We start from the raw sequence: 270,152 nt of genomic DNA on the forward strand, positions 1-270,152 counted from the left end.
TCCAGCTCTGATGTAGCATTTTTGAAGATTTTGCTACCAACTGTGTTACCTCTCAGTGTTGTGTCTGCATTATACATGATCCCTGTTTTAGCCTCTCATCTGAGTAAAAGCAGCAAACTGACAGCTGCACAAGACACCCGTACCTTAAAGGGGATGTAAAGGCAAAAAAATGAAAAATCCCATTTTTACTTTCTATAATGAAAAATAAATCTATGTCCAATATACTTTAATTAAAAAATGTCTGTTTTTATAATAAACCTAACTGTATGCAGTGAAATTCCCCTGCAGACAAAAGATGTTTAACAAAGTTACAGCCCCCTGTGCAACTTTGAAAGCATAAATCATTTGTCTTATTAGGCTTCTGGTGCAGTAAATTCATGTTTATATTTAGTATACAAAATACAGCATTTCTAACATTATTCTATTTTAGACTTTAGTTGCCCTTTAAGGTTAATTCCACTATTCCCCAATTCTCATTGCAGTTTAACATCATTCACTGATGATAAAAGAGCCTGACTGAGTCTTGTGAGTTGTATGGGTATGAGACCTATATAACTGTTTTAGATGATCATTCAAAAGATCTATGCACTTAGATTGCTATGTACTGAGCATCTGCACCTAGCCCATTTACAATCTGCTCCTTGTGCTGGATAGATAAATCTGGAAAAGGGGGCACAGTGCAGAGCTTAGAAGTGCAAGGGAGTCCTGACTGTTATGCTATTTCAGTTTACAACGGTTCTTCATTTTTAAATGTGTCTTGCTGTTTTCCCTTATTGCTCTTTTACAGACATGCCTTACCTAGCATGGGGTAGAAAATCTGCAGCTCAAAACAGGGAAAACTCTTTAATTATGTTATGTGACATTATACAGCCTTTTTATAGTCTTGCCAACTTGATTCTAATTATTGCTTTTGATAAAATCTGAGTTTCATATTATATGGATTCCCAAAACATTTACTTTGGGGACCTTACAATGCTGTGTTACCAATAAAAACACTTTATTCACTTCTACAATGAGTGTGCTGATCCATTACTACTGTATATATATATATATATATATATATATATATATATATATATATATATATATATATATACACGTAAATGTGCAAACCTAAGAGCACATCACACTTTTTTCAATTCATAACTCCAACAGAGAATGGGACTAGTGATGGGCAAATCTGTGATGCGAAACGCTTTGGTCAAGTCAATGGGCACCAAAATAATTTTGATGCTGATCGTCAATTTTTATACCTGCAAATATTTTGTCTAAATGCATTAAAGTCAATGGGCGTCAATTTTTATGCGTGTAACAATTCTGACACACACAGAATTTTTTCGCTGCGGCACATTTTTCTCCACAGTTTTGCAAATGTATTTGCTGTTGGAGAAATGCAGAAATTCGCAGTGAATTCGTGCCTGGCAAATGTATTCACTAAATGGGAGTGGTTTTAGCTTCATTGGAAATGAATGTAACAATGTGCGATTTTTTTTGCCAGGTTTTTTTTCTGTGATTTTGTTTTTTTTTCTCAACTTTGAAAACTAGTAAATGGACCTCCCAATATATTCATAATGCTCTAGAGTTAATAGATAAATATATAAACATACTGTGAAACTGAATGTTCCCTCTTACAAGTTTAGTTATTAAAGCTGCTACTGATAATGTTGTCATTTCCTTTTTATTTAATAGTGATTAACATGAGTGATATCAAACCACCAGAGAAAATTCTATTTCCACCTGAAAAAATCTATCTGAAATGGAGGAACATGTGGGCCATTGAAGCAGGCCTTAGAAATTTGGGCAACACATGCTACATGAAATCAGTTCTGCAGTGCTTAACATATACAGCTCCGCTGGCAAATTATCTGCTTACCCGTGAGCATTCTAAGACATGTAAGTATGGATTTAGCTGCACTTCTCCCTGTTCATTTATTAATAACTATCAAGGCATATTATGTGCATTTAACAACATTGCAGCTTTCTCATATAACAATTGTTATTCTTATCTTATAGGTGCACAAAGAGGATTCTGCATGATGTGTGTAATGCAGAACCATATAACTGAAGTCCTTGGTCATCCTGAAAGAGTTATCAAGCCACTTGCTGTCTACTATGGACTTCATAGTGAGTATATTTCTATGTCCCCAACAAATATAAATCATTGCTAATATTTTATTGTTAAAGGAAATCATTCTAAATTCATTCTAAACTCTAAGAAGAATGGTATTCATGAGATAACTTTATTTTTTTCTTCTCATTAGACATAGCTGGGCATTTCATACAGGGACGCCAAGAAGATGCCCATGAATTCTTGCGTTATGCCATTGATGCACTGCAACAGGCTTGTCTGAGAGACTATGACAGGTACTGGTAATTGAATTAATATTCTGCAATATTAAAAGGAAATTACAATAGAAATATAAGATGTAACTGTGTATATGTTATTGTCTAACATGGGTTTTATTGTTCTTTTAGCCTAGACATAAACACAAAAGGCACATCCTTAATCCATCAGATTTTCGGAGGATACCTGCGTTCTCAAGGTAAGCTTTCAAATGTATTTTTTTGTAGATTGCATGATTCAGAGAAGGGCATAGTTCAAAAATGTATTGTAAGGAGTTACTGGAAAGGAACTATATTTTATATTTATAAAGTTATATCTAAAAACCCAGGTAACTGGAAAAACAGTGCTACAGCTCTACCCCCTTTTGGCCAAAATACAGACCAGCAGTATATAGAGATTACAATTTTACAAAGCATTACCTCCAAAACAGAAGTAGATGCCCCATTACATTTCATTTCAAAACATTTAAAACAAGTAATTTGGAGTATTTTCGTATTGAACTTATACAATATTTGTTCTCTTGCAGTGAAGTGTCTCAATTGTTCCGGTGAATCTAACACCTTTGACCAGTTTATGGATTTACAGTTGGACATTAAGGTAAATCAATTCTAACCATAAAAGTATCAAAAATGTTTAAATGTTCTATAACTTTCTTGACAGGTTACTAATATTCGAAATTTTTTATCATTTCAGAATTCAAAAAGTATTATCGAGGCCTTAAAGGAATATGTAAAGCCAGAAGTACTTGAACTTTGCTATAAATGCAGCAAGTGAGTTTACTTTTCTTACCATATATGTGACCCCTATTCTGGATGTGTTAACACCTTTCATAAATCTGTGTCCCATATAAACGTTTGTTTTCTATTAATGGATCTAGCAATTTATATACCATATTCAAATGATTAAAAATAGTATTTGACTGAAAAAGTCAGAAACATAAGGCTTTTATTGTGAATAACAATGTGCTACAGTTAGCGGCACCATGTTGTTATTGTAACTGCAAGCTGTTATTATAGCTCCTATAATGAAAAAGAGAACGAACAGAACAATTACATTTCTGCACGTCTCCAGAAATGTAAATGCAAATAAATTTTATTGAACTGACGTCTGATGTAAATTTTTTTATTGTTTATACCAATCACATAATACTGTCACTTAATTATTTTATAGATGCAATGAAACAGTGACGGCTACTAAGACATTTTCAATTAAGCGGCCACCCAATGTGCTGACCTTGTGCCTGAATAGATTTGATGTGTTCAGCGCTAACAAGATTTCTAAGGTAAGTACTAGCACTAGTTATTACACTCTCAGAGATCAATTTTCAACTAAGTGCAAACTAATGTGCAGCTTCACATGTATACAAACATGCTGTAAATGATATATAAGGACATATACTGTATTTATATATTACTGCTGAGCCAGAAAGTTTGTGAGGAAACATGGGAAAGTGGCTGAACAGCAGTGATGGCCTAAAACAGAAGCGGAAAAATCCTTATTGTCATAACCCATTTGACTGCCAACATTTCAGAATATACATTACTGTCACTCAATTTTTATAGTAGTAGACAGTACAGATTTATGGGTTCTGTTATTCTTAATATTGTTAATTGGTTGCTTTTAATAAAAGGTTTGTATTTATTAATTGGGAAATATTTTGGGTATTCTTCACTAACAGTTATCACTTTCATGTATAGGTTAATATATTGTCACATACCTCATTATACATAAAGAATAGTATAAAAACAGTCTGATGATCAGTATAAACATTTTTCTCTTATGCCCACTTATTGCAGATGGTAGCCTATCCTGAGTTTATTGATATTCGGCCTTATACCTCTGAGCCGAAAGAAGAGCCAATTACCTACGGTCTACATGCCGTACTTGTTCATGCTGGGACGACTTGCTGTTATGTGAAGGTAAGAAACCAGAATGTTAATATTTATGTTTATGTAACCAAAGAAAGATATTTCATTCAGTTGCTGTTAATTGATAGACAGGAATATCAAATATCTAAAATCAACTATGCTTCAAAAGTTATATGTGTACCACCTGCATTTTATGTTTAGAGTATAAAGATGTTGGTTTTTATCTGTTGCAGGCTCCTAATGGCAAATGGTACAACATGAATGATCAATCTGTGATGCTTGTGGATAAGGCAACAGTGTTGAGGCAGCAAGTCTACCTGTTGTTCTACACCAGGTATGTGCACTTTGAATATATATATATATATATTATATACATATAACATATAAAAAGACACCAAACTATCTATTTGTTATTCTTTCTTGCTTTAAAGATTCAACAATGATGAGAAAAGAAGAGAACCAGCTTCTTCTACACAAGCTACTTTGATTTCCCAAAAGCCAATAATAACCAAACCAGCGATCTTTGGGATAGACACTATGATCAAGGTAATTTAGCAATCTTGCTAAATTGTTTATTAACCATTGAAGCATTGCAAGGTTAAGAAATACATTCAAAACTTTATGGATTCATTAATATTTGCATCAGGTTGTTATTGCAAATTTCTGTATCAAGAGTTATGCTAGGGAGTATAGCCATGTTATGTTTATGTAACTAACACATTTATTGCATCATAGGAAATTATGAAAAAAACTGATGTGAAAAGAGAAGAAATAATGGAACAGAACAAAAAGGAGGAAAGTAAAGGAAAGGGGCTTAAAAGGCCATTTTCTGAAATTACAACTAGCACGACACCATCTACTTTCCCAACAGCAAGTTCAAGTGCTCAAAAGCCAATTAACAGCCAACCAGAAAGCAAAAAAAGGTTTAAATTAGACAGATCATGTTTATTCAAGGTAAGTTTGTCAGTGTAATGGAATCCGAGAACAGTTCCCAAAATGGTGGCCAAGATGGCGTCCAAGATGGTGGCTCCCTGGTTCCTCACGGACGCAGCCGGATGATGCCTGCTTCTTCCCGCACTCTGATTGGTCGCCGGCGACGGAACGGATGTCGGCGTCAATAATGTGCGCCGGCGCGTCCGCGCACACGTCATGATGCCGATGCGTCCAAAATTGGCGCCAAATCTAGGCCTATATTAAGGAGCTCTGGAAATTCATCAGTGCCCAATTATAGGTTTTAGCTTGCTACTCCTGGGTGTGATCTTGTGAAACTTTGCTATTGTGTACCGACCTTTTGCCTGAATTCCTCGACCTTGAACCTCTTCTGCCTGGACTGATCTTGTTGCCTGTTTGACCATTCTCTCGTCTCATCCTAATCTGTACTGCGAACTTGGACATTGCTACCTCCTCCTCTGGTCCTTACTACTCCTGAAGCCTTTGAGCCTTACATTATAATTGGGCCATGGACCCTTCGGAGGAAACCCCAGCGCCGCCTGATGTCGGTGGAGCGCTTCGTGGGTTGGCTTCTCGGATGCAGTCCTATGAGGTACAGCAGTCTCATTTTTGTCAGGCCCTGGAAACAGTACTGGTAAAGTTGTCGGCCCTAACACCCGCTGACCCTGTTCCCGTACCTGTACCTGTGTCTCCACTCCAGGTCTCCGAGCCTCGCATTCCGGCTCCCCCACTCTACAGTGGTGACCCCGAAGCTTGCCGTGGGTTTATTAACCAGTGCGAGGTCCAGTTTGCACTATTACCCGGCCAATTTGTCTCCGAACGTGCCAAGGTGGGCTTCATATTCTCCCGCCTGCAAGGGAAGGCATTGGAGGGGGCTTCACCTCTATGGGAGAAGGAAGATCCTATCATTGACAACGCCAGGTCCTTTGTTCGCGAACTCCGTACTGTGTTTGATGCTCCGGGTCGTGCCTCTGCATCTTCTGCACGCCTGTTCCAACTTCAACAGGGAACTCGCTCTGTCCCGGAGTACGCCATTGAGTTCCGCACTCTAGTTGCTGAGACTTCGTGGAATAATGACGGGTATCACGCTGCCTTTTACAACGGCCTGGCGATGCGCATCAAGAATGATCTGGTGTCCAGGGAAATTCCATCCCGCTGGGAAGATCTAGTCGCCTTGGCCATAAAGGTTGATACTTGGCAGAGGGAGTTTCAAGCTGAGCTCGACAGAGAGCGCTCCCAAACCAAGAGATTCCACAAGTTCCAACCTACCCTGGCTCCTCGTTTTCAAAGACCCTTCCTTCCCAATCCTGCTTCCACCTTGCCTTCTCCCACTCCTGCGGCTTCTGCTTCTTCTTTCCTGCCTACGGAAGAACCTATGCAGATCGGACGTGCCCGTCTGACTGAACAGGAAAAGCTTCGGAGAAGGGCTGCTGGACTTTGCCTCTACTGTGGTGGAAAATCCCATTTCGCCTATGAGTGCCCAGTGAAGCCGGGAAACGCCAGCACCTAGGTAAGACTGGGGAGACTTACCTGGGTGGAATTGGTCCTTCTCCTTCTCCCCATTCTTCTGCTCAACGCTTCCTCCTTCCTGTGCAGATTCGTTTTGGAACCCAGACGATTTCTTCTGAAGCTTTCCTCGACTCCGGCGCAGCTGGGAATTTCATGGATAAAGTCTTCGCTGAAAGTCACTCCATTCCCCTGCGGTCCCTGGCTGTTCCTCTTCGTGCATTGGCGATTGATGATCGTCCATTGTCTTCTGCTATTATTTCCCACTCCACCGATGAACTTTCTGTTATTGTGGGAACCATGCATCTTGAAAGGTTGTCTTTCCTTTTAATTGACTGTCCATCTACTCCCATTGTGCTTGGTTTGCCCTGGCTGAATATCCACAACCCAGTAATAGACTGGGCTTCGTCTCAGATTTCCCGATGGAGTTCTTTCTGCCAACAAAATTGTTTACCTACCAAATCCATCATTAAAGTTTCATCTGTGTCTTCAAATTCTTCTCTGCCCTCTGTTTATCAAGCCTTTTCTGATGTCTTCAATAAAAAGTCTGCCAAAGTCCTGCCTCCTCATCGCCCCTATGATTGCCCCATCGAACTTCTTCCTGGATCCATGCCTCCCAGGGGTCGCACCTATCTGCTTTCTCCTTCTGAAACCTCTGCCATGAAGGAATACATCCAAGAGAATCTGCAAAGAGGCTTTATTCGTCCTTCTTCTTCCCCGGCGGGGGCCGGCTTCTTCTTTGTAGAAAAGAAAGATGGTGGTTTGCGGCCCTGCATTGACTATAGGGGTTTAAATAAAATTACAATTAAAAACCGTTATCCCCTTCCCCTCATCTCTGAACTGTTCGACCAACTCAAGGGGGCTTGTCTGTTTACCAAGTTAGATCTTCGTGGGGCCTACAATTTAATTCAGAGAGGGAGATGAATGGAAAACCGCATTCAACACTCGTGACGGGCACTATGAGTATCTAGTGATGCCATTCGGCCTCTGTAACGCCCCCGCGGTTTTCCAAGAATTTGTAAACGACATTTTCAGAGATTTGTTGGGTCAATACGTGGTGGTGTACTTGGACGATATTCTTATCTTTTCCAAGAACCTTGCTGAGCACCGTCTTCAAGTCCAGGAAGTCCTTTCCGGTCTGCGGAGAAATAATTAATTCGCCAAGTTGGAGAAGTGCTCCTTTGAAGTTTCGTCCATCTCCTTCCTTGGTTACATTATTTCTCAACAGGGCTTCAGAATGGATCCTGCCAAGATCTCCGCCATCCAGGACTGGCCTCTCCCCACCAGTGTTAAAGCTATTCAAAGATTCATTGGCTTCGCTAACTATTATAGACAATTCATCAAGGGGTTTTCATCCAAGATTGCTCCCATTCTTTCTCTTATCCGTAAAGGGGGCAAGCCTCAGCATTGGCCACCGGTAGCTTTGGAAGCATTCAAGAATCTTAAAACTTCTTTTTCTTCTGCTCCCATCCTCAGACACCCTGAACCTTCCCAACCATTCTTCATTGAAGTCGATGCCTCTGATGTCGGTGCTGGAGCAATCTTGTCCCAAAGAGCGTCTACTGATGGAAAACTACATCCCTGTGCCTTCTTTTCGAAAAAATTCACCTCTCCTGAACAAAATTATGATGTGGGAAATCGTGAGTTACTGGCCGTCAAACTGGCTCTAGAGGAATGGAGACATTTGCTGGAAGGTTCTTCCGTCCCTGTGACCATCTATACCGACCATAAAAATCTAGAATATATCCAGTCACTCAAACGCCTCAATCCTCGTCAGGCTAGGTGGGCACTATTCTTCTCTCGTTTTAATTTCATTCTAACCTTTCGGCCTGGTACTAGAAACAAGAAGGCGGACGCTCTTTCTAGAAGCTTTCTTCTCGAAGATCTCACTTCTGCCGAACCGGAACCCATTGTGCCCCCTACAAAGATCATCGCTGCTCTGTTTCCCTCCCTGGCCTCTCAATTATTGTCTGTTCAATCTTCTGTTCCTGTAGGTACTCCTGTTGGTGTTGCCTTTGTCCCTCCTGAATTTCGTCATTCCATTCTGGTTCAGTCCCACAGCTCCAAGCAGGCCGGTCATCCTGGAGTCAAAAAGACTACTGAACTTCTGTCTCGTCTTGTATGGTGGCCTTCCCTAAGAAAAGATATCAAAGACTTTGTTTCCTCTTGCTCTGTATGTGCTGTATCCAAGTCTGGACGCTCCCCTCCTAAGGGGTTACTCCTACCACTACCTATTCCTTCTCGCCCATGGACTCATCTTTCTATGGACTTCATTGTGGATCTTCCTAATTCCTCTGGTTATACAGTTATTTGGGTGGTAATTGATAGATTCACCAAGGTGGCACATTTTACTCCTCTTCGAAAACTTCCCTCAGCTTCTGAACTTTCCTCATTGTTTATTAAACACATTTTTCGCCTCCACGGTTTCCCTGCTGAAATTGTCTCTGACCGTGGATCTCAATTTGTTTCCAAGTTTTGGAGATCCCTGTGTAAAGCCCTTGGTGTCTCTCTTCAGTTTTCTTCTTCTTACCATCCACAGTCTAATGGAGCAGCAGAGAGGGTTAACCAGGCCCTTGAACAATTCCTTCGATGCCATGTATCTTTGTGCCAAGACGACTGGGCTGATTTGCTTCCGTGGGCTGAATTCGCACATAATAATGCCTTACATGTTTCTTCTGAGAAATCTCCTTTTTTCTGTATGTATGGTCTTAACCCTTTGGCTTTTCCTCAGGACTTATTACTCACTAATGTTCCTGCCGCCAATGACCAAGCTGCCCACATGTCGGCTATATGGCACGCCACGGTTGTCAATCTGGAGAAAAGTTCCTTGGTCCAGAAAAAATTCGCTGATCAAAGAAGAATTCCTTCCCCTCCGTATGCACCCGGTGACAAGGTTTGGCTATCCACACGGAACATTCGTCTCAAAGTCCCCTCTCCTAAACTTGGTCCCAAGTTTATTGGTCCTTTCTCCATCTCTGAGATCATCAATCCGGTGGCTGTCCGTTTGCAACTTCCCTCGGAGATGCGGATTCCAAACGCCTTCCATGTCTCCTTGCTCAAGCTTGCAGGTACTTCTTCTTCTTCTTCCTCAGCTCCTGTCGTGGTAGACGGTCATCAGGAGTTTGAGGTGAAAAGGATCCTGGATTCCCGGATTTCGAGGGGCACTCTACAATACCTCATTGAATGGAAGGGGTTCGGTCCGGAGGAGTGCTCCTGGGTAAGAAGGTCAGATGTCCATGCTCCTCTCCTGGTCTGAAAATTTCATCGGCAGTTTCCTTCTAACCCAGGTGGTCCTGAGGCCCCCCCTAGGGAGGGGGGTACTGTAATGGAATCCGAGAACAGTTCCCAAAATGGTGGCCAAGATGGCGTCCAAGATGGTGGCTCCCTGGTTCCTCACGGACGCAGCCGGATGATGCCTGCTTCTTCCCGCACTCTGATTGGTCGCCGGCGACGGAACGGACGTCGGCGTCAATAATGTGCGCCGGCGTCGGTCGCTGACGCCAGCGCGTCCGCGCACACGTCATGACGCCGATGCGTCCAAAATTGGTGCCAAATCTAGGCCTATATTAAGGAAATTCTCTGGAAATTCATCAGTGCCCAATTATAGGTTTTAGCTTGCTACTCCTGGGTGTGATCTTGTGAAACTTTGCTATTGTGTACCGACCTTTTGCCTGAATTCCTCGACCTTGAACCTCTTCTGCCTGGACTGATCTTGTTGCCTGTTTGACCATTCTCTCATCTCATCCTAATCTGTACTGCGAACTTGGACATTGCTACCTCCTCCTCTGGTCCTCAATACTCCTGAAGCCTTTGGGCCTTACAGTCAGTCAGAGTCGTTTAGCAAGCAACTAGGGGCCGATTGATGAAAAGTTGAGTTTTTTTCACAAATGCAGTAAAAAACTGAGAGTACATACATACGAGTACGAATGTACTCTAAAAAACGCCCATAAACTCAAAAATTTTAAAAAAATGCCCAATCAAAATTCATAAAAAATTAGAACTTTTTAAATACTGTAGGATCGGTGAATAGGTGAATAGGATCGGCCTCCAACCTGAAATCGATTTCAAATCAAATTCAATTCGAGTTTTTTCAACAACAAAAACCACTTTTTTTTTTAAAGAAACTCCAAATTGATTTAGGAGGTCCCTCATAGGCTAAAACATCAATTCGGCAGGTTTTAGATGGCAAAAAGCTGAATTTGAATTCTTAAATGGACAGTACATGATACATTTTGAAATTAGAATTTCGATTTTTTTTTTAAACTCCAATCAAAATAGGACTATTCCCTAGTTGAATTACACTAAAATAAATTCGAAATTTGAATTTAAAAATTAGAATTTTTATTTAGAACCTTGACAAATCTGCCCCTTTTTAAAAGCTGACAGGGTTTAATAGGAGTCAATTGGAATTGTCTCTAACAGCTTAAAATATATATCTATTTTCCCAGTTTCTTACAACATTAGATTTTAACCTCATGGAAAATGAATGGAACAATGTGATTCCTGCTGGTGTGCAACTTTTTCATGAGAAAAACCTGCACAGGAATATTCTGTTGCAGTTATTTCTTAGATAAGCGAGCAATTAACTGCAAACATCTATAACAGCAGCCTAGTCTAATGATTTTCAGTATATACTGTAGTGTATCTATATTTTTATTCATTCTGTTGGAAAGGTCGTTATATATATTGCCAACAAATCCATTTTTTCCTTTTTGCAGACACCAAGAATAAATGAAAAAGCAGATAATACCTTGATACCAAACAACATGGCAACTTCTAGCACTCAGCAGGCAAATATTATCCAGCCAGCAAGGTTTATGATACAATTTGCCAAGCCTGTGTTTCAGGTACCGATTAACATTAATTCTATATTACTTATAACTAAACAAATTCTATCTATTTACATTTGATTGTAAAGCTTTGCTGAACCATTTCTTAAATCTCAATATAAAATGTACCTTTTAAAATCCTGAGTTATGAAGTCAGATAAGATGTTTCATTATTTTTTATTAATATATTAATGTAGATTTCCGAAAACACACATGAAAGAGATGAGAAGAAAAAGAGCCTGAAAAGGCCACTGGCTGATGAGAAAGAAAGTGAAGAAATGCCAAAGAAGAAAATGTTTCTTACAAGGCTCTAAGAAAAGCCAACAATGTTAGCAGCGTCATACCAGGCCTACAACAAATACATGTGAAATGTACCACAGTAGAAATACTAAGACCTATAAAGTGTGGCACAGACCTATTGGCCAACTGGTACCAGATAATGGACAGACATATATCTAACAGGCATTACAGAAATTACAAAATGTTTGGAATCTATTTTGACTGCCTAGGACGTCCATCGAAACCATCAAACAATCGTGGATACTTTGGAGAAGCCTTCGAATATAGGAATAAAAAAAGGTAAAGTAGTGTAATTGTTCCTCTAGTTATATTGAATTTTGAACTTAGTATAAATATCATTTTGAAAGTCACCAATATATGTTTTTCAGTGATCGTGATCTTCTTTGTCATGAACGTGGTGATCAAGAAATATTGTCAATGAAAAGAACCAAGATTTGGAAGGCGCTGCTCTCCCTATCCTACAGCAACATGTTGATACTGTTTTTATGCTTTATTGTCTAATACATTTGTAATTTGTATATTTCAAATAAATAATTAAATACATGTTAAATTCTGTGTTTTTAATCATTAATCATTCACTGTGTGTATGAATAGAATAAATCATAGAGACACAATTCATTGAAATGTGCATAGTTTAAAGTCATGCCATTCCAGGCCAGTTCTGTCCTTACTACCTGCCATAGCTTGCAGACAAGTTGTAGTTGCATAAAAACCAGGAGCACTATCAAACAGAGCCTTTGGTAGGCTGCTAGTTCACATTGGGGCTTACAAATAGTCAATCGCAGCCCTTATTTGGCATCCCCAGGGACTTTTTTCATGCTTGGGTTGCTCCCCAACTCTTTTTGCATTTGAATGTGGCTCATGGGTAAAAAAGGTTGAGGGCACCTGGTCTATACAAACAAGCCACAATATCAGTGGAGTAAGTGAATTCAGTTGGGCTACCAAAGAAATATTTAGGACCTTCCACTTCTTATTATCCAGCCAACTCACCTCTGTGTGCATGGAGGGAGAGAGTGGCTGAATGGAAAAGCATCAGGCAGATGGGAGGCTGCAGAGTGGATGATAATGTGGGTAAAGACCCCCTTACAAAGCTTATAGCAGTAGTTACCCTTTGCTATAAAGGCATCTCAGTTCTATAATAAAGTGTGCCTCTGTGATTAAGTCTAGAATATTTTCCATGAAAATAATAAACATTGCTAATTTGTACATATTAAGGCTCTATATGTAAAATTTCAAAATCAACACCATGTTATTTACAGTATACATTGCAACTCCTTTTTGTGGCAAAGTTAAAGAAATGGATTTTTGAAATATGATAATAATTAGAGGGCTGTTGATTGTACATTTCTAAACATTCACCTTCAACATTGTTGGGGTTCATCTTGCAATTGTCAATTCATGGACCCACGAGCCTCAAAGATTAAATTGCACTTATGGTTTTAATAAATATAGTAAGCTCCACTGTTTTTTCCAGAAAATTGCAATCAATCAATGGGAGAGGCGCCAATCTCAATTTGAAGTTTTCGTGGTCTGTGCTGGGTTTAGCTTGAAAATCCAAATTTTTGGGGTTTTCGGGTAAAAACCATAAAAATTTGAGCGATTCAGCAAAAAAAGCCTGAAAAATGCAAGCAATTCAAGTCTACGCTCGATTTTATGTTTTTTTTATTTTATTAATAAATATGCCAAAATATATATTTTTTTTAATATGAGATAAATTAGGATTTTAGTAAATAACCCCCATAATGTTTAACATCTCTGCTGTATTAGCAAATGCTGTTCATAAATAATGTGGAAAAGAATACTTCCTAGACTGCTGGAAATAGCACATATAATAAAATACAAGTGTAGGCTTTATCTGGAATTCTTGAAACCTGGGGTTTTCCAGATAAGAGATGTTTCTGTAGTTTGGATTTCCATAACTTGTCTGCTTAAAACATGAAATCAACTGAATAAGATTGTTTTGCTATGAATATGGATTCATGCAGCTTAGTTAGGATCAAGTACAAGGGACTGTTTTATTATTACAGAGAAAAAAAGCAATCATTTTTAAAAATTGGAATTACTATCTTATTGGTCTTCCCATAATTTGGTGCTTTTGGAATAACCAGTTTCCAGATAAGGGATCCCGTACATCTACTATGGAATATGTGAAATATGAAATTAATGTATACACTACCCCATGCAAGTGCTGCATTCAGTTGATGATTATCAGCCCACAGCATGTTAAAGGACCAGTAACATCAAAATGTATTTTTAACAAATTCGTTAGTATACATTACAAAAAACACCAAAACAAATTAAACTTTAAGATTGCAAAGCCTTTATTAAGAAATAACTTATCGAAAGTTAGTACTTACCGCTTGATTTCGCCTCCCTGGCTATCTCCTATAATGAAGGCAGGGAGGAGAAATCGAGCGTTGCGCGATGGATCACCCAATCGCTTTCTGAAGAGGAGCGCAAGCGGAGCTTTGGTAAGTTATTTCTTAATAAAGACTTTGCGATTTTAAAATTTAATTTCTCTTGGTGGTTTTTTTTTTTAATGTATAAAATTTAATGTTTTTTAACATTTTTTTGATGTTACTGGTCCATTAATGAGTATTTTCTGCTAGCTGTTGTATTGTAATGTATTGTATACATTTCTCTTCACTGAAAAACAGGCTGAAATTGAATGGATTTGGTTGGTACTAATACTGTACCAACAGTAGTACAGTTATTAATATAACTACTATTATTCACATGTATTTATAAAACATTATACTGAAAGTTTGATTGTTTAAGGGCAGTAATCGGTATTTATCTAATGGGTGCTGTTATAAAGCATCTTCCCAAACACCTATCCTATCCAGTTGAAGGCTCAATGGATATACCACACTGTACTAATTGACAAGAACACCACACTGTTCAGCTGTTCTTATGTGTCTCCTTATCTAAGTAACCTTTGATTTTCTGGGTAGAAAGAGATCATGAAAATCAGACTAAAAAAAGTTAACCATATAGTTCTGGTGTGTGTATGTGACACTGAGACAACAAATAAAACATTCTATAAATATATATATTTTAAACGCTTTATTTATTTCAACAGACAGTTGAATGAACAAATTTTCTTTTCAGATGGAGGAAACTTTTTTCATGTGAGAGATGGAAGATGTTCCTCAGTGAGTTTGAAGGCTGCATGAAAAAAGAGATTGTGTTAAACCAATGCAACTGTATGATGGGCTGGTGTATAGACTGTAAAGTTGTTCTAATGATTAGAGAGTGCTAAACACGTTGTTAATCAGAACGAAATATCAAAATAATAAAAATGTTGTCATAATGCAAAACACCTCAGTAGTATAGTTAATATTTATATGATTATTATTTTTCTATTTCAGTAGAGCAACTGCTATTCCAAAGCCAATATCTGCCCACTTCAGACTTCTATATCCTTTATCATTGTCATTTGGCCATCACCCTCTTTCCACCCCTGTAAGCTTTTCTGTTATGGTTACCAGATCTTTTAATATACTCCACTATGCAAAGCCTGCAGCCTCTTTATCTCTGAGAACTCAGCAGACAAACAGTTACACAAGACATTGGTACCATAAGTTTAGCTCCCACTTCTCATCTCATCTCAACATCAATTATATCAATCTAATAATTTATCTCAATATATTTATATCAGTGACATTGCAACCAGTGGCATAACTAGAGTCCCCTGCAAAAAAAATCTTCAGAGGTACCCCGGTGCACTCCGATCCCCTTCCTCTCACCAACTTCCTGTCCCGCCTCTGCCCTGCCCCAACCGTGCCCACACCCCTGCCCCATCTCCGCCCACACCCTGCCCAAACTCCGCCCACTCAGCGCCAACTTGAGTCCTATTTCCTTGCCACAGGTAAGAGAGTGGTTGGAGTTGGTTTCTTATTAGCTACAGAGGAAGCAGCCCCAACAGTCCAGCCCCCCTGTTCCATAGGCCCCCCTGCAGCTGTGGAGTCTACTTCGTCTGTAATTATGCCACTGATTGCAACTTTGACATCCAAAAAGCATATAAGCATATATGTTTATATATGTATGTTCACTTGTATACAGTGTTGTAGATTTAGGGCATTTGATCTTACCTGGCCTTTGCTCTAATGGACTCTTATGGATGGAGTTTTTGACAGTGTTCAATCAGTACTGGTTTCTGTGCAAAAAATAAGATAAGAATTGAGATATGCTGTAGGCAAAATTTGATTGTAAGGAAAGGGATAGCAATTGAACATACTCAGTCTGTTGTTTTAATGATATAAAGAACACAAAAGAATTGCCATACCTCTGTATCAAAACATGGCTGGTGTTCATCTGCAGTACAGCATTTCTGTACCATCTTAAGGAATTCAGCAGAACATTCATCAATGTGATTTTTTTCCAATTTAGGACTAACTTTAATCAGCTTCACAAGGAATCTATAAGGAAAAAAATGATATAAATGTACAGTATATAAAATTAATTTCTTCCAAGTTTGAGCTATTTTATGAAAAAATGTTCTGCAAATATCTAACAACATGTAAAGGGGCAGTTCACCTGAAAATTAACCTTTAAGTGTTAATTATCAAAGAGCTTTGCACAAGTTATAGAAGACTAAGGGCAAGTGCAATTTACCCTCTGTTTCTTGTGCTGGATAGAAAATCTGGTGAAAGTGTCCCTGTGCGGGGCTTAATAGCACAAAGAATCTCGGTCTTGTCTGCCTTGAGCCAGGATGTAGGATAGGGTCTCTACTTTGAAATCTCTAGCAAGTTGCTAGGGTATATTTTCATTAGAAAGTAGACAATAGTTAGAATGACAGACTGGAAAACAGAAATATTAGAGAAATTATAATTATGAATTTTAAAGAGGTAGAATAAGAAGGCAAATAAATCAAATACTATAACGAATGAAGACCAATAAAATAGAAGCTAAAACTAGGCCAGTTATCTATGTTATCATAAAGGTGAACCTTAATGCTTTTAACTTGCAAAACTTGTAAAAGCTAAAAGAACATTTACGTAATGGACTTAGGGGAAGATACAGTATTTGTGGTAATGTAACTGCTACATATACACACCTCACATTAAGCCTCTGTATGGAATATCACTCTGTAAACTTACAGGAATAGTGTCATTGTGTTAATGCATAAATACTTATATAGGTTTAATGTAGATATCAGTATATTCCATATCTTCACATCATTAGCTTCATTTTTTTATAATGGTATTCTCAAAAGATATAAGTAATAACTGAGCTATAACCATACTCTGACCTTCTCAGTCATTCACATTCATCATCGAAATGGCAGGATTTTCCAGATGGAATCATGTGGGTTGCACCTCAAGTGACTTTATGCTCTAAAGTCTGCCAGGATTCCCATAGACTTCTTTTGTTGGTGTAATTACATCAAAATATAATGACAAGATGGAAAATAAAAGACTTACTTCTGTTTGATATGCTGTTTTTCTTTATCATTAGCAGTGCATATCTTGTCGTCAAAGTGAAATGTGTCATCAGTAACTGGGGGTGGTACATAGTCCTCATCTGGACCAAGAGCAGTAAAGCATGAACGCATCCCAGAATATGAGTCAGTGCAGCAATGAGCAACGTGGTTATTTATAAATGTCTTCTTTTGCCTTTCACACATTTTTCCAATGAGAATGGTAAGCTTCAAAAGGAAAAGATATAACTTCAATATCAATGCAACACTTTTATTACATTGCTGTTTTTGGAAGATATAAACTAAATTTCATTAGTTCTTGCATCTTTGTTGTTTATCAGCCTTAAAGAGATAATAGTATTAATATTGAATTTTTTAACAATCTGTAAGGTTTAGGAGTGTTGCTGTTTTTGTGTGTAGGTGTGTATATTTATGTGGAGGAATGGACAGGGAGTATTTCATACACAACCATAAACATTAGGTTAAAAAATGTAAGGCAGGCTTTTCTTTTCAAGTTGGTTGGAAGATGTGTGCAAAGTATGCCGGAATTTATGATTAAAAAATTATAGCACTCCATAAAAGTGACATCAGTGATCTATAACAAGGAAGGGGGAGAGTTTCTTCCCATATTGGTGGGAAACAAAGTGTAATTGACAGCTGCAATTAGACAAACAGGTTATATAGAAAGGTATGCACAAGGTAAGCAAAACATAACAAACATTCTATACATACGTCTCCTTCTGCACATGGCATCCTTTGATTTTCAGGTACGGCACAGCAGTGCTCACCAATATCTGCCATTTGGTGTGCTATTCCAATCAATGTTTCATCTGACACTTGGGGCATTTTCTTTGTGTATCTTATGAGCAATCTGAAACCAGAAAGGACTTTGTGTTTATATAATATATATAATAAATTACAAATGTGTTTTAATTGTGATCATATTTGCATCATTTAAAAAACATTTTATAAAGTCAATGTGATGATTAACCACATATTTTTCTGTTTGGGACATAGCAGCTTGATAGTGGAAGATTCAGGTTCATTTGCAAAATGAAGAGTTTAAATAGATTTGGTCTTTGTACCACTGAAGACCTAGGTAAATAGTTACAGTTTTTTCATCTAGAAAAAAATGGTGTAAAATAGTAAACAAAGGTCAACATCTAATTAAGAATAAAAATTACAGATGTTTAAATGGCATACATTTGCATATTAGTTTACTGCCGAATAAACAGGAAATTCTGCATGAGCTTATATTGTAAAATTAATATTTGGGATACAACAAAATAATTTGCTCAGTTCAGTTGATTTGTACAACATATGCCATGTTTGTATTTCTGTTACCTTAAATTCTTTTCAGTAAGCCCAGTACCCCTAGAAGTTTATTCTTCTACTGATCCTGACCTTTTCACACTTCCATATAAACTCATAAATACTATTCTGCAATCTACCCCATCTTGGGTATTCTATAGATAAGATTCTTAAGAGATACATGGCCCTAGCCAGTCATTTTTACTGAATATATACGTCCATGATACAACACCCATATCTCTCCAAGTGTAAATAAAGAGATTATAAATCAGTATCTGTAAAACTTACTCATTTTCAAAGAGATATTCTCCATGTTCATGCAGAATATCACAGTTTTGTTTCAAATATGCAAATCTCTCCTTGGCTTCATTCATAAATCTGTCAGCCTAATATGAAAGGAGATAATAGATGTAAATCAAGAACTCTAATTAGATGACCAAACGTTTCCACACAATTTACTTTTTCAGCAGCTGCACAAAATGCCATATTTTTGTTCCACAAAATAAAAACAGTCATTATATTGCAACCCTTGCCTTTCACATCAACCATTCAGATCAGAGAACTATTAATTTGCCTTCCCATTCACTCCACTTTGCCATTTTATTAAAAAAAAATGCTGCAGTTGCTGAAATTTTTTGACAAAACAGGCCTGTTACTAGGGATGTAGCGAACCGCCGATAATGTGTTCGCGAACGCCGTTCGCGAACACCGGCAAAAAATGCGGACAGTTCGCGAACAGTTCGCGAACTTCGAACATCCGAAAATCGTTCGATTTGAACGATCGAAGGATTTTAATCGTTCGATCGAACGATTTTCGTTCGAATCGAACGATCGAAGCCATTCGATCGAATGATTTCATTCAATCCAATGGCTTCGATCGTTCGATTCGAACGAAAATCCTTCGATTTTAGCGATCGAATGGTCGAATGGTCGAACGATTTTGACGCGAACGCCTATTGGCGAACGTCGCGCGACGTTCGCGAACTTGCGGCGGACGCGAACAGCCGATGTTCGCGCGAACAAGTTCGCCGGCGAACAGTCCGCGACATCCCTACCTGTTACCCTCTAATTGTAATTCAGGTAGCACTGTGGTCAGAAATATATATTTTTTTCTTCATAGCAGCAATGAAAAATACCATTTGGGGGTTCAGTTGTATAGTAAGTATTGCTTTTCAGGACCCCGTGCAATAACAGGGCTACCTACAGCTATACCACTGTAAATAAGGTTGGTTTAAGTTAATACAGGATATTAAAGAATAAAAGAAACCTACTCCATCCTTGTAGCATTCAGGAGGATTGTCTGTTTTGCAGCACTTGTTCAGCAAAGATTCATATTCTTTTGCAGATTGCAAAAGGAATTGTTCAGACAATTCCTGGTGTTTTCTTGACACAGCATGGAGATATCTATAAAACACATGCATACTTCATTACATGCATTAAATAATAACGTAAATATAGTACAGGCAGTCTATAATATGAATGCAATGTGATATTCGCAAAAATATCTTATTTTGTACATAATGTAAACTGGCTGTTTATGTTACACACTAAATCAACACCATGCCACAAATGTATTACAAATGCTATTTTAAGGCAAAATTACTTTGAATATTGGGCTGAAAAATAATTTGGATTTCTGTCATAGACAGAACTGAAGTATAGGATTTCCTAGGCAAAGCAGAAATCAATTACTGTAATTCAGCAGTAACAGGGACGCTGGCTGGATACTTCTAAACGTAACTACTTAACATCAGCCTGTAACTTTATATTTGTACTTTTAAATCTGTTGGAGAAAATCACATATTCATTTTTGGATGCAGGCTATTACAGTGAACATTACCAGGGTATGAGTAAATATCACCTTTCTAACCAGCTCATCAACTTTGTCTAGACACTGAGGGGTAAATTTATCAAAGAGTGAAGTTCCGCCACTAGAGTGAAATTCCGCAGCTCTCCATTCATTTCTATGGGATTTTGAAAGGCGTATTTATCAATGGGTGAAAGTGAAATTTCACCCTTTGATAAATACGCCTTTAAAAACCCCATAGAAATGAATGGGAAGTGGCGGAATTTCGCTCTAGTGGCGGAACTTCACTATTAACTTCACTCTTTGATAAATATACCCCTGAAAGCTGAGCTGAGGCTGCATCTTGTAGTTTTTGGTTTTATTACAAAATTATACTTATTATTATTACTGTTGGGCCATATTTGTCTACATGGTTTTGACCTACAAGTACTTTAGTATGCATATGATAAACTATACATATGATAAACTTTTAAACACAAATATTTTGAAGTCTTGTATGTTACTTTTATGTAATATATTGTAATGTGTAATACATGTAAAACATATCTTTACCTTCCTAAGAAAACTTCGTTATTCTCAGCATACTTCTCACACACATGAGCGTCCTCTGTAAATTCTGTAATTGGCTGAGACAATTCAGCAGGAACGTCATCATTTTCCAAGGTGACAATGCAGTATGTACGCTCAAGCAAAGGTAGATTACAGCATTTTTCAAGTTTTGATGATAACTCATCTTTATGTTGACAGGTATGCTCAGTAAGCTCCAGCTATCAGAATTGGAAAAAATTTCACAGACAGGATTTTATTTTTTGAATAGAGGACAAATATAATTTCCAAGTTAATGAGGACATTGGGTGCATGCTGACACACTGCCTGCAACACTACAAAACTATATATATAAATATGAGAGAGAGAGAGAGAGAGAGAGAGAGAGAGAGAGAGAGAGAGAGAGAGAGAGAGAGAGAGAAACAGTGAATAAAACTAATAGGATTGTTATACCACTTATAAGCATTAATTATATAGTAGCAGGGATCAAGTAAAAATAACTTTATGCTTTAAAATATTGTAATATTTAATTAAAATTGAGTCTATGGGAGATGACCTTCCAGTAATCCGGAACATTCTGGATAACAGGTCTCTGGACAATCCATATACCTGGAGCGTGTGTTTTACATAGCAATTTAGTGGCCTGGTGTGATCCATCAAATCCCTTAAAGGGAGTTAATCAACCGTGTGATTGCCCAGAATTGCTTACCCTCTCAGTCATGCATTCAAACATGTCGTCATGGCAACAATCTTTAATAAAGTGTGTAACCTCCTCAGTTAAATTATGGGCAAGCTTGAATTCAGCTTTAGGATATCTGTGGCTCACTCTGGCCAAATTTCTGAAATACAATTTATGAAAAAGAAAAGAACACAATGAAAGCCATTTCAAACAGGATTCACTGACATGTCTCTAACTTGACACTATTCAGAATTAAATAGATACTGATTCAAGGTTCTTTATCTGTTTTCCAGCCCTTGTAACTTTTCAAATGTTCCTCTTAAAGTAATCAGTAAATTGTAACTTCATGCAATCAAAAATATTGTATAGAGTGCAATATCACAGGCAGAATGTTAAGGGCACAGAGATGATGTTAAGGTCTAGCAGTCTTACTACAAAACTATTACTCTTTTGTCGCAAAACTAAAGTGGCATGGTCTTATATTAAGAGCCCAAATATCAAGCTAATTTACTTACTACAAATCATGTCACTATAGATAGCAACTTACAGTGCTTTAAGAACTTTTTCAGGAAAATTATCCAGAATCCAGCAGAAATGATGTTGCTTATCTTCAATGGAATGAGTTAGTTTCATAAGTTGCTTCATCTATAAAGAAATTTTTTTAAAGAAAAAGAAAGCATTATACGAGGGAGACATTCAATATAGCAAATCCCATTGTAAGAAACAGGTTAGTAATAGGTTAAGTAATTATCAAGCCTCCAGGGCTTAAGGAATCGGGTAGTAAAATCACATGTGGTTTCCACATCTAAATACCTAGGCTTCCTGATGATCATTTTTTTTCCAGAGTGGGTTTTTCAAAAGTATAAAAAGCTTGGCACCTAAAACCTGTCAAGCTTTTATTTTTTTTCATCTAGGCAAAAAATACAATCGGCAGCAGAGAAATTTGGATGCAGAACTGGGAGTTTAGGAATCAGATTACTTGAGTTCGGAGGTTGAAGCATTCATATATTAGCCCTTAAAATAATTGGGGCAGAAATGATAATTTCTACATTTGTCTGAGAATGCAAATATAAGTATATTATTATATTAATATTTTCACACTTTTCATACAGTTATTACAACAGAATGTGTTTATCAAATCTTCATCAGTTTAAAAGGATGTAAATATTTAAGTAAATAATGTGCTGCTGAAAATAAATAATGCGCTGCACTTGTAAATGCTTATATTTGTACTTTGCTACATTTTAGAGCCAATAAATATGCCAAAACATAAAGTGGATTACAATATTATGCAATATGAGCAAAGCTTTTCACAATATAGCAACTTGTCAACTTATTAGAAGTTGAACAGTATAGCAAAGCTGGAATGATCTAAATATCTAGGGGCAGATTTACTAACTGGCAAAAATTCGCCAACGTCCACTTTGCACCCAGCACAACACTTCACCAGGCAAAAATTTGCTCAGACTACGCAAATTTACTAAAATGTGGCGTTTTGTCATGGCCACTGAACGCTGGTGACTTTTTGCTAGTGTTACTTCGGCAATGCGAGCAACTCAAAGCAAAGATGCGCTAGCATTCATTTCTGCCTAGCGCAAATTCGCTAAAGGTCTTGCGTTCAGGTTAATTTACGTACGGCGGGAAATTTAGAGTTGAATGGACGTCTTTATGTTTTATGTTGCAGCAAATACATTACATTTCCACTGTTAATAACACATGTCCAGGGAACCTTTATAAAGACAATAGAGTTGTTATAATGCCCTACACATGAGCTTAATGTGAGCTTAGAAAATGTATGGGGGGAACCCTATACCTTTTCTGAGAAGCATTTTTCCTTGTCTTCTTCTTCACAACAATGTTCAGCAAGTTTGTGATATTGCTTGGTTAATGCTAATACTGCTGGTGGATAAAGGTCTGGATGGTTTCTTGCCTCTTCATGAATGAACCTATAAAAATGTTCATTTATAATTTAAATAAAATGTCAAATGTATTGGCTGAAGAAAATGTTCTTGGTCATGGGCCTATTTCTATTATTACATTAAAATTTTCTAGAGAGTGGTAACTATGTGCATATTTCAATCATTGTTATAATGCCAGGGATACGCAGCAGGTCTTAGTCTGAAATATATGTCTGTATATTAGAACATACGTTTTGGAAAAATAAAATTAATTGTTTATAATTACGCTGAGAGAAGATCATCAGGGTGTTCTTTGAGTAATTTGCAGGTTTCCTCAGGTTCAGGCTTTATTGAAGTATGTTCATGATCTCTGTGCGCCTTGAAGCACTGAGCCCTCTCTGGATCTTGCTTGGCACAGCACTCTTTGCTCCACTCATAATTAACACCCACTGCTGGATCTGCACAGAGTTTGTCAAAAAACAGGGTGCCCTATAAAACAGTGAAATCAATTAGTGAAAAAATAGCACAATAACAAATTCTGTTTAAAATTCTGGGAAGGGTGATAATAAATGGCAATTACACTGTGGGGAAATGTGGTGAAACAAGTGCAGATGTTTCTGGTATGCCTTTCAAGCTGGAAGATTTCAGTTTCTGACACAGATACAAGATCTATTACCCAGAAGGCTTAGTACCTGGAACCCTCTATATAAATAATATGGGGCACTGTGCCTTAGGGTTACTAGAAACATTTAAACATGAAAAGAGGGCAAATAGAATTGCTTTGCCACAACATTGATTCTTGCTATTTATTTAACATTTAGGGGCACATTTACTAAGGGTCTAAGTGAATTTTCGAATTTAAAAACTTCGACCATCAAATAGGCCTAAATTCGACTTTGATTCGAAGTAAAAAAGTTCGACTTTGAAAATCGAAGTACTGTCTTTTTAAAAAAGTTCGACTTCGACACTTCACCACCTTAAACCTGCCGAATTGCTATGTTAGCCTATGGGGACCTCCTAGAACCTATAGCCAACATTTGGCTGAGTTTTTAGAAGTCTAAGTAAAATCAGTCGATCGATTAAATAGTTAGATTCGAAGGATTTCATCGTATGATCGAACGATTTTACTTCGACCGAATATGGCCAAATTCGATAAATTACTTCGACTTCGAATATTGAAGTAATGCCATTCGATGGTCGAATTTCAAAGTTTTTTACACTTCGAAATTCGACCCTTGATAAACCTGCCCCTTAAAGTGATAACCATTTTAATACATTAATTTTGAAAAGTTGCTTATAATTGTGTTTTCTTTTATTAGGCAAAAATATTTTTTGGGTTGAGGAGTACTTTAATATTACAGAGAAAGGAAAATTGGACAAAAAGTGAGACATGTTTGTTTAAACTGTCTTCTGTAAAGCTTTCTGAAACAGTGGGTTTCCAGATAAACAAATCTCAAATTTGTACTGACAATTCTGATTTTAGTTTGCTGGCCAAATGCAAACTTAGGGGCAGTTTTATTTAAATGTGAGTTTAGAGCTTTAGAATTTAGGGGCCTATTTACTAACATTCAAATTTAAAAAACTTTCTAAATATCTGAATGTTTTCTTAAATTTATAAAAAAAACTGTGCCAAGTACAGGTACAGGTACTGTTCATGTCCTACAGAAGTCAATGGGAGCTGCACTGATCCTATTGGACCATTTTTCATAATTTCATACTTTTACTGATTTCTGATTTTCTTTTGCTAGTAATAGTCCAAAAACCTCAAATTTGAAGCGGTTTTAGAAACAAAATTTTGGAGGTTTTATAAGTATTCATATTTTTTCGGATCATGCAGTGCTTTTTTTCATTCATGCTTCTTAAAAAGCACTGAGCAATCCAAAAAAAATACGATTAACTATAAACCTCCAAAATTTAGTTTTTCCGATAATTCCTAGTGAAAAAACCAAAAACCAAAATTGATTAAAAAAGAGTCAATAGGTTTAGCACTACAAAGGAAAAAGACGACACTCCGGTAAAAGGAAGGCAGATTTATTGCAGTAACCTGCAAAATTCATACACATGCTCATGATTAAGGGATTCATTCCCAAATGCGTAAAGTGTATGAATTTTGCAGGTTACTGCAATAAATCTGCCTTCCTTTTACTGGAGTGTCGTCTTTATCCTTGGAATCCTATATTATGTGCAGTGGGGAGGAAATTTAGGAGCAGCCTCATAGGATTATGAGCTTGGAGCGGCCCCTTTGGTCAGTAGGATTAGCACAATTCCCATTGACTTCTACAGGACCTTGCAAACTTTTACATGGTGAATTTTTGTATTTTTACATTTGTGGTTTTTACAATTAAGAAATGTCTAATTTTTAGCGTTTGAAAGAAATATAGAAAAGAACATGAATTTTTAGAGATTCATGAAAAAAAAGAAATGTTAATTTTAGTAAATAGGCCCCTAAATCTTACCAAACTTGTTCTTCAGGCTTCAGATATGGGCTGTTAAGTTTGATGAAAAAAAATTTCCTGATCTGTGACCAAGCTGGCTCAAGTTCCACACAGCAGGAATCTTCCATTATTTTAGAAACTTTTGTATGCAGGGGTGCTGCGCCAATGAGGCGAGTTGAGAAACTCGCCCCAGACAGCAGCAGCCCCCTAGCTATCATAACAAACTTGCTTTGGCACCAAAATTCGAGCATGCGGGAGGAGGGTGGCAACAGCAAACCAACTCGGTTGGAACAAGGGCTAGGGTCGCCACTGTATGTATGAAATACTTGAATTATCAAAGTAAACTATATAATGCTTTTTTCTTGTCCAGGTCCATAAATCAAGAGGAGCCCCAAAGTAAAACAATGGTCCCTTTGATGGAATGCAGACTTGGTTGAAATACCGCTGGCCCCTTTACTCCCATGTATTAACTTTCCTGTTTTCTTACTGAGGGAATTTACTTAGTCCCCAGTTTTGCTTTTGATAAAGCACCAAGAGGTGCAAAATGTGTGGAGCTAAATTGTTCAGTAAGAGGCACTGTAAACCTGGCCCTGGCCCTATCTGGCACGCTTAGTACATAAACCATGGGGTTGTGTTAATTGAAGGCTATAGCGTTTTCTGAACAGATTAACGTCACTGTACTAAATGGTTTGGAGTTAAAAGTATAAATATATTCCTAGTAAGCAATCTTAAATACCTGCAAAAGTTACTCACCACTGGTTTTTCACACTCAGGAGTTTTGTCATTAATACAGGATTTGGCAAAGTCATTTATTTCATTCACCAGCTTAGATAACTCCTCCAACGAACATTTCTGGAGATTCTGAGAGACAATAGCCAATGTACTGCAAACATAATAATATTGAATAAGGAACTCATCCACCATATTAGACTCTTGTTCAAAGCGGGCGATAAAGATGCAAGTTATCAAAAGTAAAACACATAGAAAAGTGTTATATTAGTATAATACACAAAAGCCATGAATATCTTGTATCTTTAAACTATATATATATCTAAATTATATTAAATCTATATCTTTAAATTATATCCTTATAAACGGTGAGTTCTGAAGTCATCAGTTATAAACGATGAGTTCTGATGTCATTTCTGTCATATGACTCACTGAAATGTGTGTATTATATTAAATAAAGTACCCCCAGTTGCCAAATATGAGGATATTAGAAGTTACCACGGTGTTCCATGACCTGTATAAAAACACTCGGCCTTCGGCCTCGTGTTTTTATATGGTCATGAAACTCCTCGGTAACTTATAATATCCTTATATATTACAAGAGGTACTTTATTCACTATATAAAGCTATACTGCATAAGGGTGACTTTAAAAAGTCATCTAACAAACTGAAAATCTTATTCTGTAGTCAGATATCATGTACTAAAGTGCAATACTTGTAAAAAAAAAAAACAAGAAAAGTACGACTGCTTTCAGCATATCATGCAAGGTCAATGTAATCACAATCCTAGATCGGCAAAAAAGTGTAATTATATGTTTTATTAGTATATTGTATATTTGGATATAATTCTTACAGTCCTTTGAAGGTCCGCTCAGTCAATGCGGTGTATACATCAGCAATATGCTTGTGATGGTCTGCATCTACAAGATAGCCATAATTAAGCATTATAAATATATATATATATAAATTTATACCAAATAGGTCGACATGCACAGAAACAGTATGAAAACATGAAAAGACACAGAAAGAGAAAGCAGGCTGAATATGAAGAGTATTGAGAATATCAAGTAAAAAATCCCAAACAGAATTCTATAATTGAATTGTAATTGGTAAGTTAAATGAACTGGATATAGTAAAATAGGGCAGAACTTTCCAATTAAAGTTATAATATAAGTAAATGCTTAACGTTACAAATGGCATAGGCTATGTATTTTTTTCAACAGCAATACCCTTGGTTTTTGTTGGTCTTTTTACAAGTCAAAGCAGTTGTGTGCTAATCATATATCTTTTGTTCTACTGTATAGTAAAATCATCTTTTCTATTTCATTGTCAACTACCTTAATATAAATTTCCCATGTTTCCGAAATCCTCCGTTTTTTTAAATGTCTTTAATTGCACAATGCATAATAATATGTAATTAGTTAAATACTCAAAATTAACATAAAAAATATTACTGCAAAAATAATATTTTTAATATTAGATTTGGATGTCTTTGGATTTCAATAACGATGAATGCATTTTAAGGCTTACCTGTATCTCTTTTGAAAAGTATCCTTGATTCAATGAAAGAGGAGCTAATTAACAGACAAATCAGGGTGATCCACTTCATGACTGGAGATGTATTAGGTGGGGACCTCGTAGAAGCCTGATCAGAAATGATTGATATCACTTGTTTTATACCATTCCTCAGAGAGATCTGGAAAATGATTAACCTATCAAAATGTTTTGTTTGCAGTTGTTTTAGCTTTGTGGAGTTCCTAAAGTCAAATAAGTTTTAAGGTCAAATAATGTATTGCTGTTGCTGTATATTGATTTGCTGCTTTTTTTTAAAGACCTTGTAAATTAAAGGGAAAAAACTAGCATGGGCTAATCAAAGTCTTTGGTAATTGCAGAACAAAAGGTTAAGCAAACTGATCTTTGCGTATGCTAGTGTATTGGTCTGGGCCCACATCTTCATTTGGTCCAATTATATGCAAAGTTCAAATAGCCTCATATGATCATTTTGTCTGCACATTTTTCTTTGTAAAAGCATTTATTAACAATAAAAAGCCTAATACAAGTGTAATGCAACTTTCTATTGTTTTTGCATTATATGGGAAATTTTCACCAGCGAAGGCTCCACCACACTTCAAGCCACTTCGCCAGGCATAAATTTGTTACCACTATGTTAATTAACTAAAATGCGAAGTTGCGTCTCTGCAGCTGAACATTGATCAATGCGAGCATTTCATAGTGAACTTTCTGCCTAGCGAAACTTCGTTAATACTCTTATGCTTAGGTCAATTTGAATAGGGCAGGTACATATAGGTCATATAGACGTCTTTATTAGAGATGTTGGTGCATATGCTTAAAGTGGCCACTTATTATTACAAATGTCCAAGGAAGCATAATAAAGACAAAAGAGTTCCTCTAATGTCCTAGACATCAGCCCACCCTAAAACAAATGTGGCTTGCCCCTCTGATGGTTGAAAAAAAAAAGTTAGCACAAAAAATAGTTAGAACTTTTGAAGGCAATCCTGTTTTAAAATATGAAAAAACGCCAGTGTTTTTTTAGAACTTTTATGACTTTTCGGCATACAGAATATGATGTCACTGACATAAGATTGAGGAGGATGTAGCTTCATTTTATCAGTTTGCCAGGTCTAAGGTGGCAAAGGAAATTCTGGCAAAAGTAATGTTCAGTAAAATTCGAACTTTAGTGAGTAATGATCATTTGTCTGAGTGAAAATTCTCCTGGTGATAGGGCGCAAAACTATGCTAGGGATGGTCTCTTTCTCTAGCTAATTGTCCTCTACACCTGTTAATAAATTGGTGATGTCCCTGCGGATGGGATTTCTGGAGAACTTTCACTAGCGCTGGCCACTTCGCCCTTTAGTAAATCTTCCCCTATCTGTGTTCTGCACTTGGCTGTGTGATTGAAGGGGCTACATTTACTCCTGCATTCAGTTGCATTGGAATGTATAATAGCTCCACCACAAGGGAACAGAGGAGCGAACACCTGTGTGTAATTGCCATAAAAGTGAACTTGTGACTGTAAAAATTTGTCTTAGGGTCTTGTAAAAAGGTACAGTGGAGAAGATCTACAATGCTTTGGTCAGGAGACGCTTTCCCCAATGAATGCGAGTTTCCATCCCATAAGATATAGATCTCAGGATGGATCCAAAAATGTAAATAAAATGTTTTAAAAGCCCCCTTCTAAGGTATGAACCCATATTTCCTGAGCTCAGAATCCATAATAGGGCTAAGGAATGCTGTTGAGGTAAAAATGAGCAGCAGTTCCAATCAGTCTCATAAAAATAATAACTAAGAATAACAATCCATTCTCAATTGAGACAGTGTAAATTTTAACTTTACTGAGCCATTCACATTCAACAAAAATAGGATGACATTTAACTACTCATAACAATCAGAGGCACATTTATTAAAGGTCAAATTTTGAATACATGTGAGTTTTTTTAAACTCTAATAAATTCGATAATACTCGAAATTCGATTGGGAGGTTATTTAACATAAAATTAAATATTTAAAATGCAAACAAATATTACTGACCCAAAAAACTCCAATCGAATTTGAATCGAATTAGACTAAACTTGAATCGAGTTTATTCTCCGGAAAAAAAAAACTTGAATGTCAGGAATGCTACTAACAGCTTTAAAATGGTCACTGGACCCCCCCCCCAAGCCCATTCCCCAATGAAGACAGCACTGTTGGATGCAGCAGTGCTGTAGGTAAGGATTCCGGTCTCTTAATTCTGTTTTGGAGTAAAGACCTATGGCAGTTCTTTTGCATACAGAAACGGGTGCAAAGTACAAAAAACATGCAGGATAGTTAATGTTCTTTGCAATCTTCCCTGAATGTAGTTAATAATCCCCATGATCAATTCTTATTTAAAGTGCATAGGAAAAAATAAAGCATAAAAGCATTTTACATACTGGTCCTAGTGGTTGAAAAAAGGTGTAGATAATTTTCTGAGATATTCAAAATATAAAATATAAGTGTTGGTTTCTTTGTGCTTTTAATTCAACAGAATGCTGTAACGCTTTATTCTTCCAATGAATGTAGTAGTATTTTATCTGCACATATTTAAAATACAATATATTGCGATAAAATCATTAGTACTATAAGTCATATTTACATAGCATTTCCACACTACATCAAACAACATTGGTCAATCCCTGCAGTTTTACCTGAAAGAACCTGCTGTGTTAGCATTAAGAAGTGTGCTATAACACAATGACTTTTATAAAGTAAATATGTAGCTTTTGAAATGCTGGGTACATGTTTATTCTCTGATACCATCTGTTCTCTATCCCTGACATAATATACTATTAAAGTGATCTGGGTTTGATGCCAAAATTAGATTCATATCTATATTTCTATAATTATGAATACATAATTAATTACTTTTATTATTATTATTATTATTATTATTATTATTATATTTTATTACTTTTCAGTTGCATGATAATTTGAAAGATTTGTTTACAAAAATTCTGATGGAATAAAATATATAAGTCCATACAGATATGCACATATGTATCTGTCAGAAATGGTTGCTGAGGTGCACACACACTGACCATTCAAGTTTAATGGATATTACTCGGTGGGAAAGGCCACTTAGCAGAGAACTGATGTGCGAGTTTTGCATATTTTGCTAAGTTCCTGCATTGGCATAAATTTGGACTTAATGCGAAAAACTTTAACTTATCAATTTGTAGACTTCTGCTAACCTAAAAATATAAGTGAACATTATATCTTAATTCACCTCATGCATGGTCATATCTTTAATGTTTTAATAAAAGTAAATGGGAACTTCTAACTGAAGCACTGTACTCATTCCCACATCACACAAAATCGTAAACAGCCCAAAACTATTGAAAATCCTGAAGGTAAAAAAACACGTTCTAATTGTTAAAGGGACCATCTACCATTGACTTCTACAATGTTTCAACTGGTTTTAGCTGGAGCATTTTTGGATTTGGATTTTTATCAGCTTTTTTTTGTTTTTTCCCTCTAAAAATTTCAGTGTTTCCCCTTTAAAAATTTGACCAGAAAAAAATGAGGATTCATAGATAGGCCCTTAAGTATTAATTATTATTTAATGCCAGGCTTGGAGGCAATTTGGTTCCATAACAACAAAGTGTACTGCCAAACAGAGCCTCCTGTAGGCTGCCACTCCAAATAGGGACTATCAAATAGCCAATGACAGCCCTTATTTTGTACCCCCAGGAACTTTTTAAGCTTGTGTTGCTCCCCAACTCTTTTTACATTTGAATGTGGCTCACAGGTATAAAAGGTTGGGGACCCCCGGTCTAATCCATAGCTGCCCATGGTTTTAGAAGTCATAAGTGGGATTCAATCAGCTATTTTTCTAAAGAACCTTCAAGTGGATGATGCTAAAAAAACCTGTTTTGAACCCGTGAACAACATTCAGAAGTAAAAGGAGTTGGGGAGCAACACAAGCATGAAAAATGTTCTTGGGGTGCCTAATAAGTGCTGTGATTGGCCATTTGGTAGCCCCATGTGGATTGTCAACCTACATTGAGACTCTGTTTGTACACCTGGTTTTAATGAAACCAAAACTTGCCTCCAAGCCTGGAATTCAAAATAAGCACCTGCTTTGAGGCCATTGGGAGCAACATCCAAGGGGTTGGAGAGCAACATGTTGCTCACAAGCTACTGGTTGGGGATCACTGACCTACAGGATACTAATTTTGTCAGTACATGTGGTTTATTTGCAACAAAAACTTGCATCCAAGCCAGTAATTAAAAATCAAACACCTACTTTGTAGTTTGAGGCAACATCCAAGTGCTTGGTGAGCAACATGTTGTTCATGAGCCACCAGTTGGGGATAACTGCTCTAAAAGCACACATATGTCATGGAATTTTAAAAAAGGATTTGAAAATAAAAAGTACAAATGAAAAAAAGCACTGAATGATGAGCTAGGAAATACAAAAACCTCTAAATGTTATAGTTTTTCAGACAATTCCTAGTGAAAAAAAAATGCAAAAACCCCTAACAGTCCCTAACCTGGTCCAAAAAGATAGCACAGCTCCCATTGACTTCTAGAGAAGTTTTGTTTTAGAGGTTTTTGTGGTTTTGAAACTTAATAAATCTCACATTTTTAGAGCTTTTAAGAAATATAGGAAAAAACATGAATTTTTTGATCCATGGAAAAAATTGCAATTCGATTGTTAGTAAATGGAGACTATCAGAAATCATGTTTCTAATTCCAAGCTTGCAGTTTGTGATCTTTCTTAAAGCAGGCAGGCTGCTGGATAGAAAGACTGCCTTATCACTCAGTGGAATGAAGTTTCTAATTAACCATGAATTGTTTTGGATGCTATTAATTGCTGCAACTGCTATGTACTCATACTAACCATGGAATCTTCCAGAGCAGCTAAGTTTTTTCACATTTCATTAAAATATAACCAAGAAATATAGACTCTACATTTTTGGCATCTCTGTAACTTCCTTGTCATTTATGTTGAAAGGGAAACGGTTAAAGCCTTTTTCTCAAAACTGCCTCAGCTGGAGCACTTTCTTCAGATTTGCTTCAATATTTTGGCATCCTTCCCTTTCAGTTTGCTGGTTTATATAACAGAGTGCAAGTAAACATTTTTGACATAAATAAATAGGCATTTTGACATAAATATATATTGGCATCAGAGAATTGGGACAGGAAGATGGACTCATGAAGCTCTCATATGATGATCCTAATTATTTACCTTTAGTTTCTCCCTGCATGATTGTATTTTGTAGGAAAAGTGGCCCCTGGCAAGGGCAAATTTTACTCACAGGCTTTGTCCTCACCACCATTAGCTTTTACAGGAGAGAGACTGCCAAGACCAAAGAATTGGTTTCACAGGCTTAATGCTTTACTGCTTGCACACAGACCAATAACCATTTTTAAAGGCATAAAAATGCAATGAAAGCGGATCTGTCACCAACACATAAAAAGCTGTATAATGAAAGTTCTTTGCAAATTAAACATGAAACCTAAATATATTTTTTCATTACAATATCCATGCCTGTTATAAACGAGTTCAAATATCTAAGCTGTCAATCAAATGTTACCTGCCCTGCCTCTGTGGGGATAGAGGTGGGATAGGCAATTACTTTCAATTTCCATTCAGCACTTCCTAGATGTCACTGCCCCCCTCACATTCCCCCCTTCCTCCTCATGCTCCATAATTATGTAGGGCACTGCATATGGGCATTAGGTCCTCCATTCTGGTGCATACAAAAGATTTTGGGGTGATACACAATTTGTCAAAATAACAGTGTTCACAAAGTGGAGCCTGCCTGCTTGCTGTAAATGTGTAATGCCAAAACATAATGTAAACAATTAATATAATCAACTTACATCTGAATAATCATTTCTATGAGACACGATGAAACATTAGGGTTAAGACACAACAGACAAACAAAATGCCAGTGACTTGCCACAAAGCATGTGCCATAAAAAGCAATGTGAAGTATGTTGTTAGATGCCCTGCAACTGTAATTCTCACCCCATGTCAGTACATGGGGGATCTATTAAATATTGCTTGTGCCCATTCAAGTAAATTTGCGGATATTGCTGAGGTTTTTTGTCTCAAAACCCAAAGTGAGTTAGGAAACTCACACAGGGTATCTTTAAAGATTGCTCATGCCGAAAAGCTTGAGCAATCTTAAATAGGCCCCTTAGGTTAATGTCATGCTGTGGGCTTTCTTTCCACCAGCTGAAAAAAGTTTCCTATATTGATAAAAAGATATGTGAGATGCCAAAATGCTCATTTAGGTGAACTTGGTTAATTAATAATGCAAGTTTCAAGGTATTACGATTGCACAGTCATGAAGTGCTGATGATATCAAAAATCTGTGTGTAATCTAATACAAAGTCTAGGTTGTTGGCAATATTGGGAAAGATTTCTGTTGCTTTTGGCATGTAATACTGAACAAATACCTACTTGTCAAGGAAAACGTAAAACAGTTTTTGAAAAAATTAAATCTGAACTGCCAACTCCCATATAGAATCAATTTTAAACAGATAATTAAACTTTGTAAAAACAATTAAACATGATTTTACTTTTTCTCTGCATAACAGGTCTCATACCTGTACATTTTTGTGTTGTTGTTTCCAAATTGTAGAAGATATTGTGCAATTATATTTATGGCATATTTTGGTCTTGAAATACATTGATTCCATGGCATCCTCCTATCGCTATACTCTAATAATTAATAGCAATACAGGAGTTGCTGGAATACAGTTTTTATAAAATAACAGTACAGGGCCAGCTGGCAGTTTCATTCAATGGCAAGAGTATACTACGTAAAGGGTAAATGAATGAAGATTAAATTAAAAAGGAAGTTCAGGGTAACTGTCAAGGCATCTACCAGAGGGGTGCTGCAGTCAGGGGCCCTGGGATGGAAATGCTGATGCATGGTTTAGGCAGATTATGGGTGGAGATTTGACATGTTGGAAGTGGTTGAGCAGATCAGGGGATGTGGTCACACATGTGAAGGGCATTTTTTCTAACAGGGCACGATTTTACTGGTGATATACAATATCTATCTATCTATCTATCTATCTATCTATCTATCTATCTATCTATCTATCTATCTATCTTTCTAACTATCTATATATGTATATATATAATTAGTAGTGATGGGCGAATTTATCGCCGTCAGCGAATAAATTCGCGAAACGCCCGCGAAAATTCGCGGCAAAAATTCGCCGGAGTCAAAAAAAACGGACGCCGGCGCCAAAAATGGGCGCCGGCACCAAAAACGGGCGCCGGCGTCGAAAAAACGGGCACCGGCGTCAAAAACGAGACGCCGGCGCGATTTCGCAAATTATTCGACGTTTCGCGAAATTCGCAAATTTTTCGGCGAAGCAAAACCACGCAAATTCGCCCATCACTAATAATTAGGGCCCCCTGGGACATGGTCCTGATAACTTAGTAGCAACTGGAGTTGGACATCAGGCTTGCTTAAACTGAACAGGGTACAATGAATTAGACAAGTGATTGCTAAAATAGCCGCTTAAATGAATACTTATTGTGTTGGACACATAGTACAATTCACAAACGTACATGAGGCGCATACATGGCCCCAACGACTTGTGGAAGGTCAGTGTGCCCACTAAGCCATTTCTGATGAATTACATACAAGTGCATGTATTGATACAAAAGATTGCTGCAATTACTGCCAACCTGGAGGTCAAACCAAAGCTCTGTAATGAGTTTCATCATTAGTTGCAATTGACTTGTGCCAAGTTAATTGGATGCTAATGCAGTACTGTGTGCCAAGTTGGAAGCAATTTGCCAAATAGATGCTTTACAACCTTTACAGTTGTATTGGTGAATCACCCATAATTGTGCTCACAATAATGAGCTCAATTCAATAAGCTAAATCTGTGATACAAAGAAAAGATGTATTTATCGGCAATAAATAATGCACTATTGTACCTAATTCAGTTCATTGTGATATGGAATCATACATTTTTCATTTTTTTATGGGGAAAATAACTTCTGGTTAACCTCCAAACTCAACTCATAGCATTTGTCAACAATGTGAGCGGTGTACACAGAACCTCTGATGTGATCAAAAAAGGTTTAACAACTGCAAAAGAAAAGTCAATCAAAAATGTCGGAAGAAGCCTTTCAGCCTGTACAAATTCTCCACATGGGAATCCTGTGTCTGAGGTACCTGGTGGCGTGGATACAGAAGATCCATTCACTTATCAAACATCTGGTCATTTTTTTTTTCTGCTTAAACTACAACCAAAATATCCTAATGATTTTTTTTGTACAGGTACTTTACTTTTTGTAAAGGACCTCAACATTAACATTTATTCTGATGTCAAGATTGTTTCTCATTGATGTTTGGAGAATAATCCTTTGCATCACATCGCCTATTTTTAATGTTAGCATGTATTTGGTTGCTAGGCTGGAATAGAGCCTAGTAACCAGCCAGTGTTTGGAAACAGAAACACAAATATGCCTAAAGGATGGACTACATTGAAAGTCAAGAATGAAAAAGTTATAGTAACAATGAAATATGACCCTCACACACAAATGTTGGTGTTACAGTCACTCCCATTTAAAAACTCCAAATACTGGGAAGAGGTGGAAAAAATGGTGCGTTAAGTTATGGTGCCTATAGTTGATGCCTACAATAGCAATGTCCTCTCCAAATTTAACAAATACTTTAAATACTGAAACAGCAAACACTGCATTAGAACAAAATAATCCAAGAGCTTTAATAAGTGTTTATACAAGCCCAAATATTGACATGAAAACATGTAGACAATACAAGTCATTTGTAAGTGAAGTAGAATGTGAGGAAGAAGAAGCACAATCACATGACGTTGCTGTATTTTCAAAGGAGACAGAGGATATTCAGGAGCCATTCTGAAGGTGCGCTGGATCCATTCCATGTGTCGGATAAGACATTCCAATCTTTCAACCATTCCTATGTGGAAACACAAATAAGAAGCCATACTGGTATTGTGAATTTGCAGCATGCAACAATAAAGACATTTTTAAATTATGTTTGCAGTTATTAAGATGGAAAATCAGAATTATGATTTGGCGCAAAACTAAAAAAAGAATGGAGCACAATCAAACTGAACTCCTCTATCTAAATTTGAACTGTTTGAAATCAATCGTTTATTGGCAGATATCAGTTCATCAATGTGTAAGCTTGTAGAAAACACTAAAAAAGCTCTGACATAACTCCCATATCTAGTGCCGACAACACACCAACCACTTCTGAATTGTTACGGTATGTGACACAATGGCCAAAGAAAGAACAGATAGTATCAACAAGATTGCTTGTGTTATGCAACCGGCTGAGACAACAAAGTGCTATAACATGTCCCACTTCAAATATTCCCCACAAAAAGGGTAAGAAATAATTGTTAAACACAACAAATAAAACTATCATTATTTTTTTGTAAGATATGTATAATTTGCTATGTGGATACTGTATTTTAGTTGTAACATTTGCTGTAAAGTGCCTTTTTTACTTGACACCAATGGTGAGAGGTTTGTAAGTAGACAGAATTGTATTTTTTGCCATACATATTTCCTGTTTTAAGGAATTTTATTTATTTTTAGTAATTAAAATGGTGGCAAAGATTTGCTGGGTGGGGACACTAAGGGGCACATTTACTATAGGTCAAATATCGAGGGTTCATTAACCGTCGATATTCGACCGTCGAAATAAAATCCTTCGACTTCGAATATCGAAGTCGAAGGATTTACCGCATTTCCATCGATCGATTGATTGAAGGAAAAATTGTTCGATCGAACGATTAAATCCTTCGAATCTAACGATTCGAAGGATTTTAATCCATCGATCGAACGATTTTCCTTCGATCAAAAAAAGCTAGGAAAGCCTATGGGGACCTTCCGCATAGGCTAACATTGGTACTCGGTAGGTTTTAGGTGGCGAAGTAGGTGGTTGAAGTTTTTTTTTAAAGAGACAGTACTTCGACTATCGAATGGTCGAATAGTCGAACGATTTTTAGTTTGAATCGTTCGATTCGAAGTCGTAGTCAAAGTAGCCAATTCGATGGTCGAAGTAGCCAAAAAAATACTTTGAAGTATTTTTTTTTCTAATCCTTCACTCGAGCTAAGTAAATGTGCCCCCTCAGAAATGTTTACAAGCATGTAATGTGCAAATTACACTTGTATAAAAAAATAGACAGGTCCACACAACATTATAATGATCCTGCATGAATAAAGAAATAGTGTACAGTGTGATATAAATGACATACAATGAAAATTTGCATGTTGATAGATAAGGTAGCAGGCACATAAGCTAAGCAGCTAATCAGAATCTTTTTGTTGTGTGAGAGCATTTTAAATAAATGTTACACTTTAAGGCTGAACTCCACGATTGCTGCCGAATCCGTCACGTTGCAACAAAATGCAGATGATAAGTCAGAGGCACTGAATATAATGGGACTGAAAGAAATTGTTGGTACAAACACAACAGTCGAATTAAGACAATGTGAGGCGTCCATATCTGACAGTCGTGTCATGTCGGATACATCTAGTTTATACCTCAGACTTGTCGCCTGCGTTTTGTTGTAGCACGATGGATCAGACAGCAATAGTTCGTGGAGTTCAGCCCTTACATTGCTCTTTTGGCATCTTTAATTCTGCCTACAATTGCATTTTAGGTTTTGTTTGTGGGGGCGGGCAACTAGATTTATGATGTAAAACAGCTAGCTAATTACTTTAAGAAACAAGGGTTAGAGTGTCAACTAATTTGCTCCTAATGGACACCTTTTGAAAGATACATGTTTCATCCCTTTGCTAACAGGCCTGGTATAAGTGTTTAGTAGTACAAACAACATATAAACAAAGGCACTACACACTAAGGATGGATTTTGACTAAGGATAACTGTTATCATTATAATAGTTGTATTGTAATAGTTCATGTTAATTAACAATTGTTTGGCACTCATTAAACAACATTAGTATGTAATAAGAGTTCTAAGATGTTAGACATGACTAAACTATGCCGACATATTTAGTATTACTGTATATGGAAAGTTGCAACATTACTTACCCAAAAGCCAACCACCACTTAATTGACAAGATTCAAATGCCTGTAGACGATGAATTGCACAGAATATAAAAGTTGTGTGTGCTTTTAGGGAAACAGCAAAAAGATTAATCAAACACATATTTGCATAACAAATGACTTGAGTGCTGATTGATGAAATAGCTTTCTGTTCCAGAAAATTGGCTCCTGAGGCTTTATAACCACGAGGGGGCAATAAAGACACATGACTACAAACTATTGCACCCAAGATCTTAGGCAGAACTCCTCGGACATAAAAGTCCCTTTTTACTTTCAGCCACTCCTGTCTGGTGTTGGGAAATTGGATAAATAAATGACATCTTTTTTAAACAGCTTGTAGAAGAAGCTCAGTGGCCGAGAGAAAGTGGATAGAGACATGCCACTGACAACACCTTCTGATGACTGAAAGCTGCCAGAAAATGACAGGTTGGCAATAACTCGATGAAGCCCGGAATTTGTAGGTGCCAGTGGATCAATATAATTTTTGATAAGCTCATAGAGATCCATGAGACAATGGCTATTAAGTAGATATTGATCAATGACTTCAGCCTCCCCATAGCCAGCCAGCCAGCAAGACCCCTGGGGGAATCAGGGCTGATAGGCCAAGGTGCCGCAGCAACTACTAGTGGATCACCTGCTGATGCAGCAGGGGAAGCAACAACCTTTCTTACCTGCAATCTAAAGCGAAGTCTCTTTGCTCTTCTAAGTCATTTTCTCTGCTCAGAATTTCAGACACATCTGATCCACATAGGAGCCGCAAAATTGTCCATATTGTACAGGCAAGAAGCCAAGGAGTGAATGGCTTTTATAGACCTGTTTACCCAGGCCGATTTTTGATCAGATGTCGGTCTTAAAAACAATATTGAAACTGACACCTAGCACGTTCATCTTGCAAAGATGAAGGGTTAACGGTCATGTGCAAACAATTGGAAATGATTAAATGGTTTTCACAGTGGAAGAGTAGGATCCATTGAAAGGGAAATTATTAAGAATGATTTGCGATGACAGTTGTTGAAAGGCCTATTTAGGATTTGTGTGGTTATGTTTGAGTTAACATATAAGATATTAAAATTTTTAATCACATCAATATCTTTTTGAAGGTTTATCTTGAAAGCTTTAGAATGTGACCAATAATCAATAACACAAAATATATTGAGGTGTGAGGTTAAACATTCTAGTGTTATTTGCAGCTGAATATAAATTGGAGTTTATGTTAGGCCCAGCCCTGCGACTTTTCGGATGAGGCCTGAGATCAGTGCAAATCAGGATATCTTCAGAATGTCAATGGGACATCTGCCATTGACTTCTACATGAACTTGGCAGGTCTGAGATGGAGTACCTTTTTATTCTGACTTTTAAAACCATCAGGGATTAATAAATCTTGGGGAAAAAAATTCTACAAAATAATGGTGTTTTCCTCTTTAAAAGACAACCAGGAAAAAATTGGACTTTAATAAATAACCCCCCGGATGCTTGCTAGGGTCCAAAACAAATTGGTTGTATATAAGTCAATGGGAGAGGTCCCTATCCTATTTGGAAGTTTCTGTGGTCTGCGCTGGAATTAGCCCAAAAATCTGACTATTTTGGAGTTCTCGGACAAAAATCTGAAAAATTCGAATTTTTGGGAAAACCCCCCACCAAAAAAATCAATTTTAAAAAAAAATATATAAATAAGGTCCAATCATGGATTCTAGTTTGATCTGACTTTTTTCATTAGAATAGTCAGATAAATTCAGACTTTGATAAATAAGGCCTAAAAAGTTGCACACAGAATGTACCAAATCCCATTGAACTAAATCAAGCCCATAAGAAAGTAATAATTGCACTGTAGCCTCACAGATAAATAGTTTTCTATTTCTCTTTCACTTTCTATTTATTCCTATGGAATTTCTAGAATCATATATAAATATGATTCTAAAAATCCCATAGGAAAAATAGAAAGTACAGATGAAGCCACTTGGATTTGTGAGTTAAATGCGTCATGAGGGTTAATTGAAGAAACTGTGTTATCTAAAGTCATCTTAACTCATTTAATGCATTTAACCTTTTCATTAGCATACCAAAGCACCATTGTTCACAATGGTGAATGCTTTAATTAGATGGGATGTTGTGACGCAGTTTTCTGTGTTAAATGGAATAACTGTGTTTAGTTATTTTTTAGTTATTCTGTGTCAAACTGACAAAATAAAATGGATGCATCTGTTAGTGAATTTTCATGGTGATCTATAATCTCGCATTTTGATAAATCTGTCCCTTGGTCTGTATAGTGGGCTTCCTTGTTTTTAGCTGGAGGGATTACATTTGTTATGTGTTCTTCCATTCCAGGTTATGCTTTTACCATGTAGAACTGGTTGGGAAAACCACCCCATTCCTATTGTGTTGAATGTGAATTCCAACTCCAAATGCCAGAAGGTCCAATCTATTTATTCTTAAAAGTCGTATCCTGTTCATCATTATGTACTCTCGTAAACATTATAAACAAATTCATTTTCTTGTTGCTGAAAGGATTAAATCTAAAACTTTAAAAGGCGTTTCCCTTAAAAAATTGTATACAATTGCTTTGCATGGACATTTTCTGTAACAGCATGACTGCCAATGCCATCAGTCCTGGGTGGAATATGATTTTTCTAGGACAAAAGTAGTACAGGTATCAGATGCATTATCTGGAAAACCGTTAAGCAGAAAACTCCCAATTATGGAAAGGTTGTCCGTAGACTCCATTTTATGCAAGCAATGCAGAATAAAAATGATTTCCTCTTTCTCTGCAATGTTTAAATTATTTTCTAGTAGACTTAAGGTATGAAGATCCAAATTACAGAAAGATCCAGTATCTGGAAAACCCCAGGTCTGAAGCATTCTAGATAACAGGTCCCATACCTGTAGTGGCAAACTACAAAATTGCACTTGGCCTTACTTCAACAGGATACAGACATTGGTTGCAGAAGGATTAGAGGGTATTACTTTGCGTATTGTACTTATTTGTGCATTGTATTATATACAATTTAATTTATTAAAAATGTCAATGAAACAGGTGAAATAAATAAAAATAAGTGTGTTAAATGTTACATGGTTGAAGGCTGCTATGAAAACCAGACAGTTAAACTTTGCTCTGCTATCTTATACAAACACGTCTTTGGAACAAAATACCTGTTGACTACAATAAATATACTTTGTTAAGTAATGTGAGTAAGGTCCTACTGGGGCAATGAATCCAACACTTTATATTTATACAGCTTTTGTTTACTCATATGTCAGGACACTTGCTTTCACACAATGGGCTTTGGTCAAAGTGTAGAGTTCTATTACTGATCTGCCTTAATGATTCTTTAACTTCATGTTTGTATGCAATAACCATTTTAATAAAAATAAGGTGAGCCCTGGGTTTTAAATATGATAATGGGGGACTTTTTTTTTTTTTTTTAAATAAACTATTAGCATAAAGTTTTTGCACTGTGTCAGACAGGCAAAATTATATTTTAAGTAAGCAGAAACTGTTTGGGGATTACAAAATTGTTTCACAAAAGAAAAAATGTATCCCAGACTTCCCATTGACCTTAGCAGTTATGCCTTTATTAATGCGTCATTTGTACCAAGAGTATAGGTTATTCTTACAGAAACAGCACTGGGGTAAATAACGACTGCCTTGTCCCATGTACAGAATGGAATGCCAAATCTCTTCCCTAGGTGAAAGGATAATAAAAATATTATTAGGGCCACAAGTAGGGTCGCAATGTCTGATGATGGGCTACCTTGTTCTGTTGAACCCTGAGCAAATGTCCATTATTCCCACTTCTTAAAATGGCCCTGTCTCCTCTGGATAAACATCAACTTTCTCACATCTTGTCACCAGTAGGATGGACATAATACAGTTTTATATGAGTGAATTTAAAGAGAGTTTGTGGGCATCAAGCCACTGACGTCTGCATCCTTCTGCATTTCCTAGTCTAGAAATGCTGTAGATACCTCAACCATTAGTATAGAGGACTTAACTTATTTATGTCTGCTTGAAAAGCCTATATCATGTTACTATGCCCTTAAAGGAATGACCAATAGAATTTCCAATCACTTTGCTCAATGGCACAGATATGTCCCTACTCTCCATGGATATACTAGAATCTCAATTTGCAAATATAGTGGCAGCCATAGATTCCATTTCTGCACAGAACTTAAGTTTAAATTTCTCACCCTGTATAGACTGCACAAGATATCCAAGACATATGTAGATGAGTGCCTTCGATGTTATCAGCAAACTATATATACATAGTATGGTTTGCCCAATATCGAAAGATATAGTAAGTAAATCTTTGTTGATTCAGGCCCCTCAAGCGCAGAAAAAAAAAAAACATTACTATATTTACTCTTGGCCTACACCGGGAAATATACAACTCTCACCAATATCATTCTGGCAAAAAAGGGTTATCTTTGCTATCCCTATGAAAAGGCCTGTGCACAGACACACTGCTCACCCTGGTTACACCAAACTCTTTTTAATGCCATTGGATGGGGTACTCTGTTATGGTCCCTCTTCCCTATACAATTGATCACCTCTTTTGGATGCTTAAGTAACTCCAATTACTACATGAAGAAAGTATGATTACTTGTAATAGATCGTTTAATTAGTTATTAATCAGTTATTTAAGTTTTTATTATCTTTGTATTTTATAATAAGCAAAATAGTTTATGATCTTTTTTGATGAAGCTCTTTGCTATCCGTTTCATAGCTTGTAATGAAGTTTACCATATTTTTCTGATAATTTGATGTATCTCACTATATGATCTACTACACTGTTGATATGCCAAAGAAAACCAAGTGAATATAGCATATACTAGCTATATAAAAGAAATGAAGGGGACTACCCAAGACGTTACATAGTTACATAGTTAAATTGGGTTGAAAAAAGACAAAGTCCATCAAGTTCAACCCCTCCAAATGAAAACCCAGCATCCATACATACACCCCTCTCTACTTTTAATTAAATTCTATATACCCATACTAACTATAGAGCTTAGTATCACAATAGCCTTTGATATTATGTCTGTCCAAAAAAATCATCCAAGCCATTCTTAAAGGCATTAACTGAATCAGCCATCACAACATCACCCGGCAGTGCATTCCACAACCTCACTGTCCTGACTGTGAAGAACCCCCTACGTTGCTTCAAATGAAAGTTCTTTTCTTCTAGTCTAAAGGGGTGGCCTCTGGTACGGTGATCCACTTTATGGGTAAAAAGGTCCCCTGCCATTTGTCTATAATGTCCTCTAATGTACTTGTAAAGTGTAATCATGTCCCCTCGCAAGTGCCTTTTTTCCAGAGAAAACAACCCCAACCTTGACAGTCTACCCTCATAATTTAAGTCTTCCATCCCTCTAACCAATTTAGTTGCACGTCTCTGCACTCTCTCCAGCTCATTTATATCCCTCTTAAGGACTGGAGTCCAAAACTGCACTGCATACTCCAGATGACGTTAATAGAAAGAAGAAGAATTTCTATTTGACAAATGCTTAATTACATTCACATTGCTGCTCAATGCAACATATTGTATAGCACTCTTATGACAATACAATCACAGTATCCTATTCCCTTTATATAAATAAGATCCTAAGGTTGTACATCTTGAGAGCATTTCAGATCAGAGTTGTATCTGTCTTAATGTTGTAACATTAACGGTGAAAAGGCAACTTTTGAAACAAGAAATCAAATGGAAAACATATTTGTCTCAAGCCATTTGTCAGAACAAATCTCCTAAAATGTGGCCATGTGCAAACCCTAACATGGCAACATTTAGAGATTTTGCTCATTTTGGGAGTCCTGGCAGGTATGTAAAATATGTGAGCAGTGGATGCTTTCAGGCACAGTTTTATCAGTATTTTTTTAAATTATTACTATTACTGTAATGCCATTAATCAGTATACTTATATATGTGCATACAAAAAAATAATTTGTGCTGTGTTGTAGAACATGCAATGCTATAGATATGAACAGTATTCACTAAGGAGGGATTGAAAAACCATGTGGGGCAAGGACAGGCAATTTGATTTGTTTTGGTTCTGGCAACACAGTTTTAGAGCTAATCCTAATTCAGAAACAACATCCAAGGAATTATTCCTGTTTCTTCTTGTATGTTCATAAGTGTACCTGTAATACATGCAGTTTTGTCAAAGACTATAATAGTTAATGCCAGAGGACAAACATGTTTAGATAAACAAGTCTTAAAAGAAATATTAACTTTTATTTGTAACTGAAGAAAAACACTTTTAATAAAATATTAGGCAAAAAATATAAAATATAAAGCAAAAGAACATTTGGGGCAGATTTATTATGTGGAATATGTGTAAAAACAGCTGAATACTTTGCCACAAGTCACGAGGCATTGCAGTGTAAAAACAGCATAAAAATGGCATGGTTTTTTAAAGCACTTTTCTTTGAGCAACTTCCGCCAGAACTTACTTATAATCAGTGTCGGACTGGCCCGGCGGGACACCGGGAAAAAACCCGGTGGGCCCCGACCCTCGTGGGCCCCCGCCGGGCCAGACCCCCTCTACATATAAAAAGTTTAGAGAAAAAAAGTTTTTGGCGATGCGCATCGCCATTCGCGCATGCGCACGAGAAGCGCTGCTCGCGCATGCGCATGGCGGCTTTCCAGCGGCCGAACTCGGTGCGGCGCAGTAGGGGGGCGGGGGGCCCTGGACCAGCAGTCCCGGTGGGCCCCGGGCCCCCCAGTCCGACCCTGCTTATAATGGTCTGAAGCAGTGAAAAATAATGGCACCAAAAATCTGGAATTTGCTTGGAGTGATATAAAACAAACCTTGATAAACTTGCCATTTATTAGATACAGCTTTTTACACTGTTTTTTCAGTGAATCAACATCATAAATAGGCCCCTTAGGGCACATTTATCAAAATGTAAAATTAGAGCTCACCACAGAAAAAATTAACTCACCTTCTTGTCATTCCTATGGAAATTTTAGAATTTGTATTTATTTTTACCCATTGATAAAAATCTATCTATCAATCTATAAAATATAGAAATTGAATACGCTCTATCACACATTTTGATACATCTGTCTTTTAGACTAGAACTTAACTTTCAACATTTAAAAAAAATAAATCCACAAAAGAATGACCTTTAATCAGTCCCTTACTGTCACCTTGATATAATTCCAAACAAGCAAAGGGCAATGACAGATTCTCTATCACTTGGTCATTGAACCTCAGAGAGAAAAAGTCTATATTTACTTTAAATTTGCAAAAAGATAGATTTCAAATTATGTTAGCTGGTACAGAATTATAAGAATTTTATTTAAACATTAAGAATAAGTTGTATCTGTAGTGCTTTCACATATATCATTTATTGCTATTGTATCTGGGCCTGTGATGCAGGAAATACTGCCACAATCACCCCTTGCTGAATTAATGGCACAATGACCCCCAGCCTATATTGGAATAGTGACCCCCCCCCCACTGCAGCCCTCCCATATTGATGCGGTAAACACCAGTTGTGATCAAGAGCCCATGCTTGTGACCCTTCATTCTGCATTGGGTTAACATGGAATTGCCATGCAAAATACCACCTTTACTGACTCTGTTATGTATGTTTCATCAAAGCTCAAAATTCATGCACAAAATTTCTTGCTTACAAAAAAAATTGGAAAAAAAAAACCTACTAGATTGCAATAAAATCACATTTGTACCTTTGTGACTATTATCACATATTGAGCTCTATAGCATCCTTCCTTTAAGCAGGTTAGCAAGAAAAGAAAGCCATTCTGTAATACTGTGAGATGATAAGAGAAATTTGATGTCAAATGTACTTTAATATGTTAATAGTCACAGGAAGTCAGAAGGAATATTCTTGAAACAATTCTTGAGTGCCTCTAGATCGATCCTATCCCCTTGACATGGGATTAAGGCAAGGAAATCAAAACATTTTAATACTGACAATTAATTATGAACTATTCATTAATATCAGTAACAATTATTTTAATTACAAAATAACTTTGGTGCTAATGAGATATGTCTTCTGTTTTTCATCACCCTCCTGCTTTACATTTCACCTTCCTGCTTTCCATTTTCAAGGAAACAAATATGGCTGAGGCTTAAATTACCACATAATAAGACTTCCATCTGGTGCACTGTGAATTCTATAAAGCTGCTCGGATGTCACCTGTATCTCTCTAGAGACTGTCTGTGCTTCCTTATCAGCAACATTATCTAAACATTCTGATCTTTGTCTCCCTTTTATCTGGCAGCAAGCAACCTGTGCAGGTGAGCTTGACTTGAAGCAAAACTGAAGAAGAAGAACTTCAGACAGCAGCAAAACACGTAAATAGATGTTTTCAGTTATCTACAGTAAATTCTTGTCAAAGACATTATAAAGTGTGCCTCATCAAATGTGCAATAACTCCCACAATTAATGCAAACAGTAAAGTAAAAATAATGAGATCAAGCTAAACAGGGTCCATTACCAATGCAGCTTCAAAGGCCATAAATATGAAGACATTATAAAATATACTGCACACATGGACCCACCTCAACTAAAACATGGACATCGATTGCAAGAATTAATAATTTGGCCGATTATTCACACTGTAGAAAATAAATCGTTAACTCTAAAAAGATCAGTATATTTAATAAATCAGTCTCTAGGGTAATTTTTGCAAAATTTGCACCAGGTCTACTATTCCATAGTAACCATTCAGATGTTCTTCACTTATATTGAAGAAGTCACTGGTTGTATGTTGGATCATTTGAATAAGATTTGAATAAGTTACTGTTCCTTTAAGCTAGATAATAATTGACCAAGTTATCTGCTCTGGCCCCATATGTAATAAAGAACTAAACTCAAAGGCTACCTCTGCGAGCAGCTGGATAACACTTGAATAGGAACTGGCACTTACAGTATATGTCAGTGTCACACACTGTAACCTACAGCACTTAATACCCTGAATTTTATCTGTAAGTTACCCTCCCATTTAGACTGATACAGAATCATTATGTTGTTAATGATGAAATAATAATTTTAGCAGAGTCGAAATATTCAATAATGTCTTGACAAACTGTAAATATACCTAAAAGACAAAATAAGTATATAAAGACATGTTACAATGTAAGTGAGAGTTCCTGTAGGGTGCCCGTCTGTCATCACCTGTATTACTACAGAGTGCTTTCCATTCTTTGGATTGGGAAGCGGTGACAAGTAGGAAATGTTGTTTTAATCACTTTGTCTCCATTATTATTATTATTATTAACATGTATTTATATAGCGCCAACATATTGCGTAGCACTGTACATGAGAGTACAATGGAGGTCAAAAAGCCATGTGAGCCATAGGCCTAGATATAAGCTAGAAGACTGCCTAAAGAGCTGAATGGAAACCAGTATTTTAATTAGGGGTGTGCCACCACCAGGGCATGCCTCATTCTCCTACACTATCAGATAAACACATGCACATTACTGTATATTATACTGTATTATACTGTCCATGTGCCAAACCAGTAGGAGGGAGGCACCCCCTACTCTTCAACTCATCACTAGGAACGGGGAATGAACTAGGGATGTGAAAATAAAAAAGAAACTACTGATTTTCTACGGCTTGGGCGAATTTGACCCTTTTCGTTTCGGCAAAAATTTGCCGCCATCAAAATGTCGCCGACGCCCATTAAAGTCTATGGGGCAAATTCACTAAGCGCCGAAGACTAGCATTAATTCGCTAGCGTTTGGCATTTTCGTTACTGCGCAAATTCACTAACGAACGCTGGCGTAGATTCGCTAGTGTTACTTCGCACCCTTACGCCTGGCGAATTTTTGCTACGGACGTAACTACGCAAATTCACTAACGCGCGCAGTGTACTGAACGCTACCTTTTACGCTAGACTTCCTTCGCCACCTCAGACCAGGCGAAGCGCAATAGAGTAGATAGGGATTGCTTCAAAAAAAGTCAAAATTTTTTCTAAGTCCCAAAAAACGCTGGCGTGTTTTCTACATTATGGGTGATAGGCTGAAAAAGATCGAAAAATTTTTTGGGGCTCCCCTCCTTCCCCCCTACATTTCCTGACTCATGGCAACTTACCTATACAGTGGGCACATGTGTAGGGCAAAATAAAATTTTTATTTGATGTTTTGAAGGTTTTCTAGGCATTTGTAGTGCTGATACGTATTCCTCCATTGAAATTTGAATTTGGCGCCGTATGCAAATTAACCTTCGCTAGCGTAACTTCGCTTCACTTAGCGAATCAACGCTAGCGCAACTTCGCCGCACTTACGCTACCCCTGTGCGCAACTTCGGATTTTAGTGAATTTGCGGAGCGCTGGCGAAAATACGCCTGGCGAAGTGCGGCGAAGTTGCGCCTGGCGCAACTTCGAATCTTAGTGAATTTGCCCCTATGGGCATCCAAATTTTTCTGAAGCGCGCCATACAAGTCTATGGGCGGAATTTTCATGGCGGAACAAGGCTAAAAAAATTTGCCCATCCCTATATAGTACACATCTGCACTGCACCCCTGAAGTGACCACCCTAGACATTGACCCATGGGTGACTTCGGGTGGTCAGATTGAGTATTTTTAAATCAGCCTTTTCAATATCTGGCCCTACTGAAGGCCTCATAAACTGCCCAATAAGCTACGGACTCTGTCTGTGTATGGCCACCTTTAGTCCATGCTCTTTATGGACAAACAAAGTTCAGTGCCAACCTCCCATATGACATAAACTGCCTGCATGTATCCCCCCCACTTGTCTACAAAATGAATGTGCTCGAGAACTTGAAGTAAGCAGTGGCACTATTGTTTAATGTCTGAATTTACCTGGCTGTGTTAAATAGTGGAATTCCCATATTCAGTTGCGTGTACAATACATACAACCCCTATATATAACTACATGATAGATGAACAATGCTTAGTTCCATGCTTCCAACACTGAGAACATAACATATATACACAAGTTATAGCCACTATTCTCACACAAAATGACACCATGAACTACACAATATTATTATATGCTGTTCACTGGATCTATGAAAAATTTTTCCGCATTTAACATTTCAAGTTTTTAAACTGATACCGTTACAGTTTAAGATTTTTGACCCAATTGTTAAAATTTAAAAACATGATTTAATTTCCAACAATTTTTATTGACAAAAGGATAAACATTACAATCCTGTACAATGAGCGAAAGCAGCTCAGTAGGTACACAATGCATAAAAACATGATTTAGAAGTCCCTTTCAGTTCTTTTTTTTAACATTCCTGGACTTATTGGTTGTTCTCTGTACTTATTGGTTGTTCTTAGTGATGGGCGAATTTATTCGCCAGGTGCGAATTTGCGCGATTCGCCACCAATTTCACGGGAAATTCACAAATTTTTCGGCAACGCAAAACAGCGCAAATTCGCCCATCACTAGTTGTTCTCTGTATGTTTAATGTACTATGTAAATTTAAACTAAGCAATCAAACTGTATACACCTTTGTGTTCAAGTTTTATTTCCTCAGAAAAAAGGGTCAAATAAAATGTATGAATAAAAAGCTTAAGGCCCTGCTTAATTCTTACTCCGCAGTATTGAATTTTTGTTTACTGAGGATTTGTAATATGTTGGATCTGATATACAGTACTGGGGACAGCACTTTGCATTGAAATGACTATTTCTGGAGCTACAGAAAACCAAACATACTGGAATAATTCATCACAGCATGACAGAGCGTTGGAAGTTAGGTTGCTCCCATAAACAATAAAGCAAGAGTCTTGACTCTTGGATATCTTGTCCTAGGGATGGCACTTTTGCATTAGTTAGATATTCAATACTGGGTCCTGAGGTGTTGACCTTTGCCATAAATAATCCCTTATAGGGACTGTATACACCTTTGTCCATTGTGAGCCAAATAAGATGGCTCGTAATGAAAATGATTTCTGCCTATTCTTTTTATTTAATAGTCCTTTATTAATTGTAAAGAATTTATGGACCATTCTGTGTACTGATACTAACTCTGCCTCTTACCAGCTGGTATCAGGGGTTAAGAAGAGATAAAGAGCTGTTATAGTAAAGAGGTTACCATCTCCCCTAGCTCCTACAGTATATCTTAAGTGAAACCTGTAATACACACTGTAATACACATTGTTTCCAAATGTCCATGTTTTACACATATACTGTATGCGGCAAGGGTCTAAGTAATTTCTATTGTACAATCAAGAACACGGGATATCACATTTAGTGGGACTACCCACAATACACAAAATATCTAACTAATGAGAGGAAAAGTGTTAAAGCAGAGTAGACTTATCTATGGGTGGTGATTTGCAAGGCAGAAAATATCTTGTTGGTTTAATAATACCTAACTTTTGTACCAAACTGATCGATTTTATGAAAATGCTTATGGGAGACCAATGACCCGGGCAGTGTTAAGGCCACCGTCTTACCCTGTTCCACTGATCTTCCCCACACATACAACTCCTCATGAACAATAAAGACACTTGAATCCCAGGATGGAATTTAAAGGCCGCAGCTTTATTAAACATTAATAAATGTAAATAACCATACATAACTGTAATATAACAGTAAATCATGGGAATGCTTGCCTCACAGGTTACTCCACTGAGTGACCGAGCCCACTGCCATGCCGGCCACCAGGGCGCTGCCCTTGGATGGGCAAGTAGTGGCAGATGGCCTCACTTAACTTACCACCCGGGGCCCTTACCCGGAGAGGCATTAACCCACCACAGATAGGGTACTACAGCCCCATTACCCCACACTGGCAAGCATTCCCCCGCCCACCATTCCTCTCGTCAACTAGTTGGCAAATGAACTTGCTGATACCCTTCACTAGTCAAAAAAGGGGGCGGGAGGGCGGGATGCTGCTTCACCAGACTGTTCCAGAAGGATGGCTGCCAACCAGTTCTCCCCCTGGATACACCCTGCTGGTAAGCCCTCCTTAATTTCCTCACCACCAATCCTAACCCCTTATTTGCCTATAGCCTGCCTAGCCCGGTCAAAGCTTCCCTCCCTCCACTTTGGCTTGTCCAGGAAGCCCTATGACCCGGGCAGTGTTAAGGCCACCGTCTTACCCTGTTCCACTGATCTTCCCCACACATACAACTCCTCATGAACAATAAAGACACTTGAAGCCCAGGATGGAATTTAAAGGCCGCAGCTTTATTAAACATTAATAAATGTAAATAACCATACATAACTGTAATATAACAGTAAATCGTGGGAATGCTTGCCTCACAGGTTACTCCACTGAGTGACCGAGCCCACTGCCATGCCGGCCACCAGGGCGCTGCCCTTGGATGGGCAAGTAGTGGCAGATGGCCTCACTTAACTTACCACCCGGGGCCCTTACCCGGAGAGGCATTAACCCACCACAGATAGGGTACTACAGCCCCATTACCCCACACTGGCAAGCATTCCCCCGCCACGGCCCGGGCCGCTTGACCCCTTGAGCTGGCCGGGCTCCACCACACACTCGCTGAACGCCCTCTCAATTCCATCCTGAAGCCCGACTATAAAGATGTCCAAAGCCACCTCGCTCAAGTGAACGCCATCTTTTAAATAATACACTGGTTCCCCAGCGGGTATCCATTTATGACGAACCACAAACCCCCCCATCTTTCGAATGGCACTAGCTGTCTGTTTGTTAACTACTCTGCGACTTTGTGCGAACCTCCACTGAACCCTGCCCACCATTTCAGAGAAAACATTTTTCACCTTGGGCGCTAGTTGAAGGATCCGCTCCAAATCATGTCGCATGACTCGAATCAGCTCCCTCTGGGACACACGACCCAGATCGTTTCCCCCACAATGTACCACCAATACGTCCGGTGGTGTAGCGATCCTGACCTGTCCTGAAAATTTGAGCAATACCTGCTCCCAGCGCATGCCACCAATCCCCATCCATTGTATCACCACCTCCTCCGAACGGAGACCCAATAGTGGTCCTGGCCGGCGATTTTTCAGCCGATGTATGAATCACCCATGATCCAAATCAACACTCTGGATGAACCTGAAACGAGAACCACAAAAGAAAGAAATGGGGATAGGGGAGGGGGGAGGGGGAGAAACAGCATCACAGCTTATGCAAACGCACATAAGAATTAAAACTTGCAGACTCCCACCTGCCAATACGCCTGATGGAGCTGTTCGACAAACCTAGTCGAGCCGCCTCCGTGGCCGCCCCAATACGAAAAGAGTGAGTTCCAAACTCCATCGGATTAAGACCCAACTCCCCCAAGGTTTTACGCAAAATAAAAAAGAATTGGTATCGGGTTAGCGGGACCCATTCACATGCTGAAGAAAGGGGCCCGGGGAATCCCCCCGACTCAATGAAAATTGGCGTGTTAGGTGAACTGGGCAGAGTTCCCCCCCGATGGCCTCCAGAGGAACTAACGCCCCTTTTTCTCGTTGATCTGTCTTCGATCTCCTCAGCCAAATCTCCACCCGACTCTCAAATGACTTAACATCACCCACCATAATTCCACCTGGGCGTGCTTTGCTTGCACTAACCAGTTCCCCGACCCGAAAAGCACCAAAAAACGCTAATGCAAATGCGACTTTAAATAGCAGCACTTCCCCTTCTGTCGCACAGACCGTTTTCAAAGTCTGAAAAATGCATCCCAACAATTCGTAAGACAAAGGTCGACGCCCATCCTTAACCCTGGTGTTCCTCCGAATACCCCTGCGTACCAACTGAACTAAAAAATGCTTTGTCAGATCTCTGACACCTTGCAGCTTAAACAAAAATGACAAGGCAGATAGATCCCTACCCACCGTAGACCCAGAACAGCCCTGGTGAATTCTCCTGCAAAGAAACCACAGAAGAGTCTCCAAACGCACCTCCTCCTGAACCACAGAGCCGATGCCCAACTCCTCCCACAGTCTCCAAACCTTCCGATATGCCAACCATGTTGTTGGAGCCAGGGCCTCTGAAATCACCGACCCCAAAATTTCTGTCCCACGGTCCAGAGCCAAGCCGGGCAACGACAGCCGACGTTCTCTGCTGCAGGGGCCACAGTCCGAAATCGGTCCCACTGGAAACGAGACAAAGAGTCTGCTATCACATTCCTGCACCCCTCCACATGCGCCGCTTTAAAGCAGATGTTAAGCTCTAAACAGCGTAGCACCAGCCACCGCAGCAACGCCAAAACCGGCAGCGAAGATGCCGACAAGCTATTAATTGCAGACACCACCGCCATGTTGTCAGAATTAAACAGCACTTTCCGATTGGCAAAATCCTTGCCCCACAACTCCACCGCCACCAGGATTGGGAACAGCTCCAAGAAGGCCACGTTTCTTATTAGGCCACATGTTGCCCAGCTTGCGGGCCAAGGTTCAGCGCACCACTGACCGGCCCAGTACGCCCCAAAACCTGTGCTGCCAGCCGCATCCGTGTACAGCTGCAGAGAATCCGCCCCCACTTCTCTCTCCTGAATGAACTGCCGTCCATTGAAGGATTCCAGAAATTGTCTCCACACTCTCAAATCCTCACGCATCCCACTAGAAACCCTAATGTGATGATGTGGCTTCGCCACCCCGGATGTGCTCAGGGAAAGGCGCCTGCTGAAGGCCCTCCCCATCGGGAGAATCCTGCATGCGAAGTTTAGCTTGCCTACGAGCGACTGCATCTCTTTCAGTGTCAATTTTTTCCGACTAGCTGCTTCAGTCACCCTTTCCTTCAAGTCCCTCAACTTGTCCTCGGGCAACCTGCACTCAAGCCTTACAGTATCAATAGTGATACCCAAAAATTTGAGGCAAGTAGTAGGGCCCTCGGTTTTCTCGCGGGCTAGTGGAACCCCCATCACCTTGGCTACCCACTGGAGAGTACTCAGCAGATGAACACAATGCTCTGCCCCCGCCGGGCCAACGCACAAGAAATCGTCCAAATAATGCACGATTCCTTTGGAATTCGATTCATACCTCACCACCCACTCAATGAACCGAGCAAACGCCTCAAAGTAGGAGCAGGAGATGGAACACCCCATGGGCAGACAAAGGTCAACGTAAAATTGACCCCCAAACCTACAGCCCCAACAAATGTTGACAGTTCGGATGTACTGGCAGCAACCGGAACGCAGGACTCCACATCGGCCTTAGCCAGCAGCGCTCCCTTCCCAGCGCTCCTGACCAAGGCCAAGGCTTCATCAAAGGAGGTGTATTGCACCGTTGCCAGATCCCGGCCAATACCGTCATTGACCGACCCACCTTTTGGGTGAGACAAATAGTGAATTAGGCGGAACTTGCCGGGTTCCTTTTTTGGGACCACCCCAAGCGGTGATACCCGCAAGTTATGAATGGGCAACGTCCCAAAGGGGCCTGCCATCCGACCCAACGACACCTCCTTAGAAAGTTTTTCCCGCACCACCTCCGGAATGATCGGATGCCGACCGTAAATTTTTCCCACAATCCAACCCAGGTGTGTCCTGAAAAGGGATCCAAAACCCTGCGAGAAACCATCCCTTAACAAGACGGCATCTGCCTGACTGCTGTAACTACTTAGCCAGCGCTCCATCCCCTTTAGCTTCACGGGAGTGCTCCCCTTTTCCCTCTGCAGGTTTATTGCCTGGTTTGCCCTTCTTAAAACATCTGGCGAAGGGGTGCCCCCCACCACAACCGGAGCATTCGTGCCGAAATCTGCACGTGTTCCTCCACCGGCACTGACCCTCATTGAATTGAAAGCATACCGGCTTCCCTTCTTTCGCGTTTGCCAGCGAGCCGGGCTGGCTAAGCCCGCTGCACCGTAGCCGCCGTGGGGGTCCCCCCTTTTGCGGTCTCCCAGGATGCCACCATATTCCTAATCCCTTCAAACAGGCTCAACAATGATCCCTGCGCCCCACCAGGTCCAGCTTGCGCTGAAACTACACGCTGCGACTGCATTAATGGTAACGCAAAGTACTCACCACCCGAAACAGCCTGGGAAGCCTCCGGCCGTTGGTCTGGGTGTCCTGCATCTGCTATACGGTCAGCCGCTCGCACCACCCCTGCATTATTAGCTCTGGCACCGGACATTTCTGTATTATTATTGCTGGAGCCTGATGGCAGCCAGCTGCGGCGCGTGGTCCTGTCCTGGGAACTGTCAGAGTCTGAACCATGCAGACTGTCCAGCCGGTCCCGCCCCACTGGCCTCGCTGATGAGTCTCTCCCCAAACTCTCCTGCCTTAGTTCGTGTCTGGGGGCCCTGCTGGGATCCATGCTGCTGCTGGGATGGCCCCCCCTCTCTCTGTGCTGTCCGGCTACCCCATCATGAGCCCTGCTATGGGCTGTTACAACATCATGCCCCCATGCTGCAGCTGCTGCCTGGCTGCCGAGACCCCTCCCACTGGGGCTAGGGCCAGGAGGTGTAGGAACCCTAGATGGCCTGCATGGAGATGAAGGGGCCCCACTGGCGTTGCCTGGCGTGATAGGGGGTTCATTTGGGGCCCCCTGTATATGCCCCCCGGGTCCTTGTGTGGTGCTTGAACTGTGCGCCGATAATAGCACGCGCAGGGGAGAAGAGGCGCCATTCCCTCTGAGGCGCCGCACTGAGCTGCGGCTGGTGCGCGCGCTCCGCCCCCCTGCTCGTGCTGTGGCTGAAGGAGCCCGCTCTCCTGAGCGGCCTGTGGTGCTGCTCCTGGCCCTGGAAACTGCCGCTGCCGATGGGGGAATAGGCGCCCCATTACCCCGCAGGGCCCTCACTGCTCCCGCACTCGGACTGGCCGTGCGTCGCTGGTTGCCAGACGCCTCAGGGCTGAGGCGCGCTGGAGGCCTACATCTACGGTGCGGCCTGTTAAGGGGACCCACCTCGCTGCCCTGGGGGTTACTAATGCTCCCCAACTGGTCCCGCAACCAAGCAGGGCCATTTTTCTCTGCCTGCTGCCTCAATACTTCCAGCATGGCTGTAATATCAGCGCTAGCCATGCTGATGCTGCTTCACCAGACTGTTCCAGAAGGATGGCTGCCAACCAGTTCTCCCCCTGGATACACCCTGCTGGTAAGCCCTCCTTAATTTCCTCACCACCAATCCTAACCCCTTATTTGCCTATAGCCTGCCTAGCCCGGTCAAAGCTTCCCTCCCTCCACTTTGGCTTGTCCAGGAAGCCCTATTATTGAGCAACAAGACAAGCCAGTATGGTAACTGATCTTTAATCTCATTTTTATCATTGCTGAAAAATCTGTAACACTTATATTTGGTAAAATGCTACCACAGGCCACACCTAACTGACTTTTCTGTATGGCACCATTACTTGATATCATCATCAATATATCCTGTAGTATGATGTTTATTGGTTTGTTTCATGAAAAGTACTGCCCTAGGGTAAGATTTGGTTTGCAGTTTTGAGATGACATACTACTGCCCAGCCAGGTTGTAAGTGACAGATGTAAGTTGACTTTGTATTTGTACCAGTTTACTGTTATTTACCTTTCATGGGCTCTGGAATACTATGCAAAGCCTGTTGTATTTTGCAGCTTCAAGAGTCTGCAGTGTTCCTGCAGTTTACCCACCACAATATTTAAATCAGGTTTGATAGGTTGCAAGAATAGTGAAAGCATAATAAAGGCTTCATGTTATTTGGGATAATACCACTATATCAGCTTTACTACTAGAAAATTACTTATTGATTTGTTGGAATCTACAACAGGCATTCTTATGGGCCTCAGAAACCACTAGGCTTCAGTCAGAATTTTTGCATATAATTAATGTATTACTTAACTAATTTACTTAAAGAGATTCTGTCATGGGAAAACATGTTTTTTTCAAACACAGATCAGTTAATAGTGATTCACCAGCAGACTCCTGCACTGCCATCCATTTTTCAAAAGAGCAAACAGATTTTTTTTATATTTAATTTTTATATCTGACTTGGGTCTAGACATATTGTGGTTCCCCAGGTTCCCCCAGTTATGCGACTTGTTCTCTGATGAACTACAGTCACTCTTTAATGCTGCACTGCAAATTGAAGTGATATCATCCCCCCCCGCCAGCAGCCTATCATCAGAACAATGTAAAGGTAACCAGATAACAGCTCCCTGGTAGATATGAGAACAGCACTCAGTAGTCCCACTATGACTCCTCCAGTTAAATTGAGTTGGAAAAACAATATCTTAACTGAAAGCAGTTGCTGCCAGCCGCATCCGTGTACAGCTGCAGAGAATCCGCCCCCACTTCTCTCTCCTGAATGAACTGCCGTCCATTGAAGGATTCCAGAAATTGTCTCCACACTCTCAAATCCTCACGCATCCCACTAGAAACCCTAATGTGATGATGTGGCTTCGCCACCCCGGATGTGCTCAGGGAAAGGCGCCTGCTGAAGGCCCTCCCCATCGGGAGAATCCTGCATGCGAAGTTTAGCTTGCCTACGAGCGACTGCATCTCTTTCAGTGTCAATTTTTTCCGACTAGCTGCTTCAGTCACCCTTTCCTTCAAGTCCCTCAACTTGTCCTCGGGCAACCTGCACTCAAGCCTTACAGTATCAATAGTGATACCCAAAAATTTGAGGCAAGTAGTAGGGCCCTCGGTTTTCTCGCGGGCTAGTGGAACCCCCATCACCTTGGCTACCCACTGGAGAGTACTCAGCAGATGAACACAATGCTCTGCCCCCGCCGGGCCAACGCACAAGAAATCGTCCAAATAATGCACGATTCCTTTGGAATTCGATTCATACCTCACCACCCACTCAATGAACCGAGCAAACGCCTCAAAGTAGGAGCAGGAGATGGAACACCCCATGGGCAGACAAAGGTCAACGTAAAATTGACCCCCAAACCTACAGCCCAACAAATGTTGACAGTTCGGATGTACTGGCAGCAACCGGAACGCAGACTCCACATCGGCCTTAGCCAGCAGCGCTCCCTTCCCAGCGCTCCTGACCAAGGCCAAGGCTTCATCAAAGGAGGTGTATTGCACCGTTGCCAGATCCCGGCCAATACCGTCATTGACCGACCCACCTTTTGGGTGAGACAAATAGTGAATTAGGCGGAACTTGCCGGGTTCCTTTTTTGGGACCACCCCAAGCGGTGATACCCGCAAGTTATGAATGGGCAACGTCCCAAAGGGGCCTGCCATCCGACCCAACGACACCTCCTTAGAAAGTTTTTCCCGCACCACCTCCGGATGATCGGATGCCGACCGTAAATTTTTCCCACAATCCAACCCAGGTGTGTCCTGAAAAGGGATCCAAAAACCCTGCGAGAAACCATCCCTTAACAAGACGGCATCTGCCTGACTGCTGTAACTACTAGCCATCGCTCCATCCCCTTTAGCTTCACGGGAGTGCTCCCCTTTTCCCTCTGCAGGTTTATTGCCTGGTTTGCCCTTCTTAAAACATCTGGCGAAGGGGTGCCCCCCACCACAACCGGAGCATTCGTGCCGAAATCTGCACGTGTTCCTCCACCGGCACTGACCCTCATTGAATTGAAAGCATACCGGCTTCCCTTCTTTCGCGTTTGCCAGCGAGCCGGGCTGGCTAAGCCCGCTGCACCGTAGCCGCCGTGGGGGTCCCCCCTTTTGCGGTCTCCCAGGATGCCACCATATTCCTAATCCCTTCAAACAGGCTCAACAATGATCCCTGCGCCCCACCAGGTCCAGCTTGCGCTGAAACTACACGCTGCGACTGCATTAATGGTAACGCAAAGTACTCACCACCCGAAACAGCCTGGGAAGCCTCCGGCCGTTGGTCTGGGTGTCCTGCATCTGCTATACGGTCAGCCGCTCGCACCACCCCTGCATTATTAGCTCTGGCACCGGACATTTCTGTATTATTATTGCTGGAGCCTGATGGCAGCCAGCTGCGGCGCGTGGTCCTGTCCTGGGAACTGTCAGAGTCTGAACCATGCAGACTGTCCAGCCGGTCCCGCCCCACTGGCCTCGCTGATGAGTCTCTCCCCAAACTCTCCTGCCTTAGTTCGTGTCTGGGGGCCCTGCTGGGATCCATGCTGCTGCTGGGATGGCCCCCCCTCTCTCTGTGCTGTCCGGCTACCCCATCATGAGCCCTGCTATGGGCTGTTACAACATCATGCCCCCATGCTGCAGCTGCTGCCTGGCTGCCGAGACCCCTCCCACTGGGGCTAGGGCCAGGAGGTGTAGGAACCCTAGATGGCCTGCATGGAGATGAAGGGGCCCCACTGGCGTTGCCTGGCGTGATAGGGGGTTCATTTGGGGCCCCCTGTATATGCCCCCCGGGTCCTTGTGTGGTGCTTGAACTGTGCGCCGATAATAGCACGCGCAGGGGAGAAGAGGCGCCATTCCCTCTGAGGCGCCGCACTGAGCTGCGGCTGGTGCGCGCGCTCCGCCCCCCTGCTCGTGCTGTGGCTGAAGGAGCCCGCTCTCCTGAGCGGCCTGTGGTGCTGCTCCTGGCCCTGGAAACTGCCGCTGCCGATGGGGGAATAGGCGCCCCATTACCCCGCAGGGCCCTCACTGCTCCCGCACTCGGACTGGCCGTGCGTCGCTGGTTGCCAGACGCCTCAGGGCTGAGGCGCGCTGGAGGCCTACATCTACGGTGCGGCCTGTTAAGGGGACCCACCTCGCTGCCCTGGGGGTTACTAATGCTCCCCAACTGGTCCCGCAACCAAGCAGGGCCATTTTTCTCTGCCTGCTGCCTCAATACTTCCAGCATGGCTGTAATATCAGCGCTAGCCATGCTGATGCTGCTTCACCAGACTGTTCCAGAAGGATGGCTGCCAACCAGTTCTCCCCCTGGATACACCCTGCTGGTAAGCCCTCCTTAATTTCCTCACCACCAATCCTAACCCCTTATTTGCCTATAGCCTGCCTAGCCCGGTCAAAGCTTCCCTCCCTCCACTTTGGCTTGTCCAGGAAGCCCTATTATTGAGCAACAAGACAAGCCAGTATGGTAACTGATCTTTAATCTCATTTTTATCATTGCTGAAAAATCTGTAACACTTATATTTGGTAAAATGCTACCACAGGCCACACCTAACTGACTTTTCTGTATGGCACCATTACTTGATATCATCATCAATATATCCTGTAGTATGATGTTTATTGGTTTGTTTCATGAAAAGTACTGCCCTAGGGTAAGATTTGGTTTGCAGTTTTGAGATGACATACTACTGCCCAGCCAGGTTGTAAGTGACAGATGTAAGTTGACTTTGTATTTGTACCAGTTTACTGTTATTTACCTTTCATGGGCTCTGGAATACTATGCAAAGCCTGTTGTATTTTGCAGCTTCAAGAGTCTGCAGTGTTCCTGCAGTTTACCCACCACAATATTTAAATCAGGTTTGATAGGTTGCAAGAATAGTGAAAGCATAATAAAGGCTTCATGTTATTTGGGATAATACCACTATATCAGCTTTACTACTAGAAAATTACTTATTGATTTGTTGGAATCTACAACAGGCATTCTTATGGGCCTCAGAAACCACTAGGCTTCAGTCAGAATTTTTGCATATAATTAATGTATTACTTAACTAATTTACTTAAAGAGATTCTGTCATGGGAAAACATGTTTTTTTCAAACACAGATCAGTTAATAGTGATTCACCAGCAGACTCCTGCACTGCCATCCATTTTTCAAAAGAGCAAACAGATTTTTTTTATATTTAATTTTTATATCTGACTTGGGTCTAGACATATTGTGGTTCCCCAGGTTCCCCCAGTTATGCGACTTGTTCTCTGATGAACTACAGTCACTCTTTAATGCTGCACTGCAAATTGAAGTGATATCATCCCCCCCCCCAGCAGCCTATCATCAGAACAATGTAAAGGTAACCAGATAACAGCTCCCTGGTAGATATGAGAACAGCACTCAGTAGTCCCACTATGACTCCTCCAGTTAAATTGAGTTGGAAAAACAATATCTTAACTGAAAGCAGTTCCATCATGAAGTGCTGTCTACTTGTGAAAGAACATTACCAGGCAAAATGACCTGAGAAAGCTGCCTACACACCAATATTATAAAAATATATACTTGATTCAGGAATATAGCGATGAGCCAAATATTTCGGCAGGTTTCACGCATCAATAAAATTGTCGCCCATAGACTTCAATGCATTTGGCAAATTTTTCGCCATTCACAAATTTTTGCCGAATCAAGACAGGTCAGATTCACCCATCACTATACAAAGAATAACATTTCATATGGTAGAGTGAAGTATTTGCAGTGTAAACAGTGTAAAAAAATAATATCAAAAGAACATACAGTGATTGCTTAAATAAATTAAATGGTTTTGATTTAGTAGAACCCACACTTTAGGTCACAACGTTTCTAACAGTGCTGCAGATGATATATGGTTATAGTAGAGTGGAAACCAACTTTTATGACCATGGTACTTCCAGTGGTAGATTATACTCACAAGACATGAGTCAATGAAGGCATTGGATGTAATAGGTAATCCGCTCCACTCTCAATCTTCTTTTGCCCTTACTTGGGTAAAACAAAGTGACATGCGCTGAAGCGTTTTTATAACTTTAACAAATATTTAAAATTGCACTTAGAGACGCTTTCTCTAAAATTGTGTGTAAAAACAATATAAAATCTCGGTATATTGCTACTGGTCCCTCAGTGTCCTTTACAGTCCACTGCGCATATTCATGGCAGGCTCAATTTTCAAAACACCGCTGACGCCTTTCACCGACTGTCTTCTTCCGAGAGCAATGACGTCTTCTCCGCTCAGCAGTATCGATTTTCACAGAACAGTCTTAACACAATACCCAGTCCTGTATAGCTGCTTAAACGTTTATCAGTAAAGTGCTGTGAGGTTTCTCTGACTGATTTCAGTTAATTACACCAAATTTTGTACTTTTGTGCTGTACAGCATAACAACATGTATTTATGAATCTGGCCTGTTGTTTAAGCCTCCCTTTGCAGTCCAGTATTAAGGCCTAAGACCTCTATACGCCATAGCAAGGTAACAGTCACAAGAAAACTTTGTTGTTCCAATTATGCTGCTGTAATTCCAAGAATATCTTGTAACAAACAAATAGATGTTGACCCCAAAATACTTACTGGCCATTACTGGAATATATACAGTAGAAGAGCAAAAACGTATGTATTCCTAATCTCTCAATAAATTGAATTCAGTTTGGGGTATTTTATCAACTGCTTAGGCCAGTTTCAGTCCTGCATGCTTAGGCAAGTATAGGTAGTGGACTTTTAGTGCAAGAGACTGGGTCAGCTTGACATGCCCATAAAAATGGATTTATAGCAGTATAACTGAGCACTGAGCAAGGTGGTATCAATGTGGAAATAAAACATATGGCAGGTAGAATGAGAACAGTGCAGCTTAAAAAATACACATACATAAAAACACAGCCAAAGAGTCCAGAAAAAGATAACTGCAAGAGGCACAGCTGTAAGCTGCTTTTCTTATTCAGTTCTGCCATCTTGCGGAAATACTTAGAACTGCAAGAAGTTACACAATGAAAATACAAATATATGGCAAAATTTAAATTTTCCTTCTCTCAACTGCAATTTCAGTGGAATATCACAAACATCTGCTATAATTTATTTCCTTGTTCTTCAATGGACTGCTATTTTTGTACATACTGTAAGCATTATATTCAGGCACGTTAATTGGCTCCTGATAGAATTAATCATAGTGTGTGTGTGTGTGATAGAGACCTTTCAGTGGATTTTAAACTCCACTGTGGAAGGGACTCGTGTGAATGATGTATCATCTCAGTAGTGCTGTCAAATGCAATGATGCCAGCACTTTATACAAAAAAAGAATAATAATATATCAGTGTCACTTTCAGACAAAGGTATAAGCAGTATGCATTCCTCATGGTTTCTGCAAGCATGGGTAGCAACAAGTTTGGGAGGACCCAAAGCAGCAGTCTAGAGAACATTATATCAAAGTTGAATAATCCCAGCAAGTTACACCATCAGTCTTTACTTGGGTGAATATAGTGTACAGTTATTGTGTGGCTGGCTACATGAACACATGAGTTATGATCACTGTTGTCATTCAGGGGAATACAGCAGCAATCCAAATGGCACCTGTCATGGCTCATGGCTCATCATTTTGTTAAATTGTGAGCACCCTGGCTAATGCACACAGAGCAGTGACAGATTAAATTCTGTCTGTTATTACAATAACTAAGTTTGGCATTTTGTAATGAACACACCGCACAACCCTTTAGATGTTATTGAATAAAATGTAACATTCTGTATGGCTTTACCTTATATTGATAGCAGTCCTCCCCTGCATCCTGCATGCAGCAATTTAAAAGAAAATCAGACAGGCTCCACACCAGGCTCCTAATATATTCTAATGGTTTCCATTTTTTATTATTTGGGCTTTTTGAGTTATTTAGCTTTATATTCAGCAGCTCTCCACTTTGCAATTACAGCAATCCGGTTGCTAGAGTCCTAATTACCCTAGCAACTATGCATTGATTTGAATAAGAGTCTGGAATATTAAAGGAGAGGCCTGAATAGAAAGACAAGTAATAAAAAGTAGCAATAGCAATAAATTTGTAGCCATTCAAGAGCATTTGTTTTTTAGATTGGGCCAGTGACCCCCATTTGAAAGCTGGAAAGAGGTTTAAGAAGAATGCAAATCATTTAAAAACTATAAAAAAAAATCATACAATTCAAGTTTTCCCACCAACTGTACATCACACCAGACAGAATAAAAAAATATGTTGGAGCTGCTGATGCCAGGTGTCCCAAGTGTCATTGCCCAGAAGCTACATTTTGCCATATATTGTGGGAGTGCCCACAGATTTTCCGGTTTTGGACAGAAGTGGTGGGTCATTTGAAAGGACACCTGTCATTCCCTGGGGCCTGTACACCAGAGATATGTTTGCTGGGAATAGTTGAAGGCATACTCCCTCTGATTAAAGAGAATTCTTCAAAAAACACTCCCCCCACCCCCAACCTTGGTAAATATAAAACTGACATATGAAGCAAGAGGGTGCCCCACAAAATTTAATATGGTCCCCCTGGTTGGAACTACACCAGAGCAAGAACAGTGAATATGTAATGTATTAACTTGTACTGTGAGACCTTTTACGACAATTATCTGCTATGTAATTGCTAAATACAACTTACATTACCTTTTTACAGCAGATACATCATGGAAGTTTACATGATTTTCTAGTAGACCAGGGGGCCCATTTACTTAGTTCGAGTGAAGGAATAGAATAAAAAAAACTTTGAATTTCAAATGTTTTTTTTTGGCTACTTCGACTACGACTTCGAATCGAACGATTCGAACTAAAAATCGTTTGAATATTCGACCATTCGATAATCGAAGTACTGCCTCGTTTGTTTATAAACGTAGCAAGCCAGCTCTCTACTTCTAAGTAGATGTGTAGTAACCATGATGGCTTTGGTGATTAAATAAAAGCACAATTTCTAGTATTATCTGGAGTGCTTTCCTATGAAGTGGTGACCCTAATAACATGTCTGGAGCCATGCACCCAGATCCCACAACTTCCTTTGAGCAGGAATGTGCAAACTGGTGGTTGCAGAAGCCTGGGATGACAAGGGAAAACAAGAAACAATGCAGTATTGCCTCTTCAACTGAATATATTGCATGGGAAGCAGCACTTACCAGTGATTAAATTAAAAGAATAGACAATAACTTTTCAGGGTTGAGAGTTCTTCTGTATTTCTGTTTTTCACAAAATATGCTGGAAACAGAATCTTAATTTGGTGTACTTTGTAAAACTGTGATTTTGGGGAATTTCTCCAACTTTTAATTTAATTATTTCTTCAAAAACACGATAAATGTTTTAAATTTTTTTAGTCAAGTACGTGAATTGCATTGCCAATAAATGTTCAAGATCAGCCCAGTAACTTGGGTTTGTTTTGAAAATGCATGCTATATATTATTTTAAATAAATATTTTCATTATTTTACAAAAAAGGAATAAGCATATAACTATTACAATTATAATTATTCCTATAAAAAAGATGCTAAAGTTGCAACAAAATTGAAAATATAAACTTACTTACACTGGAAAACAACGTGTGTCAGCTCATATTCCTTAGTGTTATTACCTTAAAAAGTCAAGAAATAATACAGATATTTGGTAGCATTGTACAGTTAGTGCCATAAAAATACTAGATAATAACAGATAAATTGTACTAAAAAATTATAAATCTGTACTCCAGTCTACTTTGCTGTAATTAAATTACTATTATTATAAATCAGGGGTGCCTGATTAATAATAATATATTTTCCCATAAATAAATATTTAAGTAATAATTTCCAAGGAACAGAATGCTAACAATATTTTATGGATGTAGATCATAATGGGACAACATCATTAAAGTAGACCTTGCATTAGTAAAGTATGGGCACTCCTATTATAAATCGTATGTGTTCATATATGCATATGGGTTAGTAAGTGTGAGAATGGTGTATGTGTGTACACATGGCTTTCCATTGTTTAATGGGGAGGGAAATTGTCTTTTGATTGATTGTAGCTGTGTAAAAAAATACCTTGATCTTATACAAAGCCCATATGACTTGAGGGTTAAAGATAAAATATATGGTACTTCAATGCAAATAATGCATATTTATATACTGTACAAACACACAGAAAACTAATTATGGCCAATATCACTACAGGTACGGGATCCGTTATCCGTTATACACAAAGCTTCGAATTACGGAAAGGCCATCTCCAGTAGACTTCATTATATCCAAATAAATCAAATTTTAAAAAATAATTTCCCTTTTCGCAGTAATAATAATCGGAAGCAAAACCAGCATTTTGGTTTAATGTTTATATGATTTTCTAGTAGATTTAAGATATGAAGATCCAAATTATGGAAAGATCCTTTAGGTGGAAAACCCCAGGTCCTGAGCATTCTGCATAACAGGTCCCATACCTGTACCTTAAATAAAAAGGTATTGGCTCCCTCTGACTATGCTGAGTTAAAGAATTGTGGACCATGTGGTTGCATACCATGCAGTGAAGCTACAGAACTATATCATACAAGAAATTATTTTAGGTAGAAACCCTAAAGCTGGGACAGAATCTTTTGAACAAGAAGGTTAAACCTCTTGTGAATGCATTAAAAATCATAGTCTTGGAGGAATATATGCTATGTCCTAGCACCTTGCCCACAAAAATGTGCTAGGTTTGCATGCTGTTAGTTAATAAATGTGTGTTTAAACTTTAAAGGAATATAATATAAAGTGAAATATTTTAGAACAGGAGTTATTTTCTTTATCTTGCTAAGCTTTTTTTTTCTCTTAGCCACTAATTAATCCTGCAAGGATGTTAGACAGGATCTCTCTGCATGGGATGATTGCTTTTTCTTGGGGGAAAGGAATAACACTTTCATCCATTATACAAAAAATAAAAATGATTTTTGGATCCCCTTTATGTAAATATTTTTTTTCTAAACAATGTTTTACTAAGCATTAAACATTATTTTGAGGGACAAAAAAGAGGATTTATTGATGATGATAATACACTATTACACATTTAGGCTTATCTAAATCTTATGTTCATAGATATGAGTTATACGTTTTATCTATGCTTTAATTGACCAAATTATGTTTCTTTTACTTAAGACTTGTGCATGAAAAGTAAAAAAAAGTTATCTTTTTTTACATATTACATAAATTGCAATATTGTGTTTCAAATAGGAACAGTTCTTTATTTTTTTCTTTTAGTTTTACCTAACTTAATGCCTATATCTACAGATAAAGTTGACTAAATACAAAAGGCATATCTGTGGGACAGCCATAACATAGCCATAGACTGCTCCATCTATATAGATGAGTGAACTTTTATGTATGTATGTATGTATGTATATATGTATAATTATATTTATATACCACTACTAATATATGCAGCTTTGCACATTTTTACATTATAGAAAAGTATAAACAGAGAGGACAAACATTAAAAAAATAAAAATAAGATTAAGTACCATGTAGAAAGAAAAGAGAAAAAAGGTCCTTGTCCCATAGAGCTTACAATATACAGGGTAGGGACCTTGTAGATTGGGCCAAATAACCTGTGCCTGACTTGAATCAACTATTCATCCTTATGTTGCTGATACACCTGGGAGAGGTTGATCTTATGATGATCAGCAACAATCGATTAGTTTATTTTTTGAAGTATTATATACAATAACGAATTTATACAGCACATTGTGTCAACATAGGAGAGGTTTATTAAGAATACATAATTCATTTTAATTTATTTATGGTAAAGAATCACATGATTTGATACAATTTTATGAATTCACGGAAGGGTAATTAATTGGTGTAATGATGATTAATTGATTTTGAGGCTAATTACTTGGTTTAACAATTGATTGAGTGAAACCCCTTTTTTAAAAATAGATAGCTTAATTCAAAATAACTGGGGAATACAAGGTAATCTTTTTTCTTCTTATTCTTGAGATTTTACACTTACTGACTTTGTCAGACCCTTGCTCAATTAAGTTACATTTCAGTTAGATCTACTTCCAATTTACAAAATAACTAAATATGTGCTATTGTTCATCACTGTAATGAATGTATGAAGGTATAAAATACATTTTTTTCATGAAACTAGTGATGGCAAAATATTCAATGCATAAAAATGTTTAGAAAAGCTAGAAATACAATCACTTGGATTACTTGTATCACAGCAGTAGGTAACCAATCCATTTACCCTTATATGTCTAACTGTGGGTTTCTTCTGGAATATTTGTATACAATCCTGTAAAATAATTAGACATGAAAATCAGATGAAATTAAACCATTGTTTAATTACAGTGGTCCCCAACCAGTGGATCAGGAGCAACATATTGCTCCAAGTGGCCTCAGAGCAGGTGCTTATTTTTAAATTCCTGGCTTGGAGGCAAGTGCTGGTTGCATAAAAACCAGATGTACTGCCAAACAGAGCCTCCTGTAGGCTGTCAGTCCACAAAGGGGCTAACAGCCAATTAAAGCTCTATTTTGCACCCCGAGGAAAATGTTTTATGCTTGTGTTTCTTCCAGGCCTGGATTTGTGGAAAGGCCACAAAGGACCTAGCCTAGGGCAGCAGAATTTTTGGGGCGGCATACCGTCCAGTTGCATTCAAATCCAAACAGGGAAGGGGATGTGGATGGGGAGGAAAGATGCGGACAGGGAATGGCGACACGGATGGGGAAGGGGATGCAGGGAGACATGGCCCAGGAGGGGGGCAAATGTGGACTGAGCCTAGGGGCGCTCGGTTTGTAAATCTGGGTCTGGTTGCTCCTCAACTCTGTTTACATTTGAATGTGGCTCACAAGTAAAAAAAGATTGGGGACCTCTGAGTTAGTATAATGAAAAAGGCTATGCTGAAAACAAAAGGTGTTAAGGAAAAGTGAAATTCACTAACATTCACTTTAAATTCACATACAAGGTTTGCATACCGAGCTCAATCTGTGAGCACCTCAATTTGAAAGGTTACCGGTGACATACATTGGGGCTCATTTACTAAAATACAATTTGTCAAAATGACAGTTCGTAGCGAATTTGCCAATTTACCAAAAGGTGAAGATAATAATTCACTAGTCAAAAACCTCAGCGCTAGAGAACTTTCACACCATTTCACCAGCAAATTTTCGATGGTCAAAATTCTCTAGCAAAAATCCGGAAATTTATCGTTACACTTTTCGCCAAAGTGTACTTCGCCAGGTTCAGGCTGGTGAACTCCCATTATAAAGATAGAGCAGCCACTTTTAAATCTCAAGCAACATTATATTATATATGTTGCTACTATTGTATAGGGAAAAATATTGGCAAATTTTTGCAGAGAATTTTGCGCCAGGAGAAAATTTTTGGCACGTTTTGGTTGTATAAAAACCAGATGTACTGCCAAACAGAGCCCCCTGTCTGACAGTCCACATGGGGCTACCATATGGCCAATCACAGGATTTACTTAGCACCACTCAGGAACATTTTTCATGCTTGCATTGCTCCCCAACTCTTTTTACATCTGAATGTTGCTCACGGGTAAAAAAAAATGCTTGGGGACCCCCGCTTTACTCCAAATTAGATCCAACAGTGATCAATTGCAAAATCTAGGCATTTCAGCTCACTGACAAATGATCAGATATGTGGCTGAATTTCTTCACAAGCAAAGTAGGTTAAATTGATCTAAATATATTTCACAGTGAGACCCTATGCAAAGCAGTTGTCTATTGATTGCACTGATGGCAAATTTGGGTACAGTCAGTGGTTGACCAAATAGCACGGCTGATAGAATGAGATCCAAAAAGATTTAGATATACCAGTGGGATCATTTAGGACCAAACACTAAACAATTGTTGTGTTTGAAAACTACCTAAATTATATTGTTATAAACTGGGCCTTAAATGCAATAATACCAACATCTTTCTAGCTATTTTCATTTCAATTATTTTTTTTCTGCCATGTATTTCAAAGGCAATATAAAGACATTCAGTGAATTCAAAGCTAGACAATGATGGCAAATATTTCACAGATCCAAACATAACTATTTTTTTTTTTTAAAAAAAAAAGATGCTTACCATTTTGATAACTGTGAGTTTTTTCTAAGTCTGCATAGTTGCTCTGCTTCAATGGATATGTTGGGCAAAGTTTGGACTCCTCAACTGCTATTTTAGTGAGGCATGTTTCTCTTTCACGAATACTTTTGAGGCAGCATGCTTTCTACAAGATGTTTTCCATTAAAGTACAAATATGAGCAAAGAGAACACCTGACTGCAAAAAGACATGCAATGTTGATTTTGCTAATTTAACCTTTACATTTGGAATATATTATATAAGTGACACTTTAATTATAAATATTTTTTTCATTTTTATAACATTTATAAAGAAAAATGCACACTGAAAGCTATTGACAACAATGTAATGAATCGTTTCACTGTCAAGCATCATAGAGTTACCACAGGATCAGGAGTAAGTTTAAATTGCGTGAAATCTCAAAACAGCAGAAACAATAGAGCAAGGGCAGTTAAGGCCTTGTAATAAAATAGCAATCAATTAATTATACTAGATACAAGGGATGCACCTAATGCAGGATTCGGTTCGGTATTCGGCCAGGATTCAACCTTTTTCAGCAAGATTCGTCTAGGCATATGCAAATTAGGGGCGGGAGGGAAAATGCGTGACTTTTTGTCACAAAACAAGGAAGTAAAAAATGTTTTCCCCTTCCCACCCTTAGTTTGCATATCAAAATTAGGATTCCGTTCGGTATTCGGCCGACTTTCATGCAAAGGATTTGAGTGTTGGGCAAATCCAAAATAGTGGATTCGGTGCATTCCTGCTAGATACACAAATTGCCATATTTAGTTATTTAAATAGCACAAGTTTATGAAGACATAGAGCTACTATACTTTATTTACATTAGTCCTGGCCCCATTAGTCCTGGCCCAAGTGGAGTTTACAGTCTAAGGTTCCTATTACATACAAAATAGGGGGGTTGTGGGTGCACTCCATGGCTAAGTTAAAATGTGTTTAAATACAATGGAAGTACTACTGATTGGGCCAATTGATCAATGCATTACATACACAAAAATTTATCAGGAGCCAATAAAGCTGTCTCTAAATTTTGGAACATGGGAGGAAACCAGAAAACCTGGAGGAAACCTATGCAAATGTCGGGAGAACATACAAACTCTCAAAATTAGTACCCCACCACTGCAAGGCAGATATGCTAACCACTGCAACACTGTGAATATTCCAATGACTATAGATAAATATAAACATTGCACAGCAATAACCATGGTGTGCTCGAAAGTATAGAGAGTCCAAACAAAAAAGCAATTGATTGGCAATAAACACAGAGGGAGAAACATAGAAGTCACACTTCACAAGGAAGAAAGAAATTAATTAGTGGGGAGGGTGTTTGTGGGTCATTTACACTGAAACTGAAGAATAAAGGGTGAATGGAAAATTACACTGAAGTGGAGGACCTGAAGGGAATTAAAATCTCAGTGGTATTTAACAGAACAGTAAAAATGAGAAAACAAAGAAATGTAAACATGTCAGAAAATAATATAATTAGGGCATGAAAGAATTTACACGGAAGGTTGATGGTGAGCTGAAGGGAAATGACATCAAGGTGATTTAGAATGGAAGGGAAGTTTGCACTAGTGGAGGAAAAGTAAACTGAGGAGATAGAACATTTACACTAAAATAAGTGCAAATGGAAAAAATGTAGTACTAAGAAGGTGGGAAGGTGAACAGGAAAATTAAACTGAAAACTGGGAAACCATATGACAAATTACATATGGGAAGGAGAAATGGGAAATACATTACAATAGGGAAAGATGAAAAGAGATGGACATAGAAGAAAAACAATGGAAAAAAGGTTATTAAGAAGAAAATACAGAAAGATAAAAAGGGTGATATTCTGCATACCGTATATACTCGAGTATAAGCGACCCGAGTATAAGCCGAGGTACCTAATTTTACCTACGAAAACTGGGAAAACTTATTGACTTGAGTATAAGCCTCAACACAACTACAGCCCTGTCTCCCAGCAGCGCACATTCCACCAAAGCGACCCCCCAGCGATCAACCGGACTTCTTTGCTAAGTTGATTGTGACAGAGAATTGCCAAAAGGATTACTGTGTGCATTGTCCCACTGTCCCACTACCATGTGCAGAGGGTGCTGTTTGATATTGCCTTCACTGTTAATCTTTCGTATAACCAACAGAGAGCTCTGTGTGATATTTCCATCACTGTTAATCCTTCATATAACCAACAGAGGGCGCTGTGTGATATTGCAGTCACTGTTATTCTTTCATATAACCAACAGAGGGCTGTGTGATATTGCAGTCACTGTTATTCTTTCATATAACCAACAGAGGGCACTGTGTGATATTGCAGTCACTGTTAATCTTTCATATAACCAACAGAGGGCGCACTGTTATTCTTTCATATAACCAACAGATGGTGCTGTGTGATATTGCAGTCACTGTTATTCTTTCATATAACCAACAGATGGCGCTCTGTGATATTGCAGTCACTGTTATTCTTTCAAATAACCAACAGAGGGTGCACTGTTATTCTTTCATATAACCAACAGAGGGTGCTGTGTGATATTGCAGTCACTGTTAATCTTTCATATAACCAACAGAGGGCGCACTGTTATTCTTTCATATAACCAACAGAGGGCGCTGTGTGATATTGCAGTCTCTCCCCAAGTGAACTGTTGGTTTAGGAATGATTAAAAGTGACTGCAATCTCAGCTACTGCCCACTGACTCGAGTATAAGCCGAGGTAGACTTTTTCAGCACATTTTGGATGCTGAAAAACTCGGCTTATACTCGAGTATATCCGGTACTATGAATTAGATGATGTGTATTTTGGCCGTTCTTATTTTCAAAACTTTCTGTGATTATTCCCTGTGGTTCAAGTAACTTTCTTATAGCAAATCACATGACTTCCAGTGTTAAGTTTGTATGTCTTAGGTATTGTTGAGCTAAAAACTCTATTCCAGATACTGTAGGGAAAGGATTTATTTGGTTAGTAAATTATGTGCAAAAAAAGATGCAGCTGGTACTTTTGGGGGTAGGGGAGACACGCAGATATACAATTTACACACCCTTCAATCCCCTGAAATTGAGCTCGGACAAAATGAAAAGGGAGCTATAGTCTTACTGCCTGGTCAAAGCAGGAGTTAGATACAAGACTCTCTTGGATCTGAGTGCCTTGCAACAAATGCACCAGCTTAGGCGAGTGTGATGAAAGCCACAATATATAGATGAGCACAAATAGGTGCATGTACTTTGCGCATGGCATTACAATATTTTTTTGAATCACCTGTGTCTCGAAGCATTCGAAAATCAATGATTCAGGCATACAGCACTGTGATTCCAGTGCCATATAATTTTTGTCAAATTCAATAGCCTTTTCAAGTGGATCATTTGGCTTCATCTTGGCATAAAAAAAAAAACTAAAGCCCTTTGAAAATATGAAGAGTGAAAAAACAAATAGGTTATCATCAAGTAATTATAAATAAAACAGAGCAATGTATAACTTAAAAATAAATGTCCCTGGTGGGATTTATAATGCTTTTTTCCAGAACTAAAGCCATAGAAGAACTGTACCTATTGACATCATTTAATATCATATCCTTTCTCTAGAATGATTTTGCATAAAACATATATAGTGCAGTGGCAAATTGTTGTGATGTATCCTCCTCTTGCTGTTTACTAGGACTCCTGCAGAATGTGACAAGTTTTCATTATTTTAAGTCAAACTACAATGAAACCTTAACTTTACATCCCCTGATTTTAAGTTTTTCGTCATTCTACACCAACTTTTGTGGTCCCACCCATATACTATATACAGTATACATATATATATATAATACATTTCATGATTTTACATTTTTCCGGACCAACAGAAATCCCTCCTTTTGCCATTTTATACCCCTCCATTAGTATCTTTTAATGCTGAAATATAAGCAGTTAGTTACAAAACAATCTGTTTTACCGTAGACCATTTCCCCAGTATTTGTTCATAAGACACATGGTTCTCTAGCCACATTTTAGTTTTCATATTCTCAGGAAACATTTTTCTGCAAATACAAACAGTGCAGTTTTGTGAAGTTGTATTTGCTTACAGAAAATAACACCTTTCTGAAAGCCAAGAAGGAAGCAGCTTTATGAAATACGCAGGACTGTTTAAACAACACACTAGTCTAACAGGAAGAAATTAATACTCTAAACAAGAGCCTATAGGGCAGATAAATGTTTGCTTTTGCTTTTCAAACAAAGGGTGACAGATTTTAAAATTGATATACAAATATGTATGCTAATGAGGATCTGCAATGAAGGCCAAGCCTACTTTTCAGACCAGTCCTTAACTACACACACTCCAGGTCACAACCACATATTGTTGTGCTCTTTATAAATAGTTCCCTATATACATATATATATATATATACATGTCATGTACTTGGTGAACTGTACCATGCAAATTGTCAAGTGCCATGTAGCCAAAGGGCCAATCTGACTGGCAAATCAGGAAACTGCATCTGAACTGGACAAGTGGTGTCAATTTCAAATAGCTGGGAAAACCACTTTGGGTCCCTGATTTGCTAGTTTGCGATATTGTTCAAAATTGCTTGCTTGCAAATAAAGTATATCTCTGGGATTCCCAGGGTCTTTTGCCCGAAGGGAACTGCAAATGGGGACAAATTGACCTGTGCACAGTGGCCCCAAAACAGGACTAGTACTTGATGCATTAATGCACAATAAGGTACCTTAAAGGAGAAGGAAAGCTGCAAAGTATATTGATTATTTGTACTTATATAAACTATGCATTATAAACTCACTGTTAAAAGTCTTTTGGTTTTAAATCCAAAAAAGTTGCAGGTTTCGTCGACAAATCCAAAAAAAATAAAAAAAAACCTAACCAAAAAAATCTGATTTTGTCACGATTTTATCGAGTCTTTTCCCGCACAAGAAATTTTCGTGAAAAAAATTGATAAATGGGGGGGGAAGTCATGGCGATTTGATCGGAGTGGTTATCAGAAAATTTGAGAAAATTTCGGATTCTGATAAATAACCCTCTTAGTATGCACAATAAGGTACCTTAAAGGAGAAGGAAAGCTACAGAGACATTTTATTGCCAATAGATTAGCTGAAATAGTGCAAGCTAGAATGCTATATTTATTCTGTAGAATGTTTTTCCATACCTGAGTAAAAAGCTCTAGATATCTCTCTTTGTTTAGGATAGCAGCTGTCACATTAGCTTGTTGTGACGTCACTTTCTGCCTGAGTCTCTTACTGGGCTCAGATTACAGCAGAGAAGGGATGGGGGGAGTGGAGCAAACTGAGCATGCTCACGCCCGGGGCAAGAGGTTTAAGCTGAAGGCAGGAAGTCTGTTACACAAGTCCATGTGTACACAATAGAAGGGAAAAAATGCTGTGTTTCTTTTGACAGAGGACTCAGCATTACTTGACAGAGGAGCAGCATTACTTTGAGGGTTTACTGGTATATTTAGGTGAACATTTCTGATAAGGCTTACTTAGTTTTAACCTTTCCTTCTCCTTTAAGGCACCTAAAAAAAAGGTAAATTGTAAAAATCACTAAAATTTAGCCAACAGCACCTTCTCTGAAAAATCATAGACTTTGGCTTACTGTTAAAAAAGAACTTTCATGTGCTAGAAATTATTAAAAGTGTTGTGTAATCTTAGAATAAATTATTTATCCTTAAAACAGTCATGGGATGATGCTCAATCTTGCTTCTTTGAGCTTGCCTTTAATGCAAGAAATGTAGCTATTATAAAGTTTATTGAACTTTACTGTACAAGTTCTGAGAGTACTCTTTACTCCGTCTGTGTAAGCTCCTAAACATATGCCTGTTGACAAAGAAGGCTGTACTGGGAAACTGTAAAGACAGTATTCATAAAGGTAGGCTAGGAATGTGTTTGCTCTGAAGATAATCAAACTCCTTAGAAAATAGAAAGCTAAGTATATTGATTATTTGTACTTATATATTATTCTGCCAAATACAGTTTTAAACTATGCATTACAAACTCACATTCATATGCTAATTTATTTTTCATTATTTTACATTTCCTTTCATTAAAAATTTAAATGCTAAAATGCATATGAGTGAGGCTCCATGCATGAAAACTTGTGACTAGGAAGTGACTCAAACTGACTGCCCAAAGGCCCCATGCATTTCTTTGTGTAAGATCATTATATGCATATTATATGACCCCAAACATTTGGTGTGTCACATCCACATTTAGGGGGTTATTTATTAAAGACCGATTTGTTCTGGTTGGACTTTTATAAAGAAAACCACAAAAAAAAAAACTTGAATTTTTTTGAGATTTATTAAACCCTGATGGTGTTAAAAGTCCAAATAAAAAACTACTCCAACTCAGACCTGCCGAGTTCATGTAGAAGTCAATGGCAGTTGTCCCATTGACATTTTTGGTTTTAAATCCAAAAAAGTTGCAGGTTTCATCGACAAATCCAAAAAAAATGTACGATTCAGATTTTGTCACGATTTTATCGCGTCTTTTCCCGCACAAGAAATTTCCGTGAAAAAAATATTGATAAATGGGGGGGGGGAGTCTGTGCGATTTGCAAGTGCATTTGCATCAAAGTAAATGCAAACGTTGCCCGTATTTACACCATTTTTTAAAATTACTAACATGCATGCATGCATCTAACCTGCCTCTCCTGCACAGAAGACTTTTGGCAAAAGGATTACTGTACATGCATGAGTGCATCCCATTTGGTACCACATAAATGCGCAGTTGCGATTGTTTTGATGCAGTGAGACAGAGTGTGGTGCATTACGGGTAAAAAAAAGTGATTTCTGTCTATAACTGCACTCTGGACTTGAGGTTGTTAATGGCTTCTATGGTCTTCATATAAACTTCAACTGGTGTGGCCATTTTGCATTCTTTTGAATGGGAACAGTGACATGCAGGATGGGAATTTTTACATAGCACTTCACCCTGAAAGCACATTGGCAGTGATTAAGGCCATGTATGCCATAAACCTCACAGTGCCAGCAACCATATACTACAAACATATATAATCACTTAATTCAGTGACAAAGCATGATGATTTGTTTTCTGATTGTTCACAACATTCCATGTAAACGTGCAGAAATGAATGAAAAAACATTAGTAGCAAGTGAGGGTGTGAATTTTGTCTGTCATTTAGCAAATCCATGGAGGTAACTGTAGAAAAAGATACTACCTTCATGTGTTCTTTTTTTACCTATGAATCTGCCTAAAGTAATTAGAGGTGAATGTAAAACAGTTTTTGTCCCAAGCTTCTTAATGGTAGTTCGTAGTGTAAAGGAGACCATACACCATAAGATCCACTCGTTTGGCAAGATCTTCCCTGATATGCCCACCAACTGCAATATAAGGTTTATCTGAATATTCGGTTCTCTGGCCGAACAATTACAACTAAGAGAATGGGCGCCAATGGCATGAGGTCCTCGATCGCCAAAAAAAAAAATCAAACCTCCCTGATATCTTTGCCAGATATACATCGGTGAGACCAGCCAGAGGCCCCCATACACTGGCAGATAGGCTGCCAAAGTAGTCTAAAGGACTGATATCGGCAGCTTTAAACTGCCCTTGTATGGCCACCTTAACCTTTGCCTAAGCAGTCAATTTCTCACTGGCAGCTTTGTTACCTCCCAATAACATTAACAGAAGGAGACACAGCCTAGTAGTCCAGGAGATATGACATGAAGTCACTGGGATTGCATGACATGGATAGTCAGCAAAGGCACTAACCTAGAGGGGCAACCATTTTGGAGAAAGGGGGGTGCAATTTCAGAAAAGTTAAATGAGACTTAGTGCCACTCACCTTCACAAAATGTAAAGCTATTTATGAAGCCCAGCTATTCATGCAACACTGATATTAGCTGAGACTTTGTGAGTTACAGCATTAGTGGTTATTAGCAGTCAAAAAGTGTTTAAAAAACTGTTTCAACAACAGATGTATTTACCATACACTACAATTTACTGGAGTTTATTATGAAAACTCCATGCAAAGTCAATAACACATGGAGCCTATAAAAAAAAAAGAAAAGGTCATTAACCCTTTAAATGCCAGCAGAATTTCACATTTTGGTTACGCAAAATGCCAGACGTTTATGAAACTCTCACTTTAGGGGCATTTTCTGAGGGAAAATCTATAGTGTACCTAGGAAAACTATATACCGTATATACCCGAGTATAAGCCGAGTTTTTCAGCATCCAAAATGTGCTGAAAAACTCTACCTCGGCTTATACTCGGGTCAGCGGTACCTGACCCAAGTAGCTGAGATTTCAGTCACTTTTAATCATTCCTATACCAACAGTACACTTGGGGAGAGACTGCAATATCCCACAATGCCCTCTGTTGGTTATATGAAAGAATAACAGTGCGCCCTCTGTTGGTTATATGAAAGAATAACAGTGACTGCAATATCACACAGCGCCATCTGTTGGTTATATGAAAGAATAACAGTAACTGCAATATCACACAGCGCCATCTGTTGGTTGTATGAAAGAATAACAGTGCGCCCTCTGTTGGTTATATGAAAGAATTACAGTGACTGCAATATCACACAGCGCCCTCTGTTGGTTATATGAAAGAATAACAGTGACTGCAATATCACACAGCGCCATCTGTTGGTTATATGGAAGAATAACAGTGACTGCAATATCACACAGTGCCCTCTGTTGGTTATATGAAAGATTAACAGTGACTGCAATATCACACAGCGCCCTCTGTTGGTTATATGAAAGAATAACAGTGACTGCAATATCACTCAGCACCCTCTGTTGGTTATATGAAAGATTAACAGTGATGGCAATATCAAACAGCACCCTCTGCACATGGTTGTGGGACAGTGGGACAATGCACACAGTAATCTGTTTGGCAATTCTCTGTCACCATCAACTTTGCAAAGAAGTTCGGTTGATGGGGGGGTCGCTTTGGCAGAATGTGCGCTGCTGGGAGACAGGGCTGTAGTTGTGTCTAGGCTTATACTAGAGTCAATAAGTTTTCCCAGTTTTCGTAGGTAAAATTAGGTACCTCGGCTTATACTCGGGTCGGCTTATACTCGAGTATATACGGTAATTGTTTTTTCAGGAGAAACTTAAATTTGCCTGAGTTTTCATGTATTTCCACCTCTGCAAAAAGATTTATAGCATTAAATTCCAAAAATGAAAAATTCTTATTTTTCACAATATATGAATTTATACCAGAAGAATATTTCATTTTATGCATGAAAATCCAACTGGTCTGGAAAGCCTCATGTCTCTCTAACGTGCCAATACCAGATATGTATAGTTTTGGGTGATTTAGGACTTCTGTACAGCAAAAACTCCCGGCAGTATATTACCGAATTTTGAAAGCACTAAGGCAGAAAACAGCATACTTTAGATTACAAGGCCAAAAAAATTCTGGAACAGTAGGTTTACTCCCTGAAAACCATATATTTTTGAAAAGTACTCATTCTGTTACCCAAAATGGGTAACTATGTCTCTCTACTTTTAACTACCAAACATCAAAGCTTGTCTAAATGTAGGGGTTTTTATAAAAATGTATCAAAATTCTGATTCTGGTAAAGATTACATTCTCCTAGTGTGCAACTTCAGGTGCAAGTCATCATATTTTTTACCCAAAATGCAGCATTTTGCTCATAATTGGACAAATGAATGGAATCCATTAATCAAATACATAAATTAACTACAGCAAAAGTTGTGATACTGTAACTGTGGTGCACTTAATTAATGAGCCCTATTGATTTGTGTCAGCTGGAGCTGGCAGATGATATCATGCACTGATTTTGGCCAGTAATCATGTTTTCTCCACTGGCAATTTTTAGCATTAGGTTCTGGATGGGTTCTGCAAACATAGTAAGTTAGGTTAAAAAAAGACACACGTCCATCAAGTTCATCCTTTTAACTTTTTTTAACCTGCCTAACTGCCAGTTGGTCCAGAGGAAGGCAACAAAATCTGAAGCCCCTCCAATTTGTCTCAGAAACATGCCATACTGTAGTATGAATTTGTGCATTCTTAGCCAGCTCAATATCTGCCATTGATCAGCATGTAGCCTTCGTAACTTTATCTTTGAAATATGGTCTTTGAAATATTTCTAATAAATGAAAACCACCAGTGTCCTCCAAATGGAATGTTTGCCATGCTCTGCTGCTGCTTTCTAAGTCAACAACACACACAGAGATCACAAAGTACACATTTTGACAAATCAAAAATAATTAGACAGCTACTGTATGTCTCAAAACATGGAGTTCACAACACCTTATCTCTCACATCATATACCATTTTTATTATTGCTGACACTTTGGCCGATGAAAAAAAAGACTATTATTCTTGCATTTTATGTTCACAATAACAAGGTACAGACTCACCAAAACACCCCTTACAAAATGCTCTAAAGAGTATAGAGAGGACCAGGTGTGCCCTCAATCATGCAGGGCTCCTCAGCTGCAGCATAAAAAATATCTGGAAGAAAAATATAGTGGCACACCGCCTCTTGGAGTAAAAAATACAATTTATTAGACATTAAAAAATTATGCAGAGCCTATGATTAAGGGGTGTTCTCGAAACACGTTAGGTGTCTTATGCATTCAAGCTACTTAATTTTTTAATGTCTAATAAATAGTATTTTTTACTCCAAGAGGCGTGTGCCACTCTATTTTTCTTCTAAATATTCTGAATTTTATGTGCCAAACCAACAAAACTGCACAATTAGAAGTTAATAAATAAAAATAATTGCACAGCGAGATCAGTGGTCAAAATTTGTGAATGACAGCTTACGGGCAAAACCAAGTAATCAGCAGCAACGTGGAACTGATAATGCAGTAGAAAACACAGTACAGCATTGGAGGCAAGTTTTGGTGCATATACACTTCTCAAATTGCATGTTCTGTGTTTCCATGTGTCTGTATTGTGAGTGTGCAAAAGCCCCCACCCCAAAAACTGTGTGTGTTAGTGTTAATGTATTTTTGTGTTTGTGTGTTATTTATGATGCTGAAAGACAACAGGTTGAAAAGAAGGGCAGCTACATGTGCATGGGTTTATATGGTTTCCTATAGGTACATACAGTATAGCATACATATCATTTTTGCCACAATTCAAATTTTTTGGGCACAAAAACTCTAAACTTTGGTATTTATTAAACACAAAAAAACCTGAAAAACGTGATTGTAAAACTTTGGCATCTCATAGCTTACGAGTTCATGCAGATGAACAATCATCTATAAATGGATGAATGTTCATGACAATGGAAGTTGTCCTAAGCAATATTCAAGCAATTACTTTAATTCAAGGTTTTTAGAGCTTGTAAATTCACAAAATTCAAGTTTATAAACCTACAAATCAGAGTTTTTCAAGTTTATAAAACCACAATTGTCATTGAATTCAATTAAAAAATCCAAATATAAAAAGTAAGAATAAAAAAAAGTTTTGAACAATGCGCTAAAAAATATAAATACCTATGTTGGTCTTCTAGTGGAAAAAAAATATCAAAAACTTCTAAACTGCAACGTCATCCAAGTGTGCTCAGGACTGCACGACAGAATGCCGGCAACCATTACTGATTGACTTCTGTAAGTCCGGAATATTGGCGCTGTGGAGACATTTCTATAGGTGTTTTTAAGCTGTTTAACATGTGAGTGTAATTTTTAACAAACATTGTGTTATTAAAAGGGTTTTACACTATTTTGAGTACATCTTTTAGAGCTACTGGTGGATTAACATTGGAGAAAGAAAAAATATATCAAGGCTTACAGATTTTTAAACGTTTGTAAGAACCCAATCTCAAACTCTAGAAGGTGCCACTTTTCCAAAAGATTGGTTAAAGGGTATTTACAGCAACAGGGCAGCCATCAGGGGGGGACAGGGGGGAAAGTTGTAGGGGGCCCCGAAGGTAAGGGGGGCCCGGCCACGCCACACTTACTTGATTAGCTGGGCCCCCCATCTTTCTGAGAGCTGCTGACTTTGGGAAGGCATGGACGTTTAAGGGGCCCTGGCCACCAATTTTCTCATAATGTGGGGGTGGGGTCCTAGCCACCAATATTTTTTAATGGGGGGGCCCTGGCCACAAATGTTTTTTTATGGGGGGCCCTGACCACCAATATCTTTTTATTTTTTATTAACATGTGGGAACCCTAGCCAGCAATATTTTTTTTGTTTTTTAACTGTGTGGTGGGGGGCAGACCTGTAGGGGTGGGGAGGGCGGACCTGTAGATGGGGCTTGCGGTGGGTGCAGCCCAGGGGGCCCAGGAAATTTTGTCATATGGGGCCCTGCAATTTCTGATGGTGGTCCTGTACAGTAACCCCAAAATGTGAAGGAAAAAGAGCACTTCCCCTAATAACTGTGAATTCACATAAAGGTGTGTCATAGAGCCTTGGAATTACTACACTATATTAGGCAATTTGTTATGTGTTGTCTATCCTCAAGCTGTTAGCTGTTTAGCGCTGGTTCATCTTTAAAAACTGTTGTAGCTGAAATATCCGAGGGAGAATGGAATCTGGGATCGGCTTAGGAAGTGAACTGCAGAGACATAGAGATAAGTAAAGGGTTGTCACCTTTTCAATTCTATGAATCCAGTCAGGGGCAGGGCGGATAAAGTTGGGTATGGGCCAGTGACATCAGGGCTGGGCTGGTGATGTCGGGGGAGGGGCTGGTGAGATGCCTCCTTTCGTGTATTTGGGTTGACTTCAGCTCTGCTGTGTGAGAGTGAGCACAGGCTAATCACATTCATCTATCTATAAACCTGATCATTTGACATCTGCTGTAGGAAAGATTTTGGAGGGGTAATACCAATTAAGATATTGGAATACATTTGAGATCACAGTACTGTGAGTTTTGTGAAATTATATATTTAAGACTAGACCCAAGGGTTGCAGTAAATGTGACATGATTATATTTTGCTAGAGCTTTTCATATAGTATCTTGCAGATATTGATCAGGTCAAGTGCTTCTAGGGTTGCAACTTGAACAGTATTTAAGGTTCCATCTGGTGGAAATAGAACTAAATAACAATGCCCTACTTGAGGGTCTGACAGTTATTGACCTGAAATGCCTGACTGCAAGATGCAGTTGCAAGATCCAGGTAATTTCCATTGCAAGCATTTGCCATCTGAGTTAGAAAAATGTAAATGGTAATTTGCCCCATGTCTGCAATGAGATTCAAAATAGGCCCTGATATTTTCAGCACCCTGTGGCCCAAAAAAACAGTCCACTGGCTCAAAATACGTGTACGTTTATGGCATCTTTCAGACTGTTCTGGTATGTTATTACCCTCAAAAAATTAAAGTTGGTTTCTTGTTCGACCTGTTTCTTATTTGTAGAATGAAGTTGGTTTCTCATTCAGTCAGTGAATAAGTAACTAATGTTTTTAAGAATGAAAAGACTTTGGGCCACAGATTAAAAAGTTTATAGACAGGGTTACCCTACATAAACTACAGCCTGGCCCAAAATGGTTTTGGGCATGAAAAGTGGCACCAAAGTGGCATTAGTTTTTTATTTGGTCTGGTGAATAAGTACCTGATGCTTTAAAGGGTTAAATTAATTTAGGCCACAGATTTTAAAGTATATATGCACAAAAAGGAATACCCCACATAAAATCCATCTCGTTCTAGCCTGGCTAGACTTTTGGCCGACTATTTCAAAGTATCTATGCTAAGGGAGGGATGCCGCATAAAATCAATTTTGTTCCAGCATGGGCAGGAAAAGTTGGCTCAAAAATAGCATCATTGCAATTCTGCTTTGTTGAATCAGTTACAGGGATGCAGAAGGGGTAAATTACTTTAGGCCAACGATTTCACTTTCCAGCCTGGCCCAAAGCATTCTGGGCAGGAAAAGCCTAGTCTAAAAACAGAATGTTTACCATTTTGGAGTACTGCAGCATGAATTTTTCTACTGGGCAGGAAAATGGCATCAAACTGGGCATCATTGCAATTCTGCCTTTTTGAATATTTTTTTTAAAAAAATTCTATGGTGCCTCTAAGATAATTTCTCTGCATGTATTGACTATCAGACAATATCAATGGGTGACTATGACTAGCATTTGTTGGACATAACTTTTGCACAATTGCTTTCACAGACATAATTTTTATTAAAAAAAAAGATTTTTATTCTTTTACTACTTTATTTAATCTGAATGGTTAGTGGCAGGTCGGAAGATTGGGACGTTTATTTGTCCGACACAAGGGTGAAATCAGTATGTCTTTAGAAACAGGTTGAATAAGAAACCAATTTAAGCTGGCCATAAACGCAAAGATCCGATTTTCGGACCATGTGTGGAGAGTCCTGACATTTTTCGTCGTTTGGTCAATCACCCAGGTTTCTGTCGGCTGCCGATAATTTCTCTGCATGTATTGCCGATAGGACGATTTTCAGCGGAGATGTCACCAGCTTTGTCGGACATAACTTTCGTACGATTGCTGTCAGGGGCAGAACATCGGCTGATCTGTTCTTTTACTACTTTATTTGATGGGAATCGTTAGTGGCAGGTTCGGGAGATGGGGAAGTCCGATCGTTCGAGGATTCAAACGATCGGAACTTTGTTTCTATGGCCAGCTTTAAGCTCACTCTTGTCAAGTGCGTTACACCGACCTGAAATAGAAACATTTTACTACACTATTTTTACAGTGATGACGATTTGCTTTACATTCCCTAGTAAATTCGGGAACCCCGTTCTCAAGCACTCAAGGTGACATTACAAAATCACAGTCTATTCCTTAACAGTGCAACAATCTGCGCATCATTTCGCCGCCTAAGGGCGCATCTACTAAATTATATTCTGTATCTAGTTTTTCTTCATACACCCTGGGCAGAACTGTATAGTTTCTAATTGCGAGACAATGCGGCCTAGACCAATATAAGAAGTAATGCAGAATTAGATCTCATCACACAGTTCCTGCACTTCCAGTCTGTCGTCTCCTCATTTGACCCCTATAGAGCACGCGTGCTGAGCTCTAGACTGTTCCCAGCTAGGAGGCGGAGTACACAATCTGACCCCAGCCAGCGCGAGAGCTACAAGTATTGCGGAAGGCGGGGCTTGGAGCTGCTTAAACGCATTTCGTAGGACATTTGACTAAGGGGAACGAAGAAACAATATTAGCGTCTTCCGGGGGGGAAAGCACGCGCGGACACCGGAAGGTGGCCGTCAGTCTGTGGCAGGTCGAAAAGACCTAAAAGCAAAGCAGTGTAAATATCTGAAGCATATTGATACAAAAACTTTATAAAGTTGGTCACTGTTGCATGACAAGAGAAATGGCCGCTTTTGCTAAACGTAATGAAATTGAAACGAGTCTGGGGAATGCGGGTTTATTAAAACGATTAGCTTACTAAGCACCTTCTGTTCACACAGGTGGTAGGCTAAAGCAATGCGCGTACCCGAACTCATATCCAATACTCTTCCTTCCTGCAGATTGGGTTCGCCGACGTCATCGTATTATCGCGAGATCTGGGGTTCGGCTGCTTCTGGTTGTACTACCCAGCGCAGTGAGCAAGAGGAGGGGGAGGCGGCGGCATAGAAGTCATGATGATGATGATGGAACCTCCGTTACCGGCAGCACCACAGGAACAACAGCAGTCACCGCCTAGTGGGAATGAGGAGGGTGAAGGAGACTTAGAAAAGCCCAAAGAGACCAATGGAAATCCCGTCCCCGCCAGCGAAGCTCCTAATGAGCTCAGCAAGTCTGCCCGAGGCCTGGCCAGAATGTGCGACCTGCTGCTGAAGAAGAAGCAACAGCGGAGACAGCAAGGAGCTGGGGCTTCTCCTGTCTCACCCACTGGGGTTGGACCTCCTGGGAGGAACTGGCGACAAAAAAGGAGTAGGAGTAGCCGCACAGCCAGCAGCAGCGATACGGAGAAGAGCAGCGAGAGTAGCAGCAGTAGCCAAGAGGAGGAAGAAGTGTCCGAGGTGGGAAACCCTGGGGAGGGAGGGAATTGAGATTAATATGGAAGGGATGGTTCCAGGCCCGGACTGAGAATTAAAAAAGGCCCTGGCATTTCAGGTACACAGAGGCCCAATCAGCCCACATAGAGGCCCAAACAGCTCCCACCAGCCCACTAAATAATGACTTTCTATGAGACCTTATAGCAGCCCCTCTGGCATTTGCCAGAACCCACAGATTGCCAGTCCGGGCCTGGATGGTTCTGTCACGTGGTAGTACCACTGCCCACCTTCTCAACCTTTAACTTATTATTGTGAGTATATTGTTTTGAAGCCTAACTATCCCTGTTTCAGAATGTGTATGTATTACACAACATCACGTTTGATTGACCTTCGGTTCTCAAACTGTTGAAAGTTACTCTGCCCTACTTGCGCTTAGCGACTCCTGGAACCTATAGTACAACCACAGCTGTGTGCAGGTTGTCAGACCTCACATGATTGACAAATCTTTCCAGGAAGTCGACCTCGTTTGTGAATATAATGTCATTCTGCAGGTTTCCACTGTGTAAGAACTAACGATGACATAGGGATTTAGTCAGGCTATAATATCACTCCAATATTTATATCCATTAATAAGTAACATTATTGTGGGGGGAGTTGCAGTTGCAATGTTCCCTGTTTGATGCGTCTTCCCACCCACTTCTGTGACAGCTCATCAATAAAGGCCAAGCTGCTAATCTTCTTGTTAAATCATCTCGGCTCTAATACTCATGCAGCCTATCATGGGTCAACTATTGTTCAAGCTATTCATCTACAAATCTGATCCCTCTTGTTTGCAATCAAAAGGATAATGATCTTTTAAACATACTTTCTTTAAAAAAAAGTGGTGTTGGTTGAGTTTGACACAATTTTTCTGTGTGCCACAACTTTGTTGAATCTCGTAGCTCAGTGGTAATATGCATCTTTTTCTCAGCGATTGGTTTAGCAGGGGTACTGTCTCCGGTAAACCATATTTACACCGATGCCCAATTTTTATTAGATTTAATGTCTTATTTGTTTGTCAGATTACATGTCCAAGGCATAAACTGCACTAAAATGATGCATCTGTAGAGCTCCTCAGTAGACTGAGCCTTGTATCTGGCGCACATGCCACTAATTGGACAGGCCTGTTTATTTCAGCCAAGTTTTGACAGCCCCCAAGTGATCGCTATATACCAGGCATGTCCAAAGTCAGGCCCACGGGCCAATTGCGGCTCGTTTTCAAATTCACATCGGCCCTCAGCCTCCATCAGGAAATTAATAATATTGTGGCCAGCCATCATAGTGAGATTAGAAATCGCATAGCCGAAGCAGGAATATTTGGTGTTAAGTGTAAGCAATAGACACATACAGGCACGTAGTGATGTGCCTCTCACACATACTTCTTTAGGGATGAAGGTGTCAATAGACGTTCTGACGTACTACACCTTCAGCACACAGGCAGCAGTATAGACCAAGTGGCAGATCATTTCACTAATGTGCCCAAATATTAGTGATACCGCTACCGCTAGTGCTTCAAAGAATGGTCGGCCCCCACACATTTTAACCTCACCAAATTTGGCCCTTGTTGCAAAAAGTTTGGACACCCCCTGCTATATACTGTTACATAATTGTGTTTTCATTATAACCTTTGAAAAAAAAACCCTGAAACATTTTTTTGGTCTGGTTTGATCAATAGAAAACAAAAATACTTTTTGTTATATTATTTGTCTATGCTTGGAAAGCATTACTATTTTGCTTTCTCTTAAAGCAATACATTTTATCGGCTGGTTCTCAGCATGCTCACAAGTCACATTTCTTTTTCTTTTCAGTCTGGTTATTGTTTTTGTTGATTGATTGAAAAGAATAATACAAAATACATCAGGAATGCTTAACCTGCATTTTTATATTCTGAACTTCAGTTCCCAATATCCTTTGGCAGCCAATAGTTGTCAGAATGTTAGATTTTTAAAATTTACAGTTGCATACAATGTTTGGAAATAATTTAGACTACTGTGACTGGAAAATGTTTACCACAGTACATGAATACATATGTTTAATTTGGTTAATAGTACTTGACCTTAAAAATATTCTCTTATTGGTAAAGTAGCCAATACATTCATATAAATGTAGATGTTTGGGTTTTTAGATACAAATTGAAAACCAATATTTTAGTTATCACAATCTGTCTTGTGGCTTAATGGGGTTGTGTGGTTTTGTTGGGGAGAGGGTTGGCAGTTGCCATCTTGGGCTGCTTGATGTCCTTTTCCAATTGATAGAATTAATGGGCCATGTGATCCAGGGCTCATCAATGTTTTTTTGATTCATTAATTAAAGTCTTAACGCCCTCCTTCAACCTTGCTACAATATTATGATCTCAAAGTCAATATGAAAGCACCAATAAGAATTTCAGTACAACCAAAATATATTTTAATCCAAGCTTGACAGAAGATTGCCTGTTAATATAAAATCAGAAATTATAATGTGATGGAAATATTCTAATGACCATGCAAATCAGAGATCAAAAACATCAATAACATCCATACATATATATTTCCAGTGGGATTTTTATAGCAAATGTGTTAAGTGACTTAATTTGTCTTAAAGGGGTGGGTCACTTACAGTTTTTTAAAAATAAGGACATAGTCTTTATAATAATTGTAGTTTTTATAATGATAATTTTAGTTTGGTTTAATTAAAAAACATCTGTCTATGGAGTCAAGATTGAGTTTATTGTCATTTCATCCATATACGTTTGTACAGTACACAGTGAAATGAAACAACGTTCCTCTAGGACCATGGTGCTACACAACACAACATAGATGTACCGGACAACAGACAAAAAGTGCAAGTGCAAAAATATGCAACTCCTGCAAGACAGGTCAGCAAAGTGCAGGGACAGGACAAGCCTTTCAAGGCATCTTGAGAAAGGTTCTAAACTCCGAACCGAAACGTTGATGCAATGCATGTCTAATGATTTTCCAATAAAAAATCTTCATATTAACAACGGTGTGCGTGTAACCCTTGGACCTTTATAGATAGATATAGATATAGATATAGATAGATATATATAGATATATATAGATATATAGATATAGATAGATATATATATATATATATATATATATATATATATATATAGATATATATATCTAGATATAGATATATATATATAGATAGATATATAGATATATATAGATATATATAGATAGATAGATATAGATATAGATAGATATAGATAGATAGATATATAGATATATAGATATATAGATATGTGTGTGTCTGTATACACACACAGACACACGTACGTATGGGGTTTTCCGGATAACGGATCATCATTAAATAAATCCAATAGGCTAGTTTTGAGTCCAATAAGGATCAATTATATCTTGGATCAAGTACAATGTACTGTTTTATTATAACAGAGAAAAAGGAAACCATTTTTGAAAATGTGGATTATTCAATTATAATGAAGTCTATGGGAGACTGCCTTTCCGTAATTTGCTTCTTTCTGGATTACGGGTTTCCAGATACTGGATCCCATGGTATATAATATATATATATATATATATATATATATATATATATACATATATATATACAATTTGTTGCAAAGACCCGCACACCAATGTTCATTTCATCAAAACAGTGATTTTATTCAGTACATTAATCTGACGTTTCAGCCCACATTTGGGCCTTTTTCAAGGATGAAAAAGGTGATATACAGTACCTATTAGAAGTTGATACTTGGGGAAAAAAAGAGACTTGTAGATTTTTAGAGAAATGGTAGTGATGTGCGGGGCAGGTCTATATAAGAACCCCGGAAGCGCTATTCTGTATAAGGACCCCGGAAGTGCGGGCTGGAGCATGGCGGGTTAGGGTCAGGTGCGGGTCAGGAAAACCCTGACCCGCACATCACTAGCACTCAGTACTTGTCACCAGCAGTTTGTTGCTGCTACAGATAATGCTGAAAACTGTTTCTGTTAAAATAATCAAAACGATTAATTGCTCAAAAATGCATACTAAGGCTTTTTTTGAGCAATAATGTGATTTGAGTGTTTTTGCAGACAGTGCCTATTGTTATCTGTGGCAGGGTATTTTCTGGCATTTTGTAGCTGCGACAAAACCACTGGTGACATGTAGTAACGTCTGTCATTGCCCTTTCAGTTGTTAAAAGATTATATAATATACAGGCATGGGATGCAGTAGCTTGTACTTGATCCAAACTAATAATATATAATTAATTCCTATTGGAAGCAGAACCAGCCTACTGGGTTTATTTAATGTTTACATGATTTTCTAGTAGACTTAAGTTATGAAGATCCAAATAAAGTAAAGATCCGTTATCCGGAAAAAACCCAGGTCGTAGACATTCTGGATAACAGGTCCCATACATGTATTTTTCCCTTTTTCAATTGTTTAGCAATATAGTCTCCATGATTGGCTAGAGTAGATCTGTGTAGTGCTCTAAAATAGATAGCAGTTTTTTGAAATTTCTTTAAATTACCAATAAGAAGTAATGTTTTGTGTACACCGTTTGCTTTGGACAGAAACCCTACCTCTATGTTTTTATTTTTAGGATATACCTTAAAATCATTAGTTGACATCTAGTACAACTCCATGTTCATATTTCTTTACTGAATTTATTAATACTTGTACCAAGTTTGTCAGTGCAAATTCTGTTTGTGTTTAGTCTGCAAATTTTGTCTCACAGTAGATCATACATCTATGCTAGTTTAAAATATCCACGACATTTTAAATTACAGTTTTTCATATTTATGACACTTTATTTCGAATAGAATGAAGGCATGCAGTGGCATTGTTTACTGTTTTAGTCAAAGGTAATACAGGCATGGGACCTGTAATCCAGAATGCTTGGGACCTGGGGTTTTCCAGATAACAGACCTTTCAGTAAATTGGATCGTCAAACATTGTCTACTAGAAAATCATGTAAATATTAAATTAACCTAATATGCTGGGTTTGCTTCCAATAAGCATTAATTACCGGTATCTTATTTTGGATCAAGTACAAGGTACTGTTTAATTACTATAGCGAAAAAGGCAATCCTTTTTAAATATCCCAACAAACATTTGGATTCAGTTGATAAAATGGACTCTGGGAGACAACCTTTCTGTAGTTCGGCACTTTCTGGATAATGGATAATAGGTTTTGTTTGTTTGTTTTTGTTATTTACATACACATGCCTTTGTTCAGGCAGGCTGCATCACTGTCCTACTTGCAATCTTCTGTAGCCTTCGGTTGGGTCTAGGGACCCAAGCATGCCCTTCATTGTCTTTCAGGGACTGCCATTCATATTATAAATTCTTTAATTATCTGTTAAGGGGACAGTTTGATCACACTGACCAATTGTCCCATATAAGTCTAGGTGCAATTATTTGGCATACTTTTTTTTTCTTCTGGCAATTTAGTTAAATCACTGGGAAGATGCAAATGTGTCAGTCTTATTGTCCTGTATGTATGCTGTGGCAGGGAAAGTTGTATGGGAGGTTCTAAAGAAGCAAATTAAGAGCAAGGCTTTTCAGATGGAGGTTTATGGGCAGGTAATTTTAATCCACTGTTTGCTTAATTTCTCTGCTTTTTATGATGTCATTTTAGCATAATCTGTTTTTTGAACGCGTGTAATGACAGAATAGGTCTTTGCATGTTTTTTTTTAGCCGGGGGAAGGCTGATCGGTGAGATTTGTCGCCGCAAAGAAGAGGAGATTTGTCGACTGGCGACTAATCTCCCCGAATCTGCCCGTGTGGCCACACCTTTAAGATGGATAAGAGTGGTGTACTTAATGTGCAAACAGAATTGCATTTATTTTTCTATTTATGTCCATAAGAGCTTCTTAAATATGGCAAAAAATGCAAATTGTGAATATTCTGCACTTTGAGTTACGCCACAACTTTGATGGCGGAGAAAATATTCGCAAAACAGTTTTGCAAATTACGAATTTAGATTACTGTCAACACTATTTAGGAGCACAACAACCTCGCACAGTGGGCTCATTTGCCAAAATGCGTTTGCAATGCGAATTCACAAAAAAAAAAGTAAAGATGGGCACAACAGTGCAATATTTTAGCTTTCAGTAAAAAACATGGGCAATACAACCATTTGTGAATAAATATGCGCTGCATGAACTTTAGAAATGAGCCTTGACAGATGCAGCAGTCTTTATTTATACACTATACCTATGCATAACTATACAGAGTGTAACATGAGGCAGAGAAGCACCTTTTACTTCAGTGGAAAAAAAGGTGTGTCATGTTGCGTTGTTGAGCTAAATGTGGCATTAAAGGTGGGTCTGTGTATCTACGTGTTTTAGCTGCACTGTGAACAACCATATTTTCTTTCAAAAAGAAGCCTCATCCATAGAGTTTGGTGAGTAGGTAGACACGCTGCGTGACCAGTGGAGGAGGTTTGAATGCATTTTTATAGAGTGCTGTATTGAGGTGGTGTTGCACATAGTTTATTGTTCATATGTTAAACTCATTTAAACCCGGGTGTATTAGTGTATCAGTCTTACTATGATATATATTTTTTATATTTATGCTCTGCCTTGTAGTTGTTGGTTTTCATTGAGTCAAATTAAAGGTGGGGATGTAAAGGGAGCTGCAACCAACTTGACACGATTTGGAGCCCGTATATAGCTTTACCTCTTTAATACATTTTAAAGAATTCTGGTAGTTGTAGGCCAGCAACATCTGGAGACCCAAGGTTAAGAAGCAGTGCCCTAATGGAAACAATTCTGATTTATTCTTTAGTTTTGGTTACTGTTATCCTAGCCAGTACAGATGTGGCATCTATTCATCCAGAAAGCTGTCCCGTAATTCTGAGCTTTCTACATATCCACGTAATACTGTATATCCAGTACCTGCAGAATGGCATACATATCTTCTACACAGCTCCAAAGAAGCCACCTTCATACTGTTAAGAAAAAATATATACAGTAAAACTTCACTTGTGTGAATATTGTTATTCCATCATAGTGTTTCAGCAATCCTATACTTACTGCACAGAGCTGGAAAGGGGGAGGTACATTCTGCTCTCCAGCTCCATCCATTTTAAATTTTTTAGGGGACCAGGAAAAAATGGTGTCAGGTGTATTATGCAGGTAAAAATCTAGATTGTCAACTACTGAGCATAAAGTAAAAAAAATAGATATGATGTACATAGTAAAAGGTGAGAGAGCATCTGAAGAAAAAAGCATTACAAAGACAGCCATGAAAAGGCATAGTGATCTGGTGTTACACATACATAGTTCAAGGAGCATTAGCATTACCAATATCAGAGTTAGTCCCATCCAAGGACTGCGTACTTTCTCATTTCTTTTCTGAGTAACTCTGTCTTCATGAGTAAATTTGATAAGGGGAATAGCAGTATTAACCAAGCAGATCCAGGTGGATAATGGGAAGAAAGAAGTTCACTGGCACACAGGTAATGCTAGCAGGGTGAGACCCTTGTTTTAAATTTATTTAGTGCGGCATGCAACGTTTCGGGGACAACCCCCTTTGACTTTGAGATCATAATCTAAAGGGGTTGTCCACGAAACGTTGCATGCCGCACTAAATAAATTTAAAGCAAGGGTCTCACCCTGCTAGCATTACCTGTGTGCCAGTGAACTTCTTTCTTCGCATTGTTGAGGGGTTTGCTGATCCCCCGTTTTGCTGGGCACCAGGGACTCAAGTTCCAGGAGGGCCAGGGTGTGCGTTTGTAGTTTAATAATCAATGTTGGTGGATAAGGGCCCATCCAATGTATCGGCACAGATTTTTTTGTATAGGATTAGTAGTGCCCTTATTCTTAGTATACCTTGAATTGTTATGAGGGCATCATCCAGGATTCCAAACAAACAGAATGTTGGTCAGTGCTGTCCAACTTCTGCGGTACTGAGTGCCGGAATTTTTCTGACCTATATGGTGCAGGGCCGATAATGGAAGCCTGTGTTGGCCACTCCCTGTTTTTAGACCACACCCTCTTTAAACCACACCCATGTCACCACAAGACCACATTAATGGTGGTAACACACCAAAAAATCAAATTCTGCTCACTGAGGGATATCACTCATTACTCATATGTGAAAAAGTTAAGTCATATTAAGACATACCCTTAAATCCATATGCCTCATCCTCCCCTGTGTATAACAGCACCCCCAGCACATGATTAAACACCTTTGGGGCCCCTAACAATAATTTTCAAATGCAAAAAAAAAAAAAAACAGAAAAAAATACCAGGTTTATGTTCCACAGGCAGAGCAGGGCACACACAGGCAGAGTATGGCACTCACAGGGGGCATAGTATGGCTCACGCGGAGAATTGGCGGGGCAGATTATGGCACACACGGAGCATGGGGCAGGCAGAGTATGGCACACACAGGGAGCATGGGGTGGCCAGATTATGGTACACACAGGCAGAGAAGGACAGGCAACGTATGGCACACCCAGGGAGCATAGGGAAGGCAGATTATGGCTCACACAGGGAGCATGGGACTGGCAAATTATGGCACACACAAGGAGCATGGGCCGGGCAGAGTATGGCACACACAGGGAGCATGGGGCGGGCAGAGTATGGGACACAGGGATCATTGGGCGGGCAGATTATGGCACACCCAGGGAGCATATGGAAGGCAGAGTATGGCACACAGGGAACATATGGCAGGCAGGAGACAGGGACACCTATCAGGACCACTCTTAAGATGTAATACATACAGTGCTGGTGCCCCTTGTGAACAATGTGGCCAGTTTCAGTCTGGGATTTAGGTGTGAACAATAGAGGTGTTACAAGGCAACAACGCAGTGGGATTACAGTTGTGAATACAGGGCATTACAGTCTGAATTTGAAGTTTAAACAGGTCAGGGTGAAGTTAATCTCTGTAGTGATACTGTTTAAAGGTTACAAATGGTAAGCAGACACAGCAGGAATACTTTCATGTGCGGGGCCACACAACGGGGGGGGGGGGGCACGGCCGCATAGTTGGACAGCCCTGATGTAGGTGATAGAATGTGGGGAAAGCCAAGGTTCTTGTTCAACCAATATGTATTTATGACTGGACATGATAAAAAGGAGCTTATTGGGCAGCAATTTTCCCCATGCAGACTGGAATATGAATAGGAGAGGGCCTGAATAGAAAGGAGAGTAATAAGAAGTAGCAATAGCAAAAATTGCAGCCTTACAGAGCAGTTGTTTTTAGATGGGGCCAGTGACCCCTATTTGAAAGCTGGAATGAGTCAGAAGAAGCAAATAATTAAACTTTAAAAATTAAAATATGAAGAACAATTGAAAATTGCTTAGAATTGGCAATTCTATAACATACTAAAAGTTAACTTAAAGGTGAACCACCCCTTTTAAAGGAACATTTCAGTCTAAAAACTGGATAAATAGGCTGTGCAAAATAAAAAATGTTTCTAATACAGATAGGCAAAAATGTAATATGTAAAGGCTGGAATGAATAGCATCTATGACCCATGTGCCCCCCCCCCCCTTCTGACCCATAGATGGTTCGATTTACACATTTGGCGACATTGTCAATTGAGCGGATCTTGCACTGTTATGCTTACTTTGAATGGGAGATATTGGACTCATCCGATTGTGGCCCTAGGGCCCAATCACAATCTGATCACAAGTAATGCAGTCGTGGCATTGAGGACCACATCAGGGAACCAGTGGGGCCCTCAATCTGATGGCAATTTTAAGCCTGCCTGATTTTCAGCCATATAATGATCAGGTAAGCCTGTAGGGGGGGAGCCCTATACATTGACTTTGTCGGCAGCTTTTATCGTCTTGTGTATGGCCAACTTAACTGTTTGCTTTTGAATCTGACTTGCATGCTTAGGATCAAAGGCAAACTCACTTAACATTTATGTCCCATGTAGCCCCCCTTAAAGTTGCTGACTAAAGCTTACCATAGACATGCAGATTTTATACTTTGTGTGACAAACGCTTTTTTCGTTTCAGTCTAGTGATCTACCATTAACCATTCAGATTAAAATAAGTAGGAAAAATAACAAATTAGACAATGTTCTGGCCATTAATTGACAGAAATCATACAAAAGTTATGTCCGACAAATAGTATTGACAGTCACCCATTGATATTGTCAGATAAGCAATTCATGCAGATATATTATTGATAGCCAATATAAATCTTTTAACCTTTCCCATCGATTGAACGACCAATTACCATGGTACAAAAAATTTCGGGACGATCCAAACATGGCCCAAAAGTCTTACAAATCTTCTTTTCATACAAAGGTATCTTTGAGTCTATGGGCAGCTTAAAGAGATACTGGCATCATAAAATAACATTTTTTATTATCTATCATAACATTGTCTTTGAAAGCTATGTATAATTTTGCCATAAAAGTATTTGCCTGATTCTTTTACATTACCTTTCTTGCTACCCTGTTCCTCTATGAGTGGGCTGCCATGTTTGTGCAGCAGGAGTCCCTTAGCATTAGAAACTCTGACAGGTTAAGAAGGGACAGTCAGGATGGCAAAACAGTCAGGTTTAGGAACTTCAAGTGACAATTACTTACAAAAGCAGAACTATCAGCAAAAAACATGACCTAAAGGTAACTTTTCATGTAGATTAATATTTTGAAAATAAGTTTTTTAGTGTCAGTATCACTTTAAGAGTTCGAGAAATGTAAAGCAGATATTTGGATTCTGGTTATTATTTTGCAGAATATTTTCACTCCAGCCTTTATAGATTGACCTGAAAAACTGACTCGCCCAAATGTTGTTATAATGCAACTCCCAGTTTGTGTAAAGTAAAGCTGGCCGTACACCGAGAGATCGCCAAACGAGCGGCTCTCTCCCCGATATACCCACCTTGAGGTTGGCGATATTGGGATGATCCGATCGTGGGCCCTAGAGCCCAAAGATCGGATCATAATTCACAGAATAAGGGCGGTCGGATCACGGGACCACATCAACGAACAGATGCGGCTGAGATCCGACTTGATTTTTAGTCCTGCCCGATCAACGTTTGGCCAACCTTCGGCCAGATATCGATCTGAGAAAGCCCGTTGGAGGGCCACATACACGGGCCAATAAGCTGCCAACTCGGTCTTTCCGCAGCTTTTATCAGCCAGTGGTCTTCCACCACTGAATACCTCCCAACATTTTGGAAATAAAAAGAGGGACAAAAAAGTTGCAGCGCGTATCCTGGCGATGTTTTTTGACAACACCCATTTTTTGTGGCCACTTCCCCTATTTTTACAACATTTTTCAGGTTATAAAAGTTTGAACATATTTTTGTGTTTTTTTAATTTTTTGTTAATGAAGTTGAATTGCCCTTTAAGCTGAGTCTAACTTTTCCCAAGGGACCTGTTATCTTATATTGTTACAATTACTTATTTGCTTATCTAGATTGCTTATCTAGATGCATTTGAATTGTTACAAAAGTATCTTATCTTCTGCTGTGGCTGTTCTGGTATCTTTGCCAAAAGCCAATTGTTAGGGTAAGGCCAGACGAGGAGATTCGGGGAGATTTTGTCGCCTGGCGACTTATCGCCACGTCTTTTGCGCGACTCTCTCCCCGAACTGCCTCAGCGTCTTTTCCCCATAGGCTACAGCGCAAAATCGCCTGCGCTAAAGCACACGCGGCGATGTGTTTTCAATAGTCGCCGAAAATTGCCTCAGTGAGGCAACTTTGGGCGACTATTGAAAATGCATCGCCGCGAAAAAAACGCAAAATTGCCTGCGCTAATGCACACGCGGCGATGCGTTTTCAATAGTCGCCCAAAATTGCCTCAGTGAGGCAATTTTGGGCGACTATTGAAAACGCATCGCCGTGTGTGCATTAGCACAGGCGATTTTGCGCTGTAGCCTATTGAAAACGCATCGCTGCGTGTGCATTAGCGCAGGCGATTTTGCGCTGTAGCCTATGGGGAAAAGACGCTGAGGCAGTCCGAGGAGATAGTCACGCAAAAGATGTGGCGATAAGTCGCCAGGCGACAAAATCTCCCCGAATATCCTCGCCTGGCCTTACCCTTAGAAACTTTGTTTCTTTTTCTGGCTGTTCAGCGCAGAGAAAAACTGGACTTTCCACTACAAATGATGGACTGCAGGTTGAGCTGTCAAAAAGAGGGACTGTCCCTCTAAAAACGGGACAGTTGGGAGGTAGACCACAAGATTTTTATTTAATGATTTTACTGCTGTATTAAATTACATAGCAGTGGTGATGTTCTAAATATCTCCTTTGTAAACAAACAACAACAAAAAAAAATATCATGCAGTTACATTTCAAAATTAAAGGGAGGTAAAAACCCAGCTTCTGTGACTTTAAAATCAGACTGAGTCACCCCTGCAAGTTGGTAGAGGCCTGTGTTGAAACTGCAGAGCTGCTCCAGGCGAGAATCGAACCTTCCATTTCCTGTTCCCTCTGACAGATGAAGGTTCTGCTGGCACTGATCTAATCATAGTGCAGCAATAGATATGACTGAAAAACATAGTGGAAACAGCAGCTGAAATGGAAGCATATGTTTTAGAAGACATCCTTGAGGTATGGAGAGGCTTGTAGCTGCCAGAGAGCTGCAGAGGCAATGGGGGGAGGAGAGTGACGGATATCTGGATAATGCGTGCAAGGCAAGCTGGAAGATTATCTAGACCTTGTGTGTATATCTCCTTGTGGTTATTGTGATCCATGACCGCTGTAAAGATTTGCACATTTGTAACAGGTTTTTGTTCATTCTGTTATACATGCTGCTTATGACTATTATATCTAGAAAGTGTCAAAAAAATGCCCTTAAATGACATAAAATGCCTGCATGTCTGTGACCTTTAGATTAACTCATTAGAAGGTGGGGTCTGCAAAGCAGCTTTCTGTGGGTTTAGTATCCTATGTCTTGCACAATTAATTTACCTAAAGAGGCCTTACCCTCTGATTATCCTTTACAGAATGAAACTTGCTGATTTATCTTTTCCTTCTCTATTTTCTCTGCTGTGCTGTTTGAAAATCAGTATGAGCCTGACCTCTTAAGTAGGCATAGTATATTGTATCTTTTTTTTTATTTATTTTTTTAATATCTTGTGCCTTTATTTACACCATACAGATACATAGCATATGCTTTATTTCTTTTGTAGTCATTTATGACATTCAGATGCTGCAGTTTTCTCCCCATTTCCCAAAGCAGCTAGAGGCATAAGGTTTATTTAACCCTACCTATTCTGCTCTTAGACCGATTTTCCTCTTTTCCCCTTTTCCCCCCTGCTTAAAGTTTTGGGTTTCCAACTATGAAGTAATACAATCTTGAATGTAAAATTAACATTATAGCTATAGTCTCTCAGTGGGTGAACCATGGTTCAGCTGATAGGATGTGGCACCTGCTTACTTAATTCTGAGCCTCTGAGTTCAATGTATTGAACATGAGAACATGGTAGTTCATGCAGAACTATAACTTAAGCCCCATATATCTGGGGGCAAAACTTGCAGAACTACAACAGAGCTGGATGGAAGCCGTGTTAAAGCCATAACTACAACTGCATCATGATTATAAAGCAGCACAAATTGTCTGATTAACTGAAAAAAAAGGTTCAAGGCAGTTCAGGTTGCTGGGTAATTCCTGTTGATGGTGGTAGGAGTGTAAATGTGCAGAATTGTGTTGGATATATCATCTGCCAAACTGGCATCCACAGGGTTAGGTAGATTATTTTTAAACACAAACAGTGTGAATTAAAGGGGTGGTTCACCTTTAAGTTTAGTATGTTATAGAAGGCCAATTTTAAGCTACTTTTCAGTTGGTCTTCATTCATTTTTTTTATAGTTTTTTAATTAGTTGTCTTTTTCTTCTGACTTTCCAGATTCCAAATTGGGGGGGGGGGGGTCACAGACCCCATCTAAAAAAAAAACAAATGCTCTGTAAGGCTACAAATATTTTGTTATTGCTACTTTTTATTGCTCATCTTTCTATATTCATATTCCAGTCTCTTATTTAAATCAGTGTATGGTTGCTAGTCATGGTTGCTGAAATTGAAAACTGGAGAGCCACTGAATAAGAAGTTAAATAACTCAAAAACTACAAATTAAAAAAGGAAAACCAGTGGCACATGGGCCAAACTATGGTGAATTGCACGCACTTAATATATGCAAAACACCTTGCACCCTTGTTACCCTGCATATGTATAGAGTGACCAGGTAGATAAAAATTAAAAAATCAAAACCAATTGTAAATTTTCTCAGAATATCACTCTTTATATCATACTAAACGTTAACTGAAAGGTGAACAACCCCATTTGGAGCTTCTTCGGACCATAAAGGGGCTGCTATGAATTACAAAAAGCTGTTAGTGTCCTGTAAAACATTTACATATCGAGTTTAGTGTTCTCACTTGTGTCGTAACTCATGGACAGGTGTATTTGTGTAAACATGGGTAAATGTACCCCCATAAACTGTTCCAAGTTCCGTGCAACTCTGTAGTGCAGGAGTGCCCAAAAGGTAGATCAGGATTTAGCTGGGGATCAGTATTCTTTCTATTGTGTACACATGGGCTTCTGTATCAGACTTCCTGACTTCAGCTTAAACCTCCTTGCCCCTGGCGTGAGCATGCTCAGTTGCTCCTCTCCCCCCCCCCTATTATTTATTTGCTGTAATCGAAACCCAGAGCTATAAGTGAGCAAGGAAAGACTCAGGCAGGAAGTGATGTCACACCAAGTTAATACTGCAGCTGCTATCCTAAACTAACAGAGAGCTTCTAGAGCTTTTTATGATAAAACATTCTACAGAATAAATAAAGCATTCTAGCTTGCACTATTGCAGTTTATCTATTGGCAATAAAATGCCTCCGTAGCTTTCCTTCTCCTTTAAAGCCCTGTCAACAGACACCCTCCTGTTTCATTCTTTTCATTGATATGTATTATGTTAAGAGGTTACATAAGAAGGATTGTTTGTTAAATATAGCAATATACATGTTTTCATAAATTAATATTTAAATAATATTTTCCATGGAACAGAATGCTAACAATATTTTGCGTATGTAGATCATAATGGGACAACATCACTAAAAGTATGGGCACTCCAATTGTAATGCAAATGAGGCCTGAAAGTGAAACTGAAAGGTTACTATTAAATTATTGCAATTGTGTATGCGGTGTGCTGTGTTTTTTGGTAAAACCATGTACTAAACACGGATTTCATCAATTCAGCTTTTAATTCTAACTTAAAATCTTTAATGAAAATAGAATTAGCATGATCCTGTGGAGCAGTTCACAGGATACCACTAGTCTGAATTCTGTTCTTTATGCCAGGCTCTATAGTCTTAGAATACATTGCCATTTGAATATAAATGTATTTATTTATTTTGTAATATTTAAATAAATATTACAATATTTAAAACCTTATTACTTTTTTACTCCTTTTCTTTGGAATACTTGCAGTTAGTGGAGTTGGTGGGGAAAAATGTTACACCTGTCCAAACAACTGTAAAACCAGATTACATTAATCCTTTTGTGAATGCAGGCGAGATAATTATAGGTTAAACTGGACATTGGCATCACTTTGGTTCCTCTGGTAATCTCCCACACACTAAAGCAAAGGGTGCTCTCTACCTGCATATTTTTAGTCGCTTAGAGAAGGGGATCCACTCTGTGCCCGAGTTTCTTTCATCTGATCCACTTGCATGTGTGATACAGAGTGGATGTAGACCCAAAACTTAAAGCAATGTTAAAGCGTGTTATTTGCACAAATAAAAAAATTAAACCAATAATCGGAGTGCTGCTGCAGCAATTGTTTTCATCCCAAAACTTAAAGCAATGATCTTAAAGGATAACTAAAACACCCCTTTAGGCAAAAGTCCCCACTTTCCCACCTCCCTGCCTACCCCATGCACAGTGTTATACTGAATGCACATGCACAGTGGAGCTCCTGGGTGCCAACTTTGTCACTTTGCTATTCTTTGTTTCCTGAACGCTTTATTGGTGCATGCACAGCTGGAGCAATCTTTCTGTTTGTTACAACTTTGCATGCGCTGAAAGTAACAGAAATTGCCGAAGGAAAGAAGCCACGAAGAATAAGAAGCGCAGGAAGATGGCGCCAATGAGTTTCGCTACGCTGACTCTGCATGTGCGGTCAGTATTTCAAGAGGGGACACAATTCAGGTGTAACACTGTGCAGGGGGGAGGCAGGGAGGGGGGTCAGTGGTAATTTTTGCCTAAAGGGGAATTAGTTCTCCTTTAAGGGCTATTCCACACGGGGAGATAGCGGCGCGTTTGCGGTCGCGGCGACAAAGCGCCGCGACAGTCGCCGCGACCGGCGCAGGCGACAGTTTTGTATGGGCGCCTATGTAAAAACGCCTGTGCTAACCACACGAGGCGATGCGCTTTTCAACAGTCGCCTGAAAATGCCTCGCCAGGCTTTTTCAGGCGACTGTTGAAAAGCGCATCGCCTCGTGTGGTTAGCACAGGCGTTTTTACATAGGCGCCCATACAAAACTGTCGCCTGCGCCGGTCGCGGCGACTGTCGCAGCGCTTTGTCGCCGCGACCGCAAACGCGTCGCTATCTCCCCGTGTGGACTAGCCCTAAGGCTGTCCTCTGTTTGTTTGGCTGTGTGTGACTGCACGCAAGTGGATCTTATTCAAATCAATGGAGATAGGTCACGGTACAGATCCTCTTCTCTCATCCTGAAAAAAATACATATGCTCAGAGCAGCAGGAGGGCCAGTGCTCTGTGTGCCCTTGGCCTAAAGGGGAAGTTTTGTATTCATTACAGAAACTTCATCTGATAAAAAGTGTCTGCATCAGCAGATGAGCCCCCTCTGTGGAAATACACCTATAACTTTTATGCTTTACATTAATAAAGGACTGCTTATTTAATCCAAATCATATTTGTGTACAAATGTAAGCGAACTGAGTCCTAGCTTTGTGTATTTTTTAATTAAGGCTCATATTACACATGATTTGGCAAGTTCTATTTATGGTTAAATGTACCTATACCACTGGTCCATTATACTTTGTGGCATAGCATTTTCTTGTCACAGATGAAAAATCTTCATGAGCCAAAAATGCAACTTTAATGCAATTAAACAAATGGCAATGATCTGTTGATGTCTGTGTAGAGTTTCTCAGCTGATCTAAGCAAGATGTCTGTTTGCTCTCTATAAATGCATACATGCAGCTAGTAATATTTTGTGTAACCTGTTAATTTACTGCCTGAATATGTGAAAGACTGTGATATACTATTTAGAGTACAATTTCAATGTTACACTTATTTTTGTTATAAGAAAACAATATACTATTGTAATTCTTCTGTGCTGAAATTGGAGCCATTTGGATTCATAATTACTTTAGGGGAAGCATGGCAGGAGAGCTATGGCAGATTTAATAACTTAAAGTCCATCAATTTAAAGTACAAACATTTTTAAGTACAAAATATAGAATGAGACAGAGTTGGGCAGCAGTTGAACAGAAGTTGGACTGAAAACTCCCAGCAAACATTGGACATCTCATTGATACATCACTTCTCATCAGTACTTCTATAAACAAGATAAGCCTGATTATACCATGTAACTATATTTAATTTGATTGCCTTCTTTTTCTCTCTCTCCTCTATACTTCTGCACATATCCTCTGCACTCTAACATCCATCAAACTGTACTGAAATTGTAATCTCCTCTTCACTGCTCCCATCACCCTCTCTCAATCTAAGCACCCTGTCTTGCATTGTTAAATCCCCTCTCTATCCACTAACACAACGGTGGAGAAAGTCACTGAGACTGATCCTGACTTCATCCACTTCAAATTCATGCTCTCCTGCTACAATCAAGCTCTAACCAAAATTTGATAAAGAGGCTCATATAACACAGAAACCCATAATATAACCATCACAATTATCTGTTTCTTCAAAAAAATATGAATAAATGCCATTTTTATGCTGAAATCAAGCTGTTAAACAGTTCTCTTTCTGCATCATTTAGAATTCTGGCAGGGAAGGAGGGACTAAACACTGATGTTACAAATTGTAACAACTTCTCAATAGCTTAAGGTGGCCATACACTGCGAGATCGCCAAACGAGCGGATCACTCCCCTATATGCCCACCTTGATGTTGGCAATATCAGGCTGATATGATTGTTATCAGATCATAACAAAGGGGTAAACGGGCGGTCGGATCGCAGAACCGCATCAACAAAGAGATGCGGTCTGACGGGAGTTTGTCCTGTCCAATCGACATCCCGCCAATATCGATCGGGGAAGACCGTCGGAGGGCCCCATACATGGGCCAATAAGCTGCCGACTTGGACTGCCTGTGGCTTTTATCGGCCTGTGTATGGCCACCTTTACAGACAGCATGCAGGAACTACGTAACCCACAATGCATTGATTGCACTGTGATGTTCAGTTCCTTATTGAAATCATGTCTGTAGGGAATTGTGGGGTTTGAAGAATGCAGGCTAAGAACAGATGGCTGCTGATACAAAGTAACAGCAGTCAGCCAGCTCAGAAAAGTAGTCAGACAGATCAGCAGGTGGCTAGGCTTAGGGAACTGTTCCAAACCATTAAAAAAAATCATGAAAAGTCTGCATATTTTTTAATATATATTGCAAAGTTGCTTGAAATTATGTTTACTTTTCAAAAAGCCTTAGTTACATTTGTGTGGTATTCCCCTTTAATATCCACTCTGTCCTCTAAATCCCCCTCCACCCATTGATGTAACTGCCCAAGATCTTGCTCATTCTTTTAATAAAAAAAATTGATCTCATTAGACTAAGCATACCGCCTAACAACAATCTCAGCATAACGTGCAGGCCACTCACATCTACTTTGCACTCCTTCACCTCCGCCACTGTAGATGAAGTTGGCAAACTTCTAGCCTGCTCAAAACCCACAACCTGCTCTCTTGACCCCATACCCTCACTCCTTCTTTATCCAATTTCTGATGCACTCTCTCCTGCACTTACCCATCTATTTAACCTTTCACTCTCCACTGGTACTTTTCCATCCTTATACAAACAAGCACTTATCATTCCAATCCTCAAAAAAAACCTTCCCTTGATCACAGCTCTCCCGCTAACTATCCTCTGGTTTCCCTTCTTACATTAGCATCCAAATTACTGGGAAGGCTTGTTTACAAACGCCTGATCCAGCATCTCACTCTTAACTCCCTTCTCGACTCCCTGCAATCTGGCTTCTGCCCAACACACTCAACTGAAAGTACACTCACAAAAGTAACCAATGATCTTCTACTGGCAAAGTATAAAGGTCATTATTCCATACTAATTCTTCTCGATCTCTGCAGCCTTTGACACAGTTGACCACCTGCTCCTCCTAGACATTCAATACTCAGCTGGCATGCGTGACACTGCTGTTTTATGATTGAAATCTTATCTGTCTGAACGTTCCTTTAAAGTTGCCTTCTCTAACTCTACTTCTACTACATTCCCTCTCTGTCGGAGTTCCTCGAGGTTCTGCTCTAGGCCTTCTGCTGTTCTCGCTCTATACTTCTATAGGAAAAGGTATTCAGTCGTTTGGACTTCAGTATCACCTTTATGCTGATGACATTCAACTCTACTTGTCTACTCCTGACCTAACTCCTTCTGTTCTTTCCCAAGTTACAGACTGCCTCTCTGCAGTCTACTCCTGGATGTCACAGCGCCAACTGAAACTGAACTTTTCAAAAACAGAACTCATTATATTTCCTCCAAGATCTTCCCCTGTCCTTTCATTCCACCACACAGACATGCTGCCTAGGAGTTATCCTCCTGTCTTTCACCACACATACACTTGCAAAATCTTGTTGTATTCAACTGTGCAACATTGCCCAAATACAACCATATCTTAGTTCAGAATCAATCAAAACACTTATTCAGTCCCTTATCTCCCACCTTGATTACTGCAATCTTCTCCTCGCAGGTATTTCAACAATTCACCTTTCACAACTCCAATTTGTTCATTTATTCATTTCATCTATCTCACTGCTCAACATCACTACTAAGCTCTATAGTTAGTATAGCTATGGCTATATAGAATTTAATTAAAAGTAGGGATGGGTGTATGTATGGATGCTGGGTTTTCATTTGGAGGGGTTGAACTTGATGGACTTTGTCTTTTTTCAACCCAATTTAACTATGTAACTATCAGCTGCTCCCATATGCATATCCCTTCACTGGATCCCAATCTCCTCTAGTATCAAATTCAAATTACCCACCTGTTTAAAGAAGCATATTCAATTTACCTTAATTAATCAATCCATCAATCAATCATTGCTGTATCATTAATTATAAAATTGTTTCTAAAATCCTAATGTCTCATTATTATACCCTAACTTTTAGTTTGAAACTCAAATATGTAGGGCCCTCTAATCATATTGTTCTCTGTAAACCTTTGTTTGTTTTACACCATGTCTTCCCTCTTTGTTACAACTAATGGTGGCCATACACGGTCAGATAAAGCTGCCGATATCGGTCGTTTGGACCGATTTGACAGCTTATCTGCCCGTGTATGGGGGCTTCCGACGGGTTTTCCCGATCTATATCTGGCCATGATATCGATCGGGAAGGTTGGATTTTTACCTGACCGACCCGTCGGAGCCCCTTGGCCCATACGGCCGAACGTTCGAATTACCCCCGATATAGCCATGCAGTTAGTGGCATATCGGGGAAAGATCCGCTCGTTTGGCGATGTCGTCAACCCAGCGGATCTTTGAGTCTATGGCTACCTTAAGGTAAAGCACGCTGTATCTTGTCGGCACTATTTAAATAAATGATGATGCTAATTAAGCAAATAAAATTATTTCTAGTCATGCAGTGGGTGCTAAAGAAAGGTTACACTCACTGCAACTGAACTCGTGTGTTTCGACTGAATTTGTCATGCAAATGCAAGCTTTAGCAAACAACTCTTTGGTTGGTAGCTTATGGGCATAAATACTTGGGGCAAACTGAAGGTCTGTCTTACTTTGGGCTTAAACATTTGGTTGAGCAAGGGCATTGACTAGACTGGGCAAATATCAATCTGTTTGGAAAGCCTCAAATGGAGCTTTTCAGCCCAGGGTCTATTTAAAGCAGTCAAATTGAACTACTGCCTTATAACAGAACCCCATGTATCCTTCATTAGCCTGGGTACACATATATATTGGTAGCATTGGTTGCCTGCCATTGACTTTACTAAATTATCAACTTCATTGTCTTTAATTTCCTCTCTCACAAGACACTATATACTTTTCCCATTTCAATTAATCAGTTCTAATTTTCTGTACAGCAAATCGGCAAGTTTTGTAGTTTTGCTACTCATTAATTTGTCAGCAAATGTAATGCGTTTTGTATTTAAATTGCTGCATTTTCTTGACCTTGTTTGTAGAGTGTAAACTTTTTTGGGGAGGGCCCTCTTTACCTCTTGTATTGGTTATTGGTGGTTTTAGTGTGTTTTACACCCATTTATTGTGCAACACTGCAGAATATGTTAGCATTTTATAAATACGTGTTAATACAGTCTACCTGTACTATTGCCTATATTAGTTTATATTCTGGCTTGTTTTCAATAAGCATTTTAAAATGAATGTAAAAACTACAAATTTTGTTGTGCCACAGGCAGATTAGATGTTTTGTTTTTTTTTAATGTAAGTTTTTGGAGAAATGTATGTAGTTAAAGGACCAGTAACACAGAAAATCCTTTCTAAAGCTTTAGCGACTGGCTTCCGGTTTGAGGATGTGATGTGATGAGAGCTGCTGTGGAGCGCAAACGTAGGTGTCTGGCACAACTGAAGTCGCCCTATCGCCTTTTTAGAGGTAGAGAACTTTTTTAATGGTCATTGTAAATAAAGCACTTGAAATACCAAACATTGTGCAGGGTAGATGGATTGTTAGAAGGTTATAGAATACATGTTTAACTTTATCTTTAGTGTTACTAGTTCTTTAAATAAAGTAGATTTATGAGTGTTTTCTTCCCCTATGTTCCTTTTGTGGGAATATTGATTGGATAATTAAATTCAGTATACTTAACACTGCTACATATAATCTTTTTAAAAGGGGTTTTCACCTCCCAACACTTATCAGTTCATTTGTTTTCATATAGTTCACCAGGAATAAATATTTTTTTCAATCACTTTTCTATTTGTGACAGTTTTTTTAATATTGAAGTTTAAAGTTTCATATTTCTGAAGCAGCTGAGGGGTGGGGTCGCCAACTCTGTAAACTGTTCTAAATTGATACATTCAATTGATTCATTTGTCCTTCGTACCTGCTGAACAGAATCCCTGAGTTTCTTAAAGAGTTTTCTTTTGCCTCACAAGGAAACTTCGGACGACTTTGGAAAGCCAAAGCGATCCGAGTGCCATCCTGCTGGCGATTTGCATTCTAGCCGGCGTTCCCTTTAACCAATTCCATATCGGAGCTGACATTGGTATTCTTTGCCTACACCTGGAACCAATGCATTGCCCTGGGTTCATGTACATATGGTGACTTTATGCAGTTTAAGTTTTCCTCAGCATGCATTGCTTATTCAGGAATGTTTATAAACACTGTTACACAATTCCATGATCTGAAAGTTCAGCAGTTAGCTGTACAAGTTTCATGACCTTTGCTCAGTATTTTTGAGCAAACAATGTTAAAGGGATACTTTCCTCATAGTATTACTTTGTAAATCTCATTAATTTTTACACAAGATTTCTGTTATTTTGTTATCCAATTGGTTTGATCACTGTCAGAAATCAAAACTCCCATGGGATGCTTTTTGTTTTCAGTTCTGTGCACAATAAGCCACAAAATTCCTATCTGTGATTGACAAACTGTGGGGCTTGAAACAGTATCAAAGGGAGCTCAGCCTCTAGGCCAGTCAGACCGACATTTGGGGAGGATGGCCACTACTAGCCTTCCTGCATATACCTGAAATCCAGGGTAAAGTTCAGTTTGGATAAGATCTGGGGTGAATATATAATTTTGCAATCCTATTTATTCATGGAAGAATGTGTGATCAACGGTTTTCTATATTCCTTTCACAAGCTTTAAGTGACCCTAGCCAAGTGGTAGTTAACATGTACTACTACTGCATTAGTGTACACAGGAGAGCATATGTAAGTGCAGTCATCTAAAAAGGCTTCGCTATATTGCTTGCTGCTTCCCAGCGTCATCTTTTCCATAGCTGCTGTGTGGTCCTGTCATGGATCTTTGTAACACCCCATTTTTAACTTAGTTGCATTTTTTTGGTTTTTAACCTTCTGGGGTATGCCATTAGTTCTATAAAATGTGCAGACTTTGCCTAATATAAAATGTCTGTCGAGGCAGCTGCTAGAATTGCCAGCCTTTGACATTGAACTGACACTACCTGCCTGCAGGCTGCAATGGCAACATTTTGCAAGGGTTTTTCTTGCCAGTTTTGTACAGGTTTCAGAACCTGCTGTGAGAGATGGGTCATGCTCTGTAAGGCTACACATTTCTTGTTATTGCTACTTTTTATTACTCCTCTTTCTAGTTAAGCCCTTTCCTAAATATATTCCAGTCTCTTGTTCAAACCAATGCATGGTTGCTAGGGTACTTTGGACCCTAGAACCAGATGGCAAACTGCAGAGCTGCTGAATAAAAAGCTAAATAACTTATAAACCACAAATAATAAAAAAATTAAAACCAATTGCAAATTCTCAATATCACTCTATACATTATACTAAAAGTTAACTATATGGTGAATATGGATGGCACCAGAAAATTCATGCTACTTCAGAGTGATGTGTGCAGCTTTAGTAACTGCTCCATAGGTAGCATTTTAAGCTGTCAACAGACACACATAGGGCACATAACTGCAAAGCCCTGCATTTGCCCACCAACTCCTCCCATTGACTTGTACAGGGAGAGCCTATACACACCTGTATGTTTCTCTATTTTTGTTACATTTTATTTTTTGCTGAAGCACATTTTAACTAGAAGTGTCTTCAAGCTAATTTGATGCAATCTGTTCAGCTTGACCTGAATATTTCCTTTTTTCCTGGAATAAAATCTCCTAAAATTTCATTTCAGGTTGCCCGCGATTATTCTCGCTTCAGTGGGCAAAACAACCCTTGTCTCCTCTCCATTCGCTAATATGCAAATCGCCACTGGGGAAACATAGTGTGGTTACTTTCTAAAGTACCCCATAGTTATCTAGCAAAAATATTTTTTGCAACTTTGTGCTTTGTATGTTTTCTCAGTGGCAATTAGTATATAAGTCAATGGAGTGGAAACAAGGGCTGTTTTGTCGCTCACTGTAGTGGCGACAAAGAGTTCCATGTGTCATTGCATCCTTCCAGTTTGTTAACTTTATTTTCATGTCTCTGTACAGCTAGCACATTTTTATCTTTCTTTTGATTCCTTGCTTCTGCTGATCAAGTATCTCCTAGCCTTTGTGCTTGAAAAGACCCATCTTTAGAAAGAAAACTATTACTAATTTAAATGCATTTCCTGAAGAATGCTGCCTTTTCTAAGCACTTTCTTGAATGTCATCGCACTTAGAGTAATGGAACACAGGGTAATTTGTCTTTTGCCCTATTTGCCATCCTTCTATCTTGTCTGATACCTAACTCTTCCTGTTGTCATGATCAGGACTTTAGTCATCAACATTTTTTTATTGGTTGGTTTTTCTTTAAAGGGATACTGTCATGGGAAAAAAACATTTTTTCAAAATGAATCAGTTAATAGTGCTGCTCCAGCAGAATTCTGCACTGGAATCCATTTCTCAAAGAGCAAACAGATTTTTTTTATATTCAATTTTGAAATCTGACATGGGGCTAGACATATTGTCAATTTCCCAGCTGCCCCAAGTCATGTGACTTGTGCTCTGATAAACTTCAGTCACTCTTTACTGCTGTACTGCAAGTTAGAGTGATATCACCCCCCCCAGCAGCCAAACAAAAGAACAATGGGAAGGTAACCAGAGAACAGCTCCCTAACACAAGATAACAGCTGCCTGGTAGATCTAAGAACAGCACTCAATAGTAAAAACCCATGTCCCACTGAGACTCCTTCAGTTACATTGAGAAGGAAAAACAGCAGCCTGCCAGAAAGCATTTCTCTCCTAAAGTGCAGGCACCAGTCACATGACCTGGGGCAGCTGGGAAATTGACAAAATGTCTAGCCCCATGTCAGATTTCAGTTGAATATAAAAAATCTGTTTGCTCTTTTGAGAAATGGATTTCAGTGCAGAATTCTGCTGAAGTAGCACTATTAACTGATGTGTTTTGAAAAAAACATGTTTTCTGATGACAGGATCCCTTTAAATGTTATTCTCAGTACTTTTAAGAGCAGTGGTTTTATTTTTCTTTTTTTTCTTTTAAGGTTCAACCCCCCTTAAGGTCCAGAGCTTCCAGTGCCTGGAAAAAAACAAATGATTTTTTTCTCAGAAATGTACTTGGGGAAACCGTGATTTTGAGTGTTAGCTCAGTGGTGAGAAAACAAAATACTCTTTACCCCCCATTCTCATTCTTAGTGACTTAAATTACACTGATGCCAATTTTACTTCCCGCATTTTACACATTTTTTTGAGGTTCAACCAATTTATATTACATTTAAATGAGTGATTTTCCATAATTTTACATAATTTCCCCATATTTTGCACCAAAATGTTACGATGTTGTCAAAAATATGTTATTTGTGAAATTAAGAGATTTAAACTACTAAGTGGATGCATATTTTCCCATAATCCTGTTTGTAAATAGTCAAGTTCAATTCATCTACACCACATACAGTTGCACACAAATCCCTTATTGCTGTAGATTGTGCAATTGACTGTCAGAGAGGACTTGTGCATACCCCCGTAGTGTAACATGAATACTTCAGTGCTTGAAGGAAAACTATACCCCTGAACAACATAGGTCTCTATCAAAATACACTGCATAAAATATCTAATATGTAAAACTGCTTCATGTAAACAAACCATTTTATAATAATATACAATTTTAGTAGTATGTGCCATTGAGTAATGCTAAATAGAAAATTGACATTATAAGAAATAAGGGATCCAAAATTGGGATCCAAAATTCACAGTGCACACAAACAAACCATACATTTTAGATCACACAAGCCAATTAACAGACAACATTCTGTCTTTTGATTCCACACTTCTTCATGTTACAGTTAAAACTGCATTATTTCTGGCCAGGTGATCTCTGAGGCAGCATATAAAATTGGGGCTCAAGGGAAAAGATGTAAAAGGTCAATATTTACTTAAATATATTTTCCAGTTTGGCAAGATTCTTTAATGTTTTCTTTTTCTTATTCTTTAAGATTTCTTTAAAGTTGCTTTAACACATTTCCCTGATTTTACAATATTTTTTGTGGCTTCCTAAAAAATGTGAAATGGGGGTTCTACTGGGTTTTATAGGGCTGTTTTGCACAGAGAATACCTTTTAATGAATTACCGTACTTAAGCCTTTTTTTGTTTGGATCTTTTTATAAGAATAATATGATGTTATATTTTTGTTTGCTCTTTTGTTGAAGGTGGAATCATTTATTTTGGATCAAGATGATCTGGAAACCCCAATGTTGGAGACCGCTTCAAAGCTGCTTTTATCTGGTACAGCTGATGGAACAGATTTAAGAACTGTAGACCCTGAGACGCAAGCTAGACTGGAGGCTCTTCTTGAAGCAGCAGGTTTGTGTGCATTAACAAACTGTACCTAGATACTGTATATTAGTCTGTGTTCTTCTCTGAACTTAACATCAACAAGTGTTTGCTCCCTACTTTGCATGGAATGGCAAATTACGCAAATTCAGAGGTGGGAAAAGTTTTTAGAGAATTATGCAATATAATGTGTAAAGTAAACTCCTGCAGTGTACTCCCCAAGCTGTTTTGGCCAAGCTGATTTCTCTTGCCTCCTGGATCCCCTCTGTCCCTGCTACATGCCACGAGCAGAGCCAGATGTTGGTAACAACCCAAGTAATTCACACATACAAAGAACTCAAAACAAACAAGTCCATAAATTGTGTATTAAAGTGGAATGACACAGGGAATAAGTATTGAACATGTTTACTGAAATCGATTTAATTACCAATAGTAATTGTTTAATAATGCTTCAAGATGCCTTCTGTATGGAGGAACTAGTCATATGCATTGCTCAGGTGTGATTTGGACCCATCATTCCACACAAACTGTCTTCCAATTTTGATGGTTCTTCGGGCCTTTTCTATGAACTCTTTTCATAGATTTTTAATTAGATTGAAGTTGGGTGATTGACTGGGTCATTCTAGCAGCTTTATTTTCTTTCTCTGAAACCAATTGAGTTTCCTTGTCTCTCTGTTTGAGATCATTGTCTTTCTGAAATATCCACCCTCATTTCATCTTCAACATCCTAGTAGACGGCAGCAGATTCTTATCAAGAATGTCTCGGTACATTCCTCCATTCATCCTTCCTTCAATTGTATGAAGTCTGCCATTACCATATGCTAAAAAACTGCCCCACACCATGATGTTCCCACCTCCAAACTTCACTGTTGGTATGATGTTTTTGAGGTGATGTGCAGTGCCATTTCTCCTACAAAGATGGTGCAATGACATACACAAGTTCAATTTTGGTCTCATCTGACCAGTCTATATTGTCCGATTACATTGGCTTATCCAAATGTTGTGCAGCAAACTTTAATCAAGTTTCAACATGCTTTTTCCTCAGCAATTAAGTCTTGCATGGCGAGTGTGCATAGAGGCTATATCGGTTGAGTGTATTACTTATTGTTTTCTTTGAAACAACTGTACCTGTTGTTCAAGGTCTTTCTGAAGCTCTCTGTGAGAGTAATCCTTGCCTCTTGGACAACTCTTCTGATTATATGACTCCTCTGTCAGAAATCTTGCGAGGAGCACCTGGCCGTGACTGGTTTGGGGTGAAATTAAGTTCTTTCCACTTCTGGATTATGGCCCCAATGGTGCTCACTGGAACTTTCAGAAGCTTAGAAACATCTAACCAATTTCATCACTGTTTTGCAACAATAATGTTTGAGAACCTTGGTAGAGAAACATTTTTATAGGCCATCAATTCGGACTAAATCAGCTGATCTTAAGATTGCTTTCTAAATAAGCACTGCGTATCTTGACAGCGCTATATAAATAAATGATGATGATGATGATGATAAATACTGAGATTTTAGGAGGTTTCTTTGCATTCCATACCTTTTTGCATCTCTTCATTTGTTTGATACTTATTCACTGTCTCATTCCACTATATTACACATAACTTAATTTATGGACTTAGTATTGAGTTCTTTGTATGTGTAGATTACTTGGGTTGTTACTGACAGTTGGTGTAAATTGCATGCCAATAGCCCTATTAGAAATATATTTACTGAGAAAAATGTTGACTTGTTCAATACTTATTTTCCCTACTGTAGTTTCACCCAACCCGGTTCAATCTTTTCTGGAAAAGTTAAAGTATATTACAGGGAATACGTTTTCGTTTTTTACTTGATTATCTCTTCTGCTATGGTAAATAATTAAGTTTGACTTTTTTAAGGACAATTAATTTACTCAAGCAGCTTGCATTTGTCGAAGTCGAACTAAGTTTAAAAAAAAATCTTCCTAATCTAGGTGATGATAAATATATGTATACAATTAAACTGCACTAGCCATATTTCATGGTCTGTGTTTTGTTGTCTGAGAGTGACCCTTTAAGAAACTGACAAACAGCAATTCGTCCACTGTTGCACATAGAAAAAGGTGCTTGAACACAAATGATATCTCAAACATCCTCCAAAAATACTTTAGTTCACACAGACTGCACCGACCCAGGATTTTCCAGCGAACACCACCGATCGATCCTCTTCTTGCTTCTTCTTTCCTCTCGCTGCTGCTCGTACGCAGTAGAGTGAAAAGCCGAACTTTAACAAAAAAGCCGGCTGTGTCTTCCTCGGGAAAATTGAAGAATATGATCGCTTTGTGGTGCTCGCTGGCACAACCCCAGTCTGGTGCGGTTTTTAGGACCACCGGCCTGGGGTGTCAGGTAAGTAAATACATCCACTTGTGGCTGCCTAACTTTTGGCACCCCCAAGTTAAACAGACTTTCCTTCTCCTTCAAGGGATGGTTCACCTTAAAGTTAACTTTTAATGTTATAAAATGGCTATTTCTAAGCAACTTTTTTAATTGGTGCTCATTATTTATTTTTTATTGTATAATTATTTGCCTTATTCTTCTGACTCGTTCCAGCTTTCAAATGGGGGTCACTGACCCCTTCTAAAAACAAATGCTCTGTAAAACTACACATTTTATTATTTGTACTTTTTATTACTCATCTTTCTCTTCAGGCCCTCTCCTGTTCGTATTCCAGTCTCGTATTCAAATCAGTGCATGGTTGCTAGGAGAATTTGGACCCTAGTAACCAGTTTACTGAAAATGCAAACTAGAGAGCTGCTGGCTAAATAACTTGAAAACCACAAATAATAAAACATGAAAACCAATTGCAAATTGTCTCAGAATATCACTCTCTACATCATACTAAAGCTAACTCAACGGTGAACAACCCCTTTAAAGGAACAGTAATGCAAAAAAAAATGTGAGAAATATAACATAGTATCATACTGCACTGGTAAAACTGTCATGTTTGCTACAAAAACACAACTATAATTTATAGAAACAAGCTGCTGTGTAGCCATCCATTCAAAGCTGTAAAAGGAGAAAAGGCCCAGGATACACAGCCGATAACAGAAAAGCTTTGTAGTAAACAATGGGATTCTTCAGAACTTATCTGTTATCTACTTTGTATCCTGTGTTTGACTGGCTGCCCGTTGCTACATATCAGTTTGTTTATATAAACTATAGTTGTATTTCTAAAGCAAAACACGTTCGTTTTACCATTGTGGGTCGACAGTACATTATATTCTCAATATTTTTTTTTGGTGTTACTGTTCCTTTAAATGCACTATTACATTTGGGAGAAGGCTTAAAATATCTTGGCATAAATCCTTTTTTATTTTTTTTTGTTCGTTACTTACATAAATGTATTTTTTTTGTGCTGCTGTGCTGATGCTGTAATGTTTAAAAATACTGCCTTTTAATAGTTTTGGGAGATTCTTAACTCAGAACTTCATGCTAGATCTATAATATCCAGTCAAACACTCTTGTCTCCAGCCAAACACTCTTGTCTCTACTATGTTTACTAATTTTTTGCATGGATTTGACTAACACTAGGTATCTTTCCCATTTTTGTTTTTTGGTTTAAATTCTTATATTGACTTACTAACTGGCTTCGCAACGTGTGCTAACAAGGAATTGGTAAATTATCCACTGCTGATGGTAAAGCCTTCGCAGATCCTGAAGTACTCCGTAGATTGACTTCTTCGGTCAGCTGTGCGTTGGATGAAGCTGCTGCTGCACTTACAAGAATGAGAGCTGAGAGCACCTCAAATGCAGGGCAGACGGACAAGTAAGTCAGTTTAGTGTTCTAAAGCTTGGCCATACACTATAAGATCCTCTCATTTGGCAAGGTCTCCAAACAAGTGGATCTTCCCTTGATATGCACACCAAAAGGTGGGTGATATTTGTCTAATCAGATCATTCGGCCATACGGCCAATCTGTTTAGAATGACAGTGATAATAGCCGACGGGATCAGACTGGAAAATCTGCCTGATCAAGATCTGGCCAATTTTTGCAGATATCGGTCTGGGAGGCACATCAGAGCATCCCATACACTGGTAGATAAGCTACTGAATCGGTCTAAAGGACCCAAACCTGCCTAAATCTGCCCGTGTATGGCCATCTCGAGGGGTGATTTTAGCTCTGTTAAGAATGTACATAACTGTACATGAACTGCCAAATATCTAAATAATTTTTTTCCACAGAAGTACCTGAATCCATAGATTTGAAAAAGACTCATGATAGTCTTCCAGTGCTCACTGGAAATAGTCCCCCTCAGGGTCACAGTGTAATGCAACCCCTCCTTCCCCATGTTTCATTTGAAAGGATGGATTTTTAATCATTTGCAAGAGCAAACTCGAAACATTCCAACTTAGATTATTATCTGGGTATTTGCATATTCCCAGTGCACAGTTTGTTAGTTCATTTTTTTTACTTGCAGTCATTTACTTTGTTAACCTGTGTTCAGTAATTGGATCTTATTTATTTGAATGCATCTTATAAGATAAATTCATACTTGGTCAACATTTGCCTGATAACATCCACTGTTTTCTAAACTATTACTTATTACTATTACTTTTGCAAGTTTATTTAGTCTTTTGTATTAATCATTTCTCATACAGCCGCAGTTTGGCAGAAGCTTGCTCTGAAGGGGATGTAAACGCTGTGCGGAAATTACTTATTGAAGGCCGAAGTGTTAATGAGCACACAGAAGAAGGGGAGTCCCTCCTCTGCCTTGCATGTTCAGCTGGATATTACGAACTGGCACAGGTAATATTTTGAGCCATGTATTCTTAGACTAGGTTGTATTTGTTGAGCATAATTAAAAATGCAATGAGAATCTCCTCTATGGGGTATATGAAAATGGTTTTCTAAATATATATTTTTAATAACCACTATCATTTTTGGAACCAAAATACACAGGTAGAACTTTGCAAATAAAATTTCTAATAATATGTCTTAAACACATCACACCTTTAGATGATTTTATTAAAGGGGACCTTCCACCCTGATATTAAAATATGTATAATAAATAAAAGTCCTTTAAAATTAAACATGAAAAAATCTTTTAAATGGAAACATCTATACCTGTAAAAATCTCCGCTATCAATCCTATTGAATTCCCTGCCTCTATGGCTCAGGAACAGCAATCGCCTGTCTGCCAAGACAGAATGAAACAACATTTAAACAGTGTAAGGAAAAATTTATTTTAATCAACTAAAAGGATTTAGTCGCAATAATAGGATTTTGTATTAAAAAAGAAAAAAAGAAAAACAACAACAAAATACTTAAATACTTTTTATAAAAAATTTTAAAAATTAAAAAAGTTTTCAATATTTTGTGCAGTTTAAATATCACAAAGAATAGCTACCATTTTAAGAACTAAGTTCTTTCCCTCCGACTTTTATAAGCAACTATAGCTTTATTTTCTCTTCATCTTATATTATTAAAACCAGCGTCAATATTTATTTATCTGTAAATACTATTTTCATATTTCATAATTTTTTTATTAGGTCACTTATTGGTACATACATTTTTTAAAGATACATTTTGGCAACACACTAAAAAATCCATTCGTTTGGCAAGGTTGCCAATTGAGAGGAACTTTGCCCATATTTGTCATCCTATTTAGAGCACCAAATGCTATCTGAACCGAGCAGCCTTGTTTGCAGACATATCTGGAGAAATCAAATTAAATTTGACTGATATATGGCCAGGTATTGGTCAGAAAGATGCCATATGTGGGTTAGTAAGCTTCAGAGCAGGTCAGCAATGTCAGCAGGATTCATTGGCTCAGTATGGCCAAATTAGAGGTCCATTAAAATCAATAGATATGTCAAAAAGTAATGCCCTGTTTTTGACATAAGAAATTAATATTTGGTTGTTATCAAGCAGGTTTATTTGTGTACTTTAATGAAACAAGAAATGAACACTGAACTATTGTGGATTTTTAATAAGATTGTTAACTTGTGTGGCATCATGTTCTCAGGGGCCGCCATCATGGGGGCAGAGGGGTTACTGTTGCTGGCCCTGGGTAAATCCACATTCGAAGGGGGACCCGGCCGTGTCATATTGCATATGTTATATATAAAGTTACGTTAAAACTTTATGTAACTTTTGCAAAAAACTGCCCTGACTTGCCTAGAAACATAATGTAACGTACAAGGACACTTATAAACCTTGCGTGCCAAGCAACATCACAATTCTAATCATCACAAACTTCTTTATTACTGGTTTAATAATAAATTGACTGTTTATATGAATTTTTTGTTGTAGAGTAACATCAGCTGTTTATTTTGGAATCTATTTACTTTATTATATGAGCTATTACCTACATTAACTTTTCAGCAGTGGAATGATGATTATTGGGCCCCACAGCAAGATCTTTGTGTCCCCTAGACTTACATAACAACTTATGCAAAAATTTGTTTTACTTTCAAAAAACTTTTATGTACTGTAACTTGCATGTCAAACAATGACCATTTGACTGGGGCAGGCAGGTGTGGGTAGGGTTTAAATTTAGGTCAAACTCTACTGACTTCCAATGAACTAAATAGCAAATTAATTAATGGAACAAAGTAACATTAGCTGTTTATATTGAAATAAATTTACTGAATTGGATGAGCATCTCCAAAATTACCTTTTCAGCAGAGGAGTGACTGGCTATTGCAACTTATAGCATGATGATTGAGCATCTAAACTGGAAACAATATGTTTTCCATGTACATAAATTGCAGCTACTTATCGGTTTCTCTACCCCCCCCCTTAGATCCTGTACCCCCCTATAGAGTGTGTGTGTATCTCTCTCTCTCTCTCTCTCTCTCTATCTCTATCTCTATCTCTATCTCTATCTCTATCTCTATCTCTATCTCTATCTCTATCTCTATCTCTATCTCTATCTCTATCTCTATCTCTATCTCTATCTCTATCTCTATCTCTATCTCAATAAATCCAAGTCCAATACATCCAACAAGTTTAACCTTGGCCATAGATTTTTGTAAAGCACAATTGTGGTCATGAGGGCATCCCATAAAAATAATTGCTGCTTGGGATGCCTGCTACACTGTGGTGCTGTCAACATTTAAAGGCCTTATGTCAAGCTGAATATTAATTTGTCAACAATGCAGTTTACTATAGCTTCTGACCAGAATTTAAAGAAGCTCAGCTATTACAAATAGTGGTAAATATTTATTTTATCTCTATAGGTTCTTCTGGCAATGCATGCTAATGTTGAAGACCGTGGGATAAAAGGAGACATAACGCCTTTGATGGCTGCTGCTAATGGGGGACATGTTGAAATTGTAAAGTTGCTGCTAGCCCACGATGCATATGTTAACTCCCAGTCATCCACAGGTTAGATTTTTTTCTCTCCCTTTACTGTTTCAAATAATTATTTTGCCATGAGATGCTAAAATAAATAGTTAATAATGCTATACTGTCTTCAGTAGAATAGTGGTTTTTTTTGTTGTTTTTTTTACTGTCTTAACCTTTCTTTCAAAATGTGAGAGTTGCATCTCTCATGTGGTACATATTTACTGTAAACAGTGAAACTGGGGTATCCTTTGCTGTATGGAAAAAAACAGCTTAATGTAGAATGTGTATTAAAGGGAACGTAAAGGCAAAAAAATAAAATCCCATTTTTACTTTCTTTAATGAAAAAGAAACCTATCTCCAATATACTTTAAAAAATGTCTCCAGTTTTTATAAGAAACCTGACTGTATGCAGTGAGATTCTTCCTTCATTTACTTGCTCTGACTGTTGCAGATGGGAAACTTCAGACGGTCCCTAACTGCACTGCAGGGAAATGATCATACTTACGAACAGCACGGGGAAGAGACTTCCCAGAACTCGAGCAGCTTTGTTTGTTTCCCTGTAGAACAGCCGGCGACCATGTAGAGATTCATATCTGCAGCAGTCAGAGCAAGGGGGAATTTCACTGCATACAATAAGGTTTCTTATAAAAAACTGTACAGATTTTTTAACTGAAGTATATGATAGGTTTCTTTTTAAGTTAAAGTAAAAATGGTATTTTATTTTTGCCTTTACATAATCTTTAATGTTTCCAACTCCAGCTGCAGGGAAAAAGATCATGGAGCCAGATTTAAACATATAAACTGGTATTCTACTTGGAGGATTTTTTTGCTGCAGCCACTGGTTCTGGAGAGTTAGAGAACATTTTTATTAATATTGTAGGACCCAGTGCAATCTGCATATTCTGATTATTAATCAGTCTCGCTGTATCTGCTTCTATGGCAGATATTATTTAACTTGTGCTATTTTGATAATTTATGACGATCCTTAAGCTGCAGCCCAGACCATACTGAGCATGTGCATGGTCTTGGTCTTGCAAAGATGTTTAACAAAGTTACAAGATGGTGACCCCCTGTGGCCAACGTTGAAAGCATAAATCATTTGTTTTATTAGGCTTTTGTTGCAGTAAGTTCATGTTTATATTTAGTATACAAATTACAACATTTCTAGCATTATTCTATTTTAGTCTTTAGTTTCCCTTTAAGGCCCTATTTATCATAACATGTTAATAAAAGAGAAACATTTTTTAATAGATGGTTATTTTCTTATCTGCTTAGGAAACACAGCACTTACATATGCATGTGCCGGTGGCTATGTGGATGTGGTAAAGGTGCTGCTGGAATCAGGTGCTAGTATCGAGGACCATAATGAAAACGGTCACACGCCTCTAATGGAGGCAGGAAGTGCTGGGCATGTTGAAGTAGCCCGGGTTCTCTTGGAGAATGGAGCAGGAATCAATACTCATTCCAATGAATTCAAGGAAAGCGCACTAACTTTAGCCTGTTATAAAGGTAAGAAGAGTGTGTTTGTCCAGAATTTAAAAAAAAAAACAAAAAAAACACACTCATCTTAAAAGGATAATAGATATATTTTTAGGTTTTATTTGAACTAACACCTGCCTAAGTATATCCACTGAAATTGTTGTGATCATCTTATGGTGATGTGCTTCATGTTTAAAGTAATGGCATATGGGGAGATTTGGGGCATTTTGCTGTTCTTGTGTGGGTGGTGTCAAAATGCTAAATATTGCCCCTCCGTTAATTTTGAATTAAAAGTACCAGTTGCAGTTTTTTCAGACGCAATGAAATACTGTACTTTGTTGGGTTTTCAGGCTATTTAATTCCTACATTAGTGTAGTAGTAATGTCTCCAAAAAGCCTCTTCATCCATTACCCTTAAAGGTTTAAAATCATTAAGAATTCCTAAGCATTCAGTAGAACTGAAGAAACCACTCAGATTAGTGGTAAAACATGTCTGAATAATTCAGAAAGGCCATTTGCTTTAGAAATGTCTCTAATCACTATTATCTAATCTAACCTATTATACTAATTGCCATCATTATTCCTTAATGGAGGATTATTTAAAAAATGTAAAACATTTTTAGTTTAACTGTTATCAGAATGTATGCTCTTATAGATATGACAAAATAAAGTTGATGAAAGTATTGTTATTCGTTCAACTGCTCAAAAAGTTTACTTTGCAATTTCAGGGCATTTAGAAATGGTAAGATTCCTTCTGGAGGCCGGGGCTGATCAGGAACATAAGACAGATGAAATGCACACTGCCTTAATGGAAGCTTGTATGGTAAGAATTCCTATACAAAAGCTCTTTAGCCCAGTATTCTCTCAATTAATACTCATTTAGACACCCAATTGTTGAAACACCTCATGTAGTTATTAAAAGGATCATGGTACTAGCTCAAATATAATGTTTGCACTTAAATGTAGCTGTATTCCTCCCATGTTTTTCTGCCGTGTTTGCTGTGTTAAGTGCTCAATATGTTAAGAGACGTACTTGGCTATCATCCTAATTTTGATTAAATGCATTTGCAATATATTTTCATTTTCTGCCTGGACATGTATAGTGATAACTATTAATAAAATGTAGTTAAATACGCGTGCGCCTCCTATAAAATGTTGCACCAAAATTTTCCGAATCTCTCCCGCTCCCCACCAGCTTAAAGTCTCTTTTGAAACACGTATCTCTGGATAGCGGTCTCCTTTCGCAAATCCAACACTCATCCGCGATACTCAAAAGAGCCAATTTGTGCAGTACCGCAATGTTAGCTGTCAGATTACTACGAACTCTTATACTCACAGTATCCTCCAGTTATGCATGCGGATAAACTCCTAATCACAGGGCACTCCCGCTCGTGGTCTGGTTTGCTGCCTCCTGTTCCACTTGTCCCCAATCACTACCTGGTTACTTTGTGCATCTACGGGTGGAGCTATTGGCTACAAAGACTTATTCCACCTAAGATGTGTCTGACATTTCTTAAATAATAAAAAAAAAAAAAGATACTTCTTCAGTAGGTGTAGAACAATTAGAGCTCCGCAGATCCAGAGATCAGAGAGTGAGCGCAGTTTCTCAGCGACTAGTTTTTCAGAGAGCAAGCGGGGGACGTCAAGTGGAACAGGAGGCAGCAAAACAGACCACGAACGGGAGTGCCCGGTGATTAGGAGTTTATCCGCATGCATAACCGGAGGTCCTGTCAGTATAAGAGTTAGCTTGGATCTGACCAATAACATTGTGATACTGCACAAATTGTCTCTACCTTTGTCTTTTGAGGATTGCAGAGAAGTGTTGGATTTGCAAAAGGAGACCGCTATCCTGATAAACGAGTTTCAAAAAGAGACTTTAAGCTGGCGGCCAGCGGGAGAGATTCATAAATTTTGGTGAAACTTTTTATAGGAGGGGCACCCATATTTAACTACCTTTTATTGATTCTGGGATTCGGAGCCCTTCTTGTGTTGCGCATCCAGCTATAATTTCGCAAACTGTAAGCTCAATTCTTAGTGATAACTATTATCTACATGTGAAATTGTGTGTAATATAGCAACAACTTCATTTTATTTTGTATTAGGATGGCCATGTGGAGGTAGCTCGGTTACTTCTTGACAGTGGAGCCCAGGTAAATATGCCAGCAGACTCTTTTGAGTCTCCACTGACCTTGGCAGCTTGTGGTGGTCATGTAGAGCTGGCAGCCTTACTTATCGAACGTGGTGCTAACCTGGAGGAGGTAAATGATGAAGGCTACACACCTCTCATGGAAGCAGCAAGGGAAGGCCATGAAGAAATGGTGGCGTTACTGCTAGGACAAGGTATTATTCAATTTGTTTTGAATTTGAATGATCAATTTATTATTTCCCATCATCACTCTTCAGTATACTATGTGAATATATTGCACAGTATGTGAAAATGTTGCGCCCCCACAAATGTTATTATTCTTCTGCTGGTTACTTTTCTTCAGGCCAGTGCTTATTTGCTTTGTAATATGGCAGAAACGTGTCCATAACTCCATTTTAATTTGAAATGCACTCCTACTGGGGTGGGCATGATGCTCCATGGTGCAAAAGGTCCCAGGTATACCAGATAATAACATTCCTGAATAACTTGACTTATACTGATACTGCATTATGCCTTTTGTTGATGTCCTGCTGGGGTTTTAGTAGACTTTAGAAGATTTTGTAATCTTTTTCTCTGAACACAAATTAAGTCTGAAAAATTATCCTCATAATGCAAATGTTTTTTGCCTATTTTTTAGGCATCATAAATACAGATATATATTTTTTTTTTGGTCAGATAAACTTAGATTGACGCTGTAGACTTGCATAGTGAGATCATGAAATTTATTAACAAGTAAATTATTTTTCCTACCTGATTTGTCAATATACTTATGGTGACATCTGTAATCTGGAGAACTCGGTATTTAGCAAGCTCCAAATTTTAGGAAGGCCATCTTCCAGAGAGTCAATTTAATGCAAATATTTTTTTTTCATGATTTTGTTTTTTCTCTGTAATAGCAACAGTACCTTGTGCTTGATGGTATTTAATGTTTAGATATTTTTCCATAGAAATTGGATATGATGATCCAGATTGCATTAGAACCTCAGGTCCTAAGCATTCCAAATAACAGATCACATATCTAAGTGGGGTGCTTAGCACCTCTAAATACAAACAGAAATATAATTTCCAGGGTCGGGAAATAAGTTTCTGCATTGTCAGACTATCTCTTGTGTACCTTTCTAATCTCTTTATATTGATAATGACCAATATATGTAAAAGCTAACTTTTGCTTTGACTGTTCAGCAGGGATGAGTCCGTGCTGATTTTTTAAAACAACGTTCCTGAAAATTGCTAGCATATTTAATGACTGTTATGTTACAGTATAATCAGTTCTTTTTATAATAAACAGAAGCCATGAATATTCTGTAAAATATTTACTTCTAATGATGCTTAATGATGTCATTATCTATAGCTGTTATTTTCAAATAACAAATGTGTGCATTATATAAAAATGTTTCTCTGTTCTAAAATCAGAGGCTATTAAGCTATGAGTTCCGTGACCAGTACAAAAAGCATTTAGCCTTCACAGCTTTTTTTTTATCTTTATATGGTAAAGCAACTCCTGATTTATAATATCCTAATATTTATTATTATACTAGTAGTTTCATTATTCCCAATACTTATAGACTTAACATCGTTATTCTTTAACATAAATGCTGTATTCAAAATCTTTTGTTAAGGGGGGGGGAAAAATTAATTTTTGTTCTTAAAGGTGCAAATATAAATGCCCAGACAGAGGAGACCCAAGAAACTGCCCTTACGCTTGCCTGTTGTGGAGGGTTTTTGGAGGTAGCAGATTTCCTAATCAAAGCAGGAGCAGATATTGAACTTGGTTGCTCCACTCCATTAATGGAAGCTGCTCAGGAAGGGCATTTAGAGTTGGTCAAGTACTTGTTAGCAGCAGGTATGTGCTTTTTTATATCTGTTTTGTGATGTTTGTACTTCTTGGGCTTCCCTTCCAAACTGCAGTACAGTGACAAGGTTTGGGAGGACTAAGGGAACCCTATTCAAGAGGCTTCTGGGTGCAACTCCTCCTGCATTGGGAATTGGCTCTTGCAACCATGAGGACATTGAGAGAAAAGGAGTTTTTCCCCATTTTACTCAAACCTTTAATTTGAAAAAAAAAATATTAAACCGTGCTCAGGGGCTTTTTAGCATATGTTGTTATATTTTTTCCTAAACTAATGATTCCTATTAAGTCGCCCAAGGATTTCTTCTAATTGGACAGGTACACTTGACCTTAAGTCACGTTTATCTTGTCTATTATACTGCACTGTTACTCTGATACATGTTAATTTAATTGAGTATGGCTATGTAAGGCTGGCTGTAGGGATGACTAAGCTTTGGTTTTGGAAGTATACAAAATGGTAAAGGGTTGGGACAGGTGTCTGTTAGGTGGAAAGGTGGTATCTAAAATCTAATTTGAAAGGGAAGCAAATTAATTGAATGGATTGAGCCTGTGCTGCAAATACTATTTGACTTTTGTGTTAAGCAAGACAATGTGTGAATTTATTTCTTTATAGTGGGCAAAATCTGAAATTGAATGTACATGTTACTTTTTGGTTTGTAAGCGCACGGGCAATACAAATCTGTAGTACACAAAGAAGCTCTCTATATGAACAAACCAGTTTCATTGCTTCTCGGTGTACTGCTGATTTGAATGCATTTTTGTAAGTTTAGCTTCATTTTCCAATTTTGCCCTGTTTATTGCAAAAAATAACACACAATTTTTTTTGTTAATAGGCAAGAGTATATTCAGCACGATTGAACTAAATTTAAAAAGGTGGTTTACTGCCCCTTTAACCTTGTTGCTACAAAAATAATTTGACCTTTAATCAGTGCAATAAAATGAAGGTTCTCAAATCTTTGTCCTCTAGCAGCCAATGTCCAAGCAACAACTGCAACAGGGGACACTGCTCTAACCTATGCATGTGAAAATGGCCATACTGATGTAGCAGATGTGTTGCTTCAGACTGGTGCAGACTTGGTGAGTATAATTTAAATCACAAAACGGATACATTTATTTTCATTTTGCAGCTGACGGCCAAAGAGCATTTTCAGTTTTAGAATAGAAAGATGCAGAATTAAAGGCTTATAATTTAAAAAAGTATTTTTAGGGTATAGTGGCTAAAATAGGCTATATATTATAATCTATTACATACGGTACTAAAAATGTATTTAAAGGGAAAATCCTTCTTTAATACCTTGTTATAAAATAATAAGGCTGGATTTATTTTTCTAATCCACTTGCTATAACCGATTGGGTTGTCTGTGAAGAATGCCATGTAATTTTATGAAATGCAAACTCCAAACCATGGTTTTAAAAGAAAACTGCCCTTTGCAGATGTTTCCTAAAATGTAATTAGTTATTGGCTGAAGCCGTGTGTCTGTGTTGCTCTCCACACTAATTTGACTGATCAAACTGTAGTGCAAACAGACCAAAATGAAATCTGAAGCTCCAGTGGGCTTTGTGTTTAGGGAGTCTTCCAACTCCAAACTACATGGGCCAACCACTACACATGGGTTAGAGCAGCGCAGTGCCTTGTGTTGAAATATCAACAGTCTCATTTGAGTGGCTTTAGAGGATTTTGAAACCACAACTAAACTTACTTTCTCCAATAAAAAACAGTGCTTGAAGCTTGGGGTTGGATGTTATACAGTATATTTAAATGATTTATAACATCAAACTCTATAGTTCATGCAAATAGTGATAGTTTAGCAACTTCTTTAGTTGTGCAAAGTGTATATATACTAGCAATTACGCCTTTCACAAAAATACAAATTGTGCATGTGCATCTGATTTTCAAAAAATAAAGTGGAGAGTCTAAGTTCAATTACGTTATTAAAAATAAAGAAATTACTATAGTGAGCAATTTGAATTTAATTTAACAACAAACCTTTAATAAATACAGCGTCCACATGTGTTCTTATAACGTCACAATGTTTATGTTCAAATAAAGGGGGGGGGGGCACCATAGATAAAACCTGTGTTTGTTGAGCTATATATATATATATATATATATATATGTATATGTATATGTATATGTATATGTATATGTATATGTATGTATATGTGTGTGTGGATATAGATATAGAGATATAGAGATATAGAGATATAGAGATAGATAGATATAGAGATATAGAGATAGATATATAGATATATAATGTTGTAGAGAATACCTGCACTCTGTCCACGGCTTTCAACTGTTGGGTGCTCTGCCAAATAAATGTATGCAACTGTTTAAAATGGACCAGCACACCGGTTTCTGCAAAAAGTGATGTTTGAATAAACACTTTTTGCATTTTTGAAGAAACCGGTGTGCTGGTCCCTTTTAAACAGTTGTATATATATAATTGAAAGCTTGGTAGAGACCCAGAAATCGCCAGGGAGCTAGAAGTTTTATTTATATTGGTTTATATAACTTCCCTTGATAAACAATAGGCACATTTATATTTTTCTCTCTAAGGAACATGAATCTGAAGGAGGAAGAACTCCTCTAATGAAAGCTGCAAGAGCTGGTCATGTCTGTACTGTTCAGTTCCTCATTAGCAAGGGTAAGAACATGAAATATTTGCAACAGTCTGTTTTGCTCCATGCAAAACCCTTATAATTAAAAAAGGATGTCATATTGAAGATTATATTGACAATATTGTTCATGTACTGGCTTTGCATTTTTTTCTGTTGTCATGAGGAGCTGTTGCTGTTAGTGCAGTTAATAACAGGCTGTTTTGTGGCAATAAATGCCCTCTGTTTGGGTTATTAGCACTGCTACACAGCTGATCCAAAGATATGAGATCCTTATTATTTTCACCTATGACTGTAGGATCCATTTTACTTTTGCATGTACCTCCCCAAATGCAAACGCTTGCTTTTTCTTGTACAAAATTTGCAAGTGATAAAGTTAGTTCTTAAAGCTTTCATGACAAGTTGTCTGTCCATGTGTGCTAATGTGTTTGTGAATTTGATAATTACCATTTCTTTTTAGGTGCAAATGTGAATAGGACAACATTGAATAATGACCATACAGTGCTGTCTCTTGCCTGTGCTGGAGGACATTTAGCTGTTGTAGAGCTTCTTTTGGCTCATGGAGCTGACCCAACGCACCGATTAAAGGTATATTTTGTGCTTAAGTTAATCTTTTACTGCTGTTGAGAAAAATCTTTATAATTTCACTTTTTTAAATTAAATCTTGTTTTGTTAATTTTCCCTGCCAACTCTGTTTATGTGATTTTGCTACTTGTGGAGTTCTTTGTTTATACTACCTCTGGGATTTTACCACTCCATTTTGCAATTGTTTAATTATTTGTAATAACAATTTGGAAATTGCTCTAAATAAAGAGTTATAAAAAAAAAATCAAATCTTGATGTATGCTCCAGGGTAAGCCCAAGGGCACATGGGGCATTTGCTCTGCTGCTCTGAACTTGTGTGAGCAGGCATTTTTGGGATGATCTCTGCTCTGTATACCTGCACTCAGGCAGAAGCTGTGCAGATAAATGGAGCTGTAGTAGGTATCCAATCCACTTCTCTCAGCATGCAGAAAAAACGCAGGCAGAGAGCCATGGAGCCAACGCTTCATGTTCCTATGGCCTAAAAGAGATGTTCTGGGTTTTTTTCAAACGTTTAAGAAAAAAAATCTGTATTTCCTCCAAGGGGCAACCCCCTTCCTGACTAATAACTGTGTTAATGCTGTTATATGTATTAAGTACAACACAAGGCAACAGATATTGTTTGTTGAATAATGAAGCTAACTTTCCAACCTGTCAAAGCAGTGATCTTTTTTTTTTTTTTTTTTTGCTAATTTTTTTTAGGATGGTTCCACGATGTTGATTGAAGCTGCCAAGGGTGGACACACAAGTGTAGTTTGTTACCTGTTGGATTATCCTAGTAACCTCCTCTCTGCACCCCCACCTGATGTCACACAGTTCACTCCACCTTCCCATGACTTGAACCGGGTAACGCATGTTCTTTATTGTGGGTGCATCATGACTTGTTTAATTACCGCTGACCTTTGACTATATTTATTTATGGCCTTTGATCAAAGTTTGCTTCTGTATTTAGTCATCCAAATGTAAAGATTTAATAAATGCTAATATTGCTGAAATTGCATATTTGAATAGTATGCATGTCTAAAACTGTTTTTTCCTGTGACGTCTAAATGTTAATAAGGAATTATAGCAATGACAGTGTCAAATGTTTTAGGCTCCTCGTGTACCAATGCAGGCATTGCCAATGGTCGTACCACCCCAGGAACCAGACAAGCCCCCTGCAAATGTCGCCACAAATCTTCCCATCAGAAATAAAGGTCAGTTGTAGCTCTGTACATTTCTTGTTTAATTTTAGGTCATAAACATGTTAATGTTTAGGCTTTTTTTTTTTTTTTTTTTTTTTTTTTTTTACATCTTAACATCTAGGAAGCATAACCAAAGTTTTAACAGCTATGCACCGTAGTAAAATAGGCAAAAGATTGGCTTGGTTAGTAACCGGTTGCAGTTAGTCAACATTTTCCTTTTTCTTTTTTTTTTTTTTTATAGAACTGTGCTTCTCAGTAAAAGCTGATTGATCTTTGTGGATTTCTTTAATGGCCATTTCACATTTTAACTTAAAGAGGTTGTTCAGTTTCCATTACTTTTTAAGTTCAGTTGTTTTCAGATGATTCACCAGAAATAAAGACTTTTTTCAGTTACTTTCTACAGATATGGGATGCGTTATCCGGAAACCCATAAACAGAAAGCTCGGAATTACGGACAAGCTGTCTCCCATAGACTCCATATTATCCAACTAAGCCAAATGTTTTAAAATTATTTCCTTTTTCTCTGTAATAATAAAACCGTGCCTTGATTCCAACGAAGATATAATTTATCCTTATTGGAGGCAATACCAGCCTATTGGGTTTATTTAATGTTAAAAGTATTTGCTAGTAGACTTAAGGTATGAAGATCCAAATTACAGAAAGAAACCCCCGGGTCCCGAGTATTCTGGATAACAGATCCTATACCTGTACTTTAAACTTTTAGATTAGAAAAACCCTTACAAATTAAAAGTGTATTTTTTCACCTAATGTCTTTCTAAAGCAGCTTTGGGAGGGAGGCCACAGACTCTGCAAACTGTTCTGTACATTAGTTGATCCATTTCTTATCTTTGGCCCTGCTAAGTAGATTTCCTGATTTTGGAACACGGTTATAATCAATACATTATTTGCTAACATTCCACAAATGCTGCTGAGAAATGTACCAACTAATGTGGCAAATTATAACAGTTCAGGATCTGCACCTGGGTTACTGAGATGCTAGGCTGAAACATCAGAGACCTGAACATTAAGAAGAAATCATGGAAAGTCATTGGTAAAAAAGTCTGAACTGAAAAGTGTTTGAAAGGTGAACCACTCCTTTAAGTTGTCTTCATGTCACTTTCTTCATCTTCTTTCCAGCACCAGGAACAGTTTTGTGAGGCTATAATTGTATTGTTACTTTTTTTTATTACTTATCCTGGTAAAGTGGACCTTGAAAACTAAAAAGCTGCTTAAATGCATAACTGGGAAGCTACTGAACAAAAAAAGCTTAATAAAACCCAAAACTTTAAAAAAAAAAACAAAACACAAAGACATTTCAAATTGTTAGTATCAGTCCACATCATACTAAAATGTAATTTAAAGAACTACAAGTTTAACTTTTTGCTGGATGAAAGATGTTTTTAAGGAATTATATATTTGCTTGCAAATTATTTCATTAGCTTAAATCTAAATGCTACCTCTATATATCAAAATGCATTGGCAACAGATATTCATAAATATTCTTCTGCCCTATTTTTACCAATATAGCCTATAAAGTAGGCTTCATTTTTTTTACTTTTTAATCTTGGGATGATAGCTAGTTTGTATGTACAAAATTACTTCTCTCTTTTTATATATTTATAAAAGTGACTGTTGCCTTTATAAAGACATTTTCTGCATGCAGCATATTTTTTCATAGTAGTCTGAGACAAACAGAAGAACAGAACTCTTATAAAGGCAAATGTGCTGAAAAATAGTATATGCCATTAAATGCTAACCTCTGTTAAATTTAGCTTAACCTAAAAATCCAATATAGCCCCCCATTGCAATCTTCTTCCTGTTCATGGGTCGTCTATGCGGCCTGGGCCCATATGCACAGAAGTCAACTTTTTGCTTCTAACATCTGTTTTTTCCTTTACTGTTCATGTGCATCCCGATCAGGCTATAGAGAGGATCTAGGAAAAATATGACAACACGGAGTACATACTGATTCCACAGATTGAAAAGAAACCTTCAATGCCATAAAAATAATTTTACAACCAGGGTTACAGTGTGATAAAACTCCTCCTACCTTGTTACATGTGACGTTATAGTCTGTGACTGGAAAGGCCTCTGTTTTCCCACAGGAGCTTTTTGCAGTGAGCAGAGGTAAAGTATCATGGTTTCCTTTTTCAGTTTCTGCTTACTGGGACCAGCTCCTGTCTACCTTTAGACTCACCATTGATCACATTCTGTGAAAACAATTTTTTTTTTTTTTTTTGAAGTTGGTTTTTTATGCACATTTTTTTTAAACATAACCCTAACGGAATGAGCAGATGTAAAAACAAAATTGGTATGTTTTTTCCCTTGAAACCTGATTAAGACCAGAGATCTCAGTTAGTAGCTATTGTACAATAGCTGAATGCCAGAGTAGATTGTTGACATTTGTTTAGCAGAAACCAGTTTATAGGGATGGTTCACCTTCACGTTAATTCCAAAATTATAATCTGAACTGTAGCTCACCGGCAAAATGCTTAATGGTAGTCCTGCTGGGCATCATGTGTTGATACCTTATTGAATTGCTCATAAAGGGTTAGAATGCAGGACAAATCCACGGCCGTAGTCTGAGACTGCAAATAAAAAGCAAAATAACTACAAATATTAAAATGCAAAAGCGAATGGCACATGGGCCAAGCTATAGTGTAGTGCACATACTAATTATATGCAAAACACCATTATCCTTCATGTACATATGAATAGGGGTCACTTATTTTTATACATACAAAGTGATTTCTTTTATCTGATACTTTATAATTAATTGTAACTGCATATACAGAAATGTTTTTAAATGTCTTGAATAATGTAAAATGAAAGAACTCCAAAAATATTTCCCTCACAAACATGGGTTGCCAAATTCCAACAATAAAACACTTTTATTAATGGCACAGGATTTAGAACAACGAAGTAAAAACACTTAAAATATTAAGTGATATTGCATTAAGGTTAAATGCATATAAGTCAAGCTATGCCAAGTGTTGCCTGGCTGTGTACCTCTAATTCCTGATGTTTAAATAAGGAAAATATTAAACCGCAAACACGTAAAATATTAAGTAATATTAAGGTGCGAAAACTAAATGCAATAGCACATCAGCACAGGCTAAATTATGGAATTATGCTCACCAAAAGCTGTTTATTTCACAATTGAGACACACACGGTATAATACTTATAAAGAGCAGTACAGCATGGTTTAATTTATACACTCTTGTGCATCTTAAAAATACTTGTCACTTTTTCATCCCCATGAAGATCCATTCTTGGTCAGGGTCCCCAGCATAAAATACATGTAGAAAAATATCAGTGTGTTCATTTTTTTATTCATAGCTCTAAAAATATATAGGTTAGCCACCTGACACTGATCCAAGCCTTCTCCCAGAAGTGCCAGCCCCACAATTTATGAACCACTTTCATAATGGGACTGTGGATAGAATATCCTTTATGGGGATAAGTAGCTTGTTCAGTATATATTTAATTTCATAATTGTTTAACACTACAAATAAGGTATCTCTGTGTTGTATGCAGTCTAAATAAAGTGAATAGTTACATTTATAAGATTTTGTTAATTTGATGTTCATAGTTTATCAGCTAAGATTACAAGTACTATTGTAGGTACTATTCACACCCTAGTATGCTTATAAAGTATTTGATGATTAAGTATTTTTCAATGTTCTATGCACTTTTAATAAGGATATTTTTATTGACAATGCCTATAGTTTGCTGTGCCAAATTCTGCCTTTTATTTTAAATTTTGCCAAGACTGGTTAGCTGCCTGATTTGTTTTAGACCTGAATAAAAGGTGATTTTTTTTCAGAAATATAATAGATTTACTTCCTGGTGTTTGTATGTTTTTAGAGAAGAATTGCATGAACAGTATCTATGCTGGCTTTGCTGGAGCACTTAGGGGTTATGTAATAAAAGACACTAAGTTTTCCCAGGAGCAGTAACCCATAGCATCCAATCAGCAGGAAGCATTTACTGGTCACCTGTTTAAAAGCAAGTATATCCTATTGGTTGCTATTGGTTACTGCTCCTGGGCAAACTTAGTGCTTTTTATTACATATGGGGTTTAGTTCATACTATTCTAATAAAGTCTCATTCACTAGTTGAGTTTTTAGTTTCCATAACCTTTAAATTAATTTATAGTAAAATGTAGACCGTGAAAATCTGAAAATTCCAAATTGGTCTTCTACTAAGATTTAACTCAAAGTTCAACAACCCCCTTTTAGTCTCCCAGAGCAAAAGGTTTTTTTGCCTGTCTCTGTTAGTGACCCCCATTTGGAAAGTGGCAGAAAGAAATAATTCAAAGACTATAAAAATTACTAACTGAAATGTTTCTAAACATTTAATTTGTCATTTTTAGTGTCCTTGTGTCAGGGTTGATCTTTAAACCAAACTGCAGCCTTGATTCTGGGGTAGTTATGCATGGAAAATAAAAATTGGAATTGCTGTGAAGGAATATACACAACAAAAAAAGGAACATGCAAAAAAAGAATAGTACATTAAAAAAAAATAGTAATAAAGTTTTAGTCTTCATCTTTCTGAGTTTTGGTTGCTGTGATGAGTGACCCCTGACAACCAGAAAAACATGAAACCTAATAAGAAAACCATGAAAATACTAAACATTTGTTTAGAATAATATTTTAAATGACTGAGGTAAACATTTAAGGGTGAAAAACTTAAACTGTAACATTGTTAAATCAGGCTACATGTGTGTAGATTTTGAAATAAATATTTAAGAATGCTTTATTACCTTGCTGGCTGACCATATGTATTTTCCTATAAATGTTAAGATATTTTATTCTCTAGCAGTTTTAATTATATATATATTTCATGTATTATATTTTGTTAGATTCCTAGTGTTAGATCTGCCATGTATTTGTGGCTGATGAAGTTATGGCCACTTGCTGCTGGGGATATTATATTGCCCATCTTGCTACATTGTTTACATTGTGTGTCTTAGTTACAACTCTCATGCTACTTTGGGAGGCTTTTTTCAGGTACCACTTATTTCTGTTTTGCAAGTTCTCATTGTATGTTGACCTCGTTCTTGTGTGCTGTACTGTTCAGTATTTTTCAGAACAAAAGCTTTAGCTTCAGTATGAATCGTTAGGATATCAGGCAGTTTGAATTTATACTTCATTTTAATTGAGAGGATTTGCATCCAAAGACTTTTGCTTTGTCCTTTGTGTTTACAACCTACTCCTTTAAGCAACTATACCCACCTCTGTAGCCATTCCCATCAACCCTACTATCAAACTTCATATACATAACATTTTCAAACCTAAAGGAGATTTAAATATACATGCACTTATCTGTCAAGAAACAATGTGAAGGTTCTTTTTTGTGTTTCACACCTTTCTCTCAAACTGTTACAGGTAAAGACATTTGTTTTATTGCAAACATGTCTTGACATAATTCCTTATGAAATTATTTATAAAATATATTTAACCTTATTGCATTCACACTCTGGAGAACACTTTTATCAGGGGGGCAATTTACTTGCCTAGAAAACCAAGATATGTAGATACATCAACATAGAGGACAAATGTTTGAGGACATGAGACTTTGAGTTCATCATACTGCCAACCATATCATACATTACTAACCCCCACATTTTTATTCAAGCATTTGTTAATTTTTTCTAAACGTTATGCATGCTGCATAATTGGAACAATCATACCCATTGTGAATCTAGAATTCAGAGCTGCCTCTCTTACAGTAAATGCATAAGCTTAATAGGTGAAAACATTCAGTTTTAAGCCTCAGTAAAAAGGTGATTGAATATCTTTTGTCTGGGTTTCTTAACATGACCCTTTTCTCATTATACAAATAGGGCTCATCAATATAAGGATTTCCACAGCCTATGCATTCCCCTACTAAAAAACATTCACCCTTCTGTCTTCTAATACATTATCAACTATTAACCCAAATATGTTTGTTTATTTCATTTATGTGCATGCTTCCTACTGTTTTACCATCATGTGTATTCTTTCACAAGTCACCGTTAAATGTCTGCAAGAGTCTCTTATTTGCTTCTCTTTTTTCATTGTTTCTCAAAAACCGTTAAATTCAGAGGTTCTATGTTATTTTTGTTAGTTGCTAGGTTTTTTAGACTATAATTTTCTGAATAGTAGATACTGCATTAGGCAAAAAACCAGTATAGCTCAATGCAAATATCTTTATAGTTAGGCTTTATATTGGTTCTTAACTTTTATTAATGTTCCAATCCTTGCCACGCACCACATGCCTGGCAAGTTTCACTGCCATGATGATACCATTCTTATGGTTCTGAGGGGGTTTTCTTTTCACGCAGCTACTTCTAAACAGAAGTCCAGTGGCCATGTGCCAGATGTGCAGGATGTGCAGGGGTACATCAGCAGTCAATCTCCAGAGAGTATTGTAGAAGAAGCTCAGGGGAAACTCACTGAGCTCGAGCAACGGATTAAAGAAGCCATTGAGAAAAATGCCCAATTACAATCCCTGGAGTTGGCCCACGCTGACCAGCTAACTAAGGAAAAGATAGAGGAGCTAAACAAAACACGGGAAGAGCAGATCCAGAAAAAGCAAAAGATATTGGAGGAGCTCCAAAAAGTAGAGCGGGAGTTGCAACTTAAGACCCAGCAGCAGCTAAAAAAGCAGTACCTTGAAGTAAAGGCACAGAGAATACAACTTCAGCAGCAACAACAACAGCAATCTTGCCAACATCTGGGACTTTTGACTCCTGTAGGGGTTGGGGAAGAGATCACAGAAGTAGACTATACTCATTTGCAGCAGGTTGACAGCATTCTGCTTAAAGAGGACTCCCCACAGACTGCAGTGCAAATGGGCTTTACACCCATTCAGCCACTGGCATTGCCTCAGACTTTGCCTCTTGCAGCTAGCTCATTATCCCCCGGACCCATTACTAATCTTACAGATCTCCAAGGAGTTCTAGCTGGACAGCAAGATTTGGGTCAAGCACAACTTACAGGGCTGGGGCAAAGTGTACTTGCAGAAACACAACAGGGGTTAATGGTAGCCAGTCCTGCTCAGACCCTCACTGATACGCTGGATGACATCATGGCAGGTGGGTATGATGATTTAAGCAATTTTTCATTAGTGTGTTTTACCTGAGCAATTGGAAGGTTAAAAGCATGGCCTGACAGTTGAATGAATAATTCTGTATACCAAATGTACAGAAGCAGTTCTACTGAATGTTTTGTTCTTTAGTGTAAGTTATCTTCCACCACAGTTAAAGGGACAGTATACAGCCTTGTTCAACATGAGCTCAATAAAGAGGTCTTGTGGTTTAAATTTTTTTAGGTTTTTTTTTTTTTTACTTACTGTTTGTGTAAAAAAAATTGCAGTCCATTCTGTATACACCATCCCATCCTCAACCTGTGTCTCATGCTAGCAGATATGGAGAAGTTTACTATACAGGTGGGGCATCTGTAGACTAGACATTTAAATAATTCTTCTCTCCTGTAAGTTTTTGAAAAAAACAGATGGTTGCAAAATGAAACTACTTTGGTCACGTATGCCCAGTTTATTGCAAGAAGTAACAAAATACCAGATACTTTTTGCTTATTTTAAGGGAAGTACTATTTTCAGTGCAAGCCCTATTAATTGAATTTGTGTTGAAAAACAGGATACATTGCTCCCTTTATATTATGTGGTGTATGTGTTTTTGAATGGCCTTAAGCACATCTTGGCCTAAAAATGGTGGTGTTTTTATCAAGTTAATAGTGATGCTGTTTGTTTAAAGGGCATTGGAACTTGACTTAACCAAAATCATTTTAACATGCACATATTTTGGAACACAGCTGTCACATTTTTTTCTGTTCAATACTTAAAAAGTTCTGATACATGTGTGGGGATCTATTATACAGAATGCTCTGTGTTAAACATGAAAAAATAGGAATAATTAACCATCAACGTGGATTTATTCTAACTTTGAGAAATGTTACTGCTGTATTTCAAATATATATGGATAGTGTATTTTTGGATACTATATCACCTTCCTATATTGGTCCAAATAGTGTTATAAATAGATTTCTGCAGCTTAAACTGGCTCCAGTTCTATTGATTAATACCATTGGTGACTTCTATGAATTTTCAGGCTTTTATGTTCTGGAAAAGATGCTGCTTTTTTCCTCTCTTATAAAAGCTGCATAATTTTTATTAAGTATAAAAATGCATTATTCAAACATAACTTTCCTGTTTTTGCTCCCTGTTTTATACCGGTAATAATGAACATAAAAACAATAGGTGTTAAGTGCAAAAATCTAGGAAGTGGATTTTCATGCGTGCATCTGCTTTCTTGAATCACTGCTGTTGTTATATGCACTTGAATTTTGCTGTTACTATTATATTTTATACGGATTTACTGAATCCATGATTCAGTCCTGACTTTGAGTGCAGCATCAATATGCAACTGATAAAAATCTGAACCTGTACTGTCATAGGACACTAAGGCAAGTGTCACACATAGAGTTTTCTCCACCTCTTTAAATACACTGGCAAGTAACTTAAAGGGATGCTGTCATGATTTTTATGGTGTTGTTTTTATTTCTAAATTGCACTGTTTACACTTCAAATAATTCAGTCTACCATGTAAATTTCATTCCTAACCCAAGAAGTGTATTTTTTTTAGTTGTAATATTGGTGTGTAGGCACCAGCTCAGCTCATTTTACCTGGTCATGTGCTTTCAGAAAGAGCCAACACTTTAGGGTGGAACTGCTTTCTGGCAGGCTGTTGTTTCTCCTACTCAATTTAACGGAAGTTGTCTTAGTGGGACATGGATTTTTATTTTTCTATTGGGTGCTGTTCTTACATCTACCAGGAAGCGGTTATCTGGTTACCTTCCCATTGTTCTGCTGATAGACTGCTGGAGGGAGAAGGGATGGGGTGATATCACTCCAATTTGCAGTGCAACAGTAAAGACTGCTGGAGGGAGAAGGGAGGGGTGATATCACTCCAACTTGCAGTGCAACAGTAAAGAGTGACTGAAGTTTATCAGAGCACAAGTCACATGACTGGGGGCAACTGGGAAACTGATAATATGTCTAGCCACATGCCAGATTTTAAAATTAAATATAAAAAAGATCTGATTTTTCTTTTGAAGAAGTTTGCTGGAGCAGCACGATTAACTGATGCATTTTGAAAAAAAAACATGACATGACAGCATCCCTTTAACCACTTGACAGAGAAATTCAAAAGTATGCATTTTCTTTCTCTGGCCACTGGCAGATTAATGTTTTCTATATGCCAGCAGAGAAAATGCCATGTATAACACTAGCCCAAAGCCCTGCACATCTGAAGGTGATAGATTTTTGTTCACACATACTGTTTATTGAATATCTTCAAATTAAAACCTGGAAATGAGGGTTTGCATTTGGTTTGGTATAAGCAGGTTTCATCATTCAACCAAAGCAAGAGATTATGATTATTTTTGCATTCCTAATTTTAACCTTAACCTGAAACCTTTAAAGTCTTCAGTGGTAGCAGTGGTCTTCTTGCTGCATTTTCATTGTCTTTACATGAAGGTTATAGGTTGTTTTCTTTTGGTATAAAGGTTGTTTTAGGTACTCAGAGTGTTTGTGACAACATTATTTACAAGTGTGTGTATATTATATATATTTATATATACAATTATATGTATATGTCTAAAAGCATTTCACAGTAGACACACACTGTAAATTGAATGTATAGCACTGACTTGCTATGCCATAGTTTTTATTCCAATTTGTCCAATTTTAGTTCTGGTAAGTTTTTGAACGACCTGGACTGAAATGTTGACAAAGTAGAATAAAAGTTGTCATAGTACAAGTCCGTGGAGTGTGTCCTATTTACTTTGGATATAGCTTCTGGCCAGGGAGTGCAGCATCCCCTGTATAGTGGTGAGTAAAATATTTTGCCAGGTTTTGCCACAAAAAAGACACCCATAGACTCCAAGTGGACAAAAATTAGTTGTGCCCCAAAAAAATTGGTCGCCCATAAACTGCAATGCGTTTGGCAAATTTTTCCATTTGGGAATTTTTGTCGAAACGGGTCAGATTCACGCATCACGCATTCTCTACTTTATTATAACCTTTATAAAATCGATATGTAAAGGGTTTTTTTTGCAGTGTTCACTAATAAGTGTATGAATGACACCTAAAACTTCAGCTCTTTTCTATGAAATTGGTAAACCCCATATTTTTATATTATGTCTGATACAATAACAGGAAAAAAAGCTGAGCTTATTTTCAAGATTTGTTTCTGTATAGAATTCTGAAATATTTTTCTAGTTATGTATTTCATGTATGCAGAAGTAGGATTGTGAACGTTTGTCCAGCTGCATATGGCTCCAGAACAAAATTCTACCCATGAAAGCTTTCCCCTTTCGTTAATAACATTGGCTTTTGGTACTTTTATTTTTGTTTTACACATTTGACACTTTACCTCCATGCCATACTATTTTAGCTTGTATTTCTTTTACTGGATATCAGGTATACTTTTGGTGACAAAGTTTTATGGATATCTAGTGCACATTTTGTGTTGTATTTGTTCCTTGATTTTTTTTTTCCTAAATACTGTGCAACCCAATGCTTTAATTAATCTTTTCTAGCCCGACTAAGTGTAGACATTTTATTCAACAGCAGTAAGTGGAAGAACATCTGCAATATCAAACACTCCTACCCACAGCATTGCAACTTCCATCTCCCAGCCACAGACGCCAACTCCAAGCCCCATCATATCACCTTCAGCCATGCTACCTATCTACCCTTCCATAGATATTGATGCACAGGTAAGAACAAAAATATGTGCCTGTATCCTGTGAAATTATAAGTACCCATAAAAATAAATGCACAAAAGTTCAAAGATAGGGGAAAAAAATCTATGGAACATGATAGATATGAAATGGTTGATGGTATCAATGTGAAAAGGATGTGAAGTTTAGTAGCAATGTTTAAGGTTAAAAGCTAAAGGGAATGATATCTGCTGCCATCCACTCTATGTTCCAGCAGCACTGACAGGTACTGCATTGGCCCTGTGCACCGTTGTACATTTTCGAACGACAGAACTTATTGTGTCATCCAGAACCTGAAAATATGTAGCTCTTCCATTTCAACCTGAAATCTACCCTGTGTGCACACTGGCAGGTGGATGCCTTGTCTGTCATTGCTGCTGGAACATGAGGCAGATGGCGGCAGATTGGAGTTTTTCTCCTCCGACAATGAACCAAAACATACAGCCAAAGCAACCCAGGAGTTTATTAAAGCAAAGAAGTGGAGTATTCTTGAATGGCCAATTCAGTCACCTGATCTGAACCCAATTGAACATGCATTTCACTTGTTGAAGACTAAACTTTGGACAGAAAGACCCACAAACAAACCGCAACTGAAAGCCGCTGCAGTAAAGGCCTGGCAGAGCATTAAAAAGGAAGAAACCCAGAATCTAGTGATGTCCATGAGTTTAAGACTTCAGGCTGTTTTGCCAGCAAAGGGTTTTCAACCAAGTATTAGACATGAAGATTTTATTTTCAGTTTAAAAAAAAAAAAAAAAAGGCTTTAGTTCCTCACATTTTTATGCAATCTTTTTGTTAACTTACTGAATTAAAGCTGAAAGTCTGCAGTTCAACTGCAGCTGAGTTGTTTCATTTAAAATTCATTGTGGTAATGTATAGAACCACAATTAGAAAGTTGTCTCTATCCAAAGATTTATCGGCCTAACTGTGTATATGGCATTAGCCTATTTGTTTTCTGCTTATCTGTGCACTGGTAATCTAATTATCTACCTTGCAAGAACCAAGGAGTATCTTAAATTTCTGTTTGTTGTGTTTAGCCAAAGAAATATCATCAGAAATGGTAATGTTGATGGGTTTTCTCTTGTTTCTCCTTTGTTCCTCCTTTAAAAAGGAACATTCACATATTGCTTAGTCAAAACTACAGTATATCTTTCAATCATCCAGAATGAAATAATTCTGGCAATTAAAGGAACATTAACCCCAAAAATTTAAAATAATAAAAAAATATCATGTACTGTTGCCCTGCCCTGGTAAAACTGATCTGTTTGCTTCAGAAACACTACTATAGTTTATATAAACAAGCTGCTGTGTAGCAATGGTGGACATTTAAAAAAGGCTATATGGCACAGGTTAAATAGTGGATAACGGATAACACCATTTATGTTCTACAGAGCTTATCTGCTATCTGCTGTGTATCCTAAGCCTTTTCTCTTTTGAATGGCTGCCCCATTGCTACACAGCAGCTTATTTATATAAACACTGCAGTTTTACAAGTGCAGGGCAATACTGCATTATATTTTTATTACTTTAAAACACTTCAATTTTTTGGGTGATACAGTTCCTAAAAAAAATCCATAGTAGGTTTGAACCCATGTCTGGGGTTTCACAAATCTACAGGACTTGTGTACACGCCTATAAGTACAGCCATATCATTATTTTAAAAATCACCTCTTCATAACCCCTAGTGCAATCTCGTTCCCCTTTCATATAGCTTTATGGACTGATTACAGTCTGACACTAAGATAACCAACAACCTGATGAAGTTTTTTGGAATTAGGAATTAGTTGTAGCTAGTGATGCGCGAAATTTTTCACCAGGTTTCACTTTGAGCCATAGACTCCAATGGGTGAAAACGAAACGCAAAACGAAACGTGCCAGATTCGCCCATCACTAGTTGTAGCAAAGTGGATTTATCACTTCATTATGCAAAAAGTTTAAAAGATGTTTGAAACCCATTTATAAAGCACCCGCAATACATAGACATATATAGATCCTCTTTATATTTAATTGCATAAGTGGTTCAGCACTGTCCAAATGTTTTCATATAGCAGGACCATTTATTTACTAAATTGTATGTTTTGGGCCAGATTTTATTAAAACCGTCGTCCTAAAAGGTCAAAGGATCCCTTAAACAGTCTGGGACCATGAAGATCTCTTGGATGGCTATGTCAGGCCAATGTGCCTCCAGTTAAGACAACACTGATTTTAAATGGAGTCAACCCCCATATTTGTAGTTTTAGAATAAAATGTATTGCATTTATAAATGCCAGTACTCTAAAGCAAGTATTTTCTGAATGTTTTTCCCAGGCTGCTTACGCCTTTTCTTTTTATGGTGATATTGGCCTCTGACAATCATGGTATTTTGTCGGCTGAGTTGACCTTCTCAAACAGATAATCGTAAAGGGCTGGCACATACCAGACCACACTCCGTACGCGTTTCGTGCCATAGAGGCACTTAGTCATAGGCTTAGTTTAGCCTACGACTAAGTGCCTCAAAGGCACCAAACGCGTAAGACTTTGTTGTGATGTTTGTTATGCGCCAGCCCTTTACTGTCATCTATTTGCAACAAATTGCCTCCCCGTGCTGAAGGTCTGGGGCTTGAGCACCTGGACCCCCCTCTTTTCTGGGTAAGTTAACCCCATTTATTACTGCACTCGACACTGAACGCCCTTTTTTATAAGTTTATTGACCTTCTCAAACAGTCACAAGGTTATCAAATCATGCTTTTTTTAAGGTTTTCTTACTTAGAGACAATCTAAAATGACCATTCATTTTTTTTTATCTATTGACAAAAGTGTACAAATCTTTCACCAATGCATTTTAGGCTTTAAGATTTCCTTGTCTATTTTCAAGTGCTCATTGCTCCTCTCCTTCAGGGCCTCATACATTTTGAATACTTACTGTAGGTTATATGTGCACTTCTTTGCTGGCCACAGCTTGTTGAGTGTCTATATCATTCAAAGTATGATGCACATTGGTGACCCCCCATTTTTTACAACTTGCTAACACCCAGTTATAGTGATGGCAAATAAAGACCAACTAATATGCTGACCTTGATATATCTAGTATAGGTAAATCTAAAAACAACTGCACTTGCTGAGTAATCAATGACGACGTTTCACTACTCATCCGAGCAGCTTCTTCAGTTCAACTGACTGGTGTGGGAAATTTTCGTCATATAAACTCTTCCACTAATCCAATCACAATGGCACATTGTAACTCTTCAAAGAGGTGACATCTGACGAAATTCACAGAGGTGTAGATTCTGTGTAGTTACTGTGATAGGATTATCCAATGTGTCATGCAACTCCTAGAAAGAGGTGTTACTTGTGAGAGTTGCATGAATGGATGTGTGAAGTGTTCTGAAACCGCCGGGGTACAGATGTTAGAACAGCATTGTATGTAGCAGACAGGTGGTATCGAAGGCCCCCACCTCTGTTCAGGGATGGTTTCTCCACCTTGAAATGAATCGCCTCTTTAACGCCTCGTTCAAACCAGCGGTCTTCTTTACCACAGGGCGGAAGTTGTGGCAACTGATACAGAGTCCAAAGACAAAGAGCAAAAACATCTTAGAGGAGCTTTGAAAGCGTGTGGCTACCCAGACTGGGCCTTTGTCAAAACAGCAGCAACCAAGCCCAACAGAAATAACCGCCCGGAGACGCATAGTAGGTGAAACATAGTCATCCCATATGTAGCTGGAGTGTCTGAGAAACTCAGGAGGATTTTTAACAAACACCATGTCCCTGTGTTTTTCAAACCTAGCAACACACTGAGACAATAACTGGTACACCCAAAGGATCCAACCCCTAAAGAAAAACAAAGCAATGTGGTATACGGAGTCCAGTGTAGCGACGAGTGCACAGATCTATACATTGGGGAGACAAAACAACTGCTCACCAAGCGAATGGCTCAGCATAGGAGGGCGAACTCTACAGGGCAAAACTCGGCTGTCTTTCTACACTTAAAAGACAAAGGACACCCCTTTGAAGATAGCAAGGTCCAAATATTGGATAAAGAAGACCGCTGGTTTGAACGAGGCGTGAAAGAGGCGATTCATGTCAAGGTGGAGAAACCATCCCTGAACAGAGGTGGGGGCCTTCGACACCACATTTCTGCTACAATCAATGCTGTTCTAACATCTGTACCCCGGCGGTTTCAGAACACTTCACACATCCATTCATGCAACTCTCACAAGTAACACCTCTTTCTAGGAGTTGCATGACACATTGGATAATCCTATAACAGTAACTACACAGAATCTACACCTCTGTGAATTTCTTCAGATGTCACCTCTTTGAAGAGTTACAATGTGCCATTGTGATTGGATTAGTGGAAGAGTTTATATACCGAAAACTTCCCACACCAGTCAGTTGAACTGAAGAAGCTGCTCGGATGAGTAGTGAAACGTCTTCATTGATTACTCAGCAAGTCCAGTTGTTTTTAGATTTACCTATACTAGATACCATGACCTGGATGAATGAAAATCTTCATAGTCATAATGCTGACCTTGAGTTCATTTTTCCAAAGCAGCAGCCACAACTGGTGAGGCTAGATTTAAGGAGAAATTGCTTAGTCAGATGTTTCTAGCCTATGAAATAACAGGTATTACCAATGGTATTGTGTCAATAATGACTAAAAAATTGCAGTGTATAATAATTAATAAAACTTGACACCATTTTTTCTGTGCATTGATTGTTCTCATGCTTCCCCATATAACGACAGTCAAGCTTTACTGGTGACAGTTGTAAATCTTCGTGCCTTTGAAATGTCATTTTAGGAAATACAGGGGGTGATTATTTTGCAAGGTTCGTTTTGTACTCTACATATCAGTAATCAGTAGTATGTGATGTTTTTAGATTGTTTAAAGCTTACTACTCTCAGTAGAAGGTTTTACATTTCCCCCCACACAGGGTTTTGCTAACTGGTAAATGCCTTATGCAGATTATGATTATACATAATACAGGAAATATTTGTTACTAAGTGAAATAGGTATTCTCTGGCATGTATTAAAGGAATTGTTCAGTGTAAAAATAAAAACTGGGTAAATAGATAGGCTGTGCAAAATAAATAATGTTTCTAATATAGTTAGTTAGCCAAAAATGTAATGTATAAAGGCTGGAGTGATTTGATGTATAACATGTCAGTCAGAACACTACTTCCTGCTTTTCAGCTCTCTTGGTTTACAATGACTGGTTACCCCGGTTACCAGGCAGTAACCAATCAGAGACTTGAGGGGGTGCCACATGGGTCATATCTGTTGCTTTTGAATCTGAGCTGAATGCTGAGGATCAACTGCAAACTCACTGAACAGAAATGTACCATGTGGCCCCCCTTCAAGTCGCTGACTAACTCAGATTTATAGAGCTGAAAAGCAGGAAGTTGGATTCTGGCTGTTTTATTAGACATCTGTTCACTCCATTTTACATATTACATTTTTGCCAAACTAACTATATTAGAAACATTTTTTATTTTGCACAGCCTATGTATTTATCCAGTTTTTCTTTTCACACTGAACTATTCCTTTAACATAAGCCCAAAATGTGTCAAACAGCCCCCTCAGGGTCTCTAGGTAGCCTAGTTGGCCAGTTACCTCAAGTATGCACATATGTCTACATTCAGCTTTCTCTATAAGCTTTGGCCTCTTTAAGGACACACCCATAGAGCTAATTTCCTAATCAAAGGAGAACAATGTCACAATTTAGCAACCAATTAGCAATTTGTTTTGGTATATCTAACAACTGTTACGTTATAACTTAGTACCAGCTTTAGTAAGTTAACATATTGAGCAAATAAGCACTTCACATAACCCTTCCCTATTGAAAGTTATCCTTAGTGGTTGCATGTCTTTCCCCTTCTTAAAATAAAGAGATAAGAAAGATCAAAGCAACTCTTGTTTTGTATAATGCTGATAAACGCTTACTTAAATTTGGTTAAACTACCCTCTTTTTCAACAGACTGAAAGCAATCATGATACTGCTCTGACGCTTGCTTGTGCTGGAGGACATGAAGAACTCGTACAAACTCTTCTTGAACGTGGAGCAAATATTGAGCACCGTGACAAAAAAGGTATGTTTTCTATACTTCTGCATTTTGACATCTGCATATACAGTTTGACTTACAAGTGATCATTTTCAAAACATATATTCTTGTAAAATTCCTAATTGTGCTGTGTGAAAGTATTTCTATTGCTGAATCCTACCTGAGACCATCTGGAAACAGCAATGCTGGTTGCTCTGATCACTGCTGATGGTCGGTCTGTCACCAACCAGTGTCCCAGTTTTCAGTTTCTTCTGTTCACGTTGTCCATTAAATTTTTTTTTGAGACATTATACACTGATTTTTGATTTCATTGTTTATACATTTTGGGACAAATCTATAGGTGGATATATAACAGTAACAGCAAAATACAACTATAGACATTTTCAAAAAACGGTCAGAATATTGGACTTGTTTTATCCACATTGGACATTTACAGGGATTACAGGAACTGATTTGTCAAGAATTTGCGATTGCTATGAATGTTAAGGCAGAGTTAATTTTCTGCAAGCCAGTAGTAAGTTTTATGATCAGTCGCGGCAGCATCTTCTGCTGGTAAGGTAATTCTGTTTAGAAAGGGGAGCTATCTCAGATGCCTCTAGGTGGCTTATCCCATGTCTTGCAGTATTTCTCTTGCACAGGTTAATTGTTGCAGAACCTTTATTCTGCAGTCCGGTTCCATTTGTGTCAACTACCTGCTTTGGAATGAGGATACAACCTTTACTACTTTGGTTGTACTCCAAGCACATAGACTTGCAAAGTGTTTCAACCTCATTCTCTCTTTACGTTGTCTGTAGTATCTGTTTTAGCAAGGTCTTTGTAATTTCTGGTCAGGCCTTAGAGGGCCTTTTGTGAGTTGACCTTGCATGTTTGCTTGTATGGTAGAGCTCTATCCTATCAGATCTTCTAACTGGTAGAACTGAACATGTGTCACCAATACCTGGAGATTCCTTATTTCTGCACAATGTATGAAAAAAAAATATATATTTGGAAAAAGTTAGATTTAGTGGGTTTCTTGCATAGGCTTTTGTCCATATTCCTATTTTGTGACTGCACTTGTTCTGAGAGGAGTAGACCTGATGGCTAGAGAGTAATGCAGCAAATGGCAAATAGTAAGGCTGGCAGCACTCCTGCAATCAGTGTAAGCAGCATGATAATATGACCACTTCTGTTAGCCAATCCATAAGTGGGAGGGATGCCCTGCAGACCCTGATCAATAATTGCTACACTTGAAGTGCAGGTATGGGACCTGTTATCAAGAATGCATGAGACCTGGGGTTATCAGAGTTCCTCCTGGCATGCTGAAGAGGAAACTAATTTTTATATATATATATATATACATATACATATACATATACATATACATATACATATACATATACATATACATATATATATATATATATATAATTTGTTTTATTTTATTTATTTTTTTTGATTTGCAATAGAAAATAAAAGTCAATCAACTAAAGTAAATGCCACCTTGTTCCGTGTTAATGTTTCTTTTCAGGCTTTACACCTCTCATCTTGGCGGCAACTGCTGGTCATGTTGGTGTGGTAGAAATTTTGCTAGACAATGGTGCAGACATTGAAGCTCAGTCGGAAAGGACCAAAGACACACCATTATCTTTGGCTTGCTCTGGTGGTAGACAAGAGGTAATTGTTTATCATAATATACTAATATAATAATATTTTGTATAATATACAATAATATATACTATTTTTTATAAACTTGGTGGTTTTTTTTGGAACATAATTGATGCTCAAATTTTCTTTGCTTTTATTAGTAGAATTTGTGTTATTATGGAATGTTTTTATGCAGCCTTTTGCTAATCAAAATAGCGTGGGCTTTTTTTTTTTTTTTAATCAGAGTGCACTAATAAAGTAGTGAAGAACAAGGGAAAGGCTTCTTATAAGTGCAGTGTTACGGGGATTCTTTCATTGACTACAATTTAGGTAGACATCACATTGTGATATCTCCAGCACAACAAACTTTGTTACACATTTTTAATATTGGCTTTGGGGCAGCATTTTAACGTAGCATAATAGTAGGTGAATCTGAATGGTTTGCCTTGCAATAGACTATGGGCCACTGTACATATTGCCTCTTAAAGGGATACTGTCATGGGAAAAATTTTTGTTTTTCAAAATGAATCAGTTAATAGTGCTGCTCCAGCAGAATTCTGCACTGAAATCCATTTCTCAAAAGAGCAAACAGATTTTTTTGTATTCAATTTTGAAATCTGACATGGGGCTAGACATATTGTCAATTTCCCAGCTGCCCCAAGTCATGTGACTTGTGCTCTGATAAATTCCAATCACTCTTTACTGCTGTACTGCAAGTTAGAGTGATATCACCCCCCTCCCTTTTTCCCCACAGCAGCCAAACAAAAGAACAATGGGAAGGTAACCAGATAACAGCTCCCTAACACAAGATAACAGCTGCCTGGTAGATCTAAGAACAGCACTCAATAGTAAAATCCCATGTCCCACTGAGACACATTCAGTTACATTGAGAAGGAAAAACAGCAACCTGCCAGAAAGAATTTCTCTCCTAAAGTGCATGCACAAGTCACACGACTGGGAGCAGCTGGGAAATTGACAAAATGTCTAGCCCCATGTCAGATTTCAAAATTGAAAAACTTGAAATTGCTCTTTTGAGAAATGGATTGCAGTGCATAATTCTGCTGGAGCAGCACTATTGACTGATGCATTTTGAAAAAAAACATGTTTTCCGATGACAGGATCCCTTTAACTACATTTTGGTTTTAATGTAGTCTTCAAGACAGTTAATGGTTACCTACTCAATGTATGCTAAATGCATTTTTTTATTATGTTACTAATTTCTTTACAGGTTGTGGAGTTGCTTTTGGCTCGAGCAGCAAACAAAGAACATAGGAATGTTTCTGATTACACCCCTTTAAGCTTGGCTGCCTCAGGTGGTTATGTCAATATTATTAAAATATTGCTAAATGCAGGAGCAGAGATAAATTCCAGGTTTGTGTGTTTTTATGCTACAATACCATTTTGCAATCATGAAACACAAATGTATCTGCGATTGGAAGACTTTGCCTAGTTTATGCTCATTTTGTGCACCACATACTCTGAAATAATGTGTGCTCCACTCACTAACTGCTTTGTAATTTTTTTACACAGTGTAGCCAGGTTAACGGTTCCAATCTTTGGGTACTCTGGTTTGCTCCTATACTTTAAATGTATACTGGAAGGTAGATTATGCAATTTTCTATCAGGAGCCAAATAGTTCAGTCACAAAAAAACAGGGAAAGACAACTTTTTCTCGAACAGAGGAAACATTTAGGCTAGTCATTTTTATCAGTAAATATAATTTCTCATACCTAGATTAGGGAACACAGGCACCCTTTTTATATTCCTACAATATTTGTAATACAAAAAGGAGGGGGGCATGACCTCCCATTGATTTAAATTATTAAATTATGTTGCTGATTGTGCGGGTTTCTGAGCTGCCATGTACCAATAATTTGAATTATTTACTAGTCAGCCTTATATGGTGACATTTATATATTCAGTATATTTTGTGTTGGCTCCCAAGCTCAATAAGTGACCGCAGCACAGAGCATGTGCAGTGAATCCGCAGAAAAGAATACGGGGAGCTACTGGGGCATCTTTGGAGGCACAGATCTTTACTGCTAAAGGGCTGTGCTTGCCTTTGTCTGGTATAGAAGCCAAAAACATAATGTACAACATTTGTGCCCTGATTATTTGGTTAAACTTTAGTTCTACTTTAAATTATATCTGACTTTAAGTGAAATGTCTATGGTTATCTGTTCCTTTGTTCTCTTAGGACTGGCAGCAAATTGGGAATATCTCCACTGATGTTGGCAGCAATGAATGGTCACACTGCTGCTGTTAAGTTGCTTTTGGATATGGGTTCAGACATCAATGCCCAAATAGAAACCAATCGTAATACAGCACTTACTCTGGCATGTTTCCAAGGGAGAACTGAAGTAGTTAGTTTATTAATTGATCGGAAGGCCAATGTGGAGCATCGGGCCAAGGTAAATGGTATTCAACATGTTAAAACTTATTTATCAGATAGACGATATAGTATGTTACTGTAAATGCAGAAGCAATTCTGCATTCCAAGTATTCCAGGTTATAATTTATAAAATATGCTTTCCAGAAACCATAGTAATATGAACAGTTATTTCAGATTTAGATTTGGTATTAAAACCATTTTGCCCAAAGAAAATGTTTAAAGGCTCTAAATCTCAATTGTTGCCTTTTTTGGTTTCCCTTGTCCCTTTTATACAGACTGGTCTTACCCCATTAATGGAAGCTGCCTCTGGGGGCTATGCAGAAGTAGGGAGGGTCCTGCTCGATAAAGGTGCTGATGTCAACGCTCCTCCAGTGCCCTCTTCTAGAGATACAGCACTAACTATAGCAGCAGACAAAGGACACTATAAGTTCTGTGAGCTGCTCATTAGCAGGTAAGCATGACTGTAAAGACTAGAGAACATGTACAACAGGACTGTCTTCTTGAAGAATATAGTCTCCATTGAAACATTTTTATTATGATTGCTGCCTGTGCTTATTTTTTTGGAACACAGATACTTCTCTGATGTTAATGTACTATAAAAGAATAAACTTGCACTTGGGTGCAGATCCCTCAATAACTAATCACCACTAAAATTAAAGTGCTATTAGTTCTGAGTCTATTCGTACAGTAAATGTAAATCTTTATACCAATAAATGATTTATATACTGTGAAAGGGGGGAGCAAAAACCCTTCCTCTTTCATTTGTTCCACCAACTCTTCATTGTAGACATCAGACAAATAAATGTGGATAATAAAGTATGGTAGGAATCACCAGTGTATGTGTTTGTTTACAGAGGAGCTCATATTGATGTGCGCAATAAGAAGGGGAACACTCCACTGTGGCTGGCAGCAAATGGTGGTCATTTAGATGTGGTTCAGCTGCTAGTTCAAGCTGGAGCAGATGTTGATGCAGCGGATAATCGAAAGATAACACCTCTAATGGCAGCATTTAGAAAGGTACTTTTTTTTTAATGTTAAGTGAAGCTGTGTACTTGTTTACTATTAGGTCTAAACAGTATTATGTATTTTTGTGGTTTTGAAATTATTTACAGTTTATGTTGTGAAATGGTCAAAGTTGAATTTTAATAGTATATACAAATATGCAATCAGACCACATTAGTTAAGAAACCTGGGCATATACTACTCAGTCCAGGGGTATTGGGACCCCACCACTTCTTAAATAAATAAATTGATTGGAACACACGACTCTGCAATGCAAGGATCTCTGCGTTTATTCAATCACAGACTGTTATCCTAACAACCAAGCAGCAGTTAGAAAGATGAATAAAAAAGAACTTTAATAGACTGATATAATTTAAGATTAAATTGATAACATCAAAGTTATTTGGTTGCTGGGATCAGTGACAACTACAACCACATAACCCTTTGCTTTAAAATAAATCCAAATCATGTAGGATCTGTGTTTAGGATTTATTCAGTAACATTTAAGAAGCGGTATTGGCTTGGAAAAGTTTTGCAAGGCACTGCATCTAAAGGTGTGATGCACTGCTTGTGGAATGATTTAACGTTTGATTGAGGCTATAGTCATACAGGAATCTAGCTTAAAGGAATTGTTCGGTATAAAAATAAAAACTGGGTAAATGGATAGGCTGTGCAAAATAAAACATTTTTCTAATATAGTTAGTTAGGCAAAAATTGTATGTATAAAGGCTGGAGTTACTGGATGTCTAACATAATAGAACACTACTTCCTGCTTTTCAGCTCTCTTGGTTTCCACTGACTGGTGACCAAGCAGTAACCAATCAGTGACTTGAGGGGGGGGGCACATGGGCCATAACTGTTGCTTTTGAATCTGAGCTGAATACTGAGCATTAATTGCAAACTAATTGAACAGTTATATCCCATCTGGCCCACATTCAAGTCGCTGACTAACTCGGTTATAGAGCTGAAAAGCAGGAAGTAGTGTTATTATGTTAGACATCCAGTCACTCCAGCCTTTATACATTACATTTTCGCCTAACTATATAAGAAACATTTTGCACATCCTATCTATTTGTCCAGTTTTTATTTTTACTGTTCCTTTAATGTAAGAACAAGAGTATACGTGTAGTATATCAAATCATTGAGAGTCAAGCTCAATATATTTATATTATGCAGCTGTGGTATCTATTATCCGGAAACCTGTTCTTCTGAAGGCTTCAAAACTCAAGACCCATCTCAACAACATTGAGTTCCATGAATGGGGCTCACTAAAATGTGTTTTGTTATTTCTCAAGCTAAACAAGGAAATCAAAGCCATGTTTTGTCCTTGCGAGATGGATAATTCTATTACGAATACTTGTTTTCAGGGTCATGTCAAAGTTGTCCGCTATTTAGTGAAAGAAGTTAACCAGTTCCCATCTGACTCTGAGTGCATGAGATATATTGCAACAATAACTGACAAGGTAAGATTTACATAAGTGACAAGATTTCATGTATTTTAACATCTATTTAGATGGTAAAACTTTTTTTTTTTTTTTTTTTTTTTGCTTCTTTGACAGAAAGCATATTTTGCATATACATATTTAAGTGTCTGGTCTCTAGAACGGAACAACTTCGATGTAGTACGCTGTGAAATGCTCTAAGGGGCATAATTTCTCATTTTGCTGCTGTTCTAGAAAATCATGAAAATTTGTAATTTGTTTTTCCCCCATTACAATGTTTAAAAAAAAATAAAAAATCCTAAATAATAGAATCTTGCATATAAACCTGCTAAGATACAGGTTTTAGAAACCATGCAGTCATAATCATCCGAGAGAAGCCGTTCCATTTATCTGAACTGAAAAGTACAGCTTCTGTTTGAATGCAGGTATGTGTATCGGAGATTGGGCCAAATATATTATAAAACAGGCATTTTCGGGCTTATCTCCACCCTGCTTTGTGTACTGCAGATAAGCCTTGCCTCTGCTGTTGCTTTCCTTGTTGCTTCAGCAGTAAGCAAGTAGCTTTTTTTGTGTTCTGTCAGGTCATCTTGTAAGAATGGTAGGGTTTGCTTGCATTTTGGGGTCTATTAAACGATGCAGTTTGGCTTCGTCTTCTGAATATCTAAATATTACTCAGCAGTCTTGCTTGCTTTTAATGTGTAATAATATTGCAGTTGACTGTGATACATCTAGTTTGTCTGCTGGAAACAAATGTGTAACTGTATTGTACCTGATTATAACCATAATCTGTTTATTATAGGAGATGTTAAAAAAGTGCCACCTTTGCATGGAATCAATAGTTCAAGCCAAAGATCGTCAGGCTGCTGAAGCAAACAAAAATGCAAGTATCTTGTTAGAAGAACTGGATCTGGAAAAGGTAATTTTCTACTATAATCCCAAGCTTCTATTAAGTGGGCTCTAAAGTGGTTTGTTTTGGGTTCCACCCACCCCCACATATATAAAATAACCTTTTGCATTTATAGATGATGGTGTTTATTTGTACTTTGTGTTTTGTTCCTTCATGTTTCCAACACTAGCTTGCAGAAAAGGCTGTATAATTGGTTCATATTTATATTTATTAGGGCCAGGAACAGACTTCCTATCCAGAATTGTGTTTTTGTCAGACATTAGGTTAATTTACAGATGCCTCTCACTGAACAATTCATGTTCATTTCAGTTCATCAATGCTTGGCAAGTATTGGTTTAAATAAGACACTGTACAGAACTTATATAGTTATTGTCTCATTAGACCTGGTTAGGTTAGTATAACAGTCAATCTTATTACGAAGTGCCTGAATTTCACGTTTCATAGTTAAGAGAAGAAAGCAGACGCCTTGCTTTGGCAGCAAAACGAGAAAAAAGGAAGGAGAAAAGGCGCAAGAAGAAGGAAGAACAACGAAGAAAACTTGAAGAAATTGAGGCTAAAAATAAGGAAAACTTTGAGTTACAAGCTGCACTTGAAAAAGAAAAGCAAAAGGCTGAAGGTAAAATGGATTTGTATCTGGATATTAATGTCAAATAATTGATGTGGTTTTGTATGAATTGTTTACAGTGTCTCCTTTTGCACAATACCTTATCATGCTGTTAATGTTTTACTTGATGTCAGTAATTAGCTGCAGAGATTCAAAGCATATAGTTTTGAATCAAAAAGTATTGTGTTTATTAAAATTGCATTTTTTTTTTTTTTTTTTTTTTTTTTTTAAAACAGATGAACCTCACATTTTAACAGAGCCACCTAGTGCAACCACAACAACCACTATTGGCATATCTGCTACATGGACCACACTTGCTGGTTCTCATGGAAAACGTAATAATACAATTACTACAAACAGTACAAAAAGGAAAAGCAGAAAAAATATGATCTCCTCAGAAGCTGTGCAAATAATTTTTGAGGACCAGCTCCCTCTATCATTTGGACAGCAGGAAAAACTTAATGGGGAATCCAAAAGCAGCAGTACCAGCGAGAGCGGGGACAGTGATAACATGAGGATCTCTAGTTGCAGTGATGAAAGCAGCAACAGCAGCAATAAGAGTGACAATCATTCTTACAGTAATGGTACTGCTATTCAGAACAAGAAGAAACCTTCTGTTCTTGTAACGTCTCCCAAGGAAGAACGAAAATTAGTGTCCATTAAAGCTTCAGTAAAGTAAGTCCTTGAGTGATAATGCTTTCTAAGAGGCACATTTATCAAGGGTCGAATTTTGAATTCATGTGAATTTTTGGAACTCCCATAAACTCACAAATTCGAAATTCGACTTATCGAAATGTATTAATGAATCAAATTTTTCTAATTTTTTAAATTTAACATTCGAAAACTCGAATCGAACTTGATTCGAGTTATATCTCCAAAAAAAAAAATTGAAAGTCAGCAAGGTAGCAAACATCTCAAAATTGATCTCTGGACCCCTTCCATACACTTAAACAGCAATTCGGCAGGTTTTAGGTGATGAATAGTTGAATTTGAATTCTGAAAGGGCCAGAGTATGATAAATCTCGAAAATCAAATACAATTTTTTTTAAAAAAAAACTTGAATCAAGTCTTGATGACTCCCTAGTTGAACTTGACAATTTTGACCTTAAAAAAAAATTGTAAATTGAAATTTTCTATTTGACAGTTTATAAATCTGTAATAATATAGTTTATGTTGGTGCCAAAAAATATGTATATGTATAGGTACTACTACAAAACTAATTAATAATTCAAAATCAAATATTATTAAAGTTAATCATGGAGAATATACTCACAATTCACCCCAGTCCTAGGGTGTAAGTCCAAGTCAACATTTCAAAAAAGGAAAATGTGAGTATCCCCCGAAATAATGAATCAATCAATTAAAAAATTGATTAGGACATCAGAGCAAGACCTAACGCTTTTCGTGCCTGCTGGGGCACTTACTCATAGGTTGAATGGCACATCTCTGTACACAGGTTATAAAGGGGATGTGACCAATCACAAAACACGTTACCACTTCATGCAATCAATGACGATCCACCTAGTGGTTAAAGTGCTAAGTGTTACCAACATATCTATGCAATACGATGTGCAAAAAGAACGAAAGAAAAAATTAAAAACAAAAGAAAATGGGGGAAAATAATAACATAATATATGCTATACGTGCGCCTCAAAAAAACAAAAAATATTAATAATTAGTAAGGAAAAAGTAATTGATAAAAAAAAGGTAGAAAAAGAAATGGACTAAATAAAGTAACTATTAATGAATCTTTAATGATTTATTTTTTAAAGATTCATTAATAGTTACTTTATTTAGTCCATTTCTTTTTCTACCTTTTTTCTTATCAATTACTTTTTCCTTACTAATTATTATTTTTGTTTTTTTGAGGAGCACGTATAGCATATATTATGTTATTATTTTCCCCCATTTTCTTTTGTTTTTAATTTTTTCTTTCTTTCTTTTTGCACATCGTATTGCATAGATATGTTGGTAACACTTAGCACTTTAACCACTAGGTGGATCGTCATTGATTGCATAAAGTGGTAACATGTGATTGTTGTTTTGTGATTAGTCACAGCCCCTTTATAACCTGTGTACAGGGATGTGCCATTCATCCTTTATAAATCTGCCCTTCATCTCACTATCCTTGTGCTCTTAAATGTGCTTTTATCCACTGGCTACAGATATAGTAATAGTTATGCCATAATATAAAAAACATATATATTCCCTTTCATTGGTTTTGCAGCTTTTGTGGACTTTTCCATTTGATGTGGGGCAGTATAGCAGCAGTGTTTCTCAAAAGTCTTCTAGTTTGGTCTAATTTTGGACCCCCAGAATAAAGTCCTTTGCTTTGGTCATCAAATCACCTCAGAAGCTGGAACCTGCTGCTGCAGAGTCTTTGGTATTGCAAGTGGTACCATAGTGGTTTTGTGCCTTTTTTTATGTATAAATTCCTTTTGCTGTTTCCATATAGGGAACATTGAACCTCTTATTTTTAGAGTATTGGCAAAGTTAGGTTTGTGTTAAGCTGTGTTGACTGAGAAGGTCCATCTAAGGCAGGCGTCCCCAACCCTTTTCACCCGTGAACAACATTCAGATGTAAAAAGAGTTTGAGAGCAATACAAGCATGAAAAATGTTCTTGGGGTGCCAAATAAGAGCGATGATTGCCTATTGGTAGTCCTTATGTGGACTGGTAGTATACAGGAGCTTCTGTTTGGCAGTACACCTGGTTTTTCTGGAACTAAAACTTGCCTCTAAGCCTGGAATTCAAAAATAAGCACCTGCTCAGAGGCCACTGAGAGCAACATCCAAGGGGTTGGAGAGCAATATGTTGCTCACAAGCTACTGGTTGGGGATCACTGATCTAAGGAGTCTCTGTGGAGAGGGTTTTTGTGTTTTATTTTGTATGTTGTGTTTCAGTCCTGTTACAATTTTGTCTTTTTCATATAAAAAGAGTGCATGCAACCACCTTTGATACATGGTTACATCTGGCGTTATTTAAATACACAGTTGGTCAGTTATACAGCAGTAGTTACAGTATGCTGAAAGAATTTAAAGGGGTCTCAAATTAAAAGCTGTAAAATAAAAGTTCTTTTCAAATGAAACATGAAACCCTATTTTTTAATTTATATTATTAAAGCATCCATATTTGTTATAAACTTGTCAATCAAATTTTGCCTGCCCCTCCTCAATGCCTTAAGGTGGCACAGACTGAGTCGGCAGCTTATCGGCCCGTTTATGGGGCCCTCCAATAGGCTTCCCCGATCTATATCTGGCTGAGAGTTGGCCAGATGTCAATCTGACAGGGGTAAAAATACCTTCGGATCGCGGACTGCCTCTGGTCATTGATGCGGTCCCACGATCCGAATGCCCTTATACCTTTCATTATGATTGGATCAACCTATCTCTAGGAGGGCATATCAGGGAGATATCCGCTCGTTTGGCGCCAAACGAGCGGTTCTCTCTATGTATGTCCACCTTTAGGCATGAAGGCTAGGCAGGCAATTACTTTTACTTTCCATTCTGCATTTCTTAGATGTTATTGCTCTCTTTGTTTAGCTAGTGCATGGGCATCCCGTCCCCCATTCTGGCACATAAATTATATTTTGGCATGATTCAAAGATTGCCTTCATAACAGAGTCTATAAAATGATTTGTGAATTCCAAGACTAAAAAAAAAAAAAACAAGATTTACATAATTGTTACAGGGTAAGTGTAGTTTATTTTAAAATCACAAAATAGGATTTTGAATTATTTCTTAAGATGACAGGTTCCCTTCAAAATGTAGTCTTGTTGTGCCATTAGGCGTTCTCAAACATGTATTTTGTTTTCAAGGTTGTCAGAGTCGATAGTTGAATCAGCTTGTAACTCCTTGTCTGCAAACAAATCTGGACCGACTCCTCTTTCTTCTCCCAATGGAAAGCTTACAATAGCAAGTCCAAAGAGGGGACAGAAAAGGGAAGAAGGATGGAAGGAAGTAGTTAGAAGGCAAGTATTCAGAAATTGTTGACAATGTGTAGCATTCTTGTTTTTAAAACCAATAAGCGTCCGTGGCATGACGGGCCATAATAAAGTGGTGACAGTGATGGACCCTTTATTTCTTCTAGTAAATATAGCCGTTTGTCGGAGCTTAACAAGCTCATTTATACAAACTACTGGGGTGTAGCAAAACTCCATGAAAAGGAAACATCTGCAAGGAATTTTATGAAAACTGGGTGTATTTAATAACTTACAACTGGCCAGCACAAAGTATAAAAAGCTTATTATAAAGGTTAATTATTTGTAGTCCGTGCATGCCAGTCTTTTGGCACATGGTTTTTCCTGGATAGTGACTATTCCCACAATGTTTTCATTGTTGGTATTGTACACCTGTTGTAGGAGGAAAAGCATGTGTGCTGGAATGCTGATTGTGGTGTCTTAAGATTTATGCTTTGTAATACAGTATAAAGGCTAGCAGTATGGTGACTAATTGTTAAAATGGATTTTGTCTTTTTCCAGGTCAAAGAAAGTCTCTGTACCATCCACAGTCATTTCTCGAGTCATTGGAAGAGGAGGGTGTAACATTAATGCCATAAGAGAGTTTACTGGTGCACATATCGATATTGATAAACAAAAGGATAAAACTGGTGATCGAATCATAACAATAAGGTAAAGTGATGGCAGTTATGCATTCTCTTTTAAGCCTAAGTAGTGTAGATATTTTTTTTTAGTAACAGTGGCTTTGGATAATGTTTGCTCTCTGGGTAAATTTATGAAGAGTAGAGGTACATGATGGAGCAAACCTTAGCAATGCAGGTTGAGATCATGTAGAGGTTAAAGCCTGTTATCTTTTTGGTGCTGAATGGGTTTTTTTCTGAATGTATTCTTGCTTGATACTGCATGCTTTGACTCAAGCACCAGTTTCCTGCTTTTAGTGTACAGTGTTGTTTTTCTATCCGTGAATTCTAGCATGTAAATACATTTTCATACTGACATATGTGTTTTCTGTTCCTTATATGGGTGCAAAGCTCCATGATGGTTAACAGGTGTTCGGACAGAAAAGACAAAAATTATGGACTGTGTCAACATGAGATTTATACCTAGCTATTAAGGTTTTAAAAAAAATATATTTCTCTTGCCTAATTGGGGGACACAGGCACCATGGGGATGAAGATCCTGCAGCAGGAGATTGGACACTAAGTTGTTAAAAGTTGACTCCTCCTCCTCCTGCTCTGGGTTTCATCCGCTGTCTCCTCCTAACAACCTCAGTTTCGTTTAGTGTCCTCAGAAGGAGAAGACACATATAACCTGTGGCTGGAGCAATTGATCAAGACTACGTGTTACGATCATGCCACATTTAGGGGCCATTGATCCTTTCAAGAGCCTCTCCAGCTATACCAAATTGCCCTACAGCCTTCCCGCTCTACGGAGGTCTGCAGGCTTGCCCCTATCTCCCTGCGCTGCTTCCCGCTCTTCGGAGGCCTGCAGCAGCGCACAGCACACTTGTCTGGTGTCTGGTAGGTATACTACAAATACAGATATATGTGTTTGTTCATATATATTTTTATTTGTAAATTCTATAGGGAGATTCTACAAAAGGGCATGGACCAGCTGGTGTTCTTGTGAGTATGAACTAATTGTTTCACTCTACTGTTGCCCCCTTAGCGTTGCCACACTCTTCCCTGGTTCTCTTACCCCTGAGTAGTGCTCCGTTTTGGCTTGTTTCCTTCCCTACAGTCTCCCAACGGTTCCTCCCGCCTCTCTCTCTTGGCGCGGCTTCTTGCGTTCCACGCTGGAACGCACTTCCGCTTCCGCCCAGCGTTCCTGTAGGACGCGCCATTTTCTCTGCGCCTCTTCATTCACGCGGCACACGGAGCGGTTCACCTGTTCTCTGCAGGCAGCTGCTACTCTCTGCAGGGACTCCCTTCAGCACAAGGACAGGAACGGAGCTTACAGAGTCTCTGTCTCTCTCCCTTCTCCATTGTCAGGCAAGTACCTGTCTTTTACTGCGTCTTGGCCTTAGGTTCAGGGTCCCTTATCCCATATACCTTCTGTCTCCACAGGCCCTTCAAGCCAGAAAGTCCCTCTCTATCTGCCATCCACCCCTCACTTGACTGGGGACCCCTGTCTCAAAAAAAAAAAAAAAGATCTTTTATTTACCTTACAAGGAGCATCATGGCAGACAAAACAGAAGAGCCCAGGACCTCCAAGTCCTCAGCTCTTACTCGCTCCCATACTCAAATTTCATTTTTGGCCTGCACACAATGCAAAGCTAAATTTTCCACCGCTTCGGCTGATTCAGTGTGTTTAGCATGCAGACCACCAGACTCAGTGCCACCTCCAATGGCCAGCACTTCTGATTCTGAGTTAGTCAGGGCCTTATCACTCTCACTTGCAGGCATCCAAAACCTGGCCCGCATTCCAGAGACCATAGACAAGGTCCTTGAGCGCCTTTCTCACCCTCCCAGGTTCGATGACCGTCCTACAGGTGCTAAAAGGCATGCTCTGTCCCCTCCAGATTCCCCAGGTGAAAATTTCACTCCCTCCGATGAGGAAGGCCAAGTTTTATCTGAGGATGACTCTGACCAGGAGCATCTGGATCCAGACTTAGACTCTCCGAGAACTCAAAAGGAGGTCGAAGGTCTCATACAAGCAGTACTTAATACTCTTAATATTGAAGACTCAGTCACGACTATTGAACCTGCCAAGAACATCTTCAAAAGACATAAGAAAAGTTCACATGTATTTCCAGCATACGAACAACTCGACGACTTAATAAAGTCCCAGTGGAAGCACCCTGACCACAGGGTTCAGATTTCTAGGAGATTCTCTCAAACATACCCCTTTCCTCAGGAGTGCACCGATCTCTGGGCGACACCCCCAGCAGTAGATCCTCCGGTTTCCAGACTGTCAAGGAACACCACCATACCTGTAGCAGACGCGGCTGCATTCAAGGACCCTATCGACAAACGCCTCGAAGGGTTCTGCAAGTCGGCATTCACAGCGTCAGGCTCCGCCTTTCGTCCAATTTTCGCTATTGCCTGGGTCGCAAAGGCCATGGAGGTCTGGGTGGAGCAAGCAGCACAACTTATTGGTTCAGAGGATCCTACTACTGACAACCTGTTGTCTCAGATTGCGGATGCTACCTCCTATATCGGCGATGCAGCAATTGACGCAGCGAAGATGGTGGCACAGGCCTCAGCCCAATCTGTGGCGGCTCGGAGGTTTTTGTGGCTAAAATCGTGGTCTGCCGATTTAACATCCAAACGCTCACTAGTCAGCCTTCCTTTTCAAGGAAAATTACTCTTTGGAGCCGAGCTTGACAAAATTATATCCCAGGCAACGGGTGGCAAGAGCACCCTACTCCCTCAGACTAGAACCAAGAGACCCCCTTTCAAACGAAGGCCCTTTTTTCGTCCCTTCAGGCAAGGCCAACGTTCAAAGACACAGACGGATAAATCCAGCTCGAATTTCCGATCACGCTATCAGGGCAAACAAAGACCCAGCTGGTCTTCCAACAAGACTACAATTAAGCCCTCCCAGGACAAGTCCAGCTCAGCATGAAGGGGTGCCCACCCCCGAAAGGATCCCACTAGGAGGCAGACTCAAATTCTTTCGGGAGGTGTGGCAAAATCATGTACGGGACCTCTGGGTCCTTCGGGTGGTTTCACAAGGACTATTGATAGACTTTACGCAAAGACCACCCCACAGATTCTTCATTTCAAGGCTGCCCAGTCTCAGACTCAACAAAGCCAGGTTTCTCTCGGTCATACACGACCTTGCCAAGGCCGGGACCATACAGCCAGTTCCAACTTCAGACAAGGGCAGAGGGTACTACTCCAACCTATTCATGGTACCCAAAAAAGATGGGTCTCTACGACCAGTGTTAGACCTCAAAGACCTCAACCCCTTTGTTCGAAAATGTCACTTCAAGATGGAGTCAATCCAGTCAGTTTTGGCAGCTATGGAAGACGGCGAATTCATGTCAGTGATAGACATCAAGGAAGCCTACCTCCACATACCCATCCACCCGGCTCACCACCAGTTTCTCAGATTCTTCGTCGACGGTCAACACTGGCAATTTGTAGCCCTTCCCTTCGGTCTCTCATCGGCCCCTTCGCACCTTCACCAAGGTCATGGCGGCAGCACTAGAGGGGTTGAGACTCAAAGGAATACCGGTCGTTCCCTATTTGGACGATCTTCTCGTAAAGGGCCCATCAGCATCCGCAGCTCATCGCCACACTACCCAGGTCCTACACACCCTGACCAACTTAGGGTGGATGATCAACTTCAACAAATCCATTCTAACTCCGACACAGACAATAGAATACTTGGGTCTGATCTTGGACTCCAGGCAGGGGAGAGCCTTCCTCCCACGGGACAAGACCAACACCCTGCAGGACAGAATTCAGACCATTCGGACGGCTCCCACAGTCTCCCTGCGGGTGGCCATGATGGCTCTCGGGACGATGGTAGCGTCCTTCCCAACGATTCCATACGCTCAATTCCATACCCGACCCCTTCAACATACCATTCTACTTCAACAAAGGAGGGATCGGAAGGATCTCGATCGCCGAATAGTCCTTCCGCACAAGGTAAAACTCTCCCTCGACTGGTGGCTACAACCACATCGCACAGCAGGCGGAAAACCGTTTCCCCCTCACCACTGGACAATTCTCACGACGGACGCCAGCCTACGGGGTTGGGGAGGCGTACTAGAGCAAACGACGGTCCAGGGCCTTTGGGATCGAGAAGAGAGAAAACTTTCCATCAATCTCCTGGAATTGAGGGCAATTCGATACTCCCTAGAGAACCTGACCCACCTACTCCGTGGTCGAGCAGTGCGGATACAATCCGACAATGTAACAGCCGTTGCATATATAAACCATCAGGGCGGCACGAGAAGCCAAGCAGCCCTTCGGGAAGCAAGCAGCATCCTGGAATGGGCGGAACACAACGTTCCTGCCCTATCGGCGGTCCACATACCGGGGGTCGACAATTGGATAGCGGACTATCTGAGCAGAGAAACGATAGATCACGGAGAGTGGTGCCTTCATCAGGAAGTTTTCCAACTCTTGGTGGAGAGATGGGGACTGCCAGACATCGACCTGATGGCGTCCCGAAGCAATCGAAAGGTTCAACGCTTCGTGGCAAGAAGCCTAGATCCTCTGGCTTACGCAGTAGACGCTCTTGTGATCCCTTGGCGATTCTCCCTGGCGTACATTTTCCCACCCCTGGCGCTGCTACCAAAGGTCATCAAGAAGATAAAAAGAGAAGGAACTCAAACGATTCTGGTGGCACCGTTCTGGCCAAGGAGAGCGTGGTTCGCAGACTTGGTACAGCTGGCGTCGGGCGAACCATTTCATCTGCCTCAGAGGGAAGATCTCCTGACTCAGGGTCCCATCGTTCACCCGAGTTCTCATCAGTGGGCTTTAACGGCGTGGCTCTTGAGGCCCTAGTTCTCAGAAGAGCTGGAGCTCCTGCCGAGGCCCTACCCACCATGCTTCGGGCACGGAAGCCTGTTTCAGCAAAAGCCTACCACAGAGTGTGGAAGACATTCATCATGTGGTGTGAGGTCAGAGAGTTGGATCCTCAGAAGGCTAAGGAAGCGGACGTCCTCTCTTTCCTGCAGGAAGGCTTAACGAAAGGTCTGGCGGTTAGTTCACTGAAGGTTCAAGTTTCAGCACTGTCTGTCCTGCTCCAGAAGCGACTAGCACTCAGGAGTCATATCAAAACTTTCCTTCAAGGCGCTACGAGGTTGGTGCCTCCGTATCGTTATCCTGTACCTCCCTGGGATCTTAACCTAGTTCTCTCTGTTCTTCAGGAGGATCCTTACGAACCCATTGACTCTTTACCTCTCTCTACTCTGACTGAAAAGGTGGTTTTCCTCTTGGCCGTCACATCGGCTAGAAGGGTGTCGGAACTGGCGGCACTTTCCTGCAAGCAACCATTCACCATCATACACAAGGACAAGGTAGTGCTCAGGCCTACTCCGGACTTTCTACCTAAAGTAGTTTCGGAATTCCACCTGAACCAAGATATCATTGTACCCTCCTTATGTCCGGATCCCAAGCATCCTATTGAGTGTAAACTGCACAATTTGGACGTTGTTCGCGCTATCACTTCATACTTGCAGGCCACCAAGAGTGTTAGGAAGACTGATGCTCTCTTTATCATTCCTACGGGGCCTAAATGCGGTTCCAAGGCCGCCAAGACGACGATCGCTAAGTGGATCCGTACTACGATCACTCGGGCTTATGCCCTGAAGGGGAAGCCACCTCCACTCAAGGTGAGAGCTCACTCCACCCGCTCTCTCAGCATGTCTTGGGCAGTCCGACACCAAGCTTCGGCGGAACAAGTTTGCAGAGCGGCCACCTGGACGTCCCTTCATACCTTCACGCGCTTCTACAGGCTACACACACTAGCTTCAGCCGAAGCCAGCTTCGGGAGGAAGGTGTTACAGACTGTAATTGGTTGAACGCCTTTTGGGGTACGCAGTGTCCCGCCCTCTGGGTTGCTTTGGGACATCCCCATGGTGCCTGTGTCCCCCAATTAGGCAAGAGAAAGAGAGATTTTTGTACTTACCGTTAAATCTTTTTCTCTTGTCCTATATTGGGGGACACAGGCCTTCCCTCCCTGTTCTGACACTGTTACTGATTAAAGTTATATACTTGTTATTACAGTTCATATTTTAGTGGATGTTTTCCGATATTTTACTAAAGTTTTCGGTTTTAAGGGGGTTTCCAACTTCCTCTTCTGTTTTGGGTCATTATGCTCCTTCTTCGGTCGAAACTGAGGTTGTTAGGAGGAGACAGGGGATGAAACCAAGAGCAGGAGGAGGAGGAGTCAACTTTTAACAACTTAGTGTCCAATCTCCTGCTGCAGGATCTTCATCCCCATGGTGCCTGTGTCCCCCAATATAGGACAAGAGAAAAAGATTTAACGGTAAGTACAAAAATCTCTCTTTTTCCATGTAAAGGGGTATGCCTATATACTAAAAAATCATTTGCACCTTAAATAGGAAAGGTGCACCCCTTCCTCTGCTTACTCTCACAGCTCACCGTAATTAACAAGTGTTGCTACTGAAACAACTCCATGCAGAGTGGTGTTGAAATCGATGACATGTCTGCCAGGCAGGTCAATGATTCAGTAGGCTGATCTAGAAACAGTACCACACCTATCGGAATTTTGCCCCTCCACCAACTGAAACATCATCTGCAAGGCCCATCTGCTTGAACCTGCCTCTGTGACTGCCCTATTTTATTTACTGGGGCCTGGGAACAGGTAGTGGAAAGCAGGGTGCAAATATGCAGGGCAGGGATATATGGGCATAGTGTCATGTTCATATTAAAATCTGGAATGTGTCACTATCTCTTTAAAGGATATGAAATAACAAATCTGAATGCAGACTTTTTTGTCAGAGGTGGCAAATATATTAGTCAGGGGGCAACCAGCAGCTGAATAAGGGGAGGAAATTTGCTTCTCAATGACAGCTTGGTTTGCCATCTGGTTATCCAAGGACTTTAAAGGGTCTGTTTCAGACATCTTCATCAGTCCTTGGATGTGATTCCGATACCTAATTGCAAGGGCTGATTTAATAAGAATGCTTGCAACTGTATGCTCAATGGGGATAACACGACTCCGGTATGACATATATATGTGTTTGCAGGCAGCTTATTCTTACTCTTTTGTTTCAGTAAACTAAGTGATCATTTTTTTTAAATGATCTAATTTTTTAGGGGTGGAACAGAATCAACAAGACAGGCAACACATCTAATCAATGCACTCATAAAAGATCCTGACAAAGAAATAGATGAACTAATCCCAAAGAATCGTTTAAAGAGCACCTCTGCAAATTCAAAAGCAGTGTCTGCATCCTCGTCTGCCATTTCCTCGGTCAGCAGTTCAGTCATGGGAATTAAAGTCACTGCTGTCACAGTCTCCTCAAATTCACAAGCTGCCTCTTCCCTCACTGTGCCAGCCATTTCTTCAACATCTGTGCACAAACCCTTGAAAAACCCTGTGAACAATATCCGGCCAGGATTTCCAGTCTCTATCCCTTTGGCATATCCTCCTCCACAATTTGCCCATGCTTTACTTGCTGCCCAGACTTTTCAGCAAATTCGTCCACCACGGTTGCCCATGACACATTTTGGAGGTACTTTTCCTCCAGCACAATCCACCTGGGGTCCTTTTCCTGTCAGGCCTCTAAGCCCTGCACGAGCTACCAATTCGCCTAAGTCTCACGTGATGCCTCGTCATTCTAACCAGAATATCACTATCCCTCAGGTGATGTCAGGAGTCCCTTTGTCAACGAGCCCAACATCTATCACAAACTCTGCAGTCCCAGGTGTGCCTGTCTCATCTACTGGGAACCTCAATTCACCATCAGTCAGAAGACAGCTTTTTGTCACAGTGGTTAAAACCTCTAATGCTACTACAACCACAGTTACTACAACTGCAGGTAGCCACATCACAACACCAACAGCCTCCACCTGCCCTGTACCCACTGCCAAAGAACACCATCCTGCATCCTCTCCTTCCTCACCTTCCCCACCATCCCTTCCTGGAGGAGGATCTAGAAGCAGCCCTTCTGATTATCTGACATGTTCTCCAAACAAAGGGACCTCATTGTCCTCTGAGCAGGAATTAGGTGCCCAGCCTCTTATGGAAACAACAAGCTCGGGCATAAGTAAGCAAGTGAGCTCTACCTCTGGCAGTACCTCAATGCACTCGGCACATTCACAGCCTCCAAATTCTTTTTCACAAGATCCACGGCCTTCTTTAATGCAGTCACAAACTCCTCAGTCAGACTCAAGGATGGCTCCATCGCTTAACTTGACAGTCAATGGTCCCTCTCACCAAGCTTCACCTGTTACTTCCAACATACCTTCATCTTACTCTGTATCCCAGCCATCTATGGTGTCTGCTCAGTCTGCTGCTAAAATGGAAGGTTCTTCAGTAAGGCACCACTTACATGGAGCAAACACAACTTACAAGAACCAGGTTCCTGCACAGAATTCTCCTGTGACAACCCTTGTTTCACATGCAAATATTAAACGGCCCCAAAGTTTGCCCTCTTCTGGTCCACATCCTTCCAGTCTAAGTACACAAAGTGCTGCTCAGATTTCCAATCATCCTTCAAATAAGCCTATGGCCCAAAACTTCAGCTCTGCTCTACCATTTGGTCCTTTTAGTACTCTGTTTGAAAACAATCCAGCCACAACACACCCTTTCTGGAGTGGTTCGATGGTCTCGTCTCAGTCTGCTCCAGATTCCATCCTTTCCACGCAGTCTTCATTCTTGCCAAATCCTGAATCAATGCTTCCATCTGATACTTCCAAAGCTCCAGGTTTCAGGCCACCAATGCAGAGGCCGTCTCCAAGTCAGTCAGGTAGGTTACTGCGTTTTTGTATTACTGAGAATTTTGGTTAACAGTATTATTTTGTGTCATGGACCCTGGTAGATTATTTTTAGTATTCTTTGCAGTTTGTTTAGCATGGCTGACATTAGTGTTGTTGTTGACCAACTAATGATTTACTAAAGGCTATCTTATATCTTTTTTGCTAAACTGTAATACACTTCTGAACTCCTCTTTCTACAGGTATTGTGAACATTGATTCATCGTACACATCTGTGGCATCGCCTACTACACATATGGGTACATTTGCCTCTAATTTGTCTGGGGGTCAAATGTATACACACGGAGGTCAACCTGCAGCTGCTAATTTCAACAGACAACATTTTTCCCAGCTTAGTTTATTAACTCCATGTTCCTCAGCGTCAAGTGGTAAGATTTAAGTTTGTTTAGATTTTTATCTCGAACCGCCCCCCCCCCCCCCCACCAAAAAAAGTGTTCAATATTATTAGTTGACAAACTCACTGCTTTGTTGACTAGGCAGTTCAGTTTGCATGTCAAGCTATCTATCCTTATAAATATACATATTAATACTTTGTGCATGTGGTGCAACCCTCTATGGAGGGTTCTGAGTTGAGCTGAGAACTGCACATGCACATACAATGTACCAACTATTAGAGGAATGCATGCGTAATAACCTACTATAAAGGGTACATAGCATGGCAGCGAACGAGAAGAATGCGCATGCGCCATCAGAAAACATCACTTGCTCAAATCACAGATGGAGGAGATTCAATGCAAGGGGTAAGTGAATGTTTACAGGCAACTGGGCTGGCCACTGCTTTTAAAATAAAAATAGACAAGCAGTCCAGTAGCCAAACTGGCACATTAAGTCAGGAACTCAGGAACTCTTACTAATGTGTACCTACTCCTACCATGTGTGTAGTTTTCCTCCTGCACAGTTCATCATAGCCCACCCCTGGGCTATCTAGAACTTGGCAGATTGGCACTTGCTTCTTCTGGCTGCACTCTCACATCTGTCCCAAACTGATGTGCTTTGCTGAGTCTGAAGGACCTGTGACAATCCCACATTGGGTAAAATAATCTCAGATGGAATCGCAGAAAAGAAATTGGGGCAGAGCTTCACTCTAGACAAGGGAGTAGTTGAAGGAGCTGCTTGTAATACAAAATCTAAACGAGAGAGAATTCGGGGAGAATGTTATTCTGGGGGCTGTTCGAGGTAACTTTAGAAAAAAAGTTTACTTATTCTTTAAGGTTCACATGACTAGTACAAAAGAGGGTTAAAAAATGGCTGGTTCTAAATGATAAAGCAATTTTCTCCCTCTGACTGCTAAACCTTACTACACTATGCACTACTGTGCCTCTCTAGCATAACACTGGCTACAGGCTATATTATATTCAAAATTATAATCAGGGTCATAGTTGCAATGTTGATGATGGACAAGGGATTGTTCTGTTAGCAAGTCATGCAAATGTCAATTTTACTGTCTTGGTAGAGTCACTGAATTGCACCAAATGTTGTAGTGCAGTCCATTGATCTACAATTATTAAGGATGTACAGGCATTAATGTTACCTCCTAAGATGTTTTTTTATGTGCTGACATATACTCTGAATCCATTTATGTAGTGCAGTGTTACTGCCATATCTGGTGTTGATGCAATACCCTGAATATGTTTCTGCAGTGCATTGTTGTTGGCATGTCTGGGGTTAATATTGTTAATTAGTGCTTCTGCGGTCAATGGGGAAGTGGACTAAAACCTTTTATTTTTGGGGGTCCTAGCCTCACTTTTGACTTAAGATAATGGCAAACCACAAAATATGGGGCCTAAGGGCTTCTGGCTTATATTCCACTAGTTATGATGGGGCAATCATAATTGCACATGGGGGTTTTATATATTAATACTGATTATGCACAAAATCCATGATTGCCCAATAGGCAACACATTTGCTAGTCTATATACATACTCCTGTATGTTTCCTTTCAAGACAATACTGTTTGCTGCACTGCTCCTGTTTCTTTTGCAAAATCGAAACTGATTCCCAACTTATATAAAAATTTTGATTTTAATACCCACAAGATGCAATTTTCTTTACGATTATGGTGCAATGATGTGACGGGTATAGGGTTTAAAGAAAATTGCATCTTGCATCTAGTATCAGTGGTAACATCCATGCTTTGTGCACATGCAGAGATGCCTGTTTAGTGTCCATGCCTTAAGTCATAAGTATTAATAACATTTATTGCAATTGCCTGAAAACACTAATATGCCAAACAAAATGTGTCTCAAGCAGTAATGCTGTTTGCCAAAGTCATTATTCATTAACATTCATTATGTCCACAGTGTATTAATAATATAATGTCTTGTGTCAAATGGACAGTTCTGATTTTAATATAACTCCTATTCAGATTCCTCCTCTCAAGCTGTGGCTGCTAGTGTGCAAGCGCAGTCTCCATCATCTTCTGGAGTACCTATTGTGTCTGAGAAGCCCAATGCGGTGCCTCATGACAGAAAAGTTCCTGTGCCAATTGGAACAGAGCGCTCGGCAAGAATACGACAGACTGGCACATCCACACCCTCCGTTCTTGGGAGCAACTTGGCCACTGCTGTGGGTCACAGTGGAATTTGGTCTTTTGAAGGCATGGGGGGAAATCAAGGTAAGTACCAGAAGTTATGATTAAGGTTTGAATTTTTCTCTGTACTTTACAACAATGTGGTGTTCTATCAGTAAGGGATTTTGCTTTCTTTGGATTTCTTTAAAAATAAAATCAGGACGTCAAATTCTCATACTGCTGTCCTATTACTGCTAATATAAGTCATTCATTAGAACTCTGCAACAAATTTAAATTGATGTGTTCCACTGGTTAATAGGGACATATACAGTCGTGTTCAGAATAATAACAGTCCGACATCACTAACCTGATAAATCACTGTTTTTGGTATAAATTATATTTCTAAATGGCAAATAATTTATTAGTAGGTGTTGTAGCGTAATGGAAACCAACAGACCCAACAGTCACATGACATGCATGCTGCCGATTCTGTGTAATTAAATCATTAATTCAGGCTTGTTCCAAATAATAGCAGTGTTCAAAATAATGATAACTTGTTCAAAATAATAGCAGTGTAGAGTTCAATTAGTGAGGTCATTAATTCTGGGGGGAAAAAAGTGTCAATTACGGCCCTTATTTAAGGAAGCAAGGCAGCAAATGTTGTGCATGCTGGTTATTGTGCATTTCTTTCAAGAAATCAAAATCAAGTAAAATGAGTTGTTCCAGATGTTGTTCAGAAGAACAGCGTAATTTGATTAAAAAGTTGATTGGAGAGGGGAAAACATACAGAAATGCAGAAAATTATAGGCTGCTCAGCTAAAATGATCCCAAATGCTTTAAAATGGCAACTTAAACAACTAAAAAAGGAAAAAGTTTCGAATGGATAGACGAATAGCCAAAATGGTAAAGACTCAATGATGAGCTCCAGGAAGATCAAAGAAGGTCTAAAGTTACCTGTGAGTATTTTTACAATTAGAAGAATTGGCACTCTTACATTTTACCTGCCAGGCACCTTCGTAAGAACAAATTGGCACATATGTTTTCCCTCAGGCAATTTAAATTATTTCCAGTAGAAAAACTTTGGCAGGAAATGAGTTGCTGGCTGTAATGGAGTTTCAATGCGTGTGTTGAATCTCTATGTGAGCCAGTACCCTTAGGCTGCATTTCCCCCATTCATTGCATTAACAACTAATTGAGCGTGTATGCTCAGAGCTCTTGAAGAAACTGCCCAAGAAAGCGTTAATATGCAGAAATTCGAAGAAATATGGGGTTAGTGCCGGCTGTCAGATGAGCAGCAGTGATAAGTGTAATGAGCCTGGCATAGGTATTGCACAGCCATGTCCCATATAAATATCAATCCATATATTTTGTTAATAACTAATGGAGTGTTCAGAATAGGGATGATCACTTCAGGCATTTTGATCACCACAGGCATCTTAAAGAGGCCACTGATAGCAAACGCGAGGGACAGACGCATCTATACAACCACCTCTTGCGCCACGTCTCGTGGAAGCCTTTCTGACATTTTCAATTGCTTGGAGAACCACAAATTTGTTAGCACTGAAACAGCTCAACTTACCTAGATCTATAAACTCTGAAAGATTGAACGCGTGGCTTTATCGTTTCTAATTGCAAGCTCTGCTGAACTAACCAGGATATCATTTTATTTGTAGATAAAGTGTCTGACTGGTGCCACACGGGGATGGGAAATCACATGATGCACAGACCCATGTCTGATCCTGGAGTCTTTTCTCAGCATCAAGGAATGGAGCGCGACAACTCTGGCATTGTACCTGCTTCTGGAGCATTCCATCAGCATCTACCTGCTGGCTACATGGAATTTCCAAAAGTTGGGGTAAAGTTACCTTTTTCTTAGTGGCATTGTAGATACTTCTGTGAATATGTGCATTGTACAGTCAACTAAATTAGCTATTTTAAAGGTGGTTCACCTTCAAGTTAACCTTTACTATATTGTAGAATCGTGAATTCTAAGCAATGTTTCGATGGGTCTGCATTATTTTTTATAGTTTTTCAATTAATTGCCTTTTTATAACTCTCTCCAGCTTTCTAATGGGGGTCACTGACCCAATTTAAACAATAAATGCTCTGAAAGGCTACAAATGTACTGTTACTGCTACTTTTTATTACTCTTTCTATTCAGGCCATCTCCTAATCATATCCCAGTCTTTTATTGAAATCAATGCATGGTTGCTAGGATTATTTGGACCCTAGCAACCAGATAACTGAAATAGTGGAGTGCTGCTGAAAAAAAGCTAAATAACTCAAAAGCCACAAAAAAAAAATTAAAACCAGTTGCAAATTGTCTCACTCTCTACATCATACTAAAAGTTAATTTAAAGATGAACAACGCCTTTAGGATGTGCTGTTTAATACAAGTGTCTGAGGCTTAAACTGTCATGCTGAAGCTCTAGCAAATTTTAGCCTTGTAACCAGTAGCAACCAGTCACATTGTCACTAGCAGTAAAAGCTAACTATTGGTTTCTTGATGCGAGTACAGTGCCAAAGCAATTATTACTTTGGTTTGGCTTTGCGCTTTCTTCTATCCCTTCTGCAAAGTTGGACCAGTAACATGTTCAAAATCCAAAAACCAGCTAGCGAGTTTTGTTTTCCACTGGTTAGCTATGATATCTGATATCTGAGTTGATTTAAAGCGTGCATGTGATCTTGCACTCTTAAGTATACAAAAAACCAACCCAAAGTCGGTAAAGTAAGAGTTCAGTCAAGTGAGTTCAGCTAGTGATTTATTCTAGGCGTAAACTTAGAGACAGCATATCCTCTTTTTAAAAATAAGTTAAATCTGTAGGGCTTGTGCTGAATATACGTTTTGATATAAGTATTATTTCTCGGTTTTTTATTTCTTGCTGTAAACAAGGCAAAATGTAAAAAATAGAACTAAAGTCACATTCTAAAAATGCTTAAAGTATAACCAAAAGGGCTTTATTGAAAGGGGTGGTTCACGTTGACTTTTAGTATGTTATAAAATGGCTAATTCTAAGCAATTTTCAATTGGTCTTCATTTTTTTCATTTTTTTTATAATTTTTTAATTGTTTGTCTTTTTCTGACCCTTTCCAGCTTTCAAATGGGGGGTCACTGCCCCCATCTAAAAATCAAATGCTCTGTAAGGCTACAAATGTATTGTTATTGGTACTTTTTATTACCCCTCTTACTATTCAGGCCTCTCTCCTATTCATATTCCAGTCTCTTATTCAAATCAATGCATGGTTGCTAAGGTAATGTGAGCCCTTGCAACCAGATTGCTGAAATTGCAAACTGGAGAACTGTTGAATAAAAAGTTAAATAACTCAAAAATTTATAAATTAATAAAAAAATGAAGACTGATTGCAAATTGTCTCAGAAAATCACTAAAAGTTCATGTGAATGTGAAGAACCCCTTTAAGGATATAAATGAATATAACAATGTATTTTACAGGGAATGCCTTTCTCCATGTATGGAAATGCAATGATTCCCCCTGTAGCCCCAATGTCCGATGGTACTGGAGCTCCTATATTCAATGGACCTCATGCTGCTGATCCATCTTGGAATTCTCTCATAAAGATGGTTTCAAACTCCACTGAGAATGGGCCTCCAACAGTAAGTATCTTTGTTTTTCTTTTTCCATTTTTATCTCCTAATAAGAATTGTCTTCCCATAGAAGAAAGCTTTTTTTAATAGTTGAATATTGTGTGGACTTTTATAACAATGTGACTAGCAGTAATAAACCCCCTTGCACGCCATACACTCCTGCTTTCTCAAGTAATTTTTCATACATATGCAGGAAAGTCATGATATTAAGCTTTGATATTTCTATAACATTTTACTTGTTCATAACATTTGAACTCTATCCTTTTTAGTTTTTCCAAACCAATTACAATGAGACATTGCTCACTAAAGACTGTAGAGATACAGTTTATTATTATTATAAGACCGGTACAGGTATGGGATCTCTTATCCAGAATGTTTTTTTAGATTAAAAGCTTTTTCTGTCATTTGGAGCACCATACCTAAAAGTTCCTGGAAAAGTATGCTAGCTTTTCAAGTGTGACAATATAGGAGAAGGGGCAGACGATTGAAAAGTATTGTGCAATTGCTATGAATTAATGAAAGCACGGAGATTTTTATGTTTTTTGTACCCCATCTTGAATGAGCCCTGTACATATTACTTGTTTCATAAACACCAATGTGGTATTAGCTCAGTGGTATCCTCCGTTCATCATATGTAAACATTTATTCGGTGCTTTCTATAGTTTGTGCCACTGGACAGTTATTATCCAGTCCATGACCATGTTGTATGTTGTCATAGAAGGAAGCCTGTGGAACTCTTAGAAGGAACAGTAACACCAAAGCTGCTGTGTAGCCATGGGGGCAGCCCATTCAAGCACAGGATATAGCAGATAAGGACTAAAGTATCCCATTGTATACTATAGAGCTTATGGTTCTCCTTTTTAAGCTTTGAATGGCTGCCCCCATGTCTACACAGAAGCTTGTTTATATAAACTATAGTAGAGTTACTGAGGCAAATTCACCAGTTTTACCAGTGCAAGGCAACAGTACATTATATTGTCATTCCTTTCAAACATTTTAATTTTTTGGTGTTACGGAGAGCCTTAAAAATGCCACATCAGCCCAGCTTTAATGCAAGCTATGGAACCAGTAATGATTAGTTTTTTTTTTTTACTTCATGAACAATTGGCTTTTGTTGACAAATTTTGTAGCAATTGCGGAAATTGAAACAAGGCTATATGGCACAGGGTAAATAGTGGATAACAGATAACATTATGTTCTACTGCTATCTCCTGTGTAACCTGAGCCTTTTCTCCTTTGAATGGCTGCCCCCATTGCTACACAGCAGTTTGTTTATATAAACTATAGTAGTGTTTGTGGAGCAAACACGACAGTTTTACCAGTGCAGGGCAACACTGCATTATATTTTTATTACTTTAAAACTATTTCATTTTTTGATGTTACTGTTCCTTTAACTACGTTTTGGAAAAAACATTTTTCCCATGATAGTATCTCTTTAATGTACTATATAATAGTTTTTGTTGTAAAGTAATTCATGTCATCCTAATTTTGGTGGTGCAATAAATGGCTAAAAGTTGTACAGGTATAGGATCCCTTATCCGGAAACCCGATATCCAGAAAGCTCCGAATTACGGAATGGCTGTCTCCCATAGACTCCATTTTATCCAAATAATCCAAATTTTTAAAAATGATTTCCTTTTTCTCTGTAACAATAAAACAGTAGCTTGTACTTGATCCCAACTAAGATATAATGAATCCTTTTTGGAAGCAAAACCAGCCTATTGGGGTTATTTAATGTTTAAATGAATTTCTAGTAGACTTAAGGCATGAAGACCCAAACTACGGAAAGATCTGTTATCCGGAAAACCCCAGGTCCCGAGCATTCTGGATAACAGGTCCCATACCTGTACTTCTTCATTATGTGGTTTACTAATGTGTGTATGTGTACAGGTATGGACTGGAACCTGGACTCCTCACATGAACAGTGTGCACATGAACCAGATGGGTTGATTCAGAGTCTATTGCAATCCTTCAGTGGCATGGGAGGAATACAATTCTGTTCATCCTACAGAAGCAAAGAGATGACATGCTCCCAAATCATCCTACAGATGTGCTTGACTGAAGTGTGTAGGCTTATTGCAGAAGACCTTACTAACCGACCTTTTTCTGTGACAGTTGTGACCACCCAGTCCCCATCGCCGTAAATTTCACTATAGTTAACCTTACCCCACTTCCCTCCCTGTTTTTTTTTTTTTTCCAACCCCGCCACCCACACCCACCCTTCTATATTTTTTCCCATTTACTGACTTTTTTTTTTCTTGAAGCTGTTTGGCTGGTTGGTTTTAGTACTGTAAACTGCTTCTGAGCAAACACAGAAAAATTAGCAAAATTATGTAACTGATTCTGAAGTTTTAGAATGGCAAATAAATGTACAATTGTTTACATAACAGAGATGGCTAAGCAGAGAATTCAGTATGTCCGTATAGAAGCTCTACACTGTGTAGACTTAAATTAATGTGAGATGTACCTTCATATTCTGAAATCTGTATGTTACCATCATACATTAAAATATTAATAAGCATAACTTTTCTACTTGTGTAATTTCACAGTCACATGTTCATATTTGTGACCAACTTATACTGTGTCCGATTGGTTTCTTTGAATTTTTGAGGTTTATGTAATATTGCACTGGAATTTTTTTGATTGTTTTTTTTTTTTTAATTCCCAAGCTTTGTGCAACACTAAATATGTCCTTTTTTTAAAATCAGAGTTTTGTTGTTTTTAAAGCATGATAAATTACTACAGTCCTCATTGGACGGCATATCATTCTTGAAATCTTTGTTTTGGGACAATATGGGGGGGCTGGGCCATTCAGTATATGGAATATGCATGCAAAAAGTCCAAGTGCCTTTTTGCATGCATTAAATAAAACAATTACCAAAGCAAATTATTGCAGCCTAATTTTTTCAGTTTTATGTTCTAGAGCCTCTGTGTCAATACAGAAGCACCCTTTAACATGAATTTGCAAAAATATAAACATTCTAAGACATGGTCATTACTACTTACAAACCAGGTGGGAAGCATAGGGTTCCTTACAGTATACGTCCAGCTTTTGCAAATACATGATATGATTGGTTGGCAAGTTCACCAAATGAGCGGGCCCATGGGCTCAAATAAATCTGATCATATATGGGTATCATGAAGCTGCCAGTTTTACCCCTTCAGATAGCTTATCCTTGACAGATATCTGGCTGATTTTGGCAGGTTTGAAAATCCTATTGGGTGAGGATCACATTACCCTGTTGATGCAGTCCTCTGCCAACTGGCCTGCATTAAGCCTCCAGGCTGATCCAATATTTTGACCTCTGGGCCAACCATCAGGTCATAACATTTTGGTCCTGGACACAAGTGGCCAAATCTGACATGGATGCTCATTTGGTGACCTTGCCAAATGGATCTTTGTGTATGACTAAACTTCAATACCTAATAACTTTGAGGCAGAAGAGAAAGCCAACTTTAACTTGGGCTTTAATTAGATTTCCATACAAACTAGTGAAAAGGGTTCACTAAATCATCTCAAAGCAGATGTATGTTTTAACCCTTTCACTGCCAGAAGAATCTCACACTTTACATATATTGCCAGAAAATTTTTGAACATTTTGTGCTTTTACTTTAGGGTTTTTTTCATGGGGAGGTCTTAGTTTAAGGAAAAGTTCAATTGTTTTTTTTTTCAGGACAACCTAAGATTTCAAATTATGCTCAAATTTTAGTGTAATTCCACTTCTGCAAAGCCATACTTTTGCTTTTCAGCCCAAATATAGCACACTCATTAGGTTTACCCAGGATACCATATATTTTATATAGATTCTGACAAATCCAAAATATGGAAATATCATTCTACTCCAAACCACTAAAGCAATGCTTTCCTAAATGCCTTTTTTTATTTATTTTTTTACATATTTCTGAAATTTGAAGAAAAAAAACCCTCAAAGCTTTCAATTTGCAGCATCTTATCTTCTACAGGTCATTTGGTACCAAGATAAAACACCCTCAATGTGAATGCCAGGGGTCTGCTGCATACTTTGATGCCCAATGAGCATGGGTTTACCGAAGTATGTGGGCTCAAAATATAAATACCCCCATGTGCACGATCATTTTTTAAATGCACACTACTGCATAATCCACACATTTGCAGCATTTTGTGTTGGGCCACAAAAAGTAAGTTTACCCCAGAAAGCCATATTTTTTGGAAAGTACACATTCTCCTAAATAGGAAATAGGTAACTGTCTTTCTACTTCAAAATACAAAAAAGTTCTACATACGAACACCAGGAATCTACTGAATAGTGTGATACATAATCCTATTTGCAGACAAGCATGTTGATGTCAAATATGCATAGATTTACCAAAGTATGTGTCATGTACAGAACCCAAATGAAAACCGCGGATATGAATTTTCTCAGCAGCCGATGCTGCTTCTGCAAACAAAACCCCCTGACTGCATATTATGTGCCGTAACACCTCGTAATAGTACAAAGACTCCAGAACACGACATATTTTTGTAACGTACCTGTACAAATTACATACATCAACAATTGCATTGTTGATTCAACATGACAGCCGATTGAATCTTTGTCGAGGGGACTGTCACCATTTTTGACTCTGCAGCACAAAGAAACTCTTTTAAAGTATTACTGCCAAATAATGTAGCAATGGGCAGGCAAGGGGTTAATGACATGCCTTCTTATTCATTCAAATGTTGGTTCTTTTGTTTGATGACCATAGTAATGTTCATGTATGCCATAAAAAGGGGGTTCCAAAAATGTCAGCAGGTATCTGGTTGCTAGGGTTCAAATTGCCCTAGCAACTAGGTAGTGTTTTAATTGAGAAACTGGAATAGGAGAGGGAATGAATAGAATGAAAAGCAATAAAAAGTAATTTAACAAAATTACCTCAAAGACCAATAGTTTTTGGATGCTGAAGGTCAGTGACCCCCTTTTTGAAAGCTGGAAAGAGTCAATAGAAAAAAAGCAAATAGTTCAAAAACTATGAAGACCAATTGAAAAGTTGAAAATAATCTGCCATTCTATAACATACTAAATGTTAGGTCAACCACTCCTTTAATTAGCAGTCAGTCACAGCAGGGCTTTGTAATGTGTGCACAGCAATTCACTACCATTATTTTGTACATACAAATTGGAGCTAGTCTGTAGTAGTGGCACCTGTGCATGCTCCAGAAAGCTCCGATCTCCAATTATAAAGAAACGGATGCGGAAGATACTGCGCTACTTTGCATAGAGGTTAGTCTTGCTGTCCCGGAGCCTTTTTTCCTAGGAGAACACTATTCAGGGCAGAAGCATGGAGGGTGGCGAATAGGAGCTTCTCACTGTAGGACGGTTACTTTCCCTTTAAATGCATACTGATGAGTGGGTGCCCGTACATGAGGAATGTAGGTATTTTATTAGATACGTATGCAGCCCTGCATGTGTGGGTTATGGTAGAACTACGTGGAGCACTGGAGAATGGCAGGATACTGGGTTGGCAGGATACTGGGGGGGAAAAACCAGTGGGTAAGTGGGGGGGGAGTTTGCAGCTCAGGCAGGGGGGCCAGTCCAAAATGGAGTATGCATGATGTGACTGACATGATTTATAGAAATAATAACTTTCAGAAATGCATAAAAAACAGCAGGCAATCACTTAGGTATGAGAACCAAGTTTGGAGAACTCTCTTTTTTTACTCAGATTGGGACTCTGGCAGTGGTCTACATTATCCGTTTATTCCAGGGGCGTAACTACAGAGGTACAGGGAGGCCCATGAGGCCCTAATTAATGAACAATTTAAACATATACTGGTTTATTCACTTAAATTATTATATACACATTAAAACTGAATGCAGGGTGAAAATGCGCTAAAAGTGTGGATTATTCGAAGTATGCATCAAATCCAAATTCTTTGAAGGATTTAAATTCTGATAAATCCTAATCGATACACACAACAGTGCTTTGGCTTTTTGAAGTAGCCTGAAGTTTCCTCATAAAGGTAACTTTGTGCTGCGCATGTTTCCCCACTGGCAAACGACACGACTGTCGGATGCAAACTCTGCGTCTGCATCCGACAGTCGCGCCGGACGAACGCTGCGACACCAGCTGACTTTTGTATTACTTGTTTCACGTCGCATCCGACTTGACGCAGGCGTTTTGATCCGACAGAAGCGCACGGAAATCGTCCGTGTAGTGCTACCCAAAATGTTTCAAGATTCAGACCCAGGGAACAGAAAGGGATTAAAACTGTTTTTAATTGCATTGAAAAACAATCATTAAAAAAATGTGCACTCTTCTGCATGGTTAATGTATATGGAGTTAGAATAGACTGCTACAACCTCAAGGGAGGTTGAAGCAACAGTAACATTAAAATGTCAAAAAAAAAATTAAAACTGCACCATATAGCCATGTTCTACTGCATATTACTTATTTACCTTACATTTAGAAGAAAAACAAAACAAAAACAAACAAACCAATAAAACTCTTCTTCATACTCTGCAATGCATTTTGAAAAGGGTGATAGACCAACATGCCTTGCAGCTGTGAAACTACGTGCATGCCCCTGACGTCTCTCCTCAGGACTTCTGGCTGTAAACTGGAAGTCAGTTCAGAAGTCAGCAGCGGAGGAAGTAAGCAAGTGATCCCTCTTCTTTCAGCATGTAGGTTTTCTATGGGTTTATAGTGGGGAAGGACAGCGCTGGAGAAGAGCTATGCAAGGGGAAGGAAAGGCTATGTGAGAGAGGAATGCTGAGAGGAGGGAAAGGCTGTGTAAGGAAAATGCTTTCTGAGATTTAAACTTTGTGTAGGGAAAGGCTACATATGAGAGAGAGTGTGGGGAAGGCTGTGTGGAGGGGAACAGTGTGGGGGATGGCTGATTGAGGGGAATTCTGTGTGGGAAAATCTGTGTGGAGGGGAAAGTTTGTTCCTCATGGCCTCAATACTGATCTAGACTACTGACCAGTTCCCTGGTTTTATAATGTAGGGGCCCGTATAGTATAAATGTGCCCCTACGTCTTTAATTCCTTTCACTTCCTCATTTCCCTAGTTGCTGGGTGGATTCCCATGTAGCTAAAAGTAATCTGCAGAGTTATATTAGTGGCCAGGAGGAGCTGTGACCACGTCCTGTCACACTCTGGTATAGTGAGTGAGAAGGGGTGGATCTTCCTCTTTGGCTGCTGGATGCTGATGCAGCTGGGTCTGCCCAGGGGAGTCTGGGTACAGCAGGGCCCAGAAAAGCCATGTGCCTAGAGGGACTGAGTCCTCTAGTGTCTAAGTTGGGGAGCAGGAACCCTGTGAATGAGGCTGTTAAGTGGCAGGGATATATCTGTAATAGACTCTCTAGGAGGGTAAGATAGAGAGTACAGATAGCAAGAGCAGCTTGGCTCCAACTAGGAGGGAAAGCAAGGAGGTAACTCTCCTCTCAGGCAAGACTGGCCTGTAGTATAGGGACACAGCCTAATTGGGATTAGGTCTAGTGGTTTCCCTGATCCCCTGTGTGAGGATCCAGGTCCCTGGCATCTGCCTTGGAAGCTCTGTGTGAGTAGGTGTGCCTGTATATTCTGCATCTACCTCTGTGTGAGTCGGAAATGCCTATGCACTGCCAATGCCTCTGTAGCACTGTAAGTAAACCTGTGAATCATTTGTCTTGTACAAATAAAAGTTATTTTGTTATATTGCAAGAACTTCTTGGCGCCCGTTTTTTCCTATCTTGCACAGTAGCCTGAGAGTTGTCGTTGCGCTACACCATTGCTGAAATCTTCATTTAGCGACGGAGCTAGCCTGCAGTGTTTGAGTCACATGTAACCCATGCTCTAACAACTTGCTGGACATTAACTCCTTTGGGTCTGGATAGCCAAAATTAGCGTTACAATAACTTTTATGTTACCCTCTATTTTTTGAACGTTGGTGTTTACCCTTAGTTATATAATCTATTTGAATGGTTTCATAAATATTTGTGACGTTTTTTTATTCTCTTATTGATGTGTCGTCCTGACTGTATCATCTGTTATTGATCCCTTTTTTCACTTGACCATTTTCCCATTTTCTCCAGAGGAAGCATGGCAGGACCATGCAAAATGCATAAACCCATTCAATGGTTTATTCATGCTCTGATTATTCTGTTTGTTTGCAATTAGCCTATGTATTAAGTGTGTTTTAAAGAAATTTACTGCACTATATCTTTCATATGATTCCTGTGCAATCCATATCGAGTACTTATTTGGCACTACACATTGAACTTTGACCCATTCGGGGTCTTTGTACATGGGATTATATACTGAGGTATAACCCATTCGGAGTCTGTTTTTGTACTGTGTCAACTATTTACACTGGACACTTTTTTTATATGCTTGATTACAGTTGTATTTAGGATAATTGGACAGCATCACATCATGGAGGTTTATGCTCCTTAAGGGCCAGATCGCCTTTGTTAACTTTTAGTATCCTATGGCTGCCTTCCTTTAGTCTGGACCCTTGTTCCTCCACTCCAGAGTCCAGGTAGATGCTCCCACCAACCCTTTGTGACATCACTGAGCATGCTCGTCCACATACACATGGGACACGGGGGCCAGCCAGGTTGCCAAAGGTGCACGGCCAGCTTGGACGGCTCTGATTATAAAAAATCCAATTCTAAGCAACTTTTCAATTGGTCTTATTTTTTTTTTCATGTATTTACTGCATTCTTCTGACTCTTCCAGCTTTCAAATGGGGTCAATGGCTCCCATCTAAAAACAAATATTCTGTAAGACTAAAAATGTATTGTTATTGCTACTATGACTCTTATTCATATTCAGGTCTCTCATTCAAATCAATGCATAGTTGCTAGGATAATTTGGACCCTAGCAACCAGATGCCGAAATTGCTTACTGGGTAAATTGTCTTGAGTTCTAGCTGTTTTCTCATATAGTGAAATGCAAAAGTATAGAAGTAAACCTTACTCAGGGAACAGTTTCTTCATTTGTATTTATTAGGCATCATTAGGAAGTTATGACATTTGATGAATAAATATTGACTATTTTTGTTAGCTTTGTTACATACACAGAATGCTGGTGCAACTATAAAATGTACACAATTTTTTACCAATGGAGGATGAGTAATTAAAAAAAAAAAACTATCACATTGGTGCAAAATTTTTGTATCCCACTTCTGTGATTCCTTTGTTCAGGGCTCTGACTTGTGTTGAATTATCCTTTACCTTAAGTGGTCTCTGGTAACTGAATTTGTTTTTAGTTTTTACATTATGACATATTTGACAAGGGTTGTGTAGTTTCCAGGGCTTTGGTGCAGATCAGTACACTTAGGGGCAGATTCACTAAGGGTCGAATTTCGAAGTAAAAAATACTTCGAAATTCGACCCTCGAATTGAAATCCTTCGACTTCGAATATCGAAGTCGAAGGATTTAGCGCTAAACGTTCGTTCGATCGATCGAACGATTTTTCGTTCGATCGAACGATTAAATCCTTCGAACCAAACGATTCGAAGGATTTTAATCCAACGATCGAAGGAAAATCCTTCGATCAAAAAAAGGTTAGCAAACCTATGGGGACCTTCCCCATAGGCTAACATTGACTTCGGTAGGTTTTACCTGCCGAAGTAGGGGGTCGAAGTTTTTTTTAAAGGGAAAGTACTTCGACTATCGAATGGTCGAATAGTCGAACGATTTTTCGTTCGATTTCGTTCGTATTCGAACGAATTTAACCAATTCGATGGTCGAAGTACCAAAAAAATACTTCGAAATTCGAATTTTTTTCATTCGAATCCTTCACTCGAGCTTAGTGAATCGGCCCCTTAGATTTGATTTAAACATATTTGAAACTTAACAGATGTCAAACCCTTCTCAATTAAAATCCCAAGTGAGAAAAAGAAAGTGGGAAATATTTCTCAAAAGCTGAATAGTACACATGTTCTAATGTATCCAGTGTTGTGAGCAAGACCTGGGAAACAAATTGTTTGGTCCTTTCCCAATTATTGCCCAACCCTAATAAACTGTATGAAGATTAGCGATGGGCGGATTTCTCCAGTTTTGCTTTGCCGAAAAATTTGTGAATTTCCCACAAGAAAAAGGGGAAATCAGAAAGTTCACGGAAAAATCGTGAAATTCGAAAGTTTTCAAGAAAAAAATCGGGCAATTCGAACGTTTTTACGAAAAAAACAAGCAATTCAATTGTTTTCACAAAAAAAAGGTGAAAATCTGAAATTGAACCTGGCGAATTTTCACCTGTGAATTTTCGCGGGAGATTTACCGCGAATTAGTGCCACGCGAATTTATTCGCCCATCACTAAGGAAGATGTTTTCAAAACCAGTCCTTTTGGACACATATTTTAAGAAGGCAATGAAGGTAGACATTCCTGCTGACCCAGCAACCACTCAATTTCTAATGGTCCTCGGCTAATAAGCATATTTAAAAAAAGGCACGTGACTATTTGTAATTCAAGTAGAGAGGGCATTTATCTGCAGGCATTGTAGATCCATGAAAACAGCCTAGAAAAATGGGTCCAGGAATGATATCAATTTAGTGTTACTGTATGTTGCAGGGTTCTGTGTTGGGTCCCCTGTTATTTTTTCTATTTATTAAAGGGGAACTCAAGCTTCCAAACCAAAATTTGATAAAGAGGCCCACACAGAAACCCCCAATATACCCATCACAGTTACCTGTTTCTTCAAAAAGTATGAATAAATGCCATTTTCTATGCTGCAATCCAGCTGTTTAACAGTTCTCTTTCTGCATCATTTGAAATCCTGGCAGGGAAGGAGGGACTAAACACTGATGTTACAAATTGTAACAACTTCTCCACAGTTTACAGACAGCATGCAGGAACTACATAACCCACAATGCATTGCACTATGATGTTCCATTCCTTATTGAAATCACGTGTGCAGTTAATTGTGGGATTTGGAGGATACAGGCTGAGGACAGATGTCTGCTGATACAAAGTAATGGTAGTCAGCCAGCTCAGCAAAGTAGTCAGACAGATCAGCAGGAGAGCAGGGCGCTAGGCTTAGGGGACTGTCAGAAACCAGTAAAAATCATGAAGAGTCTGCATATTTTAAATGATGTATATTGCAAAGTTGCTTGACATTATGTTTACTTTTCAAAAAGCTTAAGTTTGTTTTTGTGAAGTCCCCCTTTAATAACTTGAAGAACAGTATTGTTAAACGAGAAGGAAAGCCAAAAAATAACTCAAGCTGTAAGCGTTGACAATGTATAGTATATATAGTTACCAGCAAGCATTCCCTCATTGGTTTTCACCTAAATCTTTTTGCTGCAAAGGATTTTTGAAAAAGCATAGACATGTATGAGAAAGATTACCTTTGTTTCAGTAAGAATTCTGTATGATTGGGGCACACGCATGCGCAATAGCTGCTATCAGTGCCCTGCGCATGCGCACGAGAGTGTTTTATCTTCCTTGTGCAGCGATGAAGATGCAGTCACGTGACACAGCCGTGCGCCATCGCTGACCTCTCTGCCCCCGCCTCATTAATCTGAACTTCAATAGACATGCAGCTTCCCCGTTGCCAGGAAACTAGAGGAAGCTTTAAAGCTCCTGCGCTCGCTCTGGTTTAAATTTACAGTCTATCAGTGAGCGAGCGAGCACAGGAGCTGAAGAGGGGAGCTGCAGCCAAGAATCGGGACTGTCTGACTGAGGTCTATACTATACGCAGGGCGGAAGCGACGTGCCTATTTTAAAATGGCGGCGTCGAACTGTGGAAAGGGTTGAAACTTCGGAAGGACGGTGCACAGAAGCAGTTATAAATTCTGAGTTTTTAGCATTGCGTTTCAGGAGGGGGCCTGATAAAAAACACATTTAAGGTAGTATCGTTTTTTGTTTCCTTCTCCTTTAACAATGGATCTGTTTTAGAAGATAAGACAAAACTATACATGATGAGTTTTTTTAAATCCAGTACACTGCCAAAAGTTAATGTCACTTTGAAAAACAAACACCAGAGTATACATACTAGAGTAAGTTGTGAATTAAACCCTTAGGGGAAGGACAAGGAGAGCAGATGAGCAAGAGAGAGGGAGGATAGGAAAGGGAGGTTTAATAAAGTTGATAGGGCTAGAGAGCAACACACAACATACTGTGTAAAGGGATAAACTCAAATGGTCAAATGAAAGGGTCAAGAGCAATAATCTATAAAAATTATGTTTGGTATTCTGTTGGTGTAAATTAATTGTGTGAGATCCATAGTGCCCAAACCTTTAGCAATTCAGCAATTCAGCACCCCCTTGTTAAGTATACTTGTTCTACTGGTGAGAAATCTTGCTTCCACAAGGTCCTGATTTGAGTACAGGCCCATACCATGTGGATATTAAAACATTAATGTGACTGATATAGACAAGTCATGACAAAGAATAATGTACGAGTACTGATGGATAATAAATGAAGCTGTAGCCAGAAATGCCATAATGAAGATCTCTGTTATGACAAATGGCTGGCCAGTTTAGGATTGTTTACACTGGAGAAGTCACACTTAAAATGTGGTAAGATCACTGTGTAATTATATAAATGGATAATCTATTCACACTCTACATTCACATGTCTTTCTAAGGGTGATGGCACATTGTAAGATTTGTTACCACTGGTTAAATATGTGCTGCCATGGGTGACAAATACCCGATAAAATACTTTCCATAATATAACATTGATTGCTGCAACTAAAACCTAGTACTCTTGGTAATCCGGTTTAATCACAGCAAATTGCCCCCCTTCATATTTTCTCTCAATTAAGCCAGATCGAGTATTAGTATCTAGGATTCCATTATATGGTCAGTTTTTTCCATGATCTTCTAAAAGCAGGACACGTTGCTCTACAACTTTCTTGTCTGCAGCATCTACATGCAACATAGGTAGTGGTTTTGGATGGTATGAAAGTCTGACAGACTCTGCTCCTGTAAACCTTGCAGATAGCATGCTAATTTCCTTCCACGAGACCTCAGGAATTCCGTGGTGGGCAAATATCATCTGTGCTACACCACAAATGATGACCAGCTCCCCAAAAATTATTGCTCTCTCAGGCTACAATGTTTATGATTAAATAATAATTTTTGGGGAGCTGGGGTCAGTGACCCACATCTGATGACCTATCTTTCTATTCAGGTCTGCTCATTTTTATGTTCCATTCTCTCATTCAAATTGGACCCTAGCTACTGTATGCCTGCTGAAATTCCTAAATGTAGGGATTATGAACAAAAAGTTAACAAAGGTGGCATCACCAATTAAAAACTAGATTTTCTTTTCTGTGCATAACATTTAGCCACAACAAGTTGTATAGGTGTGCCTCATTGTATAGCTTTGTTCTTTGCTCTTTGGTTTAAAATCCTGCTAGTTTAATATAAAATACAATAAAAACCAAAAAAAAATCCAAAATCCCAAAAAAATTCCAAATCCAAAAAAAAGTTAAATAACTCAAAAAAACTCTAAAATTAAAAAATGAAGATCAGTTTCATAGTGTGTTTGAATATCACTGTTTCCATCATACTTAAACGTAAAGTTCTAGAGAAAACAAATTATTGTGTACTGTTAAACAGTTGCTGAAATAAAAATGTGAGAAGCCCCTGGTGCCTTATCCTTAGCTTTGTGGAGAACTTGCAACCTGAGATTGATGCATTAGCGAAGCGACTATGATATGGAGTATCTGTTTATGGGAAACAACATGGCTGGACTGATAAAGTTGTCAGATATTCTTTCAAATCCTCCAGCTACTTTGTTTTCACTGTGCTCGCATCACATTTGCTCATTATACATATGTGTCTGACATAGGTGCAGTGGATCCGCTTTGCAAGCTTATGTCACTTGCATTTGCATAATGAGGGAGTTCTGGCACTCGCTCATAATGCGCATTCATGTGCCCCAACACGGCCACCCACACTGGGAGCTTAGTGCTGGTAGGGGATATATATATATATTTTTAAACTATTGTTTCCCCCAAATGGAGTGCCGGCTCTATTAGCCCTTAGCTCTAGTGGGGGAAACAATATCAAGTGACAGGTGCTCTTTAAACATACTTTACCACATATAAATAAAATATATTGTTTTTTCAGAATTCTCATAATGCTGCAGAAAATCAATCCAAGTGATCTTGTTTCTTATGCAGTATGAGACTCCATCTTATGGTCACGCTGTTGTTGCTATCAATTAATGCAGTTTATGGGCGAATTTAAAGCTAGATATATATATTTTCTCTATATCTTTTCTCTAGTTTGTTTACACATTGTGACAGCTCCACAGCCAAAATCAATTGTTAGCAGCACACACATCTATCTACTTAGATTTAGATGTTTTTTATATGAGGCACAGAGCAACTGATTTAAGCAAAGGGATATCACTTTAGTTTAGATTTTCCATTTGAAGTTATACTGGATCCTATTAAACAGGCTGTCCTCATCTGTAGATATCAGTAACAGATTACCTAGCTCTACATGTTTGACATTCACTGGGCAGGTTAGTTTGTTACTTAGTGATGTGCAATGCCAGGAATATAATTACAATGTAAAAAAAGATAAAAGTTGTGTACTCCCAATTTGGCTTCCTGTAGTCATAATGTGGTGAGATGCTAGTGCCCTTTTGTGGTCATAATTGTCATTGTCATTCATTTTAGTCAGATAAAATATCAGATAAAGCAAGTCTGAACATGCAGATCTGTTGCTGCATGACTGCATCCCAAACGGATATGTTAGAGATAGCTATAAGGCTGATTAAGGACTTTTACTTGGTATAATCTTAACCCTTGGCAGTCAGTCAGAGAGTAATATTCCTGTTTACTTTATGTTACATAACTGGATACAAAAGGAATCTATCTGTGAGACAAAAACACTACTGGAAGCTCCAAGATATAGAATCTTTTGTCCTTTTTAATAAATGGTCCACTAATATTAAGGGGGAACTATCACATACATAAAAATTAAATATAAGCTTTTTCATAAGAAATTTGCTAAATATAATAAATTACAAATTCCGACCTGTTTCTGATATAAGTTAATCTTCACTCTCCCCATTTCAGCATCTGTCTTTCTTCATTCTCTTTTCGTGCAGGAGTGGAGAGTCTGATTTTAAATGACAGTTGGGTCCAATGCAGCCTTTAGACGGGACTCCTTTTGACTTTTGTTTGTACTGGAATCCTTTATCCGAGGGAGTGCTAACACATCTGCTAAAAAAGGGAGTCTCCGTAAAAGATAAAATGGATGTGTGAATCAAAATCTGACTCCCAACTCTTGCAAGAAACAGAATGAAAAGAAACATGAGAGTAAGGATGTGAAGATAAACTTGATTATTTCAGAAATGGTACCGAATTTTTTATTGATTATGTTTAGAAAGTTTCCTATTTCAGTATGATGAGGCTTATATTGAATTTTCATTTTCGTCATAGTACCCCTTTAAAGTAAAAAGAGCTGCTTTTAGATAAATTTAAGAAAGCCCTAGTGGACAATAAATAGTAGAGAGTCTGTACAAAAAGATGAGCAAGAAATAGTAACACTAACCATATAGCCTCATAGAAAATTATTTTGGTTGCCTGACTCAGTTATCTTGGCAAATAAATTAAAATAAAATAACTACGTAAGTAGAAAAGGCAAGAAAAGAAAAAAATCAGGCAGGGATTGACTGTACTTGAATAACTGTGTCAACTCTATGTATAATAAGTGATTGTGTAAGAATTTTTTAATAACATAGCGATAATGCTGTGGCCACAATTAACGACACACAAAATGAAGTCCAATTTAAAAGTGGCTTAGAATTAGGCATTCTATAACAAACTAAAGTTAACTTAAAGGTAAACCACCCCAATGGTTACGGCGGCTGCCCAAAGTGGGACATGTGCCCTATATACACTACAACATGAATGATGGGTGAAATGACATTGTTGTCATGGAATGTACGGGGATTGAACTCTAAGTTTAAAAGGGCCCTGGTGTTTGACTATATTAACAGATACAAACCTGACCTCCTCCTGTTACAGGAAACCCATCTTACCGGTCAGAAATTGCTTGCTCTAAAAAAATGATGGGTTAATCAGACATATCATGCACCATACTCCACATACTCTAGAGGGGTTTCGATCTTAGTGCGAAAGAACTTACAGTTCGAACTACTAAATATCAATACCGACCACTACGGCCGATATATAATTGTGCACTGTAAACTGAACAATCAAACAATGATTCTGGTTAATGTATATATCCCCCCCCCCCTTTTAAAGCGGAGATATTGGACCTCATATTTGGCAAATTGTCTACCTACTTGCCCTGCCCAATATGTATCATGGGAGACTTCAATACAGTTCTGGATCCTGCAATGGATAGACTGCGATCACCTGTAGCGCAATCCTCTTCCCTTAGTCAGTGGCTATCAGCCCTAGGGATATTAGACATATGGAGACATAAATACCCCAATGAGCAGCAGTTCTCCTGTCATACGCCAGGTAAAGGGGCGCTATCCCGTATAGATATGGCCTTGGGATCCCCAGACTTCATCCAATGGGTAACAGAAATTGCGTATCTCCCAAGAGCTTTGTCGGACCATGCCCCACTGTCATTAAAACTATGCACAAAACCCCGACCTCAACATTTCCAGTGGAGACTATCCCCGCTCTGGCTTAACAATGCTGAGGTGGAGGAAGCCTCTCATACCGAGTATGTGAAGTACTGGGAAACAAACCTAAACACGGCCCATAGTAATGTAGTGTGGGAAGCCTCTAAGGCGGTTGCCCGGGGCACCCTAATAGCGGCAATTGCGAGAGCACGCACGGCCGCCGAACAGGAGGTTACTGAAGCGGCAGAGAAAATGTCGCAGGCAGAGGAGGACTATTGCAAGGGGGGAGATGAGTTGAGTCACCATGCTCTAATTCTTGCGCAGAGGAATGTAGAATTAGCACAAACCGCTTCCACACGCAAGAAACTGCTGAATGCCAGCCAGAGGTCCTTTGAGCAGGGGGACAAAAATGGGAAAACCCTGGCCTACTTGGCTAAACTTGATAATCCCTCCAGAATGATTGCTAGAGTCAAGGATGCACAGGGCAACTGTACTCTTGAAGCGGAAGAGATAGCTGAAATCTTTGCCACATACTATAACGATCTCTACACGGGTAGCCTACACACTAACAGAGCTTGAACAATTCCTGAAGGGCATGGAATTCCCCAAATTAAGCCAGGCTGAAGTATCTTACTTAGATGGTCCCATAACCTTGGGGGAGGTGGCCTCAGCCATGGGGAGCCTCTCACCCGGGAAAACCCCCGGTCCAGATGGCCTGCCGGTGGCGTGGTATCGACTTCTTAGTGAAGAATTGATACCTAGGCTGCATACCACCCTGTTGGATGCAAAAGAGTCAGGTCATCTCCCACAATCCTTTTACTCAGCCACTATAATACTTATACTTAAGGAAGGAAAGGACCCTGAAGCGTGTGAATCCTATCGGCCCATATCCTTACTTAACACAGATATAAAAATATTAGCAAAAATCTTGGCTCAAAGACTGAACAAAGTAATTACCTCAATAATACATCCTGATCAAACGGGCTTTATGCCCAACAAGAGCACAGCTATTAACCTGAGACGAATGTTTTCCCACCTTCAAATTGACCACGCCAATGCTGGTACCAGAGCAATTGCCTCACTAGATGCCACTAAAGCATTTGACTCTGTTGAATGGCCATATCTGTGGAAAGTGTTGGAAAACTTTGGCATAGGGCCTAACTTAATATCATGGGTTCATTTACTGTACCGTTCACCTACAGCTCGCATACAGATCAACAAAACTCTTTCCAGGGAATTCCCCCTCTCCCTAGGGACCAGACAGGGATGCCCTCTGTCCCCACTGTTGTTTGCCCTAGCGATAGAACCACTAGCTATATTAATCCGACAGTCCCCTAGGGTGGTGGGGCTTAGAACAGGAAGGGTAGAGGAAAAAATAACTTTATATGCTGATGATGTTCTCTTATTCCTAGCAGACTCCAATGGTTCTCTTCATAATGCGCTCCACTTAGCAGGTCAGATGGGCAGGTTCAGCGGGCTCAATATAAACAAGGAGAAATCCATTCTTTTTTCTCTTGAGACTCCTGGGCCAGTAGGTGTTATACAAGGTCTTAAATGGGTCACAAGGTTCAAATACTTAGGTATTAGTATAACACGGAAAGCGGAGGAATATGTACATGAAAATGTCGAACCAGTGTTGCTAACTTTTAAAACCAGAGCAAGTCAATGGGAGAAACTTCCACTCACTGTTTGGGGCAGGATAAACTTGTTTAAAATGATATCTCTGCCCAAATTTATGTATGTTATGCAACACTCCCCGTCCTGGCTTCCCCCCCAACTATTCAAGCGTATTGATGATATACTATTCCCCTTTATATGGGCCCACAAAGCCCCCAGGGTTAACAGACAAACGCTAATGGCTCCACTGGACTGTGGTGGATTAGCGCTACCACACTTAAAATATTACTACTATGCTACGCAGCTGATGTATATACACAATTGGCTTGCACCGAATCCTGAGTATCCACTTACGGCACTGCATGCCACTGGCGGGATCCCTCGAAGCGTTGAGAAATGCGCCTTATAGGAAAGCCAGGGACACCCCTGAACTGCCACCTGTTTTATCAGTTCCACAGAAAATATGGGCGCTTGCCACGCAAATAGTATCCAAGTCACACCCCCAACCTTCTCCAAATGCACCACTTTGGAGAAATTCTAATTTCACAAGTTTTGCCCGCTTACCCGATTTTCATTACTGGCCCAAAGTGGGAGTCCGCCATCTGAAGGACTTACTAGTGGAAGGCACCTTTCCCACCCTGGGCCAATTAAGAGAGCGCCTAAGTCAGCCCGATATACTGCTATTCTGGTATTTCCAGCTGCGCCATGTGTTTAGTTCACAATTTGGTTCTCTAACACCAAACACAGCGACCTCATCCTACGAAAATAGACTGTGGAATCCAGACCCGAGCAAACTAATTTCTGTGATATATAAGTCCCTGATACCTAGCCTGGGGAAACCCTTTGACAAAGTGAGAAGTAAATGGGCTGTCGACATGCCCCATTTGAGTGATGAGATGTGGGCAGAGGCAACTGGGGGGTTATATGACTATCTAATCTCCACCAAAGATAAGATGGTACAGTACAGAATCATTCACAGGACGTATATCACACCGCTAAGGCTAAAAGTAATGGGCAGGAACCCTACCACTTCGTGTCCAAAATGCAATTCTCCAGACTCAGGTTTCTTCCACTTGCTGTGGGCATGTCCGGTTGTATATAAATACTGGGCAGAAGTAGTGCAATACATTAATGAGCAAGTCCTCTTACCTGGCATTCTTGCCCCGGAGGTATGCTTGCTGGGAGTACTAGAGGACACGGCCCCACTGATTAAGACCCGCACCCTACTAAAATCATTGTACTTCTATGCCAAAAAACATGTGGCAATGAAGTGGATGAGTCCCCTTCCCCCACAGGTCCAACAATGGGTCAGATTAGTAAACAGTATCCTGCCAGCTATTAAATTAACCTATCTGGCCAGACGGTGCCCCCAGAAGTTTGAAAAGGTTTGGGACCCCTGGCTGGATGTCAATCCAGGGGTTACCCTCTAAGACTACATAGGTAATTGCCTCATGTAGCTACTCTTCCAATGCCATTTATTCCCCTCTGAGTTAAGTTTCCTGCCATTGACTATTGGAATGTGCCTTACTGTATACTCCTGCTGTGTATAACTTACTATTGCCCGCTAAACATGTCATTTTATTTGTATGGTCATAGCATTGCAACTTTGTGTTTGTGCTGTTGTGTTGTGAAAATGTTAAATAAAAACCTTTTAAAAAAAAAAAGGTAAACCACCCCTTTAACTGAAACCAAGCACGCCAGGCCAGACAATTATTCCTTCTCCACCAAACGTTACAGTCTGCATGATCTATTCAGACACGTCAAAGTTTCTGAACTTTAATGCATTTTGAGTAAGAAAAATTGTCACACACGTAAATAAAAGTCGTGCCTAACAACGCCCACGGTTCCATCACTACTCAGAAGGCAGTAAGACAACACAAACTGCATTGGTGGTGGACACCTCCTCCTGGGGGCAGATTTACTGAAGGGTGAAGTGACTAATGCTGGCGACGATTCGCTAGCGTTACCGCTTTCAGGGACTTCGCAATTTACTAACGGGAACAGGCATCACTTCGCTAGCAAGGAGATAGATGCTAGCGGTGATTCGCACTCTATTGTCAGATGTCTTTTCGCTCTGGCAAATGGACTTTACTCCATAAATTCACTAAGATGCGGATTTTACTGAACGTTAACTCTTTCGCCAGACTTGCCTTTGCCACCTCAGACCAGGTGAAGTGCAATAGAGTACATACTGTAGAACTTCCTCAATCTTCTGTTACTTACATCATATTCTGAGTGGAAAATTCATCTAAGTTCAAAAAACGCGAATTTTCATATTTTCAGGGTGAAAGGATGCAAAAAAATTTTCAGTAACCGGTTTCCCCTCATACATCTTTTTACATATGGAATGTTATTTTAGAGTGGGCTCATATGTAGGGCATTAAAACAACTTTATTAAAGTTCCCTTGGCATGTCTATGTATCAGTGTATTAGATGCATCATGTAACATAAATAGGTGCATTCAACATTAACTTTCCCCCCGTATACAAATTAGCCTGAGAGCACGACCTTTAATGAATTTGTGCTAGGCAAAATTGAACACTAGCGCATCTTCGATTTGATTTGCTCACATTGCCGAAGTAATGCAAGTGGAAATTCACCAGCGTTCGTCGGGCAGGAAAAAACTTTGAATTTTAGTAAATTTGCGTTGTCCTAGCGAAGTCTTGCGATGGCGATGGTGATGGTGAAGCTGTCGCTGGCCAATTTTCACCCTTAAAAATTAAAGTAAATTTAAAAAGTGAATTTGCCCCCTGGTATCAGAAATCTAAAGCAACAAGTTGTACATACAATTATCTGGAAAAAAACAATGGAGTTTACTATATTTATTAAAACCATAAGTGCAATTCAATCTTTGAGGCTCATGGATCCATGACCTGACAATTGCAAGATGTACCCAACAATGTTAAAGGTGAATGTTTCGAAGTGTCCAATCAGCAGCCCTCTAATTATTATCAAATTTCAAACGTGTTTTTGAGGAACACATTCATTTAACTTTGCCACAAAATATAAATTGCAATGTATAAATAACATGGTGTTGTTATGAATGTTTACATATAGAGCCTTAATATGTACAAATTAGCAATGTTTATTATTTTCATGGAATATATTCTAGACCTAATCACAGAGGCACACTTTATTACAGAACTGTGATGCCTTGATAGCAAAGGGTAAATACTGCTATTAGCTTGGTGAGGGGATCTGTACCGACATTTATCAGCCTCCCTTCTGCCTGATGCTTTTCCATTCAGCCACACTCTCCCTCCATGCACACACAGTGGAGTTGGCTGGATAATAGAACATGGAAGGTCCTGAAAATGTATTGGGTAGCCCAGCTGAGTCTACTTGCTCCACTGATATTGTGGCTTGTTTGTATAGACCAGGTGCCCTCAACCTTTTTTACCCATGAGCCACATTCAAATGAAAAAAGAGTTGGGGAGCAACCTAAGCATGAAAAAAGTCCTTGGGGATGCCAAATATGGGCTGTGATTGACTATTTGCAAGCCCCTATGTGGACTGGCAGCCTACAAGAGGCTCTGTTTGGCAGTACACCTGGTTTTTACGCGACCACAACTTGTCTGCAAGCTATGGCAGGTGGTAAGGACAGGCCTGGCCTGGCTGACAATACATTGTGCATAAATTGCAGATTGCAGCCAGAGCCTGGGTAGTCATGTGTTATTGCACTTCTACCCGGGGTCAAATTAAATAGCCTTTATGATTTTAAATCAACCCTGTAATATATAAATAGGTCAATTAATTGTGTCTCTATGATTTATTCTATTCGTACACACAGTGAATGATTAATGATTAAAAACACAGAATGTAACGTATTTAATTATTTATTTGCAATATACAAATTACAAATGTAAAAGATAATAAAGCATAAAAACAGTATTAACATGTTGCTGCAGGATAGGGAGAGCAGCGCCTTCCAAATCTTGGTTCCTTCCATTGACAATATTTCTTGATCACCACGTTCATGACACAGAAGATCACGATCACTGAAAAATATATATTGGTGACTTTCAGAATGATATTTAAACTAAGTTCAAAATTCAATATAACTAGAGGAACAATTACACTACTTTACCTTTTTTTATTCCTCTTTGTATTCGATGAAAGGCTTCTCCAAAGTATCCAAGATTGTTTGATGGTTTAGATGGACGTCCTGGGCAGTCAAAATAGATTCCAAACATTTTGTAATTTCTGTAATGTCTGTTAGATATATGTCTGTGTCCAGTATCTGGTACCAGTTGGCCAATAGGTCTGTGCCATTAAAGGTCTTAGTATTTCAACTGTGGTCCATTTCACATGTATTTGTTGTAGGCCTGGTATGACGCTGCTAACATTGTTGGCTTTTCTCAGAGCCTTGTAAGAAACATTTTCTTCTTTGGCATTTCTGCACTTTCTTTTTCATCAGCCAGTGGCCTTTTCAGGCTCTTTTTCTTCTCATCTCTTTCATGTGTGTTTTCGGAAATCTACATTAATAAATTATTAAAAAATAATGAAACATCTTATTTGACTTAACTCATGATTTAAAAGGTACATTTTATATTGAGATTTAAGAAATGGTTCAGCAAAGCTTTACAATCAAATGTAAATAGTTAGAATATATTAGTTATATAGTGAATAAAGTACCCCCTCTTGTAAAATATAAGGATATTATAAGTTACCGAGGAGTTTCATGACCATATAAAAACACGAGGCCGAAGGCCGAGTGCTTTTATACAGGTCATGGAACTCCGAGGTAACTTATAATATCCTTATATTTTACAAGAGGGGGTACTTTATTAATTATAATACACAAATTTTAGTGAGTCATGTGACAGAAATTACATCACTACTCACCGTTTATAACTGATGACATCAGAACTCACCGTTTATAAGGATATAATTTACAGGATATTCATGGCTTTTGTGTATTATATAGTGAATAAAGTACCCCCTTTTGTAAAATATAAGGATATTATAAGTTACCGAGGAGTTTCATGACCATATAAAAACACGAGGCCGAAGGCCGAGTGTTTTTATACAGGTCATGAAACTCCGAGGTAACTTCTAATATCCTCATATTTTGCAACTGGGGGTACTTTATTTATTATAATACACAAGTTTCGGTGAGTCATGTGACAGAAATTACATCAGAACTCACCGTTTATAACTGATGACATCAGAACTCACCGTTTATAAGGATATAATTTACAGGATATTCATGGCTTTTGTGTATTATAAGAAATATAAAATGAATGTTAATCGGTACCTGAAACACAGGCTTGGCAAGTTGTATCATAAACCTTGCTGGCTGGATAATATTTGCCTGCTGAGTGCTAGAAGTTGCCATGTTGTTTGGTATCAAGGTATTATCTCATTTTTCATCTATTCTTGGTGTCTGCAAAAAGGAAAAAATTTATTTGTTGGCAACATATATAACGACCTTTCCAACAGAATGAATAAAAATATAGATACACTAGAGTATATACTGAAAATAGGCTGCTGTTATAGATGTTTGCAGTTAATTCCAATACATTAGGAGGCCTATTTACTAATTTTTGAGGCTGAAGACAAAATACGAGTGCCAAGAAAAGAAGTTTGGGACATTATTCCTCAAATGCTCGCTTATCTAAGAAATAACTGCAACAGAATATTCCTGTGCAGGTTTTTCTCGTAAAATAGTTACACACCAGCGGGAATCACATTGTTCCATTCATTTTCAATGAGGCTAAAATCTAATGTTTTAACAAACTGGGGAAAAAAAATAATAAATATATATATATATATATATATATATATATATATATTAAGCTATTACAGACAATTCCAATTGACTCCTATTGAACCTTGTCAGCTTTTAATAAGGGGCAGATTTATCAAGGTTCAAACTGAAAATTCTAATTTTTAAATTCAAATTTCGAGTTTATTTTAATGTAATTCGACTAGGAAATAGTCCTATTTGAGTTTAAAAATAATTTGAATTTCAAAATTTATCATGTACTGTCCCTTCCCAAATTTGACTATTTGCCATCTAAAACCAGCCAAATTGGTGTTTTAGCCTATGGGGACCTCCTACAGTCAATTTGGGGTTTCTTTAAAAAAATGTTTTTTTTGTTGAAAAAACTCAAATCAAATTTGATTTGAAATCGATTCAAGGTTGGAGGCTGATCCTATTCCCTGATCCTATTTAATTAGTTCTAATTTTATTTGAGTTATGATTGGTCATTTTTTTGCAAATTTTGATTTTATGGGAGTTTTATTAGAGTATATTCTTACTCGCAGTTTTTTTACTACATTTGTGAAAAAAGTCAACTTTTGATAAATCGGCCCCTAGTTGTTTGCTAAACGACTCTGATTTTTTGACAAACTTACCTTGAATAAGCATGATCTGTCTAATTTAAACCTTTTTTTGCCTTCTGGCTGGCTGTTAATTGGCTTTTGAGCACTTGGACTTGCCGTGGGGAAAGTCTTGCTAGTTGTAATTTCAGAGAATGGCCTTTTAAGGCCCTTTCCTTTACTTTCCTCCTTGTTCTGTACAATTATTTCTTCTCTTTTCACATCAGTTTTTTTGGGCATTTCCTATGATGGAATAAATATGTTAGTTACATAAACATAACATGGCTATACTCCCTAGCATTACTCTTGAAACAGAAATTTGAAATAACAACCTGATGCAAATATTAATGAATCCATAAAGTTTTGAATGTATTTCTTAACCTTGCAATGCTTCAATGGTTAATAACCAATTTAGCAAGATTGCTAAATTACCTTGATCATAGTGTCTGTCCCAAAGATCGCTGGTTTGGTTTTTAGTGGCTTTTGGGAAATCAAAGTAGCTTGTGTAGAAGAAGCTGGTTCTCTTCTTTTCTCATCATTGTTGAATCTTTAAAGCAAGAAAGAATAACAGATAGTTTGGTGTCTTTTATATGTTATATGTATATAATATATATATATATATATATATATATATATATATATATATATATATATATATATATATATATATATATGTTTCAAAGTGCACATACCTGGTGTAGAACAACAGGTAGACTTGCTGCCTCAACACTGTTGCCTTATCCACAAGCGTTACAGATTGATCGTTCATGTTGTACCATTTGCCATTAGGAACCTGCAACAGATAAAAACCAACATCTTTATACTCTAAACATAAAATGCAGGTGGTACAAATATGACTTATGAAGCATAGTTGATTTTACATATTTGACATTTCTGCCTATCAATTAACAGCAGAGCTGTACTGAATGAAATATCTTTCTTTGGTTACATGAACATAAATATTAACATTCTGGTTTCTTACCTTCACATAACAGTAATAATGTCCACTGTTGCAAGTCGTCCCAGCACGAACAAGTATGGCATATAGACCATAGGTAATTGGCTCTCCATTTGGCTCAGAGGTATAAGGCCGAATATCAATAAACTCTGGATAGGCTACCATCTGCAATAAGTGGGCATAAGAGAAAACTGTTTATACTGATCATCAGACTGTTTCTATACTATATGTATAATGAGGTATGTGACAACCTATACATGAAAGTAATAACAGTTAGTGAAGAATACCCAAAATATTTCCCAATTAATAAATATGAACCTTTTATAAAAAAAACACACAATTAACAATATTAAGAATAACAGTTCTCTTTTTTATTATTGGAGCTTTAGCTTTTTCAGTCAAATACTATTTTTAATCATTTGAATATGGTATATAAGTTGCTAGATCCATTAATAGAAAACAAAAGTTGATATGGGACACAGAATTATGAAAGGTGTAAACACATCCAGAATAGGGGTCACATATATGGTAAGAAAAATAAACTCACTTTCTGCATTTATAGCAAAGTTCAAGTACTTCTGGCTTTACATATTCCTTTAAGGCCTCCATAATACTGTTTGAATTCTGAAATGATAAAAAATTTAGAATATTAGTAACCTGTCAAGAAAGTTATAGAACATTTAAACATTTTCGATACTATTATGGTTAGAATTGATTTACCTTAATGTCCAACTGTAAATCCATAAACTGGTCAAAGGTGTTAGATTCACCGGAACAATTGAGACACTTCACTGCTAGAGAGCAAATATTGTATAAGTTCAATACAAACATGCTCCAAATTTCTTTTTTTTTAAATGTTTTGAAATGAACATAAAACAAAAGATGACCCAAAAAAAATCATTATTGTAATGGGGCATCTGCTTCTATTTTGGAGGTAATGCTTTGTGTAATTGTAATCTCTATATACTGCTGGTCTGTATTTTGGCCAAAAGAGGGTAGAGCTGTAGCACTGTTTTTCCAGTTACCTGTGTTTTTAGATATAACTTTATAAATATAAAATATAGTTCCTTTCCAGTAACTCCAGTAAGCCCTTACAATACATTAAAGGATCATCTGTGTGCTATGCCCTTCTCTGAATCATGCCAAACTGCAAAAAGACAATTGCAAATTGTCTCAGAATACCAATCTCTGCATTAAACTACTAAAAGTTAATTTTAAGGTGAATGCCCCCTCATACATAAATGTTTTCCACCACTCTGATGTGCCACTTTTCTCTTTATAATCAGTATACCGCTGTTATGTTGTGGGAGAGCAAGACAGAGATGAGCCCCAGTGTGGGCAATTTGATTTGCCCCTGGGCAGAAGTGTAAAACAGTAAGCAGGCCTGGTTTTGTCGAAAGTTCATAAAGGCCTGGGCCTAGGGCAGCAGAATTTTAGGGGGGCTGCCAACTACACTCGCATTGGTTTAGAAGCACTGGTGATTCACAGAGGTACAATAGTTTTTATTTCCTGTGCACTAATCCCCAGTACTCTGGACTAGGGATTGGCGAATTTGACCCGTTTCGCCAAAAATTTTCCGCTGGCGAAATGTCGCAGACACCCATTAAAGTCTATGGACGTTAAAAAAATGTTGTCATTTTTTTTTTGACGCACAACGCCATACAAGTCTATGGGTGTCAAAACAAGGAAAAAATTGCCCATCCCTACTCCGGACCCAATGCCGTACATTTGTGCATGTGCACAAAGGAAGAGGAGGGGGAAGGGGGGGGCGATGAATGGCAGAGGGCCTAGGGGCGCCTGCTATGTAAACCAGGTCCTATGAGCTGTGCAGAACAATAATTTCTATTGCCAGGGTTTAAATGGTTATGTGCTTAATTACATGCCTGCATTTCCAATGATTATGTTTAAATAGCCAATTCTGCCAAAGTGTAGGAACTGGAGTTTTGAGGCTATGGGATGTTCTAGAATTTGGATTTCATACCTTAAGTCTGCTAAGAAACATTTAAACATTAAATAAACCCAGCAGGATTGTTTTGCCACCAATATGGATCCAGGCAACGTAGATACCATCAAGTACAAGGTACTGTTTTATTACAGAGAAAAAGGAAATTATTTTTAAAAACGATAATACTTTGATTAAAATGGATAAAAGGTTTCCATATAATGGATCCCATACATGTACAAGGATTGTAAATACCTATAACTAACAGGAATTTGCAGCAAAAAGTTATTCACATTGCAGACAGTCTGCACAAAGAAAACATGCCATATTTTCTATGAAGTATAAACAAAGCTACAGTATAATTTCATGCCCTTAAAACATTGGTGGGTCATTAAAAAGTGGGCAAGGTCTCACTCTACTTGGATCATCAATCCAAAATTTGATATGCTTTCATAACTGTCAGATGCTGCACCCTCAGCCAGTAATATCTGCTCTTAACCGATGCAAATGAAATTCAAGTAGTGCTCTACTATACCCAGGGCCGCCATCAGAAATCATGGGGACCTGTACATCAAAATTTTCTGCACCCCCTGGTGCCCCCCCACCCAAGCCCCACCCCAGATCTCGCACACCCCACACAACATTAAAAAGGCCACAAAGACAGTGTTAAAAATGGTAACCCCCCCACACAAGTTATAAAAAGCCATTGGTGCTCAGGACCCCATTATAAGTTGAACAAGGTCACCCATTCCGATTAGAAGAAAGGAGGTTCCATTTAAATATTTGGGTACAGTTCTTACAGTAAGAGCTAAGGAATTCTCTCACCAAATCTGTCGTACTGGCAGATACATCAGATAGCTTCCAAAGGGGTTGATTTTTTTTAGCAAGTGGTACAGGGTTTTTGAAAATATTTCTTTGTAAAAGTTGATCCAGGGACTGGTCCATTTGCCATCTTGTTTCCCCCCCTCTGAGGCGAAATAGGGAGGGTTTAGAAAAAACTGGTAGTTAGGCAGGTTATATATACATAGTTGAACTTGACGTAACTTTCTGTCAGTATGAATCTAAGATCTCCTGCATGTCTACAAAACTCCTCTGCCTAATTCTGTCTTAAGCCTTTTTTGGCTGTTAAAGACCCTGTGCCTTATGATTTTTAAGACTCTGTAGTTGGATTTTTGCCATAGAAGTGTGAGGCCGCATCGTTGTGCATCTCTGACTGTATCTCTGGCACTGCTTCTACTCTGGCTATAAAATGTTTCCCAATGGTAGAATTATTACTAACTGACACCTTCGTATCACAAACAGCAGCGCTGTATTCATCAATGACCATCAGAGAGGCGCAGGTCTTTGGGCACTAAGCATGGGCAGGGTGCAATATGTAAAAAACATACTAGTTTGTGTTTTTGTACTATTTACCCCATAGCACATGAATAAGCTCTACAAACCTCCCCACAAGCTGGCAATTTAAAGCCTCCACAATACAGTGTACCAGGAGTCTCTTCTTGCTGAAAATCTTGTTTTTGTGTGGCCCATGTCCTCATCTGCCATTTGATAGTTCACGGAGTCTGTCCGATGTAAGTTACAAAGCCTGCTGATAACAGGAAACAGAAACAGAGAACACCTGCAGAACTTGGATGACACTCTCCCCTTTCTGGAAGCAAACTCTGCATTTGGATGAGGTTACAGACTTGCTGTGGCTGAAGAAATCATATTGATGTATATTAAGAAAAATACTGTATTAAGACTTTTTTTATTAAATTACCCAGTAAAAAAATGTTTGCCCACATATAGTTACCCATAGCCACTACTCAGATGTTAGTTTTCGGATAATTGACCAGTAAACGCTACCTGTTGGTTATCTGCTATAGGCTACAAGACAAGTAGTGACCTTAACACAATTTAAGACACAAATATTTTATCTTATTACTGCCATGTGCTCCATGTGATAGCTTACTTTTTTATTTCCTACCCAGAGTGTGTCTGCAAAATATCAAACACTCGCCACCTTACAGCTGCTGTTATGGCGGAATTTGAGAGATGACACTGCCAAAGGTAAAAACATGGGGACTTAAAGGAGAACTAAACTTAACTTCTCTGTGCTGCTGTCACTTACTGAGCTTAAGAACTAACTCAAAATATACAGTACACATAGAATAGAAATGTCACAATATAAGACTGATTAGTAATTAATACAGATAATTACTACATGGCCGCACATAAACCAGCGCAACTAGCATCAGTATTTAATAATCAGCCTTGTAGCATCAGCTTATATGAGAGGCCAACCTCATTTCCTGATTGATCATTTGCAACGACCCCTAAACTTAGCTTCTTAACAGCTGCTCAGAGCCCACTGAGCATGTGAGTGTCACAGGCACTTTCCAAGATGATGACCCCCTGTGACAAGTTTGAAGTCCTGGATCATTGCTGCTATTGAGAAGCTTAAACTTTAGGCTGGTGCAATACATTCAATATATAAAATATGGCATTTTTAGCCACATTTATTTAAGAGTTTAGTTCTCCTTTAAGCTCAATATTGTATTTTATACACTTCACTTGCATTTATAAATACGCTCTATGGCTTATTTATCATGGGGAGCTAGCTACAAAATTCCAAAAACAGGAGTCCAATGCACCTCACCCTCCTGTTATTAACAGCCAACATTGTAGCACTTTCAGCATGGATTTCAAGGTTTTATGTCTTTCTTTGTATGCAGTGCCCTCTATTTTGTCATTCTTGATGGGCACAGAAAGGAGTATCAGGGGATGCATAGTGCTCAATGTTTGCCACGTTCATGCCTTAAATATATTGCTGACTTGCGCCTATGATCAATATGCTTTTCTCCTTGACCCAGATGCTGAATAAGCTGTTCAGCACTTACTGTATATGCAAAGATAAGTGGGCTGCGTGCTGATGAGTTGAGTTATCAGCCCAATAGCATTCATATTGCTTGTAGTAAATTGTAGTAAAATTGCTTGTAATTGTGTGTAGTAAATGAGCCGTATAGTATCTGCAAAGATTATGAAAAAGGTGCATGACGAAACAGAGAAACAGGTGGTTGGCTGACCTTTTGAAGCTCAACAGATTTCCTACAGTATGACAATTCTATGTATTCCTCCAGAACTCATACAAGGATGGCACAGATTATTTATTGTATAAATACCCCCATAAGTCATATAAGGATGGCACATAGATTATTTCTTGCATAAATACCCCCAGAACTCATAGAAGGATGGCACAGAGATTATTTCATGTATAAATACCCAGGGCTGGATTTACATAGTGGGCACCCGTAGGCCCACTGCCATTCATTACCCCTGTCCCCTACCCTTCATTTGTGAACATGCACAAATTTTCATCATTGGGCCGGGAGCATTGGGAATTGGCACATGAGAAATTTAAATCTCCTGAGCAGCCCCAAAGGTTCTGAACCAATGTGAATGTCATGGGCGCCCCTAAAATCCTGCCGCCCTAGGCCCGGGCCTTGGTGTCCTTTCCACAAATCTGGGCCTGTAAATACCCCCAGAAATCATATAAGGGTGGCACAGATTATTTTATTTATAAATACCCCCAAAAGTCATATAAGAATGGCACATAGATTATTTCATCTATAAATACCCAAAGAATAAAATAATAAATACCCTCATTTTTAAATTCCACATAATTTCACTGTAATCTTTAGTAAGCACCCGATCCAGAGTCGGACTGGAGAGTTGCCCTCTGGAGTTGCGGCTCAGTGAGGGGGGCCAAAGGTCACTTTGCATCCCCAGTCCGATGCTGGATTGGGTGCAGACTGCTTGAATGGGAGGGAGGTTTGAAGCTGCTTCTGTGCAAGGACCAAGTCTGGGCCGCCAGGCCCACTGGGTTTTTTCCAGGTGTTCTGCCGGCCCAGTCTGACACTGACCCGATCTCCTGTGCGTTGCTAAGTTACAAGGCAGACTAAATGTATTTACATCACTTTTCTTTTGAAATTTCAAAAGCAATCATTAAACCAAACCTGATAAAAGCTTCAGGTGTTTTCCTATTTGCATTATGAATGGCTGTACAGTAGATGTATTTACAATATGCACAGAACTACTGTAACATCGGAATCACACTTAGCAAACAGAACGCTTTGACTGGTGTCGGACGCCATTCTGGTCTACAAGGATATAATGCGGCTCATTTGTCCAAATCCTGATTCCCCTGATGTTTATTACATGTGGGCAGAAAGGAAAAAGGACCATTATTTTATACACTGAAACAATTCCAGAAATGTATTTCAACATGGAAAATACATTGTTGAATTGATGAAGAGACAAAAGAGCTCATTTACATCTGCAAGTGCGGTGAACAAAGTGCACATCCTGAGTTGTGCTTTTTCAATAAAGGTACTTGTCTAAAATGCGCCCCTTGCACTTGCCTATAGTTTGGCTCTGTGTTGCTCAGTCCTTCTTGCCTTATGTTCCAAACTGAGCGTTGCTGTTCCTTTTGAAGCAGGTGAACTCTTGAGCTACCACCTGGTCCAATGGGTTCCCTCAGCCCATGAGAAAGCACCTCTCCTGCAGGCAATAGAGCCCAGAAATACCTTTTGATTCAGAAACATGGAGATTGTTCATGTCACTTTAAATGTGGCAATCCAGCCTCAAAACATGTGGAACAACCATTTTGCCAGTGTCATTGCTCTTTTGTATTTAGTGAGTCCTCAACTGACTTAAACAGTTTAGGCTCAGTCCAGCTAAACCAAAGGGACTTAAATTGGAATATATTGAAGTCCATCTGAGTTAAGAACTCACACTACATACTGATATTTTACTGAAAACAACATATAAATACAGACCCTCCATAATTCCCTACATTTCATTAACTCATCTGCTCCAGCCACAACCATTTATGCCCAACCCTTCCTCAGACCCACCTAAAAAATCCCACTTCCCAGTAGACCTTGTTCTTTTGAGTTCTGTCCATTGCATTTTGAAAACCTAATACACCTGCTATGCATTTTATCACACAACTGTAACCACTGTTTCGGTTCAATAACTGTCTTCCCGGACTGGTGCCAGTAGAAATGGGCCTTTGCCATGTGAAAGAGGCAATATGCTATACAGAAATAAATATAAAGATAGAGGGCACCAGAGGATCTTGCAAACAACAAAACAGAAAGTTATTATTGAACATCCACAGGGTTTACTCACAGCACAGTTTCTCAGAAGCAAGTGGTACAGGGAACACCACATGTAGAGCGTAACACAGCTGAGACTCCCCTGCGGACAGACTTGGCAAGAATCTAATTTCACATCTTTGACACACCCTATAGTGGCCTGGATCACCTCAGGGGATCCTCTATCCCGATTCCCTCTCCACTGGGATCCCTACACTACAGGCAATATGGCCTGGGAGAGATACATCCAAAACTTCCCTTTCTATATTGGAGCTCAGGACTGCTTTTTCTAGCTCAACCCTACCTGACATTACACTCTTTGGGACATCTTTGACACACCCTATAGTGGCCTGGATCACCTCAGGGGATCCTCTATCCCGATTCCCTCTCCCCTGGGATCCCTACACTACAGGCAATATGGCCTGGGAGAGATACATCCAAAACTTCCCTTTCTATATTGGAGCTCAGGACTGCTTTTTATAGCTCAACCCTACCTGATATTACACTCTTTGGGGCATATTTATTATGGTGTGTAAAATGAAATTCACAGAAAAAAAGCAGTTTTACGCCATTTGAACACCAGATTTGATGCCGATATTTTACATTCCTTCCAGTGAAAGTCGCAAAAGAGAAAAAAACGGGAAAAATGTTTGCACCTTTTAATGCCATTTTTTACTTGGCAAATTATGGTGTTTACACCAAATGTGTGGTGTATTATCCTGCTGTTTTTTTTACACAGCATAATAAATATGCCCCCTATAGCATATTAGTACAGGAGCTACACCTGCCACTACCTAATCCTCATTCATGGGGCCCTGTACCCTGGCTTTAACTGGACCCATGCCCAGGCCCAAAGCAGACATAGACCTTGTTGCTAAGGTGGAAGGCAAAGAGGAAGTGTCACTCCTTTCCCAGCACTACATCAAAGTGAGGCAGGAAATGGTCACCCTTCCTGCTAGCCAATAGCATCCATATGCAACTGAACTTAGATACATTCCTTTCTGCCCAGCAACTAAGGGAAATTAACCTGTAGGGATTTAAAACCATAGGAACTATTAACCCTTTATGGGTTCCTACACAACATAATACTGTTTAACACATATAATGCACCCCTATGTGTTTGTATTCATACAGACAGCACTAAGCATGATACAAATTGATTAGTGGGTTCATCTTTTGTCATCTTTTGGCAGTAGACACAGAGTATTAACCGATGCATTGTCATGTACAGTACGCATAAAAATCACAGTGCTTGAAAGATGCATTTCAGGCCTGTGTTCATGGAACCTTACAGGTCAAAAAATGTGAAAGAAAAGTGTTTTTTCCCAATCATATTTACAATCATTCCTGGAAACGTCTATGAAATGTTTAAATTGCCATATGTTAGGTTGTGTTAGGGATGTGGAAATCAGACTCACTAAAGTCTATTTTCTTGAGGAATTTTCTCTGGCTAGCCATGATTTAAAGATCTGCTAGTTCACTTGTCGGTCATTGGACACTTATTTAAGGTGCTTTGAATAACATTCCTTAGTTTTGGCACATGTTATAGCTTTTACACCAGCGTTTCCTTTAAAAAAAAATAATAGGAGAGCTTTTCATCATTCACTTGACTTCTAACCTAGCAGTGAAAATTTTTTCAAAATGTGTAGATGTAATAATGTAAACCAAAAAGAAACATGACGCATACAGTCTCATTGAGTGTATGGAGTGTAATAGCAGACAAACAAAAAAAGATAAAAAAAAAAGAGTTAAAGAACAGGAAGAAAATATATTAAATTGTGTGCAATGCATGAGCTCTCATGCTCTCATGCCACCTTTAGCGGAGCTAAACTATGGACGGGGGGGTGGTGACATCCATAGGTGGGTTGATGATGTGCCAGGGATGGGGTGTGGAGTGTCGCACATTACGCCTTGAAAAAGCTGACATTGTGAAACGCGCGTCGGTGTTCCTGTGTCTACAGATCTTTTAGTCTTTTAAAAATCTATTTAAATTATTTAATTCATCGGTCAACTATTGGAGGGGTGTTGGAAATTGCTCAGTTCGTATCTGCATTTCTCCTACTGCATATCTAATTTCTCAGGAGGCCGTGGATTTGTGGTTTTTAGGATACAATAGCCTTCAACAGCATTAGGGCTTAGTTAAAATTGAGACCACCAGTCCCGGTTGCTCTGCCTTCTCAGCCTTTGTGGTGTCCCAGGGATAGAAAATATTAGGCAGTTGATTTGGGACAACTCCACCTTCCTTTTTCTTCCAGTTTCTCTCTTGTTTTCATGAACTGAGCATTTACTATAATTTTTATCCTATTAATTGTGGTCACTCTAATGAATTCATTTTTTATTACCTTACTCTAATTAATTATTCTGCACTATTAAGCACTTTATAATTTATGAATTAATTCCTCAAGCAACGTTGCTATTTATAATATTCACAATATTTTAGCTTAGGGTAATTGGTGGCTTATAAATTGTTGAAGCCTGGGCATAAGTATCAACTTTTCACCTTTAAAATTGAATCACTGAAGGGTTGATATTGCACTGCACTTTATTAATTTATTAATGATCAACTCTAATAATTGTTTTTTAATGAACTTAATACAATTATAGCAGTGCACTTTATATTTAAACCTGAGTTTTAAGGTAATTGAATAAGGCCACAATCTGTGACTACTGTTATTTGAGTGATTAAGCGGGGTACTTTTTCTCTTTCTATCCAAAAATTTCTATTCTCTGTTGCATCCATGATCGGGAGGGGAGGTCGGGAGACAGAGCCCATGCTTTCAGGCAGGTCTGGGTCGGCAGGGCCAAAGAGGTCTGAGGCCTACTGGGTTTTTTCCTGGCCCAGTCTGCCCCTGCCCCTATTTATATAGAAATTTCATGCTTTTTTACTAAGCTATGTTTTATTGGAAAGACCTTCCCAACTGACATTTTCACTGTATTTTGAAGCTAAAATATAATTTTAAAGTTAAACCTATTTCAATACTATTTGACTGGCTTGGTTTGCAAGCAACATCTCTGTACTCTCTGTAACAGCTGCTTCAACAGAAAGTAGGAGCAGTTAAAGGGGGTGTCCAGCCAAATCATATTTATTGCCTAATTAAAGATAATATACTGTAATTCTAAGAAACTTTTGAAATATAATTTCCTTATAGCTCCTATCCTTTGCATGCCTGCTTTTTTCTTGTAAATAATAGATATGTGTTTGGAAGCAATTACCTGCCATTTTCATGGGCTCACTTTCAGTGGAAAAACTCTGCGTGGGTCAGTCTTTCCAGTAACCAATTTGTGTGGAAAGATGAGAAAAAGCTGTTCAAGTCATTGCAGAAAGACATGACAGAAATTCATAAATGACATGGTAGGAGGTAGAAACAGTAGGCATGGGATAAGGTTTTTTTTTTGAGATTTCACATTTACATTTAGTACAATGGCATTTTGATTTAGTTGTAATGGCGATACACATCATTTCTCAGTCATCTGAATTGGAGGCACTGTGGGCTGCCTCAAACCATTACATAGCACAACTAGTTTAATTTCAGTGTATAGGCAAATAGCTGCATAATTCCCTGTGACATGCAGGGTTGCCCAAAAAATGATCTTAGTGAAGCTGTTAAGCTTATCGACCTTAACTACTTTATATCATAAAATCTATGGCATCAGCTGTCAAGTGCTTGACTTCCAGTCCTGTAGAATGATTTTACCTTTCCATGTTTTTCTATGATGTATGATGTCAGGAACCGCAATAAAAAAAGTGGTATTAAATAGGTCTGCGATTAAATTGACATCACTGTTGTCAATTATCTAAATGGTAATGAACATGCACTAATTGTATGTAATTATTATTATTATTTTTTTATGCATTATTGTTTATAAAACAACATATAAAATAGGTTGCCAGGTTAGCATTTTGATTTATGGAATGCTTGTTTATTATCATCAATTCCATCCATGCGGTATTAGTCAGCTTTAAGTGATACCATTACAAACATGTTACAAATGCCATAATAGCAGGCAGATACATAACAAATAGTCATAGAAAAGGAGGTAATCAATAATTACTATAGTCAAGTTCACTTTTTATTACTTTAGATCAACAGATTACAGAGGTTTAGGGTCAGGGCAGACAGGCAGATTCGGGGAGATTAGTCACCCGGTTCTAATCTTCCCGAACTGCCTTCCCGTCGGCTGAAATGTAAATTGTCGGCGGGGTGGCACTCAGCACGATTTGTTTTCCGAAGTTGCCCGAAGTTTCTTCGTGAGGCAACTACCGAGTTTTCTTCGATTTACATTTTAGCCAATGGGAAGACAGGGGAGGCACTTCAGGGAGATTATTCTCCCCAAAGAAGAGAAGATTTATCGCCGGGTGACTAATCTCCCCGAATCTGCCTGTGTGCCCTGACCCTTATATGATATCAACCCCTCCCTTAACCCCACCCAACAGCCTATCAGCAGAACAATGGGCAACTAACCAGAAAGCAGCTACTTGACACCTCTGAATAGCAGCATGCCTTCTTCTAAATATGGTGCCATGTGTAGAGTGCAGCCTGCAGAGATCATTGTTCTTCATAACTATGTCCTTCACAGCTTTGTAATTGTTCTGGGCACTTATGGGATTGTGTGCATCCCTGTGCAAGAACCATGACTGAACAGTTCTAGCCATAGAGATATTCCTATAATAAGCATGTATCTGATAGTTCACCTGTAAGATGTACTTTAAATTATGTCTGGTTAGTGGCAGAATTGGTTTCCATTAAGAGTTAAACAGAGAGGAAACACAGAATCCAGTATATGGTTTAGGATTCAGCCTATTTCAGTGGCATTCGGATTGAGCCATGTCCCTAATCACAATCCTTAAAATCATGTGACTTTTTTGTCACACAAATTGGGAAGTTAAAGTATTTGGGGGATACTGTTGTGGGAAAACATGTTTTTTTCAAAATGCATCAGTTAATAGTGCTGCACTAAAATCAATTTTTGAAAAAAGCAAACAGATTTTTTAATATTACATTTTGAACTTGGGGCTAGACATACTGTTCGTGTCCCAGGTACCCCCCACCAATGTGACTTGTGCTCTGATAAACTTCAGTCACTCTACACTGCTACACAGCAAGTTAAGGTGTCCACACACGGGCAGATTAAAGGAGAAGGAAAGCTACGGAGGCATTTTATTGCCAATAGATTAGCTGCAATAGTGCAAGCAAGAATGCTATATTTATTCTGTAGAATGTTTTACCATACCTGAGTAAAAATCCTTAGAAACTCTCTGTTTGTTTAAGATAGGAGCTGCAGTACTAACATGGTGTGACATCACTTCCTGCATGAGTCTCTCCCTGCTCTGAGCTCAGATTACAGCAGAGAAGGGAGGGGGGAGGGAAGAGGAGCAAACTGAGCATGCTCTTGCCCAGGGCAATGAGGTTTAAGCTGAAGGCAGGAAGTCTGATACAGAAGCCCATGTGTACACAATAGAAGGAAAGAAATGCAGTGTTTCTTTTGACAGGGGACACGGAGCAACATTACTTTGGGGGTTTACTGGTATATTTAGATGGACCTTTCTGATAAGGCTTACTTAGTTTTAATCTTTCCTTCTCCTTTAAAGCTGACGATTTGGGTTCTTAAGAAGGATTTGGTTTGCAGGTATGTGAAGGGTAGAAACAATAGCAATTCCATCCTGTAGTGCTGGCTCCATCTCAAACATCAGAATCATGCACAATGGTTGCTGCCCACCAAAATGGTTGCCTCCACACCAAAAAAAAAAAAAACATTTATTGGTTCACAAATAAAAAATTTAAATGGTAGAGTAAATTATTTGTACTGTAAGCAGTGTAATTTAGAAATAAAAAGTAAACCAGAAAAATCATTCAGAATCAAAACAGATTCCTTTAACTGCAAAACTTGCCCACTGTGTCTGTGACTATAAATGAGCCACAGTGGTGAATAACATGAAAGAATGTACGTGGTGCCTTGTTTTAGGAATAACAATTTGTGACTACATACATTGCACATTTAGTATCTTTTATTTGAAATTGAAAGTTGAACAGATTTAAAATAAGAAGACATACAGTATCTAGTTCACCCACTGTAGGTGTTGACATTGGATGTCACTATTCTGCCTTTTAGATGAATAGATATCAGGTTATGTGATTTATTTGGCAGGATAATTTTGGTGTAAGGGGAAAAGATCCTTATCTGCCTTTTTCATTTTGGAGAAGCACTTTATTTTACCAGTAATTAGACAGTTAGCCAGCATGCAGGCCTTCAACACTTGCACACCGATTTGCCAGTGAGCCTCATTAGCAGTGCTGGGAAAAGCTCTTTGTAGAGATTATTTTACCACATGGAATTTACATTTATAACATTCACAATTTCAGACAGAAGTCTGTTTTTGTCATTTAGATGTCTCAGGTTGCAATATTTTGTTAAACATTTTATACTTCCGCATATTCCTAACATGGACTTTCCTTTTGTAGGAGTAAAAAGACCACTAATTAAGGTGGCATCACAATGTACTAAAAGGGAAAATATGCCATATTTATTAGTAGGGTGCAAAATTATATTGTACTTGTATATATATTGTACTGTAAATTTTCAGTAAAACACATTGCATATTGGCAGGTTATTCTATAGAGGGAGCCTTGTTTTCATCATTAATTAATTGGAAGCAGACATCCTGTCCTTACAAGGAAAAATTATTACATTTCAGGAGAAAGAATGGCCTCCTGTGGCAAGATTATCTAAGAAAATGGAAAAATGCATGCTTAGATTGATTCTGTACAGAGCACCTCATAGCTATGGCAATTCAATGCTCATTTATTAAAAATAAGAGAGGGCGCTCCAGGCCTGGGCAGGCATGTTGTTAAGCTAAGAAAAGTGTCGCAACTCTCAACTGAAAAATGTCATCATCATCCCATCCCATTGTATTATCACCCCTTCACTTTATCACACCGCCCTGTTATTTCACTGCCTGTTCACCCATCCCAATACTCCAGCAAGAAATTTTTCAACCCTATGGTAGTCCTAATCAGGGTTGGACTCGGGGGCCTGGGCCTATCGGGGCTGCTATCTCAGGGCCCCCCGTCTGGGCTCCCTACTGGCCGCAATCATCGTTTACCCCACCAAACACCTTCCCCCCACCTTGTGCTTACGCACATACTGTGCACATACTGTGCACATACTGTGCCCTGGAAAAGGATACGCACAGGAGGCAGGTCGCGACCAGTCCGGTGGCAGGAAAAGGAAGCATGCAGGGAGCGGGTCAGGGCCGGCGGGCCCATGAGAGCCGCAGCCCAGTCCGACCCTGGTCCTAATACCAGGTGAACAGGCCTGGTCAATGCATTAAATGAGAAAATTCATGTTTGTCCACATCTAGCAACCCATAGCAACAAATCACATGACTAGCAAATACTACTCAGGTGCACTCCTGCCATGAGGCAAGTTACTGGGGGGAGTCTGTAAGAGCTGAATTGTGGCTTTTCTAATGCAAAGAATTAATTTATGGTCTATGCACTAGATATGGCCCCCTCTGGAACAGGAAAGGTAAGCACTGAGTGGTGAGGGGGCAGTATTGCAGTTTTTTTGCTGGTGTTCTGCTAGCCCAGTCTGACACTAGTGGACAAAGTAGTGGAAATCAATGAAGAGAGGGTGACAACATTTTATAAATCAGAAAAAGACCATCTTGTGGTTCACCAATGTAAAAAAGTCAGCAAAAAGTTCCTTAACCAACTCGAAAAACAATGGGCATCACAAGGGTAAGAAAGAATTGCAATTGCTATAACTCATTCCTCATCCTTGTGTATATTTGGAAACTATTGGCAGCTAGATCCTAGATTCAAATCAAATGGCCACACCTGCTGCACAATGACTACTAATAAAACATTATGTATTGTATGAAATCACTATTATGTTTCTTGGCTCTCCAACCTAATATCATAATGTAAATCACACGTTAATTTCATAATTTCCAGGATCTTTGTCTGAGAAATATGTATAAATATCATCCAAGATAAATATATTTTCTGCCAAATCTCAAAATATTACATTCCCACTTTTTGGCATCTAAAGGTAAATACAGAATTTTAAACCCTTTTTTTCCAAGAGCCAAACAGTCTGTTTGTTCAGAGATACCATTATTGTTCCCTAACATAAAGCAACTGCAGCCTGTAGCTCACTGGTTACATTTGGCATCAGTTAAGCAATTTACTGGCCCAATTACTTGTATTTTACTATTCAATTTGATTTATAATAAATACAATTTCCCAGTAACATTGAGGGTGCTTTGGGGGGTCGTTCAAAGTGCACATATTGTATTAGAAATATACTGGCATTGACACAGATTACCACAGTCTTGTTACAGTTTAAAAAGCTGTTAAAGGGTTGTTCACCTTAGAGTTAACTTTTAGTATGATCAAGAGATTGATTGAGACAATTTTCAATTGGTTTTCGAGTTATTTAGCTTTTTATTCAGCAGCTCTCCAGTTTGCAATTTTAGCAATCTGATTGCAAATTACCCTAGCAACCATGCACTGATTTGAATAAGAGACTGGAATATGAATAGGAGAGGCCCTGAATAGAAAGATGAGAAATAAAAAGTAGCAATAACAATAAACATGTATCGCTACAGCGTATTTTTCTATTAATATATATTGCATAAAACAGCCCATATGTAAAACACCACGTAATCCAATTATACCATTCTCTTAGTAATATACTTTTCTAGCAATATATACCACTGGATAATACTAAATAAAAAATTTCCATTTTAAGTTCTAAGGGTTGCTCACTGTTTTCTACAATTCACAAGACACCAAGGGCACACATGCTAGGTTACTAGGGTTGCCACCTGTCCAACTTTGACATGGACAGCCCAGTTTTTTGAAGGTTTCTTTTACAGATTGACATTGTCTGATTGCCCTGCCCCTGACATCATAGCCCTGCCTCTCAGCATCACCCACTCCACCCCATGACATCACTGCCCATGCCACTGTAATGTCACGGCCCACTCCCCTGCCCAGATCTCATCGGATTGAAAGATGACAACCCTGTAGGATACGTTAGCCAATGAATTCATAAGTTCAATGACAGAACTTTGTCTTTAACTCCCACACTTCTTCCTGGTACAGTTAAGGACCTAGCTATCATGCTGTGTAAAACATTGGAGACAAACATTCCTGGTGATCTGATCTTTGCTTTTGTTTTCTAATTTGTAGGTGACTGTTCAAATCAAATTACTAATTGGTCACTATAAGAAATATAATGGGTAATGTTTTTCTCCAGTGTTTTACACAGCATGATAAATAGGCCCCTTACAGTTGTATTACTTCTTGTCAGGCAATCTTTGAGGGAGCACACAGATCATCATCACAAAATGATAGCACAAGGTAAATTATGCAAAAGGGCAATATGTGTGTGTGTGTGTGTGTGTATATATATTTCACTTTTATTTGATTCTTTTATTTATGATAATATAAATTTTATGTTGTTTGAGTATTCGTTCTGGGTGTATAGTTGCTTCAAATGAAAGCTCTTTTCCTTTAGTCTAAAGTGGTGGCCTCTGGTGCATTAATCCTTTTAATGAGGGAAAGAAGTTCCCCTACTATCTGTCTATACTGTCCTCTAATGTACTTGTAAACAGTAATCATGTCCCCTCACAAGCATATTTTTTCTAGAGTGAAACAACCCCATCCTTGACAGTCTACCCTCAGAATTTAAATCTTTCATCCCCTTAACCAGTTTAGTTGCACGTCTCTTCACTATATGCAGCTCATTTATATCTTTCGAGTCCAAAACTGCACTGCATACTCCAGATGAGGCCTTACCAGGGACCTATAAAGAGGCATAATTATGTTTTCATCCCCTGAGTTAAAGCCATTTTTTATGCAAGACAGAACTTTATTTGCTTTTGGTAGCCACAAAATGACACTTCCTGGAATAAAGCAACTTGTTATCCCCAAAACCCCCTTCTCAATTAAGGAAACCCTCAACACACCCTCAACACACTGCCATTTATTATATAACTCACATTTATATTAATTCTTATTATTGCACTTTGAATTCATTTTCCATATGTCAACAATCTGCCATCACAACGTCATCCGGCAGGGCATTCCACAACCTCACTGTCCTCACTGTTAAGAACCACCTACACTGTTTCAAATGAAAGTTCTGTTCCTCAAAACTAAAAGGTGGCCTCTGGTTCTTTTTTTTTTTTTTAAAGGTATATTTTTATTAGTTTAAAACAAACAAAAAAGACATACTTACCAGATATGGCAGATTATCTCACAAGAATTATGTGCAAACAGGTATCGGTCAGTTTATAACGTTGCTGGCGATGATGTCCAGTGATCCAAGATTCTATCAAATTTGTCCAATGGGTAGGTTTGTACAGTTCCAATTGTGCGTTAACCATGTTTTTCCAGTGGTGGATGTTAGGCGGTGGAGAGTTCATCCAATGCATTGCAATGGTTTTTTTTCCCCATAAAACAGCAGAAGTCTCAATAAGTCTATTTATCTAGTACAGTTCAAAGGGGCCACTGAGTGTACCAGACCCAGTAAACACATTCTAGGGTCTAGGATTCTTGGGAGACATAGCTTCTCTGCCATGGAGGCTGTAAGTTGTGACCAAAATACCTGTATGTATTGACATTCCCACATTAAGTGCATAAAAGTACCTATTTCCCTGTTACATCTTAAGCAATTCGGGGAGGCCAATTTCTCCATACGGTGTGGTTTCACCGGGGTGAGGTACGTTTGATGAGGGATCTTAAATTGTATAAGTCTGTACCTAGCACTTATGAGAGGTCTCTGCATGGTATCTACTATCTCCTCCCACTCATCCTCATCCAAGGGAGGTGTAATAGATTACCACTTTAGTTTCACCCATGTGAGCTGGTCATATATATTACTTATCAGTGTATAGACAGGAATTGCGCATAAAAAGCATGTTGGATCTGAAAGTATGCGTATAAAGGTATATTTGCTCGTTCGTCTTTCAATATCATCTGTGGTCTTGTGATAAATGTAACTTTGTGCAGAAGGTGTTTAGTACTCTTAACCCAGTAACTGCCCGTAACAACACTGTTGGTAGGTTTTGAAAGTGGGCTAATGAGCTATTAGACCATAGGGGAGATTCTGGTGATATATCATTTGAATGGGGGTCTACCAACCTCTGTGCCTTGTCCCATGCTTTCTTTGTGGCCGCTAACACTGGGTTTAAGGGTTTTAGGTCTTTGCTGGGTCTGTACAAAGCATTTTTACCGTAAATCCCTAGATAGAATCAAAGTATAGAGCTTCCAGTAGTGTGTCTGGATTATCAAAATGTATCCAAGTATGCGCCTGGCACAAATGAGCTAGCCTCTGGTTCTTTAATCAAAGAAAGAACAGATCCCTTGTTATCTGTTTATACTGTTCTCTAATGTACTTGTATTGTTACAGCTCAAAATTGCCAAACATTGATGAACCAGTTCCTAAGTATTTGTGACAGAATAGGATTATAGGTGTTATTTACTATTGGATGCAAAATTTTGTTTGCTTTTGTGCTCCAGAACTTGTGGCTGCAGCCAAAGTAAATATCCATTCTTCTAAAGCCACATTTATTAAATTACAAATGATGTCCTCTTTCTTTCTGTAATTCAAATAATAATACTTTTCAATAATCAGTAGTGCTATACAAATGTTTATGACGTACAGAAGCAGTGTGTTCTAGTAACTCTGTGTGGGTTGACAATATGAGGGAGATAAATTAGTTTGAGATGTTTTTTCCTCTGTTGCACTTTTTGGTAAAAAAAAAAAAAGATGATAATTGTAATTTGCGATCTAAAATACAATTGTTATAAAATATAGTCTTCCAGTGGACAATTATGGAAAGAAGCCACAGTCTAGGGTGGGAAATTTACATACACGGAGGGGGATTGAACCAATGCATTTTTCCTTTGTAAAGCTAGTAAATTGAATAGCTCTAAAGTCAGGGCTAAGCACACTGGAACAGATAATACAGGAGTTAGCCAGTTCAAAAGACCACAAAATGTCCTTCATGCCAAAATGACTGCCAGCATTAAATCCATAAACTGTTTGTAAAAGGAACATCCAAATATTCAATAATGCCAGGAAAACAAGGAGAGAAATGTTTGCTGTCATCTGTTACACCTGATTAACATGGAATATTTATTAAATTCAAAAGTGTGAGAATTTACGCATGCGTCCTGTCCGGCGCGGGCGCGATAATGCGCGCCGGCGCGTGACGCCGGCGACAGGCGCGGGCGCGAAGGCGCCGGCGGCGGTCGCTGGCGCAAGGACGCGGGCGGAAAAGCCTGAGACGGACGTGCTGGCGTCAGTTCCACAACGCCAGCGCAAAGACGCCAGTTGGCGCCAAAATAACAATATTTAAACCAGATCCAGACTAAGATGCATTGCCTGGTTATTAGGTTGTTTGACTGAAACCCTAGCGTCTTATACTCCTGAATTCTTGTTACTGACCCTTGCCTGTACCTGGACTACGATTTCTTCTGCCTGTCTCGACTCTTCGGCCTGTCTCATCGTTTACGAATATCGCTGCCTGCCTTCTGACCTCGGACCTCCTGACTACGACTTTGCCTAATCCTTTTGTACTTCGCTTGATCGTCTCATTGGCTACTCTCCACAACCCTGCTCCCTGTTCCACTCCAGGTGGGTTGCGGTTGTGTGAGGCGCTTGTGGGTTCAATATCTACAGCTCCAGCTCCTTCTACGACTGGATTATACTGGTAAGCTTGACACAAAAGCCTATGTCCCCATCAGTGTTAAAATAGGATGATCTGCCATGTAGATCAGAGGAAACATTTGTCATCTATGGCTCTACTGGGTCTGTATTCAGTGGTGTACCTAGATGATACTGGGCCCCACAGCAGATTCATTTCAGGGCCCCCAACATATCCAGAGGTTGTCCTGTTTTACCAATATCTATTTACATTTCTCAGTAATTAGGGCCTTATGGGGCCCCCTATAATTCCTGGGCCCCCTGCAATAGCAGGGTCTGCTTCCTCTGTAGTTAAGCCCCTGCCTGTATTTCTGTCTGTCTCTGTCTTTTTCATGCAATGGAACCTTAAAATGCCTTTAAAGGAGAAGAAAAGCTACCAAAGCAGTTTATTGCCAATAGATTAGCCACAATAGTGCAAGCTATAAGACTACATTTATTCTGCAGAATGCTTTACCATACCTGAGTAAACAGCTCTAGAAGCTCTCTCTGTTTGCTGAGGTAACAGCTGCTATATTAGCTTGGTGTGATGTCACTTCCTGATGGAGTCTCTCCCTGCTCACTCATAGCTCTAGGCTCAGATTAGATCAGGGAGGGGAGGAGGGGGGGAGGGAGTGGGACATAAGAGCAAACTGAGCATGCTCAAGACCTAGCTCTAGATTTTTATGCTGAAAACAGGAAGTCTGATACAGAAGCCCATGTGTACACAATAGAAGGAAATAAATACTGTTTCTTTTGACAGAGGACTCAGAGCAGCATTACTTTGAGGGTTTACTAGCATATTTATATAGACCTTTCTGATAAAGCTGGTAGTTTTAACAGTTCCTTAAACCTACAGAATAGCTTTTACCATTCAAAAGTTTGTGAAGGTAAAATAATTAAGAAACCAACTACAAAAACTTGCTAGCTCTAAACCAAAATGGTCAACGTGTAGGAAAACTTTCTTTGGATTATATAAAATGTCAGCCATAAAGTTTCTACATTTTTCTATGTTGCTACATTTTTCTACCAGCTTCCACAGTCCACTGGAACACTGAAAATATATTTTTTTGAAAGAATATTTCTTTGAAGTGTGTATGCCGATCTAGAGTTAAAAAAAATCTGTTATGGAAAGATTCTTTGTTGAAAAACATTTAACCTTTTTTAAAGTGGTATAAAGCAAATGCATTTTTTTTTAAATTATACACTAAGGGATAACAAAAACAGATATTGATACAGAAAGGTGAAGCATAAGAAAACCCAGTCATGTACAGAAACATTCTATAGATTCTTTTAATAAATACAGCCCTTTATATCAGTTTTACGTAGGTTCCAAGGGTATCATGGGTAGAATGTAGATATTGATTTCAGTAGCTTAGGATGAGTTCACTTGCTCTGCTGTGTGTTTTTAAAGAAATCATGATGCTATGCATTTTGGGAGAATGGTGTATAAACTCTATGCATGAGATGAATACTATGACAAGCAGTATTTTTCTTAAATAAAGATATTCTCTTATGTTCTATTCATCCAAGAGTTGGACTGTGCTAGCATTTTAATCATAATCCCTACACTTCTTCCAACATTTGGAATAACCTGAATACCATGAAGCAAAGTGTCTTTTGTAGTGTCACTGGTAAAGAGAGAAACTATTTTAACCTTGGGGAAAAAATTGTTGGCTCAAGGAACTGGCATTCGGTTTTATGATTCTGGTAAGATCTATCAACAAATATACTGTAAGCACGAATGTTACAGTAGCACCTGTTTAGCATTGACAAAGTAATTTCTGCTATGGCCCTGATCTAGGAAAGTGGAGTTCAAGTATGCTTGAAGAAAAGAAAATAAGAAATACTTATTTTAAAAAGCCAACTTTTAAGCATTCAAATATATTTGAAGGGGAAATAAAGTAAAAAAATGTGTTTTATTTTCGTTGGTTTTCATGATATTGTCAATTTTATACACCCTGTATCATGATTCTGAGCAGTAGCTGTGCTCTGTTGTAGAAAGAGTCTACAGAAACTTATTCACATCTTTACACAGTTGATTTGCTCATCGCCAGTTGGTTGAAATTAAAATTCCAACAGGTGACGTTTAGTGAGAGAACTTTGCCTCTGTCTGTAGAGGAGGTTATAATGTCAAAAAGGAAAAAAATCCTTAAACTTTACCCCCAAAATAACTACTCAAGAACAAGGAAAGCGTTTCCTGCTACATTTTAGTATGAAGGAGCCCTTCCTTCCTTGATCTCTAACTTTATGGGTCAAAATACCCCTTAGATTGTCAGCGTTACATACCGTATATACTCGAGTATAAGCCGACCCAAGTATAAGCCGAGGTACCTAATTTTACCTATGAAAACTGGGAAAATGTATTGACTCGAGTATACGCCTAGGGGTGTATACATTTTAGGTCATGTTCAGCAGAACACACGCTCCTGTGTGCGCTCTGCTAGGGAAGAACTGGCACTTAAGGAAAAGAAGTTTAGTGAAGATCAGATGAGTGTCTTTGGTGTTGCCCAGCATCTTCGTTGAGAATAATAATCCCATAATGTTTTACACTGTATTGTACGGTTTTGTTTTACAATGCAAATCAGCAAGCAGTCTAATAGTCTTCTAAAAAGTATACCGGTATGCATGGGTGTCTTCAGAAAATTTTCCAGGGGGGGGGCAAGGAAGATAACATATCACTCAAATTATTAGTACCCATATTTTGGTTTCCTAAATGGTTAACATGCCTGTCTTGCAACACTTGGATCCTGACTCATAAATTCATTTCTGGCCAAGTGCTTGCCTGTCTGCTGTGGAGCTTGCAACTCTCTTATATATACACAGTGTGCCTGTCTGCTCTCCTGCCTTTATCTCAGCCGCACCTCCCCCTCTTCCCTCCTGCTTTTTAATCTCCCTGTCATATTTCAACTCACCCCGTGTTTTATGCTTTCTGTGTCTCTCCTATTCTCCCTCCTTATCTCTCAGCACTTTCTTCTCTTTCGCGCCGGTAATCTCAGGCAGACAAGTCTCTGGCCGAGCCTACTGGGACGCAACACATGCTGCGCATACCATTGTCAAAGGAATCCCTAGAACAGCCAGAGGTATAGAGCAAGAAGCCGGTAAGGGTTTTGCACAGACTTATGAGTCTGTGTACCGGACGCTTCATAAAATAGCTTGAACTGTAGGGCAGCTAAAGAAGGGGACAAATTCCTTGCCATATTGCTTGATTCTGCTTCCTTAGCCCCCGGCCCCTCCCCTCCGTGCTCAAAGCTGAAGTGAAAATGCTAGCTCACAAACGCAGAGCACGAAGGGTTAAGAGGGGGCTGAGGAGGGAGGACTGAGTTACGAGAGCTGAGAGGGGAGGGGCTGAGGGCTAAGGAAGCACGGAGAAGTCACTGCTGTCTTCGGATCAGTGAGTAAGCAGCAACTTTAACTTATCAGTATACGTTTTAGTTCTTCCCTAGTAGCTGACTCGCGTATAAGCCGAGGTAGACTTTTTCAGCACATTTTGGGTGCTTAAAAACTCGGCTTATACGCGAGTATATACGGTAGGTAAAATCAGTTTTTGCCATCTACGTTGTGGGCGCCATATTGCGAACTCTACGTCACTAAAATTGCCGCTAAGATGCCTTTGTGCATGTGCAAATATTACCCCATCAGCTTTAAGTTCATGATGGAAAACCGCGATCACAATTCATTTTACTGTGCATGCACTGCTTCTTGATTAAAGGAGAACTAAACCCCCCATTGTGATAAGTCCCCACTGAACCCCCTCCCTGCCTTCCCCCTGCACACCCTTACCCCTCAATTCTGTGAGCAGCGTATTGGCGTATGCACAGGTGGAGCAATCTTCCACTCGCGACAACTGTGCATTTGCAGAAAGAGACCGAAATTGCAGAAGTGGAGGATGAAGACGCTGATGTTTAACAGGGTTTCCTTGACCTTTAAGCAACATCATACTAAGTGGTATATTAAAGAATCTTACCTAACTTGAATATATATTTAAGTAAATATTGCCCTTTTATATCTTTTCCCTTGAACCTTCATTTTATAATATTCTTTGCTGCCTCAGAGATCACCTGACCAGAAATAATGCAACTTTGACAGTAATGGGAAGAAGTGTGAAGGTTAAAGACAGAACTTTGTCTGTTAATTGGCTCATGTGACCTAGCTAGCATGTATGGTTTGTTTGGTTTGTTTGTATGGATCGTGAATTGTAGGATCCCAGGGGCAGCCCTTATTTCTTAAAATGGCAATTTTCTGTTTCTGATTACCCAATAGCATATACTACTATAAAAGTATATTATTATGAAAATGGTTTATTTACATGAAGCAGGGTGTTACATATAAGCTGTTTTATTCAATATATTTTATAAAGAGACCTACATTGTTAGGGTGGTACCGTTTTCCTTTAAACAGAAGTAGAGGCTTGAAACACAACACCATTGCAATACAAATACAATGCCATGTTAACATATTTACCCAAATGGAGAGGTGGTACCACAGCCCTAAAGCACTTTAGTTTGAGCCAATTTACCTTCCCTAGCATATGATGTACGTGAGGTTTGGGAATTCAGGCTGCACCAGAGTACTTAAATGAGACTGCTATCAGTCCAGTGCTTATAGCTGGATTTTCCAAAGTGTCCCTGAACTTTTTAAGTGATCTGGTAAACCTATGCTAGAAGCACATGAGTGTTTTTTCCTACTTTGGCCTCACATTGCATTAAGTTGAGTTTGCAAGGGCCCTGTAAAACATCACTTACATGACCATGGTTAAAATGCATATACATAACTCCATGAATCAATGCACGTTATATGCACATTATCATCTATCCGCACTATAAATATAAAGCTGCCAAATCCTGCATGTACACACTTAGGCAAAAAACAAAAACTGGCTCCATTTGGTCTTAAAAGGTTTAGGATTTTGAGTTGGTTGCAACTAGTTAGCTAATTAGCTAGGATGGTAATAACCTACCTTGATGTTAGAGTTTTGCCACAGGACATGTTACACCTCAAATGCATTTTAGAAAAATATGTTTTGAAATATATGTTTGCTATAGCATACTATTTGCTTAACCAGTTATATCATTCTATTTACTTAACCATTTTGACGTTTGATGGTTTTTTTCTGTAATGACACAGTACCTTGTATTTGATGGTAATTAAGATAGCAAAAAGCCATGTTAAAAACAATTCTGTTGGGTTTTGTATTTAATTGTTGTCTTGCTGTCATGATCGGCTCCCTCTGCTTCCGCCTCTAGCAGCCGCCTTTGGCCTTGGGAGGAGCCCTCAGCTACTCAGATGCCACCAGGTCTTAATAAGAGAGGAGCCAAGCAAGAATTCTGGACAGGCAAAGGGGCACGGTCGCTACGGAGGTTTTGGACGGAAGGCAAAAGTTCAGGGAATAGATTAAAAGCGTGGTCAGGTAGACCAGGGTCAATACAGGCAGCGTTCAGTTATAGTCAGGCAGGCAAGGGTCAATACCAGCAGAGTTCAGAATAGTCTGGCAGGCAAGGGTCAAAACAGGAATCAAACAAGACAGAAATCGCACCCAGGAAACTAACAAGTTAGACCAAACAACAGGCAATGAGTTTGAGCTCAAAGCCCCTTTAAATATTTGAATTTCACACCACTCGGTGTGATGACGTCATTCCCACAGCGCATAAAACCCCGAAGTGCGGGCAGCGCATGCCGTAGATAGAAGTGCCACGCGGCAGGCATTCCCACCGGGGGCGTGGCTCCCGTCCCCGTCGGCCCACTTGAACACCAGGGTAAGTGCTCCTTACACTTGCAGCTTTAAGTTATTATGCTCCACATTAAGATAAGGCTCCTTATTCACAAAACCCCAGGCCCCAAACATTTCCACACATATAAATGTATATAGATAATGCAAAGAGCAACAAATCAGCTTTCAACTTATGGAATGGATAACGACTTATTGTATGTGTCCAAAGGTTGATTTCATATAAGAGAGTATCCTAAGCAAATTATAATTAGACCCGTTTAAATAGCCACAGAAAACTATAACTCAACCAGCCTGCTGTGCAAACTGATATTGCCCACATGCTTTGAAAAATGATTCAAATGCAAAAAAAAATCCTGAACTCTAGGTTAGAAACATGTGTGAAAGTCATTGATTTAATGAATAAACCTCTCGCTCTATAAGGCTGGCGAAGAAGAGCATAAAAATTGCCATAAAGCGTAGGCCTCAAGCACTCAACGTCCTCTTAAGCTTGTAAAGTTCAAATACCATTAACTGTTTCACAGCTCTATGCTCCCACAGTATAATGGGAACCAATGCATTAAGGAATGCTCCATATGTGAAAAAGTTAATTTGTCTGATATAATGGATTTTTCTTTTTTATATGTTAGAATAATTCAGTTTTATTTTCATTTAGTATAATAAATACCTTTGCCTGCATCCATGAGAACACATTTAAAATACTTTCTGGTAAATCATTTGAGTTGAAACTGTTGATGGAAATCATGCGGAAATGCTTCTTTCAATAACTTTGTTTTACAAGCATGTCTTCTGCCCTACTCATGATGGAAAACCTTCCTACAAAACCTTCCAGGACATTTATTGATTGTGAACAATTTAGATATATTTGACTACAGTAGTAACTATTTCACTAATGTACAACAATTCCATTGCTACTGTATCTATAATTGTTATACTTTATTTGAACAAATACTGCTACTGTTTTGAGCATCTTGTTCTAGAAGGAACTGCAACTGCAACTTGGCCCTTTTTATTAGGAAGTTGGCCCAATATGGAAACAGTTGGACAGCACTGCAGTGGAGCAAGAGGTAGGAGATGTGAGGCAGGCAAAGTCCACTGCCACTGGTGGTGATAAACATGCAGTTAATGCATTCCAGAAATAGCCCAAAATTATTAAAGTACACTCAAATGCTGCATATATTGTAAAAGTAAATAGTAAAAAAATTGAAGCAAGAAGGGGTGGGACAGTAATTATCAGAGGGAGTTTAAAAGCATACGTTCAGAATTGTTGTTTTTCATGTTTACACAACAGAGGAACCATCTAATCAAAGCTTCCTTTTTAATAGTCCCAATTCTAGTAATATTACTACTGATGCATAGGTTACTCACAAGTAAATTCAAAAGAGATTGTCCATGTAAAGAAAACAAAGTTCTGGGACCAGTATTTATCCCAGGGTACTAAACGAGCTTAGCTCTGTGATTGGCAAACCTCTTTGCTTAATTTTTCAGGATTCATTGAACTCTGGCATTAGGGTTTCCACCTTTGCCTGTTGCTAACTCTGGGTGGGGTGATGATGTCACAGGACGGGACTATGGCAATAAGGAGAGTTCACTAACTTTCTTTGATAATATATTTCCTAATTTTCCAGACACACAAGGATTAATCACGATTGACAATAATGGAGAGGAAAAGAAACCTTGTTTGTGAGTAATACTTTTAAATTATGAGGCCCACTAAGGGAACTGGTTTAAGAAACAACCTGGATAATCGTCTCCTTCAAACCAATTAATTCACAACTTAATCCCAAATATGGGACTATGGCACAGGGCTGGAACTAGGGGTAGGCAGAAGAGGCACATGCCTAGGGTGCAGCAGCAGGGGGCGCAAGGCACATACCTTTCTGATGCATACCCCTGTTCCAGGCCTTGTCCCCTCACCACTTGCTGCTTATTCTTTGCAGCCCTGTTCCGGGCTCCATCTTGTGTGAGCATTCACATGGTGGGGGCTGAGAGATGTCCGGCCTGGTTGCCTAGGGCACACAACCAGCTTCGTCTGCTTCTGCTATGGCATGGCAAACGACATTTAAGTCTAAGGGAGTCCTGCCCCGTTTTCCTAATTTGGAAATCCGGCAGGCAGTTTTTAACCAGGCAGCCCTTCCGAAAACCAGGCTGTCCAAGTCAAAACTGGACAGGTGGTAACCCTATTTCGCACAGTGCCAAGGGACTGGCGAATTGCTAATGTAGTACCACTATTCAAAAAGGAATCCTGTTCTCTGAAAACTATAGGCCTGTTAGTTTGACATAAGTGGTAGAAAAGCTTTTGAAAAGGATAATAAGGGATAAGATACTTGACTACATTGTAAATCATAATACTATGAGATTGTGCCAGCATGTGCCAGAATATTTTAAATGCCCTTTATACACAGTATTTGTACTTCGATAAAGAAATCACTGATTAATTTCAAAGAGTGGTAGTAAATTGAACATTTTCTCATTTGAAGAATGTTGTTAGTTGAGTTCCACAGGGGTCTGTACTTGTTTCTTCTGCTTTTTTACTTGTTTATTAATGACCTTTAGGTGGAAATTGAAAGTACTGTTTCTATTTTTGTTGATACAAAATTGTGCAATACTATAAGTTCTTTGCAGGATGCTGCCACTTTGCAGAGACATTTGACTAAATTGTTGATTGTTGATATGTGCAAAGTTATCCACTTTGGTAGAAATTATATAAATGCAACTTATACACTAAATTACAGTGTGTTGGTGGTATCCTTTATTGAGAAGGATCTAGGGGTTTTTGTGGATAACAAGTTGTCTAATTCTGGGCAGTGTCATTCTGTGGCTACTAAAGCAAATAAAGTTCTGTCTTGCATAGAAAAGGGCATTAAACTCAAGGTGTGAAAACATAATTTTTCCTGTTTATATGTCCCTGGTAAGGCCTCATCTGGAGTATGCAGTGCAGTTTTGGGCTCCAGTCCTTAGGAAGGATATTCATGAGCTGGAGAGAAAGTGCAACTAAACTGGTGAAAGGGATGGAGGATTTAAATGATGAGGGTAGACTGTCATGGTTTGGGTTGTTTTCTCTGGAAAAAAACATTTGCAAGGGGACATGATTATTCTTTACATACATTACAGGGCATTACAAACAGATATTAGGGTTCTTTTTCCCCATAAATATGAATAATACACCAGAGGCCATTCCTTTAGATGAGAGGAACAGAACTTTCATTCAAAGCAATGTAGGTGGTTCTTCACTGTGAGGACTGTGAGGCTGGGGAATACCCTCCAGGGTGATGTTGTGTAAATCTACAATTGGTATAGATATTTGTGTATATAGTTTACATATGTGAGTGTATAGATATGTCGGTGTGAGTTCATGTATATACAGTATATGCATTGGGGTTGGTTAGGAGCAGTTGAACTTGATAGACATTGCTCATTTTTTTTTCTAATCAACTTAACTATATTGTCCAGGGCAGTTATAGTCTCATATTTCCATGAGTGCAGTGTGTGAGCTTATCAGGTAAAAATCAGGTAAAAGTGTGTGCTGGGAAAAAGGGTCCAGAATATAGTTAGGGATAAACTGAATACTCCTTTTTGGGATTCGTCCTAAGTATTCATAGGGGACTTGAGCTAATCCAGAACCACGTTTGAGTTTGCATACAAAAATTAGCACTTCGTTCTGAAAAAATGGCCTTGCATACACAGCAAGCAAAAAAAAAAATACTGTTGTGGTTTTAGGGTTTTAATGGTTCGGATTTAGTTCAGCACTTGGATTTGGCAGAGGTTTTTTTTAGCAAGATTCACCTGAATTCCAAACTGAATTTTCATTGTTCTGAATGGATTTCCTTCTGTAGACCAAACATACTAAAACTAACCCAACAGTTAAGGGGTTATTGGGATTTTTAGATATTTGCCCATTTTTCTCATGTATTTTCACAGGGTAAATTTAAAAATAAATCTTCCATTTAATGTAAGAGGCTTCTTCATTGTTAATGCAGTGATTGCTGGGGACATTACCTGCGTGCTATAGAACAGAAAAGAAAACTACTTTATATTGCAGGCTGTCAAGTAAAATATCTAAATGACACTGGTTTAGATTCTTTATTTCCACATTCCATTGATGACACTTTCAAAAGCATGTTGCCTAGCAAGACTTTTTGTTAGCCATGGCCACAGTAGGTTGTAGTACCAAACATCTACACAGCGCTATATCTTAATTTTTGGTGTTTGATTATGGGCTCCCCAAGGTTTTATTAGTGAGCCACACTCAATTGTAAAAAGTGTTGGGGAGCCACACAAGCTTGGAAAAAGTTATTGGGAGTTGCCAATAAGTACTGTGATTGGCTAACTCTATGTGTAACCAGGAGGGTCTGCTTGGAGTAGTCTTATATAATTTTTCCTCCCAAACTTGCCAACAAGCCTGGAATTTAATAAGATGATTACCTGCTTAGGCCACATGGAGCAGCATCAAAAGTGGTGGTGAGCAATATCTTGCTCCCTAATCAGTTGAGCCACTGATTGGGGATCAATGGATTATTATAGCGTAATATCGGAACTATATTAGATAACAGCCAGAATACTGTTTTGCTGGTAGGCAGTTATCGTATTGGAAAATCTTTTTGAATTAACTTGAATTTATGAATGAAATACATAAATAGGCCTGTGTTTTGATTACAGCAGTACCTGAATTCAGCATTGAGCAAATGGTTTTTGATCTGCATTAATTATTAATCTGGGCAGGTCGTCAACAAGAGGTTATTTCTAAGTGAATTACAGGTGCAGGCTTATTTGCTTCCATGAATGCAAGGTTGTTCAATCTTAATCAAATATCTGTCAGTGTTTATAGAATAATACAATATAACAAGAAACAGAGGAACTCATATACTGGATTAGCATTTGACTTACTGAAAGGACGCACTGCAGTTCTGGGCAGCAGTTCTTCATTAGGTGCCAGTATTTACTGTTAATAGAAGGACTGAGTCACTAACAGGTATTAAAATGTCAGCTTCACATTCAAGTAATGAAATATATACCGTGTGCTATGTTCAGCCTTTATAAAGTGCACTAACTACAATCTTTTTATACATGGATGTACTGTATCTGTGCCATAATGATCTAATGAAGGATACATGTTTTGATGCAAATTGGTTATTTTATAATATTATATTGGTGTCTTCACCTAGAACCATTATGCCCTTACTTGTGATTTACCATTACAAATTCAACAAAAGTTTGGACACAAAGAAAACTCTACTAGATATTCATTGCATGCCTTTCCCCGTTTAAAGTTTTTAAGCTGTTAAGGTAAAAATACATTTGTGCACTTGCAGTTTTTAGTCGAATCTGAGAGCCATTCTGGTTAACCTACCAATGAAAATGGCTTTAATCAACCCTCATATAAATGTACATTTGAATGCCTTTTCTTTGTTCATCAATGCAGACATACAGTATAACATGTTTGTTCTACCACTAGTGATGGACAAATATGCCCTGTTTCGCCAGAAAATTTGCGAAACACTGAAAAAATTAATTAATTAATACATGCGGCTCTTTTGTCCAAATGCATTAAAGTCAATGGGTGTCAGAATAATTTTGATGAGCGACAATTTTTTTTTGTCACAGCAAATTTAGACTAAACCATTCACGGGAGGTGAAATGCGGAAATTCGCCATGAATCCATGCCTGCCATCACTATCTACCACCTTCAAATGCCTAAATACTACTATATGAGCCCTATGATGTTGGTTTTCTAATAGCAGCAGACAACTGAAGAGATGAAGCAGTTAAACATTTTCAAGAATACTATCAGTTTCTAACTGTCAGTTTCTAACTAATGCACATTAAAATTAGATAAGGTATTGAGAAATAACCATTAAAGCAACAGACTGCTAATTTTCATATTGAAGGCTCAGATCTCTGTTAATGTTGTATATGCATTAAAGTTAAAAAACTCCATAACTATGAGTAATAAAACAAATGTTTTGAACCTCTGTTAATATTAAATTTAACAGGCTGTGGCTGAGTTGAGTAATACCTCATAAACTGCAATGACTAACGCTTACTAGTTTTTAGCCAATGCAAGAAACCTTAGATTAGTATTGATTAACATTGGTTTTGTTTACAGCAAACTAACCGCCCCCCCCTCGTTTAATGAATAATTGTGTTTGCCTGTGCCTAAGAAGAAAGGCACAGGATGTAGCTTTTTAAAAGGTCTTGCACCCATACCCTGTTTAAATAGTCTTATTTAATTATTTTAGCTTCCCCCCAAATTTATTGAAACAGTATAGTAGATTGTACAAAGGAAGAAAGACACAGATTTATTCCTTTGGCAAATCATTTTGCTGAACACACACACAACACCCAATTTTCTCTCCTTTGTGCAGGGGCGAACCGTGGGTAGCTGCCGCCTGAGGCAGCAACCCCGATGCCGCCCCCCTCTCCCAAACCATGCTTAACCATCGCTAGTGCAATGAGCGCGTACTGCACTTTCTGCACTAGCAGAGCTGAATTTCCAGTTTTTTGCTGCCCCTTGTAAAGGCCGTTCACTGCCGCCTGAGGCAAAGTACTCACCTTGCCTCATGGCAGGAACGGCCCTGCCTTTATGTGGGTAGCCCAAATTGGGCCCAGATCTGCTTGCTTGGCAACCTTGCCATACGAGCAGATTTGGTTTTACTTAGCTCTTTAATCTTCTGATCTTTGTGACATATCACGCTTCTAGTTATCAGATGTTTTATCTATGGCTGTTCTCACAACAATGGCTATTAGTAAATTGGTTTGAATGTTTTCATCTTGTTCATTTAGGCTTGGGCCACGCTGGGCTGAAATACGCTGGCTGATATAAGCCTCTATCATGTGCAGTAGTCTCCTCTCTTTTTCTCATTCGGAAGTGTTAAATCTGCTTGTGTGCAAACAGAATTCGGCTCAAAATGCAGAGACCTATGGTTCATTGACAAAATCCGCCGAGTCTGTTCCCACAGGAGCCGATTCAATACTTTCAAATGAGAAAAAGGGAGGAGGCTACTGCACTGATAGGGGCTGAAATCAGCAAGCTGATTTCAGCCCCTTGTGGCCCTAGCCTGAGTCTACTGTAAAACTTTCCACTTCTACACAAGTTTTTTCTTTGCAATTGTCATCCTTTTAATATATAATTTTATTGCATGGTCAAGTATTCTTTTTAATACATGTATTGTGATAATGTCCAAAAAGTCTTCTTCATTTTACATTAAAACCATTCTTAATGTGAATAATTATTCTTTCACAATATCAATCTTGAATGAACCACCAATATACAAAAATGTCAAAACCAAGTTATACCATATTCTGTTAAGAAGAACATTGATTATAAAAATCCACTAGACTACAATGCACAGTTAAAGTTAAAGTATTTTCTTACAGTTTATTTATAAGGTATAGGATCCCTTTTTCAGAAACCAATTCAGAAATTCCAGAAAACTCCAACTTACTTACCTTTACTTTCATTCTCTTGGGAAAAATGTATAATTTCTAATCAACCTTTTAACTGGTCTTCATTTTTCTTTTTTTGTAGTTTTTTATTGTTTGCCTTCTTTTTCAGACTATTTCCTGCTGTCAAATGGTCTAAAAACAACTGCTCTGTAAGGCTACAAATTTTAAAAAGTTATTTTTACTTTTTATTGTTCATCTTTTTATTCAGGCCCTCTCCTATTCATATTCAGTCTCTGACAGTAGGGGGCAGATTTATCAAGTGTCAAAGTGAATTCAAGGGAATTTTCGAAGTAAAAAAATTCGAAATTCGAAGTAATTTTTTGGATACTTTGACCATCGAATAGGATACTACGACTTTGAATTAGATTCAAAGTAAAATAGTTTGAATATTCAACCATTCGATAATCGAAGTACTCTCTCTTTAAAAAAACTTTGACTTCAATACTTCGCCAAATTAAACCGGCTATGTTAGCCTATGGGGAACTTCTAGAGCATTTGCGTTTTTTGCGGTCAAAGAAAAATCGTTTGATCGATGGATGAAATCCTTCGAATCGTTCGATTCGAAGGATTTCATATTTAGATCGAACGATTTTACTTTGACCGCAAATGCCCAAATTCGATGTAAAAAAACTTCTACTTCGATATTCGAAGTTGAAGTATTCCAATTCGATGGGCGAATTTCGAAGCTTTTTCTACTTCGAAATTCGACCCTTGATAAATCTGCCCCTAAGTGTTAAATGGTTGGTTCTCGGTTAGGTTAACTTTTAGTATGTTATTGAATGGCCTATTCCAAGCAACTTTTTATATGGTCTTCATTGTTTATTTTGTACAGGTTTTTTAATGATTTGCCTTCTTCTTCTGACTCTTTCCACCTTTCACATCGGGGTCACTGACCCCATCTAAAAACAATGCTCTGTAAGGCTACATACTGTATTTATTGTTATTACTACTTTTTATTCCTTATCTTTCTATTCTTCCCCTCTCCTATTCTTAGGTCAGTCTCTTATAAGTGCATAGTTGCTAGGGTAATTTAAACCCTAGCAACCAGATTGCTGAAGTTGCTGGAGAGCTGCAGAATACAAATCTGAATAACTCAAAAATGACAAATAATAAAAAATGTATTTAATATAAATGTAATATTAATATAATTTCTCAGAATATCACTTTCTACATCAACTAAAAAATAATTGAAAAGTGAACAACCCCTTTAAAGGGAAGGACATTTTTAATAGCATAATCCACAAAACATCTGTGTCCTTATTATATTGATATATAATGTATAATGGAGTGCAGAGGACTTCCTGTCTCCCACAGAGTGAAGCAAATCTTAAAAATGGTTTCCCTTTTCTCTGTACCTGAACCTAATTCAGTTGCATGAATCCATATTGATGGCAAAACAATCCTATTGAGTTTATCAAATGTCTAAATTATTTTATTATTTTTTTTTTTTTTACTTAAGTATCCCTTATCTGGATTTTTTTTCAAGCAACATACTCGTGCTGTAAGTAACAGATATCACCTGGCTGATTCCAGAATGTGTCAACTATTTGCACAACATTTCTAACAACCAACATTTTTTTAATACCTCAAAAACTATAAACAACATAAACAAATAATAAAACTATATGTGAATATAACTAATAGCCACTACAGTTTAGCTGATTATTAAAATATCAGTGGTTCCATTTGCTCAATATGGATAGCAATCAATACTTTCTTTCACCAAGATATCATTACATTGACCAGAAATTATAATCAATACATTGACAATGTCAACGAATTCTCGTTATGTCATATAGCTAGTCTATTCAAGATACTTTACATTCATCCAACAAATTTTTCCAAGAAGAGCTCAATAGAGTTTAGGTCTGATAACTGTAGCAGCCAGTCCATCAAAACACTGCTCCATCTTCCTGCTTTTTCCCAAATAGATTTTTGCATAGCTTAGAAGTATATATATATATATAATACACAAAAGCCATGAATATCTTGTAAATTATATCCTTATAAACGGTGAGTAGTGATGTCATCAGTTATAAACGGTGAGTAGTGATGTAATTTCTGTCACATGACTCACTAAAATTTGTGTATTATAATTAATAAAGTACCCCCAGTTGTAAAATATGAGGATATTATAAGTTACCTCGGAGTACCATGACCTGTATAAAAACACTCGGCCTTCGGCCTCGTGTTTTTATATGGTCATGAAACTCCTCGGTAACTTATAATATCCTTATATTTTACAAGAGGGGGTACTTTATTCACTATATAATATATATTATTGTCCTAGGTAAAAAAAAGTTCCTATAGTAAATGCCCCTAAAGAGAGGTAGAAAGCACAATATGTTCCAGAAACATAACACAGATAAAATGCAAGAATCATAAGGCACGGTATCCAAAGCTAGAAGATGAAGGAAAACATGTTAACAGCACAATGCATTATAGTGTATTTATATGTAAACACTGTTTTGCCAAGACAGCTAGAATTTAGAGTTGTCCCAATGTAGACTCAACAACAGCAAAATAGCTGTTGCAAAACATTTTAACAGTTCTAATATTTTTTGGGTACTTCGACCATTCAACCATCGATAATGATTCAAAGTAAAAATCGTTCGACCATTCGATAATCAAAGTACTGTCTCTTTAAAAAAAGCCTTCGACTCAATACTTCGCCAAATAAAAGCTACCAAATTGAATGTTCGCCTATGGGGAGATTGTAGGTTTTGGGCACTTTTTATGATTGAATAAAAATCATTCGATCGATCGCTTAAAATCGTTCGAATCGAACAATTCCATTGTTCTATCGAACGTTTTTTTGCGATAAAATCCTTCGAATTCGATATTTGAATTCAAAGGATTTTACTTTGAGGGTTGAATTTGAGGGTTTTTTAACCCTCGAAATTCGACCCTTGATAAATCTGCCCCTTACTGTTTTTCATATTTGTATTGTTTGTACTTATGCAGCATTTACCATTTCATATTTATATGAATGATGATTTTATTAGTCATCCTACTCATAAGCATTATATTCAGGTGGATTGAAACACACTATTCACTAATCAGATTAATCAGATTTGAAATTGTTTCTATTCATACATAAACAAACATTTATAGAATATTGTGTTAAATGCAACCAACTTACTGTTGGCTGCTGTATGGTTTAGATGGTAGGGGGAAACCAGAGCACTTGATTACCCACAAAGCATACATTCATGCAGATATGTGTTTTACTTCATCTCTCAATTATTCATTATTCTAAGCCTTTGCTGTTGTTAGTTGATCTTAATTACTTAAATGTAAGATTTTTTAATTATTATGTGGAATTAATTGTGTGGAGAGGTTAATGCTTCAATTCTACTTGCACAGCAACAGCAGCTCTTTCAAGCACAATTACTCCAATAAAAGGGGTTGGGTGATGAGATTGCTCTGACTGGGATGCAGATGAGGACTGACTAAATCCTAAAATACATCAGTGCTGGGAATACAGGAAACTGAAGGCACCTTTATATATTAACTAAGCGTAATTGCTTCTTTGCACATGAACAACTCCATTATTTTAACAACACATTACAAGGCTGCTTGCATTGCTGAGGTTTTAGACCACAGAAGCATTACATATTTGGGGTTTTATTTTAGGGGAGATGCAAACATGTTAAGCAGATATACACAACAGCACGATTATCTGCATACTAAACAGTGTTCATTTTTTATAATTAATACCTTGTGGTATATTGCTCTTATGAAATGGATCTTTACCTTTAAAAGTTTGCCTCTCATTTGCTCTTTTTTTATAGAGTTTTCTAGGACCCACAGAAGGTTCTTTGAATCCATGGATCAGGTTTGATGCAAAAAAGTTCAGCTGCATACACCGAGGTTAATTTATCAACACAGGGCAAATTTGCAACTGGGCTGAAACCCATATAAACCAATCAGTGCTAATAATAATTAGCCTGCTGCCGGTAAAACAATGAAAGAAAAAAAATCTGATTTGTTGCCATGAGTATTGCCCAAATTCACAAACAAACCAAAGATGCCCCCTGACATGTTGCCCACCCACATCTTGGACAGAAAATAATGTAAGGGAAACCAACAAGCAGAATAAATAACACATTTATGTACACTGGAAACTGTTACACAAGCAAATAACTATACATGTATTTCTTATTAAATCTATTCAACAAAGTGCTAGAGAAAATACAAGTGGTAATTTAATAAGCTCAAGTTAAAACCTTGCAAAGAAATCAGTTTACTGTAACTTTAATGAATAGCTAAAGTGATGTTCATTCCTTTAAAATGATAAATGTTATTAAATTTCCAATTCTGAATCTTGCAAGAAAATATACAGATTTGAAAATCCTAAAACAAGCAGAAGAGCTCATTTACAAACATATGTGTTAAAGTTGTCCATAGCATCCAGACAGAGTAGAGTACCTATATCCAGAATCCAGCTATTTTATAGTATAGGCATATTCTGCAGACAATGGTCACTAATTCACAATGGCTCTGGTCTCCACAGAGCTTACAATCTGATTTCCTTATCCCATTAACACAATCACACTAAAATCTATTATATTAAGAGATATTTATGTAGTTGGGTTGGGTTGTATCCATAAACTTGCAGGGACCACATGAAGCCTGTGGGTGGAAGGCTGAAAGATAACATTCATATAATAGGGATTATTCTAATAATAATAAAGAAACAATTCTTTATGGAAAGTATTATAAATGAGGTACCACGAGTAGCCCATACAGGCCCATTGGCTGCAAACTGCAGCTATGGAGTCCTCTGAAATAGGATTTTAAAGTATTTTTGGGGTTTGGGGTATTTTAGTTTCCCTAGATTGTGTATTTTTTTCTTTGCAGTGTTATGAACAGTATTGTTGTCATCAGCATTTTAGATATTTAATAAAACCCTGCATGAGTTGTCCCTAAATTCCTTATATCATTTAAGTCACTTAGCCCTTTGGCTAAAGCAGTGAAGTGAGCGAAGTTCTGACAAAGATAATGGGAAAGCTCAGCAGGCAATGGCTATAAAATGCAATTAAATTGTTCTTCAAAAAGGGGTGATAAAAGAAAGGAACAAAACAAATGGAGAATAAGTATTTTTTTTTCTTCAAAGAAGATGTTGATGCAGTTGTCATTTTAACTTTTTTTGTGCGGAGTTTCTCAAGGATTTACAACTGAGAAAACTTAATTAAAGGTTCACAATTTATTTTACTGCCTATTCAGTAGGAAATTTTTACAGAAACTTTATTTCTAAATGTTGGCATCTTTACGCAATCTACCTTACGTAAAGTCATTAAAAGGCTGTCATTGGAAATCATTTTTAAAATTTAGTTTGGCTCACAAATGCGTGAACACACACAAATATGTTTTAACCCTCTTGGATCATCTTTAATAATTCTGCATATTTTAATATGATGTTGAGTACTATGAAAAATAAATTAGCATATTAGGATAACATCATTGTATGTGTCAGCACATTGTAAATAATTGTTAATAAAAATTCTGAATATCAAAAACCTGATTCAGAAAGATCCAAATTACAGGAACTCCCCTGGAGTCCATTTTAAGTAACAAATTAAATTAATTTCTCTGTAATAAGACATTACCTGAATACATGAACCTGTAAATCTATCTATCTTAGAAATGTGCAGCCATTATGTGTGGTATCAGTGATGGCATTTGGTTGCAATTTAGTGCGAAAAGTTGCTGAGACTATTCAAGTTTTGTTATTAGTTTTTGGCACTTCTATTGCAGTTTCATAATAAACAAAATGAAGAATCAGCAGGCCCGGATTTAGGGAAAGGCCCCCTAGGCCCGGGCCTAGGGCGGCAAGATGTTAGGGGCGGCAAGAAGGCGCCCCCTAACATCTTGTGTAAGTCGGCTGCTCCTGATAGATCCGGCTGGCTTTAGGACCGCTCCTCCAGCCTATCTCCCACTGTGGCTCCGCCCCCTCCCACTCCTCTCTGTGCTCGTGCTGCTGCTGCCTCTGCTGTGCTGCGTGTGTCCCAGCAAGGTGATCTGTTCCTGGTATGTACATTTAATATTTCCCCTGCAGATCTGCTGTATATCGGCCATGTAGAGAAATATGTCATAGTCAACTTGCAGATTTGCTGGAGGTGCAGAATCACAAGTGTTCTAACTTTTAAACCTGTTACAGATTTTTTTATGTCCCTTTCCTGCTTCCTACAAAATGAAAACCATTTCAGTTCTTGTATTATAAGGGATAATGTAAATGATAAGGATATTAGAAGTCACTGAGGGGTTCTATGGCCATATAAAGGCACAAGGCTGCAGGCTGAGTTATACAGGGAACTCTGAGTATCACTTATGTATTATAATGGATAATGTACCCCCTACTGTAAATGATAAGGATATTAGAAGTTACTGACGGGGTTGTTCTGTGACCATATAAAGGCACAAGGCTGCAGGCTGAGTTATACAGGGAACTCGGAGTATCATCATGTATTATAAGGGATAATGTACCCCCTACTGTAAATGATAAGGATATTAGAAGTCACTGAGGGGTCCAGTAACCATATAAAGGCACAAGGCTGCAGGCTAAGTTATACAGGGAACTCGGAGTATCACTCATGTATTATAAGGGATAATGTACCCCCTACTGTAAATGATAAGGATATTAGGAGTCACTGAGGGGTTGTTCTGTGACCATATAAAGGCACAAGGCTGCAGGCTGAGTTACACAGGGAACTCGGAGTATCACTCATGTATTATAAGGGATAATGTCTGCTGAGAAATAGGAACTACAAAGATTATGATGCTGCCAAGATTTGACTTTTTTATTTTATAATAAATATTTAACTGATGCTGCGGCTGCCCACTGTAGCACAATTGACAAACTTATCAAAACAAGGGACACATCTCTCTCTGCATCTATGTATAAAAAGGTGTCTATATATAGAGAATATATATAGATATATCTCAAACAAGCCTAACTGCTAGTTGATCCATCTGATCCACTTTTGCATAAATGTCCTGATTGGAAAAAGATTCACATCCAGAAAATGCGTGCGGGGGGCGGCACAGTAGCTGGGCCTAGGGGGGCAAGGAGGGTAAATCCAGCCCTGAGAATCAGCATTCTATTGGTCTAGCCTACATGCCTAATACATAAAACATGCAAGTACATACCTTTGAACAAAACACACACTGGTACACAATGAAACTATAGAGAAATACAAGGAGTAGCTTTGGATGCAAATACCTTTAATAAATTGCGTCAATTTATGCAACTAGTTAGTTGCATTCATTTTAAAGCGGCCACAGATATGACTGTATTCGTATATGAGCCCTGTAATGTTCTAATCACAGAATTAATGTCAGTTATAAGGTTAACTGCAGTGCAGCTATGTTAAAGTAGATTTAGACAAACAACCATTCTAGATGAAAATTCTATTATCTTGTATATAGCAATATTATAGCCAAGATACAGTTGTAGTTTGCATTTCTCTGCATTTCTCTGAGAAGGTAAGGAGAATCATAGATCTGAGCATTGCACTGAAAGTGGTTTATAGGAATTTTTAAAGCTTTTCATACGGTAACACATGTGGTATAATTATGCAGTACAGATCTGGGCCAACTATTTGTATTTGGATAGAAAACTGGCTGGCACATACAGTGCAGAAGAAAAAATTGTGAATAATGGGACATTCTCTAGGTGGACTAAGTCTGTAAGAGGATTGCCTTAGGGTTTTGTCCTTGAGTCACTTATTTAAAAAGTATTAATTAATGACGTTGAGGTTGGCACTAAAGTAGCCTTTCAAAATTTGCCAGGAACATGGTAACTTGTATAAAATGACTCAAGGGACAAATTTAGACTATTAGTTAGAACTTTTGGCAAGAAAACAATTGATCATTAAGGAGAGTTTTAGCACAAGAATAATACAAGGACCTGAAATGTGCAGACATGATTATCAACTTAAATTAAGTGAACACAACAGTATAAATAGGAAAAGTCTGACCACTGAGCTTGTATGTAAATGAAGTGCTTCTAAAGTCACAATTATTCATTAAGAAGAATTTTGTTGAGTATAGTTTCCAACTACTAAGGACAATGACAATCCTAGCAGACTACAGTATCTTTGAATCATGCATTCTATACAGTCTTGAAGGGTAATTTATTAATGCAGCTACAAGTGTGGCCACAAATGTTGTGCTTATTGATGCCTTTCATTAAAGGAACTTGCATCAAAGCACACTCCTTGCCTATGCACCCTTGTGTGTGTCCTGCTTGTTCGGTTGAATCATGCATAAGTGCACCTATTGATGCTGGTAACCCAGAAGTCACCCTGAATACTGAAGGTACCACCGTGGATGTGGCAGTAATACCAGGGTTACCAAGGTTTGTGTCAATAGGTGAAGCAGAATTGCACCAAAATGGCATTACCATTCTATAAATGTTAAACAAAACTTGCTTATGATTTGTGAACTTGTGGCTACCCAATTGTGTTCGTTTTGACACACTGGGCGCAACTCCCTGTATGGCTGTGAATTTATAGAAAAAACACAGCGTTGTGGCACTTTGCACGCTTTACTGCATTTGTGTTTGATGTTTGCATTAAATGTAAAATATGTCAAATGGCCACATACTATGTAATGATGACAATTACTATTTACTCTTATAACATATAGTACATAAAATAGATTCTGCTATTTAAGATATTTGTATGCTGTGTCCCTTAATATATTTTAGCTGTTTGGTTTAATTTTTCAGTTTAAGTTGAATTTAAGGAAACTCAGACCCAGACATGGCTTCTTAAATTATTATGTGATCCAAACTGCCTGTCAAACCTTGCTCCAACTCTCATATTCAGGCCATATAGATACAATAATTTTAACAAAAATAGCACAGAAATAAATACATCACTCAATAAAAGCTTTGCATTCCAAAGTTGGAAAAAAAATTCAAAATGAAATCAAATATTTGGTTAGTCTGCCAACATACATCTCCTTTGGATTCAAATCTGTTTGCTGAAAGTTCTTTTTACTATTCATGTCTGAACAATAAAAGAGTAACAGGTTTAGCAGAAATGCATGAATATGGCTATTTTGAGGTCAAGTGCAAATTTCTGCCAAAAGTGTGTTCACACATCCCACCACCATGCACAGCCAGATCTCACAATTAACTATGTAATCATATTTTTATTTATACCAGAATACTATTTATACTCAGAATATTATTGAAGGCATACTTATCAATATTTAAAAATAATTTGCATGGGCACTTGCTTTGTAACTTTATGAACAGGTGGCCCTAGTTTGCCACACAAATCATAAATAATGTTTGTACAGCGTGATTATGATAATGTTGAAGTATTCTAAGAAACTACTTTTGTTAATTATTGCTAAAAGACTGTAATAAGCCTGACAACCCATTTGGGAAATTTACCTCTTACTTAATTATCAAATTGGAGAACTATAACTTACACCATAATACTCCCAAGTTGGTGAACTGTAACTCACACCAATTTTGCTTTACATAATTGTTGTTGCAAGACTGTGGGAATTATTCATTACAACCTAAGAGATTTGAAAAATTCCTATTATTGTGTTTTTAAGTGACCACCTACCTGGATCATTTAAAAAAAATTATTTATATTGTTATTTGTTGGGTGCCAGGTTTTAAATGAAAGATTTTTTTAAAGCAAAATAACATTCTAATACATTCAGTTTAATTTGGTCCTCAAATACACCTTTAATTCATTTATTACCATTTAGAGGGTGGCACAGTTTCACTTGCCACGGTAAGTTCTGGTTTGTGTTGTTTCCTGGTGAAACCGCTTGGATTCTTAACTTTAACGTCAGCAATGAATTCAGCTCAATATAAAATATAGTGGCTATAACAACCTCAAGGTCTTGGACCCCCCAGAGTGCCAAAATGTAGGCTTAGGTCAATGGCAATGATGATTCAGGGCATTTTGTTGTCCGAGCAATTTCCAGCTCAGCATGGTGGTCAGTAGGGAAATCTCAAGGAATGTCCAAAGTTCAATTCAATGGGAAATTCAGGTGATTGTTCCACAAAAATGCAGTAGACAGAATTTTCAAGACACAGTCCTCTGACCAGTTTTGCATCTAAAGCAAATGTCAATGAAATGAATGTGAGACGATGCAAAACATTTTTCTCTGGGGTAGCAATGAAGGGAACATTTGTGATTATTTTGGTTTACGGGTCCCGTATTCTGATGGTGCCCCCTTGTACCCACATGAGGGTTGCCTGTTGATATAACATTGCTAGGGATGATTCTCATTACATCTGTTATTAAGTTTGCCTACTAGAGAGCCACAGGAAGCAAAAGAGTCGGTTTTAGAGATCCTTTGCAAAAGATTCTGCCGAATATGGAACCAAATCCTAATTTGCATATGAAAATTAGGGATGGCAAGTGGAAAACATTTTTTACTTCCTTGCTTTGTGACAAAAAGTCACGAGATTTCCCTCCCCGCAGATAATTTGCATATGCAAATTAGGATTCGTTCGGCCGCCCAGAAGGATTCGGCCGAATCCGAATCCTGCTGAGAAAGGCCGAATCCTGAACCGAATCCTGTTTGTGGTATGATTTAAATTGGAATTTGTATATGCCCTAATAGAGGTAATGACCCCAAAACCATCTCCCTTTTGATTCATCTCTTTGCCTTGGGTGTTACAAGAGAACACACATCAGGTGCAAGCTTAAAGACAGGGAGGCTTACAGGAACTTGATTGATTATGCAAGGATATTTTGCTCAAAAATAACATTGGACTTTGGGTGGTGAGCTGAGCAGCAAACCCCTGTTGGTCCCGAATGAGTCGATTTCCCCAGTACTTGCTGATTGGAAAGTGGATTTGTCTGTGAGTGTTCTATCAAGATAAATTAATCAAGTATAAAGGTATGAATTGAGTGTGGAAAAACTGAGAACATTTGTATTTTGTTTGTTTCCACAAACTGTTTTTTTAGAGTTAAAAATGGTGGCTTATACTAATTTGTAATTTATTAAACAAAAATCTGTAATATAAAACTTTGTCATCTAAAAGCTGCTGAGGTCATGCAGAAGTCATTGGGCATTTGTGTTTTTCCAATTGTATAATCCTTCTTTTATTTCAATCTTTTCGATTTTGTTGGGGTTTTTTTTGTTTGTAATTGCACAAAAAAGTTTAGGTTTTCAAGGTTTTCTTAACATTATTCCCATTGGTTTTGCATTTTTATGCATTTATACTTTATGCATTAAGCTGTTATTTAAATTATTTTAAATTATTTTGTATTTGTGGTTTTAGAGAAAATTTGTTTTTCGTGGTTTCTAAAACCTCTAAAAGCATTTAAATCAGAATGTTGATAAATGGACCTCTTGGTGTAACAATTCAAACAAAAAGTGGTAGTGAGAGCACTTGCCGGTCACCTCACGATCATCCCATGTGCCTCACATCTACTGCGATCCCAGCAGTCATCCTTTATTAGTATAACAGTCCAATGATGGAGCACCAGAGAGACCGGAAAATATTTAAAAAATGAAATTTTATTCCGTCATAGTTAAAAATAGAAAAAATACAAACTGCATGCCCCTATGGTCCCATAAGCTGTAAGCTCGACACGTTTCGTGGCCACCTGCCACTTCCTCAGAAGCTAATTACAGCCCATCCCCACACCAAAAAAGCCCATCCACAAGCTTACACATCTATATAAAATATGTAACAATAAAACCAATGTACCATATATACTCGAGTATAAGCCGAGTTTTTCAGCACCTAAAATAAGATGAAAAATTCTACCTCGGCTTATACTCGAGTCAGTAAAAAAATTACCTAGCTGATCGACCTGCATGTGCAGCTAAAACTGTCCGGGATGCCATCTTTACTGTCGGCAAATCCACAGTACCCAACCAGAGTAAGAATACCTGGAGCCTTGGCGCGTGAAAACTATGGGCTTGTGAGCTGTGGGATACTGCGCGCTGCAGGGCACTCGGCAGCTTGCGCACTTCCTGATTTAGAGTAGATAATGAAAATTTGGAGGCTTGTCCCCTAATCCTTGTCGTATAATCAGATGCTCAGAGGGTGTGTACTGCCTGAGGATGCTGGCTGCGGCTGTGTGCTGAGGACGCTGACGTCACGTGCTATTGGCTGCACTCACTGTGCCTGCAGGCTGCAAGTTAATTGTACGTTTCAGGCAGCCAACGTAGGTAGACCTGGCATGCGCATTCTATTAGGTACAGCTTCCTTTCTAGCTCATTCTGGTCCCTAACCAAGGACTTTACTGAACCCCTTGTTGCAGCATCACAGGTACCGTATATACTCGAGTATAAGCCGACCCGAGTATAAGCCGAGGTACCTAATTTTACCTACGAAAACGTATTGACTCTAGTATAAGCCTAGACACAACTACAGCCCTGTCTCCCAGCAGCGCACATTCTGCCAAAGCGATCCCCCCAGTGATCAACCGGACTTCTTTGCAAAGTTGATGGTGACAGAGAATTGCCAAACGGATTACTGTGTGCATTGTCCCACTGTCCCACTACCATGTGCAGAGGGTGCTGTTTGATATTGCCATGACTGTTAATCTTTCGTATAACCAACAGAGGGCGCTGTGTGATATTGCAGTCACTGTTATTCTTTCATATAACCAACAGAGGGCACTGTGTGATATTGCAGTCACTGTTATTCTTCCATATAACCAACAGAGGGTGCTGTGTGATATTGCAATCACTGTTATTCTTTCATATAACCAACAGAGGGTGTTGTGTGATATTGCAGTCACTGTTATTCTTTCATATAACCAACAGAGGGTGCTGTGTGATATGCAGTCATTGTTATTCTTTCATATAACTAACAGAGGGCGCTGACCGCTGACCCGAGCATAAGCCGAGGTAGACTTTTCCAGCACATTTTGGATGCTGAAAAACTATACTCGGGTATATACGGTACAAAAAAAAAATTCCTTTTTAAAAAAAAGTTCTGGTTGTCACTGGTAATAGGGTGGGGATGAACAGACAACATTTCAATTGGTCTTCAATACCTGTTGCTAAGGTAATTTAGACCCTAGCAACCAGTGCTAAAATTCCAAACTGGAGAGCTGAACAAAATGCTAAGAAATTAAAAAAAAAAAAAAAAATAATAAAAAAATTAAGACCAATTGCAAATTGTCTTAGAATATCACTATCTGGGTCATACTAAAAGTTAATTTTAAAGGAATTCTGTCATGAATATTATGATGTACCATCGTTTTTATTTCTAAATGACACTGCTTACACTGCAAATAATTCACTCTACAATATAAAATTTCATTCCTGAACCAGCAAGTGTATTTTAGTTGTCATATTGGTGTGTAGGTGCATCTATGGTCATTTTGCCTGGTCATGTGATTTCAAAAAGAGCCAGCATTTAACCCACTCATGCCTCAATTTTTGATTATTGAAACTTACCAGTAGCTGCTGCATTTCTCACCCTAGGCTTATACTCGAGTCAATAAGTGTTCCCAGTTTTTGTAGGTAAAATTAGGTACCTCGGTTTATACTCGGGTCAGCTTATACTGGAGTATATTACGAGGTATCACCTAGGATAACCCACTCGTAAATAACTTTACATTGTAACAATCAAAGGTGGACACTTCCTTGCTCCAATTCCTTATCTAGCATAGATATACATTTATAACACTTCAGTAAATCTCCAGGGTCAATCGCCACATTGTATCGTACATAGTGCTTGACATATTAATGACAATAAACCTATGGGACCTCACATCATAATGGATAAAACACCAAGGATATACACAAATATACAAAAATGCAGGACAGTTCATAATTATAATCATAGTTAATATATAACTTTAATTTAATATATCAATAATTTAATCGCATTTGTTAAAACCCATGACATTTGATGAAATATATTTCCAATTCAATAGAAACAAGAGATCTCCCACTCCCTATTCATACCCCCATATAGCTCAGTAGTTTTTAATGATGGATCCAATATGCTTCCTTAAGTAACAACTTCCGATCTTGGTGTAACAAGTTATCATTCTTCTTTAACTAATTTTATTCATATTTTAATTATATAAGAATAAAAGCTTCTGTCTTACTATTCACAATACAAGATTAGTGAGGTACAGGATTACGCGTTGCTAATTGACTCCTTTTTCTATTTTTCCCTTATAATAGAGGCCTAATTATCATAACCTGATTAAAGACCAGATTTTCACAAGAAAGGGAAAGTACAGGAAATGCAACGAAATACTATAACACATATAGCCTCAGCTGTGGTTTACTAAACTTAATACAAACATTGCACCATGTATTACATTACTCCTACTATTTTATACTATCTATATATGTTCACAGGGCTTGTGAGAATAAAAAAAGAATAAAGGGGCTTTATTTATTTAAGGGGCCAATTTTTTTTATCTGTTTGTGCTTTTTATATTAGGCTGTTATAATAAATGACTAGGCATTAATGGTTTTCATGGTTTCTAAAATCTCTAAAACCACTAAAATCAAAATGTTGATAAATGGGCATCTAATTGTCAGTACCAGCTACTTTTATTAAATACTACTTTCCCAATTACAGGAATTTCACAGTGCAAACAAACTATTATTTATAGTTTTCTAATTACTTACTGTCTTTAACAGTTTTTTTCCTGCTTTCCAATGGGGTCACTGACCCCGGCAGCTAAGAAAATATTGCTCTTCAATGCTTCAGTTTTAATGTTATTGTTACTTTCATTATTGTTCTCTTCAGGACCTTTCCTTTTCATAGCAATACAAATTCCAAACTGAAGAGCTGCTGAACAAAAAGCTAAACAATTCAAAAATGCACACAATAAAAAATAAGACTTATTGCAAATTGACTTTCTACATCATGGTGAAATGCCCCTTTAAACAATTTGGTCTAAACTAAACTCTACAAAAAGTTTTGATATTTGGCTGGATACAGAATGCAGGCCTGGATTTAGTGTATACTTTTTTTTTTTTATAAGCCATAGGTCCCTTTAAATCTATTTGAGTACGTCACACCAAAGTCATCTCAAAAATCTTCTTTATTACAATGTATACATTTTCCTTTAAGGCATGATTATATGCATTAATCTGTGGTCATCTATGCTGCAGGAAGGGTTTGATGATTAATCTTTTTCTTAGTAGGTACAGATATAAATTAAGTTTAAGGGTAATGTTCATAGTTTGCAACACTGCACTTTGGCAGCCTAATTTTCCAAGATCTCAGTGTTCCAATTTAAATTATACCAGAAACTAACAGTTGCATCTGATACAAATACACTGTGTTCCATTCTAATTAATAATCAAAAAGCTGCAGGGGTAAGCATAGGGCAGTGCTGAAACACTAATGAGAGGAATGCCCTATAAAAATCATGAAGCATCTTATTCAAAGTTTTTGAAAGCTTTCAATTTAAAACAGTGTTTTCAAAAAATAGAACCGTGAGAGAGCTTTCCATAATTCGGATAATAATAATTATTTATCATACTATTATATATAATAATGTTATAATGCTTTGTCCTATAATGTTAGAAATATGTCTTGTAGTTACCTGATTTACAAAGACATACTGGGGGTCATTTATCAACACTGGGCAAATTTGCCCATGGGCAGTAACCCATGGCAACCAATCAGATTGCTGCATTCACTGTTCTACTTGCAGCTGGCTTTAAAAAGCTAATCACTGATTGGTTGCCATAGGTAACTGCCCATGGGCAAATTTGCCCAGTGTTGGTAAATGAGCGCCACTGTATACCTCATAAAATCTGCCTGTTTTGCTCCCCATAGCTCTCCAAAATAGGTATCCCAAACTTAAATGGGTAGTTTACATTAAAACCCATTTGAGTATGATGGAGGCAACAGAATTCTAAGGTAATCTGCATTTAAACTTTAATTTATGGTTTTTGAAATATTACATTTTTTGGCACAGAATCATCTACTTCTATCTGGTTGCAAGGACTCAATAAACCTAGCAAGCTTGCAGCTCTGTAGAAACCACTATGAAAAATGTATAGGAGAAGGCTTTAAAAGATAAACAAAACAAAATAAGAATTCAATAAAAAAGAACCCTCACTGGCTACTTTTCCTTGCTGGGGTCAGTGACATATTGGACAGTTGAGAAGCAGGACTGGTAAACAGGGAAAGAGCTGCCAGTCACTGGTGAGACTCATCAGAGAGTCAGAACAAGAAGAGACTTTATGGGATGTGAAATCCAGACAATAAAACACACCTTCCCCTAAAAAAATGGTGGGTTCCCTTGATGCAGTAGCCACAGGAGCCTTGGTCCAGTTACTTACTGTATCATTATGCACACAGACACCCACACCTCTAATATGAACAGACTGTGGCTCAGAATGACACAATGCAACAAGGTTCAGGCTTTAATTTCAGGCAGACAATTACTTTCACTTTCCATTCAGCACTTCTTAGATGTCACTGCTCTCCCCCCATTCCCCCGTTCTCTTTACCATTTAATTGTGTAGCCGGGGCATGGGGATGGACATCGGGTCTCCCATTCTGGTGCACAAACAAGATTCTGTAAGAAAACCTTACCCTGGTGGTCCAGTGGTTCCGTTGGCATGCGGGGTTGCCCGACATGCCTCCAGCGGGGACGCCCACCGCATGCAGCTGTTCCCTTGCTGTGCCAGCTTCCCTATGGCGCGCGCCACACGCACTTCTGGGTTTTATGCGCCAGCCTGATGACGTCATCGCACAAGGGCACGAGAATCACAGTATATAAAGGGGCCTTGTTTTTAGGTTCTATTTGCAAGTTCCTGGGTGTGTTATTCCTAGTGAAAGCCTATTGATCTTCTGTGTATTGACCCTTGCCTGCCTGCTTTACTACTCTGACCTCTCCAATCCTGATCCTGCCTGCTTGTGGCTACTCTTCTCAAATCCGACCTTTGCCTGTCCACTGACTATTCTATGCTCTCCTATCCTAATTCAGGCTTGTCTGACGATTCTCTGCTTGTGCTGGCCCGACCTGCCTGTTCCTGGTGGTGTTCTTCCTTCCTGTTTCCCGGTGAGACGATTGTGCCCCTTTGCTCGTCCAGAACCGTTAGCTTTGCTCCTCTCTCAATTAAGACCTGGCTGCATCCGATTAGCCGAGGGCTCCTCCCGAGGTGAAAGGTGGCGGTTAGAGGCAGAAGTGAGAGCCATGACCAGGGAGCTTAACTTGGGTTCTGGATATAGGGTGCCGAATGTGACAATTCTGAGATGATGCAAGGCTTACCTTAATGGCTGCTGCCTGCTTGCTATAATTTTGAAATCCCAGACTGAAGGAAGCAAGATTCAGATAATTTATATAGTGTAATTAAAGTTCATTTTGCTTGACTAATGTGTTTGGTTTTGTTGGGTTGTTGGGTGATGGGTCCCCTTTAACTTTTCTTATTACAAAGTGTACATTTGATTTATTTTTACCTTAAATTGCTTCCATTCAGGGTATCTAGAGGCAGCATTTTCTCACAATTTTACCTAAAAAAACAACAACCTCAGGCTGAACCAACCTACCACTTCTTATGGCATCCCGCCCGCATCACCAAGGGGACTAGCCCCACAATTAAGGAAAAATGCTCTGTTATAACAAAACAATTTAACAGATTCTAAGGCAGGGCGCACCAAATTACATAAAATACCTTTTGTCTGAAAAAAACAAGTTGTTTTTCCCTAAAGTTGCACATGATGAAATACAGAGGTGAATACAACATATCTTCCAGTAAATGATGCATCTCATAGTAGAAAGAAGAATGGAAAGAAATGGTTTGAGTGCTTATTTTTCCATGATTACTTTCTGTATTTCAATTCTAGAGGTCAAGATTTTTTATTCTACCGAGATGTTCTAAGGAATCCTGCCATGAAGTACAGAGGGTAATGTTTTGTATGACAATTAGCCATTCCATCCTAAATTATACAGCTTGGCCCTTTCAACCCTGTTTGTATAGAGAGAATATACTTTCGCTTGACATAAGTGTTTTCCAGTTGGCTTATAAGTGCACCAGCCAGTTACTTAGGCGCAGCCATTTATTGTCTTGTTTAAGTTTTTTATGTATATATATGTTTATAGGACCAGTATTGTCCCACACATTCCTTGAACTACAACAGGAAAAGGCATTTCTTCAAAAGAATGACACAGCAAATATATAAATGGATAGTAGTAATTTCTGTAATTCAGTACTGATCACGAAGCTGGATTGAGCTGAAACCAATAATGACATTTAGATATATGCTGATCAATAGGGTTATACTTGCTTTAAATAATTTATCAACAGCTCTACAGCTCTGGCTCTGATTCTGATCATTTGTATGCCTGGAATTTGAATGTTCTCCCCACATCCTACTTCCCGCTCAAAAAGAATACAAGCTGGTTAAGTTGCGTATTCTATATTGTAAGATGAATTGTAAGCTCCACCAACACAGGAACTGATGTCACCAATAAATTGTAAAGCCTGATAAACTGTAAAGCCCTGAGTAATAAAGGTCAATACTGATAAAAATACTATGTATTAGTTGCCTTCTAGCACACCACTGTTTACCTCCTAGTGGACTAAATGCAAAATACTACAAACAACAGTACAGAGTCCATAACACATTTGTTCACATAGTAGATTCATTATGTATTCAAGAGAATATAAAAACTTTGTGAAACCTTTCCATTTGCACCCATGTTTCTCTATATTATGTACTGCAAAATTTAATTACAGATGCAAAGGAATTCTCTATTGAAAATCATGGATCTTCCTGCAATAATTAAGAGCTGGAAACTACTCCTAGCATGATTTAAGAGTTGCAGTGCATAAAGTCCTCCATATGCTATTATTATAATCCCTTAGCATACATTTATAATGCTAATGTGGTGCCCTATATGTGGGTCGTACTCTTAGGCAACTACGGGTGAAGGTAGGAGAACATTTGAGAATTATAAATAAAAAAGAGGAAGATAGTCCCATTATAAAATATTTTGAAGCGATTCATGGAGGGTCTATTCAAAAATATAGTATGTTTGGAATTGATAAGACTGATGAAAAAAGTGGAGGTAATCTGACCACCAAATTATTAAGATTAGAATATATAGGACAATAATACCTGAAGGAAAAGTCATTTTGAGTTGAAACCATTTTTTACATCAGTATGGAATTATTATTATTGGGTTTAAAGCTTATTGTAACCCATAGTGGTGGATCAGGAAAGCCCTGGAGCTATAAATGCAGGGGCTGCATAACAAGGGATCTGAATGACAGCAGCCAAATTACACTGGTTTTTATTTAAAGGCAAAATCAGATGTAGCTGTGAGTGGGTGAGGAATGAGTTAAGGCAGGGAAATGCCAGGCTGGGGGCAGAGAAAGACAGGGATATGATGTCAGGGGAAGAAGCAGTTCACTTCCTTATCTTCTGAGCAGGTAGAAACATCCCACCCACCCTCCAATTTTTTGCATATTTCATGACATGTTTCTCTTTATGTTGTCATATTGTCTTGGATTTCCTATCATTGACACACTGCAGATTCTAGACAACAGCAGGGCTGCCGAACTTCTCTCATTGTGGGAAATGCAACTCCTACTCGTAGCAGAGTTTGGGGCTATTCTCTCTGTAGGTAGAGGCAGTCTAATACTTAGTGGTGGATATAATGATATAGTGCTGATGAGTGAGGAGCGGCAGAGCATAGTATCGATCTCTTATGGAATTCTTGCTTTGAATATTGCCTTAGGTGAGGCTGGCAAGGTCCTATTTATGTGAAAAAATGTGAATAAATGCCATGGCCATTTTCACCATTTCTGGCCCCTGGTGTTTCATTACGGTATGTAACAATGGGGGTCAATGGGATAGCTGAAGGCAAAGGGTCAATTGAGAAGTCCCCTTGTCATGTTTTTAATATGTTAGGTTGGCAATTTTAGCTGTATTGTTGCACTTTGATTAATCCATGCACTTTAAATTTAATAATATGTATATTTTTTTAGAATTAATGTATTGCAATTTCAAATTGGAGGTACAAAGATTTTATATGGCGTTGCTTGAATAATATTAATTATATATGCACTTGTTATAGTTGCATACTCTGTGTTTTAGTGTGTGGAAATGCTGTAAAAGCAGTACACGGGAATGAAAAGTATAGGTCTGCATCCCGTATAATAAGATCCTGCACTAGATTAGAAAATAAAAAATAGAAATAAAAGATAATAGTAAACCCATGAACATGTATTTTTTTATTGGATATGTATTTTTACTTAAGGAAACGAGAATTATAATTTACCTATCCAGGTTTTCTTCTTTTTTTTTTCTTTTGAAAATATTTTATTTGATTTTCATGATAAACAAATAATAACAGTATGACAGCAAATTTTATGCAGATGAAAGACAAGTTATAATCCATACAATGGCATAAAATTATTAAAAACAAAAACCACTACAACTAACTAAAATTAACTAAGCCAGTGGATGTAAATATATTGAAAGAAATAAAGAAAAATGTCCATTCATTGACTGGAATGTCTGAAAGCACATCTTATAAATTGAGAATATCCAGGTTTTCTTAAAGAGATGAGTCATTGTCAGTGGCCCTGAGGTATGGATATAAAATATAGATAAATAGTAAACCTTGAAATATGTATGTAATAAATGTGCAGGTATATAAGGGATGTGACCCACAATAGCCACACACCTCCTCTGATGAAGAGCCCAAAGGCCCAAATTCACCACGAGGGAGTGGCTGACATGTGGACAGGGGGAAGACACTGCCTTGTGGTATTGAATTTTCAAATTGTAATTATTTGTAATTATTCCTGTGGTAAATCTACATGTCTGAAGTAAGCTACTATGCAAATTTTGTGGATTACTTGCTTAATGCTGTTGGACCTGTGCATAGTGCTGATTTCTAGATGGTGTGTCTCCATGATATAATTATCCTAAGATATCTAGGAAAAACATTAATGAACATAATTTGAAATAATTTAGAAATGACTGAGTATCCATTTGGATGCACTTACACTTAGATCATTACAGGTGAACTTTATCTATGATGAGACAGGCAGTAGAAAGCTGGTGGAGTCTACATTCAAACACTACTGGATTTCTTTGCTTTTGGTGACAATTCAATGTCAAAAAAACCCTGAATAAATGTAACCATCAAAACTGTGTTTAGAGTGTTTCATCATCAGCCAGTGCAAATGCCTGGTACACATATTGTATCTGTTACTCTGAAAGCCGTTATCCAGAAAGCTCCAAATTAAGGACAGGCCATCTTCCATTTGAAATCTTTATAGATTCTATAGATTTCCTTTTTCACTGTAATTAGAAAGCAGTACCTTGTACTTGATGCTAAATGACATATAATTAATCCTTATGAATGTTAATATGATATTTCAGTTGAATTAAGGTATGGAGAACCAAATTACAGAACAATACCTTATACAGAAAACTCCAAGTCCCGACATTCTGGATAACAGATCCCATACCTGTATAATACCAAACTGGTGCTGATTTGTGGCAAGGCCACAAAGACCCAGGCCGACAAAATATTAGAGGCGACATGCTGCCCAGCCGATTTCTGAGGATCACTGGGGACACACAGCTCCTCAGTGCCCCATGCACTTTTACTAAACCTTACCTTATTTGCCAGATTTGACTTCACCACCTCAGACCAGTGAAGTGCTTAAAAGAAGCTAGATCTTCCTTAATCTTCTGTCACTTACATCATATCCTGTGTGCCGAAAATGCATCGTTCAAAAAACGCTGGTGACTTTTCCTTTTTTTAAGCGGGATTGTTTTTTTCCAGACATTTCACAACATATGGAACATTCATTTTACAGTGGGCTCATGTGTAGGGCATTATATCAATTCTCTTGTCTTTATTAAGGTTCCCTTGACATTTGTAATAAAAAGTGGTTAGTGAACCTACCCCTTGGGGAAATGCTTAATGTTTTTTCTTACTACTACTATTGGTAAATCTTTCCATCAAAAGACAGATTCCCCTTAAAGAAATATATATATATATATATATATATATATATATATATATATATATATATATATATATATATATTTAAATATACAAATATTGTTTTTTTAAATATATAATGTTAAAATAGGTGCATTTGATTACACCAATGTTACAGTACATCAGGTTCTATCGGACCCCTAAATGTGAATGATCAGTCACCTTCTACCCAGCTACTCACATAAGGCATTTGGAAAGTGACATTGCAGCATGAATATTAAGATGGTATTTATCTCGCAAGCTGTGTGATTTTTGACATTTTAAACGATATTTGGATCTATTAGGATAGACTTTAAGTATGGGTGTGAGCTATTTCAGCTAAATGCATTCTCAGCAGTAAAGCAGTTCTTCAATCTGTAATGCCAGGATAGAATACCTAAAGTGGTGTTAAAAAGGCGGAGGAAAGATTAATAGGTAGTATCTGAACTTGATTATTTAAAACACCAGGAGGCCCATTTACTTAGGGTCGAAGTGAATTTTCAAATTAAAAAACTTCAAATTTCGAAGTATTTTTTGGGTACTTTGACCATCGAATAGGCCAAATTCGACTTTGAATCAAAGTGCAAATACTTCACAAATTCGACCATTCGAAAATCGAAGTACTTTGACACCGCCACTTTAAACCTGCCGAATTGCTATGTTAGCCTATGGGGACCTCCTAGAACCTATACCAACATTTGGCTAAGTTTTTAGAAGTCAAAGTAAAATCGTTCAAATCGTTCAATTCGAAGCACGATCGAAGTACAATCGTATGAACTTAAAAATCCTTCGACTTCGAATGTCAGACTACCCTATTCAATGGTCGAATTTCGAAGTTTTTTTCACTTCGAAATTTGACCCTTGATAAATCTGCCCCCAGATGTTTGGAAGTCATACCATCTAAGAAAGTTGTTTTTACACCTTGAACTTGGCACCGGCGCTGGTCTTTGGTTGTGGATTTCAAGCTGAATGTCCTCTCTGCTCTTCTGATCAGGCTTAGTTTGCTAAGTAAGTGACAAGTAAATGAAACCTATGCATAGTTTAATAAAATGTACAGTATGTGATTGTCTTTGTTTTTATCATTTACTAATTTTTAATTTGCAGTTTAACAGATGCAAATATGTACATGAATGTAGCTGTTACAGCAGTAGTAGAATACAGACTCTGGCAGCTTTCCACCGCCTTTCTCCATCAAAGATAAAGTTGACCTGTAATGATCTATAATTAGGGATCTGTAAGTATTATGTTATTAATGTAGTCCATGAACATATTTTCTCTATATATATATTAACCTTTTGTTATGATGGACAATGCATTGTGGTATACTCTAATCTCAGCTAGTTCCAGAGATGGTTATTTTATTGTTGACATCAGGAGGAAACTTTATAAATTGCCTCAAACCATGGTTATTGCCAAAAAACAACACGGTAACCATGGGTCAGAGTGTGACATGCAGTGATCCCTTTGCAACACATGAGAAGTGGCCTGCTGCAAGTAGCAAAGTTTTGAACTAAACTACAAGTATATTCAAGCAGAGAATAATAAAAATACGAAAACACTACTATGTAGCATTCTTCAAGCTATTAAAGGGGTTATGTATTAAAATTAACAAAAAGTTACTAAGGTCCAGTAAATAAAGGCAACTTATGCATTTTGGTAGAACTGTGGGAAAACATTTTACATTGTGCACAAAATATGGCAAATTGCATTAAAAATTGCTCTTTATACACTGCTTTAGCAGTGCTGTATTTATTGCATTTTCAAATATCAAGACTAGGATTTTTCTGAGTAGTTTCAAGCCTGAGAAGTGTTTCCCTGCTAAATATCTTTCTTGGAAAATTTTGAGAATTCTCTCTCGCAAAAGAATTGTCTCCAGCACATTATTTTCTTGGGAAAAGTCTGAGAACTGTCTCCCTATAAAAATCTTTTATTGCAATGTCTTGCCACTGACTTTTAGATGACAGGTTCTGATGTGTGATTTGTCTGACAGCCACAAGACTTTAAATTCCCCTCTTTTAACCAATGGCTGCCATAGATTTGCAAGCTACTCTGTAATATTAATAGTGGTTGCTGGAAGTAAATTGTAGACACATTTTGAGAACCATGTTTTTTTGCATCTGTACTTGCATCTTAATATCTCCACACATTGCAATGTGATTTTACTCATCACTCTTTAGTGTTTAGATGTGTGGTTACAAACTGGCTTAGATTGCATTTATGGGAATTATGGATTAGACTGAATAAAACAAGTCTACACTAAGATAACTGATATTATTTCCTTTACCCTGACAGTGGCAGCTCCCAGTTCCACAAAAGTGTTCTCTTTTTTTTGGGATTGCCAACTGATCTGACCTACTAAAGTATATTTTGGCATATTTATATTTTCAAACTATACAGCAGTTGCACAGCAACCCTCTAGATCAAAATAAACCCAGTGAAAATTCCTCTTTTTGTTGTATATCTCACAGCATAAAGAGATATTTAGTGCATTAAGGGGCCGATTCGCTAACTTTGAGTGAAGGATTCGAAGTAAAAAAACTTCGAATTTCGAAGTGTTTTTTGGGCTACTTCGACCTTCGACTACGACTTCGAATTGAAGGATTCGAACTAAAAATCGTTCGACTATTCGACCATTCGATAATCGAAATACTGTCTCTTTAAAAAAAACTTCGACCCCCTAGTTCTCCATCTAAAACCTACCGAACTCAATGTTAGCCTATGGGGAAGGTCCCCATAGGCTTTCCTAAGTTTTTTTGATCAAAGGATATTCCTTCGATCGTTGGATTAAAATCCTTCGAATCGAACGATTTGAAGGATTTAATCGTTCGATCGAAGGAATAATCCGATCGTACTATCTGCGCTAAATCCTTCGACTTCGATATTCGAAGTCGAAGGATTTTAATTCCCAGTCGAATATCGAGGGTTAATTAACCCTCGATATTTGACCCTTGGTGAATCGGCCCCATATGTCACCGTGAGTGTGTCATTAAACTGGACAAATAAAGTTTGAGAGACTAAAAGAGCATTTATCTACATTAAAGAGAAGTAAATCATGAAGATAAAAAGGTGTTGAATATCCAATGACTTTAGTATTTATAAGGTCATAACCTTTTTTTTTATTTTATTTAAAATGCATTTTAACTTACATTTCAACAACTGTTCTCTCCCTTTCTCTGCAGATGTTAAATATAACAGTTACCTAAAATTGTGTATGATATTATTTAGTCATAATAGCAAGATTACAAGAAAATTAAATCAATAATGGAAAATGCATCAACTTCCCTTAGAAACATAGGAGCCAGACGCACTCAGAAATAAGTTATAATGGGAAGAGCTGGATTTGTGGGCTGGCCACAAAGGCCCCTGACTAGGTCAGCAAAGATCTGGGGATGACATGCCGCCCACTGGACACATTAGAACTGCGACTCTGTACAATGGAGAAATCTGCAGTAGCAGCAGGGGGGGAGGATTTAGCTTTCAGATTGAAACCAATGCACAACACACATTGTGTACAGGTAATGCTATTATGCAGAGAAGTATCTTTTTATATTGTGACCTGAGTTAAGTAAGTTAGGGACCGCCATATGGGGTTTACCTTGACGTGGTATGGTGGCTTTTAAACTTTATGATCATAACTTTGTAACTAAAAACCCATGTTTTGTAAACATATGCATTTGCATTTATATTGAATTACTTATGAGACAGGGACCCAGGGAAGTGCATTGTAAGTAGCACTTCCCTTATACTTAAATATATTTTGTATTAGCCTTAAGAGTGCTTCCACCACCCCCCCCTAGATTTCAGCAGGGGGGAATACAAGAAGGTAGTACAAGCCGGAAGGGCTCGAGCAGTTGGGAGGTTAGTGTGCTAGGGGGGCCGGGGGTGTGAGCACCCAACAGGTTTAAATCCAGCACTGTTAAAACATTTGAAGAAAGAAGTTTTAAATCTATATACCTAGTCTTGGAAACATAAGGTATGATCTTCCATTGCATATCATAAATTTATCAGAAATCTCTACTTGTTTAAAACTAAATGTGTTTCCTCCACTGAAAAACAGATTCTTCAACAGCAATTCATTTTGTAAAATATCTAAGCAGGCCTCTTATGGCATACCATGTCCAGACAGGAAACTAATGAACAATTTTATGAGAAGTTCAAATGCAGTATCTTAAGCCAAGTTTCTTCCAATACTAACATTTGCTGAACAATTATCAGAGCATGCATGGGACAAATGCCTAAAGAAATCTGGTCACCAGTTATGAATCCTGTCATAAGAGACCCTAAAATATGTGCTGTACAGTGGGTATTGAATTATATAGACTAAAGAATTTTTGGAAAATCCATTATGAAGGACTTTATAAGGTGCACCAGCCAATAGCCTTATTATGGTATTACAAGTATGAAATTTCTTCACCATATTTGTATGATGCTATACTGCTAAACATTTTGTGATTTTAGTAATATATATGTTTCTTTTATTTAAGAAAACTGAAAATTGTCTGAAGGTGACCTGTGTAAAAGTATCCTAAAAAATCCATTCTTGATTAAATGTAATTTTCTATATGCTTGGGATTAGGGAAGCAATGAGAAGCTATGAGGACATATCCTACTGATAAATGATTACATTGGGTTGCATTGTGTTTTGGGCCTTCTAAATTACACAGTACTGACTTCCCACCTGTGACGAGCATCTAATGGAGCTGAAGAGGACAGAAGCTTATACCCCATAATACCAAAGGCTTAGGTTTCCACTGAAACAGGAAACCAAAATGTAAAGACCAGACTAAACTACTGTATTAGAACAGTCTAGAGTATAACATGTTGGCCAACGGGAGAACTTCAAAGGCATTGAGATGAAAATTATATTCACCAAGAGCTCTCAGCATTGTATGTCAGTCGTGCCAAGTCAGGTGATTGGACAACATTCCAGTTTATTAGAATCAGTAAAATATGTTATGATTGGTGTAACATGAATATCTCAACAAGTGCTGTGCAGATAACCACACTTAATCATGTTTTTTTTAGGTTCTGACTCATGCAGTATGTGTATAACGTGTGAATAACGTTTCCTGCATATTGTATTCTCACACTTTTAGCATTGCATGGTATCATGGATGTAATGAACATCTAGTGAACAAAATTGTAATGATCGAAAGCCCACAACCCAGAACAATTGCCAGGGTCCCAGTCGCAGCTCATCCTTCTGCCTATAAAAGCCACCTTTGGTTTCGGATGGAGCCCTCCTCTACTCGGTTGCCGCTATGTCTTAGAGGACCAGGGCAGAGGTTCTGGGAAAGCAAGAGAACAAGATCATAGGATGAGGACTGAGGCAACTTACAAGAATCAGAGTCAGACAGGACAAGTTAAAAACCAGCAGCACAGTACAAAATCGGGATCCAGATAGGCAAGGGGCTTGTCCAGGCATAGTTCAGTCAAAGTCAGGATCCAGTCAGGGGTCAGAATCATATAAGCAGAACAGAAAGCACACCCAGGAACTATGCTAGATAGACCTTTAACAGGTATATAAAGAATTGAGAGGTAGGGTTTTATAGGCTGGATAATTGGAGATTTAGAACAGGTGTGGGTAAATAGAGATCATCTTTAGCCAGTTATACTTAAACCTTACAGGACCTTTTTCATTGCCGTTTTTTAATACTGTGTAAGTGTATTTTTTTGCTGTTTTTGGGACAGGTCCAAGAGTTCCCTTATAGCAGTAATTCCCAACTAGTGGCTTGTGAGCAACAGGTTACTCCCCAGCCCCTTGAATGCTGCTCCCAGTGGCCTCAAAGCAGGTATTTATTTTTTAATTCCAGGTTGGAGGCAAGTTTTGGTTGCATAAATACTGATGGACTGCCAAACGGTACATCTTTTTAAACTTCTCCCTAAATTCCCTTGAATTGGGTATGCATGGCTTTCTACTCCATAGCACCAAGCTGCAAACTTTTCCTAAATCTAGTGATTTTGGTGACATTTCCAAAAATCACCTCAAAACTTCCACCCTGTAGCATCTTATCTCCCATATACTATTGGGTATCAAGATAAATCACCATAAATATGAAAGCCTGGGGTTTGCTGAACAGTTATGTATAATATGTATAAGTTTACCTAAATATGTGGCATATAGGGGCCCCAAAATGTAGACACCCTATTCAAGCTATCAGTTTTGTGATTCCAGATACTACAAAATCAATACATTTATATCATTTTTGGAGGGGCAAAGGTAGAAAAAAGTATGTTCACACCAGAAAACCATATATTTTCGGAAAGTACACATTCCCCCGAATCCAAATTGGGTATACATGTCTTTCTACTCCAAAGCACCAAGCCGCAAACCTTTCCTAAATTGGGTGATTTTGGTGACATTTCCAAAAATCACCTCAAAACTTCCACCTTGTGATATCTTGATCATCTATGAATGCCTGGGGTCCGCTGAACAGTTTGATGCCCAATGTACATAGGTTTATCAAAGTATATAGCATGTAAAGACCCCAAAATCTACCTAGTGCATACTTTGATGGATTACATTTACACTAATTTATAAACATTGGCAGATTTATGTGGGATAAAAGCTACAAAAAGTTATGGTGATCCCTGAAAACCATATATTTTTGTAAAGTACACATTCTGACAAATCCAAAATAGGTAATTATGTCTTTCTACTCCATACCATACTGCAAAGCTACGCTAAAGGCATCGGTTTTTATGAAAAGCACCTAAAAATATTGCAATTGGCCACATTTTTCTCAACCAATTTCGTACATACAATTATAAATACAGTACTACAGTACTATGTAGGAACTTACTCTTTAATTATACATAAAGAAATAAATATATATATATATATATATATATATATATACACAAAATTAAAAGCAACACTTTTTGAATAACAATTCGACTGTTGCAATGTAATATTCTTCATTAGGCTTATTGTTGCCGAACTGACTGCTTCATCCTCCCACAGAAGCTCTCCTTTCCCAGGAGGGCTAGGTGTTGCTTAGCGAGTAAGAGACTCCTCTCAAGATTGTCATTTGACCACAGTGTTGCAATTTATTGCGCTAGATCTTACTCAAGCTTTTAAGCACTTTGAAATCTCTGTTGCAAATTTACATACATATGACAGATTTTGCTCTGAGTAAGACCCTTCATTTTGTTAGAAATTATTATCCCTGTTACAGTGCACAAAACAGGAAAAAATTTGAATAAGTTGTAACAACTTTGATTAATTCTTTTTTCAGCCTCATTTTTTAAACTCCAGTGGTTTTAACTCCACTTTCAGATCCCAATTAAAGAGAATGGCTATTTATAGAAGCAAGCTCTATAGGAGTCCCAAAGGTTTATATTTATACGGTCTCTTCAGGTGCAACAAATCAAACCCCACCCACCTCAAAATGAGGGAAATCTAACTGCAAAATACTGCATCTGCAACTGCAGCTTCAGTGAACTTGCTATGCTTTAGCCCCAGCAAACTTTTTTGCTGTTGTTGCTTTATGTAGTCTGTACATAGTATATACTATGTATAATAATACAGTATTTACAGATCCATTATACATTTTTCCTGATGGTAAAATGTTTCTAAAAGCAAGAAGGAAAGTTGTTCTTACCCTAAACAGTTTGTATTATTAAATATGGGGCAATTAGGGTGTGACCACTGATTTCAGTTTTTTTAATGCTTGTGACATGCATTGAAGACATAGATTTGAGGTCACTTAACTCGACCTCGGGCGCCAGCGCCCCACTGGTTAACAGGAGTGACAACCATTCCACTCCTCATACCTTTAAGAGTTGAGTTTCCATTTTTCAGACCGGAAATTTGGCTCTTCTAGCGCAGAGACAACAATTGCGCTTCTGTGCACTAGCTTCGTGGACCTCCTGGACCCCTTAGTGAATGGGCCCCATAATGATAATCCATTGCTCTCTGCAGGTATTTAACATTTTGGACACCTATATTTCATGCTAGAACAAATGATTCCAGTGCAGAAAATTACTTGTGACTTGTTAACTGGTAGGTTGAATGAGTGAGTTGAAGATATAAGAGATATAATAACGACTAATAACAATGAAATTGTAGACACAAAGATAGTTTTATTGGCTGCCTGTGCCTTTGATCTGATTCAAAAGATGGATAGAGGCAGAACTTGAAGGCAATTAAAAAAATAAAAATGAAGATATATGTTGCGTAGAACAGGATACTTTATGACATACTAAAAATTAACTTTGTCCACTTTTTCTTACCCCCTTCAGAGCTCAATTAGTAATTAGAATTCTAGTCTCCAACATCTTTTATTGAACTGTTACACATTGTGAAACGGGATACATTTTTTGTGGAACATTAGAATGATAAGTACCAGCCAAAGCTAAAAGAATGAGTCTGATTTTGCAAAAGCATTACAAATAGTGATGAATAAAGAAAAAAACATATTTTAACAATATTAATAGTGGAACTCAGCTATACTTAGCATGTTTGCCAAGATACATTTCCAAGCCTGTCTTCTGTCTAATCACACACTGCAGAACTCAATTTAGGAACATTAAGTACCTGAAGGAACATGACCTTAACTTTTTCAATGTCTCTATAGATATGTCCTCAAAGAATGAGGCAAGAGATGATCAAAATCAGACCTAATTTGTGGAAATACTATGTGCAACAGACATTGTAAAATATCCTGCTTCTTTTAAACAATGAGATAACATCAAGGTTTATTTGGTTGAAATACATACTGCAATTCATAGAAGAAAGTGTCAGGAAATAGATGCAGTTAAGCAGTTATAAAATTCTAATAAAACACACCTAAAACTATGTTTTGTTGAATAGTTTTTAAACTAAAATAGTGGACCAGTAAAAACCATTACCAATACTTACATCTGGCATTGCATGATTTGATCTCTGTGTGACTATAATATGCTTAGATTACCTCAATAAAGTTACAGTTATAGGAGCAATAAGGAATGTCACCACCATATCTCTCAGGTATCTCTCCTAGTTCCAAGTCACTATCTGAAGCACTACATCTGTGTTAGATGTATCCAATATAGTTACAGGTTTTCTTTTCTTCTGTGTAGTTGGAATAACCTGTTGCCATGTGGACTGAATAGTACACTTAACCAGTCAAGGAATTCCCCAAATTGTGGTGGCATAGATTCTGAACTCATATTTTTCATCTGTCTACACAAATTAGGAACCAGTAAGTGAAGGTTTCCTTCTTAACAGTCCCAATTCTAGTAATACAACTAATGATGCATGGTTCACACATGAAGAAATTCAAAAGAGACTTGAACATGTTAAGATTAACAAAGGTCCAGGGCCAGATGGTATTCATCCCAGGGTAATTAGCGAGCTTAGCTCTGTGATTGCCAAACCTCTTTACTTAATTTTTCAGGAATCATTGAGATCTGGCATAGTGCAGAGAGACTGGCGAATTGCTAATGTGGTGCCTCTATTCAAAAAAGGATCCCGTTCTCAGCCTCAAAACTATAGGCCAGTTAGTCTGACGTCAGTGGTAGGAAAGCTTTTCGAAGGGTTAGTAAAGGATAAGATACTGGACTTCATAGCAAATCATAATACTATGAGTTTGTGCCAGCATGGTTTTATGCGTAATAGATCTTGCCAGACTAACTTAATTTCTTTTTACGAGAATGTAAGTAGAGACCTCGATTCTGGGATGGCAGTGGATGTGATTTACTTAGACTTTGCTAAAGCATTTGATACAGTGCCACACAAAAGGTTACTGGTTAAATTAAGGAATGTTGGCCTGGAACATAGTATTTGTACCTGGATAGAGAACTGGCTAAAAGATAGACTACAAAGAGTGGTGGTAAATGGAACATTTTCTAATTGGACCAGTGTTGTTAGTGGAGTACCGCAGGGCTCTGTACTAGGTCCCTTGCTTTTCAACTTGTTTATTAATGACCTGGAGGTGGGCATTGAAAGTACTGTTTCTATTTTTGCAGATGATACTAAATTGTGCAGAACTATAGGTTCCATGCAGGATGCTGCCACTTTGCAAAGTGATTTGTCTAAACTGGAAAACTGGGCAGCAAACTGGAAAATGAGGTTCAATGTTGATAAATGCAAGGTTATGCACTTTGGCAAAAATAATATAAATGCAAGTTATACACTAAATGGCAATGTGTTGGGAGTTTCCTTAAATGAAAAGGATCTAGGGGTCTTTGTAGATAACACGTTGTCTAATTCTGGGCAGTGTCATTCTGTGGCTACTAAAGCAAATAAAGTTCTGTCTTGCATAAAAAAGGGCATTAACTCAAGGGATGAAAACATAATTATGCCTCTTTATAGGTCCCTGGTAAGGCCTCATCTGGAGTATGCAGTTCAGTTTTGGACTCCAGTCCTTAAGAGGGATATAAATGAGCTGGAGAGAGTGCAGAGACGTGCAACTAAATTGGTTAGAGGGACGGAAGACTTAAATTATGAGGGTAGACTGTTAAGGTTGGGGTTTTTTTCTCTGGAAAAAAGGCGCTTGCGAGGGGACATGATTACACTTTACAAGTACATTAGAGGACATTATAGACAAATGGCAGGGGACCTTTTTACCCATAAAGAGGATCACCGTACCAGAGGCCACCCCTTTAGACTAGAAGAAAAGAACTTTCATTTGAAGCAACGAAGAGGGTTCTTCACAGTCAGGACAGTGAGGTTGTGGAATGCACTGCCGGGTGATGTTGTGATGGCTGATTCAGTTAATGCCTTTAAGAATGGCTTGGATGATTTTTTGGACAGACATAATATCAAAGGCTATTGTGATACTAAACTCTATAGTTAGTATAGGTATGGGTATATAGAATTTTAATTAAAAGTAGGGAGGGGTATGTGTATGGATGCTGGGTTTTCATTTGGAGGGGTTGAACTTGATGGACTTTGTCTTTTTTCAACCCAATTTAACTATGTAACTATGTAACTATAGTAGATGTGGATGGGTTAGCCTCTTGGTTATTTACTGACAGGTGTGTTTTATGTGGGGGAATTGCACCTCCTGATCTACTTCATGGGTTTTTGGTGGTAAACCATTGGCATTAGGACCAGTAGCAGACTGTGATGGTAGCAGGGAGGCTGACATTTGAGGTAGTGTGTGATTACTGGGTCTGCCATAAGGAAACAGTACCTTTCTCCTGAGTGCTATGATAAGGATGTCAGTAAAGTGTGTGTGGCTGCCGTGTTGGGGTTCTGTGGTTTTCAGGCAAAGGTGGAAATGACAGAGCACGTGTGTGTGTTATGTTCTCAGAAGCGGCTTCAATCTGATCTGAGTCATCAAGCAGTGTCAGCTCTAGTGGAAGCATGGGTTCTGTGGAGCAGTGTCGGCTACCGTGTGCATTAATGGGAGAATGGGCTTGCCCAAAAAGATTGTTACAGTAATCCTTGTATGAATTGAAGTGGTTCATTCGCATCAGTGCACTAGCCATCCTGAGGGATGGGTCTGGCACCTGTGCATAACTGATCCTGGGCAGACGTGGATTGTGCCTTCAGGAAGAATGGTGTTGTGTATGCAGACCTGAGATGTGCAGACAATAATAATGTGAAGAGAAAAGGAAAATAAAGTAAAGTAAAATAAATTTAAAAAAAAGCATAAATGTCCTCTACCTCCTTCAGGACAGAAAAAGAACATAATGGCATTCTTATATAGAGAGGGAGGAGCAGAGTTGTTTTCTTTTCTTCTGTCCTGCATCTGGAGGTGAAGTATTAACCCACTGTGTCTGCACTAATGGGAGGGCTGCCTTAGAGAAAGTAAGATTCTAAAGTTTTCTCCCCGCAATTCAAGCATCATTGCGCCACTTGTTGATTTGCTCCTCTTGTAATTATTAACAATGAATCAATTCATACAATTCTAAATTTTTCTCCCCGCAATTCAAGCATCATTGCGCCACTTGTTGATTTGCTCCTCTTGTAATTATTAACAACGTGCTACGTTTTGGTCAAAATTTGTAGCGTGAGGAATGCATCATTTCCAGTGTGCAGCATAAAAACTGCATTAGCGTGTAATTATTCCGGAACAAGTCTGATGCACCGTGGAATTGCTATGTGTCAGTAGGCACACTTACATGCATTTCTCAGTGCAGACTGGATAGGTCCAATGGTGTCAGTGCAACAATTTATTTTATTTTAAGTGTCAGGGAACTAGTTTGTAGTGTCAGGGAACTAGTGGCTGATACAAACCACCAGGTGCCCAGTTTTCGTAAGGACTAATGAGGAAGGTGAACTGGAGAAAAGGCGAGACAGGTGCTTTGCATTTAGAAACACTTTATTAAGGCACAGGCAGAAGGTGTGCAACAAGACATATGGTTATCAGACAGATATGAGAAGGCTAGGTAGAGTTAGAAGTGACATAGCAGGATCTGACAGTCTCAGATTCAGGCAGATGGTAAGGTAGGCAACATACAAGCAAGGTAAGACAGGCAACTACCAAGAGTAGTACAGCAGAAGGAGGTATCGGAAGGAAGTAGGGGCAGCATGGTTCTGTCAAATCAGATGCCATGATGGCTTTATCCAGCCCCTCTGGCTATTGTCACTCAGACTTTTTTTAGACAAGCTTTTTTCAGCCATTAGAATGAGTGCAATGGTTTCCTGCTGAGCATGTTTCTTTGAATGAGAAAAAAAACAGGCAGTGCAGGTGTAAGCTAATGTCAACCATTGCCAGGCTGAAAAAGCACTTACATTTGCACTGCCAGGTATTTTCCATTGCTATTGCTGTTTTCCCTCTCAAGGGAAGTAATCACAGCTGCTTTACAGATAGCAGAAATATTCTGGGCTAAAATGCCCTATGTGATATTTACAATAAATATCAATAATATGCAAAATTGAAACTGAACAAATATGTGTTGTACTTTTCATTTACTGCTGCAAAAGAATTTCTTACAAAATTAAATTCAGATTGCATGAGAAAAATTAGCACACCTAATTAAATCTCCTGAAACGTTTTATAATAGAAGACATATAATTATAAAGTCGGTTTATTATTTGAATAAATGCATTTAGTGGATGGATTAACGTATTTAGTATTTCATTCTTAGCATAATTTCACAGCTGATCTGGAAAGACTGCCAGCTCATGAAGAATTTACTGACTATAAATAAGTTAGCACTAAACTAAACACAAAAATTGGCAACTGAATACATTAAAAGAAAGGAATTTATGAGCATGTCAATAGAAGTCATTCTTTATTCGACATCAACCAGCTCTGTTTCTTAGAAGGAATCATAAGGATCAACTACAGCAAAAAACTAGCACAGTAGAGAATATGTGATGTATTATCTCGGTGCCCTGGGTGATTCCTCCCATTAATAACCCATAAGCCAAATACTGAGAAACATATCCTACCAAACAAGCCAGCACACTTGTGACCAGTCTGCTGTGTTCTGTGCCAATACATACATTCAATGGTGGTAAATAAAATGTGCAAATTTTGCTCCAGGTCAGGTAATTCATAGAAAGATCAGACAGCTCATTTATGAGACAGTGCACTTTTGAGGTGGCGGTATCTTCAGAGATATCCTGTGTCAGTAGTCACAGATAGACGTCTGCATATTTCAGGGGGGGCATCAAGTCATCAAGCAAAAACAATTTGTTTTTCTAAGACCAAGCCAATAACAAGGCATCAAGTCTGTAGGAAATCGATTAAAGGCAGCTTTGATTTAACCCAGGGATACAATAGCTGCCAACACTCCAGAGACGCTGCTGAGAAATGTATCAACTAAATGTTTAAAGTCTGCACATGAATTACTGAGCTGACAGACTCAAACACCAAAGACAAGGACATTAAACTTTAAACTTAAGCTGGACATAGATGCAAAGATCCGATCATTCGAATCCTCGAACAATATGACTTGACCCATCTTCCGACCTGCCACTAACGATTCCGATCAAATAAAGTAGTAAAAGAACAGATCAGCCGATATTCTGCCCCTGACAGCAATCGTACGAAAGTTATGTCCGACAAATCTGGTGACAGTCGCCCTCTTAAAATCGTACGATCGGCAATACATTCAGAGAAATCATCGGCAGCCACCAGAAATCTTTTAACCTGTCCGATCAACCAAACGACGATCTCCGCCGGATGAAAAATGTCGGGACTCTCCACACGCTCCGAAAATCGTATGAATCCTCAATTTGTATGATTGAATCTTTGCGTCTACGGCCAGCTTTAGATTTTGAAAAAAAGGTAAAAAAATAAAAATGGAAAGTAATTGAAAAAAGTCTTTATTTCTGGGAACAATCTGAAACAATTGAACTGAAAAAAGTGTTTGGAAGGTGAACAACCCCTTTAAATCAGTTTAAGGTCACTGACATTCATAATTAGTGGGAGATGGGGGAAATGAGATGCTGCAAATTGTAAGCCTTTAGGCAATTTACATTTTAGCAAAGATTTGGAATTCAGTAGTTTAGTGTAGAAAGTTGATATGTATACTTCAGGGACAGGCCAAGTCCCTGGCACACCCAAGGCAGAACATTTTTGTCAACCAGTCTCCCACATTTGTGTGTGCATCAGTGCATGCTCACTCTCACAATAATGCGTGGCGGCTGCAAGAGGGGGAGGCATAAGTGCCATGTGGCTGAGCTCTACAGGAAATAGGGAAGAAGTATGTGCTTGTCATCCCTTTACCTTTGCACCCTAGGCACACGCCTCTTCTGTCTACCCCCAGTTCTGGCCTTGGTATTTTACAAAATATGTGGTTTTTTTTCCAGGTAAACGCATAAATGTAGGCAGGGTCACACAAAATAGAGGTAAACTGCAGGAAGGAAGTGAAAAAAAAGTGTCCCTGAATATTCCCCACGTATAGGGATTTTAAGAGAATCTTACACGCTGCTATTAAATAAATGGAGTTCACTTGACAAACTATTGTGCTTAGGGTAAAATTAAACATGGTCTTTAATAGTAATGGGCGATGGATTTGTGGTGGATTTCCACATTTCTCAAAACTGCGTTAAAAATTTGCTATTTAAAATTCGCTTATTGACTTCATTGCATTTGGACAAAAGAGTTGCGCGTATAAAAATGGTTGCTTGTGTCGAAACTGTCGAGCATCAAAATTATTTTGACACCCATTTACTTCAAATGTTTCGCAAATTTTTCGCCGCTTCAAAAAAGTTTCCTGAGTTGCGCAAAACGGTACAGATATGCCCATCACTAGTCTTTAAATGAAATACTTTATATCTGAACTAACTGCTTAATATCACGGCAACAATTAGTAGTGCCAGATCCCACTCTGATTCCCTTCACTTGTGCATTTTCTACTTTTAAAGTGCCCTATACCTTCATGCAGGGACAAGACAAGATTGGGTGGTGCTGGTGCTGCACCTAGTGTGACATATTTTATTGCACCTTTTAGTACTCAAGTGATTTAAAGTGACTTGATGCTTACAGGACACATTTGATCTGACCAAAGACTACAGATT

The 270,152-nt window shown here is 38.5% G+C and overlaps 4 protein-coding genes across 10 annotated transcripts; 3 read left to right on the forward strand and 1 right to left on the reverse strand.

Moving 5' to 3' along the window:
- The first annotated feature begins 1,697 nt into the window (after positions 1-1,697).
- Positions 1,698-3,118, forward strand: LOC108706153 (ubiquitin carboxyl-terminal hydrolase 42). Its single transcript, XM_018242784.2, has 6 exons — positions 1,698-1,893; positions 2,014-2,124; positions 2,262-2,364; positions 2,476-2,543; positions 2,871-2,941; positions 3,038-3,118. Exons 1-6 carry the CDS (start codon positions 1,698-1,700, stop codon positions 3,116-3,118), a joined length of 630 nt encoding a protein of 209 aa, XP_018098273.2.
- A 998-nt stretch (positions 3,119-4,116) lies between these two features.
- LOC121399322 (ubiquitin carboxyl-terminal hydrolase 36-like) lies at positions 4,117-12,362 on the forward strand. 2 transcript variants are annotated; one of them, XM_041579701.1, is made up of 5 exons: positions 4,118-4,263; positions 4,446-4,546; positions 4,644-4,758; positions 11,388-11,516; positions 11,696-12,362. In XM_041579701.1, exons 1-5 carry the CDS (start codon positions 4,141-4,143, stop codon positions 11,810-11,812), a joined length of 585 nt encoding a protein of 194 aa, XP_041435635.1. In that variant the 5' UTR covers positions 4,118-4,140; the 3' UTR covers positions 11,813-12,362. The 2 variants fall into 2 exon arrangements, with proteins under 2 accessions (XP_041435636.1, XP_041435635.1); XM_041579702.1 differs by lacking the exons at positions 11,388-11,516; positions 11,696-12,362 and adding an exon at positions 4,948-5,282 and having other exon boundaries at positions 4,117-4,263.
- A 2,497-nt stretch (positions 12,363-14,859) lies between these two features.
- On the reverse strand, positions 14,860-28,272 carry alb.S (albumin S homeolog). The gene is given in 15 exon segments (NM_001094461.2): positions 14,860-14,966; positions 15,893-15,957; positions 16,087-16,219; positions 17,225-17,448; positions 17,953-18,091; positions 18,820-18,917; positions 19,803-19,935; positions 20,891-21,105; positions 21,594-21,723; positions 22,111-22,208; positions 23,377-23,509; positions 23,748-23,950; positions 26,650-26,779; positions 27,479-27,545; positions 28,156-28,272. Coding segments are annotated over 14 exon segments (1,824 nt in total). The 5' UTR covers positions 28,235-28,272; the 3' UTR covers positions 14,860-14,966; positions 15,893-15,915.
- A 57,334-nt stretch (positions 28,273-85,606) lies between these two features.
- LOC108704484 (ankyrin repeat domain-containing protein 17) lies at positions 85,607-176,967 on the forward strand. Of its 6 annotated transcripts, none has more exons than XM_041579703.1 (35): positions 85,607-85,766; positions 85,990-86,484; positions 112,864-113,017; positions 116,616-116,772; positions 117,606-117,753; positions 120,189-120,336; positions 121,573-121,806; positions 122,504-122,598; positions 123,878-124,115; positions 125,573-125,764; positions 126,738-126,847; positions 128,328-128,415; positions 128,847-128,974; positions 129,671-129,814; positions 130,062-130,164; positions 136,482-137,234; positions 140,789-140,937; positions 146,893-147,004; positions 148,485-148,630; positions 149,829-149,971; positions 150,798-151,011; positions 151,268-151,443; positions 151,847-152,009; positions 153,362-153,457; positions 154,236-154,352; positions 154,788-154,959; positions 155,184-155,622; positions 158,764-158,916; positions 159,427-159,576; positions 166,647-168,301; positions 168,512-168,697; positions 170,695-170,943; positions 172,512-172,693; positions 174,291-174,452; positions 176,334-176,967. In XM_041579703.1, exons 2-35 carry the CDS (start codon positions 86,101-86,103, stop codon positions 176,391-176,393), a joined length of 7,800 nt encoding a protein of 2,599 aa, XP_041435637.1. In that variant the 5' UTR covers positions 85,607-85,766; positions 85,990-86,100; the 3' UTR covers positions 176,394-176,967. The 6 variants fall into 6 exon arrangements, with proteins under 6 accessions (XP_041435637.1, XP_041435638.1, XP_041435639.1 ...); XM_041579704.1 differs by having other exon boundaries at positions 140,792-140,937; XM_041579705.1 differs by having other exon boundaries at positions 126,741-126,847.
- The last annotated feature ends 93,185 nt before the right edge of the window (positions 176,968-270,152 follow it).

Source organism: Xenopus laevis, chromosome 1S (assembly GCF_017654675.1).
Source record: "Xenopus laevis strain J_2021 chromosome 1S, Xenopus_laevis_v10.1, whole genome shotgun sequence".
NCBI classification, from domain to species: domain Eukaryota; kingdom Metazoa; phylum Chordata; class Amphibia; order Anura; family Pipidae; genus Xenopus; species Xenopus laevis.

Coding starts and splice junctions, on each gene's coding strand:
- LOC108706153 (XM_018242784.2), top strand. CDS start 1,698: ATGAGTGATATCAAACCACCAGAGAAAATTCTATTTCCACCTGAAAAA. Junction 1,894..2,013: donor CCGTGAGCATTCTAAGACAT/GTAAGTATGGAT, acceptor CTTATCTTATAG/GTGCACAAAGAGGATTCTGC. Junction 2,942..3,037: donor ATTTACAGTTGGACATTAAG/GTAAATCAATTC, acceptor TTATCATTTCAG/AATTCAAAAAGTATTATCGA.
- LOC121399322 (XM_041579701.1), top strand. CDS start 4,141: ATGGTAGCCTATCCTGAGTTTATTGATATTCGGCCTTATACCTCTGAG. Junction 4,547..4,643: donor TACCTGTTGTTCTACACCAG/GTATGTGCACTT, acceptor CTTGCTTTAAAG/ATTCAACAATGATGAGAAAA. Junction 4,759..11,387: donor GGATAGACACTATGATCAAG/GTAATTTAGCAA, acceptor TCCTTTTTGCAG/ACACCAAGAATAAATGAAAA.
- LOC108704484 (XM_041579703.1), top strand. CDS start 86,101: ATGATGATGATGATGGAACCTCCGTTACCGGCAGCACCACAGGAACAA. Junction 149,972..150,797: donor GGAGCAGAGATAAATTCCAG/GTTTGTGTGTTT, acceptor TTGTTCTCTTAG/GACTGGCAGCAAATTGGGAA. Junction 155,623..158,763: donor TCCATTAAAGCTTCAGTAAA/GTAAGTCCTTGA, acceptor TTTGTTTTCAAG/GTTGTCAGAGTCGATAGTTG.